This window comes from Cheilinus undulatus, linkage group 1 (genome assembly GCF_018320785.1).
Source record: "Cheilinus undulatus linkage group 1, ASM1832078v1, whole genome shotgun sequence".
NCBI lineage: Eukaryota > Metazoa > Chordata > Actinopteri > Labriformes > Labridae > Cheilinus > Cheilinus undulatus.
The window spans coordinates 29,912,837-30,174,175 of NC_054865.1; the positions used below are offsets into that span (position 1 = coordinate 29,912,837).

The 261,339-nt window shown below is 39.2% G+C and overlaps 10 protein-coding genes across 15 annotated transcripts in view; 8 read left to right on the forward strand and 2 right to left on the reverse strand.

Moving 5' to 3' along the window:
• Positions 1–1,084, reverse strand: part of chrna5 (cholinergic receptor, nicotinic, alpha 5) — a 9,522-nt gene extending 8,438 nt beyond the window's left edge. The window contains exons 1-3 of the mRNA XM_041787831.1: positions 947–1,084; positions 749–795; positions 499–639 (exon numbers count right to left, since the gene is read on the reverse strand). Of these exons, the coding sequence (XP_041643765.1) occupies positions 499–586 (88 nt within the window). The 5' untranslated portion in view covers positions 587–639; positions 749–795; positions 947–1,084. The remainder of the gene's footprint in view (positions 1–498; positions 640–748; positions 796–946) is intronic.
• Positions 1,085–4,061: 2,977 nt separating this feature from the next.
• Positions 4,062–8,768, forward strand: LOC121509977 (UDP-glucuronosyltransferase 2C1-like). Its single transcript, XM_041787819.1, has 2 exons — positions 4,062–4,154; positions 5,951–8,768. The coding sequence occupies exon 2, from the start codon at positions 5,951–5,953 to the stop codon at positions 7,529–7,531; it is 1,581 nt and encodes a 526-aa protein (XP_041643753.1). The 5' UTR covers positions 4,062–4,154; the 3' UTR covers positions 7,532–8,768.
• Positions 8,769–21,355: 12,587 nt separating this feature from the next.
• Positions 21,356–26,215, forward strand: LOC121508047 (UDP-glucuronosyltransferase 2C1-like). Its single transcript, XM_041784541.1, has 2 exons — positions 21,356–21,470; positions 24,476–26,215. Exon 2 carries the CDS (start codon positions 24,476–24,478, stop codon positions 26,054–26,056), a length of 1,581 nt encoding a protein of 526 aa, XP_041640475.1. The 5' UTR covers positions 21,356–21,470; the 3' UTR covers positions 26,057–26,215.
• LOC121508039 (UDP-glucuronosyltransferase 2C1-like) lies at positions 21,387–38,492 on the forward strand. 2 transcript variants are annotated; one of them, XM_041784518.1, is made up of 3 exons: positions 21,387–21,470; positions 35,539–35,605; positions 36,792–38,492. In XM_041784518.1, exon 3 carries the CDS (start codon positions 36,793–36,795, stop codon positions 38,371–38,373), a length of 1,581 nt encoding a protein of 526 aa, XP_041640452.1. In that variant the 5' UTR covers positions 21,387–21,470; positions 35,539–35,605; position 36,792; the 3' UTR covers positions 38,374–38,492. The 2 variants fall into 2 exon arrangements, with proteins under 2 accessions (XP_041640452.1, XP_041640463.1); XM_041784529.1 differs by lacking the exon at positions 21,387–21,470 and adding an exon at positions 29,481–29,649.
• A 2,388-nt stretch (positions 38,493–40,880) lies between these two features.
• LOC121508065 (UDP-glucuronosyltransferase 2C1-like) lies at positions 40,881–42,984 on the forward strand. The gene is made up of 2 exons (XM_041784563.1): positions 40,881–40,952; positions 41,383–42,984. Exon 2 carries the CDS (start codon positions 41,390–41,392, stop codon positions 42,962–42,964), a length of 1,575 nt encoding a protein of 524 aa, XP_041640497.1. The 5' UTR covers positions 40,881–40,952; positions 41,383–41,389; the 3' UTR covers positions 42,965–42,984.
• Positions 42,985–44,827: 1,843 nt separating this feature from the next.
• LOC121508057 (UDP-glucuronosyltransferase 2A1-like) lies at positions 44,828–46,868 on the forward strand. Its single transcript, XM_041784551.1, has 2 exons — positions 44,828–44,896; positions 45,294–46,868. The coding sequence occupies exon 2, from the start codon at positions 45,294–45,296 to the stop codon at positions 46,866–46,868; it is 1,575 nt and encodes a 524-aa protein (XP_041640485.1). The 5' UTR covers positions 44,828–44,896.
• Positions 46,869–53,520: 6,652 nt separating this feature from the next.
• Positions 53,521–55,488, forward strand: LOC121510959 (UDP-glucuronosyltransferase 2A1-like). Its single transcript, XM_041789389.1, has 2 exons — positions 53,521–53,564; positions 53,914–55,488. The coding sequence occupies exon 2, from the start codon at positions 53,914–53,916 to the stop codon at positions 55,486–55,488; it is 1,575 nt and encodes a 524-aa protein (XP_041645323.1). The 5' UTR covers positions 53,521–53,564.
• A 5,612-nt stretch (positions 55,489–61,100) lies between these two features.
• Positions 61,101–103,027, forward strand: LOC121509563 (neuroplastin-like). 3 transcript variants are annotated; one of them, XM_041787020.1, is made up of 9 exons: positions 61,101–61,698; positions 80,605–80,952; positions 85,973–86,147; positions 91,436–91,530; positions 94,605–94,738; positions 94,886–95,159; positions 101,675–101,696; positions 101,782–101,855; positions 101,947–103,027. In XM_041787020.1, exons 1-8 carry the CDS (start codon positions 61,623–61,625, stop codon positions 101,840–101,842), a joined length of 1,185 nt encoding a protein of 394 aa, XP_041642954.1. In that variant the 5' UTR covers positions 61,101–61,622; the 3' UTR covers positions 101,843–101,855; positions 101,947–103,027. The 3 variants fall into 3 exon arrangements, with proteins under 3 accessions (XP_041642954.1, XP_041642961.1, XP_041642969.1); XM_041787027.1 differs by lacking the exon at positions 80,605–80,952 and having other exon boundaries at positions 61,107–61,698; positions 101,947–103,022; XM_041787035.1 differs by lacking the exons at positions 61,101–61,698; positions 80,605–80,952 and adding an exon at positions 61,734–61,868 and having other exon boundaries at positions 101,947–103,023.
• rec114 (REC114 meiotic recombination protein) lies at positions 102,319–117,407 on the reverse strand. Of its 3 annotated transcripts, none has more exons than XM_041787052.1 (6): positions 117,192–117,407; positions 107,813–107,902; positions 105,298–105,381; positions 104,746–104,919; positions 103,610–103,684; positions 102,319–103,450 (listed from the first exon to the last, which is right to left on the reverse strand). In XM_041787052.1, the coding sequence occupies exons 1-6, from the start codon at positions 117,282–117,284 to the stop codon at positions 103,286–103,288; spliced, it is 681 nt and encodes a 226-aa protein (XP_041642986.1). In that variant the 5' UTR covers positions 117,285–117,407; the 3' UTR covers positions 102,319–103,285. The 3 variants fall into 3 exon arrangements, with proteins under 3 accessions (XP_041642986.1, XP_041642979.1, XP_041642996.1); XM_041787045.1 differs by having other exon boundaries at positions 103,610–103,687; XM_041787062.1 differs by lacking the exon at positions 117,192–117,407 and adding an exon at positions 116,566–116,658 and having other exon boundaries at positions 103,610–103,687.
• A 3,978-nt stretch (positions 117,408–121,385) lies between these two features.
• On the forward strand, positions 121,386–224,495 carry hcn4 (hyperpolarization activated cyclic nucleotide-gated potassium channel 4). Its single transcript, XM_041787009.1, has 8 exons — positions 121,386–122,086; positions 152,890–153,313; positions 173,000–173,161; positions 179,069–179,287; positions 197,411–197,557; positions 197,748–197,988; positions 220,230–220,394; positions 222,190–224,495. Exons 1-8 carry the CDS (start codon positions 121,386–121,388, stop codon positions 224,493–224,495), a joined length of 4,365 nt encoding a protein of 1,454 aa, XP_041642943.1.
• Positions 224,496–261,339: the final 36,844 nt, after the last annotated feature.

The following is a 261,339-nucleotide window of genomic DNA, read 5'->3' on the forward strand; positions in this document are numbered from 1 at the left end:
TGATAGCAAATAAATAACATTTTTCTCTTTATCCACAGGGAGTGGCAAAAGCCAAACAAACCAAAAGTTTCCAGTAGGAGCTTTAATAAGTTTTAGGAGAAACAACCGACGAACTGTAAGTGCTTTTGTACATTGCAGAGTAAGAGATGAAAATATGCTGCTTTTTCGATAACTGGAATGTTTCCTCATATATGGTGCAATAAACTAAGCTCAGTTTTGCTTTCTTAAATCTAAATATATTATCTGGTCAAAAAGAGAAAGTTAAATGAAAAATAAAATTAGAACGTAAGACAAACCAATCCCACACATATATTTTAGTTTGACTCCAAATTTTCATGCTCCATTCACCCTTCACTGACCATCTGCCAGTATTTTTTCTTACATGGTTTTTGACACTTCCACTGGAGTCCAGCTTGTCCTCATCTATACCATCTGTCACACTCCAGCTATCAACAGGCTATAATATGACGAGACATATCCAGTCCTTAGGAAACTTACGCAGTGAGTGGCACAGGTGGCAACAGCACAGCAAAGGCAGCAGCAGCAGCAATGCAAGAGAGGTGGCTGCCCCTCCTGCTCTAAACATCGTATCAGAGGTGGCACTGGATCCACACACCTAGTCCCTTGGGCATCACAGAGCTGGAAGATAAATAAATAAAACAGAGGTTATTGTGTACCCTGAGAAACGTCTTAGCTATGAGAGTACAGAGTTAAGGGTCTGAATTCTGAAGGAGTCAGTAAAGTATACCTCCAGAAAAACGACATGCAATCTCAATGGATTACCTCGGATATGCACTGTAAAGACAGAAAAGATGATAATAACAAGAAATTAATAACACATCTTTAATGGACAGCACAAGCCTGAATGCACTCTACCCTCACTTTGTATGCTTGACCCTCTCTCAGGTAATTGTTCCATTTTACACAGTAAACAATGCAGACATACCTGCTTAAGTCTTTTCCATCAATACACAATCCTGAGTGGTGGTGGTTGTGGTACTGACAACAGCGGCAGTGCAGCTCTAGCAGGGCTCCTCCATTGCACGCAGGTTCCTTCTCTCGCCTCATACAGATGCTGCTTCACTCCCTGCTGCCTCCAATTGTGCAAAGACAACGCATCCTCCTCCTCCTCCTCTTCCATATAGAGAGTCCGCCCCCTTTTCGCCACCACAACATCCCCCTCCTCCCCGTCTTCTATCATTCTCATGGTCACTAATAACAGGCGGGGATAGTCGCCCCCTCCATTCAGCCGGCTCTTCACAGTGGCAGGAGATTCTGCTGCACATTAACATTTTCCTGCCTCTTATCTGATGGCGCACACAGTGATATGTGATGCAACATTTTGTCCTTCCACTCACTGACAATCTCTCAGGATGAGTGTGCATGTGCATGTGTGTGCTGGCTGCCATGGCGACAGCATAATGTGGGGGACCCAGAGATGCTGCAAGTGATTGGAAAAAAAAATCAATATCCAGCCTGTGGTTAAAAATAAATTTTTATAATAAAGGATGAATATCAATTTCTTAGATTGATATTTATAATTAACGCAGTTTTAATTTTTAATTGTATTTATCTGAATGTGTGAGGCTATGACAGTCTTACATACACTGAACTGCTTTATCTTTTCAATGTTGTAAAAGGGAATGGCTTTATTGTTATGAAAGCATGAATCCTTCTACATTTCCTACAGAATTTAAAGAGGTTGAAAATGGGCTAAAAATGAGTAACAGAACTTTCATTCTCACACAGATTACTCAGTCTTCTGCTGTTCAGATATGAAGATGGCAATTTGTTCCTGATGCAATCTTTCATCCAGAGACCTTGAGAAAGAAATCCTGATGCAAGATGATGAGGGATTACCTGTTAAGCATAGATGAACTAATGTTCAGTTTTATCTACTGTGGATTTTTCTTAATCAAATGTGAAAATGGCTTTAAGTGAATACATGTTAAAAGGTCAGATTTTGCAGCTTTTTTACAGCCTTACAAGTGATGCAGGGATTATTTACATTTCTAATAACAAAGCTTTAGAGAATCATATCACAGCACTGAGACTGCTCTGTTGAAAGGGTTTAAGACATCTTCTTTGACACAAATTGTGGTAGAAATTCAGTTTTAGTCTATGAATCTCAGAGTTGCATGAACCATATTACTGGACCAACTGGCAAACTGTGACAAAATACTAGATTGGTTTTTATTCTACTTAAAGGACAGGGACTATTTTGTGTCAATACATGACTTTAAATCTGAGCAGACTAAGAATGTATGCAAAGTTCCCCAAAGTTCCATCCTAGGACCTCTTCTGTTTAGCATTTATATACTTCCACTCGCTCAGATCATAGAGAACAACAAAATATATGACCGCAACTATGTAGATGACATAGGGTGTCTTCATGGATTCAGACCTAAATTTTAAAAACCACATAAAACAATTACAAAGTCGGCTCATTACCACCTAGAAAATATAGGATTGAAGGTCTAATGTCCCAGCAGAACATTGAAAAACTTGTCCATGCATTGATCTTCAGTCTAATTGACTACTCTCATAGCATCTTTACTGTTCTGCTAAAAAGTCAACCAGACAGCTGCAGCTGATTCAGAATGCTGCTTCACACTGAGACCAGAAGGGTGGGCCATATCAGTCCTGTTCTGTGGTCTTTACACTGGCTCCCTGTCTCTAAGAGAGTAGACTTTAAAGTTTCTATGTCTGCATACCTGGAACAAACTCCCAGAAAACATCAGGTCTGCTGAGAGTCTGAGCTCTTTTAAATCAAGGCTCAAGACGCACCTGCTCTCTACTGCCTTTGACTAAAACATCTGATCACTCTAAAATGTTCTATTTTAACTACAACTCTGCACTGTCACTTTACTTTCATGGCTAAAACTTGATGACCCTGTGTTTCTCTCATTCTTTAACATTAGTAATAAGGCATGTAGCACTGCATTATGTAATATTGTAATACATTTTCCATCCATCATGTAATAATGCAGCATTTTCTAAGGGTTAGGGCAAGGTAGTAGGGTAGGTGTTTAGTCTAGAGCCCTGAAGTGGGGTTAGGTTAAGGTTAAGGTTAGGTTGAGGGGTTAGTTATCCCCCTCTCTTTGACAAGGCAGACTGTAAATGCTGAAATTCCTAATAAATTGAACTTTTGGATAGTTATCCATTATCATTAATAGGGCTGAATGGAAACATGAATATGCATTTAGGCTTTCATTGCCCAAGATGAAAAAGTGTGCCATACAAATAAACCTTACCTTGCCTTGGCGAGAACTATCAGTTACAATCACCCTTTTGAAAAATTCATTCAAAAGAAACTGTAATTCAAAAGGCAATTTCGTATAAAGTTTCAATATCCTACTTATAAAAGACATAAAATGATATCCATGTTGACAAAGCAATTAAAATAAACCTTCCTTCAGTAATGATTTCCTGTCTGTAACATAAGTCACATGTACTGTACGTGAAATCACACCATCCCCCTTTCGAAATGGTTTGATCCACTTCTGCTTTATGACTTTCATAAAAACGGTGGGATTTTTGTATCTTTTATAAGCTGCAGAAGTAAGTCTGGCAGCTACTTCTGTCTAAGCATTTAATCTACATGCAAAAGGATCAAGGTGCAACTTCTCCACCGCTGTCAACACAAGGTCCCTGACAATTGGGGTTTTCTTAGCTGAAAATAATTAGCAGACTGATAATAACAAAATTAAAAATTACATGCCATAAGCAGCCCGGGCTCGAATGCCTTTTTCTTCAATTGGACAAAGATCCTCCCTGTGTTTGGCTATCCTTATCAGCTTAGATTAGGGTAGGAAAACAAATAGTTTTATTACCATAATGTACCTGCATCGTAAAACTATCCAAAAGGGGTCAAAAGTGTACACGTTATTCAAAGAGTGGCAGTCATTATAAACCCTAACATACTTTTGCTGAGAGGCTGTATGCTTAAATAGAGATTCTGTCGATGCGTAACGAACTTATCATGTATATAAAGACTTTTACCTGTAACAACCTCCCACAGTATCCGGCTCCAGTCAACCACAGTCTGCTGCCGTCTTCTTCCGCATTGTTCTCATCTGAACCCGCTGGACAGCTTCTCTCTGCTCGAACAGTTATCCAACGCCATCCCTGTTCCTGTGAAAATACACACAACAGTAAGTAGAAACGCTTCGTGTTATGTATATTTGAAGGTTTAGTTTACTTCACGAAAACAGAATTTAGGTCATTTGAACAGCTAACGTTAACCGGGACATTGGGAGTGGTGTCCTAAGTCCTGCAGAGAGTAGGCTATATCTGAATCTACAAGAGCTTGTGTTAAAATGCCAAGTTTGGAATCGAAAATAATTTAGTTTGTCGGGCCATTAAAGATAGAAATGATTTTACAGATGGAAACAGTAAGAGAAAATATGTCCAAATGGAGTGTAGTAACATTTCCCAAAAATACTCATTTACACAGTATAAATAAAAAAAACAAAAGTTACAGAGCTGGAAAGAGTTCAGGACTATTCAAGTAAAAGCACGGTTACTTAAGTGAAAGTGGTGTAGAAGTAAGGCCGCTTATGGTAGGTGCTCATGGTCCAATGTAAACTTAGTCTGTGATAACCATGTTTTCTATTTAAACTGAATAATAACCACTTTTATGAAGGAAAGGAAAATAATTCAATTTATTCATGCTGTGGTATGATACCGCCTCTTTTATTTAAACTAGATTAAATAAATAAATATATAAAGAGTTTTCTGAAAACAGATTTTTTTTCTTTTTTTCTTTTTGCTAATTTGAATGTAAATAGGCACATTCAAAACCATTAGAAAGTAATGTCAGACTTAGCACAAACATGACTTGCAAAACTGTCAGGATACTAGAGAATAAAGTAGAAGGAACTGAAATAACTTTAAGGGAAAATTAATTAAATAATGGCCAAAAGGGCTAAAAAGAAGCAAAAAACTATGAAAGCCATAAAACTGGATCAAGGGAGGCAATAAAGGTGCAAAACTGTGGAAAAAGATGGAAAGTAGTTAAAAGTGGCAAAAATGTGTCAAAAGAGGCAAAATGGGGTAAAATTGGCAAATACTGGATTCAAGTTGCAAAAATGTGTTAGGAGAGGCAAAAGGCAGGAAAATTTTGAAAAGCAGTTAAAAAGTGACAAAAAATTGTTAAAAGAGGCAAAAATTGGTTTAAAATGGCCAAAATTGTTTAAAAATGTGAGAGAAGTAGGAAATAAGCTGCAAATATTGGTTAAGAAAGGCAATAAAGGGGCAGAATGGGTGGGTAATTGGTGAAAGCGTTTAAAAAATGCCAAAAAATTTGTTAAAAGGGACAAAAACGGGTAAAAAGTGGAAAAATGTGTGGAAACAGAGATGAAAGGGGTTACATATGGCACTTTACAAATGGCACTTTTTCACTTTTCAACTCAAAAATGAAGCAACTGTGAGCCAGGATGCTATGGATCCAACACACATATCAATAAATCAGATCTGGGGAGGGCCAATTTGCTGTATTTTCAGGGGCTCAGCCAACTCTGTGGGCAGGCCTGACCCAAGTAAATGTGAAAAGTTGGTAATTCAAAGTTCACTTAAAGTATTAAATAGAAGGCTCAGCAATCAATTAAAAAATAGACTCAATTGCAGTACGGCCTACTGCATTTTCAAATTGCAGACGGTGCAACATTTGTTTTACCAGAAATGTGTCAAAATACTAGTTTAAAACAGTTTTTTTCCAGCAGAGTTTTTTTAGAATAATTTGCAAAAACCTTTCCTTAATTTTGCATGCATTTTTCTCATTCAAAATGAGAATGACATAAAAATGATCATTCCCCTCAATTCAACCGTTCATACTGAATTTGCAATACAAGTCAACCAGTACAATTGCAATTAGATATTTTTTAAGTGTTCAAAGGGGATTCTTTTTCGCTCTTCCTATTTTTTCATACCATCGATGTTTTCATTTCAGATGAGGCTGCTCTGTTGCTGCAGTGCTCTGCTGCTGCTCATCCTCATTCCCAGAGCTTGTCAAGGTGGCAACATCTTGGTCCTTCCTATAGAAGGCAGCCACTGGGTAAATATGGATGTCCTGCTTCAAGCATTGCACGAGAAAGAACACAGTCTCACAATCCTACGTTCAAGCAAAAGCTGGTACATCAAGGAGAAATCGTCCTATTATGACTCCTTTACAGTTCAAGTGGAGAGGAGCTTAGATCAGAAGTTCATAACCAAAATCATAAAAGAGGTTATTGATTTTGAGAGAGGGGCTCTTCCCTTGATTAGTTTTCTCCACACATCTGTGGGGATGATTGGCACATTTGTGGACGCTCACGAAGCTGTGGGGGATTTTGTTAGAGGCGTCCTAGATGACACAGAGCTGTTGAAGAAGTTGAAGGATAGCGAGTTCGATCTGGTGCTCACAGATCCCTGCTGGGGTGGAGGAGTCATTTTGGCCAAATATTTGAATATTCCTTTGGTTTACAATGTTCGCTGGCTATTGGGTGGTGAGGCTCACCTTGCTATTGCTCCTTCACCTTTATCATACATTCCTATAACAGGATCTGGAAACACTGACAAGATGACCTTTTGGCAGAGAGTCAAAAATGTGGCTTTACATCTAGTAACAGAAACACAAAATCACATTGTTAGCCAAATATACCAAAAAATTACCAACAAATATCTTGGGCCTGGTCTTGATTATAAGGAGCTGATGCTTGATGCTGATATTTGGCTCATGAGGGCAGACTTTGTCTTTGAGTTCCCTCGTCCCACCATGCCTAATGTCGTATACATGGGAGGTTTTCAGTGTAAACCTGCAAAACCTCTTCCTGAGCACCTGGAGGAGTTTGTGCAGAGTTCTGGAGAGCATGGAGTCATACTCATGTCTCTGGGGACTTTTGTGAGTGAACTTCCTGCTGACATGACAGATGAGATCGCTGCAGCTTTTGCCAAGCTACCTCAAAAAGTCATCTGGAGACACAAAGGTGACAAACCAGCCAGTCTGGGAAACAACACCCTGCTGGTGGACTGGATGCCCCAGAATGATATTTTAGGACATCCAAAGATTAAACTCTTTGTGGCTCATGGAGGAACAAACGGAGTTCAAGAGGCTATGTATCATGGAGTCCCAGTTGTGGGTCTTCCTTTGTTTTTTGACCAATACGACAATCTGCTGCGCCTCAAAGAGAGAGGTGGGGCTGAGATCCTGAGCCTTCAAACAGTGGACAAAGACGACAACTTCCTGAAGACAGTGCAGAGAGTCCTGACCGAGCCCTCCTACAGGATGAACATGCAGAGACTCTCCAGGCTGCACAGAGATACTCCTTTGAAGCCACTGGATAATGCCCTCTTCTGGATAGAGTTTGTTATCAGGCATAAAGGTGCAGCTCACCTGAAAGCACAGTCATTTAAGATGCCCTGGTACTCCTACCACTCCTTTGATGTCTTTCTGTTCCTGGGTGGAGTTTTGCTTCTCGTGCTCTTGATTGTTTTCATGCTGATTAGATGTTTGTACAACAGAATGTGTAAGAGAAAAATGAAACATGACTAATCATTTAAGGGAGACAATTTCATAAAATTAAATATGGCTTTAATATATGTACAGATTTTACTTAGCTATTTTTAGATGTTAGTTAAAAATCAGTATGACAACATTTCACATAATAACTGAAACTGTAAAGACAATATCTTTATTAAGTCAGTTTGATCATAATTTATTAAGTATTTGTGAGACCATAATGAATGTTGTGAGCTTTCTAATAAGCACATTTTCCTAATGAAATACTTTATCTTTAGTGCTTCCACTGGTGCTCTTTATTATCTTACTGACCTTTTGTTGATTTGTATAACAGCTGAGAAGGGTTTGGCAGCAGCTGATTCATCTCTGAGAACCACTCTCACAGTCTGCTCATCTGAGACACTGTATATCTCAGAAAGGAAGTGCCATAATTTTATGGTAAAATGCATTTCAAGTTTAAGTTTGTTTTTTTTTTAATTCAACTTTCCTTTTAAACAAAGCCCAGTGGTTGTACTCATTAAGTAACCACATTGCAAACATTATGGACCAAGCAACATTTAGCCATACACAATTTAATCCTAATTTAGAATCATGACATTTTTCTCTGTAAGTAAAATAAAGAAAAAGGTCATGAGTCTAAACTTGGATTTATGTATTATGTATAGATCTGCTGTAGAAGCAAACTTGTGAAATGGTGGCTCACTTTAGCTCCTTTAGCTTTAGCTAACATAGCTATGCAATTATTGTTACTACATTGGCCAATGTAGCTCAGTCAGCTTTAGCAACATGAGCTCTTGAAAACATAGCTAAAGCTAACATAGTTATGTTGATAATGTAGACACATAGCTTAGCTTACATAGTTTCATAGCTGTGGGTTTAGCTGGGGCTACATTAGCTATGTGGCTGAGTTATCTATAGCTAAGTCAATGTGAGCCGTAGCAAATGTAGCTTAAGATAACTTAGCTACTTGGATTATGTAAGAAATATTTTGTAATCAGGTTTTGTAGGTCAGGCTTTTAACAGTTTAACTGTTGGTATCCTAACCCTTACCTTGACCCCAAACAAAAGTTAAACCTAATTCTATTTATAACATTTTAGGGTATATTCCATTTTGAGATACAGAGTCACAGATTTAAAAAACAAACCCAAAGAAAAATTATTTCAGTTGAAGAAGTTAACTAAAAATAGGATTTTCTGTCCCAAAGAAGAAGATTATTGTAACTTGTGTCCTATAGAGAAGTAAAATAATGAGAATGATAAAATAAGAGTAAACTTCCTCCTACTCTTTTTCAAACATGTACATTTTGCTTCATGCTGGATATGGATGCTGATACTGTGTAAAAGATCACTTTATTATTTTTAACTATCCTGTTTTTTTGTCCTTTGTCAACCAATTATGCTTTTGTGTTTTGTTGACATTTTCAAAATAAAGACAATAAAGCAATCAAGCCTTTGTTTAAGGGCCAAGGTAGCAGTGCTACTAATAGATAATGCCCAAAGAGAGTATATGATAGGAGAAGAGGAAGCCAGCAAATATTTAATCTGCTATTCTGGATCAATGTTATCAAAATGTAATACAAATAATGTTTAAATATGTTTCCTTGTTTAATCAGAGTCTGTTTATATAAAATACATTTCTGTGTTGTCTAATACCTCCAACCGACCACTATTTATTGCATGGCTTCCCAACCTTGGGACCCCTGAGGGGGGCGCTAAAGATTTGGGGGGGTTGCAAGGCTTTTGTGTTCTTAAGTTTTCAAAAGTAGATTTACACGTTGACGAAAATTCCCATGAAACACTGTTCATTTAGAGTTCTTTTAGTTAAAACCACGTGTCAACCATTTTTAAACTATTTTATGAATGACACAATTAAATTGATGTTGATGTTGATTGGCAGAGAAGATTTGGCACATTTTTCATGGGCACAACCCACATACTCAGCTCTGCTGCTCATCCCACAAATGCATGATCCTTACAAATGTGGCATCATTTAAAAGGGTAATAAAAAGGCTTTCCAACATTATAAGATTTATTACCAAAAAGCATTGTTACAACAGAGAAATAATGTACCAAACACAAATTGCCTTACTTTTTGTTTTAAGTTTAGAAGATGTGGGAAGTACCTTGCAATCAGGTGGCATCACTACCATGAATGCGTTGAAAAAATGGCAGCCTACATCTGAATCTTTTTGTTTTAAAGTTTACTCAAAAAGGTAGAAATCTAGCATGTTTCTTTATACATAAAGGAGACACAATTTTACTCTATTAACGGCAGCATGTTTTAACAAGTATGGTTCCTTTGAACAGGACTGATGCTTTAGCTTAAGGGATTAATGAAATCAGCTTCAAAGGCAGTGGCTTTGTGTTGTAAGATAAAGGGCATTACAACTCTATAATGTAATGGACAAATACTTTTTGACAAATGTTTGTATCTATCTGGACAAAGTCATAGCATTTTATACCAATTTTTCCACCACAGATACTACGTCTGTTTCTCCTTACATCTCGTGTCTCAGTAGAAACTTCCCAGGCATTTTCAGGACAAAATTATTACTAATGCACTCTGATATATATTGGTATTTCACAACAGTCTTTGGATTTTTTTTTTTAACATGGCTCATGAGTTAACATGTTTAACAATAGCTAGAGACTCTGTCTGCTGGGCGTGCACTGATCTGTTCAGGAACTACAATTATATGCTCTTAATCTGCCTTTTTATAGCAAATCCAAAGTTCAAACTTTACTCAAGGGTTGTGTCAGTGTATTAAGTGTAGAGTCACGCTATCAGTCATGTGGGTTTTATTGAAGTTATTCCTTATCTTATGTTTGTTCTCTTGTACTTTCAGATTAATTTTGTTCAGATTTAATGGAGAATGAAAAATCATGTTGGCTTTGTTCTAAAATGTTAGTAATCTTGTTTGGATTAGATTTACTTTATTCTCTACTTCAGACACAAAGGTCCAAATCATAAAACAATACATACAAACTCTGATCCCAAAAACAGCCATCACTACCACCCACGTACAGTCATTTCATAGAAAACACAGAATATTGTGTCAAATTCAAAAAATCAAAGTCAAAAATCCTTTTTCAACCTTAATTTAATTTAATCAAATATTTAAACTTATCAACTTAATTGGTTTTAAAATATACACACTGTGAATTGCAACATATTCCAAAAAAGTTGGGACACAGAAAAAGTACTGGAATGTTCAAAGAACACCTGGAACATTCCACAGGTAAGTAGGTTTATTACTAACAGCTGACTGGGTGTAAAATGAGCTCTCTTGACAGGGTCAGTTGTTTGCAATCGACAATAGTATAAAGTTCTCCACTTTGTGAAAGACAGTGTGGACAAGCACTTCAACAGTTTATGAATAATCTTTAATGAGCAGTTGCAAGAACTTAGAAATTTTACCATCCACAGCCCACAAATTTCTGCAATGCTGCAGTCTAGACCTGTCTTCCATTAAAAACCCAGATTGAATGCCGTGACCATGACTTATAACGTGGTTTGGGAATACTTTTGAAAACCATCTACAAATGTAAGTTGTGACTTTACCATGAAAAGTGAAAATCATTTATCAACAACATTCAGAAGTACCGCAGGCTTCTCTAAATCTGAGCTCATCTTAAATGGACTGACCTAAACTGGTATAGTGTGTTATGGTCTGATGAGTCCACATTTGAAATTGTTTAAGGAAAAAATGACAATGGATCCCTTTAGGCAAAAGAGGAAAAGGGCCATCCATATCAATCTTAATGCAATGTTCAAAGCCAGCATCTGTGATGATGTCGGGTCGTATTAGTGCCTGTGGCATGTGTATTTAGCACATCTGTGAAGGCAGCATTAGTACTCATTTTTTCCCATTGAAAATGTAAGGTACAAAATGAAGAGCATCATACGACAATGGAAGCTGCATAAATCAAGCAAGAATGGGAAAGAATTCCAACACTTCTACAAGTAGTTGTTAGACTACACGTATTAGGGTTGTTAGAAAAAAAGGGATTGTAATGATTGAGGTTGTTTTAATCTGAACCCAGAAGCAGATCGGAGGCAGAAGCAACAGTTTTTACAGATTTATTGTGCAGGAACAGGTTTGAGGAGGAGGAGGGGGGAATCCTGGGCCAGAGAGTGAGGGAGATCCACGAGGTCCATAGAGTTTAGTGGTGGGGGGAGGGTGTCCAGAGCCAGAGATCCGAGAGGGAGTCCGAGTCGTGAGGCTGGAAGTCTAGAGCGAGGGGGGAGTGAGTGAGTCCGTGAGGCAATGTGCAGTCCAGAGAGAGAGGTGAGTGAGAGTCGGGCAGTGGAGCAGAGATTGGGCGAAGGCACTGGCGGCACTGAAAAAAACGTAAGACGGACAAGGTAAGTCACAGATTCACGAGAAAGCACTGGTAAAAGCACCATAAATCACTGGAAATACAAATTGCGAGCATGAGGCCGATACCACAGTAGGAGTGGAATAATCAGGCGCCTGCAGCTCCTCACAGCAGAGCTCAAGAGGCCGTGGTGATTGCGAAGATTGTGTGCAGGTGCGAGGATGCCGGACCCAGTGCGGAGGAGGGGCCAAATCTCTGTGAAGATAAACACAACAGAGCCCGAAGCAGGAAGCAAATCTCCGGAAGTTTTCCAAATAAAACAGAAATGTGCACAATCACCACAGTACCTCCCCGTCAACGACCGCCTCCTGGCGTTCTCCCAGGTTTATCCGGGTGAGCCGTGTAGAAGTCACGTAGAAGGGAGTCATCCAGAATGAGCTTGCGGGAGATCCAAGAGCGATCCTCGGGACCATACCCCTCCCACTCCACCAGGTACTGGTAGCCCCGACCTCGAGGCCTAACATCCAGAATCTTGTCCACAGTGAAGGCAGGATGATCATCAATGATCCGGGGGGGAAGAGGGGGAACTGCCGGAGGGATGAGGTCATTAGAAGATACAGGCTTGAGGAGAGACACGTGAAAAGTGGGGTGGATCTTGAGAGAGGAGGGAAGCTTCAGGGTAACAACAGAGGGATTAATGATTTTGGTGATAGGGAAGGGACCAATAAAGCGAGGAAAGAGCTTACGAGACTCGACCTGGAGGGGAAGGTCCCGGGAGGAGAGCCACACCATCTGTCCCACCTTGTACTCGGGCGCGGGAGATCTCCGAAGGTCAGCGAAGTGTTTGGTTCTTTCTGCCGTCCAAGTGAGAGCTGCCTGAACTCTCCTCCACACCTCCTGGACCCACTTGAGATGCTCCCCCACCGAAGGAACCACCACATCATGCTCCTGGCTAGGAAAAAGGGGTGGTTGATATCCATAACATGCTATAAAAGGAGACATACCTGTGGCGGAGCTGGTGAGAGAGTTATGAGCGTATTCAATCAAGATGTGAGCTCCAGGAGGCAGGGTGATGAGCAGTGACGCATGTCAGGGCAGCCTCAAGGTTTTGGTTGGCCCGCTCTGTCTGGCCATTCGTCTGGGGGTGATATCCTGATGAGAGGCTGGCCGTCGTGCCCACTGCCCTGCAGAACTCCCTCCAAACTTGGGAGGCAAACTGCAGTCCGTGGTCCGACACTATATAGCTGGGGATGCCGTGCCATTTAAATATGTGGAGCACAAGAAGGTTAGCAGTCTCTAGGGCAGAAGGTAACTTGATGAGAGGCACATAGTGAACTGACTTGGAGAATCGATCAACGATGGTTAATAGGACAGTATTACCTTCGGAAGGCGGTACTCCAGTGACAAAGTCGACAGCTATGTGAGACCAGGGGCGGCTGGGGATGGGCAGTGGGCGCAGCAGACCAGCAGAGGGTTGGTGAGATGATTTACCTCGGGCGCAGACAGAGCAGGCGAGGACAAACTCCTTAGTGTCCTGGGTGATGGTGGGCCACCAGAAGTGCTCCTGGAGGAAACGGAGAGTGTGTGAAACCCCTGGGTGGCAGGAGAGCTTAGAGGAATGCCCCCACTGAAGGACTTGAGAGCGGGCGGCATCAGGGAGATAAAGCCGGTTAGGGGGTCCATTTCCCGGGTCCGGTTGATCCTTTTGGGCATTACGAACAACTTGTTCAATTTCCCACATAGCTGCCCCTGCAAATCGGGGGGGGGGACAATGGGGTCGGGCTCTGGAGACGAAGAGGGGGAGGAATGCTGTCGAGATAGAGCATCAGGCTTTTGATTTTTGGAGCCTGGTCTGTATGAGAGGGTGTAATGGAAACGGCTGAGGAAGAGGAACCAACGAGCCTGGCGGGAGTTGAGCCGTTTAGCTGAGCGCAGGTAGGCTAGGTTTTTATGATCTGTCCAGATGATGAATGGTGTTTCAGTGCCTTCCAGCCAGTGCCGCCATTCTTGGAGTGCCCAGACGACTGCCAATAATTCTGTTTCCCACATCGTAGTTACGCTCGGCCGGAGACAGGCGGCGGGAGAAGAAGGCGCAGGGGTGTAATTTGTTAGACTCGGGGCTCCGTTGGGATAACACGGCTCCAATGCCGGTATCCAAGGCATCCACCTCCACCACAAACTGCAGCTTAGGGTCGGGATGTTTAAGAACAGGTGCACTAGTAAACAGGGACTTGAGACGGGAGAAGGCTACAGCGGCCTCTGGTGACAGCTGGAAGGGGATATTGGAAGAGGTAAGGCAAGTGAGAGGAAGGGCCACTTTACTGTAGTCTCTGATAAAGCGACGGTAGAAGTTGGCGAAGCCTAAGAAATGCTGCAGCTCTTTCCTGGAGGTAGGGGTGGGCCACTCTGAGACAGCCTCGATTTTAGCTGGGTCAGGTTTGAGTTGTCCCTGGGCTATGATATAGCCCAGGAAGCTAATAGAGGGGGTGTGGAACTCACATTTCTCTGGCTTGATATAGAGTTTATTCTCTAGGAGGCACTTAGGACCAGGCGGACATGTTGTCTGTGTTCTTGGAGGTTTTTGGAGAAGATAAGGATGTCATCTAGGTAGACGAAGACGAAGCGGTTGAGCATGTCTCTGAGAATGTCGTTCATGAGCGTCTGGAAAACGGCAGATGCATTAGTGAGTCCGAATGGCATCACCTGGAATTCAAAATGCCCAAGGGGGGTGTTAAAGGCGGTTTTCCATTCATCACCTTTCCGAATTCTGATGAGGTGATAGGCGTTACGTAGGTCCAATTTGGAGAAGACTTGAGAGTGGCAGAGTGGCTCAAAAGAGGGGTCGATGAGAGGGAGGGGTGCCTTGTTTTTAACAGTGATATCATTCAGTCCTCTAAAGTCTATACAAGGGCGCAGAGAGGAGTCCTTCTTCTTCACAAAGAAGAAGCCTGCCCCTAGTGGAGAGGAAGAAGGGCTAATGAATCCATTGGCTAGGGACTCCTCAATGTAGGCCTCCATGGCCTCCTTTTCAGGATGAGAGATATTGTAAAGGCGGCAGGTGGGTAAGGGAGCTCCAGGGAGGAGATCTATGGCACAATCATAAGGGCGGTGGGGGGGTAGAGTGCGTGCCAAATCTTAACTGAGGACAGGGGCGAGGTCATGGTATTCGGAGGGGACACTAGATAGGTCGAGAGGCAAAGGGGGTTCTGAGGGTTCTGGGCTCTGGGATTGGCTGACAGGAGACATTCAGAGTGGCATGAAAGACTCCAGCTGGAGACGATGGAGTTCCTCCAATCGAACTGAGGATTGTGCTGCTGGAGCCAGGGGTAGCCAAGGACAACTGGGGAAATAGGAGAGGGGATGATGAACAGTTGAATGGTTTCTCTGTGATTGCCGGAGAGGAGAAGAGTGAGGGGTGTGGTCTGGTGCATGACCTGGGAGATGAGGCGGCCATCCAGGGCATTCACTTTCTTGGGAGAGGGAAAGGGTTCACGTGGGAGTTGAAGTTGTTGAATTAATCCTTCATGGATGAAATTATCAATGGCACCTGAGTCAATTAACACCTGAAGAGGGGCAGAGTGTTGGTCCCAGAGGAGGGTAGCAGGAAGGGACATGCGAGGGGGAGAGCCGGGGGGTAGGAGATTTGGCTCACCATGGCGCTCTCTGTCAATGATGAGCCTGGTCTTTTACTGTCGAGAGACAGGAGGCAATGAAGTGTCCGGCTAGACCACAATAGATGCAGAGTCTGTTGCTCAGACGCCTCTGGCGCTCGTGTGGGTCCAGTCGAGCTCTACCAAGCTGCATGGGTTCCTCCGAGGCCACCGGGGGTGCTGAAGAGCTAAAAGCGGGGGACGAAGGAGCCAGCGAGGAAGAGGGGGGTTGCTCAGGAGACCCAGTCCCAGAGGGGGGCGCCACACTACGGGGTCTGGTAGCTCACTCTCTAAACCTTTCCCTCAGGTGATTGTCAATTTTAATTGAGAGTGAAATTAGCTCCTCTAGAGAGGAGGGCTCATCCCTGGAAGCTAACTCGTCTTTTAACTGCTCGGATAACCCTTTAAGGTAGAGCCCCATTAATGCAGCTTCATCCCAACCAACATTCATTGGCCAGGATACAAAAATCAATGGAATATGAAGCGGCAGACAGAGACCCTTGTTTTAGCATTAACAATCTTTTGACCGCTTCATGCCCTTTAATGGGATGATCAAAAACCTTGCTAAGCTCAGAAGAAAAAATAGCAAAAGTGGATAACACAGGAGAGGAGTTCTTCCACAAAGCAGCTGCCCATTTCGCTGCTCTACCACGTAGTAAATTAATCACATAAGCAATCTTAGCTTTATCACTGGGTTAACTGGAGGGCTGTAACTCAAAAACTAAAGCACAATTTAACAGAAATTGCCCACAAAAATCCTAAATCACCTGCATAGGGGTCGGGGTCGGGGACGTGTGGCTCCTTGTGGAGAATGGGGGTAGCAGAGGGAGGCTCAGGAGCAGTAGAGTTACTCACAGGGGAGTCGTCGCTGGAGGTGCTGGGTTGGTTGAGCTGCGAGGTGATGTGAGTAACCTGAAGATGGAGAGTTTGGAGTGTTCCCATGATTTCTTGCAGCATCTTGTCATGACGGCCGATGAGGGATCCTTGGGTGGAGAGTGCTTCCTTGATGGATTCCAGGTTTGCTGGGTCCATGTCTAGGCCAGATTATTCTGTAATGATTGATGTCGTTTTTATCTGAACCCAGAAGCAGATCGGAGGCAGAAGCAACAGTTTTTACAGATTTATTATGCAGGAACAGGTTGGGGGGGGGGGGTCCGGGGCCAGGGAGTGAGGGTGAGGGAGATCCACGAGGTCCATAGAGTTTTAGGGGGGGGTGTCCAGAGCCAGAGATCCGAGAGGGAGTCCGAGTTGTGAGGCTGGAAGTCTAGAGCGAGGGGGAAGTGAGTGAGTCTGTGAGGCAACGTGCAGTCCAGAGAGAGAGGTGAGTGAGAGTCGGGCAGTGGAGCAGAGATTGGGCGAAGGCACTGGCGGCACTGGCAGGCACTGAAAAAAACGTAAGACAGACAAGGTAAGCCACAGATTCACGAGAAAGGAGTGGAATAATCTGGCGCCTGCAGCTCCTCACAGCAGAGCTCAAGAGGCCGTGGTGATTGCAGAGATTGTGTGCAGGTGCGAGGGTGCCGGAACCAGTGCGGAGGAGGGGCCCAATCTCTGTGAAGATTAACACAACAGAGCCCAAAGCAGGAAGCAAAACTCTGGAAGTTTTCAAAATAAAACAGAAATATGCACAATCACCACAGGGATGTCACATAGAGATAAACATAGTGGAAATTTTTTTTTAACATGTTAAAGGTATAATATTAAGATTGTGTGTATTTAACAAAAAAAAAAAAGACTATCAGTTTGAACATTAAATATGTTTTCATGTGTTGAATCCAATTGAATTTAGCTTGGAAATGATTCGAAGGTCACTGTAACCTGTTTTTATTCACATTTGTGCCAGTATCTTTAGGAAACAGGGTCTGGACGTCAACAAAAGACAAAGAAATGGATAAAATAACAACAAGAGACAAAAACAATGTAGTTTACATGGACTATGATTAAAAACACAATAATCTCCAACGTTTTGATAAATTATTGTTTAATGACAGTAAAAATCAACTCTAAAAATGTACTTTGGGGCAAAACATATGTAAAACCATTGCACAATACTGCTCTCCTTTGTCGATAACCCTTCAGCTGGATCTTGTTGCACTGTGTATGTTAAGCTTTTCGTAATATGAGATAGGAATCTCCTCTGGATTGTACTGTGGTTGGGACAAAATGAACCTGGAAGTGTTTACATTCTCGCAGTTAAGCTCTTCCCTGGCCAGCTGGGCTTTCGACGGCACTACTCTTGGGAAAGTTTTCACTGTCAGATTTGAATTTAAAGTCTGCTTTTGATTTAAGACTCGGTAAGTGATCTAAAGAGTTGTTGGCAGCTGTTCTGAAAGTCACACATCTGATTTTAGCTTTAACCAGATATTGTTACAGATGAGAAGGGAGATTTTTATTAAATCACACCCATTGTTGCAGGATTAGGCATTTCATCAATGGAAAAATAGGTGCATGGGATTTGTTTCACAGGGATTACTTGTTTTCTCAGAAGAGAGCTTTTGAATGTATCTCTTATGCAAATTCAACAACGTTGCTCAGGGAGACTCAGGAACACAAATTGAATGCAGAGCTCTTGGCACAAAACAGCACTCTCATTTCCTGAAAAAGACCCCATGTGGGACATCTGAGTGCAGTCAGGGGGGATTTAAAAAAAACACACAACAGAAGACTAAAGGAACAGTGCTGCTGCTTTCTGTTTGGTCATCTTGGGTTATCGTCTTTTCCTGGAGTACATTGGTAAGAATTATATACTCTAAGTGCCCTCTCACCCAGTACTCTTCTTTTCTTGTATTACCTGTCTGTCTCTTTTAATATAGTTTTAAAGTCCTTGTCTAAGATCCAAAAAGCAGTATTTTGTGTTTCCACGTGACCAGAGTAAACATGAGGGACCACTGATAAGGGGTTTGCTAGAATTATACATAAATTACTACCAATCAGGCTGCAGTCAGCTGATGCATCAAAAAAAACATTCATGTTTTAAGACTCAACTGATGGTTTGCATATGCCTGCTATCCTGTTTGATGGTGCTTAACTTTCAGGTTCTCCATATTTCATAGAACAGTCTACAGTCATGGACGAAAGTATTGGCACCCCTGAAATTGTTCCAGAAAATACATAATTTCACCCAGAAATTGTCGCAATTACAAATGTTTTTGGTATACACATGTTGATTTCCTTTATGTGCATTGGAACAACAAAAAAAGCAGATGACAGAAGCTAAAATTGACATAATTTTACACAAAACTCACTACAAAACTATTTTTTGTATCTCATTTGATACATTAGGTGTTTCTGGTAACTGATAATCCACCTGAGGCCATTTTTATCATTTATCAGATTGTATTCAGATCAAATATGATACAACAGGCTTTAAGGGGTTATTATTTTTTCCCTGGGAAAGAATGACTGAAACCAATCACTTCCTATAACCATCAACAAGCTTCTTACACCTCTCAACTGGAATTTTGGACCACTCTTCTTTTGCAAACTGCTCCAGGTCTCTCAGATTTGAGGGGTGCCTTCTTGCAACAGCAGTTTTGAGATCTCTCCATAGGTGTTCAATGGGATTTAGATCTGGACTCATTGCTGGCCACTTCAGAACTCTGCAGCGCTTTGTCTCCAACCATTTCTTCGTGCTTTTTGAGGTTTGTTTCGGGTTATTGTCCTGCTGGAACGCCCATGACCTCTGACGCAGACCCAGCTTTCTGACACTAGGCCCTACATTGCGGCCCAAAATCTCTTGATAGTCTCCAGATTTCATGATTCCTTGCACAGTCAAGGCACCCAGTGCCAGAGGCAGCAAAACAACCCCAAAACATCTTTGAACCTCCACCATGTTTGACTGTAGGTACTGTGTTCTTTTCTTTGTAGACCTCATTCCGTTTTCTGTAAACAATAGAATGACGTGCTTTTCCAAAAAGCGCTACCTTAGTCTCATCTGTCCACAAAATGTTCTCCCAGAAGGACTGAGGCTTACTAAGGTACATTTTTGCTAACTCAAGTCTGGCTGTTTTATGTCTCTTTGACAGCAGTGCGGTTCTCCTCAGTCTCCTGCCATAGCGCTTCATCTCATTTAGATGACGACGTATGGTCTGAGCTGACACTTTGCACCCTGAGTCTGCAGGACAGCCTGCATTTGTGAAGTTGACTGAGGATGTTTATCCACCATTCCAACTACCCTGGGTTGCATTCTTTTGTTAATTTTTTTCTTCCATCAACATCAAGGGAGATTAGCCACAGTTCCACGGGATATAAACTTCTTGATTATATTACACACAGTGGACAAAGGAATTTCAAGATCTCTGGAGATGGTCTTGAAACCTTGAGATTGTTCATATCTTTCCACAATTTTGCTTCTTAAGTCCTCAGGCAATTCTCTGCTCTTCCTTCTCTTCTCCATGCTTGGTGTGACACACACAGGCACACAACACAAAGGTTGAGTCAACTTTTACACATTCTACCTGGCTTTAGGTGTGATTTCTAGATTGCCAGCACCTGTTACTGCCACAGGTGAGTTTAAATGAGCATCACATGCTTGAAATAAAATGATTTATCCACAGTTTTAAAAGGCTGCCAATAATTTTGTTCAGTCCATTTTTTGAGATTTGTGTAAAATTATGTCAATTTTGTCTTTTCTCTTATGCTTTTTTGTGTTGTTCCAATGCACATAAATGAAATCAACATGTGTATACCCAAAACATTTGTAATTGCAAGAATTTCTGGGAGGAATTGTGTAAAAAAGTTAATGTCAAGCACTGGATACATAGCATAATAGTACACGTAGCAGTTTTGAACAAATCTACTGCTCACTACCTGGTTGTAAGAAATTATCAGTGTCTTCAGAGAGATTAATGTTTCTTGGGAAGAGTTTGCTGGTCCGTATCCACGTTATTCCTGGGGCAGCTACTGTGAATCTGAATTTGGGCGAAACTTACGGTGCTAAAGCAGAAGTAAATTAAATACATGTATCCTAGAACGACTCAAAGAACCATTCAAAGAACGACAGTTGTTTTGATAGGAATTCACCTCAAATTTGTAAATATGATATATTTTTGTAATCAAAGTTAAACTTAAATGAGCTGAAAGTTTAAAATTATATTTTCTGTAATGCTCAGTACCTGTTGCTTGTTTGTGGTACTAATTACGTGACAAAGTTAAATATATGTCTTTAACAACAGTGTTTTAAACATGCTGTACACTGTTTAAGTCCATTTGGGATGTAATTCTTTCAATATCAATTTATTATTAATTCAAAACTTGTCATTTACCAAACTGAAGAGAATACAAGTTGAGTCATAGATAGTTTTATCAATATAATTCCCACATTTTAAGAGGGACTAGTTGGTGGTGTAAGGTTTTGACTTAACTTATGACTTTCATAATAATGGTGGGATTTTTATATCGTTTATAAGCTGCAGAAGGAAGTCTGACAGCTACTTCTGCCTAAGCATTTAATCTACATGCAAAAGGATCAACGTGCAACTTCTCCACCGCTGTCAACACAAGGTCCCTGACAATTTAGGTTTTGTTAGCTGAAAATAATTAGCAGACTAATAATAACATAATTAAAAATTACATGCCATAAGCAGCCCGGGCTCGAATGCCTTTTACTTCAGTTAGACAAAGATCCTCCCTGTGTTTGGCTATCCTTATCAGCTTAGATTAGGGTAGGAAAACAAACAGTCTTATTACCATAATGTACCTGCATCGTAAAACTATCCAAAAGGGGTCAAAAATACGTTATTCAAAGAGTGGCAGTTATTATAAACCCTAACATACTTTTGCTGAAAGGCTATATTCTTAAATGGAGATTTTGTCAATGAGTAACGAACTTATGTATATAAAGACTTTCACCCGTAACGACCTCCCACAGTATCCGGCTCCAGTCAACCACAGTCTGCTGCCGTCTTCTTCCGCATTGTTTTCATCTGAACCCGCTGGACAGCTTCTCTCTGCTCGAACAGTTATCCCAAACCATCCCTGTTCCAGTGAAAATACACACAACAGTAAGTAGAAACGCTTTGTGTTACGTATATTTGAAGGTTTAGTTTACTTCACGAAAACAGAATTTCGGTCGGTTGTGCACCGCGGTGAAGTTAGTTTTAAGTTGGATATTTGACAGACATTTTGTCCGGGGAAAACTCTTCTGTACCACCCAGTCCGACTCTGAGCTAGCCCCTCCAACATTTCGAGTGCATGTATCGACTTCCTGTTTCAAAACAAAAATCTGAGATATTTAAAGCAGAGATACTGCATCCAAAGGCAATAAAAAGAGACGTATCAATATGTTCGGACATTGATTTTGATTTGTAAGATCACATGACCTAATATATATTCAGCTTAAATAAAAATGTTTTCATAAATAAAAATAATGAAGGATTTGAGATTGTAATAAAAACGAGGCATATTTAATGCAACCACTGGAGCTAAAATGCTAATATTTATATAGAAAAACTAATAAATAATATTTAGAGATTTGAAATGTAAAATCAAGAGGCGTATCTCATGCAGCCAGCAGAGTACTTTGATCTCACATTGATTTTGAGTCAATTGATTGATTGATAGGAATTTTTATTTTTTTCTATACGAGATTTGAAATGTAAAAACAAGAGGTGTATGCCATGTCTTATGTCTCATGTCAAAAAAAATTCTATCAATTTTAATCTATAAATATTAGCATTTTAGCTCAATAGCTTACAGGTTATGTGATCAATTGACTCAAAATCAATGTGAGATCAAAGTACCCCGCTGGCTGCATGAGATACGCCTCTTGATTTTACATTTCATGTCTCTCAATAATTTCTATCAATTTTAATCTATAAATATTAGCATTGTAGCGCAATAATTTCCAGGTCATGTCATCAATTGACTCAAAATCAACGTGTGATCAAAGTACTCTGCTGGCTGCATAAGATACGCCTCTTGATTTTACATTTCAAATCTCTAAATATTATTTATTTTTTCTATATAAATATTAGCATTTTAGCTCCACTGGTTGCATTAAATATGCCTCGTTTTTATTACAATTTCAAATCATTCATTATTTTTATTTATGAAAACATTTTCATTTAAGCTGAATATATATTAGGTCATGTGATCTTATAAATCAAAATCAATGTCCGAACATATTGATACGTCTCTTTTTATTGCCTTCGGATGCAGTATCTCTGCTTTAAGTATCTCAGATTTTTGTTTTGAAACAGGAAGTCGATACATGCACTCGAAATGTTGGAGGGGCTAGCTCAGAGTCGGACTGGGTGGTACAGAAGAGTTTCTCCCGTAGCAAATGTCTGTGTCCTAAGTCCTGCAGAGAGTATCTGAATCTACAAGAGCTTGTGTTAAAATGCCAAGTTTGGAATCTGAAATAATTTAGTTTGTCGGACTATTAAAGATAGAAATGATTTTACAGATGGAGATAGTAAGAGAAAGTGTGTCCAAATGGAGTATAGTGACATTTCCCAAAAATACTCATTTACACAGTATAATAAAAAAAAATAAAAGTTACAGAGCTGGAAAGAGTACAGGACTATTCAAGTAAAAGCACGGTTACTTAAGTGAAAGTGGTGTAGAAGTAAGGTCGCTTATGGTAGGTGCTCATGGTCCATTGTAAAGTTAGTCTGTGATAACCATATTTTCTATTTAAACTGAATAATAACCACTTTTATGAAGGAAAGGAGAATAATGCAATTTATTCATGCTGTGGTACAATACCGCCTCTTTTATTTAAACTAGATTAAATAAATAAATATATAAAGAGTTTTCTGAAAACAGATTTTTTTTTTTTGCTAATTTGAATGTAAATAGGCACATTCAAAACCATTAGGAAGTAGTGTCAGACTTAGCACAAACATGACTTGCAAAAATGTCAGGATACTAGAGAGTAAAGTAGAAGGAACTGAAATAAATTTAAGGGAAAATTAATTAAATAATGGCCAAAAGGGCTAAAAAGAAGCAAAAAACTATGAAAGCCGTAAAACTGAGTTAAGGAAGGCAATAAAGGGGCAAAAATGTGTGGAAAAAAGATGGAAAGTAGTTAAACAGTGGCAAAAATGTGTCAAAAAGAGGCAAAATGGGGTAAAATTGGCAAATATTGGATACAAGTTGCAAAAATGTGTTAGGAGAGGCAAAAATTGGCAGGAAAATTGTGAAAAGCAGTTTAAAAGTGACAAAAAATTGTTAAAAGAGACAAAAATTGGTTTAAAATGGCCAAAATTGTTTAAAAATGTGAGAGAAGTAGGAAATAAGCTGCAAATATTGGTTAAGAAAGGCAATAAAGGGGCAGAATGGGTGGGTAATTGGTGAAAGCGTTTAAAAAGTGCCAAAAAATTGGTTAAAAGGGACAAAAACGGGTAAAAAGTGGAAAAATGTGTGGAAACAGAGAGGAAAAGGGTTTACCAAAGGCACTTTTAAAATGGCACTTTTTCACTTTTCAACTCAAAAATGAAGCAACTGTGAGCCAGGATGCTATGGATCCAACACACATATCAATAAATCAGATCTGGGGAGGGCCAATTTGCTGTATTTTTTCAGGGGCTCAGCCAACTCTGTGGGCAGGCCTGACTCAAGTAAATGTGAAAAGTTGGTAATTCAAAGTTCACTTAAAGTACTAAATAGAAGGCTCAGCAATCAATTAAAAAATAGACTCAATTGCAGTACGGCCTACTGCATTTTCAAATTGCAGACGGTGTAGAATTTGTTTTACCAGAAATGTGTCAAAATACTAGTTTAATACATTTTTTTCCAGCAGAGATATAAATCTTTACACATTTTGCAAGCTTTCAAGTGTCATCTTTTGAATAATTTGCAAAAACCTTTCCTTAATTTTGCATGCATTTTTCTCATTCAAAATGAGAATGACATAAAAATGATCATTCCCCTCAATTCAACTGCTCATACTGATTTTGCAATACAAGTCAACCAGTACAATTGCAGTTAGATATTTTTTAAGTGTTCAAAGGGGATTCTTTTTCGCTCTTCCTATTTTTTCATACCGTCGATGTTTTCATTTCAGATGAGGCTGCTCTGTTGCTGCAGTGCTCTGCTGCTGCTCATCCTCATTCCCAGAGCTTGTCAAGGTGGCAACATCTTAGTCCTTCCTATAGAAGGCAGCCACTGGGTAAATATGGATGTCCTGCTTCAAGCTTTGCACGAGAAAGGACACAGTCTCACAATCCTACGTTCAAGCAAAAGCTGGTACATCAAGGAGAAATCGTCCTATTATGACTCCTTTACAGTTCAAGTGGAGAGGAGCTTAGATCAGAAGTTCATAACCAAAATCATAAAAGAGGTTATTGATTTTGAGAGAGGGGCTCTTCCCTTGATTAGTTTTCTCCACACATCTGTGGGGATGATTGGCACATTTGTGGACGCTCATGAAGCTGTGGGGGATTTTGTTAGAGGCGTCCTAGATGACACAGAGCTGTTGAAGAAGTTGAAGGATAGCGAGTTCGATCTGGTGCTCACAGATCCCGGCTGGGGTGGAGGAGTCATTTTGGCCAAATATTTGAATATTCCTTTGGTTTACAATGTTCGCTGGCTATTAATTCGTGAGGCTCACCATGGTATTGCTCCTTCGCCTTTATCATACATTCCTATAACAGGGTCTGGAAACACTGACAAGATGACCTTTTGGCAGAGAGTCAAAAATGTGGCTTTACATCTAGTAACAGAAACACAAAATCACATTGTTAGCCAAACATACCAAAAAATTACCAACAAATATCTTGGGCCTGGTCTTGATTATAAGGAGCTGATACTTGATGCTGATATTTGGCTCATGAGGGCAGACTTTGTCTTTGAGTTCCCTCGTCCCACCATGCCTAATTTCATTTACATGGGAGGTTTTCAGTGTAAACCTGCAAAACCTCTTCCTGAGCACCTGGAGGAGTTTGTGCAGAGTTCTGGAGAGCATGGAGTCATACTCATGTCTCTGGGGACTTTTGTGAGTGAACTTCCTGCTGACATGACAGATGAGATCGCTGCAGCTTTTGCCAAGCTACCTCAAAAAGTCATCTGGAGACACAAAGGTGACAAACCAGCCAGTCTGGGAAACAACACCCTGCTGGTGGACTGGATGCCCCAGAATGATATTTTAGGACATCCAAAGATTAAACTCTTTGTAGGTCACGGAGGAACAAATGGAGTTCAAGAGGCTATGTATCATGGAGTCCCAGTTGTGGGTCTTCCTTTGTTTTTTGACCAATACGACAACCTGCTGCGCCTCAAAGAGAGAGGTGGGGCTGAGATCCTGAGCCTTCAAACAGTGGACAAAGACGACAACTTCCTGAAGACAGTGCAGAGAGTCCTGACTGAGCCCTCCTACAGGATGAACATGCAGAGACTCTCCAGGCTGCACAGAGATACTCCTTTGAAGCCACTGGATAATGCCCTCTTCTGGATAGAGTTTGTTATCAGGCATAAAGGTGCAGCTCACCTGAAAGCACAGTCATTTAAGATGCCCTGGTACTCCTACCACTCCTTTGATGTCTTTCTGTTCCTGGGTGGAGTTTTGCTTCTCGTGCTCTTGATTGTTTTCATGCTGATTAGATGTTTGTACAACAGAATGTGTAAGAGAAAAATGAAACATGACTAATCATTTAAGGGAGACAATTTCATAAAATCAAATATGGCTTTAATATATGTACAGATTTTGCTAATTTTTAGATGTTAGTTAAAAATCAGTATGACAACATTTCAAATAAATAACCGAAACTTTAAAGACAATATCTTGATTAAGTCATTTTGATCATAATTTATTAAGTATTTGTGAGACCGTAATGAATGTTATGAGCTTTCTAATAAGCAAATTTTCCTAATGAAATACTTTATCTTTAGTGCTTCCACTGGTGCTCTTTATTATCTTACTGACCTTTTGTGGATTTGTATAACAGCTGAGAAGGGTTTGGCAGCAGTTGATTCATCTCTGAGAACCACTCTCACAGTCTGCTCATCTGAGACACTGTATATCTCAGAAAGGAAGTGCCATAATTTTATGGTAAAATGCATTTCAAGTTTAAGTTTTTTTTTAATTCAACTTTCCTTTTAAACAAAGCCCAGTGGTTGTACTCATTAAGTAACCACATTGCAAACATTATGGACCAAACAAAATTCAGCCATACACAATTTAGTCCTAGTTTCGAATCATGACATTTTTCTCTGTAAGTAAAATAAAGAAAAAGGTAATGAGTCTAAACTTGGATTTATGTATTATGTAGATCTGCTGTAGAAGCAGTTACTACATTAGCCAATGTAGCTCAGTCAGCTTTAGCAACATGAGCTCTTGAAAACATAGCTAAAGCTAACATAGTTATGTTGATAATGTAGACACATAGCTTAGCTTACATAGTTTCATAGCTGTGAGCTTAGCTGGGGCTACATTAGCTACGTGGCTGAGCTAACTATAGCTAAGTCAGCGTTTCCAATGTGAGACTTAGCAAATGTAGCTTAAGATAACTTAGCTACTTGGATTATGTAAGAAATATTTTGTAATCAGTTTTGTAGGTCAGGCTTTTAACAGTTTAACTGTTGGCATCCTAACCCTTACCTTAACCCCAAACAAAAGTTAAACCTACAAAAAACCATAGGAAGGAGTGCTTCTAGTACTCAATAAAAGTTTGTTTGAGGTGCTCTTTGGAAAGGGACCTGCCAACTAGGCATAAAGGTAATGGCCAGCAGAAGGTGTTATTATAGGTCAAAGGAAATACAAAAAACCTCACTTATAGAATATATTCACATGACAAAGATAAATAAACAGTGCACAATGTCATATCACTGTAGGGTAAAAAAAGATGTTTAGCAGAACATCTTTTTTTTAAACTTTGACCTATAATAACACCTTCTGCTGGCCAGTTTAACAATAGCTGGAGACTCTGTCTGCTGGGCGTGCACTGATCTGTTCAGGAACTACAATTATATGCTCTTAATCTGCCTTTTTATAGCAAATCCAAAGTTCAAACTTTACTCAAGGGTTGTGTCAGTGTATTAAGTGTAGAGTCACGCTATCAGCCATGTGGGTTTTATTGAAGTTATTCCTTATCTTATGTTTGTTCTCTTGTACTTTCAGATTAATTTTGTTCAGATTTAATGGAGTATGAAAAATCATGTTGGCTTTGTTCTAAAATGTTAGTAATCTTTTTTGGATTAAACAGATCTACTTTATTCTCTACTTCAGACACAAAGGTCCAAATCATAAAACAATACATACAAACTCTAATCCCAAAAACAGCCATCACTACCACCTAAGTACAAAGTCATTTCACAGAAAACACAGAATATTGTGTCAAATTCAAAAAATCAAAGTCAAAAATCCGTTTTCAACTTTAATTTAATCAAATATTTAAACTGATCGACTTAATTGGTTTTAAAATATACACACTGTGAATTGCAACATATTCCAAAAAAGTTGGGACACAAAAGAAGTACTGGAATGTTCGAAGAACACCTGGAACATTCCACAGGTAAGTAGGTTTATTACTAACAGCTGACTGGGTGTAAAATGAACTCTCTTGACAGGGTCAGTTGTTTGCAATCGACAATAGTATTAAGTTCTCCACTTTGTGAAAGACAGTGTGGACAAGCACTTCAACAGTTTATGAATAATAATCTTTAATGAGCAGTTGCAAGAACTTAGAAATTTTAATTTCTGCACATGAGGGGCAATGCTGCAGTCTAGACCTGTCTTCCATTAAAAACCCAGATTGAATGCCATGAACATGACTTTTGAAAACCATCTACAAATGTAAGTTATGGCTTTACCATGAAAAGTGAAAATCATTTATCAACAACATTCAGAAGTACCACAGGCTTCTCTAAATCTGAGCTCATCTTAAATGGACTGACCTAAACTGGAATAGTGTGTTATGGTTTGATGAGTCCACATTTGAAATTGTTTATGGAAAAAATGACAATGGATCCCTTTAGGCAAAAGAGGAAAAGGGCCATCCATATCAATCTTAATGCAATGTTCAAAGCCAGCATCCGTGATGATGTCGGGTCGTATTAGTGCCTGTGGCATGGGTATTTAGCACATCTTTGAAGGCAGCATTAGTACTGAGAGGTATATATACAGGTTTTGGAGCAAAATGTGCTTCGATCCAGACAATGTCTTTTTCAGGGGCATCCCTGCTTACAAGGCCAAAATCTGCAGGAGTTAGAATGGCATGGCTTCACAGTAAAAGAGTGCAGGTACCAGACAGGTCTGGATGCAGTCCAGAACTGTCTCCCATTGAAAATGTATGGTATGGTACAAAATGAAGAGCATCATACGACAATGGAAGCTGCATAAATCAAGCAAGAATGGGAAAGAATTCCAACACTTCTACAAGTAGTTTTCAGACTACGTATTAGGGTTGTTAGAAAAAAAGGGATGTCACATAGAGATAAACATAGTGAAAACTTTTTGTAACATGTTAAAGGTATAATATTAAGATTGTGTGTATTTAACAAAAAAAAAAAGACTATCAGTTTAAACATTAAATATGCTTTCATGTGTTGAATCCAATTGAATTTAGCTTGGAAATGATTCGAAGGTCACTGTAACCTGTTTTTATTCACATTTGTGCCAGTATCTTTAGGAAACATGGTCTGTACGTCAACAACAGACAAAGAAATGGATAAAATAACAACAAGAAACAAAAACAATAAAGTTCACATGTACTATGATTAAAAACAATAATCTCCAATGTTTTGATAAATTATTGTTTAATGACAGTAAAATCAACTCTAAAAATGTACTTTGGGGCAAAACATATTTAAAACCATTGCACAATACTGCTCTCCTTTGTGGATAACCCTCCAGCTGGATCTTGTTGCACTGTGTATGTTAAGCTTTTTGTAATATGAGATAGGACTCTCCTCTGGATTGTACTGTGGGTGGGACAAAATGAACCTGGAAGTGTTTATATTCCCGCAGTTAAGCTGTTCCCTGGCCAGCTGGGCTTTCGACTGCACTGCTCTTGGGAAAGTTTTCACTGTCAGATTTGAAATTAAAGTCTGCTTTTGATTTAAGAATCGGTAAGTGATCTAAAGAGTTGTTGGCAGCTGTTCTGAAAGTCACACATCTGATTTTAGACATCTGAGTGCAGTCAGAGGGGATTTTAAAAAACACAACAGAAGAGACTAAAAGGAACAATGCTGCTGCTTTCTGTTTGGTCATCTTGGGTTATCGTCTTTTCCTGGAGTACATTGGTAAGAATTATATACTCTAAGTGCCCTCTCACCCAGTACTCTTCTTTTCTTGTATTACCTGTCTGTCTCTTTTAATATAGTTTTAAAGTCCTTGTCTAAGATCCAAAAAGCAGTATTTTGTGTTTCCACGTGACCAGAGTAAACATGAGGGACCACTGATAAGGGGTTTGCTAGAATTATACATAAATTACTATCAATCAGGCTGCAGTCAGCTGATGCATCAAAAAAAACATTCATGTTTTAAGACTCAACTGATGGTTTGCATATGCCTGCTATCCTGTTTGATGGTGCTTAACTTTCAGGTTCTCCATATTTCATAGAACAGTCTACAGTCATGGACAAAAGTATTGGCACCCCTGAAATTGTTCCAGAAAATACACCATTTCACCCAGAAATTGTCGCAATTATAAATGTTTTTGGTATACACATGTTGATTTCCGTTAGGTGCATTGGAACAACAAAAAAAGCAGATGACAGAAGCTAAAATTGACATAATTTTACACAAAACTCAAAAAATGGACCAGACAAAATTGTTGGCATCCTCAACTTAACCCCTTAAAGCCTGAAAACACAAATTATGGCTTGAAAATTCCAAATTTTTGGGACTCAATGATTATTTAACTTTCTACTGAAATCCCCAAAAAATCTAAATTTCTATAAAATTTAACATATATATCTTTTGTATCTCATTTGAAACATTAGGTGTTTCTGGTAACTGATAATCCACCTGAGGCCATTTTTATCATTTATCAGATTGTATTCAGATCAAATATGATACCACATTCTTTAAGGGGTTATTTTATTTTTTCCCTGGGAAAGAATGACTGAAACCAATCACTTCCTATAACCATCAACAAGCTTCTTACACCTCTCAACTGGAATTTTGGACCACTCTTCTTTTGCAAACTGCTCCAGGTCTCTCAGATTTGAGGTGTGCCTTCTTGCAACAGCAGTTTTAAGATCTCTCCATAGGTGTTCAATGGGATTTAGATCTGGACTCATTGCTGGCCACTTCAGAACTCTGCAGCGCTTTGTCTCCAACCATTTCTTGATGCATTTTGAGGTTTGTTTCGGGTCATTGTCCTGCTGGAACACCCATGACCTCTGACGCAGACCCAGCTTTCTGACACTAGGCCCTACATTGCGGCCCAAAATCTCTTGATAGTCTCCAGATTTCATGATTCCTTGCACAGTCAAGGCACCCAGTGCCAGAGGCAGCAAAAAAACCCACAACATCTTTGAACCTCCACCATGTTTGACTGTAGGTACTGTGTTCTTTTCTTTGTAGCCCTCATTCTGTTTTCTGTAAACAATAGAATGACGTCCTTTTCCAAAAAGCACTACCTTAGTCTCATCTGTCCACAAAATGTTCTTCCAGAAGGACTGAGGCTTACTAAGGTACATTTTTACAAACTCAAGTCTGGCTTTTTTATGTCTCTTTGACAGCAGTGGGGTTCTCCTCGGTCTCCTGCCATAGCGCTTCATCTCATTTAGATGACAACGTATGGTCTGAGCTGACACTTTTGCACCTTGAGTCTGCAGGACAGCCTGAATTTGTGAAGTTGACTGAGGATGTTTATCCACCATTCCAGCTACCCTGGGTTGCATTCATTGGTCAATTTTTTTCTTCTGTCCACATCCAGGGAGATTGGCCACAGTTCCATGGGTTATAAACTTCTTGATTATATTACACACAGTGGACAAAGGAATTTCAAGATCTCTGGAGATGGTCTTGAAACCTTGAGATTGTTCATATCTTTCCACAATTTTGCTTCTTAAGTCCTCAGGCAATTCTCTGCTCTTCCTTCTCTTCTCCATGCTTGGTGTGACACACACAGGCACACAACACAAAGGTTGAGTCAACTTTTACACATTCTACCTGGCTTTAGGTGTGATTTCTAGATTGCCAGCACCTGTTACTGCCACAGGTGAGTTTAAATGAGCATCATATGCTTGAAATAAAATGATTTACCCACAGTTTTAAAAGGCTGCCAAAAATTTTGTCCGGTCCATTTTTAGAGATTTGTGTAAAATTATGTCAATTTTGGCTTTTTTCTTCTGCTTTTTTGTGTTGTTCCAATGCACATAAATGAAATCAATATGTGTATACCCAAAACATTTGTAATTGCAAGAATTTCTGGGAGAAATAGTGTATTTTCTGGAAAAATTCCTGGGGTGCCAATACTTTTGTCCATTTCTGTACATATACACAATAACAAGGTAAAGATGGATCTCTATTCATCATTTTCCTGTATGTTTTGGCCAACAAATGCCCACATCTAGTGGAAAAATAGATGAGCCCTGTATGCTCTAGATTTGATGCACGTGAGATGCAGTGCTCATGCAGAGACTTGTTAATGCGCGAGCCAAAGCAAAAATTAAGCCTTGATGCTGCCAAGATGTTTATCTCTGGGGATGTGCTCCATGTTAGAAATATTGTTTCATTAATATCCTTTTGTTGATGGAGGAACCAATGAGTGAAAAACATAAGAACTGCATAAGTTTAAAAGAGAATACAAGATATTGGGAGTTTGAAGGCAGATGACGTGTGTTTTGTTTGTATATAGCATCCTTACAGCAGAGTTGTGGTTAGTGATAATGCTAACCATATGACTTGTATCTTTAAAAAAGTCACTGGGCCTGGTAAAAAAGTTAATGTCAAGCACTGGATACATAGCATAATAGTACACGTATTAGTTTTGAACAAATCTACTGCTCGCTACCTGGTTGTAAGAAATTATCAGTGTCTTCAGAGAGATTAATGTTTCTTGGGAAGAGTTTGCTGGTCCGTATCCACTTTATTCCTGGGGCGGCTACTGTGAATCTGAATTTGGGCGAAACTTCTGGTACTAAAGCGGAAGTAAATTAAATACATGTATCCTAGAACGACCATTCAAAGAACGACAGTTGTTTTGATAGGAATTCATCTCAAATTTGTAAATATGATATATTTTTGTAATCAAAGTTAAACTTAAATGAGCTGAAAGTTTAAAATTATATTTTCTGTAATGCTCAGTACCTGTTGCTTGTTTGTGGTGCTAATTACGTGACAAAGTTAAATATATGTCTTTAACAACAGTGTTTTAAACATGCTGTACACTGTTTAAGTCCATTTGGGATGTAATTCTTTCAATATCAATTTCTTATTAATTCAAAACTTGTCATTTACCAAACTGAAGAGAATACAAGTTGAGTCATAGATAGTTTTATCAATATAATTCCCACATTTTAAGAGGGACTAGTTGGTGGTGTAAGGATTTCAAACAAGAAATGTTATCTGAAGGTGGTGTCCAAACTCATATAACGAAACGTAATTGTCTATACAAAGCTAGTAAAGTTAGCTGAATATGCATGTCTAGATTATCCAAGGTAATGTCGTCACTTTGTACTGTCTAGTAGGAAGAATAATTATATAGAATAATATTCCGTTCGAGGTGAAACAGACGAACTGTACATATTTTAATGTCCAAATTGCTCTAATAATCACGTTTCACATCTCTATGCTAAGAGTTCTATGCAAAGTCCAATTTAGCTAGAAAGGACCAGCAGTTGCACCCATATTTCACACAAAGAATCATGGGCACTAGGAATAAGGTGGAGACAAAGCATATTTACAGAGATAAATATTAGAAAAGAAAATTATGTAACCTTGCAGATGGCTTATCAAAATAAATAACAGTGACTCATTAATTGTACTTTGTGACCCCATAAACACTTCTTGAGTAAAGTGAATACATCTGACAGCCATTATTTTGCATGGAAATTCCCTGTGAATGAACATTAGTATATACATTTAAGTTTTATATCAGAGTCTGGTGTTACGGTTGTACAAGGAACTTGATGGGCCCCATAAGATTTTCAAGTCTGAAATTGAGTCACTATACTGAAGTTTGAGAAAGGATGAACTACAACACCTGTGGAGAATAATGGCAAGGCATAGCATGTTGAACATCTTAATAACTTAATCCAGGTCTTCAGAGATCCCACAAGTTAATTAACATTTGTTAATAATATCATAGGTATGAACATTATCAATTATTTAAACTTAACTCTCCTGATCTGTGCTTCTCTGCTTTTTTCTTTTCTTTTTGAAAAATTTGAATCAACAATAATATTCTGCTTTCATTCGACCATGTATCCACTTGCATTTACAAGGATATCCTTTTGTTTTAGATCTCCATATAGTTTCAGTACAAGTTCTGTTGTGAGCTAGCAGGTGGGAATTCAATAGAATGACTCATTCTTTTCAAGCTGCTGCCTGAAGCCTTTGTTACCCACTGTGCTGTACAGGTGCAGATTTCATCAAATAAAGCACAACAATGCCTTGTGATATTCTGGACCTGCATTAAAGATGTGAAAACTTTGTTTTGAAAGCGGCATTCAGTGATTGTCAGGACAGCACACACTGGCTCTGTAAACAAGTCTAGCTTGTTTCTGCATGGCTTACTTATTGCAGGACTCACGTCTTATTCCTGACCTCTCAGTGTGCTCCCATAATCTTTGCTTTTAGTTTTGCTGGTGATGGAGAATTCTTATCCTTGCTTGTTTGCTTAGATGTGAAATGTGCACTATATCAAGCAATTTGGCTTCTACTGCCACCTGTTGGATTGATTGTGAGCTGCACCATGAGTCTTTATGCACAGCCACCACATTATTTGTGGCCATATTGATTCTCTTACATTTGCATCAAAGATTTTTGTAAGGAGTCATGAAATAACTTTTCAATACTGATTTTTTGAGTGCAACCGTCAGCCAGGATGGCAACAAATCCACAAGCTACAGAGCTGTGTTTAAACTTCCTTTCCTCACCCAGCCTTAAACTGACCTTTGAGTACACATAGAGGCAGCCAAAATTTCATCCCAATGCAAATATTGCCTACAGATTGTCTGTGTTAGGAAAATATTTTAGCCTGTGTTACGTTGCACATACAATTTTATTATTATTACAACACATAGAGGCAAAATGCCCATGAACCTCCATCAGAGGTAGGAACAGATACATCAACATGCTAGAAATGTGGAATGTTGGCCCCAAAGCGGAACCACACCGTATGTGTATGTCTGGGTGTATGCAAAACTCTCACTATTAGGAATTGATAAGATTTCATTAATATCGATGCCATTATAGAGTCCTTCCTGTAAATTTTTTTTGGGAAAAAGTAGACTATATAGGTTTTCCCTGTTAACAACACAAACTTTATTGAGCCTCTTTCTCTCTGAACAAGATGTGTGTCACCTTCAGTGTGAGTGAAGTAAGAAATGTCTCAGTTACAACAAACTGCTCTCTGGATCTTCAATCTCTGAACTTGAATTAGAATACAATGCTACTTGTAATTTTCTTTGAAAGATAAAATCTTAAAATTAATATAAAACTAGACTCTGGATCCTACATCTCTAGAAGTACAAAAATAAATTGAACTTTTGTACAGAATTAATAGTTTTTGTGCAAAAAGATGCATACCTTGCATGAAATCACTGTTCAGCAGACATTATACGATGTGCTGTTCATTTCACTTTTTGAGAAATGAAGCCACACTTTCGACTGCTTTAGTCTGTTTTTGTGACTTTCCACCATGTTTACTTCCTTGATTTCTCTGTTCTTGCTCTCTTCACTGACTGCCTCTGGCAAGACCTTGTTTTCACGGTGTGTGGAAGAAAGGCATTGATAAGGGCATTGATGCATGAATGCAGCTGATTAAAGACTAGAAAGACGAATGCTAAATACCATAGAAAAGACAATGAAAGACAAACTGAATTTTTGATGTCATATAAAAAGATATCCCCCTTTTTAAAAAAAAATCTGTGTGTGAACAATTTTTGTTGTACTGATATCAAATCAAATTTTGACAAACTAAAGTAGTTTGACACCGGTTTCTACTTTCTTTTCAGCAGTGCTCTGAAGATCCTGATGTAATTTGACCAAAGTCTTTCCCCCTTTTGAAAGCTGAAACCCAAGGTAACAAGCAGTTTTTACTTTCTTCAGTAGAGAGTTTGTTTTTTTCTTTTACAAACCAATCCCCAAAACTCTGACAAGTTGCAAAAATGTGAATAAAAATATAATACAGTAATTTTAAAATAAAAAACAATATTCATGTGCATACAACACAAAGACAAGCTATTTCATGTTTTTAATGATAAACTTTTTTTTTTTAAATTCACAAACATCATGAATTAAATGTCTGTAACACATTCCAACAAAGTCAAGACAGAGTCTAGAAACAACTGGGAAAGTCGTGGACATGCTCAAAAAGCCCCTCAAATTTTCCTCATTGAAGTAGTTCAATTGGTAATGTTTTAATAGCACCACTAATGGAATATATTGGGTATTAGTACTTCTGAAAGGCGAAATACGAAAGGTTCTCCGCTCTGTGAAAGACTGGGTGGGCTCTTTGCCTTCTCTGGCAGTACTCTAAAAAAATAAAACCCTGCATCATTTTGTGTTGGATTTTTCAACTTGGGCTTGGAAAATTTTTGTCAGTAAACACAATACATCGCTGCATCTACAAATGTGAGTTAAGACCATGCAAAGTGAAAGCCATATATCAACAACCTCCAGAGGTCCCATCAACTTCTCTGAGCCTGAGCTTACAGTCAGTTACAACAGCATTGCTTCATGTTAAAAAAGAGAAGAGGTGCAAGACTGGCCTGCATGACCTCTCTCCTGTCAAAATTTTTAGGCACAGTATGAAGCACAAAGTAACCCTGCACTGTTGCACAACTTAAGATGTATATCAAGCAAGAATAGAAAACAATTCTCCTATTAGTACTTAAACATTTACTGTCTTCAGTCCCCAGGTATATACAGTGAAGAATCATAGATGTAAGCATGCTTCTGTCCCAATGTTTTTGGTGCATGTTGCAGGCATGAGTTCTTATAGTTCATGTTAAAGCAAAAGGTTTCAGTGCAGGGACTTATTTACTGATTAAAACTTTGATTCACATCAATAAAAAAAAATGTAGACACCCCTTTGTCTTCATGGTAATCCTTTATTTGATTCGCTGTATTAACTGGCTACACATTGTGGAAAATACCTATTAAACTGTAAAAACAGGAAGGTAATTTAGCAACATATTCTTGGACAAACAGGGAATTAATTTTATTCTCTTGTTGTAATTACAATTTGTTTTATTCTAAATTTCAGAATGAAAATGTATGCACAGTGGGTCTGGATCACTTTATGCATGCTTCTACCAACCACAGCTCTTGGAGGGAAAGTACTTGTGTTCCCCGTGGATGGGAGCCACTGGGTGAACATGAACATTATCGTTGAGGCCCTGCACACACGGGGTCACCAGATTACTGTTGTGCGACATCCAGACAGCTGGTACATCAAGGAAAGCTCCCCGTTGTACACTTCAGTCACACTTGAAATGGACTCTGGATTTAATGAAGACTTCATGAAGGCTTTCTTAACCAAGCTGCTGAAGATTCAGAGGGAGGGGAGGTCTGCTTGGGCGCAGTTTAAGCTGCAACTAGAACAAGGACAAGTGGGCAATAAGATGAATGAGAAAACATCCAAAATGATTGCACAACTTCTTGGAAACAAAGATTTGATACAGATGCTACTGGATGCCCAATATGACCTTGTCCTCACAGACCCTGTTTCTCCAATAGGAATGATACTTGCACACTACCTCAAGTTGCCCCTTGTGTTTAACGCTAGGTGGACAACTCATGGTGAAGGCCATTTTTTAATCGCACCCTCCCCTCTCTCTTATGTACCACAGCCAGGAGTAGAGTTTTCAGATAAGATGAGCTTCTTTCAGAGAGTTCTAAATGTTCTTGTTAGAGGCTTCTCTGAATTATATGTTGTGACCAGTGTCATACCACATTATGATGGCTTAATTAAAACACACTTAGGTCCAGATGTAGACTATCGTTCCCTGTTTCAGGCTGCTGACTTGTGGCTCATGAGAGTGGACTTTGTCTTTGAGTTCCCGCGTCCCACCATGCCTAATGTCATATACATGGGAGGCTTTCAGTGTAAACCTGCAAAACCTCTCCCTGAACACCTGGAGGAGTTTGTGCAAAGTTCTGGAGAGCATGGAGTCATCATCATGTCTCTGGGGACACTGATTGGGGAGCTTCCTCAGGATCTCAGTGACGCAATTGCTGCAGCTTTTGCCAAGCTACCTCAGAAAGTCATCTGGAGACACAAAGGTGACAAACCAGCTGGTCTGGGCAACAACACTCTGCTGGTGGACTGGATGCCACAGAATGATCTTTTAGGACATCCAAAGATTAAACTCTTTGTGGCTCATGGAGGAACAAATGGGGTCCAAGAAGCATTGTACCACGGAGTTCCCATTTTAGGAGTACCATTGATTTTTGATCAGCCTGATAATCTGTTCAAAATTGAGTCAAAAGGAGCAGGGAAGATCATAGATATCTTTACCATGGACGAAGAAATCTTCTACCAAGGAATCCAGGAAGTCCTGACTGATCCCTCCTACAGGATGAACATGCAGAGACTCTCCAGGCTGCACAGAGATACGCCCATGAAGCCACTGGACAACGCCCTCTTCTGGATAGAGTTTGTCATGAGACACAAAGGTGCAGCTCACCTGAGAACAGAGTCCTATAAGATGCCCTGGTATGCCTACTACTCAGTTGATGTCATTTTATTCCTGACTGGAGCTCTTCTTTTCTCACTACTGACTGCACTCACACTTCTCAGGTGCTTCTTTAACAGTTTATGTAAAATGAAAGAGAAAAGGGAGTAATCTCTAAATTTATATGCATTTAATATCAAGTTACTCAAAAAGTAGCTGGATTGTGTTGGCACTGAGATTATTGTGAGATGCTTGACTGCACACAAATGCAACTCCTCAATAGAAACTAAGGTCACTTACACTGTAAAGGGAATTTCTTATATGTGTAAATAAAAATGCTTGTAATTAAGGTAAATAAAGTCATCCTTTATTTTTCACACTTGAGAAATATGTGCTTTGTGGTTAACCTTTGTCCAAGAACAGTTGGAGAGGTACTCCCAATAAAGAAGGTTGTTTTATTCTGATAGCATGGTCAGAGTGAACAGAGGTGAACCACAGCTAGTGCCCTACCCATGTTATCATTCTCATGCTGGGTAAATGTCATCAGATGTTTTCCAAAGGATCATTAACTACTGACAGGAGAAGTTAAGATATGCTTCCTTGTGTATCCATCATTATCTATCTCTGTGAGTAGTTAGCTGTACGTTTAAAGTGAATGTCTTAGTTTGCTTCTTTATGCCTCCAAACAATGAGCAGACCGTGCATCTTCCTTACCACACCACATAACTTCACTATTGTTCTTTCAAATATTCTACAGCCCACTCTGAAATATCCATCATATGATGATGACAGTAATGTAGTGCTGCTTGAGTGGTCGAAAGGTCAGAGGCATTCAGTGCTGTTTTTTTTCCCTCTCCCCTGAAGTGCACACAGGGATTTCTCTGGCTTCTCTGAATCTTTTAATGATATTATGGACTCAGAACCCAGAGTCATTATTGACTGTAAATTACTGAGCCTTTCAGGAGTGCTCCTTTGATACCTGGTCATGTGACAATCAGCTGTTACCAATTAAACTACTTACCTGTGGAATGTGATGGGTGTTGTGGAGCATTAATCTATTAATCTATTTCAAATTAAACATGGTAATAACATAGAAACATGCCAGGCTTCCTTTTACAGTACAATTTTAGTTTACTTACTGCGTAAACTGTTGTGTTTTACTTGGTCATATTTTTAGAACCTACATGGTACAACTTTGAATTATTGAATGGCAAAGGAAATAATGTACATCTAATCTTACTTTCCCACGTATTCACCTGGTAAACACTTAATGTTTCTGCTGTAATTTCTTTTCAATAACCTACTTATTACTTGTGGTATTTTCCCAAATGATATATGATAATTACCATACATTTACTTAAATACAAAGTATTTCAGCTACTTATTATTAAAGGTAATTACTGAATAATATCAAATATTTACCAGGTAAACATCTAATATTTCAGTTTTAGTATCTCTGTATTTACCTTTTTTTAAAATGGTATTTACCAAATAACACAATATAATTTACTAGGTAAATAACTATAATTTGAGCTGTAGCTTGTATTCCAATAGCAATTACTTAATAACACTACAATTTACCATATATTTAAAGGTAAATACCTGTCATTTCAGCTGTAGTTTCTCTGTACTTACCTATATATTGCCAGTGGTAATTACCCAACAACACTCAAATTTAACATACTTTTACCAGGTAAATACCTAGTAATTGGGGGACAGTAAAAGGAAGGGTTACCCCATAATTCTTCCAGGTTTTATTGGACCCTGTCCCAACTTTTTTGGAACAAGATGCAGGCATCAAAGTCAGAACGTGCATATTAAATAAAAGTTGATTGGGATTATTCATAAACCAATATGGGTAATTGCCCCATCCAAATGAAACCTCATGCCTTGCATTGAATCCACTGTGATTTAGGTGCTTTAAATCTAGTATGTTTAAGCATTAAGATTAAAAGAGTTCTTAAAATCAAAATCCAGCTTCTTTTTAAAACAAACAGCAATAAATGTGTGAAAGGTGAGCATGAGGCAGACGACGTACAGTCATTTTAAACTCACTCTGCACTATTGATAACATTGCTGCTCTGGCTTGTTACACAATGATGACTTTGCAGGTTGGGCTTTTCTTGTATGAAACAGGAATCTCATGTGTAGAGTGTTGTAGGTGGGACAAAAGAAACCCAGATGTGTTTTCATTCCTATGTGCTTTCCTTTATGTGGATCAAAACTATTTGGTAAGAAAGTTTGTATACATGAATCACAGGAAAATTTCTATGTGATTTTGATTTTAGCTTTTGAGAAAAGACTAAGTGATCTTCAGTGTTAAAAGCCGCTGTTCCATGCAAAAACAGAGACATTTGCTGAAAGCTTTAGCCAGCTAATGATACACATGGGAGGGGCCATTTTTAGTGAATGATGCCTATTGTTGAAGGATTGGGCTTTTCATCCAAAGGCATTACTCTGCAAAGTCTAAAGTTACCACTTAAGCCCTGATACTGAGTTCAGCCTGGGATGAGTTGCAGATCTGTGTTTGAATTTTCTTGTCATACTATGACTGAAGTTGTCCTAAGGTGTGCCTCTCCTGCAGGCCGGCCTAAGATTTCATACACAAGGAATGACTTTGTACTTTCTTATCAGAAATGTTTTATAGGATGAACACTGCAGTACTCAAGGTCTTAAACCTGAAAGGAGCAGCAGGGTTGATCGCTGAGCACAAGAAAATACTCCAAAAATACACTGTGTACCAAAAACAGGTAACTTCAGCTTTTCAAATATGACTAGCTTTCTTGTAATGTGAACTACTGCTTTTAGAGAGGGTCACTGTCACAGACCTGCATGCAATACATTTTCTTGCTGTTTTAGTTAGATTCACATGGGTCTTGGTTAAATTAATCCTGTGGTACATTTTGAAAATGTTACTGCATTAAAAATCTGTTAAATAAAAATGTAAAATTCACTTTTAGCTTGGTATTAATCCTACATGTGGTGTTCATATATAACAATAGCTGGCTAAACATAGTACACTCTCTAAAATAAAGAGTAAATATTACAGTTTTCATTTACAGCTAAATGATAAATTGCATCCCTTGAATGTAGGTTCATGCCGTTTTTGATAAAGAAATGCTAGATGTATTGATAATAATATCTAATTTAAATGATTTAATCTTCTTTTTCCAACATCAGAGTGAGAATGTATTCACAGTGGGTCTGGATCACTCTCTGCATACTCTGTCCAACCACAGCATATGGAGGGAAAGTTCTTGTTTTCCCAGTCGATGGAAGTCACTGGGTAAACATGAACATCATCGTTGAGGCCCTGCACGCACGGGGTCACCAGATTACTGTTGTTCGATCACCAGACAGCTGGTACATCAAGGAAACCTCCCCGTTGTACACTTCAGTCACACTTGAAATGGACTCTGGATTTGATGAAGACTTCATGAAGGCTTTTGTTGCTGATATGCTGAAGATACAAAGGGAGGGGAGGTCTGCTTGGGCACGCTTTAAGCTAGAAATGCAACAAGCACAAGGAGCTGCCGAGTTTCATAAGATGACGTCCAAAATGGTTGAGAAGCTTTTTGAAAACAAGGAACAGATGCAGATACTACAGGAAGCCAAATATGACCTTGTCCTCACAGACCCTGCAATTCCAGCAGGTATTTTACTTGCACACTACCTGAAGTTGCCCCTTGTTTTAAACGTCAGATGGACAACTCATGGGGAAGGCCATTTGTCAATCGCACCCTCTCCTCTCTCTTATGTACCACTGACAGGGACAGAGCTTTCAGATAAGATGAGCTTTTTTCAGAGAGTTCTTAATGTTCTTGTTTTTGGATTTTCAGAGTTTCAAATAGCACACTTTATTTTACCACATTATGATGACTTAATAAACAAGTATGTAGGTCCTGATGTAGACTATCGTTCCCTGTTTCAAGCTGCTGACTTGTGGCTCATGAGAGTGGACTTTGTCTTTGAGTTCCCGCGTCCCACCATGCCTAATGTCATATACATGGGAGGCTTTCAGTGTAAACCTGCAAAACCTCTCCCTGAACACCTGGAGGAGTTTGTGCAGAGTTCTGGAGAGCATGGAGTCATCATCATGTCTCTGGGGACACTGATTGGGGAGCTTCCTCAGGATCTCAGTGACGCAATTGCTGCAGCTTTTGCCAAGCTACCTCAGAAAGTCATCTGGAGACACAAAGGTGACAAACCAGCTGGTCTGGGCAACAACACTCTGCTGGTGGACTGGATGCCACAGAATGATCTTTTGGGACATCCAAAGATTAAACTCTTTGTGGCTCATGGAGGAACAAATGGGGTCCAAGAAGCATTGTACCACGGAGTTCCCATCTTAGGCATTCCACTGATTTTTGATCAGCGTGATAATCTGTTCAGAATTGAATCGAGAGGAGCAGGGAAGATCATAGATATTGCTACCTTAAATGGAGAAATCTTCTACAAAGGAATCCAGAAAGTCCTGACTGATCCCTCCTACAGGATGAACATGCAGAGACTCTCCAGGCTGCACAGAGATACTCCCATGAAGCCACTGGACAACGCCCTCTTCTGGATAGAGTTTGTCATGAGACACAAAGGTGCAGCTCACCTGAGAACAGAGTCCTATAAGATGCCCTGGTATGCCTACCACTCAGTTGATGTCATTTTATTCCTGACTGGAGTTTTGCTTCTTATACTTGTAATTTCTTTCACTCTTTTCAGGTGTCTGTTAAATAAAATGTGTAAGAATAAAGTGAAAAGGGAGTAATTAGTCAAGGGATATGCAATTTGTGCACAAATTAAAGATGAAAAACAACAATACAGAAAGATAAGAATAGGTTTGGCTGGAATAAAATTTTTACAATGCAATGTCAAGATTTAAAGGATTTTTTGTGTTATTTACTTCATGTGATCATAAATGTATAAATATATACTTTACTTATGTTGAGATTATGTTTATGAATAACATTGTCCAAATAAAATGTTTTAAAAAATCAAAATCCTGAATTTCATATTGGTTCCTGTAGAAGTATCATTGCTCTGTATCCAACCCTTGTTCATGCGCACTGGCAGGAGTTCTGATGAATAATGTCCTGCTGTAGTATGAAATAGAAGCAGGAAACCACAACTTGAAGTTAATTTATGTTATCTCACAAGGTTTAGATTAATTACAAATTGGCAGAATAAATAGCTACCCATTGATAAAAAGGGTGTTTAAGAGTTTTTCTACTTAGGGTCTTGATACAGCACAACTATTGTAGCTTCACTAGAGAGGAATCAAGTTTAGTGAAGTCATTATTGAATTCAAGAGACTGTCCTTGACATTTCTAGATTTTATAGTTTGCCCATTGTAACTATAATTGGTAATGAGTTAACCATAATGAACCAAAAGTGTAATGCTGTAACTTGAATAGAATTGCCACATAAACCCATCAGGGTAAGGTTAGCCCCCCCCCCCCCCAAAAAAAGTGTCAAATAAAAGTGTAACATAGGCAAAGATTTAAAGCAGTTTTTCTATGTATTGGTTTCTCAAATAAAGATACAATAAAAAAAAATGTAACACCCATAAACCATATAAAACATGTACGTAGTCTCAGTAATTAGGAATGCATTACATTATTAGCATAATATCATAAGATAAGATATTCCTTTATTAGTCCCACAAGTGGAAATTCCAAAAAACATTACAACAGCAAAAGGGGTGTAACCAAAGCACACCATTAGAGACAATAAGTGAACTCAATAGAAATAAAGCTGCAGTAAAAGGCTGTTTCTCATACAGCACCATATTGTTGATAATCCATATCGCTTGGTATCTGTACTGATTCAAAATGTTAGTTGCAGGTATTGGCAGATATGACATTTTTTCCAGGTATTCACAACCAACATTTTGGCTGTTTATAGTGTTTATTTTTTATGTTGTGTTGAAACTATCAAGCTCAGACTTTTAACTGAAGTCCCAAATATTTCTCCATAGCACTGACATTTTTCATTGAAGGGACACCTTACTGCTAATGGTGAGCATTACAATATCTCACCAATTTCACAGGAAGTTGCCGTTACTATATGATTTGCTTCAGATTTCCCATGCATGATCAGTGTCTGCCCCTCTACACATTTAAATATTAATGTCATAAAACCTCAGTAAAACCTCAAACATAAAATGCCACATCTTTGATTTTACATGATAAAAATATCAGTCCTGGCCCAATCACATCTATATATGACCATCTTGCACAGTCATACTGCCACCTACAGTTGACAGCCAGTTCTACCTATAAAAAAGAGCAATATGCTCATTATTTTTTATTTAATGACAGCCCTGGGAGGATCTATGTGGTGTCTGCACTGTGTTGCAGCACACTGCATGGGTTGCCCAACTATAACGATACACCCTAACATGCATCAGTGTGCGACAGCCCGTCAGTACTGCTTGCAGCCCTTTTTTAAAATCTATTTTCTGAAATTTTTAAGTTTGCAAGAACTGACCATGTAAATATGAAATTCTAATATTCATGAACACTAGTGACATCGGAGTCTAGTTTTAGTTTTTTATGATGTTTGCTTAAAGTTCAACTATTTGAACTACTTGAACTCCCCTTTGTACTTTCTTATCACATGCATGATGAGTAGAAAACAGCAGCACCAAAGTCATTCTCGTGTTGAAACTGGAGAGGAGTGACATTGTTCTATCTGAAAGGTAAATGAAGTATTTACATTCCTATCCAGTATAAATAAAAAACCTTTTATAGTTTTAAGTGGAATGTTTCCTAAGGTTAATACTCATTTTTGGCTTGTATGTTTAATTTAAATCTTGCTGTTTCCCTGTGATCCTCTCTGGTGCACATGCTTTGTTGCTAAAGGTATCCCATGGTGACACTAAATTTGTTATAAAATGCAAAAAAAACTAAACTAAACCTAATGCAGTAGGCTACAATTACAAAACAACTGTAAAAAAGGAGGGCAAGAGTTTCTCTGACTTTGAGGAAATAAACTGTACAATCTTGGTGAGGTGAGTGTGCTGTTTGATAAAACTGCTAATTGTATTGCATATGACACATTTCATAAGATATGATATGCTACTCCCCTAACTGTAGATGTACACACAATGGATTTGGATCATCACCCTCTCTCTCTGTACAATGGGGGTTTATGGAGGAAAGATTCTTGTGTTCCCCATGGATGGGAGCCACTGGGTGAACATGAACATCATCGTCGAGGCCTTGCACACACGAGGTCACCAGATTACTGTTGTGCGATCACAAGACAACTGGTACATCAAAGAAACCTCCCCGTTCTACACTTCAATCACACTTAAAATGGAGTCTGGATTTGATGAAGACTTTATAACAAATTTTGCATCAAATCTGCTGGAGATGCAGAGGGGGGGGAGGTCTGCCTGGGCACGCTTTAAGTTGGAAAGGGAACAAGCACAAGCTGGTGCAGAGATGCATGAGAAAACATCTAAAATGATTGCGCAACTTCTTGAAAACAAAGATTTGATACAGTCATTCTTGGACACCAAATATGATCTGGTCCTCACAGACCCTGTTTTTCCAGCAGGAGCTATAGTTGCACGCTACCTGAAGTTGCCCCTTGTTTTTAATGTCAGGTGGACAAGTAATGGAGAAGGCCATTTTTTAATTGCACCCTCTCCTCTTTCTTATGTACCCATACCGGGAACAGAGCTTTCAGATAAGATGAGCTTTTTTCAGAGAGTTCTTAATGTTCTTGTTTTTGGATTTTCAGAGTTTCAAATTGAATACCTTGTTGTACCATTTTACAATGACCTAATAAACAAGTATTTAGGTCCAGATGTAGACTATCGTTCCCTGTTTCAGGCTGCTGACTTGTGGCTCATGAGAGTGGACTTTGTCTTTGAGTTCCCGCGTCCCACCATGCCTAATGTCATATACATGGGAGGCTTTCAGTGTAAACCAGCAAAACCTCTCCCTGAACACCTGGAGGAGTTTGTGCAAAGTTCTGGAGAGCATGGAGTCATCATCATGTCTCTGGGGACACTGATTGGGGAGCTTCCTCAGGATCTCAGTGACGCAATTGCTGCAGCTTTTGCCAAGCTACCTCAGAAAGTCATCTGGAGACATGTAGGTGACAAACCAGCTGGTCTGGGCAACAACACTCTGCTGGTGGACTGGATGCCACAGAATGATCTTTTAGGACATCCAAAGATTAAACTCTTTGTGGCTCATGGAGGAACAAATGGGGTCCAAGAAGCATTGTACCACGGAGTTCCCATTTTAGGAGTACCATTGATTTTTGATCAGCCTGATAATCTGTTCAAAATTGAGTCAAAAGGAGCAGGGAAGATCATAGATATCTTTACCATGGACGAAGAAATCTTCTACCAAGGAATCCAGGAAGTCCTGACTGATCCCTCCTACAGGATGAACATGCAGAGACTCTCCAGGCTGCACAGAGATACTCCCATGAAGCCACTGGACAACGCCCTCTTCTGGATAGAGTTTGTCATGAGACACAAAGGTGCAGCTCACCTGAGAACAGAGTCCTATAAGATGCCCTGGTATGCCTACCACTCAGTTGATGTCATTTTATTCCTGACTGGAGTTTTGCTTCTTATACTTGTAACTTCTTTCACACTTTTCAGGTGTCTGTTAAATAAAATGTGCAAGAATAAAGTGAAAAAGGAATAATTACTTCAGGGATACATTTGGTGAATTAAACTAGTGAGACAAAAAAAACTATGCTTGGGATTAAGACAAATTGTTTCACAACCCATTACTGCAGCAGTTCAATTCAAAATACAAGAATAGTTAAAAAGTGAAATTTATGTTAAAATCTAACTAAAGTATACAGAAACAAATTAAAATACAATGTGTACATGATGCATTGTGCAACATAATGCTTTAAGCACCTCCTGGGTCAATGGTCCCAGTCTCTGCCACTGCTAGTTTTGGTGTCACCGGCTGAAAAGTTTTGGAACCCCTGCATTACAGTAACATCCAAATACATACAAAGAGTTTGGCAGGAATAGAAATGAACACATCAATGGCATGATATTAGATGGATTATATGTGGCATTTAAAGGTGTTTTGATCATTTTCTTTGATTATGTATTTTTACATCTGTAAATTAAGTTGAAGACCTTGTTCAGAAACAACACTGTACAAATAAAACACTGAAAAAAATAATAAAATGAAGTCATTTTTATTGGTTCCAGTAAGAAGATGAATGCTCTGTATCTAACCTTTTTTTCATGGGCAATAGCAGGAATACTCCTAATACATAATGCTCTTTGGCTGTATTAGTTAATTGGGGTTACTGGAAGCTTACAAAAAGTATTTAAAAAGTCTCCAAACCCTTTTTCGAAGTTCCACATTTTTGTGATGTTAAAAAATAATGCTTTGGTATACCTTTGCAGAACTTTTTTCCAACTTTAATGTGACTGTGACATATACAACTCAAGCAAAGTAATCAAAATATTTTAGGGGAAACACAAATAACTAATAAAAACAAAATTGTGTGGCAATATGGAAGTGTTTTTTTTTATCAAGAAAAGATACAAGCCCAGGTAAATTTAGCAAAAAAGTACATTACATCTTGGAAAAGCATATGGTAAAGTTTACTCTGGTCTGATGAGACCAAAGTTGAACTTTTAAGTCCTTTAAAGAGTGGTCTGAATACTTTGCTCTTCCCTCAGGCACTTGGCTGTTAAATGCAGTATATCATATTTGTATTTAGTATATGCTCTTGTAGGAAAAAGCCTCAAACCTGTACTCTAAGTGTGTCGGTGACTGAGGTGTTAATTTGTTTATTGCCTCTAAAGTTTGTTTTTAATCTACTGTAGAGGACATTGAGTTTACCGTTGTATGACATGTGCTTTACGAATAAAACTTAATTGCATAGAATCACTAAAGAACACTATACCAATGATGAAGCATAGTGGGGGGAGTATCATGTTCTAGGGCTCTTTGTTCAGCTGGAACTTGTTTCAAAGTTAAAGTGGAGGGAATTATAAATACTTCTAAATATGGATCAGTTTTTGAATAAAATCTTCTGATATCTGCGAGAAAGTTGAAGGTGAAAGACCAGTTTCATCTTTCAGCGTGAGAATGACCCAAAGCATACATCCAAATCTACAAAAGAATGGAAGACGATACAAGTTTTGGACTGGACCTGACTCCCGATGAAAATCTGCAGTGACCTGAAGAGGGCTGTACACATGACATATACTCATAATCTAATAGATATCAAGTGCTTTTGAACGGAAGAGTGGACAAATTTTGCCATGTCAAGATAGGTTACACTGATAGACCCAAAAAAACTGAAAGGTGTAAAGAAATCAAAAGTGAGTCTAGGGATGTGCACATTTATGCAACCAAATATTATCAAAATCAATTTCTCCTGAAAGATGTGTTTGTTTTTCAGTTGAAGTGTACATGCAACAAGTTACAATAAAGGTGGAAAAAGTTCTGGAGGCATTATCTTTTTGCATCACAACATTGTGGGATTTTAACAGGGGTGTGCAGATGTTTTAGAGCCACTGTATATCTTAGTAGGTCTGGGTAAATGCTGTCAAAAAGGAGCCTCCTGAATAACTCACTGATGGAAAAGCTTGTTACAACATTTCCTTCTAATTCAGAACTTAAAGCTAGAACTCTACATGCTGCCATGATAATCCACTACTTTAATTTAGTTTGCCCATGATTGAAATTGTGTGACAAAAGAAAACACAAATCTCAACAGACCAGGGAGGTTGGATTTATTATTTAGAAATCAGAGTAGAATCCTTCCATTTTTAACAATAAAATGATTTTTAACCTAAACATGTAGTGTTTTGAGTAATTCTAGGTTATATAATTTTTAAGTTCTGTTTGATTATTTGTAATAGCTATTAGGAGATGATTAGAAATACCTAATCTTTTTTCAAAGATTTATTCAGAATTTTTTGTTTTTGTCTTGAATCAAGTGAGACAATTATTCCAGTAGGAAAGAAGAGAGATGAGAAATTAAGAAAAAATCTGTGGAAAGCTATATAACAGGATTAGTTAATTATTTTGCTTTAGTGTCAAGATACTGTTTAAATATATAGGCTACGTAATTTAGTTAAAGGACACTGTCAAAGAAGGGTCCTAAACAAAACAAAAATCCCAAACATGAAGAATCATGAATGACCTCAATCATTTTTGGCTGACTGCTGAGGTCAGCCCTACACATGGCAATATCTGTGTCTGAGTAAGTAAGTAAGTAAGTAAGCAACTGACTGAGTGAGTGAAACTAATTTATAAGACTTACAATAGAATTGCGTTTGCTTGTACTGAATGCTGGCAGTGATGGGTTCCTCCACTCTGTTAACTAGAGCCATACATATAGAGTTGCGCTATGGGCAGGGTTTACTTGTGCTGAAAGCCCTCTAATGGCTGTCTCCTCTGCTCTAAATACTCAGATATAGCTTTAGCATGTTTAACTTGAACTGTGCCACATTTCTGTGACAAAGAATAAAAACAACCATATAAGCTTCTCATGTTGGGAAAGATGTTTTCACTTTTCTTCTGACCTGCTTTGGCATGATTACGTGATAGTTGAGGGTGTAAAGGTAACTTCTTGTGTGAATGCTTGTGGACAACGGCTGCTTGTGTAGTGATTAGCACTAACTAAGTCACAGCACCACTTTAGTCAAAATTGGACATTTCTTTTTTAAAATCAGCGAAGACAGCAACACTAAAAGCTTTCTGTAACAGAAAGGGTGTTTTTGCTCTTCTGCCAACCAGCTTCAGCATGTGTGAGAGTTAAAGGGGGAAAGGTTAGTTGTTGTGCTTGTATTTATGGCTGCTAGCCGAATGTTAGCTTAGCCTTAGCCAGACCAACACATTTCTTCATCACAGTTAGGGCTGACAGCAACACGGAAAGTTTTCTGCGACAGAAAACGATGATGTCGCCCTTCTGCTGCCCCGCTTTGCCATGATTATGTGATAGTTATGGGAAAAGGACTAGCAGGCCTGCTGGGTCATTAGCTGGGACTGAGCCGCAGCGGCGCTTTTGTCTGAACCAGACAACGTGTCTCATCCAAACAAGCACAGAGAGCAACACTGACAGCTTTCTGTGCCAGAAAAAAAATGTTCTCACTCTACTCACGGTCTGTTAAGCATGGCTTTCCAATCATGGCGGTGGGCTTGTCCTTATTGTCCTGTTAGCTTGGATGTTGCTGTTAGACTATGAACCCGACTGCTGTTCTTGTGCTTGACTCGGACTCATGATTTTAGACTTGTGCACAATCTTCGGTTTTCAATTTTTCTATTATGATCTCCTGTACCCCATCACTCTTTATCCTATCATCCCTTTCTCCTTGACTGTTCCTGCATCTTTTACGCAGCAGCGTCAGCTGCTCTTCTCTCTTCGTCTGCTTTCATGCTGCATAAAAGTGACACACACACAAATGCGACGCTCACATACACCTACACAGAGAGCACGCTAACATGTCTGTTGTGTGGACTCAAGGCTTCTATTTGTTGAGGGCAAAAGTTTCAGAATACTGGAGGATAAACAGCAGAACTTTCTCCTCTTAAAGCTCCTCTCTGACCACGGAGGATCAGCGGGTCAGTGCTGTGTGTGTGCGCTCCAGCTGTGTGTGTCTTTGTCACCTGCGGGAGCCAGGGGTGTGCACTATGTAAAAAAAAAAAGAAAAAAAAAGAAAAAAGAAAATATTCCATTAATACTATATGATTATGGAGAACAAATAAATGTTAAAATCTCCACATTTGCATTGTTAAGAGAACGCTACTTAAACGTTTGGCACGTCTTTATTTGTAGGGAATATGATAAATGTGATGTTTACTGATAATTACCGGATAGAAAAAAAAACAATAGGAACACTAAAGTAGAAATTCAGCTTAATTTTACACATAAAAAGGCCCTTACACACCTTTCTGAGGAGAATAACAAATGTTCATGGATGTTCATTCTAGAATAAACAGTTCATTAACAGTTAGTTTTTCATTTTTAGAACAGAATTACTACCATTAAAGACTTAAATCTACAAAAAAAAAAAAAAAAAAAACATTTAATTTCCAGTGACACTGTCTGTCTCTATCAGTGAAGTCTGACACATGTCTCTGTAGAGTTTCATATGTACACAGAGAAGAGCTTTATTAAAAGGAGACAGAGAGAGAGAGGACAGTATGTAGCTACATACGTTTAAGTTGCCACAATAAATTTGGCTAGCAAAAAAACAGTAATGACAAAATCACTCTGCCAGTCAGGCATTTCAACAGGCATCCTAGATAGTTGCGGTCAGCCATATACTAGGTTTTTACCTAGTCTTGTTTTAACTTAGGTAGCAAGGTAGCAAAGGCTTTGTGTATTAAACAGTAATGCTCTTGGTTTGTAAAACTATATAATGAGCATATAAAAAGTATTCACCCCACTGGATGTTTTGCTTTTTTAGTGAGTTTGTAAGTCAATCATGGTCAATATAATCTCAATTTTTTGACATTAAAGTGATGGGAAATAAACAAAAATATGCAATTTAATATAACTGATTGCAAAAATATCCACCCCCTTTAAGTAACTGAGACAGTTCAACAGCGGTCCAATCAGTGCTTGTGATCTTAGAATTAGTGAAATGGGGATCACTTGAATGCAGTGAATGTGTCTCAAGTGACTGTAGTATAAAGACACCTGTGTATGGAAAGCCCAGTCACTGGTTAATCTGTATTCTTGGCTACCATTACAACATGAAGAAAAAGGAACACATTTCAAGCAACTCAGAGAAAGGGTTATTGATAAATTTAAGTGGGGGTGGGGTGGGGGAGGGATGCTAATTTTATTCCAAGGCACTGATAATCTCCTGGAGTTCCGTTAAACCCATCATCCAGAAATTGAAGAATTATGGCAATATGCAAATCTGCCTGGATTAGGCCATTCTCAAAAACTGAGTGACTGTGGAAGAAGGAGACTAATGACAGAGGCCTTTTAACTATTTTGAGGGAGTTACAAGCTTCAGCAGCTGATTTGGAAGAGACTCTGCATACGACAACTGTTTCCCTGGATAGTCACCTGAGAGAGTGGCAAAGAGAAATCCAGTGTTCAAGAAAACATATCGACTAGAGTTTGAAGGCATGTGGGAGACTCCATGGCCAAGTGTAACAAAGTTCTTCAGTCTAATGAGGCCAAAATGGTGCTTTTTGGCCTCATCAGACAAGACAATATGTTTGACGGACCCCAAAAACTGCACATCACCACAAGCACGACATCCCCACTGTGGAGCAAGGGAGTGCAGCATCATGCTGTGGGGATGCTTCTCGGAAGCCTGCCCTGGAAGGCTTGTAAAGGTAGTAATCGATGCATCGCAATATCCCCCCCTCCCCTATTCAATATCGATTCAGCAAATCCTCTGAATCGATTCACCTCCTGGCCAGTGGGGGTCGCTGTGCGTTGTATGGATGGAGGCCTCACTCAACCAAACAACAACCAACTATAACCATGTTATGTGAGATTTATCACAATTTCCAAGGGACAGACATATTATTTAAGTTTACATGCACTTTACTTTTTCAGTGTTTATACAGAACTGTCATGTTTTTTACGTTTGTACTCCATATGCACAAATAAGCTATTATTGTGCAAATTTTTATCTTCAGATGTTTTATTGCTCAAAAATGTGAGGTGACTTACCAAATATGTTCACATGGGCATGAAAAAAATTATTAAAAAATTGTCAACAGGTTATTTGTGTATTACTACTTCTTACTGAATCGACATTGAAGCATTTAAATCAAAATCGTATCGATATCGAATCGAATTGCAACCTAAAGAATCGAAATTGAATTGAATCGTGAGGTTCTTAACAATACCCAACGCTAAAAGGTAGAGGGTAAAATGAATGCAGGAAAACATAAACCCTGGAGGACAGTCTTATTCAGTCTGCAAGAGAACTACAGCTTGGTGGAAGATGTATTTTCCAGCAAGAAAATGATTTTACCCATTTTCTAAAGTTTGCAAGAATTTCTGACATAGAGTGACATCTGGTATAGGACAGTCTATCATGATGTTCTATATCATTTCTATATTTAATACGTATACTGATAAGTTTCCCGTGCCTTCTCTTTTATTGTTTTTATCACTTTGTAAATTTTTGTTTTGATTAGTATGATTTTTTTTATTGCACATGTTTTTCAAGTATCAATGGGAGGAGCATGTGCAGTTCCATTGTATTCCATGACAAGAAAGGCTTCTATTCTAGTCTTCTTAGAGTTCAATTATGGACTCTCCTTTGTACTTTCTTATCACATGTATAGCACATAAAACTGCAGTAAAACAGCACTGAAGTCATTCTTAAGTTCAAACCTGAGAGGACAAAGACGTGTTTAACTCTCTGAAGAAGAGAAAAGGTAAACTATAGTGTTTTTTAGTCTTAAAATAATTAATCAGTGTTCAGTTGTGTTAAGTACAATATTTCCTAAGATTAGCACTTATTTAGGACTTGCATGTTGTATTTAAATTTGCCGTTTCTCTGGGATCCTCTCAGGGACATATGTTTTTGGCAGAAAATATTTCTTGATGATGAGAGGTCAGTTGCTGTATCGTTCATCAACAATCCCATCCAACTGGAATAAGGACTATTTTAGCTGGATCTTAGTTTAACAATTTAAGTTTGGCACATACTCTCTGTTTTGATTATGGTTGTATTGCATATGACATATTTCATAAGATATGATATGCTATTCCTCTAAACTATAGATGCATGTACAATGGATATGGATCACCACCTTCTCACTCTGTACAATGGTGGTTTATGGAGGAAAGATTCTTGTGTTCCCCATGGATGGGAGCCACTGGGTGAACATGAACATCATCGTCGAGGCCCTGCACACACGAGGTCACCAGATTACTGTTGTTCGATCACCAGACAGCTGGTACATCAAGGAAACCTCCCCATTCTACACTTCAATCACACTTGAAATGGACTCTGGATTTGATGAAGACTTCATGAAATCTTTTGTAACCAAGCTGCTGGAGATTCAGAGGGAGGGGAGGTCTGCCTGGGCACGCTTCAAACTGGAAAATGAACAAGGAAAAGTAATCTCAGAGATGCATGAGAAAACATCCAAAATGCTGAAGCAACTTCTTGAAAACAAAGATTTGATAAAGTTGCTACTGGATGCCCAATATGACCTTGTCCTCACAGACCCTGTTTTACCAGGAGGTGTAATACTTGCACACTACCTCAAGTTGCCCCTTGTGTTTAATGTAAGATGGACAACTCATGGTGAAGGTCATTTTTTAATTGCACCCTCTCCTCCCTCTTATGTACCACAGCCAGGAGCTGAGTTTTCAGATAAGATGAGCTTCTTTCAGAGAGTTATTAACATTCTTGTTTCTAGACTCTCTGAATTATTTGCTGAATACTGTGTCATACCACATTATATTGACTTAATTAAAACACACTTAGGTCCAGATGTAGACTATCGTTCCCTGTTTCAGGCTGCTGACTTGTGGCTCATGAGAGTGGACTTTGTCTTTGAGTTCCCGCGTCCCACCATGCCTAATGTCATATACATGGGAGGCTTCCAGTGTAAGCCAGCAAAACCTCTCCCTGAACACCTGGAGGAGTTTGTGCAGAGTTCTGGAGAGCATGGAGTCATACTCATGTCTCTGGGGACAGTGATTGAAGAGCTTCCCCATGACCTGTCTGAAGCCATTGCTGCAGCTTTTGCCAAGCTACCTCAGAAAGTCATCTGGAGACACAAAGGTGACAAACCAGCTGGTCTGGGCAACAACACTCTGCTGGTGGACTGGATGCCACAGAATGATCTTTTGGGACATCCAAAGATTAAACTCTTTGTGGCTCATGGAGGAACAAATGGAGTCCAAGAGGCATTGTACCACGGAGTTCCCATTTTAGGAGTACCACTGATTTTTGATCAGCGTGATAATCTGTTCAAAATTGAATCAAGAGGAGCAGGGAAGATCATAGATATCACTACCTTAAATAGAGATATCTTCTACCAAGGAATCCAGGAAGTCCTGACTGATCCCTCCTACAGGATGAACATGCAGAGACTCTCCAGGCTGCACAGAGATACGCCCATGAAGCCACTGGACAACGCCCTCTTCTGGATAGAGTTTGTCATGAGACACAAAGGTGCAGCTCACCTGAGAACAGAGTCCTATAAGATGCCCTGGTATGTCTACCACTCAGTTGATGTGGTATTGTTTTTACTAACAGTTGCTTTACTGACGTTGTTCTCTTGTGTTCTGATATTATGGTCCTGTTATAATATGTGCCTGAAAAGGAAAGTGAAATCAGACTAAAAGTGACAAATATAGTTTCCTCATTCATTCTTTTAGCCAGAATACAAAATGGAACTTTATTGTTTTACTTGTTTATAATTAGGGAAAATTATGCTATGGGGAAAGGAAATATGTACATCTATTGTTTGAATGTGATCTGTAGTTTAAAAAATAGATAAATGCTGAACCATGAAATGCTTTATTCATTCTATAAAAAATCAGAGGCTCGATAGCAACTCATCATTTAAATATTTTTATTTCCAAAAGATACAATGTATTCTGGATAGTGATGTCATTTGGCTGCATTGTTTTTCTTCCCTCATCTCCTTGAATGTTCACACCTTAATCTACTTAACAGTTACTTCCTTAATATCCTCTTTGCTAAAACTGCACTTGCTTTTAAAATGAAGTTGGTATAAAAAGTAGGGGAATTTGTGTTGGTATATTATTTCTTTGTTGTAACAATGCTTCTTGGCAATAAATCTTGAAATCTAAAGCTGTTTGGCACTGGCAGAGAAGATTTGGCAAATTTTTCATGGGCACAACCCACATTCTCAGCTCTGCTGCTCATCCCACAAAAGCATGTTCCTTACCAATGTGGCACCATTTAAAAGGGAAATAAACAGACTTATCATCAGTATAAGATTTATTGCCAAGAAGCATTGTTACAACAAATAGAAAATATTCCATACAAAAATTTCCTTACCTTTTGTGCTAGGTTTAGAAAGGTTTTAAGGATGACCCTTCATACAGGAAGATCAATGCAGCCAATGCATTCATCACTGACTCTACTATGAAGTGTCCTCCTTAAAACCTTTCTAATCTCAGACTGGAGTGCAGTTTTAGTTAACAGGACAATGAGAGATAAATTACTGAGATGTAGGTTAGGGAGAGTTCATTCAAAGAGATGAGAAAAGAAGAACAATATGGCCACATAATATCACTACCCAAATGCATTTTACAAAAATGGCAGCCTAAATGCCAACTATCTTTTGATTTTCTAAAAATTGTAGAAATCTGGAGTTTTTTGTGCAACATTCATGTAGAATACACTAATGTCAATTTAATAAAGTCAACACATCTTAACATGAATGATTTATTTCAAATTGTCTGGGAGAAACTAGAGAGTGAGTCTTGACACTGTGTAAAGAGAATTTTACATTTTAGGAGCAGAAAAGCTAAAGGCAGATTCCCCAAATTCAGAGTCAACCTGTGGGACTTGAAGCATCAGACAGAATGAGTTTGGTAGGGTCCAGTGGTCCAATTTAAGCATAGATGTTAAATAAGATGATGCACATCCAATCACAGATTTTTAGATAATTGCTAATTATTAGTATAGTGATAATTATAAGTACAGTATAAGTACAGAATAAGTTTAGAGAAGGGAAGTTACCTGCCTAGTTTTGCATTCCAGATCAACCTCATTGATTATCCTCAAGTCAGATGTCTGTTATCTTTACTAAACCACAAAAACTAGTTTTGTACCAAACAATGTTGGATGCTATAGTAGTTCAAAGGTTAAATTTTAAGGCTTGGCTGTGCAAAACTGTTCTGTTACTTGTAGTAAGTACTTTGGACCTTGCACCTTTTATCAATTATGTCAGAGGTTAAATAGTTGTAGCAACTATGTACAAATGTGACTGTCCTAAAGTCAAAGCAGGTTAAATTTCAACATCTCCATCTGTTGGAAAAACAGTAGTTGACTGTTTTCACTACATTAATTTGAATAAGACACTCTGCTGGGACTAAGAGTGAAGGGTTCTTAGTGGATGAAGACAACAACTTCCTCAGGGCGATCTGTGAAGTTCTGAATAAGCCCCCCCACAAGACAAACATGCAGGGTCTGCTCCAATTTCTACGCTTAATAGGCTTAACTGGCACTAAAGCAATGTTGTAAGTAACAAGAAATACAAGTCTAAGTCTACTTTTACAGTATTTGTGAATCCTGTCAACCTAAAGGAACTCTATGGGCAGCAAAAATCAGCCAATAATGTCACTGAACAACGATCTTTTCTGGATTAAGGCTGTCCTGAAGCATAAAGGTGCCACTCATATGAGTACAGCCAGTCTTTATATTCATTTGAAGATATACTGCTTTAAAATCATTACTCTGTAATATGTTTAAGTAAAGGGCCTTGGTTCAGCTGTTACAAGAAATGAAATACATTGCATTTACTATTATATAAAAGGAGCTGACTTGCACTTGTCAAATTCCCTCAAACAGAAAGTCTAGCTTTACGACTGATATGGTGGCAGATAAAGACAACATCAGAGTCCCAACAATATTTCCTTGTGAGGACTGTGGAAATGCATCTGCAATTATGACAATGGTTTTACTTCAATAAATAAATTCTTTTTTTTATTACAAAACAGTAAAAAGAAAACATTCTGTTGTAAAATTTTATAATCTACATCCTACTATTGGTGGGCTTCAGCAAAGACATAAATCAGCATGTACATGACTTATCACATATATGTGTCATAAATTAACCTTACTTCGTACATCATTTCATTCTGATTGCATCATTGATGGTAAGATATGACAAGACAAAAGGACAGGCCCTTTAAAAGTCAGACGGTCTTAGCACCCAAGGTGGGAAAACTAAAACATATCAAATGAAATGTCTCCTTGAATAGACAATTTTGGGGACACAGGAACTAACATTAAACAAAAGATATAAGCTGCCTGACAGGTTCCACTTGCATTGATAAAGAGAGTACAAAGGCACATAAAAACCTCAAGGATAAAAAAAACAAATGTTAAAAATACAAAAAATTGACTGTAAAGGAGCATTTCTGAGTTTTTCATTGCTTCTGGCTAAACATACATAAATCCAAAAAAATACAAAAACCTTCTATCACCTTTTTGGTATTATAGAAAAAAATGAGTATCTTGTTGAGAGAAATAAATAGAATGAATACATTATTTTTCTATCTGTCCAGTAACACATGTTAGTAACATGACACTGAAGTCTACATCGAGTTAGCTGAGCTAGCAAAAAGACCTGAATTATGAAATACATGTCCTGAACTTTCTATCCACGTACATACCAATAGAAAAAAACAACAATAATAAAAATCAGTTTCCTCTAGAAGTGCTAAAAAGCTGAGTATGCTGCCTATGGACAGATAAATGATGGCTGTGTTCTCCTTCCATTATGCTATAACATACATTAACGAGCAGTTAGCGGTTGCTTCTACCTGACAGACATGAATGTGGTATTGATCTCCTTAAAGATAGACAATTCTATTGAGTTGCTACATAGAAGTATGAATGAGATGAGCATAGGCTGGTTACATATTAACTGACATTATTATATAAAAAAAAACTTTTTCAATATCTGTATTTACATTATATTCATATAGTTGGGTCATTGACCACTCATGACCTACAGTATCTCCTTAACTTAAGACACTTTTAAACAACACTTATTGATAACAGATATGAAAACTGGCAGTAAAGTCTGTTCAGTTCAGAGTATTTACAAAGTTTACATGCCATCAGGGCATGCATGTTAGGTGGTGAAAGCCGTCTCATGATGTCCTGGTCCGCAGAGAGCTCATTCTGAGCACGGTTAGCTCAGCTACTTCTGCATCCTCCATCTCCACCTCTTTTCTGCAGCTTTCTCTGATTACATACACCACGAGACCCATACAGATGAAAATGAGGAGGACTATGCCTAAAACCTGGGGTGCAAAAGGGCAAAGCAACATGTTTAGTAAAACCCAAGAAAATGCCATGGTTCTATTGAAAAAGAATGTTTAGGTCAAGCTTTAATAATACTTTCTAATGGGTTGCTGTGATGTTACAATTTGGAAATATTAATTCTCTATAGGTGAGTGTCCTCACTTCAATAATGCAACATAATCTTCAATTAAGTAAGAAATATTGAACTCACCTGAGAAGAAACAAAGAGCTGCTGTGAGCGAAGCATCAGATCTTGTGGGGTGACATCTCCCTCAATAATTGGCTCGCACCACTTCTGCGGAGCCGCCTTTTCAACTACCACAAATCTACCCTCCCAGTCTGTCATAGCACAAGCAAAGTATTGGCCATCCAGGAACAACAAGATCAGCCACACGATAGCAGGAACAAAACTAGAGAGGGAAACAGTTTTCCTGCACCACGCATCACATCTGCATCCTTGGATGATGAGCATCAAGGTGAAGGCCATGACGGCAGGAATGATGAAGAACGCTGATGAAAATACTCCGTTCCATGTAGGGCTGCAAGGACACTCAAACTCCAGCTCCACCAGCTTCTCTAGTCCCATGAGGATAAACCCAAAAGCCACATTTGATACCAGAGGACTGTTGCTAAGTTCATTTTTTAGCCTGGTAAGCCATTGTTGTCTACTTTCCATACTAGATTGACCGAAGAATGAAGACAATCGTTGTAAAAAGCCCAAAAGAGGGTCCACCGTTGTGAACACATTGGCAACAGCTAAGTGATGCGTAATTAACTCACCCAGGGGTAAGTTTTCCCCTCAGGCAAAATGCCACACTTCCACTCTGATTGGTTTTGAACAAAGGAGGGTGTGCGGTCTGCTCTGACATTTCTCCAGCTGATTGGCCTGTGCTAGGTTTCAGGTGGGGTTACATTTGAAATGTGGTCTCTCTTGAACAAACTGGAGCGAGGTCTGTAAAGTGGAGGGAAGTTTGTTCTGCAGTTTAGCATGGAGTGATGCTTTGTATGTAACAGCAGAAAACATGCATGAGCTAAAGGCTAAGTGCAGAACAAACTTCCAAATAAAGCCACAAGCAAAATTGTTTACTAAACTGATCAAAATAAGGAAAAAACTGAATACTGAAGAAAATCTGATAAATGTTAGTTACGATACCAAAAACGGAGTCACTGATACGCTAAAGATAAAAGTGCTGTCAATATTTAGTTGATTTGTTGCAATTATCTGTGATCTAAAAATAAGGGGCATGCGGACTTTTTTCAGTTTACCACAACTTGCCACATAAGGGCGCCCATGCAGCCGCACAGATTAAGGATATAGAGGATTACAGGAGGCCATGTTGAACTTTCAAGGGGATGTGGTTCATACAGCTTGAGAACAGCCAGACCACTGATGTGATGACATAATTTATAAATGACCTCACTGAGCTCAAGAGCATCACCATAATCTGCTCACATTAAAACCTGACAGGAGCAAGTATTTGGGATCTATGAAATAGGATTGGAAAGATGGGACTGTTGAAAACGGTGCTTTGCCCTTTTTTTTCTTTTTAAATTTCATCTGCAGAATCCTTTCAAGTTTTTCAAACGTGACTGCCCAAATGTTGGCTCTTCAAGTTGGACATTTTTGCATAGTTTTATTGGAAATCTGAGTGTCCTGCTGCTGAAAAATGAACAGTGAATTTATAGATGCATTAATATTGCAAGAGCTGCTGAAAAGATGAAAGTATATGCGCCATGCTGATTCTGTAGTCGTGGTCAGTTCAGCAAATGCTGTATGAGCCGGGAAAAACTTGATGCAAATATCATCCAATAAAAGAAAATACCTGCATACTAGGTGCAGGAAGCACAGAATAAGTCACTGAGTTCACAAACAACATCAATTACATACGTGTTCTTGGCAGTGTGTGTGCGTCTGTGTGTGCCTGTGTGTTTTTACACACGGTCGTGAGCGCATAGGGCACGCGCAGCTTGTCGTTGCTGCCGTTGGTGTCCTACCAGCATCTGTTCCTCTTTTTGGAGCAGACTTATGTTTCGGCTACATCAGCTCCCATCGGGAATAATTTGTGCGCTGCTTTCATTTTAATCACCGCAACGTTACCGCGAGAGCGTAAATGCGCATCGCTCTGCGCATCTTTGAATCTTCAGAACTACACTGTGGACAATCTCCCTGACATCCGAAGACCTCTCCTCCGCAATCCGACGAGGCTTCTTCACCGCCTATGGCCGCACATCGGCATCCCTGAGCCGCTGGCCTTGTCCCCGGACCTTTTCACCCATCGCTGTCCTCAGAAGCTCTCACAATCAGGAAGACATCTACAAACGCTATTTTGTCATCATACGCGGCGTGCTATTTTTAAAGAACCCGGTGCTATGCTGGGCCCATCTCTCTAGATCTTGTGATTAAAACACGATCTCTCCTCCCACATTCGTCCGACCGAGACCCTGGTACTCTCGTCGAGCCCCGACGATGCATCCTAATGCAGTGATGCTTGCGGTGGTCCTTCTGGGGAACTTGATGCTGCCTTTCGTCTCGGCGCAAAACGGTAAGAAAGCAGATGTGACCATGGCATGATTGTAAGCAGGGCGGTGAGGGAAAAGTGACTTGACTTGTGTGAAGAGACGCCCGAGCGGAGTGTTTTTCCAAGGAGGATTTGGAGTATGACTGCGTTAAAGCTACTACTACAGTTTCATGCATCCCGACAACAAGGCCAGAGTAAGACATCAACAAATCCGATTCAGTTACTGACCGCAGGATGGAACTCTTAACTGAGAAACCAGACCATTATGTGACATTTCTACAAGGTTATTTACTGTCAGCTGAGTGAAGTGAAGGTGTGCCTGTATGAGAAATCAACTAACACTGTCAGCCAAGTGGAGCCAAATTAGTTTCATAATATACTATTACTGATGCCAAACGAGCGCAAACATCACCTCTTACATGAATTAGATGGGAATATTTGCACATAGTGGCCTGTGGTAGCCTTAGGGTGCCAGGTTGCAGTTTATTTGGCCAGGAGGGGAGTAGGGAAACAGAGTGTGTCAAGCAGGACTAACCTGCTCTGCTTGCTGATCCAGTAACATAAAATCAACGTCAAACACATGCCAGTCCTTGCCCAGTGTGTGCTGTAAACACTGTAAACAAAAGGCCCCTTAGTATCACACTTAAAGGGCCTGTGCCACTGTAATGATATAGCTGGTCACCTGATCTAACAGATTTCTTGTCTTATTATATCACCAATAGCATCCTTCTCTTCTTAGGATTGTTCAGCAAATGTCACAGATATTAAAAAAAGTGTTGGCTTGAAGCTGCAGAGGATACCCATTTGTGACTTAGATTTCAAAAGTTCACTGTGCATTAATCAGAAAAAAGCTGACATGATGTGGTTTAAGTAAATGTCAGCAACATGCTGTTGGGTGTTCCAGGCTGTCCTCCTCTGAAACAGCATGTCCTGACTTCAAATTCTGTTGAATCATGTCACCCAGAGGGGCACACAAGCCGGCAAGACATTCACGAAATCAAAGTGGAGTCTTTGAATTTTCAGTTTTTAAAAATATCTCATTTTTCATCTGAGCTTCTCTGACATTGCCATTTTGTAAACAAACATTCTTATCTCAGTATTAAACTGCCTTATGACATCCACGCTGCCCACCTGTCACAGCTCCTGTGTTGACATGTCAACATCACTGACAGGTCCAATGCAAAGTCTGTAAAATTAAGGCTGAGAATTACAGTGCACACTTTTAATCTTGATGCTTAGTGTCCACCTCCTCTTCTCTGTGGGATAATTGAACACCCACTATGCAGGAATTAATATGGCATGTTTTTTGATGAAAGGGTGATGAGATTATGAAAAATAAATCACTCCAGCGCTTTCCTTCCATTTAAGGGATATTTTTGGAAATAACAGAAATGTTTAAGATTATACAGTTCAATTAATATGGACATGTTAAAAAAAAACATGGACAAGGTTTTGAGGAATGTTGTTAAACAGAAGCACAATCAGTAAAATCCAGATCATTTCACAACAAAGTACTGAGGAAACTTACACCTCCTGCGTGTAAAGAGACAACAAACTAAAATACCACAGCAGTTATGTAATCAAATATTATGTCGTGAATGTTTTTTTTTTTTTATTATTATTTTAGCTAATTTGGCCAAGGTGCCTGAAGTGTTTGTGCACATGCAGGGACATTCTCTGGTCTTGCTATCTGGAAAATCAAATAGGCAATAAGCTGTCTATTGTTTGATAGAGCTGAAGCAAAGGCATTCCAAACACTTCCTGTGGTCTTTGCCCAGTGTTGGTGCCCACTCACTGAGGCCCAGTTCACACCACAGAAACACGCGCACGCCCACAGACACTAACACTCATTTAAGCAGGGGTCAGCGGGAGACAGACTGGTGCCATCCAGTCACTAAATGTGCATGTGCTTTAGCTGCTTCATGTAAAAAGTCTTAATTCATGCTAATCCACAGACACCCTACATTCATAACAGCTTTGATCACAGTTACATGACACTACAGCTGGGTATTCAGATATACGCCCGCGCTGCATGCACCCAAAAGCCATTTCATTTCTCTCACAGTTCAGATTTAGGGTAATAGGTGCGTAGATCCTTATGCAATCCTTGATTTTCCTGTAATATTTCAGGGTTCAGATGTGCAGCATAATAATTATAAGTGCATTAGATGTAATCACTGTATGTGTGAAGCAGCAGGAATTCGTGCTGTTATTTTCCCGCATGTTCACGGAAAAGTAGGGCTACTATAGGTGGCCACTTACTGCTACAGATATTCGGAGGACTGTAAATAGCATCTGTCCATTCTGCCTCGTTTCTATTTTTACCTCCGAGACACAGCGCTGAGAACTGTGGCTTTAAGGTCCTTTTGTGAAAGTGAATTCATTAAGTCTTAATGGACGGCCTCCTTGTGCACAGCTGCGCAGCGTTCTAAAGGCTCACTAGGTGGCTGTGTGAACTATTTAAGCTGAGAGATGATGGGATCTTTATGCAAAGAAAATAAAGAGCTGTTGAGAAGGTGGCTGGGGCTGACCTGAGGATGTGCATTTGTGTCTTACATAATCCCCCCCCCCCATGAAGCGTGTAGCCTGCTCCTGCTGCCAACTTTGTTGTTGTATTCTCACTGCGTGTGAAAATCAAAACACCCAGATCATGCTAGGACAACCTTTAGAATAATATTCCATTGTTTTGAGTGCTATTTAAGCAATAATTTTAAACATTCACATGCACCGTCTTTCATGCAAATGGTTCCAACACCTAGTTTAGCTGTTGCTTAAAACTGAGAACACAGCCGTAAAGACTGCTTCTTGTTAAGGTTACACAATCCAAGTATAAAAGCACGATATTCAGCAAGCCTGCCCACATATTGCAATATGTGCTGCAATTACAATATGCTGTTTTGTCAATAAAGGGCTCTATAATTTGTTTCTAGTCAGCTGGTACATTATCATCAAAAGAGTCCAACACTGAATTTTATGATAAGCAATTACAGCAACATACCACCCGATCAATAGGCCTACATGATGTAGCAGCATGTCCATTATCATGTTTCTGCCGGACTCTGGACAAAGGTTCATTTGTAAGTCTGGAAAATATGCAGTAGGACCCAAGCCAGCTCTTACTCTGAGTCATGCCTCCCCACTGTGAAATCTGATACAGAATGCACTGATTGGGAGAAACATCACACAGCATGAAGCACACTGCAGGTATACCATATACCGATGCATAACTGCAGGGTGATGCAGACTTTTAAAACAGTTATTTGTCCAGGGAAAGTTTCGCTGAGTGTGCTTGGACACTGTGTTTATCTCCTGCCTCACATTCATACATTGACTCTCATTCGCTGCTGGAAATTTCCCAGCTTAGCCACAGCCCTGCACTACTGGCTTTTCTATTGAGACAACTCATGATAAGTGTGCTGCATAAGTGCAGCTCATAGACAAAATACTCAGAGGTTTCATATACCTGTCCGGACTTTTCCCATTGGTGTGAATATTTTATAGCTGCCAAGAAGAAACAATATTGTACTTGTTTTCCTTAAGGCTCATGCCTATTATTTGTCAAGTTGACTAATAATAACACTTGTAAAGCTGCCGAAGGTTTGGGAAAAACATTCGTGCAGAAAGAGAAACTACAAGCGAGAGCAAGTGATGTGATTCCTCTAATTTTAGAATTATCTTGTTATTTCAAAGATGAGAATCAGAGTCCCATGATGCATCTGTCTCTATGTTTCTCTGGCTTTTACATCAAATCATTTGTATTCCCTTGTTTTGACCCCTGATAGAGAAATAGGAAATACTCCCTGGTTGTGATTAAAGGATGGGATTAGAGCATTTCTACCCCAGCAAGGGGGTTATTGGGATTTAAATCTCATTAAACTGTTGCCTCTCAGCTGTGATCTGAAAGACAGACTCAAGTATTACCAGGCAAAAAGAGAATGTGGGCCCAAACGCTCTCTTTTTTCTTTTTTGGCTTGTCATATAATGCTTGTATAATACTTCACAATAGGTTGTTTGCTACCATGTGGTCTAGAATGTCCACTGGGGTCAGGAAGTGGGGGGCAACCATTAGGAATGAATGGAAACAGAGCAAAGTTAATACTTAGCAGCCCTAAATGGACCTCTATGTTGCAATTCAGCAGCAAATTACTACATACATTAAATGCAATCCCTACACTCTACAAAAAAGTGATTTTTTGACACAGTTTAGCAGATTCACCTGGCATGGAGGCCATAGTATCAAAAATTATTTAGTCCCGCAGGTTTCCTAGCATTTGGCTTCATCTAGCCAGATGAAAAGAGACAAGAGCCTTGAGGAGTCTTGCACTGAGCTTGGAAGCTGGCTGAGCCCCTACAAAAAAAATTAATAGACTATCCACACTGTTGCTTGTTGAACAAGCAACAGTGATGATGAGCGGTCCATGAACAAGCTTGTTCTACAAAATGGCTCCTTTATGTTAGCTGCAGTAGCTAGCTCTCATTTGAGTGCCAGTTTCCTTTCCTCCAGCCTTTGATGTTATTTAATCCACATTTAAAAAGCAAAAACTGGTTCTGAATGAAGAGCCGTTTGGGGGTCAAACAACCAGCTCGAATGAGCTGAGCCAAATGATCTTGCTATCTTAAAAGAGACAGATTTCAGTTCATGTCACAACCAGCAGGGCTGGAGGTTGGAGAGACTGACATAAGCTAAGGGAAACATGGGGATGATTATAGTTTAATGTGCTAATCGTGGCAAAACTGTACTGAACCAAACTAGACCACTTTATGAAAACAGACCATCATGAGAACTGTGTGACACTGCTTTAGACAGAGGCATTTTTAATTCCTGGCTGCTGCCATTTCTCTCTGAGTTTTTAAACTTAAAAAAAAAAAATCTGAATATTTCTCTATTTTAAGGACACAAAAATAGCTGAAGAATTAAGAATATTTACATTTCTGCACTTTGAAGGCTTGGCATCTCTACTTGCCCCCCAAGGGGTGTTCTTTACTACAGTGTGACCTCATCTAGAACCAAAGAACGTATCTTCGCTTTGATGAACAGACAAGAAATATCCTTTTATGAGGCATTACATACAGTATGAAAAACAGTAATCAACTCCTCTGAGAACTTAAGTCATGTATGCTTTGGCTTCTCATTCATCCTATTTTAAATTTACCACTTCACCTGCTGCACTGTGTTTTTTGGTAAGAATTATTAATGAAGGTAGTGTTTTCAGCTTCCAAAAAGCTACCACTTCCATAAAAGTATCTAACAAACTGAGCGGACAGAGCTGTAATGTGGTGTCTAGGCTTCATTTTCCATTAACAAGGCTTATGAATGCTGTATTTTCCTTTTAAAAAAACCCTGCTTTTTGTGTCGACAAACAAGAAAACAAACAAACAAAAAAAAACCTTTAAACAGAGAGAACACAGCTCAGATGCTGCAAGTCAAAAATGCTACAAGTTTCAGAGGGATTGTTTTGAAACCTTACAAAAAGGAAACAACAAAAGGTTTGGAAATTCCTCTGAAAATTTAAAGCAGTAAAATGGCAGGAATGTGAAGTACGTGAGACTAACGTATATTATACCCATCTGGTACAAGCCAAAGGTAAATAATAATGACAAATGACTAAAAACAAGAGTTTTTGCTTCAAATATACATGTTGCCACAAACTACCAAAGTATTGTCACTGAAATGAACACCCACAGCACATTCACATGGGTGTTCTCACTTATGCCAAATCTGACCTTTTCTGTGAAGAGTGTGGGTGTGCGCAGACTGTGCTTGAGTGACAACTCCCTGACACACCTTATTATTTCTGTGACACTGGTTAGGGCAGGAAAGGTCACACCTTTATGATTGTTTAAGGCATTATCAGATTTGTGACAGTGACTCTATCATGAAAGCTTTTCCTAACTTTTGAAACAATTCAGCTAAATAAACTCAAAACAGCCTCTTAATCATAGTAGGCCTTCAATTTTTCACCAAAGTCTGTCTGTCGGTTAATCATAATGGCGTGCTTTTATTTGAGAGCAGTAGAGTTTATGGCTTTTAGCATGTGATGACCAGGGCTGTGAGTAGTCTGGGGTAGTATTGTAACACAAATGCTCCCAATGTCCTCATCTAAAACGGTGAGTCAAAGATATAAAAATACAGTCATCATGACAATCATGTGTTGTGTCATACAAATAACCTGTAAAGCCACACATGACTGTCAGAGTACCATGCAGGTAAAACAAAGGTTCACCCACATCCATAGCCAAGACTCGCACTGTATAGCACATAACCAGTTCAGTGTCCCCAGGGGGGTTTCCTACTTGCTGCTTTCTCTGTCTGTGTTGTGGGATGTGGATGGGGATCCAGGTTGTAGGAAGGCAGCTGACTCACTCTCAGGCTGCTTGGTGGTGGTGGTGTGTGGCTTGCTGTCAGTCCTCAGGGGAGCTCTCCACTCTACCTCCATCAGTGGAGTATGTAGGCTGTAATGACTGTGACTTCCATGCAGCCTTAGACAGCACTTGTCACAGAGAACTACAGGTTATTTTGGATACTATTGTGCACATGTCATTTGGGAGTAAAGTGAGCTAAAGTGCGTAAGGAAGAGAAGAGATGCCAGTGTGAAGGACTTCATTATGTGTCTGGATAACCATGGATTTGTGTAAATGTCTGACCTTGTTGGCGAGATTACATACTTACCATCATAGCAATTAGGGATGTGAGGGTACATGTATCAGTACCAAACAGTTGGAGAGGGGTCTGGCTGCCAGGGTCTCTGCAGGTTTCAACAAGTCATATTTAAGACTTTTTAAGACTTTTTTAGGACCATAATAAATACAATTGAAGACCCATTTCACATCCATACTGGCAAAAAAGTAAAAAAGACATGAAGGAAAATTGGAGGCCCAGAATTACTCGCAAAGTATAAGTAGGGCCCTTTGAAATCTGTTTGATTTCTTCCCAAATTCCGTTTTTTTCTGTTTTAATGTTTTTGGAATTCCGTTTTTTAACCTTTCCACTAATTTTACCAGAAAAAAAGAGTGTCTTGTTTATGTAAATTAATCAAAAGTTCACTAATTAAATAGAAATAACCTTAATTTTATTGAATAAAGGCCACAGTTGGCCCAGGAGCCGTTGTTTGGATAACCCTGATATAAAATAATTATAACCATTGTAACAGTCAGATATTTCCAACATTTTAAGACACATCCACGTGTATAATCACATCCTAACTGATGTTTATAATGAAATGAAGAAATCCTTCTGTTCTCTCACCACAGACAGCGATAGTAACTTAATAAAAAGGTCACATTAAAGTTAAATGGTTAATAGTTAACCTGTTATCTAAACTTGTGTTTACTATTTACTCTCACAGTCTGTAACAGTCCATGCAGTTTGATGCTGCATTGTTCTACTCCTGACTGTCATGGTTCTCTCCTCATCTCCCTCGCTGTCTGTCCGTCTGCCTCATATCAGACCACTACATTAATCCAGACACGTGTTGGCTTGTTAAGCAACCAAAGGGAACTACAGTATCTACAGGATGAATTATTAAGATAACTATTACTCAAGTTTAACATCATTTAGACTGTGGGACTTCATAAAATCTCGAGTCCGTCCGACTTGATTTTGAGCCTCCAAAGGGTGAGTGGTGTGCCTCGCGTGAGGTGAGGCACACCACTCAGGTGGTGTGGTGAGGTAAAATAACTCGAAGCACGGATGAGTTTTCTTGAAGGTGCAACATTAAGTCCTATGGTACTGGCCTGTATGGGGCTACGTGATATTTGCCGGTGTTTCGTGCAGCCACTTTGACATGCTGTTATTGTTTAAGAGGTGACAGGGTGAGTAGGGACAAGTTGTGCCCTGCTTTAGTGTTCTATGAAGCTATGAAGCTAACATTGCTACATAGCTTTAGCTAAGCTTATAAAGATGCTATACAAGCTTTGGAGGTACATTCTCTACATAGCAATGTTAGCTTTTGCTATTTTTGCTAAAGCTCACATTGCTAAACTAACTTAGCTACATTGACTTATGTCGCAACATTAATTACATAACCAGCGTATTAGATTCAGCTATAGCTAACAAAGCTAAACTAGCCACCATTCTTGTCCACTTCTTAAACAGGTCTGGATCCAGGATTAGTCTCTGACCTTTTTCTCTGTTTAATTTCAGAAATGTTTCTTAGTCTTTAATTTTTGCAGTGTGGTTATTTCATGAACGCAACTGCCAGAGGTTTTTTTTTTAAGAAATTATGGCACTTTTGCCCTGAAATAGACGGCATCTCAGATGAACAGTCTGTGAGAGTGGCTATCAGAGGTGTACTGTCTGCAGCCAGACAGTCTTGAATGATTTTGGTACAAGAATTTTGGTACGGTACAGCCGAATAGGCCGCAAAAGGGGATCGTGCCACACACAGACCACAAAAGTAGTCAAAGACTGAAAATACACCCAATGCCAACCAAGCAGTTGGACATTTATCAAAAAAACAGCGCATTTTCTCTAGAGCAACCACATCAGTGACATTGTCCTTATTGCACCCTCCTGGTAATTCAAATGAACCTGAAAATAAACATAACAGATTTTACCAGCATAATCAGGATTTTTCTTAATGGTGTAAAGAAGTAACAGACTCAGAGCTTACCAGCCTGCACCTGCCTATGCTCATATGAGCATAGTTCATATACTGTATGAACTGGTGATCACAGCACAATGTCTATACAAAATTATGTACAAAACTATTTCAAGTATTTTTTCTAGTCTTATTTGATAATGACAAAAACTCACTAGTTTCAACCTGCAAAATGTAATTTATGGACATAAATGCTGTCTCCAGAAAGCATGTAGTGCATGTTTAAAAAGGTGAACTGGAAATAAATCTGCAGGTCAGGGGGTTAAAAAAAAACAAAAAAAAAAAAAACCCAAAAAACATGAGACATCTCTGGCTCCCTTGCTCCATCTGTAACAGACATTAACGTGCATTTTAATGAGATGCTAAAGTGACTTAAATGTATTTCCTGACCTCAGTAGGCGGGGAAGGAACTATGAGTAGCTCTTGGAGTGCCACTTCAGCAGCTATTTATTCCAAAATGTATTTAATGAAATGTGTATTTCATTAAATACATTTTTAGTTGTAGTAGACAAGGTTATTCTATTTTTTATTCTACTTAGTCTTCTATATTTGACTTTTTAAGATACACATAAAGAAACCTATGCAGCCATTTTTAGCTACCTCTGCGTGCAGCAGAAATTTGACCAGTTTTATTGCGGAATAACTGCTAAATCCTGGGCAGAGTCTACATTTCTGCATGCTCTATCAGAGATGAGATGTTGAGTCTGAGACTAGACTAGATGCTCTTAAGTCACAAGCAGATGTGACCTCAGTTTTTACTTGGACTTGTCCCTTCAAAGACTTCAGGCTCAACTCAGACTAGAGGTTTGAAACTTGTGGTCAGTCTTTTTTATTTGGTATTTTTGATGCATTATCATGCAAAAAATGTCAGTCACTCCTATCAGGCTTCACTCTCTGCATCTTTTGCCTGAGCAGCCACACTCAACAGAGAACACAATGATGAGCTAGAGCAGACTCAGGGAATAAGTGATAGAGCCAGTCACAACATTAAAGAAGAGCACAAGCAGCGTTCATTTTGTCAGCTAAAACTATGACTAAAACCTTGACAACGATGAGACTGCAACAAACTAAAAAAAGATCGTTGATGATAAAACCCCCGATAAAGTGTGTTAAGTTTTTGTCGAGGAGATTAAAACAAGACTAAAATGTAACTTAGTTTTTGTTGGACATTCAAAATCCACAATATTTCCTTATTGTTTGTAAATCCATCAAAACACAATATTTCTATAGCTCTTCTTCCTCTTAGCTGTCAATCACAGGTTAGGCTGAGTTCAATTAACACACAAGTATGTTCTTGTACCACATTTTGATAAAGATATTGTACGTTTTGACAAAAAGTTTTGACTGAAATGTAATCACTTTTTATGGACAAAAATATTATTTAGTTTTTGCTGACTTAAACTAGACTAAAACTTCAAAAGGTTGAAATGACTTAACTGGGACTAAAACTAGTAAGCATTTATCCTGAGGACTAAGACTAAAATTAAAAATAGCTGCCAAAATCAACACTGACTCCAGGTGTATTGAAGAAGGCCTGTTAATCATTCCACGAACAGTGTTAGCAACTTCCTGTTAACCTGCAGCTCACTGTTATCTCTGTTTCACTCCATCACTTGCTATAAATGACAAAGAGTTCAGATAGTGCAGGAAATCTGTTTAGAAAACAGGAAGGATAAGAAGTGAGCCTCTGTTGTAACTTCTCATAAACCGTAGAATGACACCATGATGCTTATTTCTGTTTCTCTTTATCTGATGTATTGCCTTTTTAATTGAGTCAATACACGTCTGTGTATAACATACACGTCCGTAATAGACAGAGTGTAGACACGGCAGACAATGACAGTTAAAACTTAAACAATGCAGAAGCACACTGCATTAACTATAAAAACAATAATAAAAACAAAAGTCTCCAAAATGCAAAAATAAATCCAACTTCTGTCAATAAATATCAAATATAGAAGTGGTGACATCAAGACAAACACGATGATAATAAGTAAGAGCAACTAAAGTCAAGGCTTGGTGGTGGGTTTTTTATTGACCATGTAACTTTGATGCAATTGGATTAGTAAGCCGGCCTTACCCTGTATAGAAAGGCTGGAGATTCATTCATCTACAGTACATTATAAACATTATTTAAGAACCAGTGTAATCTCACACATGGCAGATTCACTCCAAGTCTTACAGAAAGTATTGCATGTCTAATTTTATGAGCAATATTTTCCAGTTGCTCTGAATAATGTTTGTTTCCCTCTATTTTAGTCATTTGCATTTATTTAAAACACAAGAGACATAACTTGAACTTGCACCTGCCCTGTAAGACTTGAGACATGACTCGGACTTTTAATCAGTGACTTGTGCCCATCCTCAGTCTTGACAGAGCTTAAGGAGACAGTTTCATTGACTAAACTTCTGTGCAGCTTTAAGTATTCGTGTACATCCCTTCCAGCATTCCAGCATTTCCTCCTACAGAGTTTATACAAGCAGAAATTGACTGTTATGTGCACCAAGTAAGACAGCCAGTCTTTCTGCTGTTGCCTGCAGGCACTTCCATCTATACTTGACATTTGTTCAGTATTAAGAGAAAATAAAGACAGTACAGGTAATATTAGTGTTACACAATATGTGGAAATGATTAATATTTCACCTTTTTAAAATTTTTCCCTGATTGATCAAACAGCACATTAGTTCATCAGTTCACACGATTAATCAGTAACTGTTTTAATTTTTCAGATGTTTATGAAATATCTTAGATTTCTGGTTGAACAGACATACAATTTCAGCCATTGTCTTATTCTTTTTTTAGAGTTAAATGTTCTAGTATTGTGGTTTCGAATATACTGTCGGTGATATCATTAGCCTCAGCACAATTGCCTAAAGCCATTTTTTGGCCAAATTGTGATATCTGCCTAACTCTACTTTCCTCACATTGCTGATTGAATGTGCCTTATTTTTCTGAAATCTTAAAATATGACGTAGGCAATTATGCTATGAAGCTGATTAGCAGCTTGATGTAGAAACTGTAGTGAGACAAGTGATAATCAGCTTGGGTTGTGTCATTTCCTTATTTTGCAGTTTCCTGTGATGCCACAGAGATTACCAAGACAGAAAATCTTTCTTTATGTGCTGCACTTTTGCTAGACGCTGATGATACCCCAGATAGCAAGAGTAAAACTCATGACTATCAAGGAACACCTGAGACAATGTTCAAAAGTTAAATGAGGCAGAACTGAACTTCCTCCAGCCTAAAACCATCCCCTTAGTAAAAAGTCCAATTCTACTAAACAAAAAACAATTTTTTTGATGCAACTTCATTATAATAATCAGTTGAGCACCAACTGTTGAGGGAAAATGTTAGCTTTTATACTGGGCTGTCCAATATCAGCATCAAGTGGTATAACACTACTTCAGCTTGAAATAAAATAGATTAGTAAAACTAAAAATAATGCTTCCCTCAGTGCCAGAGAATTTAGCAGAGAGAAAGCTCTTTACAGAGAAGACCAGCGCCCAAAATGTTGGTGAGATTACTTGATGTACTATATATTTCTATTTAAAGCTCAATCCTATACTCTATATAACAACATATATACATAAAAAAGCTAATGTCTGGCAATAAACCAAAAAAAATCTCAATCTTTAATTAGAACAATAAGGAAAAGAAATAGAAAAAGTGTAAATCCCACAGACTTCACTGCTAATCAAGAGACAACATCCTTCTTCTACTACGAGTGACCTTAACAGAAAATGAACTGTAATACACAGGTCACTGGCTGGATGCACACATCCAACATGCAATATTTGATTGTATAGTGAGACTTTTGTAAGGAGAGAGCCATATTTTTGTTCTGATATGGTGTTTCACATTCATTTAAAAGGCGTTTTAATGTCATACACATCATGTTACATAAGATATTTTGCACAGCAAGAGATGCTCAGTGTAACTGCCATGCAGGTGCTAATAAAAAGCTACACCTGGACTGTTTACCTCTATCTGTTCACTTCTTCACTGTTACAGCTCACAAGTCTGCAGAACACCTCAGAGCATTTTGCAGTGATGCTGTAAAGCTGCTATTATCAGCCTTTGGCTGGCTAAAATTTGGAAATTTTCAAAAAAAATAAAAGAATTTAAAACATGAGAGACCACAGACATAAGGACAGGCGTTTTTATATTATGGTCCTTTGAATACACATTTAAGGTGATTTGGCCTGGACTGAGAGACCACACGGGGGCTGTTTGTAGTATCGACTTCACAGTGGAGATCTGACAGACACAAGATCTTAAGGCCAGCTGCAGTGTTAATTTTGACAGCTATTTTTAATTTTAATCTTAGTCTTAAGATGAAATGTCTTTTAGTTTTAGTCACATTTTAGTCTAGTTTTAGTCCACAAAAACCTTACTTTTAGTCCAAGTATTTATTCTCTTGCCTAAATCTGGTAGCAAATCCTGGTAGTTTGTTCTATGCACTCTGCAAAACCTGGGGTCCCTGCTTTTTAAAGCTGAGAGGCAGAATAAGTAAAACTGCACTGTATTTGACAGATTAGCCCACAGTGGAGAAATATCACAGATTTTGAATGTCTGATGAAAACTGCATTACATTTTAGTCTAGTTTTAGTCATCCTGAAGAAAACTAAATTCACCTTTTGCCAGTTTTAGTCATTAAAGATCTTTTTTTTGCCAGTCTAGTTTTGGCTGTCGATGAACCTTTTTAGTCATAGTTTTAGTCATTGAAATTAACCTGCTCAGCCTACATGATTTTTTTGGTTGTTCACAACAGCATCATGTCAGACTATGCGACTAAAATCTTGTATTGTCTTGGCCAACAGCCTGGCCATACCACAAGAGGGATCCTGACTGCTCATCATGTGCTGATGTCACCACTGTCTCCACAACTTTGTGCGAGTTCACAGGTAGTTGGGGGAGCAGGTCAAAGAGAGTGAATCATAATTATGACAGAAGTGCTCTGTGTGTGATTCTAGCAGTATTTTGCTCTGAAAAGGAGAAAAAAAAAGAATTATGGACTGTTCTTGATATATCAAGACGAGGACAATATGGACCAGCTCTCCTTCAAATAGAACTTGAGTTATGAATGTGAAAAAATGTATAAAAAAATCACTGTATCCACATATGAATACCTAGAGGAAGTAAAGTAGGGACTTGTTTGATAGTACCTCTGCTCAATGATGATGAAAAATAAGGAGCAAATGCTCTTCTGTTCATAGGTATTAGGACTCACGTCCTTGATGTCAGGTCAGGGTGTCAATTAGGCAAGATGCAAGAGAAATTCTGACTTGCTAGTCTTGTTAAATTGCTGTCGTGGGGCATCTTGGATGCATTGTTAATTACGTCACACTACATGACTGTCATTCATGACACTCATAATCAGGTCTGAGGTTGGACAATGCAATGTCATTACTGCAATGTTGAAGTGAGGCCAAAATCAGGCTGAATTTGTGTAGTCTGAGGTGGCTTTTACAGAAACTTGAAATCTATGATCAAACGTGACCTCTGAGGAAAAAAAAAAAACACGGAGGACAATCCATGCGCTCAACTGGTTGTTCGGTTGGTAACAACATCCAGTCTGTTCTCTCTCATTGACTATGGCAGGTATTGAAAGAAGACTGATCTTGAATCGTAAAGGCTCCCACACAAATTGGACCAGTAAAATATTAATTTAGACACAACATTCACATGGAGTATTTGGAAAAACAACATTTCATTTTTTTGTGTCACATCTGGGTTTCTAAATATAGACATTCGTCCCTGTTATGCAGCATTTTATAGGACTGAGCTACCCTGTTAGGCCTAGGCCGTGCTATTCTCTGGACAGGTCTGCTGTACTATGGAGGCTGATTGGCTAGGCTAAGTTGCTCCACCTTTAGCTGCCAGCGAAGGCCGTAACAAAAGCACAACAGAGCAGACAATGCAGGACAGACTATCACCATATGTGTATATGTCAAGCTTGTATTGTTTTTGGTTTTGTTTTTAGTACTTAACATTGGTCTATTGTGCCTGCAAAGTTTAAAAATCACACTGTGATGCAATATAATAATATGAGGAATGGAAAAGTATAAGGGAAATGGCACAGCTTCTTTACAGTGCTGTTACAGAATGTCTGTGTAAAATGAGCTGTAGAAACTGTAGACAAAGGTAGGATCACTTAAATGCTGTCAATATGTCTATCCACATAACTGTCAGTGTCTGATGAGAAATGCATGTGAATAAATAGGCTGAAGCCATCCAGAGCTGAGCTGAACTCTGCTGATTTGCCTTTTTCTACTGGGTTGAAGAGTTCTGTCCACATCCACTGCTCATCTCTTTGTCAAGTCTAGTTTCTCAGCCCGCCTTTGAAATGAACGAAAACCAGCTGGCTGCTTTGAGTTCTGTTTTCACTCCCGGTATAAGCTCCTTGTTTAAACAACACATAAATTGGTCTTCTCGCGGACTGTTGTCTGCAGTTTGTTCTGTGCGTGCTTCTCCTCAGAGCCTCCCTGAGCCTGAATATAAATTAAGTCATCTGTTCCTTTTTTTATTTAATTTGCCCTCACCTTGGAGGACACTCATTAGGATGTTTAAGCAAATACTATACTGTGATTATAAGAACTTATGCATGGTTGACTATGTCATCTGTGCCATGTGCAAAGCTTTCTTTTTTTTACCCTTGTACCCATAACCACAGTAAAAAATGCCATAGTAAATGTTCTGTCAAATTGAAATATTGCTCTAACAGTGTAGGCAGATAGGCTTGGATTCACCCTCTGGGATTATGCTGAGCTTGATGGGCCCAGATGTTTCCAGAGAAAAGAAACAAATGCTAATTACTGTGCATATCTCTAGGCATAGCACATAGAAACACAAGTTGTGAGCGCCAAATATCCACAGTCACATCTCTTAGCAGGAACACAGCAATTTTTATTAATTTATTTTTTGCTAAATTCTGTTCATGATTATTCGCTCCCATCGTCTCATTTGTTTTCATATGGCTGTGAGTCACAAACGGGTGTTGAGCAACAGACTTGTTACCATAGCAGTGACTGAAATTTATGTATTGTTAAGTTTGAAATGTTTTGGCTGTACTTTTACTGCCATTTTGAGTCAAGGGTGTTGAGAATAATGTTCTTGAGCCGTGCAAACAACAGAAAAGGACTACATAGGCAATGAAAACCCCAAGAATGGTATTAATTTCACCTGGAAGTTTAACTTTCAATAAAATTCTTGAAATGTAATGACACTGGCATTATTGTGAGGATGAGCTGAACAGCATGAATGTTTACTCTGCATCCTAAGGCTGGCACAGGCTTATCTGCTCATGTGCTTATAATACATTACCGTGAACAGGCAGACGGATCTGAGAGGGCCTGTAAGCTGTTGTATTTAGACACAACACACAGCCTAACACTCCAGAGACTACAGGCTCTTTGTTCCCATTTCCTCTAAAACATTTCAGGGCAGAGTTAAGGGCAGTTTTTTTCTAATTTATTTAAGCTCATGTGGTTTACAGCTGACAGGCTGCAGGCGCGGCAGAGAACAGTGTCTGTGGTCCAGGTGATTTGTCATTAGATGAGGTTCATTAGGGCTGACAGTGTATTGTTGGGCGAACTACTGATGTGAAACAGGGTCATGAATCAGGTAAATACACAGCATGGTACTTTCGCAGCCATGGCAATAATGCATATGGATCCAATTTCATTATTAATTCCACTGTACTTCAGATTTGGAATGTGTTCCCTATTGAATGCATTTGGAGAAAATACAGGTCATTTGTCCACTTACTTAAGATTGAATAACAGCAGTGGGATTCAGGGGGGTTTGGGCGCATGTTTAGGCTCTGATATCACAACTTAACTGTACGATTCTCATATGATGACTGTCGAGTGTTTATAAAAAGGCTGTCTTTTAAACTATCCTTTCCCACTGTGGCTGTGGTAGAATTTTGAAGGCCTGCTCTTAAAAGTCTGGCTCATCTGAAATGACAGCTGGCTGACCTAATTTCAGGCGCCACCAGTAGAGCAGATATGGATGAAGAGATTAGGTTTATACATACATGTGTACAGGTATATCTATTTATTGCTATTTCAGACATTTCAGGCTTTGTTGAAAATGCTTTACCATGTGGATTGGTTTGTTTTTTCAACTATATTCATTTTTATCCACTTAGATATTTATACAAACTCAACACAGAATCAAGCCTTTCAAAGCAGAATGCATTTTCGTGTATTATATTTGAGATCTTAGTTTTATTATAATGCTGCAGTTTGAAGCATTATAGAAAAATATGCTTGAGCCGTGGGTTGTCTGCACTCTGGTTCAATGACATGCGGGTTATGTGAAACGGAGACTCTTAATTGCCTGTAGGTGTGAATTTGAGAGTTGATTTCCATCTGTATGTGTTAGCCTTGGAACAGGCTGGGCAAGGGTGTACCCCACATAGTCTATGTGTGCTGGGAAAGGCTCCAGATGCAGTGCATTCACAAAGTATTTATACCCCCTTCACTTTTTTCAGTTTGCTTATGTTGCAGTCTGATGCTACAGTCGGAAAAAAAAACATTTTTCTCACTAATTTACACTCAGTATCCCATAATGACAAAGTAAAAACCAGATTTTTGAAATACATGAAAGCCAGCTTGGAGTTTGCAAAACACTCCATGTGAAGTCAAGTGAGCTTTCATATGTTTGGGCTAAAGAGAAGATCTGCACATGAAGCCCAGTTTGGTGGAGGGTTGCAGTGATGGTTGTCCTTCTGGAACTTTGTTCTATTGCTACATAGGATCTCTGGCGTTCAGTGTAACCATTAGGTTCCTGGTCACCTCTTGCACTAAGGCCCTTCTCTCCCGATTGCACAGTTTGATGGCGACCAGCTCTTGGAAGATCCCTGGTTGTGTCAAACTTCTTCCATTTGAGAATTATGAAGGCCACTGTGCTTTTGGGAGTGCAACAGTATTTTTTGTAGCCTTGCAACAACCATGTCTCTGAACATTATAGGCAGTTTTTAAGGCATAGTGGCTTTGTTTTTGCTCTGATATGCATTGTCAGTTGTGAGGCCCTTCATGGAGAGGTGTATGCCTTTCCAAATCATGTCCAATCAAATCATTTTACCACAGGTGGACTCCAATCAAGTTGTAGAAACATCTCAGCAAAGATTGAGAGAAATGGGAGGAACCTGAGCAAAATTTCAGATTTTCACTTTGTCATGATGGTGTACTGAGTAGATTAAAGGGAATAAAGAATATTTCGTTTCTGTAGCACCGGGCTGCAACATAAAAAGGAAAAAAGTGAAGGGGGTCTGAATACTTTCTAAATGCACTGTATGTGTGACACTCAACAGATAAATACAGTTAAGATAATGGATTTGTAGAGTTTAGGAAATTGTTGCAGCATCTACAAAAATGTGTGAAAACATCCTATAAATCATACTAGAGTGCACAATGAAACTACTTTTTAAGTTACTTTCTCAAATTTATCATCCAGTTTTTCTTCCAACATATACATCTTCTAACATCTTTGGTGGTGGGAAGTAGCCTTATAGTTTTTGACTGACAACCATGTGCTCTGGCATCCTCAGTTTTATCCTTTTTTTAATTTTAGCAGGTCTAATGACTCATTTGTGACGTTTATTCCTCTGACAGGTGGATGTCAGTCAGCCAGACAGCTCAAGGCAAACACTTCCACACCACCGATTTTGACAAATTACATGCTTTTCTTTGCAGTGTTCTTATTCTAGTCTGACACATGTAGTTTTCAAGTTAAAGAAAGTTAAGTGTAAGTAGTACCAGGGTAGAAAAGCAAATGTGATTGTTCACCCAATTGACTTGGCTGTCTAATAATCAAACCTTTATGCAAACTGAACCAACTAAGTATGAATGTTAAAGAAATACCCTTCGCTTCATATTTCTGTACAAGGACATTTTATTGTAAAGAATGCTTTGTTGTGTGTTGAATCCAATGCACTGTGACGTATGATTTTTTAAGAAAAAGCATGGGGATGACACACTTCAAGAATAATGCTGTACTCATTTTAAAATATGAAATTTAAGAAGAAAAGGGCAAAAAGGCGACTTGGAACTGGCTGACTCTGACTGTGACTGAGAGCTTTAAGGCCTTGCTTGGCCAGTGATCCCTGACACTCAATGGACAATCATTAACCCTTTCTTTTTCTACCTATCAATGATTTGAGGGCTTGCTTTTTCTACTGCTTTTGATCATCCTCTTTTTTCTATGTACACTGATTCTATTTAATTTCCTTTTCCATCCCTGGGCCTTTTCACACCTTCCTTCCTCTCTAACTCTCTTCTACCTTTTCCTTCCCTGCCATCCCAACACACTTCTCCTCTCCAGCTGGGTTTGTGAAGTCGCCAATGTCTGAGACAAAGCTCACGGGGGACACCTTTGAGCTGTACTGCGACGTGGTTGGTAACCCCACCCCAGAGATCCAGTGGTGGTATGCTGAAATCAACCGAGCTGACTCCTTCAAGCAGCTGTGGGACGGAGCCCGCAAGCGTCGGGTATCCATCAACACTGCCTACGGCACCAATGGGGTCAGTGTGCTCGGCATCACTCGACTCACACTGGAGGACTCTGGGACCTATGAGTGTCGGGCCAGCAACGACCCCAGGCGCAATGACCTCCGACAAAACCCTGCCATCACCTGGATCCGCGCCCAGGCAACCATTTCGGTGCTACAGAGTGAGTGGTCTATGTCCCATAGTACCTAGATGGTCAACCAACTTCAAAAACCCTGTCCTTACCACTCCAGTACTTAAAAGCAAGAGCCAAACTCATGACAGTGAGCACCATACTGAAAAATTCACTTTCACATAAAGAAATATTTTAATTGCAGAATATTTGAAAAATATAAAAATGTATGTGATCATTTTCCCTTTTCGTTTTTATTTTAAACTCCTTCCCAAAAATCCCTTGAGCATCTTGTCCTTTATGACCACAAACCCAGGAACGTCCAAGTCTCTATCTCCAGATTCTCTTTCTGCCCACTCCAGACTTTTGTTCTTACTGTCTCATGTGTCCTTGAACAAAATCCTGACCACTATCTTTTCTATGTATCCTAATTTCACCCATTTCCTATTCTTGGATTTATATGTGATACTAATTCCCTTAACATTATGTTGTGTCCCTTGAATTGCCTGGATTGTTTAATTTACTTCAAAGCTCTGCCTGCTAAAAGTCAGTGGAAACCAAGCGGAGCTTTGAAGTAACATTGCTTTTGATTTGGCTTTCTAAATCTTGGTGCGGTATAAATGGGACTGCAAGAAGACACAAGGAGGGATATGTAAGATTTGAAAGTGTGATACCTGCTGTCAACTCCCTTTTGATAAAAGCAAATATGTTCTGCTTTCAAATTTCTGTGTGGTAATCCAATAAGGGATGAAGCCAGATGAGGGCAGTGACTTCCTCATTTCTGGTGCAGATGAGACAGAGAAATCAGTTATACAAAAACAGTCTCTCTGGACTTGCCTTTGCTCTGTGTACCCTTGTGCCTTCTCAGCCATTCAGTGTGTGAATGTGAAATCAGTAATGACATTATATCTTTTAACCCTCTGCTCTGTGCACACAAACATTCAAACAAACTGAATTTCAACTGGACCCTTGTGATCTAGCCATGCTTCAGTGCTCTGCCCACTGGAGCAAAGGGAGATGTGGAATGTTGTTAGTCATAGTGAAGCTCTCTGAGAAGCTTAGAGGAGTTAGATCCTTTTTGGCTTCTCTGATTGGACTGGCAAATTCTCATTTCCGTGTGAATACTACATAATAAGTTGTATGTTGTTGTAAGTTCAAAGAACAAAAGCAGGTCACTTCTTATATTTAAGAGTGTCCTACTTGGCTACCACAAACCTGAAATAAAAGTCCTCTACTGATATGTATTCTGTCATTACTGAGGAATTAAATGCCCTTTACATATACATGTAATATTTAAGTTCCTACATGTATATAACAGGCTATTTATGATAGCCAACTTATATCAATATATGTACAGATTGTAGCTGGGGGAAGTTTTACTGCCTTTTCTGACTCATTTGCTTAATATAGTTTTTTGAATTTGATTTGCTCCAAAAGAATAACCCAAGGATCAGCATGTTTATGTAAAATATTTCTACTACTAAGGGTTTCTTATCACTACCATCTGACATTTGGAGTTTCAAGTGATTGCAATTCTGAGTTTGAATTCCCTGCCCAGAAAAATAACAAGCACAAAGCATGCATGCATGATAAAATCTCCTGGAGATGTATCTTTAACATGTTTTCTGTGTACTTAAAGTGATACCCTAACCAAATCTACCTTTAAGTATGAAACTCAAAACTTGTAGGAATTATTAGACATTTTGGGGGAAAACAGCAGTTTTCTTTGCCCCACCTCCCTTTTTAAACACATACACTGCTATGTTGCTACAGTCACTATAGCAGCCCTCTGCTGACTCCTTTACCTCAGCATAAAGACTGAACCCAAACAAAGACAGCTCACCTAGATCCACGTAAATGTAAAGTTGGCTGCTTCTAAAGCTCATTAATTGGCATGTCATATCTCGTTTGTTAAATCCCTTTGGGGGGGATATGTGACAGACTATTTCTTGGCCTGGAGCAATGACTTCCTGAAGCCATCCTGGCTGTTTTCCCTGGTCTAGAGTCTTTAGTGCAAAGCTATACTACTCTGCTGTGGGATATATTTAGTCTATGCAAACAGGAGTGCCATCAGGTTTCTTAAAACAAATAAATCAAAATAAAACTGTTTTTCCCCACCCAAAATGTTACACAATTGCTTTTACAAAGAACATTAGCTTTGGTCAGTTAATTATTTTAAACTACATAAAATTTCAAATGTAAAAATTTGCAATACTAGAAACATGCAAACCTCAGCAGTAGGGCTTCTATCATTGTTCATTTTTAGGGCTGTCAAAAGATACAAATTTTAATTGTGATTAACCACAGAAATCATGGGATGTATCATGATTAATTATACCCTTTTTATAGCATTTTAAAATTCCACTATTTTGTAATTAAAATTGTTCTTGTGCCATTTTGGGTTTTTCTACTGTCTTAAACTAAGGGTAATTGACTTCCTGTTTGGATACAGACCTGTTTTTATAAGTAGATCTAAGTATATGACATGAACTTAACCACAGAAAAAAAGGACTTGTTATGGATTGCAAAGGAAATAAAGGAACAGAAAAAAGTTAGATGTTTAGTAACACAAGGGTCAGATGGCGTTTCTTTTTCACTGAGCTGTCTGTGAGTTTTCAAAAGTGTAATTAGACATTCAGTTGCAGTGGTGGACTTATTTTACATCATTGTGGCTGCAGGTAGAATCTGCAGTAGCCTTACCAAAGTGTGTTTTAAGGGACAGTGAAGCATGAAATTAATCGCAATTAAAAATAATTAGTGCACTAATTATGGATCGTAGTTAGTCGTGATTAATGCAATTAAAGTTGACAGTCCCATTAATTTTACATAAAAATAGAGCCTAAACAATTATTCTGTGCTGCCCTTTTGTAATGTGGATTATTGTAACTCAGGAGTTCATTCATTTCACTTGTTTAGTTAGCTTTATTTTGAAATATCGGTTTATGCATATAGTCCATCAAAATTAAGAATTAAGTCTGAGCTATTATTAAAAGTGCCTGTGCAGATTTTTTAAATTACAATCAAACTATTTGACAGCTGATTTCTTTGTAAATCGTGATCTACAGTCACCTTTAAGGCCTACAAATTACTTTTGTTTCATCCTTAAATACATACAAATAGATTTTGTATGTAGTATCACTTTAAGTTGTTGTATGTATCTCAATGGATTATGATCAAAGTCTATACAGTTGTCTTAAATTAAAAAAAAAAAAAAACTTTCCTAAAGTAGGTGGTACTGTGCCACTTCTTAAAACATTCATAATGGTATGTGAAGCTCTGCTGTTTATAATGTTTAGTGACAACAAGGGGTGTTGTTCTGGAGTAAACAATAAGATGTATGTAAAATTATTGTAAAAATAAGTAATTCAAATTATTTAGCTCAACCATGTGCTCAGGAGACTCACTGTTCTGTGTGCAAACACAGCTGTTGAGATATGACTCTGAAGGTGGACCTTTTTAGTGTAATTTGCCACAAAATCATGCTTTGAGAACTGCCTTGCCTTTGACGGTGATATAATTCTCCCCTGAATAAAGACCGTGCCAAGTTGGTTACTATGTCTCAGCGACTTAGCTAAATTGAATTAATAAATCTTGGCAAAATGAAGCTGCATGCTGCTCAACGAAAACAAAACTGGCAATCTAATAAGAACCAGATGATGTTAATATGAAAAAACATGTTTGAGCTAATAATAAAATATACTCCTGGAAAATAATATCTGACAGATAATTGGATACATTACCAATCCAAATACGGCATTGTATTAGAGAAAACAGGGGGATCAGGTTTTCACTATATCTTGAGTCACTGAGGACAGTTGTACTGTGGTTACATTCTGACATGGTGATACATTATTCAGCAGTGACCACATTTTAAGTTGTGACAAAGTGTCCTACAAACAACCTTCTGGTTAAATTGCCCATGGACCACTGTGCCGTGTTTGCTAAATGCTAATTTATGTACCTCATGTTGCGTGGGTCTGCATGTCTCAAAGATACTATTAATAGTAGATGTTATTCTGCATTGTAGGGGGTTGGGTGTCAGGGGGAGGGGAGAGAGATCCCTTTGCTACTGAGTACAGAATTGCAAGAAGGAGGTGCCATCAATGCTAAAGCTACATAGCATTTAGTATGAGCAGCCCTGCTTTCCTTCTCCTCCTTTTTACTTTCCTAGTGGCCCATGTAGCAGCCAGTAGTAGGATTATGATGCGTCACCTCTCTGCTCCTCCCCTCGGGGGCCCGATCGTTGCCATGGTTGGCCCGCCCTGGAGGAGGAGGAGGAGGAGGAGAAGAGAGAGGGGGGTAGGGCGGAGAAGCCTTCATGCTCACAACTCAAGGCAGAGCAAAGGGCGCCACACTCTCTGATGACACCTCCTGCTTCCCAAATGTCCTTGAGAAATGGACCTTGATATTGTGTAGTAACCAGTGGATTTAGCAATTTAGCGGGTGAAGTAATTCAGGCTGTCACTCAACAGCAATGTAAAATGTCAAAAGACTACACAGTGGTTCATAAATCTGCAGTTCAGATTTCCAAGTACATGGCTTTTATACTTCAATATTCTGCTGACATTTAGATGCTAGGACAGATGTTTGTGAATCTGGTTTCCTCTTTCACAGTAAAACACGGATGTTAACTGTAACAGTGAATCTCTAATATGGTAGATATCCTTATAAAGATCATCAGATTGTAGAACAAAAATAAAAACAAAATAATTTTGTAATATATGTTTTCATTTCTCATCACACGTATTTTGGTAGAAAGAGTATTGATATAATTGATTGGGAAATAACCCACCAAGTTTTAGTCAGGTTATTTGAATGTATTCTAATCATTTAAATTAAACTTCTTCCACTAAGGGGAAACAGCTGATGCAAGGCATTCCAGCTGTCTTATGTACTTAATGTGTCTTTTAGTCTTTGTTGTGTTCTCTTCTGTCTTCACTTCATAGACACCCTCCTACACAGATTCTATATAAACAGTATATAGCCTATAGCCACTACTATATGGGAGGATGCATTTAAACAGCATTGAGCCCCAGTTCTGTGATAAGGTTTCACTGTCTCTGTCTTCCAGAACCAAAGATCAATGCCTCTGATCAGATCATCCTGTCGCCGGACAGCTCAGGCAAACCAGTAACCCTGCAGTGTAACCTCACTACTGCCCACACGCCGCACAAGGAAAGCTTTTGGATGAAGAACGGACTGGAGATCCCCAACACGAGGACAGAGCAGAGACACACAATACACAGGTGACAAACAACTGGCCTCTAAGTAGTTAGTAGGACATCCTTTGGGATGGAGAATATAAAGAACATCATCTTCCATCAATGGAAACTGAATGAGAAAATGTAATTTTATATAAATGGAAGTGACTGTTCAATCAATAAAAATTGGAGAATTGGAAATGATTGTAAGAAATACTGACCATGATAAGATAATGAAACTGAAACATTGTAAAGGTGAATAGTAGTGCTAAACGTCATGATAGGTTTTGTCTGCCGAGGATTTCTATTAATAATTGAAATTTTCGGACATATTAGGGGTGTTAGAAAATATCAATACACTCATTTATCGCGATATTTCACAGCCCAGTACTGTATCAATATTTTAAAATGCAGTATAGATTTTTTTTAATTAATAATTTACTTTGTTGGTGTGGTTTGTGGTGTAATTTTTAACCCCCTGACTGCTAGTTGGCAGCGGGCACCGCCAGCCAGTTAATTTGTCCCACTTCTCCTCTGCTTAGACAACAGGATCATGCAAGACTTCCGTCTGAGCAAGCCAGTTGCTCATGCCTACCACTGCAGTGCAGCTTGTGCTGCATTCGTAGTGGATATATGGACTTAGTTTGGCTTCCAAAACATTAAAGACGACACAGACTTGTACAGCAGTCAAGTAATTTGTAAGATATGCCACGCCAGAGTGAAATACTTGAACACATGACAAACCTGAGCATCATAGCGATAGCTTAGCGGCTTACAGTTAATGTGAAAGAAACCTGCTAAAGCTACCGCTGATTTTTACTCATGTAACCCTGATTACCCTCAATACTTTTTTTTTTTTTTTTTTTTTTGTAAGGACCTGTGCGGCTGTAGTGTCGTTAAGAATTAAGGCTTCCATAATTCTCAAAAAAAAAAAAAAAAAAAAAAAAAAACACTGGCCTGTCATTTCACGCCCTCCTCACAACACAGTCCATCAGTCCTTAGCTAGACATGAGGATCAGTCTTCCTCCATAAGCACCTTGTCATTACGTTAAGACATCCAAGCTGATGTACCATGAAATATAGATTTACTCTATATTGATTTATTTTTCCAATTTTCTTTTAAAAATCCTGAAAGCATTTTAATTCATTACAACAAATGGGAAAAATCCTCATCTTCAAATTGCACAAAAAAGAGTTGGGAAAATACGATTTGGGAAAATAATCCAATTGCGATTTTGTTTTCCAACTTTTTGATTGTGGTTTAAAATGCAATAATTTCAAGGTTCCTCCTCTACTGTATTTTTCAACAAACACAAACCATACAAAATCCTTTTTTATCATAACCAGCACAAAAGTAGATAGACTAAATAAGGGTTGATAGATTTTTGAAGAATCTGAAATTACAATTATTTTGAGTCATATTGCAAATTTGTTATCAGTTATTGTATTGAAGGGAATAATAACTTTATGCCGTTCTGATCTTGATTAAGATAGCATACACAAACAAGAAAAGTGGGAGATTTGTAAACTATATATAAACTATATACCAGATTTTTGCAAAATATGTAGAGCACATCACTGCTGCAAAAAAAAAATGTATTAAACTGGTACTTTGACATATTTCAGTTTAAAGAATAATTGCACTGTTTGCAATTTGACAAATGCAGGACATACTGTGATTCAGTTTAATTTTTGCTTAATTTCCCAGCCCTACTCTATAGTGTAGTTGGATGATACCACAGCTTTGTGGAAAAATAAAGAGTTATCCAGTGGTAAATGTTACTGATTTAAACACATTTTCAGGCTATAAATACTAAGATAGGAGTGATTTTTAGTCAGTTGTATAACCCTACAACCATTTTACTGTACTTTTGTGGTATCAGTTTTATTTCTACTGGGAGCCTTATTTCTGCTTAAATTCATTTAGACATTTAACATTTGTGATGTTTTTTACATTTTCTTTTGGAATGAATGGTATAGATGTGAAATGAGATTTTAGTCAGTTTTGCAAAAGTATAACACTTACAGTATACTTCAATGGCATAAACCAGTTTTCATCTTTATTGTGAGCCTATCATTGCTAAAATTCACTTAGATATTCAGTATTAGTAAGGATTATAGGTCTCTGATTGGAATTATAAAGTACAACTGGTGGTATCACTTTTACTTATTCAGTGTTCTGATGCCAGACATGTCTTGCCTCTAAAGCGATCAGAAACTAAAGACAAACTCACCATATCTTGTAAAATAAATCATTTGTATTGAAATTACTTTTTTAATGTGCAAGTAAATAATAATAATAAGACTATATTTATATATTTGTCATTATTAGCATGCATATAATATGGGTAAGGAAACATATACAGTCACTTCATTGACCTTGTTTTTCACCATAATAATGTAAACAATTTGTATGTGTCAAAAGTAAAAAAATCATGGGATTTCCACCAATAATATTCTACGACATAAATTTAGTATGCCCAAGTATTTCACTGAGTCGCCTGTAAAGGGTTAAGAACTTAAATGGTATTAAGTATTTATATTTGTCCTTGTTATCAGTATGTACCTAAATAAAATAACTCATTCATTTTATTAAAAAGATTTCATTTGGGGCTTTTTGTGCCTTCATTGACAGAGGAGGACGGTGGGCAGAATCAGTAATGGAGACGAGAGAGTCGGGAAGAGACATTCAGGAAAAGGCCACAGACCAAACTCAAAACCACTAAGCTCATCTGCACCCCAAATAACACATTCATTTTATTTAATTGGTAAAAGAAAAAAGGTTTAAAAATTACAGTGGATTTACTGTTCTCTGATTTAATTCACCACCTATCATACACATGTACAGAAATGAAAGAACAACAACTGCCTGGTGGTCATGTACCTCCGCAACAAATACAATTGATAGGCACTGAAAGTAGAGAAGAAGTGCTGGAGAGGTTTTTGTGGCAGAGTGATTGGAAGAAATCTTACAAAACTCAACGGTGCCTGCCCAGTTTTTTGGCAGCTCTTGTTATAAGAGGGAAATTTGCCTAACATTTCCAAAAACCTTTATTATAGCACTTTGAATGTATAAGTCAGACTTATCAGCTACCTGAATACTTGTGACTATTAAACATTTGACTCAGTGTAAAAGCAACATTTGAAAACTCATGGCAAGTCTAACTTGAATACCTCTGAAATATGGCTAATATTAAAATCCTCTATGGAAGAAATGAATGAGAATTTTACTTCCCAAACCACTCTGTTGAGCTCTAAAAGCAAGGGGAAACATGGAGCCAGTGACCTTGACCTTTGACTTCCAAATTATTGTGAGTTTACCCTGCTAAGTCAGAGAGCAAATGCATGCAAATCTTATTTCTGTGACTTTGAAAAATAAAAATACCTCTAAGGGTATTTGAGATATCACACTCACAAGCAAAAGATAAACTTAAGGCCCAATGACCTTGAACCTTAAGGTATGACCTCCAAAATTTCATAAGTTCATCTTCAATTTTAAGTGGACATGTGTGCAGAGTTTGAAGACACTCCTTCAGAGTATCCTTGAGATATTATGTCCACAAAGGATTGGCTAGACAACCTGAAAATACAATACTGGCCTCAGCTGTTGTGAGCGCAGATGCATTTAAAACAACAACAGGGCTTTTTTATATTTATTTTTAAATCATCCATCCATAAGAATAATCTTGCCTGATCTCTCCTCCTTGTGTCCACACATGGGCTCTTAAGATTTTCAAAAACAAAACAAAAAACCTGCATAGAGAGATACCTCCAGGTACATCCAAATTGATGCACTGATAAAGGGGCTGCCTTTTCTCTCACTTAGAGATCTACCATTTTTGCAGGTTAAAATCTTCTAAAAAGTTCCTATGCTCCACAGATCCATATTATTTTGGATGATTTCTACACTGTATGCCATTATGATGTCCTCCACGTGCCACTCACATGCTGTTAAAGCTTGTGAGTGGCAAAAAAAAAAAAAAAAAAAATCTTATTTTTGTGACTTTCTGAAACCCACTGCAGATGTAGACACTCAGGAGCATACAAAATCTGAAAGATACAAGTGCATTTGATTGGTGCCTGTGTGTAGACTGGGGCGAGGAAACTGGAGGGAAGCACCCTGGTTAGAATTATCTAGTTTGGTAACTTTCACTAAATGAAGCCTGGAGTACAATGAAAAAACCTTGAAACTAACTCAAAATAGCACAGTGGGGTTAGTTTACCTGTAAAGCAATGTCTCGTAGATTACTGACATGCAATTACTTTGAACTGATTAGTCACATTGCCCCAGTTACAGGTCTTTAAATTACATTCATCTTTTTTATCACTTGACAGCACTTACTCTTCAACAAGTAGTCGTGAGTGTTTTTTGAAATGTTTTGTCATAAACCTAACAAAGCTTTCTTAGTGAAATGTACGTAGACATTTTAAAAATTTTGATGAAAAGCACATTACTGAATGGTAGTTTTCCCTTTACAAGGACATAACTTTTGATTCTTGGTGGCTGCATTACATTTCTATAGTGAAGAGTGCAATTACAGTCATCCAACTTAATGTAGGTATACTTATGTATATATACTATAAATGTATATTTTATTCAGTAATATAAATAGCTTTACTAACAAGCCACAGAAAATATTAGTTAACAGTTAATTTTTTAAAAAAGTGGATGTTTAAGAGCTTTTCCTCTTTTTTTCTCAATTAATTTCTGATATGTCAGAAAGTGATGCAGTTCTTTTTAACAATAGTACTGAACTTGGTACTCCATTAATATTAAATATCTTCTGATCATTGCTGATAAAGATTAAAGCTGAGGCATCAACTTGGCTTTCTATTTTTTTTTTCTTAAATGGCAACATTTCACTGCCTTAAGCTAACTGTAAATATACCTATGCGCCCAATTACAAAAAAATGACCATAGCCTAAGGTACCAACTAGTCATTAGTTCCTGCTGTCACACACTATAAGCATTGGAGCACAAAGTTACTGTCACCCCTGTAGACATACCACAGACTCTCCCTAGCCACAAGATAAGACCAATTGGTCACTTCCTTGTCACATTACATCAGTGATACTCTGAAGATTACAGCTAAAATGCCTGTGGTGCCCTTTCCTGCAGAATCCAGAGCTGCTGTTCCGTAATATAACAGCATTATGCCAGCATTTTGTCTCCCGTGGCCGTGCATGCCCCTCGAGCTTTCACTGCTGTAGTCTAAAGTAATTACTAGAGTTAAACTGAAATTAGTTGACTTTATTTACTTGACTACTTTCAGTGCCAGTGACTGGTAAATTCAAGTTTTGGAATAAGTTGTTATATGTGCTTATTTCTGCAGAATCACTAAACCACGGGCAGATGACTCGGGGGAATATATGTGTGTTTACACATTTACCATGGCACCAAATGCAAATGCAACAATTGAAGTGAAAGGTAAGTTTCATCTGTGACAGAGTTCAAACAAAACCATTCCTTAGGTTACTGCTGTTCAAAAATAACATTGAAAAATGACTCCTTTAGATTAATTTGATTCATGACACAAAGCAGCTTTAATTTCATGTCAAACAATGTCATCTGTATTTTTCTATTGAAAGATTAAGGTGCCCTCAGAAAGTTAACCCCCTAAAGCTGTGTGAACAGAGTCCTTGTTGACAAAGATGTTTGAGATCATCTAGTGCAGCAGTGATGACAGGGCAATCCTGAGGCTGTTGTCACTCTTGGCTTTCACTGAGACAACTGTGTAGTAAAATAGACAGGCACTGCACATGTTCACCAAAACGTGCAAACACAAAGATAACTAAAAGGCATCCTTTCAGCACAGAGGTTCTCTTTTAAACCTGATGATTCTTGTTCTTAATTGGTTTTGTATTTAAAAAAAATGTTTGTGGTCTGAGAATAGAAGGTAATGTAGGACAGTAAATGTAAAGGCTAGAAAAACTGACCAAAGAAATACTGTGTTGGTTTCATTCAAGCTGACAGTGAAGCCATCCACTTGAAAAAAGACTCTTTGACAAAGGGCAAGTGAAACCCTGCTCAAGAGAAGCTTGCCCATGTGTAGTGCTTAAGCCAATTTGCTGTGGCATGGCTGCAGTGCATACTGAGCATGCCCTGTCTCTTATTCCCTGGCTGTCTTAAAGCACTGCCTGATTGCGTAACATGGGTGATGACCGTGTGTGCAATGCTTTCACTGGATTGTGAGATGATGGGACTTGTCGCCATTCAAACTGAAGTGTCCTAGCCATCACTGGACTGCAGGCCTGTGACTGTTTAGGCTTGCTATCTGTCCCCTGGAGAAAGAAGGCAGCCTTTTAACTAAACTGATGATGCATGATTTTGTCCTTTAAAAAGGCCTACAATGTATGACTAAAAAACAATTAAAACAACAGAATGTGACATCAGGAGCAGGAACCACTGCTGGACCTAAACTAAGCATTTTCTAGTTTTTTTATAAGCTCTTGTGATTTTCTAGAGGTGTTGAAGATCTCTGGTGACCCAGGTAGCAAGCCCACTGTTATGCTAGCCAGCATTGCAATGCGCTTCTGGCAGCAGTTCACTGAGATCCCTCGCCTACAGTGTCCTTGGCACACTCATCCTTGCAGGACTCGGCTCAGAGGCAACAGATGGAGGGTTCTGTGATGTTGTAGGATTAAGGCTCTGAATCCAGTCCCCGCCATCTCTGTGGCAGGCAGCGGACTTTATTGTCTGTGATACTAAGCTTACCACAGATACATATTTGGTGTCTCATATTCCTCGATTTTAGGAAATGTTATGCTCATTTCTTATGAAAATGTATTTTCATACATGCTGATTATTTTTAATTTTCCTCTTCAAAAACGTCCAGTCAAAAATCATAAAACCTGACACAAATCCAAAGATGTGGCTACAATTAATGAAGAATTCGGTGTCTCTTTAAACATCATATGCAACCTTTATCAACCTTTTTTATTCTTCTTGGCAGCCTCCTCCCTCTAACATAACAGTCACCTCACCTCTGTCTAGCACAGTCAGATTAGTGATCATGGGAAGCAGTCATGAGTGTGAAATGGAGGTTTCTGCCTGTTTTATCACCACTGTCTCTGCCCTGTCAGTCACTGACATAATACAGTCACGATAAGCACAAATGAGCTAGGCCACGCCCCCTGCTCAGGGAGCACGTGTGCACCATAATTAGAGCGGAGTGATGTCACCAAAGAGCTCAGACCCTCCTCCTCCATTATCCATTCGCAGCTGAAAAATGCTCACTCCGGGCTCCTACCTTATCCTGCTTAATTGCATGGAAGGAATTATTTTAATTTTGAGGATTAGTGAATGAAAAGGAACAGTTATCTTCTTGATGCTCTGCAGAGTTACACAGCCTGTCTGTCTCACCTTGAGAGAGACTGCTCAATTGATGAATCAGTTTGAGTTGGCATTTGCTGCAGGGCTTCATGACATATGCTTTGATATATTAAATCTATAACCTTTGTGCTTCATTTTCATTATCAGTTTATTCATTAATCAGGGCCAGTTCACATTGAGCGCCATGTGTAAAGATTCTCTTTTGTGGAATTCACAGTGGAATAATTTGAATGGGAACATCTGGAAGCTCATACAGCATACTGATCCCCCTCTTCCATGACCTCATTTATTGTACTGAAATACTTTATCTCTCCCAGCGTATTAGTCCCTTTCTCTGGGGTTTGATGGTGGGGGTTGACATGCTTAAAGACAAAAATTAAATAAATAACAGCCCAGACAAAATACAGCTGTAGTTGGAGAGCTGTACTCCACAGTCAACCCATACTTTTGGCCAAGTCTTTGTCTTGACATGGTGGACAGTTTCATAGGATTATTTTGTCTCTAATCTTAGCTAAACAGCAGTCTACAACAATAACAGCTAAACAGCTAAAATAAAAATACTTCTTTCACTAAAAAAATTACAATGTTTAAACCCTCGTTGCGCTGTACAAACAAACCCATTTCAAATACTTTTTGGAGCTGTAATTGTGAAAGAAAATAACAGAAAGGAGAAAAATATTAATTTAAAAACAGAAAACCCTTTGAAATACAAACCAAACCTCCCTCGTATTCTAGCTTCTGAAAGAAGAAGGAAAACCGAAGTCAAAATATGAACGTTTGGCACCAAAATGTAGGAAACTTGAGAAAATAAATTTAGTAACCTTTGTCTGTGACACTGCTGCTTAAACTAAATAGGCATTGTGAAGTATCTGAAGAAAGCTTGTCAACTATTCTATTCTGTGACTTCAAAAGATCCAAGTTATGGCAAATTTAAAGGAAACCAAGCAGCTCTAGCAAATCAATCCTTCTATACAGACTCTTAATTACAGACCTCTTGCAGACATCTGACTAACACATACTATTACTATAGCTAGAACAGCCAATCATGCCTCCCTTATTCACACCATCTGTTAGGACTTACAACAGCCCTTTGTGTGTGTGTGTGTGTGTTACTTCTGCCAACTCAGCTAATGATGGCCTTTATTTATTTATCTATTACACCTTTCCAGCAAAACCTGATATCATCGGCCATAAGAGAAGTGAAAATAAAAATGAGGGGGAAGATGCAATGATGTACTGCAAGTCTGTTGGCTATCCATATCCCACCTGGACATGGCGTAAAATGGACGGCACATCCTACACGGTATGACTAAATATACCTATGCTTCATAAACACATACATTTGTAGGAATGCATTAAATAGAATATAGAAAAACTCAAAGACAAATGAAAGTTTTATGGCTAGACATTTTCATTGTAATTAACTTGAAAAATTCTCATTGCGTTTTAGGACATTGACAACTCCACTGGACGCTTCTTCATCACTAACAGAGACAACTACACAGAGCTCAATATAATCAACCTGGATATAAAATCAGATCCTGGAGTATACCAATGTAATGCCAGTAACGTGATAGGAAGTACGGCTGAGACCACTATACTGCGGGTGCGAAGCCACCTCGCACCGCTTTGGCCTTTCCTGGGTGTGCTGGCAGAAATTCTAATCCTAGTAGTGATCATTGTTGTGTACGAGAAACGCAAGAAGCCAGACGACTTTATTGACGGTAAGCAAACTCTCTCTTATTACTAGCAGTGGGCGCTTAAAATTTTTTGTTGTTTCACATGGACAACACAATGCTGCAATGTAAACCTTTCAGTTCACATTTTTTTGTTTTGCGCCAGATATTTTCTAAGAAGGTTTGGATGAATTTCAAGACATTTAACCTTTCCATGAGCTGGTAGATTGAATGCTGTTCATATGGAAATGCTCACAGTACAGTTGTTCTCAACTGTGAATAAACAAATGGGAGTCATCAAAGTGTAGCCTGTAGCCAAAATTATAACTTGTTTGGTCACCATTGTTTTCCCTTCCTCATTTCTTCCAAATGGAAACATAATCTAAACTGGTGGTAAGTGACAGATCCTGCATGGTTTTGGAAATCGTTTTCTTTTTCTTCAAGTTTGAATGTTTCCGTCCCACAGTCAATCATAAATGATCAGAACACTATGAGTAATATTTTAGCGTAGATATTAAGACATAAGATTACGTCTATCGATGTAAACTGAAAATTTGTCTCCTTTAGTTTCCATTTTTGTTTACTTGAATGTATAAAGTCTGAAATACTTCAGTGGAGGGCAGATCTTTTGTATGGAATTAAATGCAAATTGGCATAGAGTCCTAGTCTTTTGTTATAACACAAGTCCCATCAGCTTTTAAGTAAGCAAGTCCATGAATAAATAAATGAACAAATACCTTGTATTCTTACTAAACTGGCTAAAGTCCAGTTTAAGATTCCTCAAGCATGCCTTGATTTCAGATTCACTTTTATTTGGCATATGTGGCACCTGTGACTGATTGCTCTCTTTTAAACATTGTAATTTTTAAATTTGCTAATAATTTCAACAAAAACACCCCCCCCACACACACCACCAGATACTGGTAATGCCATCAAACCAAAGGATGTATTCTAACATCTAATAATGATCAAAGATGTTACATTATTACTCCTCAGTGCATGACAATGCACTGTGGAGAAACAAAGATATTACGCAATCTGCCATGCCAACTATATGAATTAAAAATGTTTTTTTTGTACCAGGAGTTGCTTGCTTTTCTTACTTTACTAGTGCATCCTGGTAGTACAATGAAGAAAATGCAAAATATAATTTCAGAAACAAATTGTGCTGACTTTTACCTTTGACTGAAGTAAACAGACAAACTCAACAGGCAGCAGCTCAGCACTTAAGCAACCAGGATCAGCTGAAACACACTGAAAGTAGCTCCACTAAAGTATGCAAAAAAAAACAACAAAAAAAAACAAATCCTGTTCAGGTAAGACACAGAGCTACTTGACTGTTGGAGACAAAAAGGGCAGGGATGATGCCATTTTGAGGCAAAGCCTTAGTATCTCTGATCTAGATCTACAAATGAAATATATAGAGATTTTTTTCTTTTTATAATCAATCATGGTCAATATTATTTGGATTTTTTGGCAAAAAAATATCTTGAATGTCAAAACAAAAATAGATTACTACAAATTCATGTGAATTAAACAAAAATATGCATCATAAAATAAGTGACTACACAAACTACTAAGTCCCTTTAAAGTGACTGACCTAATTCAACTGAGATCAGAGCCAATTAGTGCTAGTAGTCTTACAGTTAGTGAATGAGGATCACCTGTGTGCAGTGAATGTGTCTCAAGTGATTGTAGTATAAAGACACCCGTGTCTGGAAGGTCCAGTCACTGGTTAATCAGTATTTCTGGCAACCATTACATCATGAAGACAAAAGAACACTCCAAGCAACTCATAGAAAAAGTTATTGATAAGTATAAGTCGGGGGTTGGATACAAAAAAAAATTCCAAGGCAATGAGCATCCCCATCCATCCATCTTCATCCACTTATCTGGAGCCAGGTCGCAGGGGGGTAACAGGCTAAGCCAGTTCACTCAGACGTCTCTTTCCCTGGCGACACTTTTCAACTCCTGCTGGGGGATCCCGAGGCGTTCCCAGACCAGACAGGATACGTAATCCTTCCAGTGCATTCTGGGCCTTCCCCGAGGTCTCCTCCCAGTCATACGTGCCCGAAATACCTCCACGGGAAGGCAACCAGGACACATCCTGATCAGATGCCCGGACAACCTAACCTTGCAAAGCAGATGGATACGCCCGTTTCCTTGTTTCTCACTAGCAAATCCGTCTTGCCAAAGCTCCCGTTTGAACCGTTTTGGCCCAGTTAGAAAGTGACAGGGCCAATCAGCGACAAGGGGTAGTACTTTCAGGGGCGGCAGAGTCATGACCTAAGCAAGCAGCAACAAGAGGCCAGTGCAATTATGGCAGATGATTTTAGCGTGGGTTCTGCTAAAGCACCAGTTTTAACAGAACTTGACGACATTTCTTCATTAAAAGAAGAACAAAGAACAGCAGTGAGTTGTTTTCTTTTCAAAAATGGCAAAAGTCGTGTACTGACATGTCTATAGTCCCCATGGTTCGCATTATTGCTCGGTAGCTGTGCACACGCACCTCGGCCAAGGCTGTGTCACATTTTGTTGCTCTGATTGGCCCGTAGAGATGTGACAGAACGTTCATCCAATCACAGTCCGAGATTTTTTTCGAATCCTCTGCCCTTTCCCAAACGCTTAGTATTGAAGGTTTTCCAGATAGTGTGTGAAACAAATCTATCTGGCGTGTCAGGTTACAAAAAACCTGTTTCTGCGATCCCATTCTTTTGGTCATTATCCAGGGTTCATGACCATAAGTGAGGCTTGGGAGGTAGATCGACCGGTAAATTGAGGGCTTTGCCTCTTGGCTCAGCTCCCCCTTCACCAAAATTGTCCGGCATAACTCCTGCAGTACTGCTGATGCTGTGCCAATCTGCCTGTCAATCTCACGGTCCCATTTATCCTTACTAGTGAACAAGACCTGGAAATGCTCACTCCCCACCTGGAGGGAGCAATCCACAATCCACCTTTTTCCAGCAGAGAACCATGGTGGACCCCCTCCTCCCTCTTCCAGGCTTCGCCCTGAGATCTGTTTATGAAAACCACAAACAAAAGTCTTTGGGCTGATGAGATCAAATTGGGGCTTTTTGGCCGTCAGACAAGTTGCTACGTTTGGTGGACACCAAAAACAGCACATAACCACAAACACCCTATCCCCATTGTGAATTACAGTGGTGGCAGCATCATGCTGTGGGGATACTTCTTGGCTCTGGAAGGCTCTAAAGGTAGAGGGTGAAAATGAATGTGGCCAAATATAGGAAAATCCTTGAGGACAATCTTACTCTGTCTGCAAGAGAACTACAGCTTGGAAGATTTATTCTTCATTGAAATGATTTAAAGATAACAAGGCAAATGTTGTGGCTGAGACAAAGCCCAGACCTCAATCCAGTAGAGAATTTGTGACTGGACTTGGAAAGGGCTGTCCAAGCCCAATCCCTGTGCAACCTGACAGAGCTTGACCAGTTTTGCAAAGAAGAATGGAGGAAAATTGCTGTATCCAGATGAGAAAACCTGATTGAGACCTATCCAAGGACATTTCACTTTGGCATTAAAGAGGGTTTTTTTTCCAAAAAAGCCAAATTATATTGACCATGATTGAGTTATAAAATCAATAAAGGTGTAAAACATCAAGGGGGTTTCATACTTTTTCTAGACATTGTATTTAAAAAAAAATAACTGAGGTATTCTAAATGTATGACAACATCTAATAATTATTTTGATTGTTCATCCCTTTCATAAGATTACCTTTTTCTTTCAAGCCAGTAAACTGCCAGTGCTTAGGGAGGCAGTCAAAATCAGAAGATAAGAATGTGACAAGATCAAAATGTCTAGAAAGCCCTGAGGCATTTCCAGCAAACACGAAAGGTTTTGTCTGACCTCTTCTCATGTGGCTTTTTCGTCTTTGATTTTGGATAAAAGATGAATACTAGCAAGATACAAAACCACAAGACACCCAGCTCATAACAACTGAATCACTCCCAATGAGCAACAGTTTTACACCATTTACAGAGTAAATAAATAGAGCTTCAAGGCACATCCTGCTTTTCATTTACTTAGTCTAATTAACATCTGCTCAGTTAAATGTGTAGAAATAGTTTCTCTTTTCCAATTTTTTTTTCTGTAGATTCAATATGTGCATAGTAAGCACACTGGGAGTTAAACACCTGCCACTTTACTAGGTACACCTGTTAAACTTCTCATTTACCTTAAAATAAAACTGCCAAATTGCCAAGTCACTCACCATAATTCCTAACTCCGAAGCCCAGTTTGAACTTCCACATGTTCAGACCATGTCTACATGCCTAAAAGAGTTGGTTGCTGCCATGTGATGGGCTGATTAAGTATACTTTATACTAGGGATAACTAAGGAAGTGGTTGAAGAGTTTATATATATATATTTTGAGTTTCTTGTTCATCTTTAGCAAACTGTAAAATATATCGATTAACCATTTCATAATAGTGTACTAACTGTAACTTGTACCATAAAAAAACTACAAAAAAACGGATTATGATCTAAAGGTATCAGGTCATAACAGCTACCAGAACACATTAAAGCTCAAAATATGTTATCCAGTATTAATCAGAGAAGATACAGTCTAATTCTTTCAAATGAAAAGAGTAAATCATATCAAAACTTGTTTGTAGTAATTTAAATTATTTTACAAACTAAATCAGCATACCAACAAAATAAAAAAAGGTTTTAGTGCATACACATGCCACACACAGACAAAACAACTCAAGTAAGCCCCATGCATGGATGGCCTCTAGTTTGGTTTCATCTACCGGAAAAATGAAGCGATTAAGGTGGATTATATTTGCCATGTTTTTGCCATTCAAATCAGGAATGAGGACTCCCTGCTCACGCTGCACAGCCTCTCTAAAATCTCCTTTTAGCATCCTGTATTCCCAGGGGTTTTTGCCCCTGTCTGCATGCATTATGAATTTTGGTCTCTTGATGGCTTAGCTGTTTGAACACTTTTATTCTTCACAGCCAAGGGCTCTGCGGCAGAGGCTGACATTTCTATCTAGGGGTCCAAATCCAGATTCTAAAACTACTGGTTTTTGCTGTGTGATCATTTGCTAAATATCAGCTCTCTTCAAGTAATGACACATATTCTAAGACCAGAGATTAAATCCACATTATGTATTTAATTGAACTTACATAAACTGCTTACCAAAGCAAATAAAATCTGATTTGATACAATAATGTGACTGTTATCAATGTCCAGCTGTCAACCTCCACACAGTAAAAATCCATTGTCTGTCATTTGATATCAAAGCCATGCTGCAAAAACTGTTTTTGTGGTGTTTAGTTGTTAGGTGTGAAACCAGTATATCCTGACAGATGTCCCTCAACAAGTGATCACAAAAACATTTTTTGTTATTATTAACAATCATAATCTGCTTCATTTTAATGCCATGGAATGCCGCTAATCTCAAACTTAAACCTGCATGGAAAATACCTCACTGTGATTGGTTACTTAATAGTCGACACTTTTTCAGCTTATGAAAAACACCAACCACCAAGCTGACCCTAAGGCTGTTGATTTTTTTAACTGTCACTCACTGCAACAATATTTACTGTCACTCACCAATTGTTCCTCTTTCTGAAGCGCCGCTTAATGTTACGTTATAATGTCTGCTGTTACTGCACTGCTGCATTGTGAGAAAATGACAATCGTATACTTTGTTTGGTCCCTCTGAGAAAATAATCATGTAAAAGTGTGGATTTTTATTTACTTAACTGATGTAACATGAGTTGGCTAAGCATTTAAACTACTGCGTATTGTAATATTAAGACTAGATGCTGAGAGAAATCCTCTAAGAGACTTATGTTTCAATGCCAAGTCAGTCACCGTATCACACCAAGTACAAGGCTCATTCTGAACCATTATGAAATTACTGAGTGTAATTAAAAGATGGCTTAAAGTGAGCCATCTGTAACCCTCCTACACATATGCTCTGTCTGAAATGAATAGAAACCCCATGAGAATCACATGGCACATAAGGTTAAGTTTACAATGAGAAGCGTTAAAGATGTGGTTATGTTGGAGACTCTACCACATGTTTTTTTTTTTTTGTTTTACACATTTCAGCCTCTCTGCTGCAAAAGACACCATGGGCCATTTTAAGAAAAAGAGAGTTGTTCCCCCTTTCTAAATGGGTTTAACTACCTTTCAGGGAGCCTCTACAATCCCCTTTATTGCAAGAAGTGCTTTAATCACTCTGATACATTCCTTTAGAGTCTGCTTTATCAAACACAAAGACTGTGCATACAAGGCTTTTCAGCAGCTGACTACCATGTCTGTGATGTCTGAGCAACCCACCAGTGCACGACTATGCTGCACCAGTATTCAAGCAATCTGTGCTTTCAGCTGCATCATCACTAAATATTTTTATTCCCTGAAAATCTGGTAACCTAGCTTTGATAGCTAAACTAAAGACTGCCTTAAAAAGAACAGCAAAACTCTCAGAAAAGACATCATGTGCTAAAACATGCAGTGTTTCATTTCTTTACCTTTATCTCATATTTGACTTCTCTGTTCTCTTTTTGTTCTCTCTCCCTCAACCCAAAGATGATGAACCAGTTGGACCAATGTAAGCACTTTCTTCTTTATTCCTCTTCTTGCTTTTGAATTATTACATCCTTTGGGTCACTAAATCATAACTACTTCTTTCCCAGGAAAACAAATTCAACAAACAACCACAAGGACAAAAACATTCGCCAGAGGAATACAAAATAAGCAATTTACTCAAGTAAGACACTGTTGTGGGGATGGGGGCTAAATATAGAACTCTCAGGGAGGATTATCCATAGTCATGCCTTCTCTTGATTTTCTCTTCACAGATGAGATGGCTAAACTGCATTTTTTGAAATACAAGAAGGTGTCAGAGGTGGATGGAGCTCCAGGCAGTTTTGAAAAAAGCATATCTTGTCTCATTTTATGAGAAACAATATCAGCATAACACTGGCAACAAAAAGAACATAATGGCTGTCTTAAGCATGCCTTATTCAGTCTTAACGTGGAGATTTCAGGATGACGAATAATGACTTAAACCACCACAAAGGTGTACACATTTTTAATGTGCTGTTTGTGTCTCCTTAATTGATTTCATCATATCCTCAGAAGAGGTGATCCCTTTTGTATTACATATCATGTACAATGCATGCAAGATGATTACGCAATAGGATACTCAGAATAGACATTTTCTGTTGTTATCCCTCGTGTGGCTTTTTTTTTTGCATCTAAAATGACCTATGTTTTTTATGGAGTCATCCCTATTTAATATATATATGTATATTTATAAATACATATATATGTATAGTTAGTTTTATTCTTGAAAATTTGTACAGCATATCATGGTCAGTTAACTGTTTGATTTTGTGAAGCCCACTTTTAAACAGAACTTTTATTGTGAAGCAAGGGCTTCGACGACTGGCAGTATTTAAATTTAATTGAGAGTGATTACAGAAAATGACTACTGTGTGTTTAACTATCTAAACAAAATGATATGTGTATTATTTTCTTTTCTTTCCAGAGTAAATTAGGTGTCTTGTATATGTTTGAGTATGAGTGTTCAAATGATAGGAAATCTGTAAAAAAATGTTTTTTATATTTCCCGATTTCATTTATTGATTTCTATTTTTTAATTTTTCTCTTTAACTGTATAGCATGGCTATAATCCTATGCAATATGTATTCATAAATAGATATATGGAGGGCAGTTTGTTTTACTCAGTGAAGCTTTAATATTGTGGGAATCACTTGGAAGCGGGATAGCAAAATTCACTGCTGTAGCTGCATGACTCCTGTTTCAATACAATGTATCCATGTGTGTTGAGGTGGAAATGGACCTGCATCAAGGTGGGAACTGAGGGACCAGAGTATATAGCCACGATCAAACATGAGTGAGACCAATATTTTTTTTCTGAATAAAAAGTTTGAAATTCTTTTCTGTTTCAGATTCTTTGTTTTTTTTTAAGTTCTCGCTCCAGTGGAAACTCATTTAAAGCATCCTTTTTAGACCACATACAATAACAGCTAATGTGTAACAATATTCCAGAAGAACATCCGCAGCAAAGCAACAAACACTGCACCACCAACAGGCACTGCCTACACAAACTGTATAAGAAAGAACACATTGCACTAACTTGACCTTTTTGCTTTCAGCTGCAGATAAGATTTCTCACTCTTCAAGCAGTTTCCTCAACTCCCCCTCGACATCATCCACAAAGGCAGGAAAGCTGGGATCAAGAAGACATAAACGCAGGATGGGTCCCAGGTCAACTTGTGCCAAAGAACTGTGGTGATACACCTGAGGCAGTGTCACAGCAGTGTCTCCTAAGAAGTGCTGTTGAAGGGCCAACATATTGGTCAGTGAAATAAAAGAAGAAACTTTCATGATTTGGTCTCCTGCATCTCTTAAAAAGTAATGAGATCATTAAAATGTCAAAAATGCAATGTGGCTGTTACATACTGTTTGTTGTGATCTATCACTTTTGAGTAATACCTGGGTGAGATGCTCTATGGACAAAGAACCTTTGACGACTCCAGGTTCAGCTCCCACAGACTTTCTCTGTGAAGTCTTCTGACACACAATTACACACAAAAAAGAAAGGAAAAAGATTTGAGGAACACGGCATGACACTGCAGGGTTAAGAGGCCAATCTATGGCTTCATTACTAATTGAAAGATATCCAGCCCTCAGAGCTCTTTCATCCTCACTGTGAACTCCTTCAGTGTGTCTGTTCACTAAAGGTCAGATTCAGACCCATAGCAGGGTCCACTCCTTTTCAGTTTAATATTGTAAGCTGGAGGGCTAGATGGGAATTTTTCTCAGGAACCTATTTTAAATTTACCATTTGCTCGAAGCCTCAGTACTTTAAAAACAAATAACACAAGTAAATCAATTCTGAACCATACTGCACCAATAGTCATTGATAGAGTTTTAATGTAACTGGTGCATGAACTGCATGGTAGATAGCCTCCACTGTTTAGGGTTTATGCAGTATATTATGCTTTCATAATTAACAATTCTGACTAGAGAATACAGCATTAAGAACTTTATCTCCAGTGACTTACATGGTATGCAACGCCAGTGGCTGTATGGTCGTATATTACTTTTTTCTACATTTCTTTGTTTGGGTGCATCTGTAAGGTGGAACATTCCTACACTGTGTTATGATTGGTTATTATCTCTTGTGCACCACACACTTCATCTATGTCCACCTACTGAAGCTGTGGTGTCACCTCTGAAAATAACAGTATTGTAAATAGCACCATCTAGTGCTTGCCCCTGTCCATGAAGCTGACCATAACAATGTGACAGTGCTGTTGACTGAGCACTGAATAATGACTATATGATATAGTACATCACTATATCAAAGTTTGTTTATCATTGATATTATTTTTAAAAATTGCTTGGCACAAAACTTTGACACAAGATGTCAGTGTCTTATTTGTCACAGAGGGACAACACAATGAATAAGAGCATGGTTTGGTTTGCAAGCACAAACCATCAAATACAAAGGCACCATTTGTGGGACAATGTTTGGAATTCCTTTTGGGCAACATGTTGCAAATGTATTAACATCTGATATCTATCATTCAACAGCACAAAAAAATAACAACTGCAGAGCAAGAAACCTGTTTTACTGGTGCAGTAACCCCTGCAGGGGTCTGATTCAGTGCCAGTGGGGTGTCTTTCTGTGTGGTAACAGGTATGTACTCCATCAATTTTTCCGCAGCACTTGAACACTTCTTGATAGCCTCAGCTTTGCTACTTCCATTAAACTGCATCCTCATCATGCGCCTCTCTCCCTGCAGAAATTCAAAAAAAAATTTAGTTTGTCTCTGTCAATCTTAACATGCCAAGACTTCACAATGCGTTTTTTAAGTAATTTTTTTAGGAATCAGCATCTCACTGAGAAGAATACAAGAAAATATTTTAACACATCAAAATATTTTAAAGTAATATCAGTGGAAACTTTTAAAAAGCACATTTCCTGAATAACAAGCTACAATGACAGTGCTCTAGCAAATTAATAATAATTAAGTTTTCATTTACCATACATTTTTACTTTTCATTTATTCACTGTAATGAATTATGATCCTGACCTTTCAAAGCAATTAAGCAATGAGGAAAGACCTTGAGAAAATACCATCTTTTATTAGAAAGCCATACAGAGCTCAACTCACCTTCACAGTAAATTGAAACATGAGGTTATCAGATTTCTGGTATACTTTGAGAGAATCTGAAGCACAAAGCAAAGGAATTGTATCCTGGAGAGAAAACAGACATAACCAATAAATACAGATTATACTGACTCATAGATTACAAACACAAAGAGTATTTCAGCATGTGTAAAGAATGTACATTTACTGCCCTATTGATATGTTGAAGTAAAATTGATTTCTGCTCATTAGCTCATTTAAATACTGGATTAAATAAGTGGATAAGTGGAAAAGGACATCATAACTTTATCAAGCTGGTGAAAAAACAATTACCTAGACATGTCTGCAGGGGTCTCCGTTTACCCAACAACACCTGCTTTGATGCCTAGGATAAGCTCTTGATTGCAAACAGTCCAAAAGCCAAATGAATAATGGAATCTCAAGATTATGACAAACCTATTTTGCATGGCATGATTTTCAAATGTATTGATTTTAAACTTAAAAAACAGCTGTTTGATATATTAACAGAGTTTTCATTTTCATTTTCTAAATAAGTGCATGGTATGATATGGTTGAATCTCCACCCATATCCTGATATAATGATGACAGTTACTGTATATGTGCAGAAAGTTAAAGGACAATGTTGTATTTACAGTGGCTTTAATGTGAGGATAAGGGATAATGAAATTGACTAATGAGTTAATTTAAGTGCTTAAAATCAATTTATGGATATAGAGACATTTTTGGCAAGAAAAGAAAGAGCCAATCATCATTAAGTCAAATGAGGGAAATCTTTAACAGAATGCTATTTCATTCCTTCAGAAGTGTAACATAAATTTGACTTGAATGCATGCCAGGCACCAATGAAGCTGCTCTGGTGGTTTTAGTTGGCCAACATTTTTCTAAAACACTTTACTGGTCGGTTTCCCTCAAATAGCCGCCATCTGTTGCATTTTCAGCATGAACAAACAGCAGATGTATATGCATTCAAAGGAGACTGATATAATTTGTTAGATGATGCCTGTTATGTTATGATATCCATATTTTAAGGACAGTCCGAAGCTATTAAGCTATTCTTTAATTCTCTGACAATAAATTTCAGTTCTGTTCAAAGTATCCCTTATACCTTATGTCTTAGTCGACAGGATGAAGCTGCCTGTACTCAAAGTTCCTAAGCGTTCACTGCACTGATCTCTAATAGACCAGTCTATCATCCTTGGTAAAAGCTCTCCTCAGCCTGACCTGAATACCTGTCTGGCGCTGCACCCTGCCACAGCAAGATAGCTGTGTCACCTGCCAGAACTCTATCAATGAGAGTCTGAATAGACTTGAATTTCTGTTGTCTGTGGGTCAGGAAGTTATGTCTGAAGGCCACAATTACTTGCTGAAAGCATTTCACTATCATTTTAGATGTATAACGAGACTTTGTAGACTAACACATGTACAGGTTAGCTGCTAAAAAATGTGATGTGGATTTTAACCATTCTTGACCTGATAGTTAGAGACTGACATTGACCAACTTTTGGACTAAGGATTGACATATAGCTCCACCAAAACTGAAAACAATCCAGTGCACCATTATGAAAATACATGGTGAATCAACATTAAATAAGGGGAGAAAATCTGGGAATTTAAACATCACCTGAAATGTTTACATAAAAACCCCAACTTCTGCTTTACATGCGCTTAAACCTGAAGTTTTCACCTGTGATATTCTTTAACAAATCTTTAACCTGTACCCAAAACATTCAGAGGTTATTTCACTCCAGACCCAGCCCATCAGATTTTAGTGGAAAATATGAAACTGTTGTATATAGAGATGTAAATTTATAGTCTCTGTACCCATGAAATATGCCAAAAAAAAAAAAAGGAAAATGTCAAACTCTTGAGCAGAATATTTCATATGCCTTCCTGAAGCCTTTTATCTTGAGAGTAGATTCCTTTTACAGATCTCAATTAAATCCCATCTCATCATTTTACATGAATATTGAAAAAATATTCTGGAGCATGGACCAACTTATCTACATGTTTTAGAATAAAAAATAAATTAAAATAGAGAAAATTAGCTGGAACAAAATTTTGTAAAACTAGGTTAATAACTATGCTTAATCTTTTTTGACACATATCATATGATACAGTATATTGCACAAACAAACCCAGAATGTATTTTAAGCGTGTTTCTGTCTTTTGTTCCCTATGGGCTTGAGCTTGGTTGAATAAAAAGATTCCACATTAAATTTGGTAAATTGTAAAGAGCGAGGAAGTTTAGTCTTTCTATTGGTATAAGGTCACATCACAATTTTTTAGGAAGCTGTGAAATACCAGTTAGTTAAAGCAAAAAATGTTTAACCACCAATAAGCATAACCGTCTGGTCTAAACACACAGAAAGCACACACATCTTGAATCTCCCTTGGAATTAATTTAAGTATCTATCTATCAAGATCTAAAACATAAGGCTTGATCCTCTAGTGTTGTGTAGATATAATAAGAACTTATGTGTAGGGTATATACTTAGAAGTACTTATACAGTCTTCTTACCAAACTTTGCTTTCCCTGCAACACCATCAAGTACCCAGATTCCAAAATTGTGAGAACAACTCCTGGCTTGTCATCATTAGTCTCAAACACCTGATGAAGAGAAAATCATCCAGATCATTCCAAACACATACATTTATTATATATCTCACTATATGTATTAGACAGGGATGTATATTTTCATTGTAAGGTACATGTGGGCAGTCTGTAAGCAATGACTCATACATTTCTGCCAGACCGTATTTGGTAAAGCACTATGAACTTGATCTATAGTTCTTAAAATTTGGGTATAAGAGTTAGAATTGCTTAATGCGTTTCTTTATGTTCGCAAGTTGCACTTTTTGAGATAGAGACGTGTGTGTGAAGAGCAACTGCACCAGGCTCAGTTAAAAAAAATCTACTTGATACTTTATACCATGAGGAAATGTCTGCTACACAATCATCCATCCCTTTTAATTATATAAACTTTATTCCAAACATTTCCATCATTATCACTTGACAGTACAATAAATTTTTCAATCAAGAAAAATAAGGTGCATATCATCAGAAATTTTAGTTAGAAAAAAGCATTACAGGGAGCGCAGATGGTTGAGTGGTTTAAGGCGCTACCCATGTACGCGGGCGGCCCGGGTTCGAATCTGGCCTGTGGCCCTTTACCGCATGTCTCTTCCCTGTTTCCGAGTCTATCCACTGTCCTTCCTCGATCAAATTAAGGTATGAAAAGGCCCAAAAATAAATCTTAAAAAAAAAAAAAAAGCATTATAAAGAGAACTTTAAAAAAGAGGAATTAATAAACAGACCAATAGTTTACAAAAAGATCAAATGCACTTAATATCCTAATATTTAAAGAAATATTTCAACAGGTTAGGTTTGCATACATTTCTAATGATCAATTATTTTTTTGGTCTTGATGAAATGTTTACATTCAGTGGTGACGGCTAGTTAGTTTGGTGAATGTTTTTATGTATGAATAGGCAATTCAAGTAGTATCAGGAGGTTAAGTGTTTTTTCTAATTTTTACTTTTGTTTTCATACAGTAAACATAATCTTTTGGTGTAAAATTTACTGCACATGCCATATTATTAAACAAAATATTTTCAAGAGCTTTCCAAAATGATTTGTTCACTGGACATTAATAAAGAAAATGCATTATGTTCAGCAGAAATCACAAATGCCACTGATCTCAGCAAATCTTGAGATGTACAAATTAGTGAGATAGATAGAATTTATTATTTCATATTACATTACTGTTATTGTTAGGCAAGGTAAACTTATAGAATAAAGGCCATATATTTTGCCAACTCATATCAGGATAAGCATTCCAGAAAAGAGGTCCCTGTCTTGGAGTCATTTTCCGTTTGCTCTAGAAGCAACTTTTTATGTTTGTCAGTACATCTGCAGCATCTATTACCTATACCATTGACAGAATGCATTGGTTTTGCCACTGGCTCATCTAGTTCCTGATTTTCAAATGATTTCTTCAGTAGTTGTAAAACACCACTTGGAATAGCATCCTCAACTATCTGAAATTCTGTATATGTTACAGGATTTTCTTTTGACCCAAGAATTCTTCATATGTTTGAAGTTTTGATTTTTTTTTTTCAATAAGTTAGCAACAAAAACATCTCTATCAATCCTTAAAAAAAATTAAAAAACACTTTTTTCCAATGTAATGAATTTGCTATTCCATTACACAGTTTTATGAAGAGAGAAGTTATGAGCAAAACACATTTTGGCTGAGATCTGTTGATGGAACTAAGACAGCCTCTCTGTTCGTTTGGATGCATCACAACTACACAAAAAATTAACGGTCAGCCTTTTCTTATAAATTTTTTGTGAGCTGAAGTTCCACAGGGGTTTTGAAGCTTTCAGGACCTCCTGAATTCATTTAAAAATGTATAATTCATATCCATAAAGATGAACATTTCCTCCTTGACTTTTTGTGCCAACAAAATCATCTATCAACTGTCTTCACACTTAACATACAGCTCCAGTCTGCCACCTAGAGGCTGATGCTGTTAATAAAAAAACAAAACTACACTTGCCATTTGCAAGCATCCCAAAGTCTGTCATTCATGTTCCCATGGATATTTTTTCAGACTTGAAAAAAAGCAATACCAAGACAACAATAGCAGCAAATTCAGTCACAGAATAAAGTAAAAAAAATGTAAAGGAAAAAAAATGGATTATATCTGACAGTGATCTAGGTATTTAACTATTTTTGTTGTTGCCTTTTTAAATTCATGGTTAGAAAACTGTTCAAAAAGATGTATTACTTAACTTTACAAAAACAGAATAGGAATAATAAAGCTACAGAGGATTGAATTTACTCACATGTTTTCAGCATCATGATTTATACATGTTAACTCCTCTACCTTATCCTGATTTGTTATTTTATCATTCTTCTGTGATAGTGAGTATGATGTGTATGTCAACTGCTGAGTGAGCACTAAATTTATTATTAAAAGGGTTGGGAATCATTGCAGAGCAGTTCTGCTCTGGTGTAAAAGTTCAAATAAAGGTCTCAGTCAGAATCAATAATTTCAGATATAAACTTGAAAGGCTTTTCATTCCTTATTTAGAGTTTCAAAATAAAAGCTATACTTTTTGAACATTGCTTTATAAAGTTTTACATTGTGGTTAACTGAAAAGATATTTATTTTCACAGCTGTTTTATTTTGGCACGACAGGTGTTACAGGATATAATGAACTACTATGATACATCTTAAACACAAATCAGTAGTTACTCATGAGCTGTCATATCAAGTTTGGTAATACTTAATACTTCACTTGTAAGCCCAAGACAATTAGTTAATCATAATTTTGGTTCTCCATTAATAAAGAAACTTACCCCCAAAAACTCACCCCAAATTTGGGTGCATTGATAACTGACTCTGTTCTATCTAGCTGGCGAGAGACCTTTCCTAAATAGGACTCTTAAACAAACACAGGATACCTGAACCCTGCTGAAAGAATAAGCACTCATTGCAACAGAATGTTGACAAATCTGGACAGCAAGCAGGAAAGATGTTACCCTAGAACAAAGTAACACCTCTGAAACCATATCCTAATCTTTTCAACAATCAAAATCCAAAGCAGGCGTTTGTCTGGTGATACTAGTTCTAAAAATATTATAAAATACTAATATAACAAGGGTTTGAAACCTGAATTTCCCTTTGGGGACAATAAAGACGTATCTTTTCTAGGGTAGGGAAAGGACTTTGAAATATTACTGATTGGAATAAAAAGGTTTTAAGTATAGATATGCCCATTCAGACGGTGATATTTCTACCTTACATAGCTGTTAGAAGCTGTGACTGACAAGAAGTTACTAAATGTATTTACTGCCCCCTCCTGGAAAATACCTGCCTCTTGTAAGTACTTACATTTGGGTACTCACCAAAACAGAGAAAAAATATCAACACTTAAAAATACCAATACAACTCTTACAATTATTTAGAAATGTTTTATTTTATCAGATGTTCCTCACCCCTCCTCTTCACAATTCAGCATGTGCTCTACTGTTGTCACCTTCATTTTTGTTAAAATTTCGACAACGTACAAACATGGCTACAATATTACTCCAACTGTAATAGTAAAGGGCTAATATCATGCTTTAAAACTATTGCAGGTACAGTTCCTGTAGTGTTTTATGAGCATGAGTACCAGTACCTAGTCTTGGTATTGGCATTGATCTGTAACTGTGCATCCCTAGCAGGGACGATGCAATGTCGGATCACACTTTCTGCTAACAGATTCTGGGTCTCCCAAAAACCCCTGAGAGATTAAGATCAAGCAGCCAAACCTTATGTCACCACAAATAACATACACTGTATGCTACAAGCACATGTACCTACCAGTTAGTTTATAGTTTGAGGTGTAGCTAAAGAACACGATATTAATAACGAGACAATATCCTTGAACTGACTGCATGTTTTAGCTGTCAAAAGCTTTTAAACTCTCATGGAATCACACCCTGGTGTACCTAAATGCTAGGCATCTACTGCTGTATGCTACATAGAAGTAATCAGTCTTGGTTGTCAGCTACATGTTCTAACCAGTCCTACTGAAATATTTTTAAACCAGAAAGTCGTTGTTCACTTTTAGGCATTAACTAATGGAAGACAAGTTCAGGTTGTACTTCTACAAGATCTCATTTAAAAGGAAAACCCAGAGAAGAGCAAATAGTGGATTAATCCCTTTAGATGCTCTGCTGCTGCTTCAAGCTCCCAGTGACCATTTTTCGGTTGACAATAATAGATCAATGGCCAACGTCCAAAACTGGTCCAGGAGAGACTTTTTCCAATGTCTATGTGAAGACATTAAACAATGTCTGTGTTTAGACCAGATGTAGCCAACCACTGATTAAATCAATCATTAACTAAAGCAAATTTCATGTCTTTTAAATTGATTGTACAACTGATCAGGGATTCACAGTTAACAAAAAAAAAAAAAAAACACAACAGAAAAATGTCTTATTTCATATGTTTGTGTGTATTTGGGAATTTTATGTTTTCATTTTAAAGAGCCCAGCTAGGGACGGGCATTGCATATTAGCTCAGTCTACAAATGCTGCAGTGTGTGGCAACAGTTTACTTGCTTCATTCTTGTCCCTATACAAATAAACATTAAATAAAAAATAAAAAATAAAAATAAATAAAATACATATTTGTTTAAATGATTTTGCAAATAATCAGGGAATCACTATCACAAAAAAGATTAAAATGAAAATGTAAGAAAAAATAGAAAAGCATATCATGCTGGTCTCAATCCTGCAACCTCCAGATGAAGGATTTTAGTATGAAAAATAAAATGTGTTCAGACTTTCTCTATGCTTAGACAGGATTTCAACTACCTGTAGTCCAATTTTGAATAAATACCAGTACTTTATCATCATCATTCCATCACTCTTTCAGCTGTAAAATAAACAAAAAAAATAAATTATGACATAGCGAAATGTTGCTGTTAAAGTAAAATATGTTCTTAAAATATATGTTGCTTAAACATCTACAAATAGATGTTGAGGTTCTCCATTAATTAAGAAACTTAACCCCAAATTTGGGTGCATGATAACTGACTCTGTTCCAAGAGAGGCAAACGCTTGGGCTGGCGAGAGACCTTTCCTATTTATGAATCTTAAACAAACACAGGACACCTGAACCCTGCTGACAGAATAAGCACTCACTGCAACAGAATGTTGACAAATCTGGACAGCAAGTAGGAAAGATGTTACCCTAGAACAAAGAACACCCTTTGAGCCCACATCCTAATATTTTCAACAATAAAAATCTAAAGCAGGCATTTGTCTCCTGATACTAGTTCTAAAAATATAATACACTCAAATAACAAGGGTGTGAAAACTGAATTTCCCTATGTTATCATCATCATTTCCGTCATTCTTTCAGCTCTAAAATAAACAAAAATAACTACATTATGAAATAGTGAAATGTTTCTGTTGAAGTAAAATATTTTCTTAATTTATAGATTGTTTCAACATCTACAAATAGATGAATCAACTTCTAGCCTACTTTTGAACTAGTGTTGGACCTCTTTCCATTGGTGGATGTGATCATCATTGGGATCATTTTTCAGACAGACTGCTCTGATTTTATGTCTTGAGACCTTTGTGATGACAATAAAATGCTGTGTTCGTATTTTTTCAATAAGCAATTTGGAACATTGGAAATAATGTCTATGAGTGACTAGATTTACATAAAGTTTTAAATAGTTTTGGAGACATGACATTAAAATATAATTTCTGTCCTCCTTACAACAGTTGCCTTTAAACATGTTATCAAAATGAGGAGAGAAAACTTTGATTTGTGACAGGTTCATATTGACACGTTCCCTCTAGGGATGCACAATATTACCTACATGACATCGGTACCATCAGATATTAGCTTAAAAAATTGATTATCGCTATCGGCAGATAAGAAAATTTCTGCCGATATTTACAACTGATATTTTTCCGACAAAAATCCACCTTTACCAGCTGTAAACGTGGGCTGTACAAATAAATACGTTTGTGAAGTTTTAGGCTGGACCAACAGCCCTACATCAGCTCGTCTTTTTCTTTATTCTTCATCATTTCTTACACTTTAAAGTGTGTTTTAAGAACTGAAATTTGTTCATCCTCAAACCTACAAATGTCTGTTATAAGGACTTAAGCTTTGGGTCTAAACTACATTTAAATATTGGTATCAGCTGAAATTATTTTGTAAATATCATCATTAAGGGGGAGGGAAAAAAATCGATAGTATCGCGATACTTTGCATGGCAATATATTGTATCGTATCTTCCGCAAAGTATTGATTATTTTCAAATTTATTGCTAATATGAACTAAAGTTTATTGCACTGGATAAACAGCATCAGTTGCTGTTGTTCACTTGTTATTGCTGTTGTGCCTTTTGTCCAGTGAGGTCGGCAGAGGTGTTGGTCATGGGTGTAGTAAAGGGGGGAAAAGGGTACTGAAAACCCAGACCCCCAGTAGGGAGGGGCCCTTGAGAAGCCTGTAATGAAAGAGTATTTTCATTTATTTTTTCTTAGTAATTATTGTCATTATTGACTTAAAAGCGACTAAATCAGTCAACAGACTTAAATTTGTATCAAATAGAAAAGAATTAAATACTGGGGGGGCCCTGCTGCTCCCTTTAAAATGCCCAAACGGTGAAGTCCAGTGCTGTGAAATAATGCAACAAAATTTAATTTAAGCATATTAAAAATATTACTCAAAAATGCAGAAATTAAGGCTCAAAAATATATTAAAATGGATAGAAATTTGTAAAAATCAAGCAACATTTGTTGCTTGGCTGGCTGGTTAAGGGGGACCCTCTGTTATATTCTTTCTCGGGGCCCAAAATCCATGGACGAAAGTATTGGCACCCCTGGAATTTGTCCAGAAAATACACCATTTCTCCCAGAAAATCGTTGCAATTACAAATGTTTTTGGTATACATGTGTTTATTGCCTTTATGTGGATTGGAGCAACACAAAAAAAAAAAAACAGAAGAAAAGGGACAAAATTGACATAATTTTACACAAAACTCAAAAAATTTGCTGGACAAAATTATTGGCACCTCAACTTAATATCTGGTTGCACACCCTCGGAAAAAATTAACTGAAACCAATCCAACCGTTTCTTGGTGCTTTTTGAGGTATGTTTGGGGTCATTGTCCTGCTGGAACACCCATGACCTCTGATGCAGACCCAGCTTTCTGACACTAGGCCCTACATTGTGGCCCAAATTTTTTTGATAATCTCCAGATTTCATGATTCCTTGCACACAGTCAAGGCACCCAGTGCCAGAGGCAGCAAAACAACCCCACAACATCTCTGAACCTCCACCATGTTTGACTGTAGGTACTGTGTTCTTTTCTTTGTAGACCTCATTCTGTTTTCTGTAAACAGTAGAATGACGTGCTTTTCCAAAAAGCTCTACCATAGTCTCATCGGTCCACAAAATGTTCTCCCAGAAGGACTGAGGCTTACTCAGGTACATTTTTGCTAACTCCAGCCTGGCTTTTTTACGTCTCTTTGTCAGCAGTGGGGTTCTCCTCAGTCTCCTGCCATAGCGCTTCATCTCATTCAGATGACGACGTATGGTCAGAGCTGACACCTTTGCACCCTGAGTCTGCAGGACAGCCTGAATTTGTGTGGAGGTTGACTGAGCATTTTTATCCACCATTCCAACTACACTGTGTTGCATTCTTTTGTAAATTTTTCTCTTCTGTCCATGTCCAGGGAGATTAGCCACAGTTTCATGGGTTATAAACTTCTTGATTATATAACGCACAGTGGACAAAGGAATTTAAAGATTTAAAAAAATTGGTTCTGAATCTGGAAATTTAGTTCTCAGCTGGAACCAAAAATAGTTGGTTCTTTCTTGGGAACAGTGACATCATCAGTGGGCGGATCACAATCTAGGTTGTGAACACGAGCAGGAAATGAAGTAAAAGTGGTCTGCTGGGGAGACTAAATATTTGGTTGTGATCTGGGCATTGACAGAATTCCAGGTGAAGCTGGAGAGTAGTACAAGGAAGAGTAAGTTAATGCTGAACTTGCAGAAGAGATGGCAAAGGCTGGGTTCACCTAAACACCAGACCAAATAATTAATTAACTCAAGAAACTGAAGAAGGAATACTGGGACTGCATGAAAGACTTGGGCAAAAGTGGTGCAGGACGTGGTAATACATGTCCACCATGTCCTCCCACTTTGGTTCCACTTAAACTGGTGTGAACACAGGCTGGTTCACCAGAGAGCACCAAGGTTCTGAGTCTCCAGAATGGAACCAGAGCCAGAACCAGAACTGTGTCTGTCTGAAAACACCCTAAGAGGACTGACTATTTACTCCTGACACCAAAGAGCTTTCACAGTTAAGGATAATCTTTATAGAATTTGCAATTACTGTCAGGTTGTTTATTTTAAGGTGTGACTAACCCCAAAGTAAAATGATTGGCTGGTACAAAACGTAGAATCATGCTCTTGCAATGTGCTACTGCCAGTCATGTGATGTAAAAGTCAAACTACTGGCCATTTTCTTATTGCTGGACCTTCTCATTTGGCTATTCATTTTTTTTGTACTCAGTTCTTGATGCTTTTAGAAATGTAATAAAGCACAATGCTTCTCCCATCATAAACTTAAATAAAACTAAAAGTAGTAATTCTTAAATGTACTTAAAAAAACTAAAAGTACACTAAAAGCTACTCAGTTACAGTAATTTTAGTAAATGGATTTAATAACTTTAGTTACAATACCCAGAGGTGCTGAACAGGCCTCCTCATGATCTTGCCATCAGACATGTTAACCGGATCAAAATATAAGTTCCTCTTACAGCCCCAGAACAACGACCACAGGAGAAGGTGAAAAAGCGATTCACAACTTCCTTCATCTAAAGTTAGATCAGGTTAAGTAGCTGATGCCAGCTGATTGGGACTCACCTGTGCTATGATGATGACCTGTTTGGTTATGTCACAAACGACAGCATAACTCACTCAAACACGTCGAAAATACACGTTGTAGTCTTAAGTCCTGGTGATGTTTAAGGGGGGAAAGATTCTCCAACGTACACATAACTGTTTTCTTCTGTTAAAGGTGATTTAAATAGGCCAGGTACTGTGAAAGGGTCACAGGTGCCGAAAAACGTACAGTATGTCTTGGTATCTCAGTTTTTCTGCGGTTGTCACGTGATGTGCTATTTTGAAGAGTCGGGGTTTTAGTTAACGGGTTTACTGTGGAAAATGCCACCATGCCTCAGCGTGGGTCACGCGACTTGAAGGCCATAATTATGTAAAAGGTGAAATGTTAGCATAACGTTAACATAAGCTAACGTTGGCTAGCCAACAAACATGAAGAAGCTAGTTATCCGGTAAGCGTCACTTACCTTCCACGCCTTTCCACCTGTTTCCTCTGAGCCAGGAACAAAACGACCATATCTCTTTAATCTCCACTCTTGACAAGCTGCCATGTCCAGCATATAACTTCTGTCTGTCGATATTTTTAAGTTTTCAACACTAGCTCGGAAATTTAAACTTGGCGTCCCGTCTACGTGAGGCCGCGTGCCATAAAAACTGCCGACGTAAAGTGTACACACAGATGACACGATCTTCAGAAATGGAAGGTAAGTGGACAAGAAACATACTGATTTCCTGGGACAAAACGTGACTATTCCAAACAGATATCTTCTTGTCAATTAAAAGTGTCTTTCAGGATCATTCACCGGTGCTACTCTGTTAAACTTGGTTAGTAAGATTTAAAAAAAGACGCTGATGTACCCTGCACTTTCTGTAATGCACATCCTGAGACTGTTTATCATCTATTTTGAAGTTGTGAACACACTCGTGCTGTATGGCAGAGCTGCTGCTTTGTGTTTGACTATATATGGTGACTTGGAGCTCTGTTTAAAGAATGTATTATCTGGCTTTACAGCATTTGAGAGAAAACTGGAAAGTGAATTTTACATAACCTCATTGTCTTGTTAGCTAAGTTTATATCTATAAATGTCAGGCCTTCAAAACCAAACCCTCTTTTTGTGCCTTTAAAAAAAAGAGTCAGAACTCTATATTCAAACATTGGCAAACTTATAAGCTACTAAAGCTGTAACCTTATGCTCCAAATTTAAAATACTTGTTTGACTTTGTGTACAGGTACTGTATGTCTGTTTGTTTTTTTATATGTTCCTGTGTGTTTCTTACGCTTATTTTTGTAAAACTGGAACTGTTCTTAAAATTTAAAAACAAAAAACAGCCCAAAAAATATACTGACATCACTGCCCTATGCTACCCTATGACTTTATATCCAGAAATTAAAAGAAAAAAACACATCAAATCTATTGATCTATATGTGACATTGAAATGTATACTAAACATTCAAGCAGCCTGAGGTGTTAGAAAGAGAGGTACTATAACAGGTATGACACAACATATGGCAAGACTCGAAAGTGTCTGATGTAAAACACTTAATGTGGCCCTATGGAGTAGAGATGAATACCCATTTTTATGGAAGAATACTATTTTGTACTTGATGTTTCCAAAAATCAATAAATGATAGAAAATATCATTTCTTTAGTTTGTTTTATACTGTTACATCAGTTTCTTTGTAGTAAGCAAATATGACCACTGGCCAGACCTATTGGCAGTTTTCAAAAAAAGCCTGTGCCATGTCTCATAGCAGTTTGATTATCTTCTCATACAATCTCCCACTTTATATTCTGTCATCTAGTTATTATCTCTGCCAGTGAGAGGCTCAGAGTCACAATATAGGTACACTTGAATACATAAATACAACCTAACATCACAAATGGCATTGTCCCAAACTTGCTTGGTTTGCAGGCATCTTTTAAGATGATTTGATAATTTACACAAATTTCATAAAATTTTATGGAAATAACTTCAGGTTAAGGATGCGTAATATTGACATCCGATATGCCGATATTAATAGATGTATTTCAGCCGATACTGATATCGACACCAATATTTAAATAAGTATTTCAGACTTAAAACTTCAGTCCTTTGAACATACTGTAAAGTTGAAGGTTAAGCAAATGAACAAAGTTAAATCTTTAAGACATACTTTAAAGTGTAAAGCATGAGGATTAACAAGGAAAGAAGACCTAACTGGCATTGGTCTGTTGGTCCTGCCTTAGACCCCACAAACTTATTAGAGTACAAAGTCAAAACATACAGTTGATTTATACTGATAATCACAGCCAATTATTGGCAGAAATTCTGACATCTGCTGATATGATTATTGCCTTTATAAGCTAATATCTAATACTGATATCAGGCCAAACTTCTGTAAAAATTCTTAAAGGTATTTTTAAAGTGTCCCATAAAAAGCACTCTAAATATTTGTGGTTGTTTTAGTGAAACTTTACCATAAAGACTAAATGTTGCAATGTCTATTTAAATTCATAAAAATCATTTTGAACCCCAAACATTTGCAAATACGTTTCCCAAATTTAAAGGAAAATGGCAGAAGATGCCACAAAAATCCTAACACAATTTCCATAAAAAATCTTCAAAACTTCAAAAGGGAAACACCCCTCCCCCAATTCCCAATCAAATTCCCAAATTTCCATGGAAATGCCCTAAAACTTCCAAACAGTTTTCCATAAACATCTGAACAAATTTCCAAAGTTCTATGAAAATGCCAAAATGAATTCAAAAGCAAATTTCTCCCCCCAAAAATCTGATTAAACTTTTCAGAGTATACAAAGCTATCCCGAGTTTCTAGGACAATACTTGAAAATTTCCAATCAAAGTTCCCAAAATATCCTCAAAGCTAATTATCAAACATTTTAACCAAATTACATAAACTTCACTGGATATTCTGGACAATAAGCTCAGAAATTGTAATAGCAGAAACATCCATGCATATGATGGCACTTCTTAGTCACTGCTTATTATTATTATTATTTTTTTTTTGGCAAACCTTGCAGTACAGTCACAGTTGTTGCTTAGTTTTATTTATAAATCTCAATAGAATCTCTGCATGATTTCAGCTGATCATTGCAAAGACTAAAGGGACCTTAAATGTTTAATTCATTTGAAGAAACTGGTAATATGAAAACCCAGTAAGAAATGCCTCTTAAATTGGATAAAACAAGGGACCCAAAAGGATTGACTTTAACACCTCAGACAGAGCAATTATATTTTATTGAAATAAATATTATTTACTATAAGGGAATATGAATCTTTCTGCACAAGTAAACATGTGGTGTGATAACCTGTCAGTAAAATGTTAGGGGTTTTGATCAAAGTTAAACTGACTTTGCTGAGCATGTTTTAGTAGGAGATGTCAGTGACATTTCAAAAAGAATCTTAAGATCAATGAAAAGATGAGTGGTGGCTAACTGAAATGTAAGTAAAAGTTTGAATCTTTTGGGAAACTTCATTAGGTTATGATGTTATAGGGGGAGTTTAAGTTACATAGTGAGATTCCAATGGAACTTAAGAGGGAAACCATGTAAATAAGTGACATCAGAATCCAGGCTGTTTGTCGAGATTAAGATAATTCCTTTTTTTTCCATTATGAATATGAAATTAATTTAGCAAAATGAGGGTAACATTTGTTGTCGTCAATGCTGATATTTCATACATATTTCTGACCCTGTGTGGCGTTAAAGTAGATGTTCATTTAACAGCCCATTTAAGAATGAAGTGTTTAAACATTTACAATCATCTTAGCAGAAATAGAGATTTTAATTGATATCTTATTTATCGGGAAGTGGCATATCAGCTGATCTCCGTAGAAATCTATTTGGTACGACACCTTTTAAACTCCTATCCCATCCGCTTTCGTGTGCGCATATTACGCAGAGGATGAGACCTACAGGCGATCAGGCTGCTGGTCCATCCACGTGAAGCCCTCAGCTGGGCTGAACAATGGGCTCGCATTGCCTACCTGTAGCCTTAACTTGAGAGAACAGGAGAGGGTTTTAAGAATGGGGAGAGCATTCCCCTTTAAACAAGGTGGGCTGAGCTTATTTGCGGTTCTCGCTCCTATGGCAACCCAATAGATCAGCATCATGAATATTCACTATTCGCCAAAACGCACCATGACTATGGATCAGTGATGTCAGCGCTCCCTGGAATGCTCTACTGTATTTTTGCTTGATTGTGTGGCGTTGTTTGATGGCAGCTGGCAAGGCATCTAGTGAAAAGAGCATCCTTCGACGTGCATGACCTTTCCCTCGTCTCCATATCACGGTCCGACGGCACGTCTCTCACATGTCACGCTAAGGTGACTTTCAAGCAGTTTTTTCCACTTTTGCGCACAATGTCGGAGCGGCACAAAGATGTGCATCGGGGACACAGTGGCCAAGCGGACCGCCCAGGCTGCGCGTGAGGACATATGCAAACTGCCAGGTAGTCCTATAATGAAAAAGAGAGTGTCTCATTTATAGAGCTACAGCGGTCCATGTCATGTGTATCAGGATTTCAGGGATTCAGATTAGCTCCAGACTGATCGCTCTCACAAACAGATAGGGGAGCGCGGGGCTGCTGGCAATAACCGTTACAATACAGCCTAACAAACTGGATTTATTTAATTTCCACCACTGTGTCTCAATGTCATAATGGACAGGTTGCACTCCTCCATGCGTAAAAGGCTCTACAGTTTGCCACAGCACATTGGCCAGAAAGCATCTATAATGGGCGAAGGAGAAGACGCAGACAAGGACACCCGGAGGAAGAGTATCAGGATGAAGCCTCTCCCGTCACCGTCGCCGACCTCTGGGGGAAGCTGCAAAGGCATCGGGGAGACCAAAAGTGGGGAGTCTGGGATCATGGAGACGGACATAGGGAGACCGATGAAGACCAGCTCAAATGGGGACTGTCGGAGGTTTCGAGGCAGCCTCTCGTCCATCACAAGTCGGCATGTGCACGACTCTGACTCGGCGGAGGAGAGGCGTCTCATCACCGAAGGGGATGTCACCCCGAGCGAGGAGAGCCCCCCCGGAGCCATCGGTGAAGGGCCGCCGGACCAAGACGCGCAAGGGGCCAGCGGTGGTGGCAGCGGCGGCGGTGATGGTGCCCAGAAAGACAGCCCGGACCAGCAGCCGGGGTTCATAAAGTTGGACGGCATTGATCAAATTCTGCCGGACGATGAGAGATTATATCAGGCCGGGTTCATGCACAGACAGTTTGGAGCGATGCTTCAACCAGGGGTCAACAAGTTCTCCCTGAGGATGTTTGGGAGTGAGAAGGCTGTGGAACGGGAGCAAGAGCGGGTTAAATCCGCAGGATTTTGGATAATTCACCCGTACAGTGATTTCAGGTAAATGTAGACACTTTCTACACATGCTCTCCAAACAACAAAAGGTTCAGACTGAACCGTCACGTTTACGTCGATGCCTCGCGCAGGCCCAGATGTTTTTCTCTGTGTTGATCATTTTTAGCGCATTAATCAGCATGAGAGCAACACATGCATGCTTCTATATAGATATATTGCACATTTGTCATTGGTTTTACTCTTTCCCATTTTAAATTTCTCACACAGGCCATAATTGTAATAAATTGGGGTTATTGCCTCAAATATAACCTCTTAATTTGCCCATAGATTAATTCATTATTCTTTTATCACAGAGGAGATGTATTTATTAGTTTCTGAGTTGGCACATTTCTCTCAGTAGCCCTGTAGAAGCACTGTTTTGTGGAGAAATAACCCATAAATAACATAACCTTTGCTAATTAGACCAATTTCCCGTTTTGTGCAGATGCTGTCCAAATGAATACACAATTAAAGCCTCTTAGTTGTTCCCTCTCCTTTGTTAAGGAAACTTAAGCTCAGGGGATGTCATTTATCATTGATTAGGGCTAGTGAAGAGGCCTTCACTTACAACTGTACTAAAACACTCATGTATTGATTGTCTTACCCTTCTTTTATAGTGGTATTTTAACAGGACATAATAGCTTGAAGTCATTTTGATTAAATTAATTTTGATCAAATGCGGTCAAGCAATTATTAAATCAACAGCACATTTATGTTTTAATTTAACCGTGTTGTCTCCTCTTGTGACATACTGCAGCAGCAAAGAGAGGATATGTGAATGTTACTGTGTCTTAAGATTTCTCTCTGTTGTTAGTGCCCTTGAGTTTGTTATTGGCCATTTACATGTGATTCATGACCACAGTGAGGCTCTTAAACAGCAAAGCAAGAGCAGATTGAAGTTTCTTCATCCCTTCTGTTTGGATTACAGAATAAAAGCTTATAATACTAGGCAAAATGTAACAGCTTTACTCAAATGCACTCATATATAACTATTAAGCAGAGCAGATGACTCATTTTTAAAGGAAAAATGCCACCAAGCTGTTAGGATACCCTTACTTTTTGCCAAAGAATTAAAAAAACACTACTGAGATAGCTACTGATCATTATAGTTGAAAAGTGCCCTATTTATTTCCTTTTTTAGAATAATTGAATATAAAACTATGGAGCCAGCAACTATTACAAGTTTTTGAGGCTTTTTGTTTAATCATATGCATTATGTAGTTGAATATTACTAGTGAAACTCATTACACTGTCAGCCCTGTCATAATACCTGCCTTTTAAGCAGTGTGTTGACATTTGTGTTGCAGTAAAAACCATGGCCAGATCCTTCTTGTCACTATATTTCTCCTTGCCAGTGACATTGAATGTTGTCGAGCCTGCCTGCTGTTTGATTGGCTGTGATGGTGTAATGACATGTGATATAGAAAGTCACTTACCTCAGAAGATTGGGTTTTTTTCTGTCTCAAGAACAAGATGTCTGACTTTGAGAGACACATGAGTTGTAGTGCTCACCGGCCCGGGGTGTCCGTGGGAAAAAAGGCAAAATAAGACTCTTCGCTTTGTAGAAGGGCGACACATTTATCTGCCTGTTTATTCCGTGAAAAGGGACGAATTCACTGCTCTGCCTAACATCATAGGGTGTTTTCTATTTAATTTGTGTTTAATGTGCGTGACTCATATGTCAGCCGCTTTATACTGTCATGAATACTACAATTTAAACCAGTGATCAGCAACTGGCGGCCTAGGGTCCACATCAGGCCCACCAGAACATGATCAAATTCAAAACATGTGCAGAGGACACTGTAGGTCGTGGTATTTTGGGTAGGGATGCACGATATTGGGCATCCGATATGCTGATATTTACAGATTCATATTGGCTGATACGGTATTTAAATATGTTTTTCAGACCTAAAAATTCAGTCCTTTAAACATACTCATAAGGTTTGAGGATGAATAAAGAAACAATATTTTGTCCTTAAATCACGCTTTAAAGTTTACAAAATGAGGATAAAAAAAGAAAAAAGACCTTAACTGACATGGGTCTGTTGGTCCAGCCTAGAAGACATCTAAGTTATTAGTGTATATGGCCAAAATTTAAAGTCGATGTATGCTGATATTCACAGCAAAAATATCGGCAGAAATTTTGATATCTGCTACCGATATTAGGCCAATAATATCGTGCATCTCTTTTTTTACATAGACTCCCAACATCTTAAAAACAATTTCATAAATAGTTGAGATTGAAACAGTTTAATCAGGAATAGCTTTATGTTTTATCCATTTTTCAGACATGCACCTATCAGCCATTATTAAGAAATTTAATGCATGCAAAACATTTATTTATCAGTCTATGCTTCATTAATAAAACAAAACTTCATTTTCTGTGGTGGCTTTCGACTTTTGAGAATGCAGTTTCCCTGCTTTGGGTTTTCACTGATCACTACAATCATGGACGAAAGTATTGGCACCCCTGGAATTTGTCCAGAAAATACACCATTTCTCCCAGAATTTGTTGCAATTGCAAATGTTTCAGGTATACACATGTTTATCTTTTTATGTGCATTGGAACACCACAAAAAAACAAGTCAAAAAAAAAAAAAAAAAAAACATTAGAAAAAGGCCAAAATTGACATAATTTTACACAAAAATCAAACAAGGGCCGGACAAAAATATTGGCACCCTTTTAAAACTGTGGGTAAATCATTTTATTTCAAGCATGTGATGCTCATTTAAACTCACCTGTGGCAGTAACAGGTGCTGGCAATCTAGAAATCACACATGATGCCAGTTAGAATGTCTAAAAGTTGACTCAACCTTTGTGTTGTGTGCCTGTGTGTGTAACACCAAGCATGGAGAAGAGAAAGAAGAGCTGAGAATCGTCTGAGGACTTAAGAAGTAAAATTGTGGGAAAAAATAATGAACAATCTCAAGGTTACAAGACCATCTCCAGAGCTCTTGAAATTCCTTTGTCCACTGTGTGTAATATAATCAAGAAGTTTATAACCCATGGAACTGTGGCTGATCTCCCTGGATGTGGACGGAAGAGAAAAAATGATAAAAGAATGCAACCAGGAAAGTTTGAATGGTGGATAAACATCCTCAGTCAACTTCCACACAAATTCAGGCTGTCCTGCAGACTCAGGGTGCAAAAGTGTCAGCTCAGACCATACGTGGTCATCTGAATGAGATGAAACGCTATGGCAGGAGAACGAGGAGAACCCCACTGCTGACAAAGAGACGTAAAAAAGCCAGACTGGAGTTTGCAAAAATGTACCTGAGTAAGCCTCAGTCCTTCTGGGAGAACATTTTGTGGACAGATGAGACTAAGGCAGAGCTTTTTGGAAAAGCACGTCATTCTACTGTTTAAAGAAAACGGAATGAGGCCTACAAAGAAAAGAACGCAGTACCTGCAGTCAAACATGGTGGAGGTTCAAAGATGTTTTGGGGTTGTTTTGCTGCCTCTGGCACTGGGTGCCTTGACTGTGTGCAAGGAATCATGAAATCTGGAGACTATCAAAAGATTTTGGGCCGCAATGTAGGGCCTAGTGTCAGAGAGCTGGGTCTGCGTCAGAGGTCATGGGTGTTCCAGCAGAACAATAACCCGAAACAAACCTCAAAAAGCACCAAGAAATGGTTGGAGACAAAGCGCCGAAGAGTTCTGAAGTGGTCAGCAATGAGTCTGGATCTAAATCCCATTGAACACCTATGGAGAGATCTTAAAACTGCTGTTGCAAGAAGGCACCCTTCAAATCTGAGAGATCTGGAGCAGTTTGCAAAAGAAGAGTGGTCCAAAATTCCAGTTGAGAGGTGTAAGAAGCTTGTTGATGGTTATAGGAAGCGACTGGTTTCAGTTATTTTTCCCAAAGGTGTGCAATCAAATATGAAGCTGAGGGTGCCAACAATTTTGTCCGGCCCATAATTGAGTTTTGTTTAAAATTATGTCAATTTTGTCCCTTTTCTTCTGTTTTTTTTGTGTTGTTCAAATGCACATAAAGGAAATAAACGTGTACCAAAAACATTTGTAATTGCAAAAATTTTCTGGGAGAAATGGTGTATTTTCTGGACAAATTCCAGGGGTGCCAATACTTTCGTCCATGACTGTACATGGAATTTTAGCATCTAACCCAGTAGTGGACAACAAGACAGCCTCAGAAATATTCTGCTAAAATAACTCACTCGCCCTGTTGTGGCTGGCCACATAAAGGCACTGATATCACTGATATACCCTAACTATTACAAACATTCAAAATGAAACATTTAAACAAAAACATGTTAATTAGACCATTTTTAGAACGTCTTTAGTTTATTTTAAAATTTGGCTTGTTACAGAAAAAGCTTGCCTTTGTACAAATGTAGTTGATGGCCCCTGCTTTAAACATTTAGCTTGTGTGGGATGAATATGGGAAAAAAAAGATATATGTCAGCCAAATGTGCATTGAATGACTTTTTGTAATTGCCACACTTGGCCATAGCCGAGATCTTCAAGATATTTAAGAATATGTCTGCTTCAGTAAACAGATCCCAGGCTGTTTAAGCATAATATTGCTACGAAGACACCACACTGATCAGCGTTTCCTGTGATCAAATCCACTCACTTCAGACAGGTCATCATCAGGAAGTGAGACATGTTGTCGACAGTTTGCCATTTTTGCGATGCCCCTCCTAGCTGGTTGTGTTTCCTCTGACCCCCTCTGCTCTCTTACTCACTGTGTTGAATGTCAGAAGGAAGGGTGATTTGGGGCTTGGGGAGACTGTCCTGATACTGAAAGGTCAGAGACTTGGCATTAGCTCTCAGATTTGAAGTGTCTTTGAGCAAGACACCAAAACACTGGCTCCACACGGCACTCAGTTAAGCAAATTAACTGTCGTATTAGGAGTGAATAGTGAAATGGTTTCACTCTCAAACTCTCTAAAAAGGAGGTTAGCTACCCACTTGTTCCGGGTGTGAGGGGTATACTGTATATTAGCATAATTGAACATTTTACTGATCTGATAGCGGTTTGATTGTGGTTCAGCCACTCAACACTATGATTATGTAATCACTCAACTCTACAATTACAACCACAGATGTGGCTCTTAGTCAGGGAAGTAAAAAACAAATGAGTCTGTGCTTTTGCTAACTCTCTTTTGGAAAAAAAAATTCTTGAATATTTTCTGACAACACATACATAACCTCCCTAATTCATAAGTAGATTTAAAGATAATGGCCCAGAGTCTATGACACCTTTTTATCAGAATGCTCCAAAAATATTTGAACCCAATCTCCACGTGAGAATTCAAAAAGACACATAATGTCAGTGAGTTAAAGAAGCATGTTGAGATGGGTTACAGCGAGTATTTTATTTTTAATGAACTGAAGGAGGAACATGATCCTCAGACGCCTACTTCTTCCAAAATCTGGATCAGAGACAGGACAAGATGACTGTAATTAAAGTACACAAGAAGATGAGCGGGACCTTTTAATGGGCCCGGGAAAAAAAAAAAAAGGGTCTCTGTGACTAAAAGTTTTATTCCCATGTCTGCATCAAAGCTTTGCCACTATAAGCTCAAATTAGAGTGTCACAGGAAATCACATAGTCATCGCTGCACTGATATTCAGCAAAATCTCCTCTTGTCAAGTATTGTATAATGCTAAGAGGCAAAGGGAGGAGCAATATCTTGCAAGGGAAAAAGACAGATTAAAAATGGCATCATAATCCAATCTACAGCCTCATTTCCAGATCCAAAGCTGAACGGCCTTCTTCCATTCCGAACAAACACCTCCCAGTGAGAAAGTTCAGCAGAGATGGACATATACACCCCCAAAATGGAGACAAGTGTTCCTTCTATATGAGATTCATGTGGTGCCTTTTAAATAAGAGGGATTATTACAGTAGTTGACCATAAAATATCTGTGGGGGTCTGATAGGATTGTTGAAGAAGGCATATGATTGATGCAGGGATTACTGCCCCCGCTGCCCAGCTGCAACTGGAGACTTCTGTTGGATATCTGCTTTAACTTTCTCTGTCCAGAAATGTGACTTTATGTTTGCTATTTAAAAGCTAAATTGTGCAGAGGCCTATCAATGCTGCATGCTTTTGGCTGGGAATAGAGGAATATCATTTCCCCTTGTAAAGATAATCAATTATTTCAAAATCATAGCCCTCTCACAGGATATCTCCTCCATCTTGGCATGATGAAAACCAGGTTATTTTTTTACCTCTTTATATAGAGCCCTTTGAGTGGATTCTATCAGTGCAACAGCATTGTGCAGAGTTCTAAACAAATGACTTGGTGCAACATTACAATTCAGCCCTCTGATCGCCAAGTGGCGTTTAATTATCCTTCAATTCAGAAGCGAGAGGACACATCTGCTGGAAAGTCTTCCACATTTCCCTGGAGAGATAGAAAAGATGATGTTACACACTAGAACTTTTTTCCCACTGAAGGCTCTATTAATCCTTCCCTTTTTCCTTTTAGAACCGTGTTTCCAACACTATCAGAGAGGGGGGGTCGGCTGTCCTGCAGTTTCTGTCAATCAGTTAAATCCCTTTGCAACAGTCAGGCGAATCCTTCCATCCCCTCTGTACAGTCCACTTTTTTCCAGACGCCTTTTATTCCTCCTGTACATCCAGTTATGTTTCCCAGAAGACACTTACCTAGACAATGGTGAAAACAAATCCTCCAAAAAGACATATTACAATTTAGCTGTTATGTTCATGTTTAAAGAGAATGCATTAAAGGAAAGTAGAGCAGATGTAGTGCACATTAAAGCTGCAATATAGTCAAAGGAAAGTAACTTTTAGGCCAAGTGCTGATGAAATGAAAATGTGCACCATGTTCCTGCAGGCATTTATGTTACCTATAAATTTAACCAGGCTGTGATTTAATGTATTTTATTCTCTTGCTAAAGTGAGTCATGCAGTATATAATGTTATCCTTCATCCTTAATAGAATACTGTTTCTCAGGCAGCTTCACAGAACATTAGCATAACTATGTTGACTTTTGCGTATTTTAAATCTCAATCTTCAAAGACTAAAATGGTACAGCAAGGCTTGACGTAGTCGATAAGAATAAAGAGAAAATTGCAGCTGTGCTACCTGTACTTAGACTGCCTTTATATTTGTTGCAAACCTGGGGTAAGTAAATTTTATGGTTATTACTCCCCTGATGACTGTTGAGATATTTTAAATGCTGCGCATATGGCACACCTTTGCTTTATTGTCCTTATCAAGCACGGGCAGCCACTAACAGCTACAGGCTGTTTGATGCAGATACATTACTCTTCCTGTTCTATGGTGGTGCATGTATTTTTGTTTGTATTACTACTACGGGATCAGATTAAGCAACAGCATTCTTCATTTCAGTCTGGTTTGATTACGCTTGATTTGAGAGTATGTTTCCCTATTGATTTGTTTGGGTCTTCTGGGTCCAAGAGCTTGCTATCCGTTGATTTATTGAAAAATGAGATGAGGGAGCATAGGTGGCTGCAGCCTGGGTGATTTCTCCTCCTGCAGCCGTGGCAGGAGTCATAGTCTGGGTGAGAGTTACACGAGGGCCAAGGTGAGGGAATGTAAAGATGAGACATGAAAAGATCCAATCTTATGATTACAAGACCAAATTTTTTCTAATTAATGAGCATAAATTGATTCTTTATGTGTAGCGGATTCCCTCACAGGCCGTGCGTTTTTGCTATGTAGTGCTAATCTGCAGGGAAGCTTGAGAAAAAGGTGTTTTGACACCACATAGGATAAATGACACTCTATTCCTTTCGGTCTCCATTAAATAATTCTTCCTTTAATTTAGCGAGGGTAAAACATGGGGATTACAGATGGTTCTGGCTGGGACTGAAAGTGGGGTAATCAAAATAGGCTGCTGTGCTCATCCACCAATATTAGGAGCCAAGAGATTATTACAGCACAATTTATTTAATGGAGGGAGCCCAGGGAGGATGTGCGTGGCTAGTGGGTGGAAGGTTGCCTGTCATAGTAGCAGAATGATTGAACGGTACCGTGTGACCTCAACAGGCACACTTGTGTGGGAGTGTGAAATCAGGACATGTGATCACAACTGTATAAGATTTTTTTTTGCATGTTATTTTTGCATGTCAGCGTTTCCCTCCCCCTCCTGATATGTCAGTTTTTCGGCTTTATGTATTAGGCAGAGGGCCGAGTTTAACCTTGGCAAAGTGATGGTAATCTGGAGGTGAGATTATATTGATTGATTGGACATCATATACATTTTGAAAATGGAAAATCCTGCTGGAAGTGTTTTCTGTTAAGTGCCGCATGTCAGCCAGACGGTGTGCTTGATGTATTTTGGTCACCTGACAGATGTGATGTTGTGTGTCCTTCCCGCTTCAGCATCCTGTGCACCGCCACATCAATTTATAATCTCTCCAGGTGAAAACACAACACGAGTCACTCAAAACCTACTCTAGGGGTTTAATACATTAAAGACATTTCTGTGTCAAATGAATTTGTCCTACAGCTGGACAGATGTGAATATTGCCCTGTTTATCGGAGGCATATAAGTCACATTAAGCAGTTAAAATGTTTGATGGACAGAATGTGTATTTACTTGTTTTTTCAAACACATTTCCCCATCATGTAGTCAAGTCACATTTGCAGAGCCTTGTGTGTGACATTAGAATGACCAAGACCTCTGGTCATGACATTATTTTAGTACCACTTCCTGTTTTCAGGAGTGCAAAAAATATTCATATTACGAGTGGGTGCTCTTTTGTTGACCTCTGCTGTCCACTCGGTTCATGCTGAGAAAAAATTGAAAAGGAGAGGAAACAAAGTGCATGGGGAGGTTATTGTTACTCCAGATGAATGCTAATATAGGTAGTGACTCCCACTGGTACTTTATTATTTTACCCTTTTAGCACAGTAAACCTCCAGATTGTGCCTGTGATCACTTGTGTCATTAGAAATACTAAATTTCTGTTTCAACCTGACGTTTTTCATATATGTTACCATGCTGGACATTCAACATCAGGACAGATAAAGGGTCATCTAAGAGGGCATTATTTAGTCTGACTATTACTGGCACTGCAGTGATTCAGCCTTCTGCATCATCACCCTTTTGATAAGGAATATCCTTTTCATCATCGCTTTTACTCGCCCATGTCTAGTGATGAAGTGAAGGTTTTATTGCATTGAAAAAAAAACAAGAACTTGAAAAAAGAAAGCATGGGTTCCAGTAATGCAGCACAGAAAGGGGGTTGTATTTTACAAGAACTGTCCACATGGTCAGAATAAATAATTAAGACTGGCTGGGTTAAAAAAAAATACCTCTGTGTGTTATCGATTCCCTCTGATGTCTTCTATTCAACATCCATGCACACTATTCAAACACAGACTGTGGTGAAACACTGTTTGCAGATGCTATTCTTGGGTTTGTTCTTGCATAGTTAGAAGCCAGATGGCGGGATTTACCAATTTTAACAATCCTGTGAGGGTCTATACACAAACACAAGTGCAGCTCAGTGCACCACTGATTTGAATTGGAAAAAAAAAAAGTGCTTCATTTCTTTAAGACCCATGCATGTTGAAATTAATGCAAAACTATGTTCACTCTGATTAGTCCTTTGGCTGACTTTGGAGTGTTTAATGTCTAAAAACCAAATCAGCCTATGTTTCATGCATAGCTTGTAAAAAAAAAGGAACCAGATCACACCTTTGTGTTGACCTCTGCCTGCACACTACAGCCCCAGCCTATCCATTTTTCCTCACACATATTCTACTATATCTAGAAGAGGTTGACCTTTTCAGCCCGGCCTGTGTCCCAGGTGGATTCTCACACCCCTTGTCTCTCCGAGATTTGATTGCTTTTTCCTATCAGCCCAAATAGGAAATGGCCAAGCTGTCAAACTCTCTCTCTGATATACAGCTTCAGGGTGGCCACAGTATCTGAATTTTAGAAACGGCATATTCAAAAGCACTTAAGAATTAATGTAAATACTTGCTTTTCAAGTGTGTCTCGCAGGCTTTTATGTTCAGAGCCAATTATTAAAATGTGTCAGAAAAACTTTGATCAGTTCCAGCTCCAGGTGGATGATGTGCCATTTGACAGTTGCTTTAGATGTATTCTATTCTTATTCCTTACTCTACATTTGATGATGTAGAATTTCCTAGAAATTTAAAGAGTGGGAACAAAAAACAATCCTTGGCCTAGCTGATACATAAAATTTAGTAATAAATTGTATTTCCCACACATAGACTACACTTCGACTGTACAGGTATACTGTGTATTCAGACCCCCTTCACTTTTTTGATTTTCTTATGTTGCAGCCTGATGCTACAGTCAAAAAATAAACATTTATTCTCATTGATCTACACTCAGTACCCCATCATGACAAAGTGAAAAAAGAGTTTTAGATTTTTTTTGTTTGCAAATTTGCTGAAAATAAAAAAAAAGAAATATTACATTTGCAGAAGTATATAGACTTTTTGCACGAGCACTTGATACTGATTCACGTTTACAAGAGAGGTATGTGCCTTTCCAAATCATGTCCGGTGGGTGTAATTTAGCACAGGTGGACTCCAATCAAGCTGGAGAAACATTTCAGCAAAGACTGAGAACAATGGGAGGAACCTGAGCTAAATTTCAAATGTTTTTGCAACAGGTCTGAATACGAATGTAAATGCGATATTTCTATTTTTAGTAAAACTGCATAACAAATCTTAACTTCTGTTTTCATGTCAACATGATTGATGGTAAATGAACTTGAGCTTGTATATGTTACTGGAAACGTAGGTACAAATGTCTCTTTGTGTTTTAATAACTGATCATTTTTTTATCCTTTTGTTGTTATTTTGTATTGTATGTTTTTATGTATACTCATATGGACCTATGGGTCTGGAATAAAGTGTAGTTGTGTAGTGGTTTTCTGGTCATCTGACTACTCAGCACTTCTTACCCCGTAGGTCACACCTACTCATTCACTCACACAGTCATTCAGTGATTGCAGAGGTTGCTCATCAGTATTTGCTAATCCCATTTAAATGCTTCCATACCCATTTGCATGCCTCTGACGGGACTAGCTGGGGTTAAGTGCCTTGCCCAAGGACACATCTACGTGTGGGGATCGGACCTACAACCTTCTGAGCATGAGACGACGACTCTACCTATAGAGCCACAGTCACTCCATGACTCAGTGTAGATTAATGGGATTAAAAAAGAAATTGGCTGTAGCATCAGGCTGCAACATAAGAAAACAAAAAAAGTGAACAGGGTCTTTATAATTTCTGAATGCACTGTATTACTATCCACCAAAGTATAATTGTCTTCCCTTTTTCTTTCTTTTCTTCTTTCTTTTCCCTGTTTCTTTTGTGTATATAACCACCGTCCACCAGTTTAAGAGGGAGATCCCCCTGTAGAGCCCTCTCGTAAATGCACTGATTGCAGTGCAATTAATCATTTTAAAAATTATGCTGTTGTTTCAACATTTTTCTGCAGCTTTTGCTGCCAATATTATACTGCACTCTAGGATGATAGTTTGAATATGCTAGCAATTGGCCTCCAAACACGCCATTGCCATGCAAGTCTTGCTAAATCTCCTGCAGTCAATGAAGAAACATGGCAGACAATGGTGTGAAAGATAGATTTTTTAATGAAAATACACCATGAAAGAAAAATACTGAGACATGAACGCTCTAACATGTTTATGGTAGTAAGCAACTGGATTTATTGTAATTGCGTTTTTTTCTTTTTTAGTCAGTTTGCTCCCAATTAGCCATAATTTGCCACCAGGGAACAAAAATGACATTTTTGTTTCTTTTGAATGATGCATTCTGATTTGATTTTTTTGGCTATATTTTGAAAATAGTTAAATAATTAATCTGCATGGGATCAAATCAAATTGGACGAAATCATTCCAAAATTTTTTGAATCTTCGAGGACTTGTATTGTTGCCTGTGAATCTAGATTTGAATTAAATCATCTTGAAAAGGAGAGATTCACATTAAAAGGAACAATATTATTTCTTAGTGCACACATTTTTTTTAATGTATTTTGGATGCAGTAGTCGTTCAGCACATCATGAAAAATGAGAGATCTTTTATTCTGTTTGTGGCCAAACTTGTTTCTTTACACAAAATGCTGATAATCCACCTGTGCTTCTGCTATCCCATCACTAACATCTGTCCCTGCAGTTATCAGGGAGGATGGCATTTCCTTAGAGGACCTTAATGTTTACTCTGTAAGAATGCATTAAAGACTGCAGCACTTTAGAAACAGCAGGGTTTCCACTCAGAGAGGACCAGAGTCCAGTGCGTTGAATAAAGAACTCTGTGTGTGGCTGGTGTGATTCACAGGAAATACTTCCCTGGATCAATGTGTTTGGCCTGGGCCGGCCTCACGCTGGGTGTCTAGAAGACTCAGACAAATGGCTGGATTATAAAACAAGCAGTGCTGAGAGAGACAGATTGTTCCCTCTCCTCTACTATAGAGGCGGGGGGGACTCCTGATTTATCTTCACCATCAACATAGCCAATAGCATGTGCAGCCTACTTTAGGTCCACCAAGTTACCAGATGTTTGATTGAAAAGTGAGGCAGTAGTAAAGTTGGTGTTCACAAATCAAATCCCTGGCCCTGTCTAGCTTGTACAATCGAAAAATTATCGTGCTAACAAATAAACAAGACAAATCCTGCCTTGTTTGGTTAACAGTCAGATAAGCCTCTGCTTTTGCTTACTCACGCAGACCAGAAAAAAATCTGATAAACTGCATCCCCTCTCCAATTTGATTTGATTTCATGCTCCAAGTGTCTTAGCTTTTGTTCTGCACCAGTTTAGCTCTTATTTACCTTTACATTTGTGAAATGTTCTTCAAATCAACATTGTTGAAACTAAAGTGGTGGCACTTTTTGGCCCTTACTGCATGACTTCCACCTCCCTTCCCTTTCACTATCACCCCTCGTTTTGGTCATCCCTGCACTTTAGCCCAGATTTCTTTTACAGAGTCTCATTTACTCCCACCATTTCCATATTTTCTCCCCCTTCATTTTCTCTTCGCTTCTTGTCACTCTTTGACATCAGAACGACATTTTGGAGATGGATAGAAAAGGCTTTCATTCTGGCTGCTCCATTTGCTGATTGCAGCACCTGAAGGGGTGAAGATAATGGCCTCAGTACTGGTGAAGCCCAGAGCAAGGGCGTGAGGTGATGGCTACATTGTGATCAGCTCCTGGTATTATAGACAGTACATTATCTTAGCACTTCATCTATGTTCAGAGAAAGCCTATTGCTCCATCTCTCCCCCTCTTTGGCTCTCTCCTGTCCTGACCTCGTGGGGGTGGGGGAGGTGTTGTCATGTTCAGTTGGCAGGCCAGTGTCTCCTCTGCCACACTCTGCGCCTGGCTGACAGGGGACCCCTTTGACATGACCCTAAGGACCTTGAGGGAGATAACAAGGCATCATGATAAAACACAGATGCAATTAGTGGCAGGATGACAGTCCACTATGTTCGAGTGCAGATACTGGCATATGCACACAGGATAAGAGCACCCCAGATAGAAAGCTCTATGTCCTCTTCCTGTCTTCTGAAAGCTTTGCCTCTTTATTCTTTCCAAAAGAAGACATATTTGCTGAAAGCACCTATCCATGTGCAGTTTTTGTTCTAGCAAGTTGCACTTTATAAAGCTGTGAAGGGCTCCAGAAAGCTTCAGGACCACGGACAGAGCCACCAGTAAAGCCCTTCTAGAAACAGTCCCTTCCCAAAAAACTCTCAAAATAATCGAAAAAAGAAATTAGGACAGGAAGTACAGAGTTGGCTACTTGTGAGCATTCTTCTCTCTGATTACATCTGGTCAGATTGCAAAAGTGGCTTCGGTGATTTCATGATTAAGTCAGTGCTCTTAAGTGCATCCTTCTGAACTCCTCAAACATCAGAGCGTGTTTAAGCTGGACTTATTTCAATGAGCAGATCTGGGGCATTTGAGCGAGTGTCTGGGACCAATGCTGCAGCATATAAAGACTTTTCCCAAAGATGGTTGGCCTGGTTCTGGACCTGTGAAGAGTTGCTCACATGTCTTTAACTTATAATGAAGGTCACAAAAGAAGAAAGAGAAAGAAATTCAGCAGTTATGAAACTGCTGCATGGTTTAAAATCCCTCTTAAAAAATAAAGCTAGGTGTGCACCGCTCGATAACTAAGCTGAAATAGGCCTGATCCCCCCAGCCCATGAAAATTTGGCAAAGTCCTGATTATTTGGATTTTCTTGTGGTGTGAGTTATGTTAAGAGTGATCTGACCAGCCTGAAAGAACATGACCGCCCCATGATTTCAAAACATTAATATTAAACATGTTTAATATTTACAATCCAATGTCCTTTTTTTGAGAGTGGGTAACCCAGAAGGCATTCTGTGGATTGTCACATGATAGAAATGATCATATTATTGACTGTGTCTCAGTCAGGATTTTCATTGTTTATTTTCTGGTTCTGTCAAAACTCTTTGACTAATTTTGTTGAATTAATCAGAAAAAAGAAAAATATTTACATGCCAACCAATCATGCTTTGACATCATCACATGACTGTCCATAGTTGCTTTGTAGATTTGATGAAAGACCTGCCAGAAATTCCCTGTGCTTGCTTTGATTAACAAGTGAGCTTTCTGCCCAGGCCTACACACAGTGTGGGCCCCTGACAAACCCAGAGAACTGACCCTCCATAGTTGTGATTTATGGATGATGTTAACGCAGGTGTGTTGGATCAGTAGCATTGGTGCTAGCATCCTGCCTAACATTTACTTAATTTTTGGAGCTGAAGAGTATTTTAAAAAAACTACAGTTGGGTTCTGAAGTTAAAATGAGTTATTTCTGCCACTTTTTATCAGTTTTTCCCATCCAATTTACCACTATCATATGCCACTTTTAGTCAGTTTTGCTCAGTTGTCACCCATTTTTGCTACTCTTCAACAATTTATTTGCCACATTTTAGCCCCTTTTCATCAGTTTATTCCCACTTATTTTGAACATATTTTAAACATATTTTTGCAACTTTCCACCCATTCTAGCTCATTTCAAAACTCCATGTCACACCCTTTCCCCCCAGTTTTGCCACAAGCCTGTTAGCCTGTTTTCACTACTCTTAACACCCATTTTTTGCCCATTTTAACCATATTTCACTATTTGTTATGTACTTTAATGCCACTTTTAATCTATTTCTGCTACTTTCTGTGTATTTTTTGCCTCTGTTTACCAATTTCTGCCACTTAAAACACAAATTTGCCATTTTTAATCAATTTTGCTATTGTTAAAATCCCATTTCACTGTCTTTTCCAACCATCCTCCAATTTCAACCTCTTATGAATTCAGTTTTTAAGAATAAAGTTTAATATTTTTAGGAGGATATAGTACAGTACATACGAATAAAAAAATGTTGTTTGATTTATGAGGAGTGGTAATTATTCAGGTAAAAACTAAGATATGGTCATCATAGATTTATTATTATTGGCCCCAGAAAGCCCTTCCTTTTTTCCCCTCTTATGGGCAGCCTTGTATCTGCCCACACTCTCTCCTCCTCTGCCTGTCTACGTCTACTGAGATACACACATTTTCAGTCTTTTCCCTTTAACAATGTTTAATAAATGTTGTGAATTCAAAGGTTTTTAAGAAAGTTCCAGTGCCATTCAAAAGCACATTATATCAGGTTGTTTGATCACTATTATTATTAAATCTATGTGTAATGCAGTCCTTCTCATAAAATACAAAGCCCGTAACTGCATAGATTTATTTTTTGAATCATTTGACAGCACTAGTATTTTCATCCAAAACTATTCCATCCTTCAGCTCTTTGTCTGCTAAGTTTCATTGTTCTGAAGTTACATTTGACTGCCAGAAATTTTGAAAGTTTTCCAGGTTTTAGAGTCGGGACTTCACTAACCAATATTTATCAAAAATCTTGGGTGTGGATGGACTTCAAAGAAATATTAATATTTTCTGAGAGAGCTTGCATTTATAGTTTTAGGTCATTTCCATCAAAGGCCCAGTGTCCAATTATCATTCTTGAGCTTTTTTTTTGGCATTATGGTGTAACCAGTGAAATACACAGCTTCCTAAATGAAGAACATAATTTGGGATGCACAGATGCATTGCTTTAAGAAAAATATGGACGATATCATTTACAAATGTTTAAGTGCTGTGTCCAACAATTTTTACAATAAGGTATTTTTTGGGGGTGTAGAGGTCACCTGTAAGACAAAGTCCCGTCTGTTTTATGATCAGAATGAAATATTGCATGCCAGGATACGTACCCTAAAAGACATGATGAAAATATTGGTATCAGCCCTAATTTCCACAATCAGTGCATCTCTTAATATAATAAACTTTAAGCTCTTATTTTTAGAAGAAGAAGAAATAATGGACACAACATAAAGATATATTATGCAATAAGGTATTAATAGTTAATAAAACAATTAAAGCTTTTATTTTCAGTGTTTCCAATCATTACTGATACACTAAATACTACTAAAAACTCTGATTCACTTCTTGCTGAGTGTAACTCTGTAATTATGAGATTTGTTGATCCTGAAAGCTTTCACTTCTGTGATCTAAACTTTAGTGGCTTTCTTTTACATCCATCCAAGTTTCACTTTAAGGGATGAGACCTCTATCTGTCAGAAAATGTTCTACCACAGCGGCTCTGACATTGTGTCTTAAGCATTGTCTTTCTCTTGGCTGAGTTGAATAACCGTTCCAGTCAGAGCTGTGGAGGTGACTGAAAAATCCTACTCTGTACCCTCACCTTGATGTCCTACCATAGAACTGCACGTAATCTTATTTATGAATCTCTTTAAGCAGTGTTAGGTAAGGTTGACTCCTTTTCTCATAATTTTGCTTCTCCTCTCCCCTCTGTAGGTATTTAGCAAATCCCTCTGTTTTCTCGTCGCCGAAGGTTGGGGAGATTTGCCTCTACCTCTGATGAAATCTTCTTAGCCTGCGTTTGATAAAACAGCGTGCCTCACCTAAATATAGCCACCTGCGACTGCACAGCCCCAGTGTCAGTGATGTGCTCGCAGTGTGCCTGCTGGCTGTGCTCAGCAAAGACAGCTCCGTTATGACAGTTCATTGGAGCGGGTGACAACAAAAATAGGATTAACCCTTTTAACCTGATTTTTTTTTTTTTTTTTTTGCTTCCAGACACTTACATCTTGCTGTGTTTCTGAACTATGCTCTTTAAATACAATGGACTGCTCTTTTGTAGGCAATTTACATGAGTTCTTTTTTTCCTTGCTGTTGTTGTTGCTAAAGAGCGGTTGTTCTCCAGTTAAGTGTGACAGGCTTTATCATGGATTGCTCTCCCTGTGGCTAAGTGAAGCTTATGTAAAATGAAGTGCTCTATTTTTTTAAACCACAGCCTGTTGTGCTTAATATTCATTCAAGCTTTGACATTCATTCAGAAATGTCAGTGACATATCTCTGGCAGCTATCATTTGGGTTTAACTTCATGTTATTGCTGGTTTCATTAAAATTAATGCTAAAGCAGCTAACTGAGCAGGTAAACCACAAGTATAGTTTTTCATAATATGATAAAAAAAAAGATATTAACCTTCAGTCTGGCTTTGAAAATGTAAAGGTTTTCAGACAAAAATACATGAGTGCATTTTGATTGTATAATATTCTGAATATCCCCTGAATGATTTAGACTGATGCTAAACTATGTTTAACCAACATTTAGAGGTATAACTCACAGTAACATTAATACTAATGTCTCTTTAAACTCAAACAGTAGTTTTAAACTCCATCTAATTGTATAACATCTTTCAGTGGGGAGAATGGTGTCTACCCCACTTCTACAGATCCCTTCAGTCACCTGCTTTAACTGTTATGTAACTTTGGCAGTGGGCTGCGGTTGAGAGAAGGGCACACAGCTTTATGGCTCTAATTGCAAACACCAGCCAGTTACCCCATCTCAGTGCTTTGATACAGTAGCTTAGCCTAAGAATAAGAAGAGGAGGAGGATGGATCAGGCTAGGAAGAGAAAAAGAGAGAGTGGCTTAGCAAGAGGTCAGACAAAGTAATGGTAGAGTGTTCGTCCCTGCAGATATTAACTATTACGTACTGTATCGTTATTGGTGTCAACAATGGCTTATGTTCAGCAGCTTTATTGAGTGCAGAAAGTCATTTAACTCAAGTTAAGTCACAGGTTTGCAGACAGAAAAAATCTACATACACATGTAAATGTAACCCTTGAGACACAGACTTGAACCATCATGAAAATAGTTGAAATCACAGCCTGTTGTCTTCATGCAGTCTGTCAATACATGCGTGTACAACACGTGTGTGTTAGAACTAAGCTTTAAAAAAACTCACTAAAACTTAATTCTGTGCTTACAAAACTAAAATACAAATAGAATTAGAGAAAAAAACTTCTTATTTTCAGAAACTGACAGCAGCATACTGACTAACATGTACACCCAAGCCTGGAGAGAGTAAAATCACCGGATATGATTGGAGAGGACTTCACACAATGGTGATTTTAGGTCTTGAGTTGTTTATAAACATCAAAATTACATTAATCAAATGAAAACTAAGTGGCCCTTTTGGGTCCAGCCCCTGACAGGTATCCCATCTTACCAAAAAAAAAAGAGAAGAAAAGACAAAAAACTAAACTAAAGCCAAGCATTACATATAGATATAAATATAAATATTTAAACCAATCAGAAATTTAAAACTAAAGGTAAAAGATAAATAAAAATGACAACTAATCAAATATCCATAACTATTATAACCTTGGAATGATAGTGCAGTTGGACTCAGAGGCCTTTGATGGGCGCCATAGTGCACCAAATCAAAGTCCTGCTTTTATTTTAATTAAGTAATTTAAGCTTAACAGCTTTTGCCAAGATGATAACTGAGAAACTGCTCCACAGGATAATAGTTGTTGGTTGTTTTACATTTGTGTTTACCTGCAGTTCATCCAAAAACAGAGATAATGCTCCATTAAAAATAAACAACTAGTCAGACACATACCCAGAGAAGAAGAAGACAGATTTTAGATAGTCCATTTACCAAAGACTGGCATAGAATATCATCTAAATGAGATCAGTTGAAGAGGTATACCTCCTGCATGTTTCGTTGTCATGCCTCAAACACAGACAGATCTGTGGACACAAAGCTACATGTTTTTATGAATGTCACTCACCATATTTTACTTGTTTTTCTCTTTGTTATTTCACCTACTGCTCTTAATTGTCATCAATCATTTTTATTCGTCTGCATGTTTGTGTCTACTTTACTGTTAGCTTTTATTTTTCATGCATCTATTTGGTTTCCCATTCATGTCTGCTGTAATTATGTCTCTTTTATTTTGCCTATACTTGGCGCACCGGTAGTCGAGTGGTTAAGGCGCATGCCATATACGCAGGCGACCCGGGTTCGAATCCAGCCCGTGGCACTATTTCCTGCATGTCTCTCCCCGTTCTCTCCCCCTGTTTCCGACTCTATCCACTGTCCTATCAAATAAAGGCAAAAAGGCCAAAAAAAAAAAAAAAACATTGTTTTGCCTAAACTTGTTATTCCTTAAAAGCCTAACCATGGACAAAGACTGCAAATTAGCCATGCCTAGAAGTGTTGTATACACTACATCAGTTACACTGTACTTAAATGCAACATTCTTGATGTATTGTCCCCCAAATTATCAATAAATGAAAAAATACATAAATATAAATTCACAATATGTAGTGTATTTGCACTGAAATGTCTATATTAATTAATAAATGATTAGTTCTTTATTATAAATATGTATTTTAGTCAAGGTCTGACAATATCTCAAATATTTCCAAAAGTTTTCAAAGCCAGGGAAACAGTCTTGTTATGGTGGCTGCCATTGGTTGGGAGTTCACCCAACTCACCCGACTAACACAGAGTTCCCCTCGATGTGCGGCCCCACTAGGTATTTCTAGGGCGAGTTGAGACCTCCACGGCCTACAGCTGGTTTTAAATGAGGACTCTAGTCATTAAATACGACAGTACATAAAGTGTATTTACTAAACAAACTACAAATGTTTTGGTTTTATTCATAAATTTCTCATGATGAGGAAGAAAAGCTGTTAAAAGTGCCCTTCCTGGTATGTTCTGCAAATGACACCAGATTTTTTTTCTTTTTTTTCTTTGCTATAAGCTTGCAGCTCAAACCAGGAAGATGATTTTCAACAGGTTTATTAAACCAAAAGGTTGACTTTTCTGTTCAGCGAAGCAGTGCTGGTCTCTGTTAGTCATATTGTGTTTCTGTCTTGATTGTGAGGCCACCCACATTTACTTACTGCGGGTTTAATAGTTACCTCCGCCAAGGAGGTTATGTGATTGAGTGGGTTTGTTCGTTTGTTTGTTTGTTAGCAACATAACTCAAAAAGTTGTGGACGGCTTTTGATGAAATTTTCAGGAAATGTCAGAAATGGCATAAGAAAGAACTGATAAGATTTTGGGAGTGATCCGGATCGCCGTCTGGATTCAGGAATTTTTTTAACGATTCTGTACTATTGGGAGATAGGGCTAATGGCGGAGGTCTGCGCTGTTACCACTCTACACCAGGAAATGGCGGACATGAGTAACTTCAATCCCAGCAGCATTTTGGGTGTGTTTCTATTCAGAGTTTTGGAGTTTATAGAGTTTGACAGACGCGTGCCCGGTTGAGGAGACGAGTGGAAGCATAACAGGGAGAAAGACAGCGAATTGTAGCGAGAATACTCATAATGCTGGGAGGAATAGAGGAATATTCACCCTCTGCCACGATGGATCCATGAATTTTTTAAAGGATTCTTCACTATTGGGAGATAAGGCTAATGGCGGAAGTCTGTGTTCTTTTCTAGTTCAGATTTTTTTTTTTTTTTTTTTTTCAGATTTTTTTGTTTGTGTATCAGATTACTTCTTAAATTGTGGCCTGTATTAAACCCTTAAATTCGATTAAATGACCTTAGATATGAAAGAGGCCCAAATCTGAGGGTTAGGGTTTTTAAAATCTGATTTTAAAAAAGTTCAAATTTCAGTGTAACTTGTGCGTTCAAATGGTTGTGGAAAACTCAGATCTGATTTAAAGAAAACAAATCCAGGACACTTTAGTCTGCAGTGATTCTGGCTTAAGTTGGACCTCTGTTAGTTTTACACATCGAACACAACAATTTTAAGAAAATTGAGTGTCTTATTGCTTGTGTACTTGATATTAGTCTGACATTATGTAGAGAGAACAGTACAATGGGGTAGTCTAAAGATATTTAACAACAAGATCCTCAGTGGGGTTGTCATGTGACAGAATTTCAACTCCAATGTGACGTTAATAAAAACTATAACAATAATAAACCATATTTCTATACTGCAGCAGAAAAAAGAAACGTTCTATACCCAATATTTGGTAATTTCTTTTTTAAATACCAGTTATCACAAGAAAAGTCCTGAACACTGTCTTAAATGCACGCATACTGTTTTGCAATAGATGGAACTATCTCTTTATTTCTTTTTATGCATCAAATATTTTGACAACCAGGGATATGGTTAGTCAGTGCCTCTGAATAGGATTCCTATTAACACAACCAAAAACCTCAGTGAGAAAATGGGAGCAGACAAAAACCACAAACATATATTAATAATTCAGGAGGGGGTTTGCTGCTTTTTCATGCAAAAACAGATCAATTTCAATCATGTAATTAGCCTAAATCACATTACAGTGCACACAATGTTGGCTGGTGCCCTTGTGGTGCTGTAGTCTGAGATCATCCACTGTTTGTCTGCTGTTCCCATTCAGTCAGTGTGATACAGAATAAAGACGACCACTGTTAAATGCTGTCTGCCTCCTGTACCTGACATGACAGATGATCTGCCTTCCTGCTACACCATCTCTCCCCCAGCATGGTAGCTAGCAGATAGACATCTCTCCAAAGGGGATGTAAGCAAGGCCTCACATGTATTTACACAAATACCAATATATACTCTCCATATACTATATATAAATACTATATACCTGTTATTACATCCACCCATGCTTATTTCACATAGAAGCTAGTCAGACAGGTGAGTTCATGTCCATCCCTGGCTGTTTGTGGTGGCTCTCACGTTCCTGTTCAGGTAGCCTTGCTGGTAGGGTGAGGAGAAAGAGAGAGGCTTATCGTGTAGTCAGATGCACTCTGAGGGTGACAACATGTTCCAGTTGTCCCTGGTCAACCCACTGGGGAGCAGAGTGGGCTGTGGCTCTGGACCTATGGACAACAAAATGTCATGCTCCCTTCATCAGTACATTGTACTCACCGCACCAGAACATGTATGGTGTGAGCTGCTCTGATGGCCCCATTTTTAAATAGTTGCAAATGTTTCTTGCATGTGCTGGGCTGCAGCTTGTTTTTTTCATTGGTCACTTTAGTTCGCTGTAATATTGAACTGTTTTCTATCCTGTTATTTTGAGTTTTCTTCCTTCAAAATCTGACCATACAAACATGTGCACACAGGCACTGGCTATGCTTGCTGGATCAAATTTTGTTTCCTTAACACTTTGTTGTTAGTGTATTATAGCCTTTGTGTTAAGAAATAGAAAAATACTCTGCATGTCTATTTTATGATACAGGTGCATTTGAGGGTAATGTGTCCGTCCAACTGTTCAGGTTAACTCAGCAATGTTTCAGTGTTTCTGTTTAGGATTGTAATGGAAATTTAGGGGCTTTCAATGCAATCTTGAATCAAAATTTTGAACAAACAACTTTAGAGCTTTAGCTTTAGATCTGATGCAATTATGTCAATAGGTTGCAGGCTTGTTCCCCCACCTGTTTTAACTGTTTGCTTGATGAAGGTCTTGAAATAAACTTTGCCATTAATGTGTTTGGGTACGCACACTTCAACACAATTGGGCCAATTTTGGCCTGATTTCTACCTTTGGATCAAAGTTAGCAAAGTCTGATGGTTCTTAGCATAATCATAAGTTTTTCCTGTGGTATGAGGCGTTAAAAGCCATTTTATCCTTCCTTCACAAAAGAATATCCAAGCCACTGTGGCACTGAGAAAAGCCAAGCAGGTTCCTTATAGATTGTTATGTAAAATGGAACAACGGCCAATCAGAACCCAAGCTGACTAAAGAAGTGTAACACTTGCAAGCATAATATCTGCCCACAAACATAATAAACCACAAATGTAATGCATTTCTCACAAACACAATAGCAGTTGCCTACTGCAAACTATTACATTTGCAGGGATTCAATAGGTTTATGAGAAGGTAGCTATCAGCTAGCCACATTTAGCTTCTGTACTCTAAAGTCTGGTTTGACCCTGTGATATTTTAAGTTTTGAGAGTGGAGAGGTCATTTTGTTGGCATGTGTAGGGTCTTCCACATTTTTAGATAAGTTAAGGTTTAAATAATTTATTTTTGTGTTTAAATATGGGGTGAGAGATTCCTGAAGGCCTGTATGTCACAACGCTGTCCAAGTCAATACATTTAATAATGTTGTAAAATGTCTATGATGAACATTTTTCATTTATCGTGGCCAAATCTTCACACCCTGCTGCTAGGTTGCTGCATTTTGCTTTTATTTTTTCTTTTAGTCAGGAAGTGAGCATCCTATAGTGTGAGTGTTTGAGGTGAGGCACACAGAGATACAAGATTGCATATACTTCTGAAATATTGTCCAAACCTCCCGCTCTTGCAGTACTGTATTTATAGAACAATGTTCCTCTATGTCAGGGTCCCAGTGCATAATAAAACACAGTAAATGGATCCCTGCTATGTTTAGGGTGGCCTGACCTCCATTAGGAGGCAACCGCAAGGCAACCACAGGCCAAAAGAAGAAACCATGAGCATTAAGCCACAGACATGCATGCACAAACACAACACATTAAAAATGCACAAATTCACAGGCTTCCCTTGCAGAGAGAAACCCACACGCTGCCCAGTAATTCCAACACAGATGTCAAAGATGTAGCACCCGAGACTACTCCTCTGTTAAAATCGTTGTAATGGGTGAACAACACTACAGTCTATGAGGGCTGTTGTTCATGTCTATGACATTATTGGTCATAGAAGGTCTCTCACTAGTAAGCAGATTTAAATGAAAAGCTCTTATTTTTGGTCTTTTTTTCTGGTGGAAAATCTGTGTCACTTCCCAGCATATTTTGTAAAGATGCTTCTTACTATCTGTTTGCAGAAGCTGTTAACAGTACAGTTACAGCATGCAGTGGAGTTAAATGCAGTATGTTTCACAAGAGAGAAGTCCAGACATCTTCAGTGGTTTTCTGTCCAGTTGAACTTAAACTAATTTTCTCTGTCATTTGTTTCCTCACTCTGTCTTTCATCAGAATCTGAAATAATCATTCATTCCCAAGGGGGATTTGGGCATTACAGTTAGTTAACATAGCAGCAGGAAATATAGTGGTATAAATAGAAATATGACTAGATAAGATACAAAAATAATGAAGAAAGCCACAAGCTGAGAATACTGAAGAAATGAAGATATGTACTAAAGTAGAGAAAGTTTTGAGAAATAAGCAATGCATGTGCAGCTTTGCAAAATAGAACACACTGTAAGATTATTGCACAGTTGTGTTATCAAAAATGTTTTTGAGAACTGAATTGCAGAGTGTGTGTTTTTACCTCATAAATCTTTTGGCTTTTTCTTGGCTTAGAGACCTTTAAAAAGGGAGACAAATCTGTAATGTGTATCTGGATATATCTATCAAACTTGGTTAACCAATAGATAGGCTAGATATTTTTTAAAAAAGAATGTCTGAGGGTTATTTAACTATGAATAAAACATCATTCAACTGCAGGCTAACTTTTTCAGACTGAGGTAGGTTGCTGCCTTTAATGCTTAAATTGTCAAATTGTTGAACTTGGAATGCATACATGTTTATTTGCGAGCTCTTACTGGGTTTATTTGCAGCATCAGGTCTAGTCTTAATCAACAGTTTGTATTATCAGTAGGTACCTGCTAATTTAATTGCCATAATAATTTAATTGCCATCTCACCCTAAAGTTATACAGACTCTGTCTGCACATCAATCAGTGCGCAAACTCCGTAGCAAATCGCTCCCTTTCCAGTCCATCTTTGCAATTCAACAGCATGCGTTCTAGTCAGTCTCTGGTGCGTGCCACTCTGCTCTATGCAAGATACACTCCAGGTCTATTTTCTAAGAAGGCGGCTGCCAAAACCTATCAGGCCATGTAGAGTAGATCCATCTAGAGAGGAACAAGAATATATAAAGCATCTTGTCAACTTCAGAATACAACACAGTGAATGGACTCTCATCACTAAATCCACATTACATCTTATCCACAGGTCATCAATCAGTCAGGGGGTCAAAGAGGAAACATGGTGCCCATGGACAAGGAAAAGTTAACTTCTAGGGTGGAAAACCACAGGATCTTATTTTACGTCTGGAAGCATTAACCCTTTAAGCTAATTCATGTATGATGAAGCAAATAGCAGCTCAACTTTAAAAGACAAACATGTTTAAATTGTCTTCTCACATTGGACTTGTCATGATTTGACTTCACAGTTTCTTCATAAATGAATTGTTCTCCAGTGTTCTTGGGATCTCTCACAAGGGCACGCACTCTGTCAGTCAGACCAACCTGTGGTGTGCAAGCAATGTTGTGGGCATGGCGTATGTGGAATTTTTAGGGCCAGTCGTAGTTTTTTTTTTCCTCAAATCTAATTAGCAACCTGGCCTTACTTGAATAAATGGCAAGATATGAAGATGTTGAACAAACCTGAATGTTGTCATTTGCCACTACGTGTGGGCATACCAACTTTGATGATATTGGCATTCAGTCTTAATGCACAATTAGCAGACTTAACAGGCTGTGGATTTCTGGTGCTGTTATTGTGCTATCAAACCTGGGTTATGGATGTCCCAACCATGGACAAAAAATTGTTTAAAAGTGTCTGAAAGAGATCTGATTTCCCTGTGAGTTATTTGTAATCAATACTACAGTAAAGAGTATTCATGCAACTTTAAAAACAAAATAAACGTAGTACACAACTTAAGGAGATGTGTGTTTGGTGGATTATTTCTTTGTTGTGACAATACTTGTAGGCAATACATCTTACACCACTAAAAAGCCTGTTTATTTCCCTTTTAAAGGATGCCACATTTGTGAGGAACGTACATTTTTTAAGATGGGCAACAGAGCTGAGTATGTCAGTTCCACCCATTAAAAAATAGTAAAATCATCTCGAACTTCTGGTTCCCCCAGGTGCTGACAATAAGGCACCTAGTTGGCTCTTGATTGTCAGCACCTGTGAGCATGGGCATGGTGTCTGCTTCAAGAATCAGCATGCCATGTTTGACTGATCTGGATAGGTACTGATGCAAAACCAAGTTGGGGCATTATTTGGAGGGAACCCTAGAACCATCTCCAAACTAAAGGCTAAGTTCCATAGAACTTGGATGTCAGAGACAGGCCGCAAAGTGGGCATCCAAATCAAACAACACCCCAAGAAGACTTTTTCTTCACCCTGTCGACACTCAGGAACTATAGGCTGTCTCCTGCATATTTGCAGTCAAGGTTTGCGGGAAGATATGGCTGATAGCTCTTTGCCTAGGCAATCCTGAACAGACTGTACATGACCAATCTCTGGTCTTTCTTCAGTCTCCAATCATCCAGCCCACCAAAAACACCAAAGAGTCGATGGCAGAATAAGTTGTTTAATGTTAGCGGAGAGGATTTGGAAAATTTTTCATGGGCACAACCCACATACTCAGCTCTGCTGCTCATCCCACAAATGCATGTTCCTTGTAAATGTGGCACCCTTTAGATGGGAAATAAACAGGCTTTCCAACAGTATACGATTTATTGCCAAGAAGCATTAACAAAGAAATACTCTACCAAACTCACATTCCCACACTTTTTGTGCTAAGTTTATATTCATACCAAGAAAAAGCTTTGATTTCATGTCCTACTGCATTAACTGATAACTTCTTTTGAAATCTCTTTTAAGGTTTTTTCATGATCTAATGATATTTTCTGCCCTTTAAAACAGAAGGCACATTTGATCTTATGTTGTGGTTGAAATTAGTGTTTTGTAATATGAATGTGAAGAAGCGGCGAAATGAGAAAACTCATAAATCACCTTCTAAGACTCAAAAGAAAGTGTTATGTATGGTTGTCAGTAGCTTATAGAAACAGCGAAGCACTGATGCAGTCACTGAAAGAAACAGATTTACTCCTTTCAGTGTTGATCCACTCGGTCAAGTGCTTGAAGCACACTTACATCCTATTAGTAGGCAGTGTGCTCATACAAATACAGAGGCTATCTGGTATTTGTACTATTAGGAAACATGGCAATACGAAGAACAAATGTCATTACCTATGTTTGCTTTTCTTCCTTTGAAGTTTTCTTCGTCCTCCTGGGCTTTCACTCTTAACATGAGCAAACACAGTGGTGGCAAGGTCTGTCTAAATATAACTCCACTTGACAACAAGCTGGAATTGTAGATACCCTTTTTCTTTGAAGAAATCCAATTACTGTCAGTGTTTCCTCTGTGCGTGTATGTGTTTTTGTGTTTAGTAGGCATGAAACTGAGGTATGTGTCTTTGTATACAGCGTTTTCATGCATAAATGTGTAAGTGTGAGACATTCGTTAATTGTAATGCGAGCCCAGTGTGATTCAAACAGCTGTTGTATAGGGACCTTCATAGTTTTTGCAGTATTTAACAGCAATTATGTATTTAAAGAGAGGAAACGTGCGTTCACAGTTTTATATGCGAGAGGAAATGATACGTCTTTTCTCCAAAGGCAACCGTGACAAACAACAGCATGGAGAACACAGTCCTGGCCGTTATTGAAGCCCCTTGTTTTGTCCCATCATGCATCAGTAATGAAGTTTAGTCATGCTCACAGAGGGGAGAGAAAATAGCACATACACTATCAGAAATATTATCTGTGACCAAGTCTGGACTATTGAAAAAAGGAAGAAGTTGCTTGTTTTAGCAACATGGAGCATCAGGTACCATAGTCGCATCAAGTAAAGTAACAATCATCATTGATAATAGAGGCCAGAGTGTCATCAGTGAAACAAAACTGTACATCGCCCATCAAAGCTAACAGAGTCAAAAAGACTCCCCAGAAAATCTCATGAGGATAAAAGTAGAAGACACCTGGTGAGTGCCAGGTTATTTTTATCTGTAAGTTTTTGTGCTGTGAGGCAGACACTGTGCTCTAAAAATAAGACAAGATTTTCACTTGAATTGACTTGGCCAGAGGTCTTTTGGATCAGCATGTGAGATACAGCAGTTCCTTTTAAAAGCCATGAGTTATTTACTTCAGCACACTATGAAATCTATAGACCTCAGCTGCAACAATGAAATGGACTAGCAGTAATTACTCGCAGTATTCTATCTGGATTGCTGTGGAAAAAAAGAAAAAAAAAAGAAAAATCCCTCGCCTAGTTATTTATTCAGTTTCCTTTTCTTCGTTATGTCTTATAGCTCTGCTCTTGGAATTGGTTTTGTGGCCTAGTTAAAGGTAGGTGGCTAAATCATCTGAGCTTACTGGAGCAGTGCTCATCGCAGAACTCGCTTATGGTGCAATCTATGGAGCATCCAGGATATATCAGCCTTTACACAAAAGAACCAGTCTGAATTCAATTACAGAGCCATGAGAGAGTGCAATTTACATCCAAACTCTGAGACTGGGAAGATGGACGAGTTCACAGGACAATTTATAATTAACAGTTAACCCTCATTGACCTTTGAGCTCTGATATACAGTCTGATATACACAAATAGCTTCACTGTTAGGCTGCCTTCTGGCATGCTGGCTGGTAATGTTAGGATAATAAGACTTACACAGACAGTGAGATAAAAAAGACTCAAGAAATATTATATAAACACATTTTACTTTTCCAACGTTACTGATAGCAGTAATGGATCTGTCTTAGTAATTCAACCATCAGGGATATATATTCTTTACACTTTTCCTACAGTGACTTAACATGATGAAACCTTATCTGTAAATTAAAATAAAATCACTGCATAAGTCATTGTCATAAATATTCACAATGAATTTTATCATTTCAGCTTAGGTTTATTGTACTGTGGTTTTGAGTTTGAGAAAACAGAACAAATCATTACCGTTTTTAAGCTGAGCCACAGCCTGAGGGAGAATTTATTAAGCATTTAAATTATATTGTTCTTGTGTTTTACAGAAGGATGCTCTGGTACATTCGTACAAATGTTAAAAATTTGTAAGCTTCAAGTGTCATGTTCTCTTTAAGACTGACTCTCAGGCTTGGAATTTTGCGATGAGAAAGAGTGCTGCTTGAGGCAGGGGAGCATATAGTTTTCCAACCGTGTGACGGTGTATTTTTTTTTAATTCTGTCATTAAACTCTTTTTCGGACCAGATAAAATCTCCTGTCATTTGTGTCAGATTTCAGTGACTCGGCCTATAGAGCTATGATGGCGTATGGAATGCCACTGCAACCGATCATTGATATTTGGAACCGATATGCATTTACTATAAAAGTTAAATGGAGAATGCAGAAATATTCTGATGATTCAACAATCAGAATTTACAAAGAAATTGGAAAAGGGGACCTTTCTTTTTATGCTGTTTAGTTGTTAATTTATAAAACAAAATACAAATTAAAAAAAGAAAATACCTGTAGATGGCACTGAAAGAGCCACACAGCTGCACAGAGACTGTGCTTTGTAGACTTTGGAATAGCCACGCAAGAGGAGGATTCAAGACCCATTTCACCTTTGGAGATTCATAAAATAGACTTAAACACCAGGGGGATTTATATTCTGGATTTTCCACTGCTTAATGCAACAAAAGTATAATTGCATTTCAGAATAATTAGGGATGCACAGATGCATTGGTTTAACATCAGTATCAAACATCAGGGATTGGCAAATAATATGAGCATGAATTGATGTCAGTAGCAGATGTTTATCTGTCGTGTTGTGTGAATTTATTGCTGGCATTTGGAACCCCTGACAGCTGATTTAGAAAAAAGAAATTATATTGGGCAGAGGGTGTGACCTGTTGGACAAAGTCTGATCTCTTGGTGGTCAAAGACGGAGAAATGTTGGCACATAAAAAGAAATGATAACACTAATTGAAACATCAACACTAGTATAGGTCTTTGGCTAAATGGTTATTCTTAACATCTGTATGAGCATCAGTCGTTATTTTTACTCTGGGTGCATCTCTAAGAATAGTATATTGTACTTCTGTATTAAAACTACTGTTGTGTTGATTTTGCATATCATAAAGGCAGAGCTTATTTAGACTGAGATTGTGGAGGAAGAAATCAGAGGGGAAGACAAATTTCACCATGGAGCTAAATTTTTTCAATTTTTAATTAATTTTATCATCAGTCTAAAAAATAAAACTCTGATACAGATAATCAGATTTTAAGGGATGTAACAGCTACTCAAAATGCAACACATTTCTCAATACTGGGTTCACAGTACACTTGCACTTTTACATTTTTTTTTTTTTTGTTTTTAACAAAGAAACTTAATTTAAGTTAACTTATGAAAAATGAAAACCATGATTCTTTGACAATAGCAGTGCAAAAAAATATCCATTATTTTCATTAAAAGTAATTCTTTATTTTAATGTTGAGCTTGCTTGGTAACAAATAGATCAATGCATTTTTTTGTCTTTATTCAATGAAACACTGCTTGATGCTACTGCATTAACTGCTGATTTCAATCAAGGGAAGTTAAAGCAGATACCCCTTTTATTTAAATAGAGAATGGGAGCATGTATTTTTATGAATCGATTGAAATTGTCAATTTTTATAAATATATATTATGTTTAAAATTTTGCATTATCTAATAAGGATACTTTATATGCTCTGACTATAGTATTCTCTCTCGGTTCCTCCAAAGGTTTTACTGGGACTTGACCATGCTGCTGCTGATGGTAGGAAACCTTATCATCATCCCTGTAGGCATCACATTCTTCAAAGACGAGCACACACCTCCCTGGATTGTCTTCAACGTAGTCTCTGACACCTTTTTCCTCATGGATCTGGTGCTTAACTTCAGGACCGGTATTGTCAAAGAGGACAACACGGAGATCATCCTGGATCCGCAGCAGATCAAGATCAAGTACTTGCGGAGCTGGTTTGTGGTGGACTTTATCTCCTCCATTCCTGTGGACTATATCTTCCTCATCGTGGAGACACGTATCGACTCAGATTTCTATAAGACGGCACGGGCTTTGCGGATTGTTCGCTTCACAAAGATCCTCAGCTTGCTGCGACTGCTGCGTCTCTCTAGACTCATTCGCTACATCCACCAATGGGAAGAGGTAGGAAAGTGTTTCTTACTGACTGTGTAGTTTTGCTGATTGTTTCCCACTCACATGCATGAAGAGTGCTAGTCTTAGTTGTCCCTAGCAAACTGGATTCCCCATTGCCAACAAATAGATTCACTCAGAGAGGAAAAGACAGTCAGATAAAATACAGAGAAAATCCCATTGTCTGACAATCATACAATCATATCATTTGATTTATCTAGTCTAAAACATAGGGCTTCACTTCCTGAGGAAGTTATCTTCAAATGGTGTTCCCATGCTGGGGAAATACTCTTGAGTGTGTTTGCAGAGCTCTGTACCTTCCTCTTTGCCCTGGGAGGAAAAATATAGATGCATGCTGCTTCTGATTACATCCACTCTTAGGAGGAGTGAAGAGGCCCTTTTGCTAGCCCAGTCACCAATAAGTTGATGAGGTCGAGCTGCTGATTAGCATTTCCACTCTGTGTGCCCATCCAGCTAGCAGTGGGACAACAAGGCCCAGAGAGGCATTGCTGCAACACAAGCATGATTATAATTGCAGGAAAAATTAGAAAGATTTCCCATTACTCTAGATGTTATTCAGTCTCAGAGGTAAAAGGTGCAAAATAAATCAGAATCTCAGCATGGAGTCGACGTGAAGATGAGCACTGGACAATCAGGCCTGCTTTTGTCATCATTTTGGTACATAGTTTTACAAATACAGGACTACTCAAGCACTATTTTTAGCATGTCAGTGCCTTTTCTGCTTAAAAATCCTCCCTAAAATCAACCACAGCTAGTGCATGATTTAGTGTATTGGTGAAGAGTAACTACAGTCAGTTGGCTGGGTCATGTAAAAGATGTTTTATTGCATTGAACATTGATGATGATGTCATGGGTCAAACAGTTAAGAGGCCATTTATGTAACTTCAGGCCCAGAGGCTGTGTAACAATTCAAATATAACAGATCCCTGAAGAATTTAGTCTGTATGTGTATTACCCAGAATTTTTATTCCAGGTCATTTTCAGTTTATGGGGATTAAATTCCTCATCACTTTAACTGATTTCAGTAACAATGTTTCAGTCAGTGTTAATCCAACATGGAAGAATCTGAGGAGAAGGAGCTGACATAATTAACCAATGCTCTGTTTTTATTGTGTATTTTACACGTATCCTATAGTAAACATAGTGTTGTATTTTGCTGCATTTTGATGTGCTTGTCATTACTTTTATAAAAGATAATATTTTAGGACTTTTAATGCCTTTACTGAAAAAAGAGGAGGACAGTGGATAGGATTGGAAACCAGAATGGGAGAGTGGGGGAGAGACATGTGGAAAGGGACCAACACGCCCTCATACATGGGACGCGACCTTAACCACAAAGCCATCTGCACCCTGTGCTTGTCATTACTTTTATCTTGTCTGCTATGTGATGTCAAGTTTAGATGTCCCACTTTTATTTTGGTAGCAAACATCAGTGTGTTACCTCTTCATGTCCGTACTTGGCTTTTGTATACAGTGAGAGATTGCATCTACTCAGGCTGAATCAATTACAAGAGACTGATAATAGGTGATGATGTGTGTGAGTTGACTGTAAGTCAGGTTACATGCTACAGAGCAGAAGAACCTAAAATACAACACTGTTATACACGAACATAACCTACTGCCCAATTTGCACGGGACTAGTATTACATAGGGGCCTCTGGTAATTTATATCGTGCAGGACATTTGCATTTCCAATCCTGTGCAAATTGTCGGTAATTTACAGAGTGAAAATTCCAAATAACCGACCACATTTCAGCAAACACAGAGGTTCACATAATTCTAATCCGTTCGGCTTTTGTGCATCTTTTTCTGATCAAAAAAAAAAAAATTGAGGGCAGCGTAGGAGATTATTCAAGTAAAAATGGCTTTATTTTACTTAACTTACTTATTGAAACTGCCGTCCAAATGTGCATGCTAACACTGCTACTCTCTTCATATTCACAGCATTTCTGCTCTTTTTTCTACTGGTCCTCTTTGCAAGTATATCAGTATTATTTAGTTGTACATCTCATGCATAACACATTCAGTGATTAGGCTGCAACAGCTGATCTGCCAGAGGAAGATTGTTGTGGATGCGCAATGATCCCAAGATTATAGAGCACAGAACAACATCAACTGCATAAGAGCTGTTAAAAGTAAAAGGAGAGGTTCATATTAAACACAAGACTTCCCTCTTTCTCATACATTAAATGGAGGGATGCTCAACTTTCTCTCTCCTCCTCTACCTGATTAGCTGCAGATATGCACAGATGACTTAAGGGACCTGGATGTGTAATGGGAGAGTAAGGGGAGATATTTCACTAGTTTATTAGTCATTGACAGCCAGCTACAGTACTATCCATACATTCATCTATTTTCTCCTGTTTGGGGTCAGAGGGGGCTGGGGTCCATCCCAGCCGTCATTGGGCAGTAGGCAGTGTACACCCTGGGCTGGTCGCCAGTCAGTCACAGGGCTGACATAGAGAGACAAACAACCAGGCACACCTGTGCAAATGCACCACACCAAACACTGATGTCAGGGGGTCCACAGGTAACACTAGTCCTGTGCAAATAGTACTTTAGTCACATTTTAACCATTCAATGACAATTTCCTGATATTTTTTGTTAGTGTCACCATCTTTCTGTAGATTGTCATAACTCAGTGGGCAAAAGTAATACACAACAAATTCTTTAAAAGTAAACTGCAAATTTGATGTCACCTCATTGTAGCCCTCTGTACTTGGGTTTGCCTATTGTGTCTTTGTAAGTCACTTTTACTGATCTCAAAGGCAACACATTAAAATTTTCACTTCATCTGTATGACATCATTAGTCTGGCTTGTGAGACTTCAGATTCTGATTAGTCCCTACATGTACAAAACATAATGAGATATTGTGCCATGATATCTTTATTGCATGCTGGGAGAATTCCTTGGCTATCCCAACATATATGTATAGTTATTATAATAACATGAAGCTTATCAGCTGGGAGATGCGCACATTCATATAGTTAAAAAATTAAAAGCAAATAATACCTTATAATGGACCATTCTGCCTTGTAATTATATTTTTTTAACTCAAAAGTATATGATACTACTTTTCATGATGAAATTTTCACCGGAGTGTAAAAATTGCTTGAGGGTTTTTCCAGACTTTAATATTACTACTTTTAGGCTGCTCCATTGAGAAATTCAAGTACCACTTAATATTTATTGTTGAACCAACTTATTCTTTCTTACAGTCTAATCCTATATTTGTATGATTTGAGCGCTGTAAAAACTAAATTTTCTACCCCCTTACCCTACCTGCATTTTCTTTTTATATCATCACATTTCATTTTTTCTCAAGAGGCTGCCTTATTCAGGGATATTTTAAAGAGGTGATGGGAGTTAATTTGCATTGATACAATGTATTTTAATGGAGGCTGTCTATTCAAGCATTCATGTGTAAAGAGTCGCTCCACTTTCCCCAGGACTGGAACTTTCAAAAAATAAAAGGTTTAATTTAATTTTAAACAATCTTAGGATTACAAAGGGCTTCAGTCATGAGATCTTCTGTAACTTTTATTCTTTGTAGAATTTTTTCAGTGAAAGGACTTTTTTCTGCTTTAATCCTTGAACATATGAATACTTAAGTTCTTTTTAGTGAGGATTCAAAGCTATGAGCTTTTTATGCCTCTTAAATATTTTCATGTTTCCTTTTGTTTGTTTTTCTGTAAATCCATGTAAAGCACTTTTTTGACAGCAATTTATTAATAAATTTATAATTTAAGAGTATTTTTTATATAGAATTTGTATGTTTTATCAGGGAAATTTATTAAATCAGGTTTGACTTACTTAAATTTAATCTTAGCACTGAAAACTTAAATATTTAATAAGGAAATAGACTTTGTACCTATTGAGTTTACTTTAATACTATTAAAGAAAACAAATTACACCAGCTCCAGAGCACTGAATATGAAACTTTTATTATTTTGGTTTTGGTGATGAATGTCCAAAAAAAAAAGAATCAATTATTGTTAAAAGAAACTCATCAATATTTCATATTCAATAAAACAATCAAATAATTCAAACCCATTGATTTTGAATATAAATACACAGTAATGAAACATAGAAAAGGGTTTGATATAAATTGAGTAAATGTTTAGCGCTCCTGTGTTTTTAATGTCTCCATTTCTTGGAAAATGCTGAGCTAAAGATCACATGAAAGTTATATGGAATTTAATTTACATTAATGTGAATGTTAAATTAGAAGGGATTTCCTCTTAATTTCATATTCATACATCACTCAATTTATCCAATTGTTAGCCTGGTTGCCCAGTGTTGTCAAAACTTCAGAGCCATCTTTGTGGCATTACACAGACATTTGTAAAGGTTAAAGAGTAAACTGATTGCAAATCAAACCATAGCATCCCCAAACCTGTCCACAGGCATCCTGAAAATGTTCTCGATTTCAGATATTTAGCTGGAACTCTGGGAAGAACAGTGCATGTAAGTGTGGTGACATTAATCATGAGGGCCTCTGTGATGCCATTTCAAAGACAGGAAATGTTTAAATGAAATCCATTAGGAAGACTCCCCCTGCCACCTTGTGCCCCCATGCAGGCCTGTTGCTGTACTTCTGAGTCCAAAATGAAGGCTGGGTTATAAGAAGTGGAGACCAGCTTTCATTTAAATGGAGTGGACACACTGACAGTGTGCTATCACATGTTCAGCCTGTGCATTAAGGCAGCAAGGCAAGGAGAGCAGAGAAAAAGAAAATGACAGAAGCAAATAAAAAGAAGGAAAAGAGAAAGAGAGAGAGAATTATCTGCTGAACTCGTGCTTTGCATCCTTGAAAAAAAGCCAGAACAATAGCACAGAGACACACTCACGGAGGCAGCTGCCATTTACATGTTTTATACCGGCGTGGGTGGTGTGTGTTTAAAAGGGTGTATGCGAGGTTTGCTGATGAATGCTAGCTAGGCAGACGGAGTGAAAGGCCAGCTTTGCCTCAGTGCCAGAGTACTCCAGATGCAACCTCACAGAAATGTCATCTGTCACTGCAGAATAACTTGTCTCTGAGATCTCGCCACCTGACTGACTTTTTGACTTTTCCTATTGACAGCTACACTTCCAACAGCGTGTGTGCATCTCATCGCCATTTGAATATTTTTGTAGCACTCTGCACTGACCACACTTTTGTCAAATCACCTTCTTACAGGAGGAAAATTGAAACTACACAGTTGTTCTGCAGTTTTACTTTCTTACTAACCTGTTTAGGGGCGGGACAAAATATCAAAATGTCATTACGTTGTCTCCTCAATGAATGTGACACAATTAATGTATTGCAAGTACCAAATGTTTTCATAAAAAATCAATTTAGCACTCTAAAATGATTTCCCTCCAAATTTGACTCTCCACCTTATGGTGGTACTTATAACATCAGGGCAGTCAGGTATGGCAGCATGTCGCTTTGGCACTTCGCCATGTCAGCCTTGGCTCTGTACTGCTCCTGCCTCCAGATGACAATCGTCTAGGCCTGCACCAGGCCCATGCACCATCTTTACTGGAATCTTCCAAGCTGACCCCTCTAAGACCATCCTGAGGCCTGGTCCAACCTTGGTCCTAGGCACCCAAAGAGGGTAATTGTAGTGAGGTAGGCCAAAAAAGACAGCATGATAATGTTGAAGTAGGGATGTTCCAAGCACATAACTTCCAATTTGGTTAAACTGAAAATTTTCAGCAGCAGCACCACTGTCTGTGTTTGCAGATGCTCTAAGAGCATTTGTTTACATCAAGGCATTGGAGCCATAGGGCCCATTAGCCAGGGCTGCAGCCAGTCTATGTTTTGCGCACACCTTTTGGCCAGCATTTTGGACTAGCATGTAAAAAAAAATCAGAGGCCATAGTTCCCTGCCAGAAAACAATGGACTGGGGTGTGAGTCCTTGCCTCAAGTAGAAGAGTTCAAGTATTTCAGGGTCTTGTTCTTAAGTGAGGGTAGAATGGACCATGAGGTTGACAGGCGGATTGGTGTAATGTCAGCAATACCACAGAAGTTGTACTGGATCGTGATTAAGAGGGAGATGAACTGGAGGACCAAGCTCTCAGTTTACCGGTCAATCTTCATTCCAGCCCTCACCTATGGTAATGAACTCTGATGACTGAAAGAATGAGACAGTGAGTTCAAGCGGGTGAACTGAGACTCCTCAGGTGGGTGTCTGGGCTCAGGGTGAGGAAGTCGGACATCTGGATGGGGCTCAAAGTAGAGCTGTTCATTTGCTCTAAAAGGAGCCAGTCGAGGTGGTTAGAGTGTTTGATTAGGATGTCTCTAGGATGCCTCCCTTTGGAGGTCTTCTGTGTGCATCCAGTTGGGAGGAGACCCCAGGTAGACCTAGGAATTATGTATGTCATCTGGCCTGGGAACACCACGGAATCCCCCAGAAAGAGGTAGACCAGGGATAAGCGGAAAAAAATGGATAAGGGATGGCTGGATGGATAGAAAAATATAGTAAGTGTGGTGTTGTTAAACTATTTAAAAGGTCAAACTGGCGCCAAAATGCACGAAATAAATACACTAATTAAGCATTTTACCCATTTGGGAACATTTCTAATGTTCTTCTATGATTGTCTTGCAATATGCATCATAACTTTGTCATCAACAGTGACACATTGCATATCATGTTGCTTCATATTGTATCGTATCATCAGTAATCGTACAATTTCCAGCCCTAATCCTGTCCTAGAAAGATTTCTCATAGACAATCTCACAGCAGTGCTCCATTACCTTGTGCATAATCAGCACTTCATGGCAGGACGTTTATGATTCTTCCATTTATAGGGAAATTTTTAGCTCCTGTGTGACATCACTGCTGGCGGGGGGGCTGCTCCATCTCTGACACTACAGAAGCTGCAGACCTGTGAAGTCCCTATGTCCTCCAAAGGCATCGCTTTTTTATTTTACTCATATTTCACAAGTTATCTGCAAGCTATAAATAGAGCCCCGCACATATTCATTTGGTTTGTTATTGTTTGAGTTTCATTTCCTCCTCAGCTCAGTAAGAAGTCACACAGAGGACACTTCTTCCGGGAAGTGTTGAATACAGCTCAGTGAACTGTACTGCATGGTTTAATGCCTCTTGGAGTGATACTGTTGGGAACAAAATTATAAAATTAGAATCTTTTCTCATGTACCTGTTGCGGTGAATAATCTTTTTAGGAATTCAGGACAAGACAAAAGAATCTAACGTGTACAGAAGGCATGGAGAAACAATTCAAAGCAGGGACAAAATGGGTGAAATCTGTCATTGTTCTCACATTTCAGTAGACTTTGTTTTTTGAATCAAAAAGCAAATTCATAAACCAAAGTATGCTTACGATTTAAAATGTATAGAAACCTCCTGTCAAAAGGGGAATAACCTTAGCTTGACGCTTCACTTTAGAGAGCTGCACTGTGTGACGTGCACTTTCACAGCAGAAGGCTGGTCCAACATTAATCTGTTTCATAATGCTTCAGGGACAGTTAGCTAACTTCTACATGAGACATTGTCCCAGGCATAGAGTCATATAGTCATATTATAACAGAGACGTGTAGAAAAGATCTTAGCTTTGGTCAAATAGTTAGATTATAATGTGACCCATAATCTGATAACATGCAGTGGGAAACAAGTAAACCATTCAAGTTCAGATTATTGTGTGATATTTATTTTAATGTTCTGAGTGTCAGTTCTGTTTTCCTGCATGAGTGTGTGCATGCTAGCTTTGTTGACACGGACTATAATTGCATGCCATTAGAAGAGTATAATGTGCTATTAGCCTGAAGCTTTCAACATGTTATCACGCAGCCACAAATTGTTGAAGTGTCCTTGAGTGAGATGCTTCACCCCCAAACTTCTCTAGTGGGGTTTCCCAGAAGACAGCAGAGGGAACGAGATACAGTATTTGTCATCACTGATAAATTATCACTATTAACAAGAGCTTACTTTAAGTTTTTTTCGTGAGTACAATTTTTAAAATTAAAAAGTTTTTTATACTCATAAATAACAGTGTACTGTTTCCTCCATAGATTATTATAAAGCCTTATTTTGTGGATTTACAAGGGTGCTGAACATATTCTTCCTAGAAAAGAAAATTTGCTGAATGGATACCATTGTTTCTAAACTTGAAGGGGTGTCCAGTTCGGTTTCTTATAGCTTATCACCTGTTCAAAAGATCAGCCAATCATGTTTTGTGTTTTGATATTTCAGCAGGTCTAGTGGCAAATCAACTTCCTTAGTATTGTAGTGTACCGGGACCTCCTACAAGTGGAGTATAATATAATAAAAGGAGCACAAACACCATCCTTATTCAGCCAAAAACATGGTTTGACTTTGTTTGATCTACAGTAAAACAACAAGACTAGGTTAAAACGTAGTATATGGCTGACCGCAACTATCTGGGATGCTTGCTGAAATTCCTGATTTGATTGTGTCTTCTGGCAGAGTGATTTTGTCATGATTGTTAGTAGTTTATTATTTTTAGCCAAAGGCATAGTAAGTGGTTACTGAACTGTAATAAGCTACATGTTGCCCTCTCGCTCTGTCTGGCTCCTTCTGTGTGTGGAGATGAACCCTGAGCAGCGTCATCCCCTCCCCTCCTGCTTTTGCTCTCTGCATCTGATTGGTTAAGCACAGACACATATCGACTCGGCTGACGCTCTCTGTATTCTTTGCTATTATTGCGCGAATGGAAGACAACACTACAAGAACAGGGCAAAAACCTCTCCTCTGCACAAGAAAAGCTGTTGGTGTGGCTCTGTGCTCTGGATTTAAGAAGAGCAGGGATCCAGGTCGGAGTAAATTGCTGCGGTCCTGCTGCGAGGTCCAAGCTAACAGCTAACGATGGACTAAACAAGACAAGCTCACCGCCATGATTGGAAAGCTATGCCAGAACAGACCGGGAGTAGAGAGAGAACATTTTTTTCTGTCACAGAAAGCTTCCAGTGTTGCCCTCTGCGCTTGTTTGGATTTAGACATGTAGTCTAGTTCACTAAGATTCTCTAAGATCACAGTATTAATTTCAATGTCAGATTAAATCATATTGTCCCTTTATTGAATACATATTTTGACTTTTTCCAGCATTAAATATTGCTAAGTTCCATGTACTATTCAAAATTATTTTACGTAATTATTAAATACAATTAAAAAGCCCAGAGATTGATATGAAAAGCTCGAAGTGGACACCGCTTTTTTCCCCATCTATCTGACATTCTGAGTTTTTTTTTTTTTTTTTAATTTCCCAGACAGTTTAAATGTTTTTTTTTTTTTTCATCTCCACCTCCTTGAAGACTTGTTGCAAAGCATCAGTAATACCATCAGTATCATTTAGCTAATCCAATGTCCTCACACTTCAGCTTGTGGATTCATCCATGCCCTTTTTTATCACAGCTGTCATAAATGAGCTCTGATTGCTTCCATTTCCTCTCCAAACACTTCATATTGTCAGATGTTTCCACAGCTTGCATGTTGACACAATATTGTTTACAAACATGGAGGTTTTAGCGGTGGTGGCTTTGTGCCAGTGGTAACACTGTCATGCATAATGACGTTCAGCATGGTGTGCAGATATCCATCACGCACTCACACACATGCGGAGCAGACTGCCGTTTTAGTGGCTGCCCGTCTCCCTCTTGTCAGCTTCCTCTTGTCACTTTTCATCGGGATATAAATAAGGCTGTGACCGGATATTCTCCTCATTGGAGTTGTCTCCTGTTGACGAACCAGTGACTTGGATGAGATTAGTCATCCTGTTAAATCAGATTCAAGGCAGTGCACTAATGACTAAGCTCTGAGGGCTTCCTCTCATCGTGCCTGATGCCTATAACAAAACCGTCTCGACTGGCCGACCCAGTAAACGTTGCTTTTAGCGTGCATGGAGATGAATTTATGAGAGCTGAGGCATTTAATGAGGGGGTTATGGAATTCAAATAATGATGTTGATAATGATCATTTTATTTATATATAAATCTGTCCTAAAGAAAGCTGGCCTTTAGAGAGGTGAAATTATCAGATGAAACAAAGGAGCAAAGACTACTTCTGTTTTACTTTCAATAGCTGAAGGTGTCAAAAGCTCTGCAGGTGTTTATTCATTGCAGGGTGACAGAATTCCTCTCTCTATTTATATTGGCATCTGAGTTTGTTAAGATTTATGGCTACGTCTGCCCATGTGGCATTGTGCTGCAGTTTGAGAGAAACAAAACGATCCGTCAGTAAAATGCTCAGGTGCTGTGAGAGAAGTCAGCCATGTGGCTGCCCCTGTGGGTCCACAGAAGAAGTAAGACGCCTTTCATTTCCACCCAGTAAATCTTTACAAAGTATTTAAATAAGATAAATCAGCTAATCAGCTCCGCACTCACTGACCCGTTACCTATGCCAAGGACTGGTCTTTGGAAGATAAGCAAAGCAGGAAGAATAGATTTAACGGACTATTATTTAGAGCACAATGAAGCTTGCCGGCAAAAATGACAGGTCTTCAACATTGTGAATAAGCTTTGTGTGATATCAATACCCTTGGTGGATTTGCTTAAAAAAGTATTACATAAAAAATGTGTAATCCTGCAGAAACCCAATGGCGCATCTTGGTAGGGAGCAGAGCAAAAGTGCTTTTTGTGATCCGAGCCCTCCAGGCCTGTTCAGACAGATGATGGAAGGGTTTTCCCAGTGGTCCACTCCCAGGCCTACTTCTCATTCTCCATGTGTGCTTCGTCCACCATGACAGCATGCATGAGCATGACATTTTGGTCAAGGCATTTAGAGTGAGAAATCTAACCCCTGCCCGCAGCCTGCTCCCAGAGTCTGCCATCATCCTGGATGATTAAAAATAACACTGAGACATGCATGGATTGATTCAGCTGATAAACTTCATTATTCATCATCACAGTGTAATCATGTCTCGCTCAGGCACTGGAGAATCAAGCATGTGGCAATTAAAATGCTTTATAGGGAAAACAGGATGACTATCAAATAAGCCATTTTAAAGACTGATGGTGTTTTGTTTGACCAAAATCTTCTTTACACACCACTGTGTCTGAGTCCTGGATACTTGAAAATCCCCACAAAGATTTTAACTAAATTACTTAATGACTTATTGAACACAGTAATAAATTATGTAGTCTGAGCTTCCCTGCTGATTTAGTTTGGATTTCACTACAATACAACTGTGTGATAAAATGACATGTCCACTCTCTTCGTAATTATAAAGAACTACCCCCAAAATGCAGCTTGTACAATTACCCTTCATCATCATATGAATAATGCAGAACCAGTTTAAGCAAATGAAGCACATTTTTAATTAATTTCAGTGTATCCCTTTGTGCTCAAATTAAAGAGCATGTGATCTGAGGTTGGCAGACCATGTTTTTTAGGTTCAGTCAGCAGTGAGACATCAGAAAAAAACATATGAGTAAGCCCTTTTTTTGTTTTCTCTTTATGTGTTGAGACGCCATCACACCAAACATTCATCATCATTAGCAGTGTGAGCAGCAAACACCAGATGCCTCTGTATATTGCTACTTTGACTGTGTCTGGGTAGCTAGCGTCAGCACTGTGGGACATATGCATCTATCCTCTCACCTGGATCACGCTTTTCTCACTCCATCTGTTTGAGATGACAAGGCAGCTGCCTGCATCCGCTTGTCTGTCTGAACCTGATGGCTGGCTCACAAGGATGCAAATTAGTTTTTATTTTAGTATGTGACCCTGCATTTGACCCTTGCCATGACCTTAGTATAAGTTTTGTAAATTTCAATGTATCTCTGATCTATCTCTTATTTCATGGACCAGTAGTTAGTATAGAGTCTTGTTTTCTTCATTTCTACAAAAGTCAAAGCACATGCAAGTTGACATGTTCTGTTTTACTCAGGAATAATGTAGGATAAGCTAAGTTGATACTTTTGACATTATTGCAGTTCCAGTATGTATAAAAAGTATTCACCCCCTTGAATTTATTTTATAACTCAATCATGGTCAATATAATTTTCCCTTTTTGAACAAATAATAATAATAATAAAAAAAAAAATCCTTAATGTCACAGTAAAAACAGATTTTTACAAAGACTCCTGTGTCTGGAAGGTCCAGTCACTGGTTAATCAGTATCCCTGGATACCATTACACCATGAAGACAAAAGAACACTCCAAGCAACTCACAGAAAAGGCTATTGAAAAATATAAGTCAGGGGATGGATACAAAAGGAACTGAACATCTCCCAGAGTTCAGTTAAATTCATCATGAAAAAAATAAAAGGAATATGGCACATGTGTAAATCTGCCTAGATCGGGTCATCCTCACAAACTGAGTGACTGTGCAGTAAGGAGATTAGTGAGAGAGGCCACCAAGACACCTATGACTACTCTGAAGAAGTTACAAGCTTCAGCAGCTGAGATGGGAGAGACTCTGCATACAAAAACTGTTCCCCGGGTTCTTCACCAGTCAAAGCTTTATGGTAGAGTGTCAGACTTATTAAAGAAAATTTGTATTAAATCGGACTTGATTTCATCTAAAGGCAGATGGTAGAGTCCATGATCAATCAGAAGAAAGTTCTTTGGTCTGATGAGAACAAAATGGTGCTTTTCAGTCATCAGACAAGATGCTATGTTTTTCAGACACCAAACACTGCACATCACAACAAACACACATCCCAAATGTGAAGCTAGTGGTGGCAGCATCGTGCTGTGGGAATGCTTCTTGGCAGGACATATAAAAATCATAGGCATAAGAAAATCCTTGAGGGTAATCCTATTCAGTCTGAAAGAGAACTATAGCTTGGGAGGTTTTTTGTTTTTTCCAGCAAGATGAAGCAACACAAAAATGGTTTAAAGACAACAAGGAGAATGTTCTGGAGTGGCCAAGTCAAGGCCCAGACCTCAATCCAATAGAGAAGTCGTGGCAAGACTCTACAAGGGCTGTTCACACCTGATCCCTGTGCTACCTGACTGAGATTGATCAGATTTGGAAAGAAGACTGGAGTAAAATTGCAGTATACAGATGTGCATGCCTGATTGAGACCTATCCACAAAGACACAAAGTGCTGTGATGGCAGCCAAATGTTTATCTGAATATTCATGTATGTAGTCACTTATTTTGCATTACATTTTTTTTATTTAATTGACATAACTCTATAGAAATCTGTTTTTCCTTTACAAACAAGAGGGTTTTTTTTTTTTTTTTTTTTTTTTTTTTTGGGTTTTTTTGGGGGGGGGGGGTGAATACATTTAAATGCACTGTGTATAATGCATTACTGTTAATATCAAACAACTTTTATGTTAATTTAAGTTCTATTTGCACAGAGCAACAGAAAAACAAATCAAATGTCCCTTTTCATGGGTGCTTAAGAAATGTTTGTCCGATTTTTCTATATGATGTTGGCTTGTGTGCATGTAGGAGGATAAAAAAATGGCAGAGCAGTTCAAATCATGGCATGTTTGAGGCTTGGAGACATGCACACTTCTTTGAATTTGTGGCATGAATTGGCAAGACTGTGCCCAGGCCAAAAAAAAAACTCTCCAGTGCTGTGTAAACTCAATCTGAAACCTGTTGGAGAACCTTTAAGGGCAACACACTAAAGACCCTAGATCCTGACTGACACTGAGAGCATGATGCTGACACCAGCCAAGCATCTGAGGCTTGATTTATAGTAGGAGGTATTGACAAAAGCAGTTTAAATAGATTTTGTTTTTCCTTTTTGTATTTAAGAACCTTAATTTTTAGAAGGACGTTCGAGTCTTGTTTCATCTTTGAACTTTAAGGTGTGTTTTAGGGACTGATGTTTAAGGTCTGACCTACGTCTAAATATTGGTATTTTTGTAGGCATCTGCTAAAATAAATTTGTAATTAACAGCATTTTAAATATACTGGCAAAAATCCAATTTCTTGCATCGCTAAAAAATACTGTAATCAGAAATGTAGGTAATTTTAGCGGTGAATAATTAAGTAAAAATGCAAGAATAAGAGAAAATTTTAAAATAGTAAACAGGTGGTAAAAATAGAAATGTTCTGGGAGCTAAAACTATGCACATGTTTCACACCAGGAAACTGCATGGGCATTGCTGGTGTGAAAGAGTCTTATTGTTGTTGGTTTGAAAGACCTGCAGCAGCGCTCCCCCTTGTAAGGAGGGTGAAACCGTCCGCTGCTGAAGGGGCTGCTTAGGGCTCTCACCATGGCACGCGGGGGGTGAGACAGGGTTTTTCATGATAGATGTGAGCTTGTCCGACATCCCACCCCTCTCTCCAATCTCCTCTACAGAGTCCAGAGGACAGTCCAGGACAGAAACTGACCCTCCTGACCTTTTTTTTCTCATCTTTCTTTGTGCTCCCTCTCCCCCAGCAGACCACTGAGACCACAGAGTAAATTGTCAGCTTTGCAAGCCAAACCTCAAAAGTCACAGTACTACACCCCATGCAGGGACCTTTTGGGGAGGGAGTATTATAAAGTCTTCAGGACTTTATTTGAACACTCATCGCTGTGGTGGGATAGCATGTGGTACCTCCTGTACCAGAGCCTGGAGAAAGTACCTGCAGTGAAAAACACAGCTTTTTTGTGCTATCTGCAGGGTAGAAGACTTTAGTGATAGTAGTTGTTAGAAGTAACTATAAATCCTAGTTTACTTTAAATTGTCTTGTAAAGGGCCTTTTCCCACACATTGTTCTCCGTCTTAGCCATTTAATTAGTTCCATTCATGAAACTACATCTTAGCTATGACTTGTGGTATCTGACCCATGATTTTAATTAAAAAGGAAGCAGATTTTCATGTGTCCTGTCTTGTGGAAAGGACTAATGAGGGGAGTGAGAGGAACAACAGGGCCTCATATGAATCTGCTGTATTGGGTCTCATCAATCAAATCTTTCTTGTTTATGCTGATGCTAGTGCAGCTGGCCTCACTCTGTGTCACTTTCAAGTAGGAGAAAATGGTCAGCAATCAATCATAATACATGTAACATGCCATGTTGAGGGATAATCTGTGTGTAAACATTGCTTGTATTTCCATTAGTGTTTGTGTAAATACTGAAAATTTGTAGTGAAGCACATGTTTGGCCATTTGGGGCATTTTCACATTAGGTAGTGTGGTTGCTCCTCCCTCTGCACTGCTGCTCTGCCTTCACATTAGAAGCATTGTTCCATGCCTGTGCACACTTGGGTACATACATGGTCTGATACAGTTGGTCGTGATTTACATGTATGATTTGCATGTCTGAATAAAGAAAAGGGAGCAACGCATGCCAACACTGTGTTTATGCGCTGTGTTGACAATAGAGTCATCTACTATGGATATTTTATTATCTTTAGCACACCAACAACAATGTTCTTCCTACTTCTACATCTACCCTGCAGCTCAGAGGTTGAAATGGGCCTATAATGGGTGAAAACAATTTAGATTTGCCTTTACAACTCCACCTGCTGACAAGTACACCAGAATTTTTGCTTGGTGGTATTGTCTCCAGCCAAAATGGCTTGTTGTCCTCAAGAATTTTGGCCATGTTGAAAAACCACCAGACATTTGCCTTAGATATCTATATATAACCAATAACCTGTATTTAACTGTATCAAACGTATAAAACAGAAACACTTTGATACAGCTTTATTTCTTTGCTAAAATGGGACCAGGTACACATTTTTCTTTCCGAACCTGATCCAAGACAGAGACGGTAGAAACCGACCCAGTGGTAAAACCTGAGTAATTTATACTTTTAATAAAGCCCTTTAGACACATGTTACTCATGGCCAGGCCTTGGAAATGACTGACAAAGACAGTCTTTTGCTTGCCTTTGCAGAAGTTGTCTGAAAACATATAGAAAATTGTGATTCTGTTCCTTACACACATGCAGTCAGTTGCACAATATACACTGTTTAACATGTAAACAACAGCACTACGCTTCACATCAGCTCCATTTGCTCTAAATTAGCCCTTTAGCAGCTTACAACAGCCAAATATCATCTTCCACTGAAAACACCAACAAATAGTTGTCATCAATAAGTAGGCATTATCCAAAACTCCACATTATGAATGAAAATTGAGTTTTACCATCAGTTTTCCCATATCAATCCTAATAAACTGATGATCTCAACTGTAACCTCTTCTATGGGTTAATCCAATCATCGTGTTTTTTTTGGAGGACTCGCACAGGAAGACAAAAGCATCCACTGTGGATAGTTCAGTACAGTCCTCCTCTCATCGATGGCTTTTCCCACACTACTGCTGCTCATTAGCCAGGACATCCTGAGCATTAACACAAATCTTCGGGGAACTGAGATGGTGCTCTTGCCATCAGCCCCGATGATCCAGGCCTTTCTCCATGACAGGATTCTGTGTTGAATACTGTTCTGCTTCGTCAGAGAATTTGTCAAAGGTAGATTTACTCTTATATCGTTCAGCTGGTCATTTTGGACGTTTATATTTGTATATGCTGGACATCTGCCTGTGAAAACAGCCAAAGACCTGTAAATGCTGGCTAACTGAAAATCTGAAGTACCCTGTACTTGGGCACACTTGAGTTCACATCTTCCAAACATGGTGCCCAAAGAATGGGGCCTGACACCACTCCTTAAAGAAAACTTGTGTACAGTATACCTGTGTTTACACTGAACCAGACTCTGGGGCCAAGTATACCCAGATCAAGGCCCAGGCCCTTAATGTGAAACCATAATAAATCACAGATAGCACAGAGATCCTGTTGGCTATTTTCTAATTTACAAGAGGTGACAGAAAAAGAAAAAGAGATACAGTCCTTAGACTTCTAATCCTTTAATAATCATCCCACATTTTACCAAACCAATCTTTTGAATTATTTTTTGTAACTGGAAAGTCTGTTCCTGCTCGGCATGATGGGAGTATTTGAATTGATTACAGCTGTGAAAAGAGATAGAGGAATCACCTTCCTCCGGTGACAGTACAGTTTGGGTTACAAACGGCAGATTTGCATGGCATTACCCATGCCTGTTCTTGTAGGCTTTATTCCCCACACAGTGTTTAAGTGCCAGGAGTCTTTTGAGGGCACGTCTACTGCAGGGATGTAGCAGGAGTTATTGTTGAACAGTAATGACACATTCAGGCTGCACCATGAGATACTGAAAGGAATTTATCCTGCTTCAGAAATGCATTGACACTGTAGAGGCTGATAGTATTCAGAGTATTTACAGGTTCAAGGACAAACACACAGAACAGGGTGTGATAGTGCATAAAACACTAAAAGTTATAGATCATTTATTGTTCCATAAGAAGAGTTATATCTGGAAATGTGCAGAGAGAACATATGCACAAACTTGGAAAAAGTTAACTGCAAAATGAACTGTGGAACTTTTACTGTTTATTCTGTGTCCTACCAGCTCCAACAGACCCACCAGTTTTATCACATTTTTCGTGCATTTTATATCATTTTTCTTTTCACCAATCCTTTACCATTCATACATTACTGTAACTTTTGTTGTTTTTTTTTTACTTTTTCTAAACATTGTCTGAATGTCTTCCTCTCATTGTTTGTCATGTCACTGTTTCTCTTATCATGTCTCCTCATGTCTGTAAGGGGGGAGGCAAAGTAAAAGCATATAATATAAATATAATTTTCCCTTTCTTAAAAAATAAAATCTGTGTGTATTTATCCTGTGGCATGTTCAAGTTATGTAATTTAACTGAACTAAAAAAAGGTTTAGGGTTTTCTCTTAGTTTTAAGAATATAGACATTTAAACTCTAACATTATTATATATATCCATGTTCAATTATCACTTAATGTTTGTTTTATTTCTAAAAATATTAAGTGATAATTTTAGTTAAAAAAAAATTGTTGGGGGGGGGGGGGGGTAGGCAAAGCCCGCCCCCACTGTGTCAAAAAAATCCTGGAGGAAACCCTGAATGGATAAGGTACTTGTAAAATGGATATTTGATTGAATAAAGCTCAGTAAATGAAAGGATGGGTTGATAATTTTTCACAGGAAATAAACAGTTATTGTAGAGTAAATGAAAAAAATGAAGACACACATGGACAGTTATTGCATAAAGGGGATTGATTAATAGTTATTGCACAGTAAATGAATGCATAAGTTAAAAGAGCTTGTGTCATAAATAAGAGATAGATAATAGTCGTTGCATAGCAGAAGTACAAAGAGAAAAAGACAGTTTTATTCTTTGCTGTTACAAAATAGTCAGTATTATCATGTCAATGTATAAAGTAAATGAAATATTGACACAGTAAAAGTATCAGAGTGAAATCAGACTGCTATCTTGTATGTGTAATGTCTTTGTTGATGTCTCAATTGTGTCATTTAGATTCACATATTTCTAAGCAAGTTTTTTATAGTTCTTAGGCAGCATCTGTTTTAGTAACCTTCCCCTTTACTGTGTTGAAAAAAGATTTAACAAATGAAATATATATCAGGCTCAGTGTGGGAGATAGAAAGGGGTACCTCATGACTTATTCATTGGCCACAGAGTGAATTTAACACTCTAATGTTATGGAATGCCATTACTGCTGCAGCAGGAAATTTGACATCACTCAACATCACATATTAGATAAAATGACTTATTTATTATCTCTGTGTTTAAGAAAATACCGACTCCCTTAAAAGCACGTGGTTATTCATATTTGGCGTGCTGCTGTGAACAGAAGTGTGGAAAATTAGGGGATCTTGTGGGCTGACCGAGAAAAGGTGCAGCTGGGCGAATGATTCAACTTAGGTGATGTGAAAGTGCCTGGGGCTAAACATTTTGAACAGGAGCCCAAAGAAAAGGGAAGAGACTGAGTGGGAGAGAGGCACATGGAGTTTCGGAGTGAATGTTTGCGTGAGTGGGGTTGTCTCCGTCTACTCTCAGAGAGCCTGGCTGCGCTCCTCGCTTGGGCACATTTTTCTGGGCTTACCTCTGGCTTCATGCTAGCCTGATGATGGAGCTAAATTGATGTGATTTGATGGTGCACCCACACTGTCCTGCAGACGCCACCGAGGTCCCTGCCAGCCTCGTTCTTGACACGCACTCGGAAGAAAAACATAAACACTTGCATTCAGATAGACAGAGAAAATAAACACACCCAGTGCTGTAAGATTAAAATTTAGGTGGCAAATATGTTTATTCCCTCACCTTCGTCCCCATCATCATCTGCTAATGAACAACAAAGCAAAGATGGAATATACCCTCTCAGTCACAAGCCCTTAAAAGGCGCAGAGTGGATTTTAATAAGGAGTGGAGTGGTTAGCGGTGCACACCCTGGTCTTCAATGGGATTAAGAGGCTTTGAATGGTTGAGGCCATTAAAATCTACACCAGCCCACAAGTCCTGGAGCGCCTTATGGGTGTATTTATCATTAGGATTAACGAACCCAGCCTGTGAATGCTCTCACCCCGGGAGCTCAGGCACTTCTACCCATGTACAATTATTGTGTTTGGCTGAGTGGCTGGCGATAAGAGCAAATCAGCAGGTAAAGCCTTGGTCCCCAGTCTGTAGCTGTTCCCTTGTGGACTGTTCACAGAACAGCAACATCTGCATCTATAAGCTTATCTGTCTTCACTGTAAAGAGCTGAGGTTTACACTGTTGTCTAATTCCTAAACCTTGTGCATGATGTGATCAAAAAATAGATCCAAAAGTCACGTCCCTTGAGGCTGTGTGTGTGCTTTGCAATCTAGAATGATTTCAGGGATTTGACCATCAGCATGTTCAGCCTTTCCCTAACCTGTTATTTCCTTTTTCTCACCCCTCAGATCTTCCACATGACTTATGATCTTGCCAGCGCCATGGTGAGGATAGTCAACCTGATCGGCATGATGCTGCTGCTGTGTCACTGGGACGGCTGCCTGCAGTTCCTGGTGCCCATGTTGCAGGACTTTCCCGCCGACTGCTGGGTGTCCAAAAATAAGATGGTGGTAAGTGCTCCTCCTGCACGGAGTCATCCTGCCTGTTCGAATCAGATTATACCCCGTCTTATCTCATCCATCAGCTTCAGTAATTACTGAACTAAAACCCTTAAGTATCCTAGGAAAGCTTGCTCTGCATATCGGTCATTTTTAAGCCCCAAATCAAACATATTTATCTTCTACATTCATTCAATTTATTTTTATTTATTCCAATCTCAACATCTACCCTTAGAGTGAAAGGAGAGAGACACTAAGGTCATGTAGGAAACATTGATTTTGTTAGGACTGATGCCCCCTTATTCATTACAGGCTGATTATTGACAGTTTCATGCTGTGCATTAATTTTGCTGCACTGTTAAAACAGCTGCTTAAATGGCATCTCTGTTATACAGTCTTTGTCATTTGCTTACAGAAGCAGAGTGTGTTGCATCTTATGTGCGAGTCTGAATCACTGCACCTGATGACCTCATGTTAACCTAGCGTGTTATAAAGGATTATAGCTCGAAGGGCACCTGAGTTATTGTCAGGTTTTGTAGTTTGGCCTTCAATAGGATTGATTTAACATCAGTGAACAGTCCTTTCTGTCGTAAAACTACTAATAAATCAACATGTATTGAATCCTTAAGGGGAAGCAGCCAAAGAGAGTTGTTCCCTAACCAATGAACATATTGATGCAAATGTCAATAGGGTTGTATTTGGGCTTTGTGCAGTCGATTCTAATTTCAGTGAAAACTGTCTACATGTTGTAATGTAAGCACTAGATTGAAAAGAATTTATGGCAACATTTGAAACAGCCTGTTTCCTAATTCAACAGACGTAACTGTTTATTATCCTCATAAAGATTAAAGTTATTTTTTTGTCACAAGGTTATTTGATGATAATTGAATATGTAAAATCCTGATGCTCTTTTAGTACATATTTTTTTAATGTAAAAAGCCACATCTTACCAGTGCAACCTGCATACCAGCATAAAATGCAGAGATGTGCTGTCATGACTGCAAGTGCAGCTGCCACCATCACCTACTGCATGCAGCCTGATGCTATTGAAAAGATTAGATTAAATCGCAATATGGACTGCTGCAATTTTCAAATCGCAGAAGTTGCAATATTTCTTTAACTGTGTCAATATAATGTCAAAATATCAGCTTAATACATTTTTGGCAACCGCAGAGATTTTATGCACATTAGTCAAAATGAGGGACATAAAAATGATAATGCACTTAAACAGAGCAAATGACATCACATTTGCAATACGAGCAAAAATAGTTAGCTCCTTTTATCTAAAACTGATGAAGCCTAGCGTTACTTTGCGAAAGTCATACCCTAGCTGCGATCAGCTGGTAGCCAGCCTCACCTCACCCACCCCAGCCGCCTCCTTTATAGCTTAAAGCTTGTTGCACCCCCATTTTCAGTTTCATGCTACTACGGATTAATTGCTTTGGAAATAATTTCATTGTTTTCAATACACATGGTCTTATTTATGGAATTATTTATTGCTTGAATTTGTCGAAAAAAACATAAGATTAACCCAAAAATAATCGCATATTAAATCACAATTGCAATATTTGGGAAAAAAATTTCAGATCTCATTAGATTATTTTTGCAAATCATTCAGTCCAGACCAAGCTGGCAGTACCACTTTTTAACAGTTCTTCTAGCCTCTTAGTTCTTGTACTGAACATTGGTAAGGGGTGTTTTTTATTTTCTTTTTCCTGATTTACATAAAGTATCACCTTGCTTTCTTTTATTAGACAAATGTATCAACCATTGATAATCTCGCTGTTAAAAATATTTTTTTGAAAGGCTGTTTTGGTTCACCTATCTTGCAGTCCAGGTATAACCACACAGAAATTATCTTTGTAAAGCAGATGGATTGGCCATATTCCATGCCTTCCTTGTGTAGATTTATCTTCCAAAGCTTCAAGCTGAAACACTGGTTCCTGATCAGAATGGCTAGACCTATCAGTGCCATCTGAGGAGAACAAGGCAGTAGCTATGGGCATGGTTAAGGTATACTGCAGCAAGCCTGTGAACAATGGTAGCAGAGGGGATAAGATTGATGCAGCATTATCTGAAGTTTCATCAGAACTGGACAACATTTCTGTATCAAAAGAGCAGAGAACCACACTGAAAACTTTCCTCATTGTCCATCCATTTGTCCATCAGTCGTGATAGCAGCCTAAACAAGTCAACCCATACATCCCTCTCCCCAGGGACACTGTCCAACTCCTTCTTAGGGATCCCAGACCAGACAAGATATAAAATCCTAGAGCATTCTGGATCTTCCCTCCTGGAAATGCCAAGAAAACCTCCAAGGAAGGCATCCTGATCAGATCCCCACACCCTCAACTGGGTCCCTTCAATTTAAAGGAGCAGCAGCTCTACTCCTAGTTCCATCCAAATGTCTCAGCTCCTCCCCCTATCTCTAAGGCTGAGCCCAGCAGCAGCAGAAACTCATTTCAGCCACTTGTATCTGCGATCTCATTCTTTCAGCTCTTACCCAGAGTTCATGACCGTAGGTGAGTGTTGGAACATAGATAAACAAGTAAATCGAAAGCTTTGCCTTTCAATTGAGCTTATTATTCACCACAACAGACCCGCAAAATGCCTGCAGAACTACTGATGCTGGACCAATCCTCCTATCAATCTCACTCTCTCTTTACTCTCATTTGTGAACAGGACGCCAAGATACTAGAGACTTACCGGAAAATGTTGGATTGCTCCCTCCAGGTGGTGGGGGGTTTCTTTGGCCCAAGTGAAGGAGTTCAAATATCTGGAGTCTTGTTCGAGAGTGAGAGTAGAATGGACTTCAGTATCAACAGGCAGATAGGGGCAGCATTGACTTTGTTGCAGATGTTTTACCAGACTCGTGTGGTGAAGAAGGAGCTGAGCTGAAAGTCAAAGCTCTCACTATACTGGTCTATCTTCTATCCAAACCTTACCTTTGGTCATGACCTCTGGGTGATGACTGAAAGAGTAAGATCACGGGTTCAAGCGGTCGAAATGAGATTCCTTAGGAGGGTATCTGAGCTCAGCCTTAGTGACAGGGTGAGGTGCTCAGACATCCAGAGGGAGCTCCAAGTAGAGCCACTGCTTCTTTGCCTCAGAAGGAGCCAGTTGAGGTGGTTAGTGCATCAGATCAGGTTACCTCCTGGTCGCCTCCCTATGGAGGTCTTTCAGGTACGTCCAACTGGGAGGAGACTCCGGGGTAGACTCAGGACTCACAGAAGGGATTATGTATCTTATCTGGCCTGGTAGCGCCTCAGAATCCACCAGGGAGAGCTGGAAAATGTCCCTGGAGAGAGGGATGTCTGGGTTAACTTGCTTGGCCTGCTGCCACCAGATAAGCAGAAGATGGATGGATGGATGAAGGCACAGACATTAATCAATCTTGATTTGTATAGTGCCGATTTATTACAAATGTTTTGTCCAGACACTTTACAAAAAAAGCAGACTTAGGCTGTACCCTATGCTATATTGTTTAAAAAAAAAAAAAAACCTAAATCCACCATGAGCTCAGCCCTTAAAACATTTAGCAAAGTTAGAATGGCAAGATAAAACTTCCCTTTAATGGGTGGACTCAAGTTGAACAGCTGTCTGCCAACGCTTTGTTTTGGTTGCTAGAGGACAGCAGGAGATGCAGAAGAGAAGTACAAACAAACAGAATGACAACAATGAATAAGATCTATGAATGGCTACAATGCCAGTAATACTGGTATGTATGTTACTACTAGCAGGAACAAACATGTATGTTTATAGACTGATCACTGAAGTGCTGACATTAGCACCTATGATGACAATGATAATAGAATGACTGATTTTGGTTATTTTAGCAGTTGAAATTGAGTAGCTTTATTAAAAGAGAGATGAACGATCAAAGCATCATATTTCTAAACAATGAAATAAAAGAGCCCATTCAGTAGAGGTAAATTGTAATTTTATGTAAACCAGCTTTTCCTCAGCGCTGTGATCAGCCCTGCGTGCCAGAGCAGATGTCACATGAGTACTTACATCGCTCAAGGTATGATGTATTTGGTTCATCATGCCTCACTGCCTGCCTGATGTGCTCACTTGTTACATTTAATCATAAGAAACGGCAGATGTTGCAAACCACTGTCCCTTGAGATGTTTGCACTTAAGCTTATTTTAGTTCATTTTCTGTACCTGTCTGTGCCAACAAAGACAGTCAGGTGAGGCAGGCCTGCTCAGGGACAGTGTCTACACTCTCATATTTTTAAATCTCTCTGTCTCTATATTAGCCACATAAATGTGGAACAAGACACTAGATACAGATACGCAGTCAGACTTGGATATCAAGGTTTTATCCAAACCATTTCCCTCTTCTATTTTTATATTTTCACTCCCCTCACTGCCATGAAAGATGCATTTTACCACTAGTTCCATATGCAGAGCCAAGTTGCAAGGGGATTATCTTAAGTTACATAAGCTGGAGCTGTCAGGCAACATAACATAAACTGTGGCTCATCATTAAGATACAGTAGAGTATGCATGGATTAAGATCCGATTTGAAGTCTTACTCTGCAGCAGTGAAAACAAGGATATGATTCCTCTACTAATCTCTTTGTTTTATGCTAACAAACAGTGAAACCTCATGTAAACTGCAGAAAGGTAGGCTTTAATATCTTGCCAAAGACCAGAATAAAATTTGCCATTATTCTTTTTTTTTTTTTTTTTTAATCCCCATTTATCTTTACTCACAAGCATTGAAACCTAAAAATGCACTCTTCCCTGTCGTAAATGTTTTAATACCTCTATGTCAGTGACTCTGGAATATGGGCTCATATGCCAAATGTCTCGTCACAATCTTGTCACAAAATGATTCCTTGCAGTTCTGACTAGATTATATTTAGGCGTTTTCTACTTCTCGAGTCTGTTTCCAAAACTTCCACAGAGGTTTTTAGCGGCTGCCTCCAAGTCAGACAGCCCTTTGTCTCTGAGAGTGCAGGATCTCTGAAGATGAGAGGAAGAGCACTCATAATGGACCAAGTTTAAAATCCCGTGTGAGAGATGCAGCCTCTCATTAACATCAAAATGGACTTTGTTTTGTTCGCACAGTCAACACCGGCTAATTAATTGCATTACGAAGAATAATGGCTCCTACTGTGACAGAATAACAACTATATCTTCCTGAATTAATTCAAGCCTCGGGGGCAGGCACCTCTCCTTTGCAGAGCTTTTCATGTTTGGCTCAGATTACCTGGCAGACACAGAGTTTGTTAGCATTGATTCTGTCACGGCTGGTTTGATTCTGATTACAATCATCAAGAGGCCTTCTTTTACAGTAGCCATCTTATTATCTCAGAGGGGTCATCACTCCTTTCCTTTACAGGAGGGGCACCAATAGAAATCTCTCTCTGCTTTTCTGCCATAGAAATGAGTCTGAAAGCAATTTAGACATTGTCACCCCCAGGAGAGGGTTGATATTGATTTGCCATGAACTACCATTGGGATCTAAAGGAAAGGGGGCAATTTATCTACAAATGAGAAAATTCTCAGAGAAATCACATTTTTCTAAATAGCTGACCTACTTACTGTCATGCATGCCTCCTGTGTCTTACTCTCCAACACACCCCCTTCATTCTCAGGGCTCTGTTTTAGGCTCTTGCCCAAATGTCTGCTTGCTCCAAATGTTTGCATATCTAAAAGTATGTTTTACCCTGCCAGCTGCTCTGTTATTTATCTAAGATAGTCTGAAGTGGACATCTGCCATTAATTCCGTCTTTAATAATTGGAAGTGTGCGTGCCTGTGTGTGAGCTGTCAGGCTGCTCATTGACCTTTAATGCGCCATCAACACTCTCATGGAAGAGAGAAGGAGAACGGCCGAGCAAGACGGAGAGATAAAGTGTTCCAATGTCCTCACCCTAACCCACCCCGTCTCCTCTGTTTTCATCCAGAACGACACGTGGGGACAGCAGTACTCCTACGCACTCTTCAAAGCTATGAGCCACATGCTGTGTATTGGCTATGGCATGTACCCCCCGGTGGGCATGACAGACGTGTGGCTGACCATCCTCAGCATGATTGTGGGTGCTACCTGCTACGCCATGTTTGTTGGCCACGCCACCGCTTTAATCCAATCCCTGGACTCATCTCGACGGCAATACCAGGAGAAGGTGAGTGAAGATGACATGTTGCTGACAGCTGTGTGCACTTGTTTTTTTTTTTTCTTCTGAAGAGAGGACAGTAGTGGTGAGGTAGGATGCCAGCTCATCCTCAGTTGTGAGATTTCTTTTTATTTTAGCATTTTCTACTGTAGTAAATTTCACAGTTGCATTACTTGTGTGTTTTTGCAGCCATCAAAATGCCAAGTGTATGGAGAGAATTAAGTGTACTTTGATCCAAAATACTCAAATTTATACTGCCCTTGTTCAGTGTATAAGAGATAGATTAAATCTATTTTTTCTGATTTATAGAGTTACTAAATCCAGGAGTTTCAGCTGAGCAGAATCTACCCTGGGATTTCAACAAGTCTCTCTAGAATGTCAGACATAAAGGCCCTAGGACAGGGATGTCAAAACTTTTTCCACTGAAGACCACATGCAGAAAAATATCAGGATGGTGGGGATTCTTGTTGATGATAAAGTTAGAAAAACCTAGCTGATGTAGGTGAAGTTATGCTAGGTGATTTGGTATGCTGAAATGACCAGTTAATGGCTGAAAAGGCCAGCAGCCGATCGTTTAAGTATTTTCTGGTAGGCGAGTTAGATTTTAGGGGCCCTAGACCCCCTGGAATGCCATTGGTACTGCTAATTGCTGCCATAAGTCATCAGGACATTACAAATAAAGATACTGTTACTGTAAGAGTTACCAGTATGGTAACTATTATTTAGTTCTCTCAATTTAGTCACAAAAAAAAACCCAACGTCAACAAATTATCAGCATCCAAATGCAGCGATTTCCCCCTGGCCATAGTTTGGACACCCTGGCCTCATAGGAAGGGGGATATGACACACCCACTACATTCTTTCTGCTGTCCCTTACCTGCCACAACATACTTCAGTCAGTGATACTTTTCATTTTTAATTGGCTATAATGTCATAACCATTTTTGCAAGACTTATCATAAGCTTCCTCAGTGTGAAACAAAGATATATGGTCAAGTAGAAGACACAGTTTTGTATGTTATTGACCGTGTTCTAAGAAAAGCATGGTTTATTTTTGATCCAAGTCACAGCACTACATTACCAACAATCCTAGAGTGCTAGAGTGTCACAGTGAGGTCTCTTATTGGTTGATTCCATATTTATGTGTGAAACTCCAACATTTTGTCAATTTCTGCCACTACTAGTGAATTTAACAGTTCTACAAAAGGAGGTTTAAATGTTCATAGAACATATATACTGTCAGGAAGAACATATGTTTGCATATTATCAACCTTGTTTGAAGAAAGGCATGGTTTATGTGCAATCCCAGGCAACAGCAATCTTCCTGTTAAAACTTTTTATCTCTAAAATTTCAACCATAGGAACTAAGAAATGAAAATAAATAAAGGGAACTAAGAAATGAAGCATGTCTCCAGTGCATTTTTAGCCAATTCAATGTTAATTTAAATTTTTAAGAGCTCATCTTTAGACAGCATCACACACCAAAAGTCTTTTTATTTAAAGAGAAAGTTAGGATGTTTGAGTTCTAGACAGGTGGCAGTTATGGATGTTATAGTCCTCCAAGCATGCAGCCTGGGTTTGGGTCCAATCCTTGGCTCTTTGGTCTCCTTCTTGCCCCTGGTTGTGACTCTGTCCACTGTCTCCCACTGCGGTATAGGCAAAAAAAAGGCCCAAAAATATTCTTTTTAAAAAAGTTGGGCTATTCTGAGATGGGAGTCGACATCTTCTCAGCTCTCATGAGCCCACTTTCTTTGCTTTGGCTGACTGGGATTTCGCTGAAACCATCCCCACAGAGACAGGAACCCCAGCCTCCCCTGTTCAGTGAAAGGAAAGCCCAGACAGCTGGCTGTGAAGGCCAAGCCGTGCTCTTCAGTGCCATGCCCTCTGTGGGCCCAGCGTGGGCGATAATGAGCCGAGCTGCCAGGCTGTAGCTTTGCCCAACATTTTTGGAGAGGAGTAGATGGGAAAGGAGAATGACCTCCAGAGGTTGGAGACTCCAGAGACCTCACCCGAATGAGTGGATGAGAGTGGGAGTGAAACAGAGCAGGCATGTGGAGACACAGATTTACTGATGTAATGGGTATGTGTTGCTACATCTTCAAAGAGGGAAAAAGCTCACTAGATAAATGAACGCCTCACAAATCTAAGGGTGGGAAACAAAGAGGCAATATCTCCAAATTCTCCCTTGCTAAAAAGGTGAAAATCCCAAAAATAAATCACATAACATGACTAATACTGTTGTTCTGCAGAGGGGTGAAAACCATCTCCCAGTCCTGCACACCCCACCCGTCTGCTGCTCTGCTTTTCAGATGTCTGGCTGCCAAGTAGACTGAACAGCTGGCCTGTCTCAGCACCAGTCAGCATGTGCTACCAGAGCCATTTGCTGCTGCTTCTGGGATCACCCCCTAAGGCGCCTTAAGAATCCCCCAGCCACCTAGAAAGGCCCCCCAGTGCTCACACAGCTTCCCACGATGCCTGCCTGCAGAAAGGTTATTACTGCAGACTGCAATTAATTTAAAAGAGTGCGGATTCTCTCATTTATCTTTCCTCATGCCTCGATGATAAGGCTCTCTGTGGGTGCACTGTTTCTACGTGCTCATCTGGCTGTGGGAGCCAGATAGAAGTCATTTCTACAACACTGTACAACACTTACTCCTCCTTTCTTCTTATCAAAGTTACTTCAAAGACATAAACCTTTCTTTCAATGGCCTTTGCTTCAGTTTGGTGACAATGGGATCTGCTTTCAGACTCTTCTTTTTCTTCGTTGGACTGATACCATAATCCACACACTCAAGACGTGGACAATCCATCGGTCTATCCCTGGGGTTTTGATGAAACAGGTGGCTGTTTTTTTGCAATGGCCACTGGTCCGCCATGACAGCTGTGTCCATCTGCTGGGACTCAGTCTGGAGGGAAATCGGCTAACTCAAAGACTGCCAACACAGCAGCCAGGGTCCAAACTGCCACCTTCAGCCAAGTTATTATACACACCTGTCTGACTGATTCTATGCTTGTCATTTGTTTCAAGGTGGCTTTATATATGGAAAAGAGACACAAACTTTAAAGGAAACAAGCTGATTTTTGTATGAGGAGTTTATATAACCAGTTTTATTATGATGTGAAATTCTAAATTTATTTTAGCACATGTAGAGTCGAACACTTATGGCCCTATTGCACACCTGGCACAGAGCATAGGTGTCTTTTCTCTTTTCCACCTGACACAGTTATGTCCAGCACTCGTGTTGTTTAGCAAATGAACTTGTGTTCCTTTTTGCACCTGGGGGGTTGTTTGTTTGAAAATGAGGAGTGGTCAGGTGCAAATCTGAGGACATACACCTGAAACCTGGTCTAAAATCTGATGTCTGTGGTGCAGTGTGTTCCTGATTTTTAGAGGATGCTATAAAAAGACAGACATATATCCAGTAAGCTAGTTCCACTAACACAAGATGTGCACCTTCTCCACAGTTTATTATCAGTTTATATAATTTTATTTGTAGGTCAATAAAATGAATTCAAATCTGCTAATAATTACAGAAGATATACTGTATCCACCATACATATCAGTATGATATGTATGGTGGTGATATCAGTGTATACCAAAGGTGACATTTTAAGTGTATGGTTTTTTATGCTGAACCAACAGATATACTTCAGCTTAAGTTTGTTTCTTTCTTCATCCTCATTCCCTAAAATCTGAAGTGTGTTTAAAGGACTGAAGTTTTAGGTCCAACCACAGTTACTTTAATGTTTTGCACTTAAGAAGAGTTTGCTTTTCGTGTTATTTCCAGCACTTTGTCAGGATTGTCTCAGGAATCCACCCTGCAAACCTGTCCTGAATCTAAAAGAATGAATTTGAATTTGAAAGTATAAGCCCCATAAAAAGGATCCATTTGTATTTAGTACACTACAAAGCTCACTGTCTGTTGTTAGGTCATTACAGTGCTGTTTGTAGCCCTCATAAAGGCACAAAGCTTGGCTTGACTCATACTGTCTAAAGCACCGTTGTACATATAGAGTAAATGTTATCAAAGAACTGACTTTCAGTTTGTCAGGGTACGCACAGGATCTTAAAAAGTATTAAAAGTTTATCAATCGATTTAGCAAAAAATAAAGGCTGTAAAAAGTATTGAATACTAGGGCTGAATGATTTGCAAAAATGATCTAATAGTAATTTTTTTCCCCCAATATTGCGATTGCGATTTAATATATGAATATTATTAGGTTCCTTAATCTTATTTATTTTTCAACAAATTCAAGGAATAAATCATTCCATATCATAACCTACAACCATCAAGAACACCCATCATACATTAAACTATTTTATTACAAAATTGATTTTCAGTTTTTCTTGGCGGAGAAGGCTCTGCTCAAAAGATGCTTCCTGGGATAGTCAAGCTGCATGCTTTGTCTTTGGAGGAATGTATAGCTAGAAAACCCCATATGGATGGATACAGTTATGACAATGTGTATTGAAAACAGTGAAATTATTTCAGACATAATTAATCCATAGCAGCATGTATCTGAATATGACGGTGCAACATGCTTTAAGCTATAAAGGAGGTGGCTGGGGTGGAGGAGGCAAAGCTTTCACCAGCAGCCGCATGGTGCATCAGCATTAATGCAAGCAGGGATTAGTGAGAAGTATAACATATTTAAATGGACCATAGTGTTGAGAGAAAGAGCTGTGATTGGCTGTGGGAGCTGGGAGGCGATAATTGGTATCAGCTGGCTATCAGCTGTTCTTGGCTGGGGGTATGACTTCTGTGAACTAACAGGGGAGAGCCAATTCTCTGGGTTTTTCAGTGGCCCAGGCTGGGGCAGGCCTGCTTGTTTCTACCATTGGGGGTACCACCATTGACAGGGATTTGACTTTCCATCAGTTTGACTAGACTGCCATTCAGCCAATTGTTGACTCAATCCAAATCAGCGAGTCATCAGTTTACAGATCTTTATGGACCTTAAAAGGCATGCTGTTTGAGTAAGTATGAATTAATGGTGCATCAAGGCAATCGGCACAAAAGAAACATCAACACTACTTTGAAATTTCCAATAGATGTACTGTTCAAAGAGAGAAAAAAAAGGTTTCCCCTCATTTATGCATATGTTTGCATATCTTATGGTGAATCCTTAAAATAATATTTGTTGGTATTATTCACGCTGTCATGTCACTGCACTTTTCTGAGTGTTATTGAACTCACAGACTCAGCCTCAGAGTGGGTACTCAAAGTACAAGGACACTGAGAAGCTTTAATTCTCATCTCAAACTGTGTGTATGTGGAATAAATTATATCCAACAAGATGACATAAATGGGTTGTTCTTGTTTTTAGAGTGTCATAAAAATTAAGAGGAACAAGCAAGTTTGACTTTAAACTGAACAAAACTACCAGCAGCTTTTCATCTGGGTCTCACTGTCTTTGTTTTTGTCAAAACAACATCACAGCCTTCAGAGACGTTCCTTTAATACTTGATTTGGCGGGCAGACTTAACACATGCATAGCTGATGTTGCAGATTACAGGCTGCGAAATATGAAGAATTAGACGGTTTGACTCATTAGAAAAAGCTGGAAATGCCACCAGTCGCTTCTTCTGGCAAACTGAAATGGATCGCTGTAGTTTGAAGCTTGGAGTTTCATTTGTTGGGCAGCCAGATGTGCTCATGTTGATATTCCAAAGATGCTTTCATCAAGGCTCAAGACTGCAGCATTTGCATGCAGCTCCAGTCCATTAGTAGAGCTTGGACTTAGTTAAATCTAATGGAGAAGCAATGCAGTCTTAAGAATTACTCTCAGATGTCTAGATAGCTTGATTGTAATACATTTATTGGATGCTGAAGTTCAAATGATCATAAGCTAAAAGATGGCGGTGTGTTACTTTAGCTCTGGGATGGCTGATGCTAAGAGTCATTCACTGTGTGAAAAGAGTACAAATGTGGATCAGTTCACGCAGTATTGCCAACTTTTAATTGCCACATGCTGGTTTGATGTAACACACGCTCTGCACTAATCCACTGTAAATACACTGTGAAAAGTAGAGCATGGCCCTCTCAAACACATGGCTGTATGGCAAAGATGAGAGGCCATCTGTCCCGTTGGCATGCAGAGGTAATGTCCAGGTAACCGTCAAATATAGATGGAGGAAAAAAACAGCAGTCACGCCTCTGTGGAAAATGATGAAGAAAATCAGGCTATGAAGGAATCTAAGGAGTGTAGAGACAGTAAATAGGAAACGAGCAGGGATAAGGCTTTGGCTTCAAAGATGGTGGAAATTATCATCAGAAAGCCCCAGTATAATCTTTTCTGAATAGAATTCTATTATAATGTGGCACCATGTGATAAATGCCGGAGCTGTCAGAAGCTAGCAAGCAGACTCAAATGAGCTCTTAAATAGTAATCAGGCAGCCTGTTAGCTGTTACACAAAGTGGAGAGCCCAACAATCACACTAAATGCTAGGGGTTGGAGTGTAGCCCCCACTGAGATGTAATAGAGCTTTATTAGATTCATTTTCTCTCTGCTAAAAATACATGCCTGATGCCAGTCTTTTGCTGTGTGTAAACACAGCCTGTGCCTGCAGGATAGGAAGAATTATTACATTTTCTACCTGTTTGCAACTCAATTTGTTGCAGATTTAACTGACTGCATTGATTAGGATCGGTTGGTGGGAGAAATCTGAATAAGGATGAGGAGGGATGCAACAGTTATTTGTATTCATCCTGGAATGGCACGGTTCGGACATCACGGTTCAGTCCACACAGTCACACAGAGTTTGAATGGAGATAAAAGGCAAAAACACAGTGTTCACACTGAATCCACACCCCATCAGGTGGCAGTAATGCTCATAACTGTTTGTTATTAAACAACGAACAGAGAAGAATCAAGCTCTGCAAAACCTACAAAGAAGAAAATGTACATGCAGTATATGCACTAGGTCAAAGACACGATGGAGCTACGAGATCTCCCGACTTATTATCCCTCTCCTCAACTTCTTTGTACTGTTTTAAAACACCTCTTGATTGTGAGGGTCAAAGACGTTATTGATGCCTACACATTTAAAGGTTACATTTGAATGAGCAATAATAGAGGGGCCTAAAAAATTTAAACCTAGTCACAATGTCCCTTCCTGTGTTTCCATAAACCAGTCTGTGGACCATTACTAACTCACATGAGCAAAGATTTAGCATGAATGTACAGGTCACAACTTGTCCACAAGAGCGTTTTGGAGTTGTTGGGTTGTGTATTTGATGAGTTTGATGAGGGACAGCCGGAATACCGTCTGCTTACATAGAGTTGGCACAGCAGGTCCGAACTCGGCAGTACCGATCTAAAAATAGCTTGCAACTGAAGGTAACGAACCTATTACTAAGACTATAGGAATTATGGCAATGGGCGAATTTGCCAAAATGTTGAAGTATCCCTTTAAAGTAAAGTTTCAGTAAGTGAGAGAGAGAGAGAGAGAGAGTGAGAGAGAGTGAGAGAGAGTGAGAGAGAGGAGGGTCGGGCGGACGTGAGCGAGCAAGAGAGAATAAAGCAACAGGCACTGATCTGAATCATCATTCACCTATCTCTGTTATATTTCCATGGTTGATATCCACGTGATAAAAGAGCAAACTTTGGTGTTTAAAGTGATGTTTCGGTGGTGAGCAAGCGAGGTGGAAGCAGCGGGAACTGTTTTGAATCATCAGTCACCTTGGACTGATACAAAATTTCACATGAAATTGAACCCTTTTCCTAAAAAAAATGGAATGAATAAAACAACAATTTTGGCATCAGTGTGCAGACATGATTGGAACAACTTGAAACTGGCTCATTGTGCAAAGGCCTTAGCACTCTGCATGCTGACCTGTGTACTGAAACACCTGCAGCAGCCTCTCAGTGCACAGGTCAGCACAGACACCAACGTGCTTTTACAAATCTATGATGTCGAGGTCAGTGAGAGAGCCCACTGGCTACAAGATTTTTAATAGATTAAATAACCTCCTTGATAGTCTATATGTGCTAAATGGAAAAGGTGCATCTGTCTGTGTGTGTGTGCTGAAACGCAGGCTCATCCTCATCATTAAACTGATATAAGCTACTGCATATATGGTCCTGTACAGTGGAAATGAATGCAAATAAGAATCGAGGCACTAAACAAAATAAATGGTGTAATTTTTTTGTCTGTAAGTTTTAATCCATGTTGTCTTGTTTACTTGCTTCATTGAGGATCTCTTGTGAGCTCTTCATCTCTTTGTTTTAACCAGCATATTATTGGTATTACTTAGTGCTGGATCCCTGAGTGATGTTCTGTTTGTTGTTGGTAGCTGGTGATGAAATCACAGAGGCTCTGGAGGGACTTGTATATGAGCAGCATGTTGTGGCATGCCATTCCCAAATGACTTCAGATGGAAATGGCAATGGGGTACTGCAGCCCCTACTCTCTAAATCTCTAATCAACACTTGGCAATTAAACACTGCTCTTTGGGGAATGGTTAATAAGAGGCCCAAAGCTGATTATTTGAGGGTGAAGAGACTCTAGAGATCTTTTGTTCTCTTTAGTCCCGCAGGCAGGAAGTTCAGAAAAACAATAAAAATGCATCAGAGGCAGACTATTTTTTACTTACTGGTTGTGGCTTTCATCCCAGGAGAGAAAGGAATGGATTAACACCATCAGAGAACATGTAAAAAAATGCAGTCTAGTGTCTTTCTTATCCATGCCATCGATTGTTTCTGTGTCAATCAATTTGGAGAGTTAGTGTGAAAAGGCGCAGGTTTCATCCAACAATAGAAATAACTTTGTTGTGCCTTGTAGATGTTAAGTCATACAATGAACCCAAGGACACAGCTGTCAACAAGTTGAGGAGCTTAAGTCTGATTGTGCCTTACAGTAAGAGTCGTTCTCATTAGCCGGGACCTGACGGATGGCATTAATCTAAACCCTGTTACATTCCCTTTTCCTCTCTGTCTGCCACACAACTTTCACTGTTGAGTCAACTACTGTTGACATGTGCCAGAGGTGCTCCATGAAGAAGCCGCTCTTTCAGGGAAGCCTAAAACCAGAGCCAAATCAAAGGTGCAACTGTTGTCAATATATTGTAGATTCATTGTCACTTACAGTTTGGTAGGATTGAATGCAATCATCTTTGCAGATGTGCAGAAAAACAGAAGGATTTCAATTCTAGCTGCTACTCTCCTTTTCTGCCTGCCTTTTGTCTTATCCGTGTTCACTTCCTTTCTCTTATTCTCTTTCCCATTTTCAGCCATTGTAGATAACCATTCATTAATAAGTCTGGGTCTGGTCAAGTAAATGGTGTGTTGATCTCTCTCTAATAAAGATTTGAACATTTATTTTCAGTCACAGGTGGGTGGGTACACTCTCCATGTCAGGTAGTACAGCCAATGAAAACTTGCTAAAAATAAACTGTATCAAAAAACTCTTGATTTTATTTTAAAAATATGTGTGGCCCCTTTCTTACAGGAGCAAAAGTAACAGTGTCTGTCTAATTATTTGCCTGTTTAATGTAAAATTGATTACAAATGTCAGGTGGCACAAGTAGTGTTTCAGGTATGTAAATATTTAGTGCTCTAAGAAAATTTACTTTACTTCTAATAAGGTAAAGGATTTATCCAATATTAAAAAAAAGACTGGTTAGAATCCTGCTTGGGTGAGCATGTACACTTTCCCTGTCAGGTAGTCAAGCTAAGGTAAAACAGCAAATTTTTGCAAAATTTTATTTTGTCAAATAATTCTTTATTTTATTTAAAAAATACAAGTGTCCACTTTCTAACTAGAACAATACCTGTTTAATTTTAAATTAGTTGCAAATGTCCAGTGGTGCAACCCCAATGAATGAAGCCTTATATGTCATTGACCCATGCATAATTTTGACAGCCTCAGAGCAGACAGAGCCTTGTAACCCTCCTGAGATCTTTGGGGGGATTGTTGCGTAGAACTGCTCTTTATTGAGGCACCATGAGATGACTTTTGTGTGAATTTGCTTTGCCGATTTATCAACATTGGTACTGGCAGAAATATACTGCTATCAGCAGATATAAAAATTTCTGCCGATATTTGCACCTGATATGCTGACCATACATGTAGGCATTATCATAGGTTGGCCTTAAATATTGCCAAAATGGACAACTGTACCATTAGGTTCAGGTGGTTGCCTAGGACGCCATGCACTTAAGGGGGCCCATTGTGAGTCCTGAACCCCCTTCCTTTCTATCAGGAAACACCCAATGTTTTGCATCTCTAATTTAAAGGAAAGGATGAAACTTTTTTTTAAGGGTGCTGTTTTAGCTTTGTGGCTGGAGCAGACATCTGTATACAGTGGCTTTAGTCCTTATTGCACTGGTTGCAGAACCGTTTCCCCGCCTTGGTATCATTTGGTGCATGTCTTTCCCCACTTTCTCTCCCCAAATGTCCTGTCTTTCTTACGCTGTCCTGTCCAAATAAAGGGGAAAAAAGCCCCAAATTCATATTTCCAAAAAAAAAAAAAAAGGATTGACCTAAAGACAGAGAGTATCAGATAAGTACTTAACTCACATTGCTAAGATGCTACAGGTATTTCACCAGGCTGACATTAGCAATAAAAAAAGCATTGATGAGAATGTCTATTTTGCTGAAAAAAGCAAGGAACTGTATTAGACAAAATCTGGTGCAGTTACATCACTGTGAGAAATAAAAAAATCAGTCTCCAAGTTATTGCTATTATCTTTGCACAGTACATTTCTGTCAAAAATGCCAAAATGATCCATTGAAAAGACATTTTAGTCTGGATCAAAGTGATGGGCCTACATTATTCTCCCTAGAGAAACGCTGCTAGCATGGCTTAAAACCTTGATACAGTTTCACACAAGTAGAGCATGTAATTGGTGCTTCCACAATTAGCAGGACTTATCCATGGCTAGTAGAATAATTAGCTGAATGATATGAGGTAGCTGTCATTTTATGAGAGCACCTGTCTCACTGTAGCATAATTCCTAATACAGTATATCAAGAGCTGCCCATGCGTGCTACTGCCAGTCCTGAATTCAGGGTGTTATGACCATTTCACAGCAGACTGAAGCTGTCCTTCAACACATACATCACAACCAAAGCTAGTGAATGCAAATGGAAAGACCTCAGTTAGCCTTTTTTCATGATCCATAGCCATGGACCAAAGAAAAAAACATGGGAGAAAAATGAATGTTTAGAAAGTATAATTAAGTGGCTGACATCTCTTTTAGGAGATGAATTATTCATTCATTTTGTTTGGTAAAAAAAAAAAAAAAATGATAATTTGCATCTGCTTGGAGGGCAGTATGAGAGAAGGGATTTTGGGAAAATATGAAAAACAGGATAAAAGAGAGGAAAAGAAAGAAAAGGAAAAGTGTGAGTGGGAAATAGACCAAAGAATGGCGGTGTGGAGAGAGATCCAAACTGAGAACGAGAGAGAAGGATTGGTGAAATGAAATATCATGCAGATGCAGTTCTGTATAGCTCTTTGTATACTATTGTGCAACACTTTCAAGGCAGTGAGAGTTATAGACTTTACTATAGCCTCTATATTAGTATGTACTTCAGATGCAGTGGCATAAAGGTTCATCAAGATAAGAGGTGCTACCTTACTAGTGCAGGTACACTGTAGGGTTGTCACTATACCAGAATTTATTTCTTCCACATAAGTAAAAAGTGAAATGATTTCCATACCTATTTTGATATCACTGCAAGAAAAGTAGAAGTCTGAGGCACCAGATAAAGGGTATATGTTGTTTTCTGTTTTTAGCAGTTGTAGGTAAACTTCTACACATTGTCTAGCATCGGCAATGCTTTGTTAAATTTTGACTGATTAATTTCTGTCCTTCATAACTATTTTATGAAGTTGATACAATTTTGGTACTTTTTGACACTGCTGATTGTTAACATGACAGAGACCCCCATTTTAAACATATGGTGTCAAAAAGGTACATGTGTACATTTTTATATAATAAATACACAGTACAACTTCATCATTATGAAGACAGTATTATTATACTTTGATAATGTCGTATCAAAGAATAATGGCCAGTACAGCACTGTTTTTATCAAATCAATTATGGTCAATATAATTTACCTTTAAACGACAAAAAATACAAAATACCTCTTTTATGTCAAAGGGAAAACAGAATTCTACAAAGTAATGTCTATTGAATGAAAATATGCAATGTAAAATAAGCAACTAAAATAAATAAATGTTCACCCCCTTCAGGTCAGTATTTAGTAGATGCACCTTTGGCTGTAATCACAGCACTGAGTCTGTGTGGATAGGTCTCAGTCAGGCTTGGAAACTGTACTTTTTCTCCCTTCTCTTGTAACACTACTTAAGCTCTGTCAGGTTTCACAGAGATCAGGCGTGAACAGCCTTTTTCAAGTCCAGCCACAAATTTGAGGTCTGGGCTTTGGCTCAGCCGTTGCAGAAAATTCACCTTGTTGTCTTTAAACCATTTCTGTCTAGCTTTCACTGTATGCCTCAGGCCATTGTCTTGCTGAAAACCATATTTTCGCTCAAGCCGTAGTTCTCTTGCAGACTGAATAAGATTGTCCTCCAAGATTTTCCCATTTGATACATTAATTTAACTCGCTACCCTTACAAGCCTTCCCACGCTGGCTGCGGAGGAGCATCCCCACAGCATGATGCTGCCACCACCGTGCTTCACTGTGGGGATGGTGCATTTGTGGTGACGTGTAGTGTGTGGTGTCCTCTAAACATAGCGACTTGTCTGATGTTGCCAAAAAGCACCATTTTGGTCTCTTCAGACTAGAGAACTTTCTTTCACTTGACCATGGAGTCTCCTACATGCCTTTTGGTACACTACATGACTGTAAACTCAGTCACTCAGTTTGTGAGGATGGCCTGATCAAGGCAGATTTACACATGTGCCATATTCCTTCCATGTCTTATTGGTGGATTAACTGAACATGAGGGGATGTTAATTTACCCAAAATAGTTGACTTTTTCAGTTTTTGACATTTCAGGTGTGTTTTAAGTGCTGTTTTTAGTGGAACTATGGTATTTCAGTGATTTGAAAATCAACGCTTCTTGTTTTATATCTACATTTCACACAGTTTTTTTTTTTTGTTTTTTTTTTACAAATGGGGTAATATTTCATATTATATTAATTTTCCAGAGGCTCACTGTTTGACTGGTAACTTCACTCTCTGTTGTCTGACAATTTATCTTTACTGCTTTACTAGAACTGTGTTCCTTTTATATATATTATAAATATTAGTTTGCTTTCCCTAATAAGCATACATATAAAACAGCATTCATCCTTATATCTGATACATTTGCAAAGAAATTATGTTTAGGATAAAATAGAGATCCCTAAGATTTTTAAACCCCACTTGAAAAATTTCTAAATCTACCTGCCTACTGTGGTTTTCAGAGTCCAGTGAAGGAGGCTCAGGATCACCTTCTTAATGCTGACGATGATTTGATTTAGCCGAGTATTACAGGAGAGCAGGGTTCCTCTCAGTGCCAGTGTGCAGCAATAAGATAATTTCCCATCACAGGGGGTGTTATCAGCCCATCACTGCATCAGGCGAGCACCCCTCCTCTCCCTCTTCCCTCAGTCGGTGAAACCCAGCAGTGATTATTTAGCATGAAGAGCCTTTGAATAAGACACTACTACTGAGCCTCCATGAAGTGCAGTTGTACTTATCACAATATAAAAGCACTACGGCATTATCTCTCTTTGTTCACTTGACTAATACCCTTTCATGCTGAATGAATCAAATTGTAACATGCTCCAAAGCTGAGGGTAAATGGTTCTATTACGTGTTGACAGTTTTTTTTTCTTTTAAATGAATATTTAAAAAAAAACACAAGATGAGAGACGTACTGAAGGAGATGATAATCCACGTCTTTGAAACAGAGTGCCATGGCGTGGCATGTCTAATGCGAGAGACGTAAAGACATTAGACAAGATGCAGAATGTGGGTTACACCTGTCATATTCACCGGGATATCACACACTGACAAGCCATCATATTGCAGCAATACTTCGTCTACAGCCAATGGGACTACAGTTGGGAGGCGTCTGTGATTGTTTTTCAGAGCTTTCTCTCTGTTTCTTTCTGAACAGAGGAGCAAAAGTTCCTCTCAGTGCAAGGATTCTATTTCATCATCAGATCAGTAAATGCTCAATTTTATGCCAAAGGGATTGTAGGGATAAAGACTCAAACCCTTACCCCATGACAGAGCTCATCCATCTCCCAACAGACGCACAGAGACTGGATATCTAAAAGCTTCTTTCTGTGTCTTATTCCTGCTTGTGCAAGCGTTTAATTTTCCAGGCCATTTTCCTCAGCACAGACACATATAAATAGTCAAATATTTCACTAGACACTCCTGAGAGGTGAGCTGAAATTGTCACTATATCATGATCAGTTTCTTTTTGCCTTCATAATAATTCACCTTTACTGCAGCATTATTGTTGACTTTTTCCACATGTGGAAGATAAACCCTTACACTTGCAGATGAACGCATACATGCTAGTATTTTCCATGCAAAAAATGCATCGAAAATCATGATTACAAGCTGTTTGCAGCTTATTCGTTACAGTCTCAGGAGCAGATTCATCAATATGCAAAGACTGTTTTCTTTGTTTGTGAGGGACTTGAAAGGCTCTGGTCAAACACAGAAAATCCATCTAATTTTGGCTCAGGATTGACCATGGAACAGTGTGATAGAGGGGGCTTTATAAAGCAGGATTAAAGCCTTGCAGGGTGTTGGCGGGTCATTGTGAGGGTAGGAGTTGTTACCTGCAGAGCCTTGTTGCCATCTGATCACATTCTTTACTTCAGTTTTCCTGCATGCTGCTAGATTGTTGTTGAATGTGTTTCTTTCTATTGTGACACCTTCTCTGATTTTCAGGAAGCCTGACAGCTCTCCTGTTTTCACACACACAAGGAAAATCTTACTTGCATGAGACAGCCGTCCTTATTTACTGTGCTGTATCTTGGAAAGACTGGCCTTTTGAAGATCTCCTGTAAGATTAATGGTGACTAGAGTATTGGAGCCAGATAACAAAGAGGGGGACATCTGAGGTCAGCCATGCTATTCAGTAGGAAGGCTATTGGCTGTGCAAAATGGTGATCAAAGGGCATCTCTACTGTGGCCCTATGAATGCTTAATGCTTTTTTCCTTTTTTCACTGAGGGTCAAGGATTTTACCTGTTATTATCCCAGAGGCACTTTCAGGGCGCTTTGATCAGCATCTCTGCACTGCTTACTGTAGAATCAATAAAAGGCTGTCTGATGCTCTTTTACCAACAACATAAAGACTGAAGGATACAGAAGCACACTGTAAACATACAGTCTATATGCTCTGTTCTAGTGTATGTGGGGTAGAAGGACAAATAAGGATTAAATAATACACATCAGCAGGACATAGTTTGTAATTTTGATGATGTTATTCACTGATTGCGACTATTGCATTGTTAGTCTATTGTTTTCAGCGATGCACTGATTATGAAAACTAGGACCGATATTGATCCTGTTTAGTCCTTTTTAGACTCACACTTTTAGGTCATTTTTGACCATGAAAACACCAAAGATTGAGGTTGTAACCCAGTTTTATATATTTTTAAAACCCAAGAATCAATCATGTTCCAGCTTATTGATACTGCTATCAAGTCTAATTGGTTCTGTGACATAATATTACTTTATATCACCACTGGTGCTAAATCATACATCCATCCTTGAAATTAAAGTTAAATGTGGTACCTTCAACTGTCTGCTTAAAGGAAAAAATACTCTTTGTTGTTTTCTTCCATTATCATTTTGGGGCGCAGGTTGCCTAGTGGTTAAGTTGTGTCCCATGTACTTGGACCGCCCAGGTTCAGCTCCGGCCTGTAGCTACTTTTCTGCATGTCTCTCCCCCACTCTCTCATCCCTGTTTCTGATTTTATCTACTGCTCTCCACTTGAGAAAAATAAAGTCACAAAAGCCTGAAAATAAGTTTTGTCATTTTGTCTTTTCAATGAACAATGGAAAAATATTGGTAGTGGCATCAGTAAGAACTTGGATCAATAAGGAAGAACTATAAGTGTGTCAATATCAATAAAGATAAGAAGAAAAAAAATCAGAGTTTGTCCAACAACAATTAAATGATTTTAGCTTTTAATGTTTGCTTTTAAACCTCTGAATGGCCTTGCTCCTTCCTGTTACCTGAGATTTTAACTGTTCATGAACATGGCAGGGCTTTGAGGTCATCCAACCAACTTTTGTTGGAAGTGCCCAGGCCTAAATATAAACACTGGGGTGACCAAGCCTTTTCAATTGCTGCACTCAGGCTGTGGAATAATCTCCCCTCTGAGATGTGTGTTATCTCTGACTTGGGCCTCTTAAAATTAAAACTTAAGACTTATTTATTCAGGATGGCTTTTAAAACCTAGTAGTGCGGTGGCTGTTTTATCCTTTTAGTCTATATTTATAAATGCTGTTTTTTTATTTTTATGGATTTGTTTTGTGCTGTGTTTTTAATGCGATTTGATTGGCTGTAAAGCACTCTGGTCAACTGTGGGGTACTGGAAAGTGTTATAAAAATAAAGTACATTTAAATTTACATTTTTACATGCCACATTATTTGGCATTGACAGATAGTTCAGGATCATATAAACAGAGAAAGAAATTAATTTAAAAAAAAACCTGCAGAAATGTTGGGACCTTCATTTTTAATTTTATTTTAGTGATTGATTGATTTTTCAAATGTTGTGTGTGTACGTACATTATTATTTCAAAAAATGAGAGATGAAATCATTAAACTTTGAAAATTCATAACAGCTAGTGATGGCCTAAGACTTTTATGCCAAAATATGAAAGAAACACATTTGCCGTCACTATTATTGTTGGTTTTAACACCCTGCCACACATCTTGTTTTCACATACAAAGAACAAATTCTTGCTATTGCACAAAAACAAATACATGTAACCACACAGACACCATCTGTGTTTCAAGAGTCTTATCCTGCTCTTACTTTTTTCTTTCATGTGTATTTCTTTGTTGTTCCCTGTGTTTTTTCTCTTTTGCTGGTTTAAAGCACAATTTTCAATTGTAATAACATCATACTTGTATTTGAACATACTTGCATCATCTTACTTCTTGCACACCACAACTTTTTTCCTGCACTGGAGCAGCCAAATACACACATTATTCAACACATTCATGTCCTTTTAGCATTTGTGTGACTTAACGATAATATAATAGATAATATAAATAGATGCCAGTTACTTCAATACTATACTAACAATAATATTTAATGCAAATTTATTTTGCTTTGGGAATGTTTCAGTGACATTTTGGATCTAGATTAGTCATAATATTTAGACCCTTTTAGACTTAAGTGAATTTCCAGAATACAAAACCAGCTAATAGATCAGGATTTCCTAAGCCCATGACCCCAAAGTAGGAATGGCTAAGACTGGAGACCCCAGCTATTCCTGAAATCACTTAAAATATAAAATGATGCACACAGTCACCAATAGGCCTTTCCTAACACTGACATAAGAACACTTCATTAAACAGAAAAGCCTATCAATTATGTTATTTAACACAGTAATTTACGGTAGGAAAGACTGAAGGCAAATCTCCATGTATAGATGGTCCTGTCACACTGAATGAACATACTAAATTTGATAATGCACAGTCGAGGTCTGTGTGTAACTTTAAAGAGCTGCAGACCACCACTTTAATGCTGTCATGTGCAAACTAACATTTTAAGGATATTTTTACTTTTATGTCAGCATATATCTCACTTAATGACTATGGATTTGTTTTAAATTGAATGCATTTTACGAATATATATTTAGGTATCTTGCCACTGCCCCCCTTTGATATGTCGCGACCCTCCTGGGGGCCCTGAACCCACTTGAGGAACCACCGTGACAGACCATTATCACACCACTCTCATTTTCATCAGTGTGTTGAAGGAACAGTACTGCAGTTAGGAATATTTGATCAGTGTGTTTCCCTGACCAAAGACTGTCAGAATGCTTTTTTGTTTTATCTTGTTAGCCTATTTTTTATCCTTCTTTTTCCTTTTGTGTCTGACTTCAGTGCCTGCCGTTCCCTGTTGCTGTGTTTGTCCTCCAACGCTGCAGCCCCTGACTAACGCCTTTTCTGTGTCCCTACAGTACAAACAGGTGGAGCAGTACATGTCCTTCCACAAGCTGCCAGCGGATATGAGGCAGAGAATCCATGACTACTATGAGCATCGTTACCAGGGCAAGATGTTTGACGAGGAGAGCATCTTGGGAGAGCTGAATGAGCCGCTGCGAGAGGTGATACAATTGCTCCTGTCTGCTGCATGACTTTTACCTTAGTTCAGTTTCTTCAGGCCAAACAAGAGTAAAACTGAGATGATTGCTGACACAGTATACGTTTTCCTGTTTGTACTGTAATATCCTTGTCTAAAAAGCCTGGCTCTTTTTGCTGTTCTTGCTAACTGCTCTCATTTTCGCTCACACACAGGAAATCATCAACTTCAACTGTCGAAAGCTGGTGGCGTCTATGCCTTTGTTTGCCAACGCGGACCCGAACTTTGTCACCTCTATGCTCACCAAGCTGAAGTTTGAGGTTTTCCAGCCGGGGGATTATATAATCAGGGAGGGCACCATCGGCAAAAAGATGTACTTCATACAACACGGGGTTGTCAGCGTGCTCACTAAAGGCAATAAAGAGACCAAGCTTTCAGATGGCTCCTACTTTGGAGGTAAGACAAGCTGGTGCTTGAAGCTGCAAGGTCACACATCTTTCTGAGCTGCTAAAATCTGCTCTGTTTTAATATTTATAATGTGTTCCTTCAGCACTTTAAGGAGTTGGCCAGGGTTTGAATTTTGATTTGTGAGGCAACAGCCCTTGGATAATGCTCTGATATTAGCTCATGATCATGCTCATGTTGTGCACTTCTTGTCACCTCACTTAAAATTCTGCTTCATGGTTTATGCAGGACTCTTCCCTTAATTCACATCATGAGCTGTCTCTTAAATGTAGGGCAAAAATCCAAATTAAGGAATCAGTGCCTGCTGTAGTGCTAATGGAGAAATACGCATTGGAAGGTCAGAGGAGTCATAAAGCTGTGAAATGCATCCTATAGAACTGCTTACAACTTGTAGGATAACCCAGAGTTGTTATGTACTTAACTCATGCTACGCTGTTAATCAGGGTCAGATGATGCGCACCCCTCTCATGGTCCCACAGAGTCTGTGACACATGTAGGAGACAATGCCGCCATACTGCCCTCACCAAATACCAATTAATTTGCCCAGTGACAGCGTATCATTTAGACTACACTGTTAAGTAATGAGAGATGGTGGCAAAGCATTTAACAGCACATGACCTGCCTGTGGAAGTTTAATTACGCCTTGCCTGCTCAAGTCTGTCTCCATGCCCTCTCTCCAGGGGGTTCCAGAGAAATAATGAAAAGATGGCAGGCAATCTATCTCTACACATGCCAAGACTAATCAACATTTTAGACAACATGGCTGCAGCTCTCTCCAGGGCCATGTTGTCTAAAATGTTGTCCAAAATGTTCCTTCCTTTGGTCCTTCCACAGCAAGGCAGAATTTAGAGTCAAAGAAAAAAAAAGCTCAGTGAGTTTGCAGGCCTGTGTTTAATAAATGCATCGTAGTAGTGGCACAGATTGTGTGACTGCTTGGACATTCTGCCACTTGAAGAAGCTGAGCTGAGTGTATTTTTAAAATGTGCATCCTAAATGCACCTTTCTTGAGTAAACATGAGTGTTATAAGCCACAGAGGTCTTTAGACAGAAGCTGCCCTGCTCACTTTAATCTTAAGCCTTGGATCTGTATTCATTTTCTCCTTTTGCGTATTATAAACTACATCATCCTGCGACTATTCCTGGTACTGCCCCTCCTATGAGGGGAAGGAGTAAGGGTGGGGGCTAGTGAGGTAAGCCTGGAGCCACTGGGAGTTTGTTACCAAACACGAGTTAGTCATTCATGAAATTAATTGGTGCAGGATGAGTGCAGTGAGGATGTGGCACATGTCTGAGTGTGGCTGTCACTATCAACAAGCAGGAAGTCAGAAGCATACTTTTTTGTTCAGTTATTTTTGTGTCCAGGGCCAATAAAAGGTAGTCATCCCCTTCTTTGTTTTAGCCTTTTACTGTTTTACAAATCAGTCAGGGTCAATATAATTTCTTGTTTGACCAAAAAAAAACAAAAACAAAACCTCTTTAATGTCAAATCGAAAACAGATTTAGACAAAATACTGTCAATTAAATTAAAAAATGTAAGGTAAAATAAGTGCACCCCTTTCAAGTCATATTTAGTAGAAGGACCTTTGGCTGCAATCACGGCACTTAGTCTAAAATTTTACTCTATTATATCTATATATTCTCTATTGCATTTGTTCCAAACCTGGGGTCTGGGACCCCTGGGGGGGGGGGGCACCAAAGATCTTAGGGGGGGTGAGAGGCTTTGTCTTTTCTAGGCTGCCAAAATTAGATTTTCAAATATTAATATTAAGAAAATTATGCATAGGCCTTTTAGGGCTTTATCAGTAAAACAATGAAAACCAATGTTGATTTTTGATGGCAATGTGTCACTTTTTCTTCTCTCGTGGGTCCTGGGGGGCCCCATTTTTCTTAGGTACATGTATGGGGGGCTCCAAGAAAATACAGTTGGGAAACATTGCTCTATTGGATTGATTTATGAAATCACTTCTTTTACTCTTCATATTTCTATTAAATTGGCATTATTTTGTAGAAATCTGTTCGTAAAAGAGGTTTTGGTCCAAAAAGCCAAATTATATTGCCCATGATTGATTTCTAAAATCAATAAAATGGTAAAATATGGACAGGGTTGAATATTTTTTATAGGCACTGTACATATTACATACAAAACATTCAGATCTGCACTGCATGGTTTACAGATTCTCACCCTCTGTTGTAGATGTGTGAGGATGTTAAACCAAAGCAGCAGCTGCCCAGTCACTTGAGAGGTTCATTTTAGTCAGACTCATTCAGTGTCAGCAGCCTCCACTTGTTCATACGCTCATCAACATCTCAGCAAACTCATGTACCATAACTCATTCATTCATAGACAGCCTGAATTATTTACACATTTATATACTCAGCAGTCTGCTCCAGTTTGCTAGCTGCTAGATTAGCTGGAGCCAGAGATCTGAACGTCTAAAGTGGACACGACGTGTCCTGGACGAGAGCGTCGGCCGGGCACACAGCAATCCAGCAGAGAGGGGAAATGTAATGTGACTGCCGTACTAACGCCAAGGGACACATGGATCACTGCCAAGCCCACTCTCTGGATGCTGCTCTGGGCTCAGCAAGAAAACATGCACCCCCCTCACCCAACCCTGCCTCCACTTGCCTCTTTCTCTCCTTATACCTCAGTATTGGGACACTTATCTGAACAGCATCTTCGCTGCCCTTTCAGAGCTCAGACAGAGCAGGTTATTGTGTTGTTAGAGTCCATCCTTTGTAGCCCGCAGTAAATGATGTGTTGCCAGCGCAGACTGCGGCTCTCTCTCGGTTGGAGTGGAGCTCAGTGACCTTGCTGTGGCCCTGCATGCCAGTCAGAGGTGCTTATCAAGAGCTGCCTTTGATTGCACCTCTAAGATGGCTTACTTTGCCGCTGAGTAAGTGGCTTGTAGCAGCTCTGTGAACGTGTGCGTGTTCGTGAGGGGGTTATACAAAAAAAGTGAGACAGAGTGAGAGAGTATGAGATGTAGGAGGAGAACAAGTTGACTGCACCGTTTGCAATCTCCTGTGTCATCTTTTTGCCTTTACTCAAGCTCTGACTGATTTTCTGTGAATGATGCTTTCTTAAGCTCTAGTCCTGTGAAGTCCTGGGTTAGAGAACTAATACACCTTCTTTTTCACTATTCTTGCCCTTTTACATTTCTTTCTCAGCTCAGACTGACTCTGGTATAGAGCTGCCAAATGGCCATCCTGACTGAGTGAGTCAGTGAGAGAGGCCCAGGTAATCCTCCTGCTCCTTAACCCAGTTTACACCTCTGCACCTCTTACACTGGAGCATCAGCTAAAGACAGAGGCACAGCGGCACCTACGAGTGACACACTGTAGGGTGAAATGATGATATATAGAGTCTTCTTATATAATATGACAGCATAGACAGGGTGGGATGATATAAAATATAATACTGTGCTTTGAGACTGTGTTGATGTTATACAACACAACAGGGTGTGTGATATTGTCAGGCAGTGCTGTGGACTGGATAGGGAATATGGTGAGATATAGCATAAAGCAATTTTACACATATGCATTCAGGCAGTTTTCTGTTATTAGACATTATGTAAGTCTTATACAGTAAATAATAATGCAGTACTTTTGAACAATATTAAAATGGATCTTTTTTTTTAAAGGAATATTTTAATATAACAGCATCTCATCTAGCAGGGTTTGTACAGGTGGTTGAAATCCTTGAAACTGCTTGAATGTTAATGTTGTGTTTTCAGTGTTTTTTTATAGAGGAACAGATCACTTTTAAGATCAAGAGATAAAATAAGTCAGGGGATCTTAAAATAAAAAATGATAAAATCGTAATGAAATTATGTCAGTGCAATAACAGTTTAGAATATCAGGCAGTAGCCAATTAAAGTCATAGTATCAGTCATCATTTTCATGGGTCATCACATTTATATTTTTATCAAGAATGTTTTTAAAATGATTCCAAATGTTTTATATTGACTTAATTATGTTTTTCTTTAGTTTTGTCATCCATCTATAATCTGATCACAAAACATAGTTTGGATTATTTCTACTACAATATGTTTTCAAATGAAACAAGGTTATATTTTCTATATATTTTTATATAAATATTAGAGGTGCTGGAAAGAATGACCTAATTCATGTCAGAATTGTAAATATCAATTTCTGCTATTTTCAAAATTTCCAAACTGGAAACTTCCACAAAAGAAATGTTTTAAGGCTCACTGTGGATTCTTGTCAAGTCAAAGGAAACCTGACCTGACGTGCGTGGTAAACTAAAGTAATGTAGCTTTCTTCAGGAACAGTTCACATCATATATACAGAGCAAATAAGTAGAACATCACCAAACAAATCCTGACCTGCACATTAAAAACAACAGCATCTATTGTCTGTTAAACGTCAAAGACTGGTGTTATGTTTTACAGAATAGCCCCACTGAATCCATCCAGGTGGCAATCCAGAAGAGCGTTGTGCTCCGCTCACCAACGTTGCCTACTTTGATTTTTTAATACAGGTGTCTTTTCATTTAAACTGAACTACATGGTGTAGGTACTAAACAGTAACCCAACGTTTAATTGTCTTGGTTGAATTTCACGTATTGAGAGAGTAAAGCTGTTTTAAAATTGCCAACGTATTCTGCCTTGTGCTTCTGCAGATGCATTTTGGGGAACCTGATTCAGCGTGAGACCAGAAGCATCTGCGCTTTTTATCATCTTTTGTCTCTAAATATGTGGAATTTATCCAGAAAAATTAAACGCTGGTTTGTTGCATACTAATTACAGCTTGTGGAGTTCGGTTTAAATGAAAAAAACTCCTCAATTCTATAAAGACCAGCAAGCAACATAAGAGGGCAGAGCACAATGTTCGCTGCTTGGACAGATTCAGTGGGGCCGTACCCTTAGCATACTCTTTACCATGTCATACATTTATCTATGGTTGTCTTAGTAACGGATATCAAAAATAGAGAGAACCCCTTTGTTTTCATAAAATTCATATCTCCTGAGCATGTTTTAGACATAATGGAAAATGTACAGTTTTTTAACAGACGTTGTAACTACATTAACCTCTGACCCGTGCAGCTGTAATGTCACCAGTTAACACAGTAATCAGAGATGGCTTTTGGTTTATGATTCACATCATTTTTTCCACTGACAAGTTTCTGATAAATACTTTCCTTGCTTAAGCCAACACATTTACTTATTCAAATTTTTTTTAATTGAATTTAATTTGATACTGATTCACAGCTCTAATAAATATGGGACTTACCACAGCTGTGAGGTGCTGTAAAAGCTTGAAAATGCGCTTGAGGTGCTTAAAATGGACCTTTGAGAAGGTGTATGAACACTGCTCTAAAAGCTTCTACCATAGATTTATGTTTTTCTCTGATAAACCTTAAAAGAACGTAGACACTAATGCATCCGTATATATACACAAATATTTCCTGGTCTTTGAATTTAGTTTTATTTTTCTTTTGTTGCCTACCAACACGGTCAGCCTCGGTTCAGGGGGTAGAGAAAAACCGATAAGATGTGACGGGACCCCAGCTTCTGCAGCAGTGCTGAAAAACACTGGATCTCCTCTCCCCTGTGTGTGTACGCTAGCAAAATGGAAGGTGTTTGCGCAGCTATGCTAATGCTGTGAGGGATCTAGCATGGCATGTCACTGGGAATCAGGCAGCCCACTGTGGACGTTTCAAAGGTTAGAGAGTGTCCGCTCTGTGGGCTCGGGGGCAGCATGGTGGGAGGGAGATGGGAGGTGACAGTGGGACTCAGAGTCCAGGTGAGCTTTGCCAGACCAGGCTGTAGGACTCTGATGGTTTACCACAGTAGAAGCAGACCTGCTCAGACTCATTAATTCACATCCATGCACCAGTGTAAGAGGAGAGGGAGGCAGGTACAGCCACACTGAATCACATGCAGATACATGCACTCCAAGACTTTCACTTATTTGAAATCACATTCAAAGGCCAACATTTGCATTCACAGAGACTCATGCTCTGTAGTTTGTAGACAACCTATACAGATGCATCCAGGCTTTCATTCTTTTAATTATATATTTATGATGTACTGGACCTGTCTGGCTAAATATACTCAGTATGAAATAATAAGAAGTAAGAAAATAATAAAACAGAGGATTACAGCAACAACAACTGCTTTACAACAGCTACAGTAACTCTCAAGGGACTTATGGCTCAAAAGAGACTTGCAAACACAGGTTAGTACAAGTTAGTGATGATACCAAAGCAGAGAAGATTAACATACAGTATCTGGTGACTGGAGATATGCTCATATTCAGTTTTGCGGAAGGAGAAAGATTCAGTGAATGGATGGCGTTTGTTGAGCCGCAACCATTAAGGCAAAAAACAGAAACAAGGGTGGAATAGATTTTTGGGGGAAGAACAGCAAGTTTAAGGATGGATCTTTCCATGGATTCATATGTTACTGTTAGCTGTTGTGCTTCAGGGTATCGTGTTTTGGTCTGTGGAGGATTTGACAACAATATAAAAAGCTAGACCATCTCTTTCACAGAGTTCCGAGTTAATATTTTTTATATGTGTAAGGTTAATAACCCTATGGTATATTATCATCATTACCTCCGCCAAGGAGCTTATGTGATCAGGTGGATTTGTTAGTTTGTTAGTTTGTTCGTATGTTAGCAACATAACTCAAAAAGTTGTGGACGGATTTTGATGAAATTTCAGGAAATGTCAGAAATGGCCTAAGGAAGAACTGATTAGAGTTTGGGAGTGATCCAGATCACCATCTGGATCCAGTATTTTTTTAAGGTTCTGTACTATTGGGAGATAGGGCAGAGGTCTGCGCTGTTACCATTTTACACCAGGAGATGGTGGACATGAGTAACTTCAAGCAGCAGCATTTTGGGTGTGTTTCTATTCATAGTTTTCGAGTTTTTAGAGTTTGACAGACGCACGCCCAGTCGAGGACACTAGTCGGAGCGTAAAAGAGAGAAAGACAGCGAATTGTAGCAAGAATACTCACAATGCTGGGAGGAATAGAGGAATATTCACCCTCTGCCATGACTTCCAGTCATGGAAGCCAATGCTTTGCCTCACCATGTTTCCATCTCACCGGGGAGGGAGTAATCGGCGAACGCCATGGTGGGGGGCACATGGGGATGGATCCATGATTTTTTAACGGATTCTTCACTTTTGGGAGCTAGGGCTAGTGGCGGAGGTCTGTGCTCTCCGAGTGCTTTTCTAGTTTCTTATTTCATTCAGAACTGAGATTTAAGTACAGCACAGCACAGACAATAAAGCAGACCACCAAAAGCCCCATGTCTGATTCATATGATTTTCTTTACAGAAATTAATGAGAGAGTGCTCAAGTACTTGTCCACAAGGTTGTGTGGTTGTTTAACTGATTTACCTGGAATGGAGGCGACCAGAGTCACAAATAGTCCTGCAGACCTCCTAGCATTAAGCAGTGTCTAGCCAGATGAGGGTAGAAAAGAGTCTAAAGGAGTCTTGTACTGAGCTAAGAGGATAGCTGAGCCCCTTTAACATATAAAAAATCATTTTGTCACACATCGGCTGAAAAAACCTTGTGGAGTATGCGACTGAGTAACAATGTGCTGTTCAAAACGAGCCTATTCTATGAAATGACTCTTTCATGTGATCCACTGTTGGGAGCTTGTTATTTGAGTGCCAGTTTTCTTATCTCAATCAGTTGACATCATTTGATCCACATATAAAAAGCCAAACCTTTAGCAAATGAAGAGCTATATGGGAGCCAAACAACCAGCTCTACTGAGCTAAGCCAAATGATCTGGATCTTTTTCAATTCAATAAAACTTTATCATCCTCTGTCGAGAAGATCACTAAAATCTGCAAAAAATTGTCCGCAAAAGATTGCTGTAATCTGCAGGATATTTTAGTCCAAAATTGTTTTGGGCTCTTTTTTTTTTCATGTGGACTGTCAATGTTTGACACTTAACACACACCTCGTTCCTTTAGCTCTGAGTGTGTGCCAAACAACAAATGATGCGCTTATTAGCGACTATATCTGGTTTCTGGAGCGTATCAATGCTCTTTTCTTGAGTTTGCTCTACTTAGTTTACAGCCACAGTGTTAAACAGGCTGTTGCGTTACTTACATTAGGTTCTAACTGATATGACATGCAGCCAACAGCTGATAGATGAGTGGCACTGACGCGGTGAGGATTCTGAGGCAGCAGAAGAAGAGAGGAGTGAAAGTTGAAGAACAAAGTAACAACCATTACTTTAGAAGCCATCTCTTTTCAAGAATCTGCATGCATTTTGCATAAATTAAACACGTTTTCTTCCTACTTTGACTACGCACAGAAATTTAGCAGCAGTGGATTTTTCTCAGGGAGCATAATTTTTTGTTACGTTCACAGAGGACGTGCAGCTCAAACTAGCACACACTTTGGGAGTGGGTTTTCTGCAGTGATTTAGACAGGTCATTGAGGATCAGCTGTGCCTCATTTCTTTGCTAGCCACCACACAAATGATTTTTAAGTGTCAGGGTACTTTTTACTTCATTTGGACCATTTCATGCACAGGCTGCATCCGTGCTATGCAGTCTGTTAATCCTGTGAGAAATGTTTTGCGTCTACAAGAAATCTTGAGGTTTTAGTCTTGTGTAACCTCATCACACCCCGAATGGCAACACAAGAAGCAAAAAAAAATGACAGTAATGCAAGGGTTGCTTGCTATCAAGAAATCACTTTATATTTGGTGTCAATTGTAGGACTTTCTTTTTGTTGTTTTCCTAAAAAAAAAAAACATGGTTGATATTGTTTGATTTTTTTTTTTTTAATTAAATTCCAAATTTAAAAATCTGGTATTTTTGAAAACCTTACATGTAATTTTGGATTGTTCCTCATAAGTTTAACGAATTACTTCAAAAAATCCTTATCTGTTTTATAAAAGTAGCCTTATATTGCTGTGACATTAAACTTTTACAGGCATTTATATTCCAGATGCTGCAGTCTTTCTTGCACTAGGCTAACATTTTTAAATCTCATGAAGAAGTTTTCTGATCTAAACACATGCAGATCATTTCAATCAAAGAAAAAGAAACTGTTCTTTTGTTCATTGTATTCAAATATGTGAAAACGGTAATGCTCACAAGATGTCTCTCATTCAGTTTTTCTTCTCTCCTTGCGTCCACAAATACTCACTCCACTCTGACATCTTACACGGCGTGCGGCCCATCCTGCACTCTGAGATCGAGACTCAGGGGAAGAATCTCTCCAGTAAGAGCTCAAGACACGTGGGCTGCCCCGTCCTACAAAAGACCAGTCATGTGGATTCTTACCAAGGTCACAGCACATGACGTCTTGCTCCTCCTTCCTGTGCTACATCCACTTTTAAGTGGTGTCATTCAATTTTGATGAATGCTTTTTCACTTAAGTGTGAAAATGAAAAACATCATTGCTCTGGTGAGGTTATATCCTCTGGTCTACAGAGTCTTTTAGAAACAGGCATATTTGTATCTGTGGCACTTACTTGGCAAACACAGATTTAGAATGATCACTGCCAGGCCGGAGAAACCCAAAGCAGAACCAGACCACCCTCTTTTTCTTCAGTGCCTTTTAAGAAAAAAAAAAACTGAGACCTTTTTAATTCCCAGCCAGTCTTCCTGTCCGATCATCACTTCTTCTCTGTCATTACCGTATTATGACAAGCTTTTCTAAATTTAGCTAACAAGCCCACTGTTTGGGGTTATTTTTAATCATGTCATTCTTGTTTACGACCACACAGAGACGGGCAATTGTCAATGCAGGAGTCAGTTTAAGGAAAAACACACACCCTTATACAAAACAGGCTACACTATCTACACCAACTAAGCCTGTTCTAGGATTTCATGCAGGATTTGGGGAGCATTGCGATGAGTCACAGGGGGTGTGAGTAAGCAGTGGGAGAGGAGCATTCATAAATAGAGTGCAACTCACACACCATCCACAAAAGCTGTCAAAAGTAAAACTGCAGGGCAGAACTTTGCTTAAAGAAATAAGCTGTAAGTTAACACAACAATGGGCTCTGGGAATGGGACTGCAGAGGGACAGGAGCCCCAAGCAGTTTGGGGTTCAGTGTCTTCCCTTTTGGCAGTGGTCAGGAAGTAAACTGGCACCCCTCAAGTGACCGTTCTAATACCATGCTCAAGCACGGTATACTTCCTTGACTCTGGCACGGATGGAATGGTGTGCTTTAGCATGTTACAATTGCCCATGCACAACAATTGCACCTGTGCTTCAGCAAAGTACAGGGCAAATAGCCTGAGTGTGAGTCATCTTTTAAAGGAGTACCAAAGTAAGGGTGCAAGCACTTTCTGTTCAGTTTAAAGATCAGCAAATTTCTCCAGAATGACTTACCCCACTTTTAATATTGAACACACACTACTGTAAGCGAAAACCAAATATGATGGGTTTTAAAGAAAATGGGTCATGTAATTTAGGAAAGAAATACAAGCACTGAGAGGAATGAAAACCTGAAATGAAAAGCTTAGTGGTAGATGAGTAGTGGATAGGATTAGTTTTCCAAAAATATGTTCTTCTTTATGTTAGCTTTGATTTGTTAGGAGGATCAGTGACTTTTTGTCAAGTTGGTTGTGAGTGCAGTTTTTGGAGCACTCTGAATAACTTATTTTATAAGGTTTTACTTTCTCAGTATAAAAGTGATCACTTTGAATACTTGTGGTTTTCAGTTTTTTTTGACCAATGCTTTTTAACACTAATTTTAATTTTAATTACATGTTTTTCTTTTAGAATTTTTATGACAGTGTAAGGTTTAAGAACAGCTTCATTTCACTCTTTTAAGCACTCAAACATGTCCGCTATAATATCTCAGTGTCCGTTTTTGAGAGGGCTACAGTAGAGCGAAACCCTGCCATGGATTTTTTTTTTTTTTTTTTTTTTTTTTTTCCACTTGTAGTTCAGATGGCAACGTTAAGTGTCCGGGCTTCACTTGCTTTCTGCAAACACAGTTAGATGAAGCCAGAGGGCTCACTGCAGCTCACAGCCTCATCTTGGCAGTATTGGCTTCATCCAGAAAGCCACGGGACAAGAGGATTTAATACAGAGCCGTGATGCTCCTCTCCAGAGGGGATTACTGGAGCAGAGCTGCGGGAAACGGACCCCCAGCACTGCTACAGCCAGGACTGCCCTGCATGCACCCACTTACTGTACACACACAAACACATGTAAACATACAGTGTGCACAAAATACACATAAACAAGCATGATATTTTTATACTCACATTCACAAGCCTCTTTGGCTAACTCACCCATTGCCCACTCACCCATGCTCTCTGTAACACAGGCAGGAACACAGTGATGTTCTTCTTCTGCTTCAGATGAAATAGCCTCATTTCCTGGCCAATCAAATCATGCAATCCCCCTGTATCTTTTCACCTAACAAGTTTTTATAGCCATCAACTACATTCACCACGATTTTACACTCATTGGCCAGGAAAAATTCAGTTTTGTACAGTGTATTGTAATCCACTGACATCCGAGTATAATGGTAAAGGCTGTACTTGTGGTGCATAGTGTGTAATGGAGCAGTTTGCAGCATATTTTGGAGTTTTTAGTTTCATCTGCTCTACTGAAATCCATGCACTGGTTGCAATTGAGCTCTACAAGGAAAACATAACATTTACAAAACATTTACAGGCTGTCTAAACCAAATCTGCTCATTTTTAGCCAAACTGTTGGCAGTGTGTGGGAGCAGAGGTGTCATTTCCATGGCATAGTAGGGTTTTCCCTCGCTTTGGAGCATATTTTTGGTACCTAGCCAGTGGGAGGAGAAGACCAGCAGGGGGAGTGTCATTTGCAATCAGGCAGTGCACTCAACACTGACAGCATGTTTTGCAATCCCACTGCTCAGAGTCTGTGATATAATCATCCCCTTCCATTTTTTTTCAAATATGTGTCATTTCTTTACTCATTGCACAGAAAAAAAAACATATTCTGATCATTTCAGTGATGCCAGGAAGGCAGAGTGAAGATTATGGAGTGCTTACCAGCATCTGTCATCCACAACAGCTAGCATGCTGTGGCTAATTAACTGAAAGGCTTTCCCTCTCAGGTAATTAACTCCTCATGAAGCAGCCTGATGTTGCCTTCTCTTTACTGAAAGTTTTCCATCTACAGCTCCTAATGTAAGTATTCTGCATAGTCCAAATGCAATTGGCTACTTTAATTAAGTCACGGGAAAACAGCAGCAGACTTATGCAGTGTAATTACTCAAAACCTCTGCTGCACATGACATTAAACTTTCCAGCTGGTGTGCTTTTCCTGATTCAAGGAGCCTCAAAATGTTTTTAGTAAAAATCTGCAAAACTGCACAGCAAAACCTGTAGTATATAAGTCTTGGTGTTAAACATTTCAAAGTTGATTTGAAGCCCCAAAGTATAATTTTAACTCCATTCTGAGTTAAATGGCCTTCAGTGTTGGAGTTAGTTGTCAGCGTTAATGCATTTAGTGCGAGTCCAACTCCGTAGCGAGTCAAGTGAGCCACGCACCACGCATTACAATTTCAAATCTGGTGGTGGGGTTTTCCCAACATGCCTTGTGTGTTAGATGTATTTTAGATGCTTTTAGATGTTTTTGTATTTGATAAGATGTGTTTGGATTCTGGTAGCTTCAGTGTGAGACAAGAATCTCTTACAAATGTAGTTAGATGTGTGCAGACTGAACGATGATAACCCCCACTAAACACTGCTACGACATACGCTGGTATGTGAGAAATAAACAACATCAGTGTGTGTCATCCATCTATGCCACCAGTGCTGTGGTAAATAGTGAAGCAAAGTAACAACAAAAACCGTTGTAACAGAAGCATTCATATGCTTCAGTTACAACGGTGGAGATCAAGATATTCCTCCTCGCTGGAATCCCACAAACTTTTTTTGGCATTATCTACATTCTAATAGCACCAGTGTCCTGTTTATCGTTTTGCCATCTCTTCCTGAATTTCTATTGGTCTGAAAGTTGATGTAGGTCAGAAGCAGTCAAACTGTGAAATGGTGATCCTAAATTTCTTATACTGTCAGAATTTTATCACAATCTATCTTTGGTCCCAAGACCATGACAACCTGTCTCACAGATCAAAGATACCACCACAATTGGTCATCTTTCGTCTGAGACAGCCCAAAATTGCACCGTGTATACCAGGCTTAAGACACTTATGCACTGTGAGTGAAGTTATCCACTGAGTTGCCAACTTCCCACATGTGACTTTTGTTGGTCCTCGGAGAAGAATGATGAGTTGATTGTCATCACAAGGTGTTTCTCAACTCTGCATTTGTCTCTTTGTTCCATCTTTACAAGAAAACCCTTGACTTGCTCTAGGTGTTCATTATTAAATGACAGTCTTTATTAGTTATGAAAAGTACATTGCAGTTAGTCAAGAATTAAGTATTTTAATAACTTTAGATTTAGTGTCAGGAAGTGAAAGAAAATCTGTATTTTAGCAATATTTCCATTTTTTGTAATCAAATACATAAATATGTTCACCTTACAGTGTTTCTATGAGATTAACACTCTAGTAGTTGAAAATTATCCACTGACAAAGTAAACTTCTAACACTACAGATGAGTGTTGAGCTAACGTAAGACGGGTAAGTGTTAAGAGGTTTCATTTTTAACTCAAAAAAGAGTCAATAATGACACTCTAGTAGTGTTAAAAAGAACCCTGCATGATCAGACAAGTTCATCTTGGATAGATATTTGTATCTCTCATATATATATTGAACTAAAAAACTCACTAGATATCTGCATTCTGAGTAAATTTGAGCTCATAAACTCACTGGGAGGCTGCCATGTTTTGGTCCACGCTGGTAGTGTGATGTCACGGTTCCGCAGTGCTCCCTATGAGCTCCTCACCGTTGCCACAGTAACTGTTTTTCAGATGGTTTTGCTGCTTACAGCTGTTGCTGACATGAGTTTGCTGCATGTTGGTTTTGTCTCCCTCGAGTTTCTCCAAAGAAATGCTAAAGTGGACTTTTACTTTGAAAAGTGCAAACTGGAAGTGCTCTTGTACTGAGTTTATCTTTACCTGAACCATGTGAAACCAGAAAGCTTCATAAAGAGTATAAGTTTGGGGCAACTTTATAAAACAGATGCATTATAGCTCGTGGCCTTCATCTGGTTCATCAAGAAACAGATTTCAAACATATTCTACCAATGTGGATTTAAATATTTGACACAAGGTAAATATGGCTCTGTATTTGTCATTTTCCTGTCTAGATGGACAGATAACTGCTCATGGTGCAAATAAAAATAGAAGAGACCTCAAATTTTAAAATTCTCTGTGCATAAGACATGCTGTGTTTCTGAGATGCAGCCCTCACACTGGCTGCTAGTCTGAAACAGTGGTTACTGCATAGGAATGGTGAGAAGCGCTGTAGAACTGTGATGTCACAGCGCCAGTGCAGACCAAAACATGGCAGCCTCCTGGTGAGTTTAAAAACTCAAATGACTCAAAATGCAGATATCTTGTGAGTTTTTTTAGTTCAATATACATATGAGAGATACAAATTTCTATCCAACAAGATGAACTTGTCTGATCATGCGGGTTTCCTTTTAAGGTATCAACTCCCCAAAAAGAGTCAAATCAGTGTTCTGTGGTATAGACACTGTAAAAGTATTAGTATTAACTCTGACTGTGTTAATTTGAATATGCAGGTTTTTCTGTGTGGGGACATGGTAAGGCTCGGCGAAAGGCCGCAAAACCATAAAGTGTTTGGTTTGTTATTATGAAACTATGTTAAAAAAGAAAGTGCTGTCATTTGAGATTTGTGAGCAGTGCAGTTCAGAGTAGTGTGTGTCTGTCAGTTAATTACATATAAGAAGAGCTTTAACATGACAGAAGCAGCTGTAATTGGCTATGCATGTTACTTGTCGAAACATACCCAAGCTCATTCAGGGCATTATTTTTTCATTATACACCCACGCACAGCTCATCATCATCATCATCATCATTACATCAACATCAACATCATCATCATCGTCCCCACATGCTAAAACATGCAAAACAGACATAGCTCTGCAGTGATTGAAGCAGACATCCACGCTTCACAGGGAGGGTCTTGCATTACCGAAGGCTGTTGGTTTGGAAAAAAAAACAAAACTACAAACACCAACATTTTCATCTAACAGAGTGAAACAAAAGCAATATACTTTGGGTTGAAAGACAGTTATGATGGAGAGTCTAACTATGCATTAGATTTTTCTGGAGTTGGATTATTTTAACATTTCATTTCAAATAGACCAAGGGGGAGGAGGGTTTAGGAAAGTGAATTCATTGGGAGAACTGAGTGCATCTGTCTGAAAGAGCTGGAAATGGGTTTCTGAGAAAGACAGAGAGTGATAGTGAATGCAGGCTGGAAGGGAAGAAGATGAGATGAGAGCTAAAGAGAAAAGACATCAGGGAATGTGCACAAAGACATGGCACAAACATATATGTCCAAGTCACCTAAATTCACCTACACTGCACGCAGTATATAGAATTTTAGGAATGTAAAAAAATGCATGAATATGGTTGTTTAGAGAGCGGTTATAGAATGTATGTCATTCTTATTTTTCCCATCCTCTGCCACTACGTTGTCATGAATAAAACACTTGCAATCACACACATATATAGCACATTCACTTATCTTTGTGAACACATCCTGTGTAAACACTTGCACTCAAATAGATACCTCCATCTTGAATAGTGCATGCAACATCTGCAAACAGTGGAGGTTGGGTCAGTGCACACACACACACACACAGACACACAGCCACTGTGTCGGAGCTGCACGGCAGTGAAGTTGCTTAGATACAGTGTCTTTGTCCTTAGTAGACATGGCAGACAAAGACTGGAAGACCTCTTAGCTCTAAAAATGGAATTTTGACCTTTGGATGAATAGAAGTAATAATGGTAATGCTAAAATATTACAAACAAACCTACTTCTGAGTTCACATTCTTCTCAGAAATTACAGGTGCATCTTAAACATTAAATATGAAAAAGTTCATTTTTTGCTGACAGCTGAGGTCAGCCCTACACATGGGTTTGTATATGACTGACTGACTGACTGACTGACTGACTGACTGACTGACTGACTGGGTTGAGCCAGTGGAGTAGCTACATCTAATGGTGGTTCATGGAGCATAGTGGACCTCCGCTGATGCCATGCTCTGTCTATATAGATACCTGTTTGTGAATACCTTGTTTGGGGAAGTAGGCAGAGCTATGCCTCTCCCCTGCCCTCACTTATGTTCACATAGAAAACAACAATGCCGAACTACTGCATGTAAACTAACAGCTTGTACTAGTTGATAAGCATTGCTGCCAATTCACTGGTGCATTGGTAAATATTGATGAGGATTCGTTGCTGTTTACTGCCAACAGGGCTTTATGAACTCACATTTCAGTAACGCATTTCAACAAGCATCCAAGATAGTTGCGGTCGGCCATATACTAGGTTTAATCTAGTCTTTAGGTGCACCTGTGTATTGTTCTATATTGTTGCACAGCTAACTAAGATAAATAATGGGGTCTTAAACAGGCTTTATACAACATAGAAGAGTTGAGGCAAATTACTGAAATGTTACAGCTGGTAGAAGCTTCCTCTGACTGAGACACGCTGACCAAAGAGGCCCTTTCCACTCATGTTTTATCGGTCAGAGGGCCAAATTCTGGTCTCCCTTGGACAACTGACCCTGTTGCCCCCCTCGTTGGCAGGCCTTGGTAGAGGTACGGTTGCTCTTTACATAGATCACTCTTTTTGAACTTTTAACCTCAACAAAGATGGCCAGGCTCAAACAAAAAAGCTGGATTAAAACCACACAGCTCTGAAGACAGGCAATCATTCAGTCTTTATTTGCCAAAAAACGTCCTGTGAAGAGGTGAGATATCAGAGCGAAGGAAACAATACAGACAGAGGAAAGGGAAAGGCATGGTTTAACAAAAGGGCTCTGATCCAGAAATCAAGGGGAAAACAATGAAAGGAGCCCAAAGGAGAAGTGGTGAATGAAAAAGATAAACAGTGAGCGACTGGATAAAGAGAAAAAAAGAAGAGAAAAGAAAAAAGTCATTTGCCTAATGCTATTTTAAATGTTAAGAAAAGGATAACCTGTTGGAACTCTTTGAGTAATGATTGAAATAATAAAGGTTTGTCTGACTAATGCTAGTTCAAAATGTAAGCTATATTTCAACAGGTTTAAGTCCAGATACTGGCCCTGTTTGGTGCATGTCTTTCCCCACATTTCTTGTCTCTTTTAAGCTGCCTTACCTCATAAAAGCAAAAGCCCCAAAAAACATCCAAGACTGTAGATGGCTGCAGACCATTCATCTATGATGGCCACGGATTTGACGTGATTGCCAGTACAACATATTTCAAGTTTTAGATTTTTTTTATTCAAACATTACAACCAAACAACACTTCATAGATAAAACAAAGAAAATTATTTGAGGTCTAATCCAGGATTACGCTATGTATAGACCTGTTTTAGATGTAGTTACATGAATGGTGGCTCACTTTAGCTTAGCTTTAGCGAAAGCTAACATAGTTGTCTTGACTATGTGATTAATGTTACTACATAAACTAATGTTGTTATGTTAGCTTAGCAACCCTTAGCAATGTGAGCTTTAGCTAAACATATTTAACTTAGCTATGAATGAATGAATGAATGCTTACAAGATAGCGCCAATTGACCAGCAGCTCTGAGGACTCTCTGGAGTTTTTCCTTTTTATTGTATGTCTCTTTTCTCTACTTTGTTTGGTTGTGCTTTCAAAACTTCAATGCACCCGAGACACCAAGCACGGTGCTTCTAGTGCAACTTTTTATCACTTTTTCAACTTTTCCTCCGCGGGGTGGGGTGGGTCCGTCAGCAGCAATGGCTCCCATTGTTTACAGCAGGGACCAGCTGTTGGCCCTGCGTAGCACAGCTGTGTGTCCGGAGGAGCGACCTGACACCCCCCGCGAGTTAAGGAGGATTCGGGGGTGCCGTGCCGGGATTAAATGCCGCGACAGGGGGAGAACTTATCGACCAACTCTCCCGTCCGTCATCATGGGGAATGTAAGATCTCTCCCCAATAAGATGGACGAGCTGGCGGCGTTGGCCCGGCATGATCAGGAATTCCGGCGGTGCAGCATGCTGTTGTTTACAGAGACATGGCTGAGCACGCAGCACATAGATGCGACCGTAATGCTGGATAGATTCTCTCTCTTACAGGCAGATCGGACAGAGAGGAGCAGTAAGAGGAAAGGAGGGGGGCTGGCAGTGTTTGTGAATGATAGGTGGTGTAACTCCAGGCACATCACTATCAAAGAGCAGCACTGCTGCCTGGACATTGAGCTGTTGGCAGTTAGTTTGAGGCCGTAATATCTACCACGGGAGTTCTCACACGCCATTGTGGTGGCTGTGTACATTCCTCCCTCTGCTTACGCCAACGCAGCCTGTGACATCATCAACACCGTGGTAAACGGGCTGCAGACTCAGAACCCTCAGGCCCTCGTAGGGTGTACTCATACTAGGCCATCCGTACCGTGCCTGGGCCCGTTTCAGCCCAAAGTCCAGTACGTTTGGCCAGTGTGAGTGCAACCGTTCCGTGCTTCGGTGCGGCACGCTTCGCGGCCCCAGCACGGATAGACGAAGTGGGCCTAGGCACGGCACGGATGCAAATGAAGGAGCACAAGCACGGGAATGTGACGTAGCATGAAGTAACAACAAGAGGACCCGCCTCAGAGAACCCACCAGGCAGCAGCTGCATGCTAGAGACAGCAGGATCCCAGTCCAGTCCACATTTCTGACCAGTTTCTGGCAAAGTCAGGCTTTTATGACTGTAAGAGGATTTTTGTTTTGTGAAATAAAGCTTCTTTCCTTGTTTTAGTCACAAACAGCAGCTCACAGGATAACAAACACCTTTTTATCCTCCGTGTGTAAAGGAGAGTGCCAAATACGCGGACAAGTGTGTGCTGGTTAATCTCACAGCTGATTTAACCTCTCTTATTAAAAAATTATAATGCCAAACTATCATCCACTGAATTAACTTACCACTAATTCTATTTCATGTCACCAAGAAGTGAAAGTGGGATCTTGATCGCTAACGTTTGAACTGAGCATCGTTTATTAATCCTGAGGCGTCTTCAGCTCCAGCTCTCATCAGATGGTTAAAATTGTTCTCGTCACGGTAAGAAAAAAAACGAAAAACTTTTAACTGAACATTTAATCCTGCTCTGGACACATGAGAGCTTGTTTGGTGCATCAGGCATCCAGGATTACGCTGAGAAAAGGCACAGTTTGTGGTGCATAAAGGAATGCCAAGGGGATTCAGATAGTATAAGGACAGCAGAGGAATGACTGTAGGGGCTCATATGAGTTAAAAAGTCCGGGTTTCATTCAGCAGAAGTGCTTGGAACTCTGAGCAGGCTCCAGATTATATGCTGTGAGTGATAACTCTCTGCTATGAACCGATTTTTCTCTCTCACTTCTCACTGGGCTCTGTATAGTTAATGTAGCTGATTCCAGGTCAGAGGAAATAATTCTGGTGTCAGATCAGATATTGTATAAATCTGTAACTATTTTACAGCCTAAAAAAACAACACTTAGGCATACTGAGTCATCAACGGTGGATGCTTCGTGTAATGATGTCGGCGCGTGACATATCCGTGCCCAGGCCTGAATGCGTTGAGCAGTGTGAGTGTGGGCCAAATGGGGGACAGGGGAGGGGGTCAAATGGGCTTCAGCATGGTTAGAATACGGCACGGTGCGGATGGCCTAGTGTGAGTACACCCTTACTGATCTCTGGGGACTTAACTCATGCCTCTCTGTCCTCCACTCTGCCCAAATTCGTTCACTATGTCACATGTGCCACCAGAGACAATAAAACACTGGACTTATTCTATGCCAATACCAAAGAGGCATGCAACTCACCCCCCCTCCCTCCTCTGGGAAGAGCTAATCACAACCTGGTTTATCTCCTGCCTGTATACAAGCCCCTTGTTAACAGGCTACCAGCGGTGTCCCGCACCGTGAAGAAGTGGTCTGAGGAGGCTGAAGAGGCTCTGAAGGACTGCATCGAAACAACAGTGTGGGAAATATTCAGCGACTCTCATGAGGAGGACATTGACAGTTTCACAGACAGCATCACGGACTACATAAACTTCTGTGTGGAGAACACCGTACCCACCAGGACTGTATGGTGTTTCTCCAGCAACAACCCCTGGATTAATCCTGACATTAAGGCTCTTTTAAAGGAGAAGAAGAAGGCCTTTAAGTCAGGAGACAAGGAAGAGCTGAAAACTGTTCAGAAGGAGCTAAGGAGAAAAATCAGAGAGGGGAAGGATAGATACAGGAAGAAGATGGAGGAACAGCTGCAGGAGAACAACAGGGAAGTTTAGACAGACCTGAAAACCATCTCAGGCCACCAGGAGCCAAACTCCCAGGCAGCTGGGGATCAAAAGTGGGCAGATGAACTAAACACCCACTTCTGTAGGTTTGAGGAGATATCTGCCCCTCCCCCAGCTGTGTCAGTCCTGCAGCAGCCCTCCTCCTCTGATCTCCCAGCACTCTGCCCAAGTCCCCCCTCACCTCCCCCCCTACAGTATTCAGCTCACCACCACCTCCACCCCCCACTGTTCTTCCGGCAGAACCAGCTCCAGATTAACACGGGTGAGACCAAGGAGCTGGTTGTGGACTTTCATCGGCGCCCCCACTCCTCCCCATCCCCAGTGAACATCAAGGGAAGGGACATTGAGATGGTGACATCTTAAAAGAACCTGGGTGTTCATCTGAACCATAAACTGGACTGGACTGATAACACCACTGCACTTTACAAAAAAAAGTCAGAGCAGGCTCTATCTGCTCAGGAGGCTGAGGTCTTTTGGGGTGCGGGGGGCACTCCTGAAGACCTTCTATGACTCTGTTGTGGCCTCGGCCATCTTCTACGGCGTGGTCTGCTGGGGGAGCAGCATCACAGCGGCTGACAGGATGAGGCTGGACAAACTTATAAAGAAGGCCACCTCTGTCCTGGGATGCCCTCTAGTACCTGTGGAGGAGGTGGGGGAGAGGAGGATGACAGCCAAGCTGTCCTCCATGATGGACAACAACTCCCATCCCCTCCAACACACACTCACTGCACTAAGGAGCTCCATTAGTGACAGGATGATCCACCCAAAATGTGTGAAGGAGAGGTATCACAGGTCTTTCCTTCCTGCAGCTGTTAGGCTCCACAACAGAAACTGCTCAAAATAATCTGTGCAATAACTAATATTTATTTGTATAATCTGTACACATGTTTGTATATATATTTGTGTATATATATATATATGTATATAGGTGTACATATTAATATCTCCACCACACCCAATCTGTAGTATACCCAACCTGTACATAACTGTTTGTTAATACTATTTATAATTTGTAAGTCAACATTTTTCTATTCCATATTTTTGTATTTATTAGTGCTCTTGCAATACTACTTTTATTTGCACTCTATTTCTGTTGTGTTTCTGTCGCCAATGGCCTGCTTTGTCCTGTTTGTCTAAGACACTTTTTGCTGCTGTAAATTGGAATTTCCCCTTGTGGGACTAATAAAGGAATATCCTATCTTACCTTATCTACCTTATCTTTGTTTTGGTTTAGAAACAAAAACAAAAACATTTTTACATAATAATTTATCAGACAGCAACCAAAAAAGAAATAGGTTGGTGCCCAGTGGCTTATTTTTGCCTATCCTGTCCATCATAGGATTTATCGAGTAAATCAGAATACAACATCAGTACTAGCACATCAATACTAAATACATGATATGTATGTAGATAATGTAGCTGCTTTGTGAGCTTGGCTTTAGCTACATTAGCTGTGTCGCTACTTTATCTTTGTAGCTTAAGCAGCTGAACTGACTACGCAAGTTATGCTTGCTGCATCCTCCCTGAGTGTTTTCATGGAAGACAAGCTTTCTTCCTCTGAGCAGACTGTTTGCTTGGCTTTATTAAATGTTTTGTAATCATGTTTTGCAGGTCTGGTTTTTTACTTTTTGCTTTTGGTATCCTAACCATTACCTTAACCTTAACCCTAAGTTTAATCCATTATTATTTCTAAAGATTTAGCTTGTATTTCCGTTCTGAGATATATGGAGTCTCAGATGAACCGTATGTGAGAGTGGCCGTCAAAGAGGATTAGCCAGCCCCTCTCAAAACATCTCAAAAAGAAGAGGGGGCTGTTAGAATTAACTCCAACATCTAACAATCTCCTTTGTTCTGTTGCAGAGATTTGTTTGCTGACGCGGGGCAGGAGGACAGCCAGTGTCCGAGCGGACACATACTGTCGTCTGTACTCACTGTCTGTGGACAACTTCAATGAGGTGCTGGAGGAGTATCCTATGATGAGACGAGCCTTTGAAACTGTGGCGCTGGACAGATTGGACCGTATTGGTAAGAAAATTTAAGATATTTATTATTGCTTTAAATAAATGCAGCCAACCTTTTTCATCTTCCACCAGGGCATTATCTCAGTTGATATCACAAATTAGTTTTTGTTCACCAACAATTCAACACTAATTTTTTGCTCATGATTTATCTTTATATAGAGTAAACACCTCAGAATAAAGGGCATTACTGGATTAAAAGAGGATAGATGTACCCTTGTTTTACTATCTGCATTTACTCACGATTGTTTTGCATACTGTGGCACACTGACCTTGATGGAAATACAACAAAAACTTCAAACCAGAGCTGAAGGTTTTAGACAAAATTTTTGGGCTGTAAAAATGTTCCCACGGATTCTCAGTGAATGAAATTACTTTCAAAGATATCTGCATATAAACATGCAGATAGAGCCTGGGTTTTGAAATCCCTGCGTGACTTCTCTTACCCATACAATTGATATTCTCTCCATATCCATCACTTTTCCCAGGCTCAGTCTGAGCAGATGAAAAATTCACAATGAAAGGCATGCCTGTTTCATCACTCAGTCATCGCTGCATGCTCTGTTTTATCCTCTGCTATGTTTAGAATAGAAGATAGAGGAATTGCTTTAGGGGGTTTCTTTGTAGAAAATGGGTGCTTTGAAAAGATGTGGTGGGCTGATAGTGATGTCTCTGTGAGACAGTCTCCTGCGGATGTCCTTTCTCCTGGGCTTGAAACATGTGTACATGCTTCTTCCCTAATACAGTCACTCAGCAATGATCCCCAATTAAATCACAATCTTGATGGACCTAGCAGTCTGTTCAGAGGTGTGCATATGATAAAGGGTCAGGTGCTGCAAGGGTCAAGCTAGATGTAGATAAAATACCTTACTGCAGTACCTTCACTAATCTAACAGCAGTCATGATGGAAAAAGGAGAGTTTGATCTGGATCCTAATTACATTTACAGTATCTTTGGATTTCACAGCCTTTTGTCAGCCCCAAATTGAAAATGGCAGTCATGTGAATTAACCCTGTCACTGCTAGTGCGGCCATTCAGCAGTGACTAATGGACTCTGGGCCAGAGCTGCACACATTTCTCTTGGAGGTTGGGTCAGCAGTTTGTATGCCTTTCATAGTGATGCATGTCCAACCTGTCTCTTTGACCTTGTGTAAAGCTCATGGGGACTTCAATGTTCATGTGTCTCTTGGGTGTAAAGTCAAGGTGCCAAGTTAACTGGGACAAAGCATGTGTGTGTTATGCTGAATCTCAAATGTTGGCAATGTTTTTAGTCTTTAATATGAATACATACAGCCAAGATATTAGATGTATTAAAAACAAAGGAAAAAAACAAGATTGTCCTTCAATATTGTCCTTAATGCATCCTTTTGATATTGATGTCAATGATAGGAAAAGCAATCATCACACAGCTTATTTCAAACTGGGCTGACTCTATTACAGGCTTAACCTGAACCTGGTGCAGTACTTTGCTCCTGGTATCAAGAAAAAGGCCTCATTAGTAGACAAAAGCCACAAATGGCTCTCCGGTAGCTGAGCATCTGTGTCTGGGTAGTCACATCCCGCTCATTGTTTTTGTTGTCATTATTTCATCACTGTTTTAAGCCTTACCTTCCTCTTTCAGGTCAATCACTCCGTTTCTTTGACATTGTGTTTTTTCCACACTTCCCATGGGTTTTGGCCATCACATGTTTCTTTATTTTCTTTGGTCACTGGAAAAGGAGAACACTCCTTTACTACAAAGTGACATCCTCATTCAGACTGCCTACAAGACTTATGCTCATGATGTACATGTCCCTTTACAGGCAAGAAAAACTCCATCCTGCAACACAAGGTGCAACATGACCTCAGCTCTGGGGTACTTAACTACCAGGAGAATGAGATCATTCAGCAGATTGTGCAGCATGACAGGGATATGGCCCACTGTGCCCACCTCATGCAGAACGCCCCACCTCAGACGCCTCCATCGCCTACACCTGTTATCTGGGCTCCCCTCATCCAGGCCCCTCTACAGGCAGCAGCAGCCACAACTTCAGTAGCCATTGCCCTGACACACCATCCCCACCTTCCACCGACTCTCTTCAGGCCTCCAGTTTCAGTTCTCAGTTCCCTAAAGGACCCTCCCAGTCGTCTAAAAAAATTCCATACCTTCGTTCCTCCATCCACATCACCTGGGTCTGCTGGGGGCTCTCCCTCTAGCACACCCTCTAAACTGAGCAGTGGGGTGGACATGCCTTTGCTAGCCTCTTTTCGGGCTCAGCATATGACGTCAGGAACAGGAGCAGCTGGCTCCAGCCAACAGGCCTCAAGTAGTGGTGGCAAACGTGGACCTAGTGGGGGTGGTTCTGGCTCCAGTGGAGGAGGGGCCTTTCCCTTTGGAAATTTCTCCTCCTCTGGTTCACCCTCATCTAGTCTGGCCCAGCTACACCCACAGCCACAGCATCAACAGCCTTTCCGCTCCAGTACCCCACCTCTCTCAAACCTTCTCCGCCAAGGGTCTACAAGTGGCAGCACAGGTTCAGGAATAAGTGGGGGGGCTGTTGTAGCCTGTGGTGGTGCAACAGGGTGGTCTTCAGGTGGAGCTGTTGGGGGGTTGGTGGACGGAGCCACTGGAGGAGATGCTTCTTGGGCTGGAGAGGACTTTACAACTGGGACAACAGAAATTACTCCTGTTGGGAACTTTGGGCTAGGAGGTGCTTCTTCTGACTCAGTTGGCGAGATCTCAGGGGAATCAATGGGAGGGGTATCTGAGGGATCTGTTGTTGCTGCTTGTAGCAGGTTGGCAGGTGGGGCATCAGGGGTACCAATAGGGGGCATCACCTTAGGGCCAATAGGAGATGCAACCAAAAGATCAGTGACAGGGACATCCAAAGGATCATTTAAAAGAGCTTCCAGAGGATCAGTGGAAGGGTCCTCTGGAGAATCAACTGTAGTGACAACCACTGGGGGGTCTTTAGGTAGGGCCTCTGGTGGGTCAGTAGGAGTGGTCTCTGGAGGACTGACAGGCGGAGCCCTCGGGGGATTACTTGTAGGAACTTCTGGTGATTCAATGGGAGGGAATCCTGGAGCAATATTAGGAAGGGCTTCTTTTGGATCAACATCTAGCCATATAGGGGGGAGCTCAAGTGGGCCAGGAGGAGGAATGATTGGAGGACAAGTTAGCAGAGCAGTTGGAGGGCCTATAGGGAGCCATATTGGAGGGTCTACAACCTGTCCAGTCGGAGGGTCTGCTGGTGGAATTACATCCGGACTTATTAATTCCTCTCGCTGTCAGAGTCCCATATCTACTGGCTCATCCAGCCCTATGCCTGGTCAGCTTCTCTATAGCCAGCCACCTCCCAAACCTCCTCAGGTGGCTCCTTTGCAGCAGTTTGCTGGAGGGGGCAGGACTACAAGTGGCTTGAGCCTCTTCCACACCCCTCCACAAGGCTCCCCATCTTCATCGAGAGGGCAGCACAGCCAACAGCCTGCTGAGGGTTCCCCATCTTCCCTGAGCCACTTCAGCCTATCAGGCCTTCAGTCTGGTTTTCTGCCTCATCAGTTGTCCCTGGAGAGGTCTGCCCTAGCCTCCCTAGCGCAGTATGGCTCAGCAAATGCCTCTCCTTGCCTTACCCCTGTTGCACCCAGCCCTACCATTCAAAGCCCTGTGGCCAGCAGGACATTCCACTACAGCGACCCTTCCAGTGCCACAGGATCCCACAGCTCTCTGCTCATGCCACAATCTTCTCTACCTTCACAGCTTCCAGGCCAGCCACAAACAACAGGAAGAGATTCTCCACTGGGCCGCTTTTCTGAGGACTTGAAGCTTTTATCCAGCTCGCACCCATCTTTGCATCAAGAGGTGTCCCAGGTGTTAGGCCACCATACGCCTCCCCCCTGTGCTGAAACTGGATATTATCCCTCACCTTTTTCATCACCCACTCTTGTGCCCAAACCCTGTAGCTCAGTGCCAGGGCGCATGACTCCTCCAACTCAGACGTCCCCAGGGCACCCGCACCAGACTCAGTCCCCTGGGACCTCCCCAGCCTTGCATCTACGGAGGGGCTCAGTTGCCTACTCATCAGATCTAGAACCTCAAACTGTCCGCTCTAAACTTCCCTCCAATTTGTGAGGATTGATCACACCCTCCTGTGCTCCTCCAAACTAAAACTCACACAAACTATCTCGAAGTATGGTGTTCTTTTCTTTCTGTCTTCAGACTTCACTGTGTTCCACATCTCATTTTACCAGGATCTTGAATTTACTGTGATTTTAAAGACTCTTTACTGGGTAACTCAGAAGAATAGCGTACTCAATATTTCTTTTATGAGTTGTCATTTTTTTATTTATGCATACTGTATATAGATAGATATATATTTAAAAGATAAGTTAATCAAAGGACTAGGAGGGTGTGAAAAATTATCTCCATTTAAAGAACAGTTATTTTCTTTATACAACTATGCCAAATTCATCCAGTGATGTTTGGGAAGACGTTTCAATGGACTACACAATAATATTCCTTTTTCAGCAGGAACCTATGCACTATTACCTGCATGTATAAAGGCTTTTTATGTGTTTCAAAAAAATACCTACATTTTTAGCAAAAACAACATGCTTCAAGACAGGCAGACTCTTGTACCATGTCATACAGGATCACATATTGTTGATTCTTAAATGTATCTCTTAGATTGTAATTATTTATCAACTGTATACAATTTTCAAAACTTTATGAAGGATGAAGAAGAGATTTTAGAAAACCAAAAAGAATTTTCCTGTGGGGTAATAATTCACCTCCACTTGACCCTTCAATCCTCATTTTTATATCACTTTATTGTAAGCTTGAAGGAAGGAGGTTGAGCGAGCGACCCTCCATCTAAATATGGATACATACCAGTTTGTGAGTGACTGCCTTTCTTCTGAGTCCTCAACCATGTCCTAACAAGCTCACTTTGTCTTCCAAGCTCATGCCACTAGTGTGTAGAAAACATGTTTTTCTTCTTGACTGTGTACAACTGTTAATGTATAAATGCAATTGAGAATAAGAGTATACGGTTGAATGCAAGGCAAGATTTTCCCAAGATTAATCAAAAGGGGGTTTCCAATGTTAAAAAAAACCCTACAACTTCTATCTACCATAGCTTGCATGTTGTATTGTGTACATTGCCTATAAAATCTATTTAACCCCTTGTATGTTTTACCCTTACATTGATTTTATAAGTCTATCATGGTAAATATAATTTGGCTTTTTTGACCAAAAAATACAAAAGAATGTGAAAATATGTCAAAGTGAAAAAAGATTTGTACAAAGTAATGTCAGTTCAGTGTGTAAAGTAAAATAAGCAACTGCAAAAATATTTAGCCCCTTTTAAGTTACTGACCTAATTCAACTGTGGAAGAAAGTTTTTTGGTCTGATGAGACCAAAATGGTGCTTTCTGGCCATCAGACAAAATGTTATGTTTGGGGTACACCAAACACTACACATCACCACAAACACACCATCCCCACTGAGAATCACAGTGGTGGCAGCATCATGCTGTCAGGATGCCTCTCAGCACCCAGCCCTGGAAGGCTTGTGAAGGTGGAGGGTAAAATGTATGCAGCAAAATATAGGAAAACACTGGGGGACAATCTTAATAAGTCTGCAAGAGAGCTACAGCTTGGAGAAGGTTTATTTTCCAGCAACACAATGATCTGAAACAGACAGCGAAAGCTACACAGGTATGGATTAATGACAACTAGGTGAATGTTCTGAAGAGGCCAAGTCAAAGCCCCAAGACTTCAATCCAAAAGAGAATTTGTGGCTGGACTTGAAAAGAGCCGTTCATGCAGGGCGCAGGTGGCCAAGTGGTTAAAGAGCGCCCCATGTACGCGGACAGCCTGGGTTCGAATCTGGCCTGAGGCCCTTTACGGCATGTCTCTCCCCCACTCTCATTCCTGTTAACGACTCTATCCACTGTCCTCCTCTATTAAATAAAGACACAAAAATGCCTAAAATAAACCTTAAAAACAAAACGAAACAAAAGCTGTTCATGCCTGATCCCTGGGCAACCTGACAGAGCTTGAGCAGTTGTGCAAACAAGAATGGAGTAAAATTGCAGTGTCAAGCCTACATCAAGCATCTACTAATGACTTGAAGGGGATGAATATTTATGCAGTCACTTATTTTACCTTAAAGATTTTTATTTAGTTGACATTACTGTGTAGAAATCAGTTTTCACTTTAACATGAAAGAGTTTTGTTTTTTGGGTTTTTTTTTTGTTATTGTTCTTTTCTTAAAAAAGCCAAACTATAGTTACCATGATTGATGCATAAAATCAACAAAATTGTTAAACATCCAAGGGGGTGAATACTTTTTATAGGCACTGTAGCAGTAAGATTACTGATAAAGATAAATGGTCAAATCCAAAAAAGCCCCTAAAATATATTTTTTCAGTCAGTTTACTCTTCAGTTCAAGAGTAAATATAGTCCACAAGGTACACAGGCTGAAGTATCAAATAAAGGACATATGCCATGTGGTATATGTTTGTGTTTTGCATAACTTTAACCGTAGCTGCTATACAGTCCATTTATACATTTCCTCATTGAAAGCAAGTGCTGATTGAGAGATTTTGAATGTATGTACATTTTTATGATGATTAAAGTAAGTACTTTAGTTATCGTAGATGCAATGAAGGCAGAGATACTGTTCCATGTCTATGAAAGGTAATTAAATTAAATGTTTTCATCAGCAGCCATTTCTTCTGCAAAAGTGTCCTTTAGCAAGATACAGAGCAAATAATGACAAATTATATCAAGGCAATCTGGATATGTGACTCAGTACTCTAAGTCAGTAAGCCTCAAGCAGCCCACTCTTAACATTGTATCCCACAAGAAAATACTGCCACCCTGCTTCAGCAACTCGCTGTCTTTAAGCTTTCTTTTTGTAAAGCAAGGTGAATGAAAGCCTTTGATAACCAATGGTTTGATTTCCCATGCTGAAGCTCCTCAAATACAGAGCACGTTATTTAAATACTCAGTTTGATTGCACTTCTGGTATTGTTTAGGATTATGTTTCGTATTAAATGTAGCTGTCTGAAATGTATATGTATTTCTTCAGAGTCTGCTAATACTGTCAGAGGGCCTTACACTGGTCAAGAAAACTACATACAGAACCTGATAGATATAGGTATCATTAAACTCCCATCAGAGGAGAGCAGTGATATGCTCCTGCATGTTTGTCTGTGGCTCATCACCGCAACAGACCTGGTTCCACTCAGACAGCTGAGTCCCCTAACTCAGTCACAGCACTCAGCCACAGCAGCCTAATTTAACAAGACGTGTCTGTAATCCCTTGACCCTTGCAGGCTAACACACAGAGGTGCTCGGTGGCCATGCTCTGCCCTTATTACAGCCCCCACAGATCCCTATAATAACATACAGCAATACACATGACAGAACTCATAGCTGCACAAACGCACATTTACCATCCTGCACACAACTGTATGAGCACATGATAGCTGTCGCATCCAAAAATAAGAGCTGTTCTATTTTTTGTATGCACAGAATTTTATGTCTTGAAAATATTCCCCCCTAACTTTGGTTCAAGTGCATCTGACTGACTGCTTCTGATTTACTTGTTGGAAACAGCTAAGCCAGTTATCATGCATGTCTGTTTATTTTGAATATTAGGGGTCAAATGTGTTTTTGTGTTGCAGAAATTAACACATAAGTGTAATGATATTAGCCCGATTTTTTTAATCTCAATTTAAAATGTGTTCAGTAACTCATCGCAAGCCTCAAAGGTAATGTAGCAATACTCTTAACCTGAAACCTAAAAGGAGTCCCCATTTACCAGTAGTCTTTATGCTGTGATGGTGGTGATTTAATATAATATACTCTGAAGATGATTCCATCACAATACAATTCTACCCTTTTACAGCAGCAAAAACAAGTGAAACCATAGAAAGATTACCTGGAATGATTTGCTATTATGACACAAAAAACTTTGATTTGTTCACAGCAATAACTTCATGATTCTGTGGTTTATCATTCAAGAGCAACTCCTGAGTGGGATTACATAGCATAAATTACTGCTTGTTTCTTGACTTGTCTTCCTCACTGGCAGAGCAAGCATTACCAAAAGCTGGAGGCTTTGTAACATTTACATTAGACCTATGCTTCTTGGTAAAAATTCTTAGACCACCATTCAAAGGGACTAGGGGGGTTGTAGGTACAGAGATGACAGAAAGTAAACACAGACTTGTTTCACTGCTTGAATACTAATTTTTTTGTGAACAATGTAGGCACTGCACCTTGGTCTACAGGTTTGCCTCGCACTCTACAAAGGGAGATAAACTGCTGGTACTCCTGTATGAGGAAAATATTCCCTTTTTTCTCACAGTGTGACCTTCTTTAGGAGGACAGTTTGAAGCTTGTCTTTGAGGCACTGAAGAAATCAGTCAGTACAATTACATGCACATTTAAGTCAAGACCTGGTTATAGCTTAGATATGATTTTTAACTGGACTCTCCTCTGTCTCAGCAGCCCACAAACATTGGTTTACTAGCTGCTGTATGCCACACTCTGCCACACTCGGTGTGACACGCCCCTTTTCATCTTGTTACTTTTGGATCTTGTTCCAGTTGACTGTGCTAACAAGTTACCAAGCAGCCAGCTGGCTTTAAGTTAAACATGTTGTTTTTTGGTACCAAATCAAAGAGTGTTATCCCCCTTGCTTATGTCAATATCTCTGAAAGGCAACAAGATTTCTGCCACACTTGGCGTTCATGCATTTCAACCTTCAGGTGAAAGCCAGGCACAGAGGCTGTGGGGCAGTGGTTCTCAACTGGTGGGTCGGGACCCAAAATAGGTTGAAAAGCTGTTTCGAGTGACTCGCAAAGGTGTGCCATGGAAAAAAAATGTGGCTAAAAGTCTAGGTGCCAGAAAAAAATCGATTCTCATCATGCTGTTAGCATTAGCAGCTCTAGCTCTTAGTACCAGTAATGTTCACAGTGCTGTGCTGTGCCTGACACACTTATGTACTGCCTGCACTGTCTATGGACCCCTGAGTTACTCAGCCAGTCCTATTTGTTTCCCAAAATAAATGTTTTAAGCCTCACTGTTGATTCTACAATCTGAGGTATAAGGAAGCCTGACTGTGCTAAACAGAAGTAATGTAGCCTGCTTTAAGAATGGATCACATGTCTGAATTCACATCCTACATAAACTCTCACATGGAATAAATAAAGCAAACAACCGTTCAACGGCACAGAGAATAAAAATAACAGGATCTATAATTGGTTTCACTTCAAAGACTAGTGTTACGGTTTATTGAGTGACCATGTTAACTAGTGACTACACGAATCCATCTGAGATGATAACTGATATTGAAAAGTTAAAGAGACCCTTTGTTTAGTTTCAGTAAATTCATATCTCCAAAGCATCCATCCATCCATTTTCTATACCACTTATCCCATTGGGGGTCACGGGGTTGGGGCGGCTGGAGCCCATCCCAGCTGTCATTGGGCAAGAGGCAGGGTATACCATGGACTGGTCGCCAGTCAATTGCAGGGCTTCTCCTAAGCATACAACAGAAAATGTTTTAACAGTGTTGTAACTAGAACAAACACTGACACTTTTAGCTGAAAAGTCACCAGTTAACAAGGTCACTTGTTAAGACACAACACCTGCTGTCCTACAGCACTGTCAGCACTACAGGCATTAGATCTATGATCATGTGTTTTTTTACTGACAAGTTTGTGATCAATACCTTTCCAGTTTAAGTCCATGCCTTTTAATCATATTGAAATATTTTACTGTTCAAGCACAAATTTTTATTTTCTAATTGCAATTAGATGATTAAAAATGCTACAAGTATGCTTAAAACACTATTTTGAACACATTTTATGAAGCTTTTAAATGACAAATGATAACATACAGCCACTTAAAGAACAACAGACTGGAGTAGATACTGAAATTATCACTTCTTCCAGAGAAATAGGGAATGGGTTGTGAATTGCTTTGAATCAAAAATCAATTCTATATCAGCTCATGACCCCTAGAATCAATATTGAATAAAATCTTGAGATACTTAAAGATTCACATCTCTACTATGATGTAGAGAAACTCTAAGAGGACAGACAGTACAGCCATACATTTTAATTAAGTTTCCTGTGATGACAAGTGTTTTTCTCAAGATTTCACCGTATTTATCTCCTTTCCCAAGATAAAGAATGAATTTAAGTGGTTGAACAATTTAATACTGGGTCAAAATTTCTCAAAAGAAGGCGGTTGTGGGCCCTGAGCTGAACGAGTTGAGAACCAATGCTGTAGAACACCACATGTTTTTAATGTTGTACTGCAAGAAGAAATCAATCTTTAAGTACATTATCTAGGTGTGTTAGTCCAACTTCGAGATAACTTTGACATATACAATATTATGGGCTATAAAACAATTCTAAACTACTACTACTACTAAAATCAAGATAGATCACTGAATTTGCATGGTTAATTATGATTTATCCCAGTTTGAAATTGCATCTTTAGAATTGAGTTATTTTGCATTCAAAGGGATTTTTTAGAAATTCAATTATCCCACTTAAGGTGACACTGTTTACACCTTTTCTGCTTTCTCTGTATAAGTAACCCAGTTAACGCTAAAAACAAGGCCACGAGATTTTCTCATGAAGCTGTTCTGTGTTATGCTTTTCTCTGTTGTTTATTCTGTCTTACAGTACTTATTTCCTTTTCGAGAAAAAAAAACTGCTTCTGCTTAAAAAAATAAGGAACTGCTGGTATAATTCAAATGAAAATAACTAAAGAGAACAGTAAGAAATGTAGGTGCCGATTATTTAGACTTGACTTACGATACGGTGAGTAGTATCTGAATGCTTCCCTACCACAGTATTTTTATTAAGGTGCACAAAACAGCGCACAATAATTAGTGAAAAAATTGAATGCATTAATTTCTGACCTTAAAAAATATTGTTCACATGCATTTTAAAAGTCCAGTTCAGACAAACACAATCATTACATAACTTCTAACTTCTAACTGCATGTAAATGTGCTGACTGTGTCTGACTTTTAACCATAGAGAAGAGAGGTAAAGAGGCATCTCATAGGGTCATGGGGGTGGGGTACAGCTCCTTGAGGGGCCGACCCCTTCTGTACTGTTGTTTCTGAATGTTTGTCAGTGCAGTATTGATTTGAGGTGTAATAGGAAAAGCTCTGGCTGTAGCCACTGTAGCAGCCAGTGGCTGTGTGAGCAGGTAGGGGTCGATGGCAGGGTCTGTGGACTCGACAGAGGAGGGTGGGAGAGGGAGGCACAGGTCATAGCTGAGGGAGAGACACCGGACAGGGATTGATTTGTTGGCTTAGTGTAGTGCATCAAGGGGGTGAGGGAAAGACTATGTGTTTACCAAGCAGCAGCCTCCTGTGCTGAAAGATGAAGCCAGTTTAGAGTGCAAAGGAACTCATATTCCTTAGATTTCCACTAGAGGGTGGCTCCAAAACCAAGGAGTCCATATTAAAAGGCTAATTTCTAACTCTGGTTTAAACATGTTTACAGCCTAGAACATTTTTGTCACTATTGCTTTATTTGTTGAAAACTGTATAGAGAGGATGTCTGCTTATGTTAATGCTATAAGTACACATATTTAAGCATAATTAGGGCTGTGGCTGATTTCAGTGACAGGCTGGTGATCTTTATCTAATTCTCTTCATTTGCCCTTATACCAGTACATTTTGAATCCCAGCGATAGCACTGGTGGCCATAATGAATGCTTACTTAAACTAACTTACAGTTAGCCTTGTAACAGGTAAAGAGCTGGAGCAAATCAGGTCATCCGCCTTTTACTGAGCTCCCCTTCTTCCAGAAATCAGAACAGTCAAGTGATTTTAAAACAATCGCCCCTTATACAGTGTATGACAATAAAAACACGAGCTGTTCAGACCTAATGTCTTTTTGAAGAAGGCTGTAAACATGCTTCTTCTGCAGTCAAAACTAGAAAAGCACTCGGAGAGCGCAGATCTCCGCCATTAGCCCTATCTCCCAATAGTAAAGAATCCTTTAAAAAATTCCAGGATCCAGACGGTGATCCGGATCACTCCCAAAATCTAATCAGTTCTTCCTTATGCCATTTCCGACATTTCCTGAAAATTTCATCAAAATCTGTCCATAACTTTTTGAGTTATGTTGCTAACAATCTAACAAACCCTGCCGATCACATAACCTCCTTGGCGGAGGTAATGAACATTTTAACATGGCTGTTGATAGGACTTCTGGTGCTTTCTCCAGCTTGCCTCAAAGAGGCACACCAGAAAATGTTGTTTTTGTACTTTTACATTGGCTCCACTTTTCAGCCCCTTGTTTGGGATCTACATTACTAGCCTATGGATGAGGGCCAGAGGTGAAGGACAAAATAATGCTGCACACTTTGAGACTGAAGTTGAAATGATGGAGAAAAAGTCAAAATGTCAGCTTCAAGATTAAAGTTGGTGAAAAAAGTTGAGAATAAAGGGGACATTTTGAAATGAAGTTACAATAAAAATCTGAGAAGTTGAAACATTGAGAATAATGTCAAAGCTTATTACCATAGCCTGGCCTGCCCACAGATTTGGCTGGACCCCTGACAAACCCAGAGAATAAGCCATCTCCAGTTGTAATTTATTGTTAGTATCAACACATGTGTGTTATATTACGAGCATTGGTTCTAGTCTTGGTGCCATTTTTCATCGGTTTACCTCAAATGCTTACCCTTTTTGGCCACATTAATCTGGTTTTGGCACTTTTCACCCATTTTTGCCACTGTTTAATCCTATGTATCTATCTTTTCAGCCCATTTTGCCACTTTAAATGCATTTTTCACTTGAAACCCCTTTTCAACATTTTCCTTGCCCAGTTTTGCTACTTTTAATCAATTTTGTGCCACTTTATGGCATTTTTTTCCTCTGTTCCCTCTGTTAACCAATTTTTGCCACTTTAATCTGGTTTAGGCATTATTCACCAGTTTTAAGCCACTTTTTATTCCTTTTTACCAACTTTTCTACCCTTTTTTTGGCTACTTTCTGCCTTTTTTTTGCCTTTGTTGACCCATTTATGCCTCCTCAATCTAGTTTTGATACTGTTCACCAATTTTAGCCACTTTCTAAGACACTTGCACCAACTTCTCTGCCCTTTTTGCCACTCCAAATATATTTTTGCCTCTTGTCACCTATATTTACCAATTTTCTGCCTTTTTTTCTTCACTTTTAACCAATTTGTGCCACATCCTGCTTATTTTTATGCCACTGTTAACCTGTCTTTAAGAAAAGGCGTTTTAATTTTGAAGAAGGCCATGTACAATGGCATTAATAAATAAGAAAATTATTTGTTGCTTTGAAAAGTGTGGTTATTATTCAGATAAAAGTGAAAAAGTGAAATTGGGTTATCATAGCTTAGCTTTATGGGCCCCCGGTTTGGCGGGGCCCCAGAAAGCTCTGCCCTTAATCCCCCCTTTACGGGCGGCCTTGAGACACTGTGTTAATGAACTTAAAGAAAAAAGAATTTCTTTGTTGTTAAATCCAAAGTATACTTTCGTGTTTATCGATACAAGGCATTTTACAGAGACAGTAAAGATTAGCTGTTTTTTATAGTCTTCAGTTCTATTCGCATGGGATTATTGTTACCTGTTGGCCTCTGATAATACATGAATTACCTAGGACACCAGTGTTTGGTGTGATGCATTCACACATGATAAACAAGTCAATGTAAACAAATTTATTGACATTTCTGCAGTGTTCACTAGTTTATTGATCATGGACAGCTTGATGCAAGTTACTAAATGTTAAAAAGTGAAAAGGACCATCTCGGCACATGTTGTCTATTGGAAACTCTGGTTAACAGTAATGTGTAGGGTTCATGATGACAGTGTAACCTGTAAAACGCAACGGGCACTACATTGCATACTTTGTATGGAATTTCAAAATAAAAAATTATCGTGTTATTATTGCTGCTGTCATGCAGCTCGTATTTCCTTCAGAAATGTCTGTGAATTTTACACTGACTTTGTTTATCCCGTGTAAATGCATCTTACCAAACACTGACATCACAGATAATTCATGAACTATTAGAAGTCAACAGGTAGTACTAATCCAATGTTAATAGTACTGAAAATTCTAAAAAACAGAATCTTGACTGTACAAAACTCCTTGTATCGATGAACATAAGAAACTACACTTTGGATTTAACAATGAGATCCTGTCTCTTTTAGCTCATAAACACAGCGTCTAAGATCAGCTATTTGATACAGAAGTAAGCTGTATTACTTGTACGGTAAACTGTAATTCAACTTTTTTCTCAAAATCTTGACCATGTTCTAAAATAACCAGTTGTTCTGCATTAGCAGTGATTTGCCTGTTTTTGTTTTGATCAAAAGCTGGGAGAAGCTGACCCAATATGGCGATGGCCGCTGTAGCACTTCAAAATGCCTCTTCACAAATCAGTGGGTGACATCACTGAGACGTCATTGAAACAGTTTGGGGCAGTTAGAGAGCAAATACAACGTGCTGAATTTCCAGCATGTTTCATTTAGGCCAAAGTGTTTGTCAAATCTTCTGTTGTAGTCTTTATATACAAACATTTTTACTGTGAAATTGAGAAATTCAATGTCTGATTGATGACCTTGCAGCCTTGAAATTATATAGTTGAAGAGGCCACACAGACGAGCATGAAATCCTTTAAAAAGGCAATGAACATAAAAAAATTGTAATAAGATTGTCACCTGATATCAGCATTTATTGTTCAGCAAGATTTTCTTTGGCATTCTCCCCCGACTGTTTACTGCAGCCTTGTCAGTAGCATGACATAGTATAAAGACTGTTTTTAGAGGAATCAGCTGGGGATTTTAAGGAGCCTTTGAAATGTGTATAAAGACAAGAACTGTGACTCACTCTCTCAGGCAGGGAACTATTTTCTTTACGTCTCCCTGTGTCTAAACACGGGAATAAACCAGCTGTATGAGAGCAGCAGAGGAAAAAAGCAATGAAGGGCAGCTGAAGGATCACAACAGCTGCCAGCGATGTGTCTAAGCGCTGCGAGGGAGTCTGTTCAGAAATCAGTTCAGAGGAAATAGTTTGGAAAGCACTTGGCACGTCTGTACTGCTTTGATGCTGTAAAGTATTGTTTCTTTTTACTCTATCACATCAGTATGAATTGATTGCTCTCTTCTAAGTGACTCTAATCTAGGTCAGTGCTACCTGGATGTTAGAATGAAACTGAGGATTTTGAGGTGAAATAGAAATTCATCACGTCTGGCAGGAGTTATTAATCTCTCCTCTGCCTGAGGCCATACCTGGCTCTGGCTCTGTTGTTGGCTCTCGGTAGATGTGTTGTGAAGCAGCCAGCAGGTTTGCACTTCAGCCCCCCTCTTCCTCCTCCCATTGCAGAGCTTTGGTGTTTCTCCACATGGCATCTCTGTACCATTTTCCAATTCATGGTTGCTTCTGTTGCGCAGCATTTTCAGATTCTGTTTGGTACACTTCCAATTTCACTGCCTAATCTTAGCCTCCCCCCTCTCGGTCTCTCTCTCTCTTTGTGCTGTCCTACTCGCCCATAAATATGGGTAGTTTAATCAGCGATGCACACTGATGAAATCATTTGCTGTGATTGAGGATTAGATGTAGCGGCAGTGGAATCGAACCTGCAATTTCTCCAGGGAGAAAAAACACGTGTGTCTGTGTTGTTGTTGAAATTTTTTTTTTCACTCCGAGGTCCTAGTTATTCATTCATGACCACAAAATCCTCTCACAAACACTCAATTTATTTTAATCAGAAGCTCTAGAATCAGGTGTTCTGTGTATTATTTAACCACACTGTATTAAGATATGATATAAAGATTGCTCAATGTGGGGAAAATAGTGTTTGTTGTAGCATCTAACACAGCTGACCTCTTCGCTGCTTGAATAACACAACTGAAATGTTGTTTTGACACCAAGTGGGCTGCTGGGCAGTGTAACCTGGATGTGACCCAGTTTGGTGACACCACCAAGGGGAGAGAATTAAAAACACCCTAGGTGTGACCCTGCAGAGTAAAAGCAGTGTGCAGCTAACAGTCAGGGGTCTCTTTGTATAGCCTTTAACTCACTGATTCCTCCAGTTTAACTTTAGTTATTTCTAAAGCTCCAGTGAGGAATTTCTAGCTCCTTATGAGCAGACTAAGAGTCATTTTAATGCCTCTTTATGATGTTCAAATGAAATAAGATACTAACTTAAATATCAAGAAAGTCCATGTAGTTATTTTTGTCTGAAGCTGCTGTTGCAGTGACAGTCATTAACTGAACAATTCCAAAACAGATATTTTTTTTTTATTTCTAAGGCAAAACCTCTTAGTGGGTGACACATTTGGCTGAAATATTTGGTTTAAAACAGACCAACTTGTCTAGACCAGGCCACAGTTTCTCACACTAGCTTTAAAAACATAAAACAAGATGCTTACTTTTGACTCGTATGTCTTTTTGGCTGCCACTGGCTTAGTTTGGGAGAAAATTGAAGAATAGGGTCATTCTTCATATTGAAACATGAGGGTTTACATTTAAAGAATTCCTGCATCTCACAGCTGTCCTTTATTTGTTGAAGTGTGTACTATCACCACCCAATCTGACCTTTTGGAACGTAATGATGACAAGGTACTTATACAGATTTATTATATTTCCATAGGATCTATTTATATTTCTGTATTGATTTTTGTCTCTATAAGTGATTTCCATATCAGATAACAATAAGCAATGCTCACCATGTTGTGTGTGTGTACAGAGTTCATATCATGTCCATGATTTTTAAGGAAACATTTACATTGTATAATCTGTCTTCTTTGATGCGATGTAGCAGTGGGACATTTTTTTGTAATGTGATGCTACAGACCAAGACTTTATACCTGAAGAGGCTCAACCTTTTCGTTTCAGTAAGGCGGTGACTGGTTCAGCATGTCTTACCAGGACGAGCAACCTTTTGAGGAGGACAATATTTTGACTGCTTTGCTATTGATCAATGGATATCTATTTTTTCTGCATTTAACACAGGAACTATGGGGAAAAAAAGCAATAAAGGAACTGTACAGGTATGTTGTGACTGGATGTATACTCGGGGGACATTGCACTGATCCACAAAGCAGCCACATATGGTAGCCGTGGCTCATGATTTGTGTGGTGGTGAAGGTGAAAACTGCATTGTCAATAAGCACACATACTGGATGAAATAAAATGGTATAGAATAAAATATTTAAAAATACTTGACTGCAGTGTTTTTATTTTTGTGAAACAGTTATTGAAAAGTATAAATCAGTAACCTGACACAAAAACCTTCAATATACAGCGTTTGGGGAAGGGCAGAGCCTTTGAAAAAATACTCAGAGGGTCACTGGATGAACGTTCTGTCTGTCACATCTCTACGGGCCAATCAGAGCAACAAAACACGTGATATAGCTACGACCGAGGTGCGCGTGGGCAGCTACCGAGGAATAAACTCCATATAGAACTACATGATGCGAACCATGGCAACTATAGACATGTCAGTGCATGACTTTCGTTGTTTCTGAAAAGAAAACAACTCACTGCTGTTCTTTGTTCTACTTTCAATGAAGAAGTATCATCAAGTTCTGATAAAACTGGCGCTTTAGCTGCATCCACGCTAATGTCACGACTCCGCTGCGCCTGAAAGTACTGCCCCTCGTTGCTGATTGGTCTAACGGGCCCAAACGGTTCAGATGGGACTTTTGCAAGATGGATTCGCCAGTGAGAAATGAGGAAACGGGGGTATCCATCCGCTATGCAAGGTCGATAAATAAGGGGAAGGATACAAAAACTTTCCAACATCAAAAATTAACTAAAAATCTCCCAGAGTTCAGCTAAATCAGTCATCATGAAATTCAGCTTTTGCCATGATAAGTGTGGTTGTCTTAGTCTTAAGGATAAAATGAATATTAGTGTTAGTCACAATTCGGTCATTTCTTCTCTTTGTCGTTTTGATCTGATTTTACTCCATGAAACCCCAAGGAAAAAAAATTAAGTCCAGTTTTATTTAATAAAAAGTCCTTACTTTTTAGACAAATCGCTTAAGTCAAATCCTTTATTCTCTATGCCGGAATTGGGTGCTAAATCATACTTGGGGGTTCTTTGCACCGTGCCAAACATGGGGTCCCAGCTTTCTTCAGCTGACGGACAAAAGAGCTACAGAATGTTTTGATGGATTTACCCAGAGTGGAGAAATGTCATGAATTTTTAATGTCCTCTGAAAACTAAATACCATTTTTGTGTTGTTTTAGCCTTCTTGACAAAAACTGAACTTGCTGTTCATCAGATTTTTAGCCTTCCCAGATCTATTTTTAACTCATCTTAGTCTAGTCTTTCTCATGAAATAAAGGTTGTCAACAAACGTTTGGGTCATAGATTTTGGTGAAGAATGGCTGCCAATGGGTTGAAGATTACCTGGTGGTCAGGTCAGGCCCTATACATGTGGGCAGCCTGGGTTCAAGTTGGACCTGTGGCTCTTTTCCTCTCTCCTCCACTCTTTCATCCCTGTTTCAGACTCTCTTCACTCTCAACCTCTAGCAAAAAAAAAAAAAGGCATGAAAAGTTACTAGCTCGAATGTAGCGATAGTGGCCATTTTAAAATCAGAACTAGGCATCATTTCTTTATCAAATGAACAGCAAAAAACTGAACGTTTCCTAGGCGGAAAAGATGCTCTTTTTCTGACTGGCTTTACTATGAGTTTGATTCTCCAACTGGCTGCACTGGTACTGAGCAACGATAGCGGCTTCCTGTTGAGCTCATATTATGCATCTTAGGTCTTGTACACACGTAGCCGGGTATCTGGGAAACCGCATATATTTTTATACGTTTAGGCCTGTTATCCACACAAAACCGCAATTTTACGTTACTAAAACTGATCTTTTCTGAAAACTCCGGCCAAAGTGGAGATTTTGGAAAACTCCGGTTTCGTGCTTACATGTGTACGCCGGGAAACTGAGTTTTTGGTTCTCAAACATCACAGCTTGCGCCGTGTTTGAATTATGGCGGAAGAGACAGAATGACGGAAGTTCATTCTGATTGGCTGGCACGGGTTTCACATCTGAAAAACACTGCCACCTATGGGTTTGGCATGCTTAGAGCAACATTTAACGGCAGATTTGCCGGTTACGTGTGGACGATTTTTTTTTTTTGTAAACGATCAGGTGTGGACGAAAGTATTTTTAATAACAAATGAAGGAGGATATTCATGTTAGAAAATACTCAGCTACGTGTGTACAAGGCCTTACTTACCAGGGATGTGCGTTTGCACAATGTCATATGTCTTGTCACTTTGAATGGCCTGTAATCACACTCCAAAATGTTTTTCAGAGGTTCTGTGTAACCCAGGTTAAAATGACTCACCCAGGAATCATTTCTGTCCACCTCTCCTCATTTACCTTCTCCTTGTTCGTACCCCTTCATCAACCACTGGATACCCCCCCTGCCAGTCAAAACCCCAGAGCACAAATCACAAACAACCTCTCAACAGTTGACCCATCCCCCTCTCCTCTGTGCAGCTCACCTGTTCTTAATCAACCTTTCACAGTTGGATGTCTCGTCTTGCAAACCTCTCTGTTGCTTCAATTGTCGTTCATACCTTTCAGAGGAATTCTTGGGTACACTAGTTCAAAACTGGAACCATGACAAAATCATAAATATGTATACGTTTTCTATAAAATCCACAGTTAAATAGCTGTTTTTGCATCAGTTTGCTACCCATCACATCCCAATCCACCAATATGGTTGACACGCTGACGTACGGTGAGCATACTGTGTCACTTCCTGTTTATGCGGTTGCTCTGTTGTTGTTTCTCTAAGCGGCGATAGAGCTAAACCTAAATTTGTCACTATTACTACTAATCACTATTGTTTTATAGCTGTTGTTCATTTAGATGTAATGTAGTTAACTACAAGCATTCTTGCAGTTTAGCTGCTTTTCTCTTAGCCTCCCTTTACTCTTTTACAATAACTTGGCCTAGCTTAGCCTTGCCTTCTCTCTGTGCTTCTGCCTCTCCTGCTCAGTGTGCCAGGTGTTCAGCTTTTCCGCATCCTGCTTTACCGATAATGCTACATGTATTAAATGTAGTTCTTTTGTAGCTCTGGAGGACAGGGTAACTCTTTGGAAACACGGCTCCACACCACTGAATCCAAACCTTTATTCTCAGCTCTAGCTAGCCATCCCCCTGTAGCCAGTGACAGCCAACCTAGCGTGATTTAGATATGTACGAGCTTTTGTTGGTATTATTTCTAGTCTGATTTAATGGAAATGACAAACAGTCTGTCTGATGTGTCAGGTTACCTTTCTCGGTCACTCTGTCTTTTTCTCTTCTTAGCCTCATCTGTCACCATCCTCTTCCACCTCTCAGCTTCAGCCATTGTATCAAACAGTGGAGACGGGCTAACTGTGGGAATTAGTTCCACTACAGTTGTGTCATTGGTAAGAAGTCAGTGGCCTGTGGGCTGAGTGAAATTAGCCCATAGTGGGCGTTGCACCTGTCAGTCATGCACACTGCTGTAGTGAAAAGAAGAGGATGCTACAATGTTTTGGCTTCAAAAGAGTGATCTTTTTTTAGAAATACTGCATATTTTCTCTGGACTCTTGGTTTCCTTTGATTTAAGATATTTTTTATTGTATTTGATGAATATTTTTCCACAAGAAAGGCTTATCCCTGCTAGCTCATACATACCACTAGTCCCTGCTTTCATTACATTTTTCACTGAGAAAGTGCTCTCATCTTTAGGGCATCCTGCCACCTTTTTGTATTCTTTTTTTTTAACCTCCTGTATGCACCTAGCTGGGTGCACGATATGGAAAATTTGTTCGGTCACTGTCATTATTTTTTTCCCTCCGTCTTGTGAGGGGTGTCAGTTAGTACATGTCTTTTGCACGCACACATTGAGTCACAGACGCACACAGAGAGTGGTCAGGAGACAGGTGAAGCTCCTCAGAATTCTGGAAATGTTGGCAGCCTGTAAAAAGGAGGACAGTGTGCGTCTGCCCCTGTGAGCACTCAGCCATCTGCTTCATTAGAATTCCCCCTTGAGGTAACCTTCCTCCTGCAAGAGGAACTCATTGAAAGTGAAGGGCTTTGTTTTAGATTGTCTATTGTAATTACACATTATTCTCCTCTCATGCCTGCCTGCTGAGAGGAAATGAACTGGCGACAAAAAACACATATAGGGTCCTGGTGTTGATGCTGGATGGTCACTGCTGCCACGTGAGCCTCCTGTACACTCCGCCTTGATGTGTGTGTGGGGTTTTTTGTACAGCGGGGCAGATCAGCGAGGTCACGGTGACATCCTCGCAGTTGAGGTGGCTGTCTCACTGCCACGATGAAGGGACAACCAGCGCTAATGCCTTCCTCTGCAGTATCTGGGATAATCTGTTCCAGTTCTCCTTGGGTCAAACTCAACAGTAATTAATCCTGCCATTACCCCGTGGGCCTCAGGGTTAAAGCACTGTAAATGCCTGTGTCTCAAGTTTTTTCCTGCTATCAAGATGGCCGCTTTGAGCTCCCAGTGAGGCTGGAGCAGGGAGAAAATCTGCCTCAATATTTTTAGAAATTGAGCTGTTTTAATATGGACATTTAAAGGAGATTTATGGGATTTTTAGTTGACCAGAAGATGAAATCTTAGTGTCCTGTAAGGCTAATTTCTACAAGGAGCAACAGAGGATAAAAGTGGTCTTTCCGTCTAAATTTATTTAATAAAAGCACCATAATCTGTATTCAAAATCTCCTTTCTGTCCCCTTTTTTTTCTGTGATATTGGTAAGTTTGTCTTTAAATGGAAAAGCTTTTACTTTTTTCTTTATCTTCTCACGGCCATAGCATGCAGGCCTGGCTCTACATTTTTGGCAGCCCGAAGCACGAAGCACTCAACAACATATTCAGTAACTACAGCACATCCGTATTAGTGCTTTTTTTCCCTCTAAAACCCTACCGTCCAAGCCTTTTGACATCTGCCAGTTTGTTCACAAATATTGTCCCAGTGCCAAGTTTGCAGCTTCTGGTGTGCCTGACTGAAAGTTTTCTTTCTGTGTCAGTGTGGATGTGTGTGTCCATGCACATGGGTGACTCTTCATTTATGTGTGCCTCCGGGGATTGAGTTCATGAAAGCATACGCATGGATGACATCAGAAAGATGGCCACAGGTTGCCAACCTGATGACCCCACTTTGCCTCTTGGTCTGCCAACCCCCATCCAAATAAAAGCCTCAGTCCTCTGGCAGCTCCTTGCCTCCCCAGCCAAAAAAATGGACCATATGTGTCCTACTTAGAGGCACAACAAAGTACTGACTAAAGGACTGAGAGGGTAGGCAAACTGAGGTGAATATTTCAAATTAAAATCATAAAATAATAATGGGATTTTCTCGTGCAAGTTAGTTTCCCACTTTCCTAAATATTTGGGAGTATTAGGCTGCAGGTCCTCAGTCGGAAAAGGGTGGAATTCCCTCTCCAGGTTGGGGATGAGATCCTGCCCCAAGTGGAGGAGTTCAAGTATCTCGGGGTCTTGTTCCAGTTGAGGGAAAAATAGAACGGGAGATTGACAGGCGAATCGGTGCGGCATCAGCATTGATGTGGTCTCTGCATCGGTCTGTCGTGGTGAAGAAAGAGCTGAGTTGAAAGGCGGAGCTCTTGATTTACCAGTCGATCTATGTTCCTACCCTAACCTATGGCCATGAACTGTGGGTTGTGACCGAAAGAACGAGATCACGGACACAGGCAGCTGAAATGAGTTTCCCCCACGGGGTGGCTGGGCTCTCTCTTAGAGACAGGGTTAGAAGCTCGGCCATCCAGGAGAGACTCAGAGTAGAGCCGCTGCTCCTCTGCGTTGAGAGGAGCCAGATGAGGTGGATCTGGTATCTGGTCCGGATGCCTCCTGGACGCCTCCCTGGTGAGGTGTTCCAAGCATGTCCCACTAGGAGGAGGCCCCAGGGAAGACCTAGGACACGCTATAGAGACTATGTCGCTCGGCTGGCCTGGGAACGCCTTCGGATCCCCGGGAAGAGCTGGACAAAGTGGCTGGGGAGAGGGAAGTGTGGGCGTCCCTGCTTAGGCTGCTGCCCCCACAACCCAACCTCGGATAAGCGGGAGAAGATGGATGGATGGATGGATGGATGGAAGGCTGCAGGCGCAGCATATTAAGTTTGCTTGCTTATGAGTTGAGGTTGGTATTTTGTGGCATTTAGACTGCTCACAGGGCTCAAGGATAAAATGCTCTGGAATGGCTTTGCTTGTGTGGCACTGAAGCCCAGTAATACAGCCATCAAAAGTCAAAAGTCTTCTAGAGATAAGTTTTCATTTAAGTCTCCCAGAAATATCATGTCCCTCAATTTGCATTTTTAATTAGCATGAAAATGTATTAAATTCATTTGTTATAGTGATTACAACCTCACAGTCATCAGCTGAAAAAACATGTTTAAGTGTTTGTTTTAATATTACTTACTAGGGAGCACACTATGATTAGCACAATATTAGTATTAGCAGATAAAAGCGTGGAAAGTTCATTATCAGTATTGGCTGATAATGAGAATTTCTAGATCAGCGGTAAATATCTGCCATATGTATAAATAAGTTGGAGGTGGAGCATTACGACAGATCTACTTCAGCTGTAGGCCTTCTCTTTGTCCATCCTTTTCCTTAATATTTTAAGTTGGATTCAAGGGAAGAAGTTTTTTTTCTTTGTTTTTTGTTTGTTTGGTTATCCTTAACTTTAAAATGTGTTTTAAAATTTCAGGCCTGGAGTACATTTATAAATTAATATCAGTATTGATATCACCTAAAATGAATATCAGCAGAAATCAAATAATTATGCATCTCTTTTATGAACTCATCTTTTTTATTCTCATTTAAGTAATCATTTACATTGCAAAGTGTACCTTTCTGTATTTTTTTCTATATACTGTCGGAGCATTCCCAAACTGTGTGTTCCTATAAAAGGATTCCAAGCTGTTAACCATATGAACAATCACAAGTGCTTGAAACCCATTTAATATGCCATGTTGCTACTTATTTTACCATGACGTGGGAAATAGTTCTTCTTCCCCCAGCACAACAGAGAAAGTCAAATAGGTACGATAACATGAAACATATGAAAAACATATAAATCTTTAAAAATAATAATAAAAAAAAACACCCATAAATCAATGGTTCAGTCAGTGGTCTCTTAGCTCATTTTGTACCTACACATTTTGATGTTATGTTTGGGCATCTAGCCACATTTAGCTCAATTCAGTTTATTAGTTTGGCACATGCCATACACTAAATGTGCCTTTAAAAAAGATTTTTTTTTCTTTTTTTTTTTTTTAAATCACAGAGATATAACATAAATGTAAGTTATAGCAAGTTCATCAAGCTCCAATTTATCATCTGATAATCAAATATCTGAAACATGGTTACATTAAACATTTGAGGTCAAACGGAAAAACATTTCTGTTCATCTCAAAAAGAAAATATTAAGAACACACAGAGGAAAAAAAAACAGGTCAGGTATAGGAACATAATTTATGCTGGTTCAGCACTTTGCCATGTCAACTTTGGTCCTGTTCTGCTCTGGCCTTCTGTTGGCCATCATCAAGGCCTGTGCCAAGCCCATGCTCCATCTTTCCAGGTGTCTTCCCAGCTGATCCCTCCACATCATACCTCCAGGTCTGAACCAGCCCACTGGATCCTGGGCACCCGGTATGTGGTGAGTTAAATCAGGCCTGGGAAATTGAGCAAGGTGCTTGTGAAAATGCAGTTGCTGTTCTCATATCAGGCAGCTTACAAGAGTATAGTATGACCAGGAGAACCAAGGACCAAAACAGTCTGACTTTTGTCTGTATGCTCAGATATCAAGAACACCACACTGTCTTGCTCAGCAAACCTGTCGCCTTATGTATGGGTCCAAGTCTGCATTTGATCTCAACCTCACTGTCAGGGGATCGATGGATTATGCTGTCAAGGTAGGTGAACTGCTCTAAAACTTTCATGCTCTCACCATTCACAGACACATTTGATGGCAGCATCCAGGGGCGTCGAAAAGGGGAGAATAAGGAGAAGGATTCCATGGTTGACAGAGGCCCAGAGAGGCCCCTAATACAATTATAATACTGACAAAATAAAATGACTCTCAGTTATAAACGTACAATCACACATATATTTTATATTTTATTTACAATGTATTGGGAACACTAAGTTTATTTGTTTTGGAAACATTTCTCAATGCCCCCCCACCCCCCTATTTATGTAAAATGGTTCAGTCCCCCTGCTCCACCAAACAGCCTGTAGAGCGCTAACTTTTCACAGACAGCAAGAAGAGGTGGAGACGGCAGCAGTGGCGCCACCAGTCGTAATCCTGTACGCACTGTGCGTATATTTTTTTGCCAGTATATACATAATTTAATGAAAATACAGACGTGACAACAACTGATGGTAGTTTAATTCAGTATCTCTCCTCTTCCTATTCATGAGTTGTACTCTGTGCTGCGTCCTCTCACAGATGTCATGACGCTGCCAGCAAGAGTGTGTGAAAGTAAAATTGCGTGTTTTCTACCGTGTATAGGCTACAGACTGGGACTGCATGTTGCAGCTATTGGTAGGCAGGCTAAACAAAAAGCATCATTTCAACGTAGCCTAGCACAGCTTGACTTGTGTGCAAAAGTGAGAGGCATCTGGTTGCAGCCCTTGGGCAAACATCTACGCTGGGGCGTTCGGTTGGAGACCTCTCCGCTGGGGCAAAACCTCTCCACTGGGGCGTGACATATATTACCCGCGACGAAATTTCAGCTCTATCTGCTTGACGACAGGCTGACCCTAAATCTAACCAGTCGGGTTTTAATGCCTAAATCTAACCAGTCGGATTTTAATGCCTAAACCTAAGCAGTCAGATTTAAATGCCTAAACCAAACCAGTCAGGATTTAATAGCGTAGACCCATACGCTGGGGCGAGCCCCAGCATACGGGGCTATGCTAATGTGTAATAAGCACAGCGGTGTAGTCATGCTATCAACAGCTAACACGCTGCACACCCCAGCGTAGGCTTGGGCAATGCACGTCACGCCCCAGCAAAGAGATTTCGCCCCACCGTAGAGGTCTCCAGCCAAACGCCCCAGCGTAGAGGTTTGCTCAAGGGTTGCAGCCTGACCCTCTTGGCAAAAGCATCATATTGGTAGACACCCCACCAATCACAGACAATCAAGCACTATTTTCAAAGTTAACATTAGCAGTGAGAGTTAATTTTAGCTAACAAAATGGACAAACTGACATTTTTGAACACAAAAGATAAAAACAGCTGTGACGCAGAAGTCATCAGCAGCAGTTGCGATGCTGAAACAACAGCTGATGCACCTGCAGACAGTTAGCAACATCCACTAGCAGGCTGCTATCACTGTGTACTCGAATCACAGTAGGACTAATGGGACAGACCTGAGAGAAACAAGCTGCAGTTCATCCATGTCAAAGTGTCACATATTGCTATTTAAGGTAAGACGATGTTTTAATTATAAATTTGACTGCCGTGCCTTAACATGAGCTCTTTATTTTCACAGCCCATTATTTTTTTGGATGCATTTATAGCTTTATTATGAGATTAAAAACAAGCTGTCAGCAGATCATATAGTGACGCCTGAAGTATGTGAATTCTGTCATGTGAGCCGTGCAGGCTCTGGTCTTATATTCCATGATTTCATTTCTGGTTTCATTCATGCGTTCGGTTTCACAGCTACTAACGTGGGCGTGTGTGCTGTGAACTGTGGAAGCAGTCTACATCATTTAGTTGTGTGTGTGTGTTTGTGGGCCCATTTGCGTGTGTGTTGGCCCAGAGTGTCCACAGTATTGAATCCAAACAGTAGAGATGTGTTGGTTGACACTTAGACACATAATCTCATCCTGTCCTGAGCCGAGCACAGCAGCTGATTTTAGGGTTATTTCTGAAGAGAGTTAGAAGTTATAACTGACTTAAAGTGAAACCCTGTGCACTAGCTGGCCTTAAGCTGCTCTTATGTTATGACATGGTGTAACATTTTATGCCAGGGATGAGCTGGCACAAGTTTAAAACATTGGAAGTAACTATAGTAAGAGCGGAAAAACGCACAGCAATGTTCATAAAACATGGGACCTACATGTAGCATAGCCCGGCTCTCTGAATTTTCCATCTTCTGGCTTTTTATTACTTATTACTTTCTCTTGTAACTCTGGCTGCTCTTCTCTTTGCTACTGTTAAAGCTGTCTGATGTTTTAGGGGTAGTTTTCTGGCTGCATGTGGTTAATCTGAGTTTTGGTGCAGTACTTGCAGCGTTGGTCTCTCTCTCTCTGTAGCTACTTTCACACTACCTCTCTTTTCTGTGTCTGTTACGCCTTCGTTCCGCAACGCCATTCTGTATGAAAGCGACCGTTTCACAATGGGAAGTCGATCTTGCCCTATCTCTGATCCGGATCGAGAGGTAGTATCAACGTCATAACAGACTTTTCCGAAACGAGTGTGAAAGGACGTCACGGCATTTCATCGTAGAAAACAACAAAGAATAATGTGGATTAGCTGGAGAGACTGCGAGGTTAGAGAGCCGATCACACTCGGTACAGGAGAGGAGAGAGCAGACACATCTCTGCTCATGGCAGCGTCTGAAAAGTTCCATAATGTCTTCAAGTGAGCTCGGTACTCTGAAGTTTCCGACCTCCAATGTAAATATGTGCGCTGTGACACTGCTTAAAGTCAAACCTCCAACTCAGAATCATGGAGGGAAAAAAGTCTACTGAATCTCATCGATCAAAATTAATGTTCATGTTATTTTCCCCGTATTTCATTTAGAAAATACGAAGTTTTGAACCGAGAAATACAGGGTTTCGAGTTTCATTGAAAGCAGCAGCTCGGACAGCGGCTGCCATCTGACTACGGGACGCCGGGGTGTGTGTGTAAGCTCAGGCGTGCACGGCTCTGTTACACCTTTGTGTGAATTGCTCATTGCAGAACACAGACGGACATTCCTTTTTGCCTTTATTGCCGAATCTCTGTGTAGAAACGGCTTCTCTCTCTCTCTCTTTCTTTCTGGGTATCAGTCTTGCAGCAAATAGTTGAATCTAAATGAATTTCATTGTATTTTCAGTGCTTTCCCTACCAAGTAACTGTCATGTTGTTCTTTTCACAAATATATGCCAATAATAGTAAAATAATCATTAAAATGCATAGTTTTATGTAAAACAGTATCAAAATTTTCTGCCAGCCTGTTAGCCAGCTTGGGGGGGGGGCCAGTAAGATTTCTTTTCATAGAGCCCAAAATCCCTGGCGGCGTCCCTGGCATCATCCAAGGCATATCAGATTAAAACAGGCTTCCCTGAATTGTGAGATGAGCTACCCCTTGAAATCAGAATGTCCTCACCTTACCTACTTTTAAATCACATATTAAAAAGTATTTTTATTCCTTGGCTTTTAACTCAGCATGAGAGATGTGTGATCTCTTGTGTCTTTTTTTCTTTTACTTTCTTAATTTGTAACTATAATTTCATCATGTGTGTTTTTTTAATATTTTACTTACTTTTAAGTGTTTAAGTATCTTATGATGTTTTTATGTCCATGGTGGTTTTATGTTTTTTATGTTTTAGTCACTGTGCAAAATGTACTTTACAGTATAATAAAGTAGATTGGATCCCCATCCAGATATTTGTTTTAGCCTAGGAGACATGCATTCCCAATGCTCCAGCCTCCTCACTCAGCAAGTTAAGAGCCCCCACAAGGACACCCCACAGTTTGTTGCCGCTGTTACCTGCCCCATTATCCAGTCCATACAGGCACTGAAGAGCGAAGGGACTAAGATGCACCCCTGCCTCACCCCAGAATCAACTGGGAAGAAGTCAGAGGTGGCGCCACAAAATTCTACAGCGCTCTCTGTACCAGAACGTGGGGCAGACATCAGCTGGATGTGGGATCCCACAGAGCTCCAGAATCCTCCAGAGGGCTTCTCAACTCACTGAATCGAACACCTTCTGGAAGTCAACATAGGCTGCAAGCAACCTATATAACTACTGAATTCCCAAAAGTGCTCAGCGAGGACCCTAAGCGCCAGGATGCAGCCTACCGTGGACTTCTAAGGTGCAAAGCCCGACTGTTCGGGCTGAGCGGCAGATCATGTATCGTGTTCAGCAGTATCAGTGCAGAACTCTGATATCAAAGAATTTAAAAACTCCAAACATGTTACTTTAAAAAAAAATCATTGTCAAGGAATTGTAGTCCTTACTTTTCTCTGCCGAAGTCTCCTCTGACAGCTGTGGTCTGTATGGCTGTGTGGATGATAGCTCTGTTGGCTAGCTGCCCCTGCAGTAACTTATGGGGTTTCTAAACTCCTCTTTCCACCTTAAACTTGAACGCCAAAGTACATGTTGGGAAATCTCTGCTAAGAAGTTCACACAAGTTATAAACTGATGCATACCTGACATAAAAAAAAAATCTTAATGAGCTCTTTTTAACCATCTATTTTTTAATCAATGCATGTGTGATGTCATATGTGAGAAGTCATAGAAAAGTTTTAATGCTGAATACATTTTGATAATAATCCTGCTGTTTTACGTGCATCGTTTAGTTTTATAGTGCTTTTAGATTGTGGCTCTTGTAGTTTTACGTGGCAAAAGGATCTGAGTACTTTTTTCATCCATTGTCATACTATGCTTGTACATAACATGAGCATCAAGAGTTTATCCTTTAAAAATCGTTTTTACCTTTTTGACTAACTTCTCACATCACGGGATATTGATGCTGCTACATGAAAGAGACAGACTTTGATGTGACGATTTGCTGCCTTGAGCGCTGACCCCACTGTGATGTGTCAACACAAGAAACCAGCAGCTCAAGTTGTCACCCTGCCATCTGCTAGCAGTCCTCCGTAAATGTCCGTTTGGAAGCAGAGCCAATCTCCCTTCAGACAAACCCTGCCAGGCTCATTCAGTCTGCTGCCTATTTCTGACTAAAAGGGCTTAAACCCTTCTTGCAATGCTGAAAAAAATGTTTGAATACTGTTTATTGAATGGGCCCTTGAGATTGAATTGCAGCGATTAATTTCAAAATGTTAAATCCTCTATTTCAGAAATATGACCCCTTCTCTTCTTAACTGATTGCTGGGATCAGAGCGAAATATTTCAGCAGGATTTTTTTGGGTGGGGGTTGATTTAAAGGAGGGGGATGTTTGGTTCCTGTTTTTGAAATGCTCAACAGTAAGCTGATGTATTTTTCTTCCTCCACAACAAACAGTATTTTGCAAAGAAACCAAATACATTTCAATATATTAGCATGCTATAACGTTCGGCGGATGATTCCTGCATATTTCATTAAAAAAAAAAAAAAAAAAACCTCTCCCTCTTCTTAGAATAATAACATAAGAAGAAACCCAGAGGAACTCATTTAAAAGAGAGAAAAATACCTTATTTTTAGCAATTATAATCCTCCATGACTGGTGATCCCTGCAACACCACCCTCCTCCTCTCCCTCCTCCTCCCTCCTCTTAGTGAGAGCTGATGGGGAAAAAGATCTCCCTTCCTTACAACCCTCTTGGCTTCAGAGATTCTGTTTTCCTCACCAAACAGACACCATCGATGGCTTTTTCACGGGTGTGGGGTAAACCACAGCAAGCAGAAGACCCAGCCTCCCCATCCCACCCCCCCAGCCTGCAGCCTCTGTTCCCTGTTTATCATATTAGCCCATGCCCTTGAGCATTTTGCAGCCAGACTCAGCCTTTGAACTAAAGAGAGAAAGCAGACCAGGGCGACCATACCATAAATCATGTGGGTTTAAATTCTGACAGTAAATGGCCTTGTGCTAAACCGTCGCCTGGCTTCAGAGAGGAGCGTCTTGATTGGTTGTCTTGGTGGGCATGTGGTTCCTCTTCACAGAGATGAAAAACACTCACAGAGTCCTCTATCTTTTCTCTCCTTGAAAACTAAATAAATATTAGCTACAAAATACATTTGCTGATAAAATCATGCAGACGTGAGAGTCAGCCATGAGGAGCTGGGGGATCAAATTATCACCCACCATATGCAACTAGAAAGGCTTAATTACAGCAGCGCAGGACTAGCCATTGTTGAGAATAATTAAGACAGTTTGAGTGTCATTACTGACTCCCACAGCTGTAATTTTGCAGAAGAGCCAGCCTGTTGAGTTGAATCACTTCAGGAGGAGATCAGAGAAGAAGAGCTGTTTTGAAGTCACGAAATGCTCTGAATGTCACGCTGGCACTGCTGACCTCCACATTTCACCTGCAGAGACATGTCCTGACTGTGAGGAAGGGGGGAAACATTTAGTGAAGTCCAATTTGATTGATTCCTCAAAATGACTTGAGGATAAACTAAAGTGCTAGGCAAAGGTAAGCGATTGCCTGGGGCCCCATTGAGGCTGAAGTAGGGCGTAGATGTAGTGTGTAAGCTGCCTGAGGGCATCATCGGTGGGATGGGAGATTGACACAACCCAGGTTGTGCTCTGGATGTCTTATAGTATAGATACTCCTTGTCTAATTTCTCTTAATTTTTAAGTGAAAGCAGCTCAGTATATTTATTACTTGTGTGAATGTACTGGACTTGCTTTAAAAAATACTTAAGTATTCAAAGTATTCTTTAAAAAAAAAAATCTCAAAATGTATTTTCACATTGCTTAAGTGCAGTCAAAGATCACATCACTGTACATTTCAGTATGTTAAGTTTTATTTCTTAAAAAAAAAAAAAAAAAAAAAAATTTAAACCAACCTGGTTTAGTAATGAAGTGCACCTCACTCAGGTTGCAGTCAGAACCGGATGAAAGTTAAGTCACCCTCATTAAGTCATCATGTTTCACTAAAATCAAAGTGGTACAGTTCATAATCCTCTCAATGATGGCGCAACTACAACTAAATTATATAATAATTTAAAGGCTGAAAAGAATTATGCTGATTCAACGTCCTAAATAGTGCAAATATTGCAAGAAAGACAAGTGCCAGAACATTTACTCATAAATGTTGCATAAATCAACTGATGAAATCATTTAAAACTGCTGAGATAACTCATTAACAACTGTATTCATTCAGATCTCTCACCCAGACTTACATTTCCTTATCTTGAATTACATTTGAACACATGAAGATGATTTAAAACCTTTAACACATCATAATGTAACAGGATGTTGCCTTGTCAGCTTTTGTCCTGCTGGATTGAATGTGCATCTTAACAACTTTGCATTTGTTACATTAAAAGTTGAGAAACTCTCTGTGTCCTCTACTGTAGCCATCCTTAGCACTGAGCAGAACCCAAGTTAATGTTCCCAAATTTACCCCATCCAGGAAATTATAATCACTAGTTTTTAGTCATACTATTTCCTTAGCTAAGTTGAATTGTTTCACATCAAGAAACTTTAGTTGCCTTTACAAATTTCCAAATCTAGTTGAACTTGCCAAAGTTGGTTAGGTTTAAGTTCATTGTTAAAGTTAATATAAATAAGAAGTATAAAATACATTAATCTGAAAATAACCTGCACAACACACACAGAATGTTGAGCTAAAAAGTTTCAATAGATTTTTTATGTTCACAGAGCCAGATTCAGATCATATTAATAGATAGACTCGGCCCATTAACTTCCATATTAGCATTTCTGCTTTAATAGATTTAAGATACAAATTTGACTGGAACAATCTCATTAAGACACAATAAAACAATGAAGAGATGTATATTTTAGTCGTTACCATCTGAATAACAAACAGAGAGACATAGAAGCCATATAGTTTGGGTGCGTGCTCCAAATTTCTAACAGAAACATTTCTCATCAACCATTCAGGTAACAGATGGAAAGCACAAAAGCTCACATTGTGACTGTGGTGCTCGTGTGTAGTGGCCTGTGCTGTTATGTCACACAGCCCAGGAGAGCTGTTACATATACCGGCACTGAGAGGAATCACAATCAGCTGTGACTGTTAGACCTGAGTACAATGGACACCTGAGAGTCATTTCATTGACTGTGTGACTCTTTTTCTTGTAATGGGACCTAAAAATTCCCTGTCGCTGGCCATCTCAGCTGTGCCTAAGAGTCAGAATTAGATCCCAGAGAAAGCCTTAAAGGACTGTTAAACACTCAGCAGCAATTTCACAAAGAGAAGGAGGAGGGTGGGTGAGGATGGAGTGAGGCAGAGGACACAGAAGAATGAGAGGTGGGCTCAGGAGGAGGTGAAGAGAGGAGACCTGGAGGAGAATTAATGAGGTGTAACTCAGCGTTTGCTGCTACTTGCACGTAGACACGAAAAGGGGCTCAATTCTCTGCCTTTTCTACCTTAATTTGACAAACATCATCCTGATGTGTATTAATTGTGGTATTATATTCTGTCATTTGATATAAAATGTGAATTTTATGATTGCATGACAAAAAATAGACACTAAGCTACTGCCTTATCCTTGCAGTTGATGTTCAAAATAAGAAAATAGCTTTGGGACTTTTCTACTAGTTTGGGTTTTTGATCTAAACTGATCTTGACAGAACTCTTCAAAATAAAACCATAAATATATTTTTCTGCTTCAGTTCAGAAATGTACCTCATAAACCTCATTGTTGAATAACATATTCTGGCCTTCTTTTTGCTGCCAATGTAAGGGCCACTTTGAAATTATTTCTGCTTTTGCCAGCATGACTTAGAAAAAATAATTGACCCAAATACAGTTTAAGATGGGCAAATTATTTGGTAATATAGTGATTTTAACGGTTCTCTTCTGTTTCTTGTCAGCACTGGCCCGTCAATGTCAGGATCTTTACAACAGAGAAAACTATAGGTGCCAAGACACTTCCATGAGTCTGTCTGAGGACATTTAAAGGAGGCTACATTTGGTTACTTACAAAGGAAATCAGAATGTATATAAACCAATCATCCTTGGGCCTAACGACCCTGACAATGTGGCAGTAAAAATAGCCTCTGCATTGTTTCTTTAGCCCACCTACTCAGAGATAGATCAGGCTATTTTGAATTGGCTCCCATTGTGACGTAACAACATGGCTAATTTGTGTAAGAGCATGAACACCACTCCCACTTCTTGAGAGCGAATCCACTCTCTCCTCCACCGTTGTTATAATGCTTGGCTTTTGCAGAGTGAATGTGCTGTATAATGGAGCCAGATTTGCCAGCTGTTCCTTTGCTGGTTTCAAAAACCAACTCAAATGTTTATATTCTGTCCAAGCACCAGAGAACCAAAAAAAAAACAAAAAAAAACAGTGGTTGCCTTTATCAAGCAGCTACAGAAAAGCACTAATCTGTTTGTCATCCACTTCAGACTGTTTCACCAATGAGTGTCAATACAGAGATGGGTTTGTTTCAACACTGACCCCCCAAAAAAGAATATATACCAGCTGTTTGTGACTCTACAGCAGCAACCATCACACACAGTTTACTGTGTGAAGAGCAGCAACTGGCAATACAAATGAATGGAGCCAAATTAGCCATGAATAGAGGCTAGTGAAACCTCTTTAACAGCTTTTTCCCTCATTTTGTCATAAACATAAACATACTTCAAATGAAAGGCCGATGTTCTAGTTTGTAAATAAATCTTGTGGCATCCTAGTTAACCCTCTGAGACCAACATTGTCGTATATGAGAAGAGGAGACACAGGTTACAGAAAGGTAAATAACATTGAACCATAAATCATAGCCACTTACTTTTTTCACCATTCTAATGTCACTATCCATGCCTTTGTAGCCCTTACAGTAACTTTTCTAGCAAGCTTTGAACTTGGGTGACTTTCCAGGGTCTTAAAAGATTAAATCCATGCGAGTAACTCCAATACTGAATGTCTTTTTTTCCATTTTAATACATTATTCAATTGTTTCTGCCACTTGTAGCTTATGCTATCTTCCATATTGTCTATTTTGTATCCCACAATGCATTGTGACTGGGCTGTGACAACCAATAGCAGGCTGTTCCCAGCTTACCTCATACTTTATCAAATTGCATATGTTTTATCCTGGAGGAGACAGCCTGAATAGCCCAAAATGGAGGAAAACAGAGACAGAAAGCCTGTGAAGAGGCTCTGCATGTCACTGCAGACAGAAATTCCTTTGAGTAATGGCACAAAGAAATCCAACAAAAAGAAGAACAGTATTTTTTTTTGGAAAAAATGGGAAAATGTTGAAGACTTAATGTCACAGAATGATTATTTTTTTCACTTTTAGGTCCCCAAGAGATGGGAGAACAAGTTTGTGCAAAAATTCTTTGTCACTGTTGTTAACTGTTGCACATACAAATATTTCAGTTCTAATTTTGGTTTCGTTTTTATCTTTTGTCTTTATAGTCCCATAACTTTTTGGATACTCAAGTGACATTATTGCAGTACACATATTCTTGAACCCAGTTTGTCCTGAAAAAAGGATGTTTGGAGCCTGACTGTGCACCATAGGGTTGATGTTTTACAAGCTTTTCAGGCAATAAGTCCAGACCAAACAAATATTGTCTAAGGGTTAAATCAAAATGACAGTTATGTAAAGACAACAGTTGCTAACGATCTGTAGTTCGAGCTGACCAAATGATCTGGATCTAATACAAGAGCCACAATGCCCAATCACTAAAAGAGAGGCTGTACAAACATAAATAACTTTTTAATTATTTCTAACCACCGCTTGGACCACTGTGTTTGCTGCTACAGAGGACACTGCCAAATGTAATTTCGTTGCGTTTTTACAATGCAATGACAATAAACGACTATCTCTATCTATCTATAAAGCCACGCTTTGTTTCCTAACAGTTTTCTACAGATTATGACAGCTGATTAAGTGGCCTTTAATGTGTGTCAGTCCACCCAGACCACCTGTGCAATCTGAGCTATCAGATATCAAATCATCTTCAGTGCACAGTGAAGTGCATCCACACCTAGCATTAAGGATTACCAACTGGTATCCAAATGCCCCTAATGGATACAAATCTGTGCTTATGCAAGGTCTAAACAAGGTCATGGTGTCAGGGAAGACTTTGACTTGTTCAGAAAAAAGCACATTAAAAAAAAACAGATATCAAATATTATCAAATACCATGTAACCTTATAGGATAGAGGACATAAATACACAGTTTGAATCTGCAAAGTTGTCCATAATTCTGTTTGAAGTCGGCAGGCAATGGGAGGCATTTACACACAGTCATGTGCATAAGTTCTAGGCATGTGGGGTGCTAAGAATTCATCACGAGGCCCTATGCCACAACCTTGGGCTGGAGAGAGGGGGGAGGGCAGCCAGAGTCAAGCTCAACACATGCCGACACACAAGTCTGTTGCTCAGAAGCCAAGTTCAAGTTTAACAGCATTGCTTTTGTGCAGACATTTTCACCCTGATAATATGCCCAGAGACCACCAGTATTTTTCCCACAGCACACCTGGGGGGGTAGCAACCCCACAACCTGCCAGAATGGTCCTCTAGGCCTAGGCCATACTTACTGGACACATCCACCCCCCATGCCACCCTAAATGTGTGAACTTTGTTATTTTTTCAGCCACATTTTTTTGTTCAAACATGCCTGAAAGTTGTCCTTTGCTGACAAACATTATCACATAACCTCATCCTTTGTTTCAAACAGAAAACCTCAATACACAAAGGAGGTATTTGTTGCCTAAATATAAATTGTTCTGGAGTGAATGTTTTGATTTTTTATTTGACAGGACTTGGCTAAGAGTCAGTGCCTTCTACACAACCTGATCTTCCTGCCATGACCAGTGTTCACCCCTGAAACACTTTCAGTGAGGCTATAGAGCCTTTATATAACATGAAGGAGGCTGATGCTAATTTGAGTAAAGGATGACTCACTTTCATTAGCAGAAGTGGATCCTTCTGAGCTGTTATACCTTTGATGTTTCTTCCTTAGGTGTTTCACAGGGAATCCTTTCTTATTTGCAAAATGTGCAAGATTTATATTGCATGTAATTGTCTGTGTGTGAGTGTGTATAAGCACATAGCTCACAGCAGTGGATACAATAGACAGTTACAGTACGGTGCCAACTCCCCCAGAGCAAAACAGAGAAAAAACAACAAGAGGGAGGAGTGGAGAAAATTATATTGTGCGTGCATGTGTGTGTTGCTTTGAGTGTGTGTTTGTGTGTGCATCAGCACACAGAAGCGGTGAGTGTGTCAGAGTGTGTGATAAGAGGGATGGAAGAGGGAGTGGGAAAGTGAAGGAGGGATGGGGAGGAGGTGAGTGCAGGGGAAAGACCTGTGAGGTGATGGGCGAGCAATGGAGTGTGTCTGTGGTCAGGGTGAGAGGACTGTAGGTGTGTGTTTCTGAAGTGTGTGAGAAAAAGACAGACGAAGAGGGAGAGAAAGAGGCGGTGTTTCTAACGTCCAGTTCTAATCTTGGCACTGCCACTGGGATTAAAAGAGGCGGTAAAACTCTGAATATTTCATGAATTTTATGTGTCAACCATGAGGAAATGTGGGTTATTAATATGGTTCTTTCGATTGTAATGCTTAGCTTTGATGTTTGTCTTATTGACCTGTAGTTTGTCTTCTAATTCTTTGTCATTGGCCTTACCTGTACCACCTCAGAGTGATGAGTAAGTTAGCTGCTACTAGCTTAGAAACTCACTTGCCACCACAGGTTGAAGGGATCTACATTTATAAATACCATTTATTTTAGTTGGCCGTAATTACCCAGTAATTTCATAGTAATTATAAATTATCTATTAATTTCTCAAGAAGATAGTGACAATTACCTTGTAATAAATTGGCATTTTACTAGCAATGACTCAACAGTATGGTAATATCAAGGGGAACAATTACCTAGTAATAATGTATGAATTATCAAGTAATTCCTTGTAATACTGTGGCAATTCTCTGGTGATCAGGTGGTATTTAACCCTTAGCATAACCCGCTTACCCTAACCTCTTAGCCAAATCCTCATCACTACCCTGACCCTAACTCTAATATTATGGCAGTTCTCTGGTAATTAGGTGGTATTTTACCCTTACCCTACCATCCTTACCCTAACACTAACCTACTTATCCTAACTCTGATCATTACCTAACCTTTACCCTTTTAATATTGTAGCAATTCTCTGTTAATTAGGTTGTATATCACCCTAACCCTAACCTTCTTACCCTAACCCTGACCATTACCTAACCCTAACCCTCTCCATAGGAAAACATTAGTCCATATAGTTAGACAAATGGAGGAACAATAACTGTACTACCATGATAGAAAATGCTGACTGAAGGATTTGAATACATGAAAAGAGTACTGTGAGCATGGTTTGGATTAAATTTTGTTATCTGTACATTTTATGTACAGAGCTAAATCATGATTATTAAATTATTTTTAATATTAACACTTTTATATATCCAGTAATACTGAAAACTTCACAAAAAATATACCCTGAGCAAATATATATATATATTTTCTCAGATGGCCATCCCATTATTATTGAAAATGCAATTTTTCAACTTGTCTGAACTTCCATCACTGTTGTTTTCTTCAATTGGGGGCATACGCCACCTGAAGCAACACGCCACTGCTGCATTGCTTTCATGAGGAAACTAAGGAGGAGCTCGCAGTTTGACAGACAGAAAATACATATGATTCATGGAGTATGTCAAGACTGATGATGTCCCATGAATGGGACTCCCATCAAAAAGGGCTTAAAAAGCTGTTATAACTGTATCAGTCTTGGCAGATGTTTGAGGAACACTTTCACTGTTTCTACTCAACTAAGTGTGTGGAACTGACCCCCCCACCCCACCCCACCCACGTTCGGGAAAGAGACCAACCTTACTCTGCCTCTGACTTTATAACTAATGCTGACCCATCCAGTTGACAAAGGTAAAGAGTGTTAACCGCTCAGTGGAGGAATAGGAAGTCACCTTTAAATGACGTCACAAGACTCAGGTAGATGGCTGCCACTGAGAGGATGAGAAGATGCCAGTTCACAAGTTACCAGACTCTACAGCCAACCCCCACCTACAGACTTAAATGAAACTACATTATTTCTGAGTTATAGCCAAAACCAAACAAAAACTGAACTATACTATATACATATATACTATATAATAAAGCTTGGGCTCTCCACTCCCCGCAACACCTTCCTGAGAGACCAATGCTGGAGGCCCAGCTGGCTATCATGCAGGTGAGCTTACCCAGCTTCTATCTACTGCCATGAAAACCAGTCCTGTCTTTCTTTTACAACATGTTGTTGCCAAAGTAGTACAAAAAAAAATTCAACTGTTACAATAACAAGCAATTTCAAAATAACTATATTCCAGGTATTATGATAAAAAAATATTACATTTACAGTGTACTGTCTGTTTAGAGCCCAATAACACTGGAGTTTACTTTGACTCCTTGTTGTGCATATCCAATAGTTAAAGTAATTATCGTTTTCTCTCTGTAATCTTATTGGTTGGGATGGTGTCAGGCTTGTCCTGAGGCCTGGGACTGTAAGGTGAGCTGAGTCTCAGGATCAGCTGGCTGAGGGGGCTCTTCTCTAGGGTCTCCTCTTGGTAAAGTAGAGCTTTATCATGGTAGGAGCTGGGGTTGCTGGTTTTTAAGTGTTTTATGGCTCTCTTTTGGATGGGAATTAAAAGTGGAAATTGGCCTAATTCTGCTCTGCACTTGTTGTTTGTGGTGTTTCTATGAACCCCGAGAATACTCTTACAGATCTCTGTATGCAGGGTCTCTATGGGGTGTTTGTCCCATCTGTCATGATTTAGATTTGTAAGATTGGTTCAACTACTGATTTAAAGATTTGGAGCCAGGTTCTGATCGGTAAATATTTAAAGATTTCTTAAAGGGGACATATTATGCAAAAATCACTTTTTCATGCTTTTCTAACACAAATATGTGCCCCTGGCCTGTCCACAATCCCCTCAAGTACCAGAAAAATCCATTCTCTTTACATCTAGTGACCTCACCAGGGCCCTTAGCACCTGCCCCCAGGTGCTAAGGGCCCTGGTTTGGTTGGCCCTCCCCACTTGAAGGAAAGTTCCGCCCTCCTCTACTGATCCTCTCAAGTACCAGTTGAGATCCTGGATGGCTCAGTGGGTTACCCTGCTGACAACAGTCTAGGAGATTGATGGTTTGAATCCCAGTCTAGACTTTTGAAAAAAAAAAAGTGTCTGTAATATCATGAGTGCTGCATCCATTTCCTGAAAGGGGAGTGGTCAGGGGCAGAGTCAGACAGCTAATTACCATTTAAATCCACAGACACAGAAATGGCTCGTTCTGAGCAGAGCTGAAACAGAGGGATTTTAGACATGCAAAAATACAATACGAGAGTGTTTTGTCAGCAATAAACTTCACAGGCACAGACCTGCTTTTATTTTGAAATTAAATGAGGATGTAGAAATAGATTGAGAAAAAGCGGAACAGTAAAAAGATGAATGTTTGAAAATGCGATATCCAGGAGACTTCTAACTTGTCCACTGAGCTTTTTGTGTTATTGTTTTGTTTTTGTTTTTTTTGTAAGTGAAGAGACATGAAGGGGCAGAGGTGGACATATTTTACATCACTGTGGCTACAGGGAGATGCTGCAGTGTATTATAATTTCTAGATGTGCTTTAAAGAAAGTATTGACTTTTAACCTGAAACTGATTGACCCACCGGTCTGTTTGAACAGCTATAAATGATCATTTTGAGCATCTTTGAGCTACAACATTCCTTATTCTCTATTTCTCAGTCTATAACAATGCATTTAAAGAACAGAATAATCATGATTGGAATAACATGACATACATGTGTGAATCAGTTGTGAGACCACTGAGTGTTGATTTGAAATATTGTCTATATGGGGGCAGCCCTGCATAATGAATGTTCATGTTATTGTCTTTCTTAATACTGTAAAATACTACTGATGTTCTCCTAAAGAGTTGTTGCTTTTACACAATGCATGCATGATTAACTTCAGATATCCGACTTTCTTTTAGCGTACCATAATATGTTGACATCAAGTGCATATTAAAAGTTATTTTTTTAATAAAACATCTTGTTGTACACAACTCAGCTAGAGGCAGTTGAGAG

Bases quoted from the DNA above. Each gene is read 5' to 3' on its own strand.
- LOC121508047 (XM_041784541.1), top strand. From the start codon at position 24,476: ATGAGGCTGCTCTGTTGCTGCAGTGCTCTGCTGCTGCTCATCCTCATT.
- rec114 (XM_041787045.1), bottom strand. From the start codon at position 117,284: ATGCTGGACATGGCAGCTTGTCAAGAGTGGAGATTAAAGAGATATGGT. The intron at 107,903-117,191 runs GTAAGTGACGCT...TCTCTTCATCAG, and splicing joins CAGGTGGAAAGGCGTGGAAG to GTGTTTGAGACTAATGATGA. The intron at 103,451-103,609 runs GTATTACTCAAA...GCCCTTCAACAG, and splicing joins CCATAGAGCATCTCACCCAG to CACTTCTTAGGAGACACTGC.
- LOC121509563 (XM_041787020.1), top strand. From the start codon at position 61,623: ATGCATCCTAATGCAGTGATGCTTGCGGTGGTCCTTCTGGGGAACTTG. The intron at 80,953-85,972 runs GTGAGTGGTCTA...TCTGTCTTCCAG, and splicing joins AACCATTTCGGTGCTACAGA to AACCAAAGATCAATGCCTCT. The intron at 101,697-101,781 runs GTAAGCACTTTC...CTTCTTTCCCAG, and splicing joins GATGAACCAGTTGGACCAAT to GAAAACAAATTCAACAAACA.
- LOC121508065 (XM_041784563.1), top strand. From the start codon at position 41,390: ATGTATTCACAGTGGGTCTGGATCACTCTCTGCATACTCTGTCCAACC.
- hcn4 (XM_041787009.1), top strand. From the start codon at position 121,386: ATGGACAGGTTGCACTCCTCCATGCGTAAAAGGCTCTACAGTTTGCCA. The intron at 197,989-220,229 runs GTAAGACAAGCT...GTTCTGTTGCAG, and splicing joins AGATGGCTCCTACTTTGGAG to AGATTTGTTTGCTGACGCGG. The intron at 220,395-222,189 runs GTAAGAAAATTT...GTCCCTTTACAG, and splicing joins GGACAGATTGGACCGTATTG to GCAAGAAAAACTCCATCCTG.
- LOC121508057 (XM_041784551.1), top strand. From the start codon at position 45,294: ATGTACACACAATGGATTTGGATCATCACCCTCTCTCTCTGTACAATG.
- LOC121510959 (XM_041789389.1), top strand. From the start codon at position 53,914: ATGCATGTACAATGGATATGGATCACCACCTTCTCACTCTGTACAATG.
- LOC121509977 (XM_041787819.1), top strand. From the start codon at position 5,951: ATGAGGCTGCTCTGTTGCTGCAGTGCTCTGCTGCTGCTCATCCTCATT.
- LOC121508039 (XM_041784518.1), top strand. From the start codon at position 36,793: ATGAAAATGTATGCACAGTGGGTCTGGATCACTTTATGCATGCTTCTA.